Here is a 248,995-nt window from a genome sequence, read left to right on the forward strand (position 1 = left end):
TCAAATATGATATCATTTCTTGAAGGGAGAATATTAAAGGTTGGGTTTTATATGAAAATATATATACACATATACATTCACACAGAGGCATGTATATAAAAGCCCGAGAGATTTTGTTTCATGGAGAATGGTAGAAGGACTTTTACAATGGGCGCAGTGGGTGTTCTGAGTGTTGCTTCCTTAGTTTTAAACATGAACTCTAAGATTGACCATACGAAACACAGAGCAGTCTGTCTGAGGTCTTGTCTATGTTGTATCTTGTATCTAGGTTCTGTTTTATGGTTCCCTTATTGCCTCCAGAATCATTACACTGGAGAACATGCTGTTAACCCAGCAAATGTCAGAACGCTGCCCTCAAGAGCTCAGGGAAAATCTATTACAAAAGCCAAAGTGTAAGGTGTGATGTTACTGGAATGTTCCTGAATGAGGAACTTAAAGCAATTAGTTTGCTCTACTTTCGTTTTGGAAAGAGAGTAATGAAACACTACTCTTAGGATCCGAAATGAACAAGAGTTCCGTTCCCTCCCTTTATTGTAATATACCCACATCATGCAAAATCTGTTTTGGTGGCCTATTTCTGGTCCAGAGATTTCAAAATGTATATGGCTGTTCTCCAAACCTTCCTTGAAAGACTGTATTGTTTTAACTTAGAAAAAACATTCCCATTGTATGCAAATTCCTTCCCTGGCCTACATCATAGTGACCATGAGTTGTGAAACCTTCATTGTACGAACCATGATGTGTGGTTTGAAAAACACCTTATTTCACCTTTCTACTTGACCAGTTGAACTAGCATTGAAGGGCAGAGGTACAAGAAGCCAAACAGTGTTTGGTTCAGGAGGGAGTTACATGCGTTAGCTCAGGCTTGGTTCAGCAGAGCAGTAGCACCCTTGTTTAACCTTGAGCATCTCTGTATTCTTTGCTGAATTTGCAACAATAGCAGAAAATCATCCCAAAGTGCAGTCCTCACAGTGACTTTCATCTTAACAAATGTATTCAATGGCTTCCAAATAAAATACATCGACCAGGGAATAAGGGGATTTGACATTGAGTGTAATTGCTATTCTTTGGATGCCTTCAAATAACACTAGTCTTTGGACAGGCTGCTTTCTCAGCTCATTGTGATCCTACCAAGAACCTCTGGCATCTGAACAAACAAAATGAGTGTTGAAGAGTGAGCTGGCTTTGTGATACAGCAATTTAAAGAATAATGGACTTCTAGTGACAAAGTCTCCACGTTGTGCTATTATGTTAGCAATTATGGCAGAGGAAGTTTGTTTAGGATTTAGGCCCAGTGTTCCTTAAGCAAGGCTTGTAAACAGTGTGGAAGTTGACTTTCCTGTTGGTGATAGAGAGATTGACAGCTAACAGCAGCCTTTTGTGTAGCAATGACAACTGAGATTATTTTGCAGTTTCACTGCAATGTGATTAGATTGTAATTGCACTGTGGCTCTGCTGGGGTTTTGGGTTGCTTAACTGATGGCCCCAAACCAAATAACTTTCACTATGAAAAAAACCCCTGAAATTGAATTTCCTGATGTTGGTTTAACACATTCTAGTGCAGTTTCATGCTTGTAGAAAATGAACCTTCTTTCATTATCCATTTTGGATAAAACCCACGGAAAGAGTGGAAAGATCCACTGAGAGATTCTGTGGTCCAGGTATCTGACAGAGGCATCTACACTAAAAAGTTCCTTGAATTTGGTTGAGAGAAATTGTTTTCTATTTTGCTTTAAAGAATGGTATAAATTTATTTCCTCAGTGCCATAAAACTGTCATAAAGATAAAACTCCTTTTATAATGAAAAAATAATTGTCAACAGAGAGACACCTGTGGGTACGTCCTTGGTTTTACGGAGACCTGAAAGTTGTGTTATTATCACCAGTGAGACAAAGATATCATCTGGTGGATTCAGAATAAAGGAAGTGCTGGAGTTTCTTTATATTGTATATTTTTATAGGTGTGTTGCTCAGGGCACATTTCTAAACTTCAGAATTGATGTTTTCAGATCATCTACTTTAGTGAAGAGAATAAGGCGTAACAGGATGGTTGCTTATATGAATAATATGATAATAGATAATATGCTGTTTAATTGAACAGATGTTGAAACCAACCAAACCACAAACCAAATAATGTCTGAAAAAATAACTTTGAGAAATCAAATCAGAATTAATTTCATTTATTAGGAACAAGCGTCTAATGGGAACTGTAACTAATGAGCCCATCTTGAAAATGTTTAAATGTACCCAGAAACTTGAGCCACAAGCTTATATTTGGCAAACACTATCAAAATGTTCCAACATCATATGATAAAGCTGAGTTATATAAACACAGCTCATGCATGAGAAAGTCCCCTATTTAGGCTTCATATATCAAATAAGATGAGGGGAAACCTGCCAGTATTTTAAAAGATCCTATTAAAAAGTGAAGACTTTTCTTTCTTTTCTCTGCAAGAAAGAGTAAGTTTAGAGAAGATGGAGACAGGAGCTGAGTTCTCTTCTTGGACCTGCTAGCAAGGTCTCCACTCAAAAAACAACACAGCTTTTTATTTTCTCCCTTTCTAGTGCCTAGGTATGCTCATCGACCTCACAGAAGGAGGCCACTTTGTGGATGTACCTGTTAATTTACAGACAGACTTAAAAATCCTCTAAAATGAGCTAATGTTGTAGGGTCCATTCTTCCTCCATTAGGAGCCTGCAGCGTTTCTCTGCAGTTCAAGGCCATTCATTAGCAGCTGCCAGCCATGCTACAAGCCCCTCTCTAATCAGTCATTCCATCATCACTTTATGACACTTGAAATGCTTGACAGGACTTTAATATAAAACTTCCCAAGGCAGTTGTCAGATGGCCATGAGTTCTGACCATGATATAATTCACATGTTCAGGAATGTAATTTCATGCTATGTGTGTTGCTGAACTGCGAGTTTTTAGTTCTGACTTCACGGTACTTAATCTCTTCCATGCCAAAAATTGCTTCAATAGCATCTTTTATGTTCAGCTGAACTGCTGCACTAGCCCAAGGGAAAACTTTGTTTCAAGGTGGATTTAAATTTTGCTGGAAAAAAAATATCTAATCAGACCATTTAATACAATTTACACTGTTGCTCCTTCTGCCTGTGATGTGCAGGGGACGCAGAACAGCTCTGCCTGCCTCAAGCTATCAATGGCTGGCACACAGCATCTCTCTCTGCTGGAAATGTGGATTTCTTCTCCTCTCCTGCCCATAACACCTTTTCTTCAAGGGCTTTTGAGTGTCTGGCTTCCTGAACACCTTACTGATCTACTGGAGCTGCTGGACCACTGGAGATGGCTGCTCACTGCTGTACCACACCCTACACATGGGCACTGTCATACCCACAGAATGACCCTCCTAGTACCAGTTTGAAGCTGGAAAGAAGATGAAGAGTGACTTTGCAGGTTATCCTTCACATGGCTCCTTCTCAGACTTGTCTGTGATTAAATGATCCCTCTGCACAGCTAGCCTGTCCCAAAGGAGCTAAAATGAGCGGCTGAATGAGATGGAAATAGAAGTCATCCCCTGCAGATGATATGCCAACATCAGGAGCTAACAGTGCCCAAGCCAGAACAGCCCTCCAACTCCCAGTAAAAACTGGTGACTACTGCTTCTCTCCCAGACATTTCTCTGTCTCCTTTGCTCCAAACCATTTTTCAGTACAACTTGATGTCTGCTGTCTGGTGTTCAGACTACAGCTTTCTGGAGCAGGAGCTGCCTTTCCAAATACCCGATGTTCAGGGTGTGATGCTAGGGAGACCTGAGGTTTTCCTTCTTTCAAATGACAGATCTGTGCAGATGAGAACTCTCTCAAAGCACTCTGCAGAGCGATGCCAGTCACATTTGCAGAGTTCCAGCGTTTAACAAAGACTTCACTCTGGGGACAAGAGCATTGTCCAGCAAAGGAGGTGACAGACACGTCAAATCTATATGCCAGATGTCGGTGTCGTAACTTGTACCGAGGCTCCTTTCTCTTTGTACACTTGGCCTCACTGCCTGCAATGTGCATTTCCCTGCTGGAAAGACCTCGCACACTTCTAACACTGGGAAAACGAAAATTGCCCAAAGGGAAAAAGTACAAAAGGTTTGCCTGTGCTACAGGAAGCTGGAACTGCCAACAGTCTGCTTTGCTGGACTGAGGACGTCGGCAGAACTAGAGTTTAGCAAGGTATCAGCAGTGTGTGCACGGAGAGAAACAGAGAGAAAGAACTGCCCAAGTCAGGCTCTTTCTTTCAAAACAACATGGAATAGAGAAATAAAAATTTAGGGGTGTGAGCTCTGTACAGTCTGGAAATTCAATCCATGAGAAATTCCAGGATTGTTCTCATTTTATTACCTTCCCAAGTCAGGATGCAAATCTCAGTCTCCGGATTTTATCTATGCATGGATTAAGGTATAGAGCTTTCACATATGTGTATAATATTTCATTCCAGCAAGATGAAGATGTTTCGTGTCATCTCTCTCTTTTTGATGTATTTAAAACAATGCAGTTGAAAATGAAACATGTTTAACGATTACAATTTCCTGGAAAAATGAATAAGCAACAAAATTCTTACATTTTTGTGAAAAGTTTGGAGTTAATCAGATCATCATTTTCCAGTGGAAGACTATTCCCTTGGGAGTTTCAGACCAGCTGTAACTCCAGCATTTGGAAATCTTTTACACTAGGAAATCATGGAATATCAGAACCATGAAAACATGGGAGCTTGCTGTGACACTGTAGGGATGCTCATTAGTAGTGGGACCACCATGGTGCTGAAGCCGTCCTTTCTCAATTCTCCTCCTGTTTGAAATCCTTCATAGCTCTTAACTGCCTGTATTTTACATCAATACATAAGCAGTTCACTTCGCGTGCAAACAGTGAGAAAACAGATAAAACTCCAGTAGATGGCGCTCAAAAATATCCAAAATTGGTGTCCCTGCGGGAGGCCAACGGTACCTTGGTGCTGTGCAAAGCGTGTCGTGCGGGGTGCTGGGGATTCGGAACAAGGTGCTGGGCTGGCACTGCCATGCTCCAGCTGCTGTGATAGAGGTACTGAAATATTTTGCCAAGGGAAGAAAAGCTCCTTTTAATGGTTGTTGGGTTGTGGGTTTTTTTATTTTAAAGGGCAAATGAAGGTGGTGTTCCTATTACACGTAATCACTCATCTTGCAAGAGCTGAAACATTAGCAATAACTTGACCATCTTCAAACCTGGTTTGCTTCAAGCCTGGATTTCGTTAAACCTAAGCTGTACCACTTTGTTCCAGATCAGGCAACAATTGATCCAGTCATTGGACTTTCTTATGAAAAATACTTATAGGAAAATGCCAAAGAGATCAGAAAGTTTCTTTACAAATTTGTAAAGAGCCAGAGCGATGACTGAAAAGTCGTTTGCTTGGGTGATAGCAGAGGTCATTCTTTCAAGCACCATCAGCTGGTAAGCAAAGAATGACATTTTCTTTGTCTCTGTCTAGCTAAAACCAAAACAGAAGTGGCAACTCAGATGGTCATGCATGACATACCCCATTGATGCCAGGAGACTAAGCCAATTCTCATGAACGGTGTATCTGACTACAGCACTCTTAACAGAGGAGCTCTTGAGTTACATGATGTGAAGCACAGTGGGATTTCAGCTCTTCCATTACGTAGAAGATGAGGAAAAATGATCATGGTTTGATTCAGAAGCACAGACATCTCACCACAAGAAGCCAGAGCTAGCTTGTGGGATCAGACTTAAGCGCCAGACTGCAAAGGGAGTAGGGAGGTGGTGAGCACTGGCTTACAAACACACTTTAATTTTAGCTCTAGCCCCAACATGCCTGGCCCTTCCAGCAATTATTCTGGCTCTCAGCCATCAGCCCTGGGAAGAAGCTTCCTTTGGGGGAGTGCATTTTTACAGTGCAAGCATTAGAAGTGTAGTTATCTCAGACTATTTGTCCCTACATGTAGCCAAATAAGCATGTGTGTGTGTATGATCTTTACTCTTTTTTTATTTTACCATTACAGAACAGCTCAAGATATTAATAAAAAATGGACTAGATACCCTTCAGGGGAGGACAGCCATCTCTACAGCTTTGAGATGAGGAGCAAGAGGACTAATGTTCCAGATTCTCAGAGAAGAATCGCCACATGAGAACCAAAGCGGATTTTACCACATGTGGTCTGGCAGAGAGGTGAGTGGAAATAAGAATTCTTTCTATCCTCCTCTCTGCACTCTGCCCAATGTCTATGCAGGATTTTGGGACACCCAGAACAACAAGGGGCTGCTGTGGTAATCTTGGAGAACACACACTTCAGTTCACACCATGTCATAAACTGAACCCAAGTCTCAATTTAGGGATGATTTGGGCTCCCCTAACTCACCATTTAATCTCCCAAGAGTTTATCCTGATAAATACTGAAGAGAACTGCCTTTCCCAGGGACAACAGTGCAGTACCAGGAGAAAGCTAGCTGCCAACCATTCAAGCTCATGTTCCCACCCAGTGCATTTCCCTCCTGAAGTGGTGAAAGTTGTTCAATGAAGCTTTTGTGTTCTTTTGGGGAATCTCAGCTAATTCACACGCAGGCCTATTTTGTACTTTTGTTTCTTTGTTAAGCAGCCATTGTACCATCCACAGCACTGAGAGAGTGCAGGGGAGAGAACAAAGAGCAAGGCAGCAAGAATGTGACACCATCTCTTCCCATGCAGCTCTGTCGCTGCAGCTCGGGGCGGCTGGATGTTATTTTAGTGGCTCTGCATCCCACCCATGAGTTTCTGTGGGCCCTGTGGCTGTGACGCCTTATGAGCGCGAAGCTTATTCATGTTCAGGAATGGGAGGGTCAGGGCCATCGACACACACCAGCATCCTGCTGCCTATTATTTCCTGCCAGTGCTGGCGTCGCACCAAGCCCTAACATGACAGGTGGATGGAGTTCACAAGGAAATAATGTCATGGGCCAGTTTTCCAGGAAAGCTGTTAACTCTATTCACAAACTCGGGCCTTCAGATTGAAAGGGAATGTGGCTGAAACGAGGTGGTGAAGGGCTGCTCTGGTGTTATTGACTTTTTTTCATAGATGATTTACTGACATCTCTTGCTGCAGCACAGAAATCTTTACCTCTATATAGTGCCTACCTCTTCTAGAGTAGACTGTGGCTGAATGCCTTATAACTTCCAAAACCATGGGGGCACTGCCTCTGCAAATCCCAAATGGCCACTTGATTTCAGTCAGATTGCAAAGGACGGCAAGAAATTAAACTGCCTTTTGCTGGGCTAACTGGTTCCTGGGAAACAGAAAAGGAGAAGAAATATGAGGTGAGATCTAAGACTGATCTTAACCTGGGGACTTCAGGCATTTTATAGGAATGAAACTGAGGATACAGCCAAGGATGTATCAGAAACAAGACTTACATATTTATAAAAATCTCTGTCTTTCAACAAGGTACGTGTGTAAAGCTCTGCTATCCCTCCGTGACTTTATGCAGTGTCCAACATTTGCTGTTCTGGGTTCTCTTTCCTCTTTTTCTCTATTTTTAAAGTTTAATACATTTTTCTCTTAATCTAGAAAGCACAGAAGAGTGAAGCAATCAACACACGCAAAAAAGTGTTTTGCAAAAATACCATGTTTGCCACAAATGCAAATTTCTGGATGCAGGAGTTAGGACAATAGGACTCCAACTGCCTGCTCACAAGAGGAAGGATTAGCTCCTCTGTTATGTTAATAGTGACATCAACAACCTGAATAAAAGCCAAAAATTCAAGTTGATTCTGCATTTTAAAAAAGACCATTGTTCTCCCATACATTTTAGTCTGTAAGATTTAGTCTACACATAGAACTTTTCCAGGATTTATATAATGTTTCACATCATACAGTGCAATTCTTGGTATGTTAATGTACTTTTACATATCAAAGCCCTTTGTAATTGACAAAGATTTATACTGATATAGCTAAAACATCCTATAGTTTAAAGGCATCCGAGGTATTGGAAATACATATGCAAAATGATGGCTGCCAATATTGTTCTGTTCTTATTATTTCAGAGCCCATTGTAAAAACAGATCAGGTGAAACCTGCTAATAGTATGCAACAAGCTCCACATCAGATATTAAAGGAGCATTAGCCCTGGACTTTGGCTCCGGATAAGCAAAGCTGAGGCAAGAATACGGGATATTCCAGAGGGCTTGTTCCTGGCCTGACCCTTCCGGATCCTGATGAGACTCTCAAGCCTTTCTTCATTCCGTACTCTGAGCGCGGTTCCTGTTCTGTCGAGCTGCAGTAGTGTTGTACATTCGCTGTTTGGTAACAGGAGCTCTCCCGAGTGTCCAAGGCAGAGAAACATAATTCTTGACACAAGTCTATGAATCTACCCTTTCCTTCTCTCTCTTTTTATTTTTTTGGCAAATTCTGGTATTAGAGCCACTGTCACGTACAAACCACGACACGTTAGTGACTGGGGAATCGTAAATTGGGCGTTTTGACTTGAACAAATACTGAGCATTGTCATCCTAAACTGATTATTATTTTAAATACTGTCCCGGGCTATAACTGGCTTTGTGTACAATAGCAATACAGGGTGTAGTTACAGACACAATTTCCTGTGCTTAGGGTTTGAAATTATTATTTAAGATCACCATAACGTTTGCCCGGTGCACCAGCACAATTCCCCTATTAGATAATTTTCTATCCTTGTGAGGGCAATTTTGCTTGTGCAATGCTGCCAGAGCTTTCAGGAAGGGAGAGACAAGCAATTGCGACAATAAAATTTGCATCAGCTCCCACCCAACCTCTCCCAGAACTGAAATACCATTTGTCGCATTCAAAGCGTTTTCACATCAGAAGGGAAGGTGTTTCTGAGCTGGAAAGTCATTGTGATCTCCACAGGGTTGCATCCTCCACGCTGACTTCTGCCTCTCAGGTTCCCATGAGAAACACCAAACAGTGGTTGTGGAGTTCCAAATGGCTTTGTAGCAAAGACTTGGTGGGTTGCCTGGCCCAGCATCCAGGCATGAAACCCCAAATCTATCCAGATTAGGTCACGGGGTTCAGAAGCTGAAGCAGAAATTTTGCTGTTTGTAGCTGACCAGTTTGAGGGGGTTGACCCTTGTAAAAAGCATTGCAGATGTGCCCTTGTAAAAAACATTTCAGATCTAACAATATCACCAGTTTCTGGAAAAATGAAGGTGCCAAGCCTGCCACACTGCACTCATGTAACACCTCCCTCAGAATGACTGGGGGTTTAAGGGCTAAAAAGAAGGTATTGCTCCTATATTGGAATCAGCACCAGGGGTGCAGGGAGAGAGATAGTAATGAAAAAGTCTGTAATATGTAGATTTGCAGGAAGAAAAAACATAGACTGTAAGACTTGTGTTGGATGTTGTCATTGGTCATTCAGAAAAGATGCTACTGCTACTTCAGATTGTCCCAAAATCAATGCACACAAATCAGAGTGGTGAAGTCTGTGCCAGTTTCTAAGGCCTTGTGGCAATTCAGTGATGAAACATGTAAAAACATCTTCAACAGCATAAAGGTCTCTGACTAAACTGTTCACAGCCTCTGCCTTGCTCCTGCAGGACACCAAGACCAGGTGCTGGGATTTTTCTCCATAAAGTTACTGGTTTTCTTCTCTGAATAAAGGACAAACAAGACTGAATTCCTGTGCAGACTTTCACTCATTGATTGATACGGAGATGCTTGTGCATGTACATTGTCCCACTGGGATAGAGCTGATGATGCTGAGCTCAGCAGTGTGTGCTATGGCAGCCCTGTATTAGCTAGAGGCCTCTCAACCTGTCTGCTAGCTGGTATCCTGGGACAACATGCAGTAGCTGAAGCTTTGCTTGCTAGGGCATCACGGCTAGGGTCAGCACAATGCTGGCTGTCACTGCTTACATGCTGCTTAATGCCGAGATGCCCACACATGGCAAGGCAGAGGGTGGTGCAGGCACTCTGTCGTGTCCTTGTATATGCAAGGTAAATATAAAAGAGAGTAGAGATGAGGGAAAGGAAACCTCCTCTAGTAGTAGCTGAGCAACTCTGGCTCTTACGTACTTTTCTTGGGAAAAAGAAAATGCTCCAGAAAACCCACTGCCTCTGTTCCACTGAGTTTGGCCTTTTCTTTTGACGTGGAGCAGAGCCTCACCTTGCACCTCTGCTTCCCTTCCTCACGCCGCACGCAAGCTCGCCTCTATCACAGCAGTGGCGAAGGGACGACCCGCGTATGGCAAAGACTTCTGCAGAGGACAACAGACTGGGAATGATGGGGCTGAGCTGCTCCACGTGTGTAGTGGAAATCACTGCATCCCCCCTGCAATTCTCTCCTCAGCAGCCTGCAAAATTCCACTGAGAAAAAAAAAGAAATGGGGAGGGGAAAGAAAGAGTCAGAAAAACTATTGTGTTCCTAGGGGGGAAAGAAATAAACAGCCCTATTTAGCTTATCCAGCTTTGCTGATGTCAATCACTTTTCTCATTTTAAACAGGAAAGACACCACTTTAGTTCCACCTGTTCCATTATTTATCATGCTATGCATTTCCCATGAATTGTCACTCATGCAAAACCTGTACATCGTAAGGGGACACCCTAATATATTTAATGACCTTAAGCAAAGTGATTGACATTAGACACCGGTGTCAGATGTTCTGGTGACGCAACATGCTCTCCTAGCAGCAGGAAAGCTTCCTGCCGTGATTAAGTTAGGGCCGTGGAAGTGCTAAAATGTGTTGTCAGCTTTCCTCTGATGCAAGTGATTTTATTATAGCGTCTGGTAACCACGGAGTGTGGCAACGCAAATACTGGCTCCAAACATCCCCTCCCGTACATATAGCTTGCTCTATTTAAAACATGAAGTGCACTTCACAAATCCAGGGATAGGTTATGGATGTAACAAGCTTAAACCATGGATGGCAGATGAAAAAGTGGCACCCAAGCCAGGGTGTGGGATGATTTCAGCAGTGAAGCATATGGCTCCGGGATGACCTGCAGAAGGCAACCCCCTGATTGGCAGGAATGCTCTGCAGTGGCATCATCACCGCTGTTGTAGATGCCAGGGTCTCCAGAGGGCAAAGAGGAGGCATGTTAGTACCAGCCTCACCCACTGCAACAGTGTAAATAAATAACACAGCCCTTCTGAGACTGGAGAAATTAAGGGCAAAAATCCCCCCCAAAAAAACAAAGAGGGAAAGAAGGCTCCATGCAGCCCCTCTGCCTTCTGACACCCTCACATGTGCTGGGGTGGAAATCTGTGACTTGGCTTTGCACCACTTGTCCTTCAAGCTACAGATGAAGAAATAACATTCTGGTTTGCTTCAATTTGGGACCAGCACCTCAATTATTCATTGTCTGAAAAAAAAGCTGGGGGACCTCTGGAACACAAGAGTTACAGAATCAAACATCTCAGACACACACAGGGGATGCCTGGCACCTGCTTTTCTAAAGATCCACAATCCCAAAGCTCATTCAGCAAACACCTATTACACAGATGACTTTGCTGCCACAAGTAATTATTAATAGTTGTGTCTAAAACTGACCATGCCAGTATGTGTCTGCAGAACTGACCATTATGGTTTTCCAGTAACAGAGTTGTTAATCAACCTGCAAGAGGAATGGGCCATCAAACCACAATCCATACTCTACAGAGATTTTGGGAAGAGATCAGCAGTACATATGTTCACAGTTACTGTTCTACAAAAATAGAATCATAAAGCAGTCAAAGTTGAAGATACAAGATATCTTGATAGCAAGAAAAGATTTTCTAAAGGTCTAGCAGCACTGAATATTATTTTAATGAAATTTACTTTTTACTTTTATAGCAAAATAATCCAAAGTGCTAAACCTGACCATTTTAATTTACAAAACCAAAAAAGTCTCATGTTTTAAGCTATAACCATACCCCGTTATTTAGGTTAGACAATATCATTACATATTTCTACCTATTTCTATTCAATAGTAAAACAAAATTAATATTAGTTGGTTTAAAAAAGGGGGTAAGTACCACAGATATTGGGAGGGAAAAGTTATATAAAATATAAGAATCAGCTTATTGAGCAATCTGCAGTGTTTGGTTGTTATTGCTTTTTCTTTTTTGAGCTACAATTTAAGTCACAATCTGGCCATAAGCTTGTAGTCACCTCAAATGCTACGACTTCTCCCTTGGTCCAATGTCACAGTGTGTATTTTAAGGAGATCTCTGGCATTTCAAGTCAGTTCAAATTATTCTCTTAGTTCTCACAAGTCCCTTTCCAACACGATCAGCATGTTGGAGAATGCAGTTGTGATGATGGCAGTCAGGATGACACCGCTTTCTGTACAGGAAAAGTGGGTTTTCCTCCGTCTTGGAAAGAATTGCTACCAAGTCTGCAGTAAGAAAAATATTAAGAGCACTTGCAGAGTTTCAAAGAGTATTTCTTAAACCGTTCCATTTCCACTTCAGTTCATTTCCAAAGTTAAATTAAAACCTGCAATCTCTCCTATTGATAAATAGTCAAGTTGACTTACAAAGGTTCCGCCTACTGTCCAGCCTTCCCCTGGTTGTCTTTAACCAAACAAGGTTCTCTGATTTGCCACAAGCGCTGTCTGGCTCTCCCGCCTCTTTGCTTTCTTGTTTTGCTGCCTGATTTTCCAGCACACTGCACTAGAAGCCAGCAAAAGGAGTCCTGATGACAAAAGGACTAATCCAAACACTGAGATGATCGATCCATGGGAATTGAAGCTGTATGCCACAGCAGTAACCACGATGCCAGCTATGAGGATAACCACCCCGAAGGGAATGGTACAGCGGTAACAGGAGAGTTCTGCTCCCCCTGTCGCTGCGGTCAGCTGGCACTCACTGACAAGAGGGATGGTGGTTATCACACAGTCATTGTTATTACACTTCTCCATGGTTACAGTACCAGGATGCTTTGGAGCACCCAGAATCTCTTTAATAGGTTCGTTTGTCATCTTGATTGTGTTGTCTCTGTCAGTTCTTCGGCTAGAGCAGGCACTGCTGACCACACATTGCACTGTGGAGAGAAGAGCACGAGTTCAACCAAGTGTTACTGTTGCATGACAAATGGGTGACAAGGGGTTATGGACAAGCTTCCTTTTAACACTACTGCTTGTGGAGGATCTGAATAAATTCTTATGGCAGTCATGAGCATGTGCTAGAAAGACCAGAATCACAGACCAAGACAGACACCGACCTCAAAGTGCCATGGGCCAAATCTTACGTTAAGTCACATCCTAAAGTCGGTATTTCTGGATGGAATTTAGATTTCAATGACATTACATCTTCTGATGAGGAGGTAAAGCTCATGGACTGTTTTGGTTAAAAATCATACTCTCGCTCACACACTTTTTCACAGTGATTCTTTAGAGATACACCTCTACACACACACTATGCAGATTTGCTCCAATGCATGTCACAATTACATGGGTAAGAACTGGCCCAGCAAAAATCAGGACTGAACAGTGAACCCCTTCCCAATACAAGTACTACTCAGTGAAGAATTCGAATGGTCGCAACTAGATATGGATGTGGGGGAAATGGAGATGAAGACAGTTCCCTGCACTCAGCAAATGCCAGCAGAAAGCAAAAGTAATGGGTCCCTTTTAAGTCATATAATCACAGAATACAAGGTCGGAAGGGACCTCAAGGATCATCTGGTCCAGCTTTTCTTGGCAAAGCATGACCTAGAATAGATGCCCCAGCACCCTGCCCAGCCGAATTTTAAGTGTCCAACATTGGAGAATCCACGCCTTCCATGGGGAAATCATTCAAGTCCACGAAACCACATCCATGTTACTGTGTGGGAAGGAGATTTACAGTCACACTCACTCATCTTAGTAACAGTAGGTTGCTTTCTTCCTATCTCCACATTGTACACACACTCTCAGTCCTACAGACGACATGCACAGATACATGATTGCATCTGCATTACGAGGCAAAACAGCTCTTGTCTCCCGGTGCCCAGTGCCCAACTGGAGTCCACCTGATCAGGGAAAGATAAGCCCATGACTCTCCACAACACAGGCAGCCATGAACAGACCTCAGAATTCCTGCTGGGAATGTGGTGGTATGGGGGCCAGTGAGCCTCTGACAATGCCAAGGCTACCACGGCTGTGTGCTCAGTGCACCCCAACAGATACAGCAGAGACTGGGACACCAGGGAAGCACTAGGTTTTCCTTCTGTGTGTCGCTCACAGGACTCCACCACCACTCTCTGGTACAGGCTGTGTAGCTTTGGCTCTTATGAGCAGCATGATATGCAGCTCAGAGAAGAAGGAAGAGCGTTGGCAATGCAGTAATGCTTTTATCACTTTTATCACCTTCACATCTGTGACTAGGAAGTTAATTGCCAGATACTTGTATTCTCCTTTTCCTTTCCCACCACTCCACCCTTGTTGCTAAGATATATTCATCCATTGTGGAGAGCCCTTGGTTTTATATCTCAGTACCTCCTGTAACTGTGTGTTTAGCAAGAAAGAGGATTTCACTATTTTTAAACACACACACAAACAGGCTACACTCTGTATCTAGTCAGAGAGTTTGCATCAGAGTTCCCTTGAACCCTACTGACAGAAGGAAAGTTCAGATCTGGCTTGACAAAGCTTTTGTTCTGCTGCTCTAAAGAAGAGTGCTCAGCTCAGTAGAGTTTCTCACTGTACACAGCTATCCTCAGGGCTCAATCCCACAATGGGCTCAGCAGCTACAAGACAGAGTAGCCTCCCTAATGACAACGCTGAGCACAGCACAACTGAGCACACACTGAGCACACACACTGACAACACAAGAGGCAATGGGCACAAACTGAAACACAAGGAGGTTCTGTCTGAACATCAGGAAACACTTTACTGTGAGTGTGACTGAGCACTGGAACAGGTTGCCCTGGGGAGGTTTTGGGGTCTCCATCCTCGGAGATACTCAGAAGCCATCTGGACAGATTTCTCCAGGTGACCCTCCTTGAGAGGGATGCTGATGGACCAGATGACCTCCAGAGGACCCTTCCAACCACAACCATTCCATGATTCTGTGTATTTCTGTGAAGGTACTTGGTATCTCCAAGGGCAGGAACAGGATCTGATCAGTGCTTATTGGACAAAGCAAACAGATTTGTTCTCAGAGGTTTTGCTGCTTTGTCCTTCAAATTACAATGCCTGGTCGAATGCCTTTTAGATAAGAGAGAAAGAGCCTGGGAAAGCCATGGGGTTGCTCTAGAGCACTATGGATCTGTCCCCACATGGATTTGAGCCCAAGTTCTGTGTTCTCAATAATGTCTTCCATGGCAGTCAGACTCACTGGTGCCACTATGTTGCTGCATGACTTACCCATTAAATGTCACAGAAGTTCGGCACAATGGGAGAACGTGCTCCCTAAATGTCACCTTATTTTGATCTCACTAATTGAATATGGCTAATCTTTGATATTTGATAGCCATATTCAATTAGCTCAACATTTTAGTATTACATTTGAGGCAGGAAAAAAATTAACCATTTTCCATATAAAAGGTATTACACTTCCAAATACATTTTAATGACTGTGCAAAAGTCCAAACACGCTCTCTAACAGTCACAGAAATAGGGAAAGTTCCCAAGAACTTGAAAAGGTTTCGAACTGGTGTCATAGTGAACATGATTATCCTGAAAAACTTTAACATTCAGTCAAAGTATATTTACTTCTGTCTCTAGAGTCCTTCTCCCTCTGTGTTAGACACATCCCCAATGAGCATTAAATCTCCTAGATGTCTTGTACAGAGGTCTTTGAAGAAAGGAGACACATTTATACAGCCAAAACTAGCATGTATTTAAAAAAAAATCTCCTGAACTACCAAAATTAAGTCAATGGCAAAATACCTGTCGGCTTCCGAGAAGCACAGTTCTTGCCTGTAATAGGATGTAAGCAGACAGGCGCTCATATAAAACAAATAAACAAGCCTCTATTGAAATACTCTAAGTTAAACAAACAACAGAACCTATCTAAAGTGGGAGTAAAGGTATTCAGCCCTAGAAAACAGGGTACTAGATCCTCATTGCCAGCAAAGTCACTTCTGACTTACGCCAACAGGTGACTTGGTTCAAGTTTCAGGGTAAGAAATTTAGGCAAAGATACCCAGCAGCACCAGCATCCTCTCACTAATCACACCACGAGTACTGCCTCACGGAGCTACGGAGACTTGGAGGAAGAATGTGTTTCTCTGGCAATCTGTGGCTAACGCCAGATAAAGGAGAGAGGAATGTCTTACCCACTAATAAATGTGAGTTGAAAAGCCATGAAATCCAGCAGCACACACACCTACCAGGTCCAGGAGAAATCCATCGGAACAAATCCCTTGACTCAGTAAGCAGAGGAAGACGGCTTGAGATGTCTCGTATGTCAATTCAAGGGAGAGTCACGCAGCAGTAAGCACTGCTCCAGGCTTTGAAGTGTCAGATGCTGCCGAATGATGAATTGGAGGTTACAATATTCTAGCATGGAAGTTTCCTACAAGAAAAGTTGTTGGATATTTGTCAGCTTTTTAAGAACAAAGCTCCTGCTGTATGCAGACTCCTGCTGCTAACCGAATAGAAGGAGGAGATGTTCTCCCTCTGGCTCTCCCAGGGGTTTCTGCCTCTCTTCTTGGTAGCAGTCACACATTTATGGCCCTATGTAATTTTTCATTGATGATGTGACATCTCAATGATGAGCATCACAACCCAGGCAAGACCCCAGAAAGAGCCAGGCAGGACAAAGTAATGCATGGGAATTTCTGTAGTCATAAATCTCATTTAACTTCATTTCTATTGCTCACTTCTGTGAATCACAACTTGGAGTACTTGGGGGTTTGCCTATTCTGTCTCCAGTTTCTTTGAGCGAATCACTTCATCTCCCTGTGCTTTGGTTTTCCCAGCTGTAAACTGGCAACAACAACATGCTTCCCACTAAAACCCCTACTGTAACAAAACCTAAGTAATATAAACCCAAAAACTCCTCTCAGAAAAACAAACAGGCAAACTAATTGAGTCCAAGAACTCGCTGTAATAAACATAAGTCCATTATATTTGCTATTGTTATTTTCTGTTATTTGGATTTTTAAGAACAAGGTTTATTACTCCAATAGGGACAAGGGATACTCTGCAGCAGAACAGCGATGGAAATTGTTATCAAGTGCAGAAACAGCTGTGAAGTCAACGAGCAGCTGGGTAAAACTCACGAAGCAGCAGAGATTTATGTTGCTAATCTTACTCAACATTCCCTTTCTATATGGGCATGATTATGGAAGCCCATTTCCGCACTGAATCAAGAGTCCTCAGTGGGGATGGGAATATACTCATGAAGATAAGTTTGTATAATGATAAACTTTAAGGGCTTTTTCTCTTTTTAAGTTGCTTAGACCATGCTAACAGCTCTCAAATGTTTACAGGCACAAACTGCTGCTGCTCTCCTCTAGCTGATCCTTGGGGAAAGCCTGTGACACAGCTAAAGTATAATTAGCTGGTTAATGAAGCTAGCTAATAATAAAGGTCTCCTTGCTTATCTCCTTGAGTACATTCTTGTCACTCTATTAGATTCATTATTAGATTCACTTTTTGCAAAGTTTGGAGGGAAACGCAGGAAAACTGCCACTTTGGATAAATAATCCAGGTTACATTAGACCAACAGCAGACCTCTGGAATGATCTTGCAACTTGCTCACCTATGATAAGAACGGTTACGTTTGTTTGAAAAGCTCTTCCCAGCACAGTCGTGCCTCTCAGCCAGCATCATTCTCTGCAAAGATTAATCTCTATGTCAGTCATTTCTCTGGATTTGATTTGACCACAAATACTTCAGGTCAGTTTTTAATTGAATGTCTTTATCAAGCCCCTGACTGACAGAGCAGCTCTTTACAGACCAGATTTCTTCTCTCTTCCTTTCCTCCCTCACCACAAAGCCAAGAAGCAGAAATACAAGGAATCTCTACATTCAGCTTCCAAGATTTTAACCGGGAATCATTTCAATGTGGTGCTCTCTCAAGAGGCTTCCCACATGCTGACGCTCTCTGTGCAAGTGCAACGAGCTGGTATTTCTCACCCACCACAATTCCTTCCCCGTTCTTGCATTTACTCAGAACCAGTGTGACACATTCAGTTTTCTCCTTTCTCACAGACCTGAGGCTCTATGTCTTGCATAATATTTCAGACACCCCTTTTTTGCTTATATACATTCTAATAAATCATAATGCTCGTGCTTCATACTTGGGTTTGTTAAAGTGACTACGGAAACCAGTATAAGAAGTCAGTCCTCCTGTATTGAGTGGAGAGCCAGAGTTCATTTGGAATCCAGCAGCCTGTGGTAACCCCGAACATAATCCCGCAGCTCTTCCCATGTGAATGCTCCTGGAAACACAGAACTAGGATTTGTACTTACCAGGCTCCAGGATCAGGCCCTGAACTACAGGCGGGAGAACACGTTACACCCGTGCCAACTCTCTGAGCCTTGGGATGCCCTAAGTACCCACCACCAAGTTTTTCGGTAAAATAATTACCAGGTCTGAGCTCTCACACCTTTTTCTGTTTCCAGACATAGATGCGAGCCAGCCAGACCCCTCCACAAACAAACTATGTTATCTGCAAATTGCAAACCTTTCAAACGCGTCTGGAACACGCCACAAACAGGGAGGTAAAGCACCGCATGTCGCTCCTGTCCCCGCACACCTATGCAAGCGAGAGGAGCGGTGAACAGGCAAGGAAAGCCCAAAGCACGGCTCCGGCTGCCAACACCGCGGGGCTTTTCATTGTAACACCAGCCCCTGGGGCAAACCCTGCGCGGCGCAGGACGGAGCGGTGCGGGAACCGCCTCAGGACCAGGGCCCGAGCAACCCCAGCACGCCCCGCCGGCGCCGGGAACCGGGAGCTGCCGGGCAGCAGCGGCTCTGGATCCCAGCGGGCACTCAGCGTGTGCGGGTCCTGCGCCTGCGAGCTGAGCCCAGCCGAGCCGTGCTATGCTGTGCCGAGCCGAGCTAAGCCAAGCCGTGCTAGACCATGCTACGGTATAGCATGCCGAGCAGAGCCGTGCTGAGCTGAGCTGAGGTAAACTGAGCTGTGCTGAGCTAAACTAAGCTGAGCTGAGCCGTGCCAGACCATGCTAGTATACTATAGTATAGTATGCTGAGCCTAGCCGTGCCGAGCTAAACTGAGCTGAGGTAGACCATGCTATAGTTTAGTGAGCCGAGCCGTGCCTTACCTCCCGAGTGCCGGGCGGGACTGCGGCGAACACCAGCCCGGAGCAAGCACAAGAGGGGGATGCCGCCCGCTGCACCAGGGACTGTAAACAAAGTTCTTGTGAGAGCGAAACAATTGAGGGACCGGAGCAAACTCAGCGGCGGGAGCTGCGGCGGGCGGGGCTGCGCTCACCGGGGAAGGTCCCGCTCCGGCCCTGAGGAAGGCTGGGCCGGGGCGGGCAGGCGCGGCTGGGCAGTCCCCCGCCTCGCCCTGCCCTCCGCGGCTCGGCGCCGCGCCGTTCCCATGCCCGGTTCGGATGCGCTCGGTGTCTGCTGCTTCACCCCGTTAGGCACCGTGCGGGGCTCCTCTGCACCGCGCCAGGTGAAACACGGGGCCGGGGGGTATTGTCCAGCCCTCTCTGCCCCCCTGCACAGCACCATGGGGGGATGAGGTCCCCCAAGTATCAAGATACCCTGGTCCCAGCAGACGAGGGCTCGCTCCGGGTGCTGGGTGGCACCGCGGAGCACAGCCAGTCCCCTCTGGAATCCGGATGAACTCCCAGCTGGTGCTTCAGGGCTCAGGCATTAAATGAGCGGGAGCATAGTTCTGGATTACGTCCTTAGAGGATAAAGCTTTATGTATCATCTAGAAATATTTTAACTGGCTTTTCTATGCTTTAATCACTCATTTCAGCGGAACATCAAACTCTTCAAGGGGCTGGAGTGGAAGGGAATGGGTGTTATTTTTTACCATGGTTCCTCTTCTTTTCCAACAGATTTTGCTTTTGAGGCTTGTAAAAGGACATGTTTGAATTGTGTGGTTAAGCTTACCCAAAGTTTATATTCAAAAGGCACTATTTTATCAATGATTGATAAAAGAGCAGTGCTCCAGATGTATTTAATCAGCCACTCTGTCTCTGAAAGCATGCGTGTACTTTTGACTCCCTTTCCAGGGTGAAATCCTGGCCTCAAAGAAATGAATAGCAAAACTTCCATCAACTTCACAGGAGCCAGGATCTCACCCTGTGTATCATTAAGAACTCCCCAGTGATGCAGATCCTGCCAAGGGTTCATCTCCTCCAGCTGAATCTGCCAGGAGGTTCTGGAAGAGCTCCACAGCTTTATACAAGAAACTGGCACTTTCTTCCCCATTTGCAAGTGTTTCCTCCAAGCACATGGGCCGTTCAGCAGCAATGACAAGCAGCTGCATCTGAGGGCAACTGTCACTAGCAAGGAGCTCCTGGGCTGTTAAGTTCAGGCCTTTCCCATACAGGCAGCAGTGCCAAGTTCCACCTCAAACCAACTGATTTTGTGCTCCTGCTGGAAAGCTGTGAGCCTTATTCTGTTGATATCTAGGAACCTGAATCTTGTTTCTAGCTGCATGCATTCATAGACAATGATACATTCAGCCTTGGGCTGAAATAGATGATCTTTCTTTTGGCAATTAACCCTCTAATGTCCTAAGAGGTAGAAATCAGACTCTCTCAGTCTTACTTTCGATCAACATATTTTCAGATGGGGCTTTGCCAGTATCCTGCATGGATGTAATATATTTTCCTGTCCTACCAGAAATACTAACCCTTCATAATTATCCTCTGATTGTTCAACATATCTGGATTTTTCTCCAGTATCAGTTCCATTTATCACTTTATATTAGAAATTCTTGCTGTTAGCACATATGTTCATGACCTGAATTTCACCCCATTTCTATTACATCAATTCCTCTCTAGTCTTTCCAATGTAGTATTTGGTCCTGTGTTGACAGAGAACCTCCCTCCCATGCTTACGCCATCAACAGTTCCCCTAGTACATTCTTACTTTTCCATGCCAACTTTATTACTGAAAGTATTATATAAAATACTGAAAGCATTACATAAAATAACTCCCAACGCTGATTTTTGAGGAAGTAATCTGAAGTACACATAAACAAGCATCAACAAATAAATGCCTCAACAATAAGCTAGAAAGTTACATTCTCTTCTAGATGCCGTACAATAGTAACTTCTTACTGTGAAGCAGAAAAGCTGTGATGAGAAGCAGTGGGAATGATGCCTCCCTTCAGTGCTGTGAGAGCAGTGGGCTCTCCCCTACTAGGGGGGGTTTGTAGCTCTGAGGCACAAAGAGGTCAAATACAACCACCCCTCTGGCCTTTTAAAATAGGGATGACTGACTACCTCTGCCTTTTAAGGGCCTGCTGTGCTCGGAGCATGACTCTCCAAGGATATGAGGAAAGAAGTACCAAACATACCCGAAGCAGCACGTTTGGCACCTGTAGAAATGCAGTGCAAACAGCTGAGGAAACTTCAGGACTGAGCAACAGCTGCAGCGAGGGGTTACAGGTTCACAGTTTTGGACTGCCATGCTTAAATGCCTCATAGTTCCCCTTTAGGACCTGCCCTAAATGACAAAATCTGCTCCCTGTGGCCTTAACACAGCTGCTCCGAGGAGGTGCAGCCCCAGAGGGGACAATGAGCAGAAGCCTGTGTCATTCTGGAACTCCTGCAGCCTATTGAGAGAGCTCAGTTTTACTCCTGAATCGAGCAATGCTGTTGCTCTGCCTACTAAGACACACTTGCAATACTTCATGGCTTCCTTTGAGTTTCTGACAGTCTCTTGGGCCTTTAGAGCACAGCAAACAGTGACTCATTAATCTGGCAAAGCACAACCTTTGTGGGATCCCTATTCAATTAGTTTTTCTTGCCTTTTCCCTAACTCTCTACTGAATTTTCCTTTATTTCATCCCTAAGCCCACACACGGACACAACATGCCCATTGATTGCATTTACTGAAACTTTCAGAAAGCACTCTTTCAGCATGTTTAATATGTTGGAAATGATCCTTACCAGGTCCTGCTGTGCAGGTGTGCATGACAGGGAATGGAGTCCTTAGCAAAGCCAATTAAACCAGAGAACATAAAATGCTGTAGCTCCCTCTCATTAAACCAGTTTCCAGCACAAGGTTGTTCAGCCCTGTTGTTGATAGTTGTGCAAACCACCCACTATGTAATCAGGCTCATTAAATGGATGTGCTTATAACGATAGTGAGAAACCTCTTTGGTGACTAGGAATATGGAAAGGAATTTTCTTTGAACTCCATTAGATCCTACCCACACTTTGGTCAACTTCAGTTATCCTGCTGTGCATTTGAACTTCATCATTGCCTTACTCAACTTTCTCTTGATCTTCCTGCAGTGCTGAAGAAGACAGGACATCTGGAGCTGAAAACAATTATTCTTATCTCCTACTGCTTTCATAATTACATGAAGTTCACATTTGAAGAGCTGCTTTCCTTATGTGGATGTGTGCTTTTCATTACCAGAGGGATGCACCACACCACCAGAAGCCAAAGACTGAAGCTAGCACAAGTCTGTTACAGAACCTCCGAATCTTTAGCCAACTGGAATCTCTGAATCTCAGCTTTCTGGCTGAGCTAGGAGGAAGCCTGGTAACAAACACAAGACAATGTAATTTCACTGTAACAGTGCTTTTCGTTAGAGGTTATTGCAGTAGAATCCAGTGGGTTCAGCTGAGATTTAAGTCAGGGTAGGAATGATCTCTTCTCATGGCTCTGCAGAGGGCTTTTCTTGGTTTTCCACCTGCACTGAGTACCCCAAAGAATTCACAGGGCACAAAGACATGGAGGGAAACGCAAAGAGCTGCAAAAGTGACTTATCCAAGCTCACGTAGTAGATGACTTCCGGATGTTTTATATCTTGCTTCCCTGCTCTGCCAGTAGATACAGCACACACTGTTCCCTCTTCTAATGCTCACTCCAATGAATATGGAGCATTTCAACCACTGTAATTGACTCCAGCAGTAGACAGAAAATGACGAGCTATCAGCTAACCTACACTGATTGAATTACTTGCTTTAAAACAAACAGTTTTCCTCCTGCAGAACAGATGATTTCTTGTGGAATTAGCAGTAGGTTACGTGTCTGATCTACAGAGGAGTTACGAAAAAGAAGAAAGCATTATTGCAGTAAGCCTAGTTCTCACTGTTCCCACAAGAGAGCTTCTCATCCATATCATCTGCGTTAGCATCACATGCTAAGGGAAATGCTTAGAAATATTTGTACATCCACATAAACAAGTTAGGAAAGGAGAGGATGTGGTAGTGACAACCATTTGCCAAATCAAGCCAAGATCTAAACAGCCTTCCTTATCTTCTGAATGACTCATTTTTTAGGCCATGCAGATGATAGTGCAACCCCTTCTTTCCTACAGGGAAGTTCTAAAGTTGCCCCTTTCTTCAAGGCCAGGTAGACAGTTTGTACATCACAATCTCCAGTTTATCTGCACTAGGAATGTGGCTAAAAGGTGTCAATCAAAAGTAAACATGGCCAAATGAAAGAGAAGGGTCCTGACACCAGGAGTCCAGCATAGTAAAGATAAAAAATACTGAGTATTAGCAGGCAGGAAAACAGCAGAACTCCAGTTATTCTCTGCATCCTCTCCTGTTTGAGTATCTGTTGAAACTAGATACTCAATACAGATAGAGTCATAGTTTATAGTTTGGAGTTAAATTCAACTCTATGAAGAAGGCCATTACAAGCCAGTGTTTAATGGCCACTTAAGACGTCTTCTGACAGCTCAAACAGCACATGTCTTGTGCTAGTTCTTTTCACTCTGGGTGCCCCTTCCTGCCTATATGCTTAGGCAGGAATAGAAAATATATAAAATATATTCTTATATAAAATATATACAATAAATAGCTCAGTGTGGCAGACAGGCTAGATTTTCTGCATGTTCTTCAAGTGTTGGAAAAACAGATTTCCCTTTGACTCACACAGCAAAGGAAGATATAGACTGCCCTGCTCAAGCATGGATATACTGGGAGATGCTACTGTTACTTTCCAGCTTTCTGGATGAAGGATTTGCTTCTTGCAAGCTGCAAAAGTCATGAAACAATCTGTAAGAAAGGCTTTTACATAATGCAATCAAGAAAACAACAGTAGCATAAGATTATAATTGGTTTGGCTGTGTATAATAGAAATATGAATGTGCATACTGCATAAATGTCAGGACTATTCAGCACTTTTGCAAAGTTTTTGGAATGCACTGGGTAAAATGGAATGACAATAGTATATAAATATCTGCACAGCAGCTGAATCCATCAAAATCCCACATCTTTAGTTCATCTTCAAGAATTTCTCAAAGTGCACCAGTGCCACACAGAGACAGACACAGGAAAACACAATATAGCTGGTAGCACTTTCACATATGGATACCCATATCCAAAACAAACACTGAAAATCATCTGAGGCCTGAAAACATCACCGTAGTATGTTGCTGGTTTCATGTCTGCCCACGTATGATTTTCTGATGGAGGAGTCGTCCAATTCACTGCTTTGATTCCACAGCATAGAATTCGGTGGATTACTTGGTGCTGATTTCAGAAAGGGTGGAATTAATACAGATTATTTCCATTCTAAAAAACAGGTGGGCAATTTAGGTGCACTAATCCCATGGACAGCTCAGATCAGCAAGTTTCCTTGAGGTATCATTTCCCACTGAAAGCAGCAGCAGATGAATAGCTAAGAAATACTAAGTATGAGGGTCAAGTCCTGGGCACTTTTGAAACTCCTCCTCATTGCCCTAGAATAGTAACCCTCTATTTTCATTCAGCTAGTATTTAGGTCCTGATCCATGTGTGGGACTGGATCGTGCTGTAGCTAGGCTGCCTTCGGTAGCTGTGCTCAAGCTCGGGTTCGTGTTCCCAGAACCAGCTGCCCTGCAGCAGTTGCTATCCCCCTGTCTGTTGGGGCAGAGCTCTAGCAAGTTAGTCTCCACCGTGTCTGAACTCCCCACAGACTACAGCCCCGCTAGCCAGTAGTGCAGATATTAAAGGGTTTGGGTTCAAAGTTTAGCTTCTGTCCCAAAGCTAAGGTCTTATGACACGCAAGTGCTAAATAATAACACTTACATAAACACACATGAAAATAGAAAATAAAGTCTCCTTTCAGAACTGTTTGTGCTTTCTTAGTAATCACCACTCCTTATTTACCAAGAAAAAAGGGCACATAGTAATATCCTTTTTGAAAGCTTTGGTCCCTAGAGCAGCCTTGGGAAATAAATCTGTTTTTCCATGAGAGTGTTAGGGGGAGAAGGGAGTGTCCAGGCAGCCGTAGCCAATGTACAACTCTGATGCCATGTGGACAACAATATCATGCCAAATGTCTACTGTAAAACAACAGGCAATGTTGAGCTATGATCACTTTAGTCCTTTTGCACAAATCAGGCTCCTTAAGAGGTCATGTAATCTCGCAGGCACACGTCCTTGCTGAATGTGAAACACCAGCTTTTGACTCACAACTCCTCTTTTTTTCATACTGGGTGAAAGTCATCTTTGTACAAACAAAAGCCACAAGCTCTTTGTGTCTCATGTGAGTCCTAGTTCAGTACATGAATGGGATTTAAAAGCGAGATAGAAATCTGATAAAATCACTGCAAAAGTAAAACTACCATTTAAAGAGATATTTTACAAGATAAACTTAATCAGTCCCACCTACGAACCGTTGCCTCATATTCCATTTTAAAGAGCAGATCCTCAGCTGAGCAAGCAGCACAGCTCCACTGAAGTCACTTTAGCTCTGCTAAGAGCTTACTTGTAAGGGTTCAGCCATACGAAATGTCATGTTTTGGAGAACCAGCTGGGCTGACGGATAGCACACCACTGTAATTCACAAAGAACACAAACAAGCCAAAATATTTTATATATATTGTATAAATATTAACAATAAAAGGTCATAATATATGTAAGCATATTACAAAAGTCAGACACAAGAACTTGAATGTTTGCCTAGCAGTTTCACTGGGAGGTGAGAGCAGAGACTTGTCACCATTAGGGACATTGTTTAGAAAGATGCTACAGGCCAAATTCTGGCATCAAATGTACACGCTGGGGGGAGGTTGTGAGATACCATCTTGCCTTCTGCCAAAACTCTCTCTCCAAAAGTTCTCTGGACTGTGCACAAATGCTCAGCCTGTGTGTCCAAACCAGAGTCAACCAGAAATGCTCAGCTCTGCTTGCAAACCAATTGTCTGGAACTAGAAAGGACAGCTGACACACGCGAACTCGTTGTCAAAGAACTCAGCCACTTGGCAGGGAGCTAGAAAAAGCTAACTTTTGCCAGCCTTGCACAGAGGTTACCACCAGTGCATTGGGCTAGTGAGGCTGCTCTTTGTCAGTCAGTAGGTTTGATGATGTCCCATAGCTCGGACCTGCTTGTGTTTTATTCTGAAGACACAGTGTTCAACAGGGAAGTCTCACAGGAATTAGAAGACAGCTGTCATGAAAACAGGCTTACAACTCCAGGGAGAAAACCTGCTTTAGCCTCTTACATTTTGATGACCTGAATGCTTTGGCTGCCTGTGCCAGCCTCACACATTAGCATATTGTTATAGTTGGTGTGATCAGCAGGAGCCTGAGTAGGATGTGAGGAGCGTTCCCATCAGTAGGCTCCTTCTGCGAAGGAGCTCAGGCCAGTGACAGTTTTGTCCCCTTCCATCCTGTCCACCCCAGTCCACTGTGGACCAGAGCTTGCTCCCACCTCTCTTTGCTGCTCACTTTGCGAGTTGGCTGGGGTGTGCCTGTGTCCAACACACCTACCAGCTGCTGCACAATGTTTGTGGGTGCTTTATACATGGAATCACAGAACGCTTTGGGTTGGAAAGGATCTTAAGATCATCTAGTTCCAGCCCCCCTGCCAGGGGCAGGGGCACCTTCCACTAGACCAGGTTGCTGCAAGCCCTGTCCAACCTGGCCTTGAATACTGCTGGGGATGGAGCATTCACAACCTCCGTGGGCAACTTGTGCCAGTGCCTCACCACCCTCACAGTAAATAATTTCTTCCTTATATCTAACATAAATCTCCCATTTAAGTTCCTCATATGAACTGCCCATAAGGAAAACTGCTTTTTAAAATGTGAAAATACATATACAAAAATACACGTGCCCATAGAGACTCTTCAGCCTTAGTCTTGGGGGACACCCAAAAGGCAAAGCCCTGAGCGACACACAGGCAGAACCTGGCCCTGTTCTGGCACCGGACAGAAGACACGGACATTTAAACGCTGCCTCTCCCAGGTGCCGCTAAACCGAGACCTTATGGTGAAACCGGAGAAGCCACGGGGCGAACGTCCACACCGGCACACCCCACGTCCTCCGCCCCCTGCACCGTCCTGGTCCCGCGGCCCCGCAGCCCTCCCCGGCAGCGCGGCGGCCCCGGGGCGCGACGGGGGCCGGTCGTGCGGCGCGGAGGGGCGGTGCCGGCCATTGGCCCCGCGCTCGCCGCCGCCGCCGCCGCGGAGAATGGAGGCGCCGGCGCTGCGGGGCTTCCCCGAGGAGCAGTTTCGGGCCGCCTGCCGGGAGCTGGACCAGCCGGCGCCGGCGGCGGGGGGGCCCTGGCAGCTCCTGGTGGAGAGCATGGGTGTGAGGATCTACCGGCTGTACGACGAGGTGGGCGGGCCGGGGGCGCTCCCCCCGCGCCGGGGGCGGCCGTGCCTGGGCCCTGGCCGGATCTGAGCCCCTCGGGAAGCGCCCGCGGTGGGGAGCGGGGCTGGGGGCGCGGAGGGCTGGGGCAGCGGAGCGGGCAGAGCCGCCGGGCCCCGCGTAGGGCCGGCTGCGGCCCGTTGCCCGTCCAGGCGCCCCCGGCCTCGGCTCGGTTTCTCCAGGCTCCCGGAAAGCAGCTTTCAGGGTAATGCTGTTAAATGCTGATGAGGAAGCGGCCGCGCTGCGGTGAACGCCGCCCCAACAGGCGGTGCGCCGCGGGAACCCGCAGCCGGTGAGGCCCTTAAAGCTGGTTAACAGCCGGTGCGTGGGGACATTCCTGCTGGAAGGTGCTCCCGGCCTTCGCTCTGCAAGTCCACTCTAGCAGTGGTAGTTTGGGAAGCTGAAGGCAGCAATTATGTTTCTTGTTGCCTTCTCTTTCCACCTTCTCTGCAGGATACACAAATAGATCTGGGCTTTCCAGCTCCGTCCTGTATTTCAACCCACTGATTGAAAACCTGAAATGTTCCGTTCCTGGTTTAGCTTTCTTATTGTAAATTGCTGGTTTTATTGAATGTCTGTTTTACCTCCTTTAAGGTATACTGTTCACTTCTCAGATCACAATCAGTTATTTCATACTGTTATCAAAATCCTACCTTCTTTAGTAGAAGACATTTAGTGATGTATGCCACGATTTGTCTAGCAGTGGAACAAATAGGTTGGGAGAGAAGAACAGCATAATTTCTTGATCTGTCTTGAGTGACAGTATGAGAACTTGAAAGCTACAGATGTAAGAATGGCTGAACGGACGTTAGGAGCCTACTTTTGAATGTAAGGTAGAGTCCCATATGTTAAGTCAGGACATTAGATAGTGCAACCCTTGCACTCTCTCTTTAGTGACTTCTGAATTATGTGATAGTAAATGACATTGCTACAGCTCTATTTTAACCTCTGATGGAGGGTTTACCTATAACAAAAGTGCTTTAAAGACCTATATTGTTTGCATATCTTTTGATAATCCTCAATGAAAAAGTATTCCAGGCACTTCCAGCTACTGTTGGGTGCAATGTGAAAGCTTTAGAAACAAGCAATACAATGTAATAGTTTGTTGTCCTAGAAGTGTGGAACTGTAGCCTGCCCTCACTATAAGGTACAAAGCAGACACTTCTGTGTCTTTGAGGCAAGCTCTTATAGCTTAAATAAGAAAATTGCTGCATGGCTTTCGTCTGTCAAACAGATTAAGAGAAAGCCAAAGGATGCGAAGGATGGGTGAGTGTCCTGATGAGCAACGAGCTTGGCATGTCCACTGCAGAATGAAAGGTTTGGGTGAGCTTGGTTTGTTGCCTCTCAAGATGCAGTCACAATCAAAATCCAGGAAAAGAATACGAACAGTAGTTTCGAAGGCCTGATGTTGTGCTTTGGCATATGCTGTTGGCTCTTGGCTCAATTTCAGGTGTGATATTTTAAACATGTTTTTTTTACCTTGTGAAAATAAACGTGGAAGCCTTTAACAAAGATGATAGGAATGCATGGGACTGCACAGGTGCTGAACAGTTCAGGTCGGAAGCTTGTGATTGATGCTTCAGTGAAACCACAGTAAGGATGAGTAGCTGAAGAATCTTGGTCCCATTATTATCTTCTGGTACATCAGTTCTTCATCTTCTGAGGTTGATTTGTGAAGGGGAGGGGAAGAAGAAGAATCAACCATTCACTGACAGAATGTTGTATAATCCTTCCCTCCCTTGAGAATGCTTGAATTTGACTCCTACGCTGTATATTCAAAATACTCTCATTGTTTTAATTTAGTCCTGAACTGGTACTAACAATAGTACAAATGTTGTTCTATAGGCACAGATGGAGTTTCCATATGTTGAGAGTAACATTAAAAGTGTTAACATAGGAGATATCCTGCCCCCAACCCCTTCAGTGCAGACAGCTTTCAGAAAGAAAATAGCTGATAAATACTGAAGGCAGCTATAATAGTGCATTGTATATAAGCATGAACATTGTAAAGCATTCTTGTATCACAGCTTGAAGGATAAGCACACCTACTTTGCTGGAAAGCTTATTCCAGATGGTGCAGTGCTTGGTAACCTCCTGGGAATGGCTGGGATTCTTAAGCATGTTATATAGGATCTGGAGGCTTTGCTTCTGGTAAGCTTTGGTGTGGGCAGGATTTATTCTACACTGACCACTGGAGATAGAAAGTGGCATGTGTGTGAAGAAACATGCTCCCTTTGGAAAGACTTATGAAGTAAAAGGGTGCTGGTGTAAGGGAAGGAACAACCATTGTGAAGGGCAGGTCAGCCTGTCTGGATTTACACTTTCATGTGTAGATCAAAAAGTCAAGAGGTTAAAGACTGAATCTCACATTGTTTTTTGAACACTTCTTTCACAGCTCTTGGGCAGATTTGTACTATGTGCCCCACCTAACTTCCTTCAGCTGTTCTCCCTGCTGCAGAGTGCTTCCCTTTCCTGTGTGACTTTTCCTCTCCCCATTCTGTTTCCACAGCAGTCAGGACTTTATGAGTATAAAATCTTCGGTGGTCTTGTTGACTGCTCCCCAAAGCTGTGTGTGGACGTCTATATGGACTTAGATTTCAGAAAGCAATGGGATCAGTATGTTAAAGGTAAGCTCCTCTAGGCCATTTAAATGCAAGCTTTATGTCCACATTGACCCTTCCTACCAAAACTTTCTTCAGAGGTATTTTAAAGTTGCTGCATCCAAAGACTTTGGGCTAGACTTAAGTATCTTAAGGTCGCACTCTGCAAATGTGCAAGTAAATGCTGACATGATACAGCTGATACCTCATCACCATACAGCCTTTTTCTGGAGTGAATTCTTTCCGTGTTGATTAAAGCATATCATTGGCATCACTTTTTATGCCGGAGCACCTTGTGGATTCTAGTTGTTGTAATTCCTAAGTTAGATTTTAGTAGATGTTCTGGGGAGCAATGGAGATGGTACCTTTTGTGCATCTTTGCATACTGCAGCGGAGCAGTGCAATCACAGAATCGTAGACCACCAGATTGGATCCAGGATCATCTGGTCCAACCTTTCTTGGCAAAAGCAGAGTCTAGACAAGATAGCCCAGCGCCCTGTCCAGCTGAATCTTAAAAGGTGTTGGGGAATCTACTACTTCCCAGGGGAATTATCTCAATGGCTGATTGTCCTCATTGGGAAAAGTTTTCCTCTGGCTGGCACCAGTTTAATGCATGATGGAGTGTCTTCTGAAAGTATTGGTTGTTCTTGGCACTTTTTACAATCAGAAATGGGTGTATTGAGAGAATAGTTGGTGACTTTGGGCTTTTACAGAGAAAGGAATAACTTAGTTGTGTTTATTTCATGTTATCTGTGAAAAAGGGAGTTCAACCTGGGTACCCATATCATGTTAAAACATCTGAAGTCAGCAGTGACAGGGCAAGGATTCAGCTGATGTAGGCATCTGGTAATCCATTTATTTTAAAGATGGGAAGCCTTTCCCTGTTAAGCCTGTGCGTAAAATCAGTTCAGGCCAGTAAAAATGAAACATGGTCAGAGTGCTTTGCTGAACAAAGAACACTGTTAAAGACCTTAAAGAACTGTTAAATGTTGTGCTTGTTAAGTCTAGGGCAGCTCTGTGGTGAATGATTGCTGGTGATGCCTTTGGCTGTATTGATACAGAACCACATGCTTGACTTGTGTCAGTACTTGGTCAAGCTTAAGAAGCTGTGTCTTCATTAGGAAGTGTTATTTGTCAAAATGGGCGATTGATTTCTTGTAGCAAAGGTCACTTTGCCATTAATGAAACAAAAACAGCCAGAGTGGATTCAACATTATCATACTGATGTAAAAATACTGTTACCTTGATTAACTTCAGTAGTCTTCAAGTGCATTTAGGAGAACTGAATCCTTCTTAAACAAACACTGGGGTTTTTTTGTAATGCCTTCTTAAAGAAAGGAAAGGAAGCAGTTGGGGGAAGCTACACCCTGAAATGAAAAACTAGATAATGTTGCAGAGCTGGCGTTTACATCCTTGCTGACCACGTATGTTCATCTGTGAATTTGTGCTTGTGCTGTCCAGTGTCCAGTGTTTCACAGAAGTTAACTCTTGGAAGGTTACAAACATAATGTTAATGCTTTCCTTTTAGCTTAACAATTGACACAAACCCACCCTTCTTCAGAACTGTACACGGGATGAAACAGTGCCAGCAAATGTTTTCAGTGTAAATTATATAAGCTTGGGTTTTCTCCTTTCACATTTAGGGAGAAAAACCAGACCACTTCAATTCAGAGCCTTCTTGCTCTTTGTTTTACTGATTGTATTCCTTGTTGCTCTTAGAGCTATGAATAATGGCAGTGTAAAGAAGAGTGCTCTGCTGAACTGCTGGCTGGCATTGAAATAAAAACGTGACCAGAGTAGAAGTAGCTGCCTTTTTAGCTGAAAAGATAACTGTTCCTGCACAAAGCATAAGAGGAACTAATCTCTGTCCTCTACTTCTGTTCAGCAAAACTCTTTCTGAAGGCCTGACTGGAGGCAGATATGGGCAGGATTCCTGCAAGTGCTTCAGAGGGTTGTTCTTTGATGTGTTCTTGCCCAGGGTTTGCCTGAGGCCTCAGAAATTTTGGTACCAGTCTGTTACTATTGTTGCATTGCTGTTAGTAGCCTGGCTATTTCCAAGTCAGGCTCTTGGATATCCCCAAGATGTGGACATTCTGAGGCCACATTCTGAGTGCTGCAGCTGCCAATCCAGCAGGGAAGCTGTGACTAAACCGTGGATTAGTGACTGAGGTACCATATGCTTCCGTGGCATGATCCAGAATGGCTGGGCCAGAGCTATATTGAAACCTGCTACTTCTGATTGCAAAGTTGAACTCATACTTCCCAACAGTTTAATGGTAATAATTGACTGCTAAAGCAGCTATACCTATTATGAATAAAAGAGAATTGTGATCTGTTGTAGTAATGCTAAGTGAAGAAAATGCACTGTATTCTGCTTTTGTCAGAAACTGTTCACTAGTATTGACAGACTAAAGTGAATACAGGTGGGACACAGCTTACCTATTGTGTTTCTAATGTGTTTGCAAATACAAAGGTAGGTGAGTTAGTGGCTAACAATTGCATTGAGGTCTTTAAAATACTGTCTTAATCCCTTGGAGGAAGGAAAGCTCTGCAGTTAGGAATGAAAGTAAAGCTAATAGACCAATGTTCCACTGACCTCTGGTGGATAGCATAATGCTGTAGCTTGTTACAGCACAGTATTGTGTATCCAGAACTGCTGCAACCTGGAGAAGAGGAAGAGGTGTTTTTGTGGGTGACAGCTGGCTTGGAGGGCACACTGACAGAAGCCTGGTTTGGAACATGTTACGCAGGGGAAGAATCTCCCATCAGTGACACTCTTCCTGCCTTAGCAATGAGAGTATCAGTCTGTTCAGCCTTATTTTCCAAAGAACCCCGCTGAAAGTGATGTGCAGGTGCATCAGCTCTGCAGGATATACAGCACCTCAGGCAGGTCTGCTCCAGAGGAAAAGACCACTCTGACTGTTCATGTGAACCACCTCTCTGGATCACACCCATGATAACGCACCCATGTAATGACCAGTCCCTAACAAACAGGAATTCACTTGGCTCAGCCCCATGGCTTGTCAGGTCCATTCCCCTGATAACGGCAGTTACTGCCTCAAGGGAAGAAGCTGTACGGTAGACAGCTTTTCCAGCTCCATTATGCAGTTTGCTTTGAACTGTTTTCTTCTCCTTTATGCCACTTGCTGTCTGGCTGAGTCACTGCCATGTTTTAGGGGTTATTCTTAGATTTTTTTCCTATTCATCTTCCTTCTGACTGTGTTTCCAGGCAGACTAAAGGTGTGATGAAGGCTCATAAACTGCTCAAGCTTCTTGTTCACTGTTGCCTGTATATTCTGCTGTGAAATTCCTAATACCTTTTCCAAACTTCATTAATCCCTCATATAAGACTTCTTACATGACAAGTGCTTGTCCTAGTTCCATGTTAACTCAGAATCATTTACAAGGATAGTGACATGCTTGTGCAAAAGCATACTGTACTGTTGGCTCAGATTTCTACAGAATATGGACAGATGAGGGAAAAGCTTTGAGAGGGAAAGGCTGTGGATGAGCTGACTGTCTGAAAGGAATTTGACTCTGCCTCCTCCCCAGAATTGTTCTGGTTTTGTGGTTTGTTTGGGTCTTTTAATCAACTAATTCAATAGCAGCAGAAAACCAGGCCACCTATTTTTGTGTATTTGGTTACACAAAACGACCCTGCTACAGAACTCTTTCTAATGCCTTCTACTGTTACAACTTTACATACGTATCAATTTTGGCATAAGGATGCCATGGAAAATGTGTTCATGTCAGAAATCTGAGCAGTTCTTGATGCCATCTATGATCCTGTTGCAGTAGAAATTAAAAATATCTAACCATCTTCCTTTTTCACTGCAGAACTGCATGAGAAAACATACGATGGTGAAAAAGTAATCTACTGGGAAGTGAAGTACCCTTTCCCTCTCTCAAACAGAGATGTATCCTTTCATGCTTTTTGTTCTCTTGCACTCTTTTGTCACTTGGGCATCCAGGGATCCCAACAGTGTAGTGATTCTACTGCTCTGCTGCTCATCATCTAAGAGCTTGCAGTCCTCATGTCACATGAATATGTACAGCATGAAGGAGAGTGGGGGTACCTCTTCCCACACACAGCTAAAGCTCACATAACTGGATTGAATCCTGTAGAAGCATAAGAAATAACTTGAAGGGGCTGGTGTTTGTAATGGAATTCACTTGTCAATTCATCATTTGTCAAACTGACACTGTTTTGACATGCCTCCTCAACTTGAACACAGTACGTCTATATCCGTGAATGCCGAGAGATGGATGTTGCTGGGCGGAAGGTCTGGGTGGTGTTAGCTCGGAGTGTGTCTGTTCCTCAGTGCCCCGAGAAGCCCGGTATTATCAGAGTTAAAAACTACAAACAAAGCCTGGCAATTGAAAGTGATGGCAAGACTGGATCTAAAGGTAAGAGGTCAGGAAGGTGTGATCACAAGTCATGTAGCTGAAGAATGTCTGTATTAACAAAATGCACAAAGAGGAAGACTGGAAATTTTAACCTAAACCCAGGTACTGTGAAAGTGGATGTACTGAGCACTGGGAGTACTTTAAAATGAATGAAGCTTTTAGAAATGTCCAGTGCAGTGTGCAGTGTTAAGAATCTTTTATTTAACGGGCTGAGTAGTTAAGAATAAACTACTGACCACTTCATTCTGGCCCCCCATTTCTCTTCCTGCCATCCGGTTCAGTTGGGTAGAGTCTGATGCTGGCTGCAGTCTTGTGAACTCAGCAATGATTTAAGTGTCAGGTTTGACAGATGTATAGATTAAAGGGTCTGCCTAGAGCTTGACTCCTGTCTGAGATCAGTCCTTTAAACACAACCTTATTTTATAAGACATGCTGCCTAAAATAGTTTGCAATAGTCTAAATTAATATTATGGCCCTGTCGAGCTTCCCAGAGGTTGCCTGGGAATAGCTGTGCTTATTTCACATTCCACTTCAGCACAAGTTGACTTTTTTGTGAAGAAATGAGAGCAGAACTGTTGTACTTGATGCCTAAGTCATGCACGCCGACAGCTGCTGTCATATGGTGTTAGAGACCCAGGCTGTGGCAGGATAACTTTCTGGTAACTTCTCTCTCCTCTCTAGTCTATATGTACTATTTTGATAATCCTGGTGGCATGATCCCGTCGTGGCTGGTGAACTGGGCTGCCAAGGTAAGTAAAGGCTGACAGCACAATTGTTTTTGGCGAATCTGTTTCAAACAGTGCATTCACTGCATCATACCTGTCTTCTGCATGTTGGGTAGAATTATATTCTTTCTGAAATGGATGTATTGACCCGTGTAGCTTTTACACAGTCCCATTTTTAGATAATCGCTACTGTCTGCTCTCATGGCAGTTGTCTTCATTTTTGGTTTTGTTTTTTAACTCCTGTCGAATTCCTTTGGTTGGTCAACCAGGCAGGTACATTTCTGCAGCAAAACCAACAAACCCATCTTCCAGAGCATATGTGGATAGCCTTAACACAAGGAAACTTCAATAATGCAGTTTGTTCATGAAGTACGAAAGGAACAGTCTGCTGCTGATCTTAGAACTGTCCTGTATTTGTTAAAGGCTTTGATTTATACAGTGGGAATTCTCATCCTGCTTGTAGTTTCTCTTGACTCCATTATGCAAGAATGACTTTTCCACTTTTCTCTTTACAGAGTGGTGTGCCTGCTTTCTTGAAGGATATGCAGAAAGCTTGCCATAATTATTCTAAGAGCACGTAGGTCAAAGTTCATCTCAATTGCTTAATTCCTAGAGCTCTGCACTTACAGGAGTGGCTATTATGTATTACACTGGATAAAATCTACCTCTAATACTGGAAAGAATTTTATTATAGTTGGTTTATGCCTTGAATTTTATTAGATCTTTGTTTCCCTCTCCAACTGAAGAGTTAGCCGCTAACAAGGTAACAGCAGCATCAGCTGCATCCTTTGGAAAGAACATAAATTGAGCCTTGTCCCTCATGCTTTGCTTCTGCTGATTGTCACGTGCCAGCCAGAGGAGTTCTGTTGTCTCAAATATTATATCCTTGGACAAGAGACAACGATCTTGCAAGGAAAAACATCTGAACTTGGACTGAAAAATCTCTGCATGTGTGGCCTGGATCTGCCTTTGTGGCCTTGCAGTGTGGCTGCCTACTGAAACTGGATAATGGAACTTGGTATTGCTTAGGAGGAAACACTTTTGCTACTCAAGTTTTTAATTCTTAAACTGTCTGTGTGCTATAAACCTATAAAATGCTGGTAAATACAGGTAAATTACTAGAAGTCTGCATCAGGAATTGGAGCTCTGCATTACGATGCTTGTTTATGGTGGCTTTAAGCCCAGAGCTAAAAGGACTTGTGCCTAAAGCCTTGCATTCACATCTCAATACCCCTGCATGCAAAGTAAAAACCATTAGCTGTGTCCAGCTAGAAAAAAGGAGGAGTTGGCTTCCATGTCTAATTTAATGGGAGCAAGTTATGTCTTCAGAGTCAGTACCTTAGCTAGAAAGCAGCTTGGGTACCAGTTTGAGACTGGAAGTAATTTTAAATTGGATGCCTGCAACTGATTGAGTGAACTTGATGTGAAATTTGGGCTAGCTTGCGTTTTGAAATGTCATGCTGCTGTGAAGAATGGAACTCTAATTTTGGATGGTGATCCACTGAAAGCACAACTGGGCAGGACATTACATTTGCAGCACCTTTGCAGGGGGCAGAGGGGTGGTGGAGTGCATAAAAGATGAGAAGGGCTCAATCTCAGGGATTTAACATGTTCTGCATTGTTACTGAATCTAATCCTGCTACTGAACATATCTCGTAATGGGGTAGCTCTGTCCTGTTAAAAAATAAATGGTTGGAGTGATTGCCTTTATACTTTGTGTACATATTCATTTCCAATAAATCATTATTCCATCCATGCAGTGTTCTTGTTCCTTCTCTCAAGTTCAAGAGTGGCCACGCTGGGCAGGTCACAAATGACAGCCTGATACCGTGGGCTGCTTTTTAAAGGCTTTTGAAAGAATAATTAAGTAGGATTCCGTGTGTTCAGAAGAGCTTGCTGCCAGCAGTTTAGGCATTTTTCAAGTGTTTTTGACTCAGAGACCATTGCAGAATTGAATATGACAGTGTTAGACAACTTTCAATCCATTTCAAATTTAGCTGTCACATTTTTTTCTCCAGCAGATAAAGAACAGTCATGGAGAGAGAATAGTTTTGAAGCATAATTCTTTTCCCATAGTTTTTGTACATGTGTGCTTACTGGAGGTGAAGCCAAATTTTTACGTATTTGTACTGAAAATGAATTATCGCCGTTATACCAAGAATATGATGGTGTTCCACCTGAGTATATCAATTCTCCAGTTATATTTTTTTGCAGTGTTTAAACAAAAAATACCTTCAGAAAGCATTTTAACAGTGTGCTGAGGCTGTAGGAATTCAAATGTCATAAGCAATCACAGGAATACCACAAGCTGCTTTTGAACAGCAAGATGCGAATACAAGTTATGTCCTGAAGCCAAGCAGCAGTGGTGGGACTGGGGCGGTTGTCCTAAAAGAAGATAGGAAAGGAAAACGAACTGGTTTAGACTTGACGTAACAGAACTTAAGAAGGGGACCAGCTGAGGATGGATCTTCCTGGAACAATGATGCAAACTAAGTCATTTCCAGTTCCTTCTGAACGAAACTGACCTCTGTGCCGCAGTACAAACCCTGTCTGTAACTGTGAACCTACCTTAAAACATAGACTTTCAAGAACTGTGTGCCTAGCGAGCTGAGTACATGCACAGAGGTGAATCATGTACAGATGAGGGGGGTGTTTTCATCCTTTTTCTCCAACCAATCCATAATTTTGTTGAATAAAGTGAAAGCAGGACAGAAAGCATTTTATATTCATAAATTCACCATCATATCTTTGTCATTCCGGCTGTTCGTCAAGACAAGCTGTACATTTTTCTCCAATGGGCTGGAGTAAGACTGAGCATTCAAGAGAGTGAATGGCTCCATTGTGAATCCTGCTGAAAACCTGATTTCCTACAGACCTCACACAGAGAATACAGAATACACAGCTCTGCTCATGTATCCTTATTAAACCATTGCACAGGCAGCTTCTTGAGCTGTACACAACTTTCCAAATTAAACCACATTTGATTAAACCGTACTTACTGAAAACAGCTCTGCCTCTATTTATAAGCAACTAACTAGTGATGCAAGATGAATGCAAGATCATATCTTCTGTAAATTTAGGTCCCCACGGGCTTTCAGAGTGACACTTCTGTTTATTTGTGTTACTACACCTATCTGGTATTACTAGGGGGAAAAAAAAGCAGTTCCAGTTTTGTGCGATGTGGCTTCTTATTGAAATGGGAGATTAAAACCAGGAAGAAAGTGTTGGTATTTTGCAGTCTTTGGGTGCTAAGACATTCATAAAGCATTTTAGAGCTTTATTTGTGACTGATTGAATATTGACCTTGTATATATTATCCATGCATCATGTGAACTGTTCTGGATAGCTTGAATGGAAATTTACCTGCTGTAATGGTTTTAAGTTGTTCTGCACTATGAGTTCTAGTGCACAGGTTACAAAAATGGACACCCCCCTTCCCATGCTGTTTGTTAATGTAGCACCTGAAGTTACCTTTCTCTTCCCATCAGCTTGCCTGAGAAGAGAGCACAAGGTTTGTTCTTTTAGAGTGATCTGTTGTAAACTTAGGGTTGTTTAGAATGGAGCGTTTCTGTTAGATGATGATTGAGCCTCTCATCTTCTATATCCCTCCCCCATTAACAGCTCGGTAGGTATCACACTACAGATTCATAGGGACTAAAGAAGTTTTCCTAGTGGCCAAATAGAACTGGAGAAATGCTGTAGCTTCTGTCAATAAACAGGTATTTGATCCAAAGTGCAATAATCAGACTTTCCATAAATCAGAATGAGCTTTGGATCTATTCTCATATAGAGTTTTTGTTTTAAAATTACCAGCTTTTAAAGAACCATATTTTTCTTGTTCTTCACATAAAGAAGTGGCTCTTCTGGGGGACGGCTGCTCACCCATGCCCTGTTTCCATAAGGAGTGATGTTATAACAAAGTGAATATAAACCAGTCTTCCACATTGTGTTCTAGTCATTCGAATCCATTCGTTCCATGTGATCGTGCTGTAAAACTATTGTATTTGAGTTGGAAGGTAAAGCAAAGGAAAGATTCTGAGTAACCCAAAGTCAACATAGTGAATGATGTCAGATATGCAATCACTGCAGTGCTGCCTCTCAGAAGATGGTGTGTAAAGGGAAACACAAGTTGTCTTTGCTCAGGAAACATCTGGTTGATACTTCATTTCTCAAGCAGGTTGTTGGCTGTTTTTATCATTTAGTGGAACAGAAATGTGGGAAGACAGGGGGATAGGCTTCTGGTATTAGTGCACACTAGTAGATAATGTATCTTTGCACCAACACTTGCTTTCCATTCTGTTCATTTTCTATGTATAAAGAACATATTCAAATGGGATCTAATGGTATTTAGATTTCACTTAGCTGAGAGTAATCTCTCCCTGAGCATGGATTTGCTTTCCCCTAAACAGGAGAATAATTCATAACCAAATTTGGTGCCTCACTGTAGTCTTCTGATCAGAGAGGACTACTAGACTTTCATACGGAGCACTTTTTGGTTTTCATTCCTCTCTTAAAGGTTAAAAGACACTGAAAACTTTCATGCAAAACCAGAAAGGAAGGCTTATGACAGGAGGTAAATTGTTGTAAGTCGAGATGGACTGTATAGAAGATAAATGCTTGTTGGGGAGCAACAACAAGAATAAATCTCTATAACGTGATGAGTTTTGCTGGAACTTTTTCATAACTCTCTGGCTTATAACTCCAGACTTGGGAGGAGTCCTGACCAGTAAGATAAAGAGAGCTGGTGTTTAAGCATCCAACTAATTCTTTTCTGCAGCTGCCAATCAACGTATGAATTAGCATTACATATGAACAAATATGCACACATGAAGAGAATGTCACCTTTCTCAGTTCAGCATTCTCTGTTCTTTGAGAACTTGACCATAAACAAGCAATTCTCATCTGGAATTTGGATTACAAAAGTGGCCTGGAGTCCTGCTTTGAGACAGGAACATTTTAAATGGGAACAACTCTACACTGGAAACCTTCGTTTCCAAAGTAAGAACAACTGCATCCTGTGAATAAGTGTTTCAGTGGAACATGCCATCGTAAGCAATTACATTGAAGGGCCTTGAATATAAATATTAATTTTAGCCTTGTGAAAAATTTCCTGCACCCCAGCTGTGTAAGCAGTTAAACTGAACGCTGTGCCTGCAGTTGAAGCACGAGTACCTGAAACATTAAGATTTGAGTTTGCCTTTGTCCTCACTGGATTTCATGCAGATCTTTAGATTTTTCTAAGGCCTATTTCATTACTGGAAGCAGAAAAGGTCCTGTTATGGGCTTTGTGACACTGGAAGTGTCAGCTTTTGCCCCAGGCTTAATTCTCTTATTATTCCTCATCTATTAAAGAAATTCCTGAGAATGAATCACTTTATTAGACTGTGTTGTTCCTGAAATGACAAGTTTCAGATTGTAGCACTTCTCCGATAATACATAAGGCCAAGGATTACGTCTGTACATACTTTCAGGAGGTGCCTGCTGTTCAGTTACAAGGATCACTGCACTTCTGCCTAAGCATATCTTGAAAGGTTTTCAGTCTTCCCCTATTTCACCTAGAGTTGTGGGGGGTTTGGCTTTTAATATTCCTAGTGCATATACATATCTTTCAAAGCATGATAGAAGTTGTAATTGGTTGTAAATGGATGTTCCATATTCAGTTGAAACTTGGAGCCACGGTTTAAGAATGGGTTTGAAACAGTTTTTATTAAGACCAAGCTGCTGCTGTGCGTTTTAGAAGTTAATGTGTTTTCTCAGCATGGAAGTCATATAATTGATTTGTATATTTGAGTTGAGAGCACGATCCCACAAGAAGCCAAAATTGCCTGGCCAACCGTTTTGTCCTGTGCAAGGCTCATATGATGCTGTTCACCTATTCAAATAAAAACAAACAGTAGGAACATTTCTTCAGCAGGAAATTACTTTGACACTAAAAGGGTCTATTGTCTGAGTGTGAGGTGGGTACGTGAAATGGTACATTGCCTTCCACTCATTTTTTGTCTTAACATGGGAATAAACTGACCCTTGATAACATTTGAGGTGTGGTTGTAGGAACCATGAAGTTGAGAACATTATCGCTGAATAATGAACTCGATTAATTCACTACCGTGACAGGCAGCATGTCAGTAGTTTAGAAAAAGGACCTTAAAATCCATTTGGAACAAGTTAGAGAGTAAGAATAAACAAGTAGTCTGAGGACCCTTTAAGGTCTTTCAGCAAAGACTGGCCTAGAAATACCTGCCAAATCACCAAATGCAATTACAGGCATCACATAATATAAATTACTCCCTTTCACAAGCATGTGTTTAACCCATCTTCTCTTTCAGACTAGTAATCCTGTATGCTGAATATCTTTGCTAGTAAGTTCATTGTGAACATATGACTTGAGTAGAGAACTAACCTTGCCCTTCATCATTTTTATGATCAGCAAATATCAGAATGTTTCATGACAGTATAAAGGAAGTGTTTTTTCACAGTGGTGCTAATCAGCAATGAAAGGAGTTGGTGTGAGAGACTTGAAATCTATGGTTTTGGAGATACTCAAAGCTCAGCTGGACAAGGCCCTGGGCAATTTATTTGACCTTGAAAGGAGAGCCAGCTTTAAATCTGGTGCTGCACTGGGCTGCAGGCTGGACCAGATGATGAGATGATCCTTTATGTCCCTTCCAAGTTGAATCATTATATGACTTTCAATAATGATAAATCCAGGCGATTACAGTGTGAATCCTTCTGAGAAGGGAGTATAATTTTCTTTCCAAATGCTGTTATTTAACAGACCAACTTGAATGAGCTAAATTCCTATGATACACACTGAGATGCACAAGTATATGAAAATCTTATAATCAAGATCTGTATTAGAAACAGGTACACTCACATTTTTGACAAGGTGCTTCTGTAGGCTTACATTATTGCTTTAGTTTAGTATTTTAACTAAAATTATTAGTAGAAATTGGTGAGAAATCTGGGAAATATAAACTAAATAAATGAGACTTTCTGAATCTTTGCTAGTGAAGCTTCAAGTAATAAATACAGTATTGAGTGCAAATACGGTAACTGCTTTTGGAAAGGGACAGGAGTAGCAGGCAAACTGAGGCTGTGCTGCACACTCAGGAAAGTCACTGAGACTCTCTTTTTGTCAGATATATACCAGTCATATTTAATTAAAATTAATATTACAGGATATTTAGTGTTAGTAAGTAGACTCTTCACCAGACCTGTTGCTCCTTACCTGCTTAATTCAATACTGAGCAGCAGAGATTAAGAAATTGTGTTGATTCTATAGTGTACTTCCCTCTAACTGGTCCAATGAGAGATATTTACTGGTGAATACAATGTTCTTTACTGTCACATGCCTTTCCCTTTCGCTTCCCCCTTCAATACTGTGTCAACATTTGGGATGAGCCCAAATCCTAATGTGTGATCTGACCTTCTGACATCTTAGCCCAGTCAGCTACCAACTTAGCCATGCTTCCTGCTCTGGAGAGTAAAGCACAAACATCACTCTCAAGGATCTTCTTCTACCCACCTATTATTTTTGTGCCTGTCAGTGCTTGTGTATTCTACTGTATTATAAAAATCTTGGATGCATTTTCATTCCCCAAATATGTATGTGGATCTATATCTGGATTTATGTGGGAATAAGAATTATGCCTTTTGGAAGTGGTAACTGTTGAACTAAGAAAAATGAAGGGGAAAATTACAAACTGGACTGAAATCAGTATTGAATATGAAATTATGTTGGTCAGCATCAAGCAGCATTCTGGAAATAGAACAGTTTTGTGTTTAAAATGACATGATAAAGTATATGCACTATATTTTATAATAAACCAGGGCATTTCTTCAGGTACATTTGTCTCATTTTTCATTAAGCGTAGACATATTTTGAAATCATGACATTCTTGGTTTGTGCCAACTAATCAAAGAACAAAATTGTTTGCTAGAGTCCCAGAAAATAGTCTTCTGGCTTTTAAAACGTATTAGTTTAGCACTGTAGCACTAATGGAAACACCAAGCTCTTAGGGCATTCTCCCCTACATAAGTTTCCTGTTTTCTCCTAGTACTTTTAAAGGTTAAAAGAAATTACCTGCATTGCTCCACCCTTGCCTTGCACAGAGGCTCCAATTCAAACACCCTTTTGTTTTGGAGTAAGAAGTTCATTGCCTAGAGTAGCAAACAAGGAGGAAAACAAGAAAGGTTCCTCTTGAACTCAAGTGGCAGTATCAGCAGTAAGCCTTCAGCAGCTTCCACAGCAGAGATCAAATGAATGAAGCACCAGTACGCTGGGATAGTGCAGGCTATTTTTGGTAGTGAAGCTCATCTGCTTCCCTGGGGATATTAGAGGAAATGCAGACAGTGTGGAAGGCTGTTCTGATGTCACATGCTTTTAGGTGGGTTAAAAGGCCAATACTGAGCGTTTCACTTTGGATTTCTCTCCGGCAGCTGCTGTTTCTCAAGCATGGTGGTGGGTTTGCCTACGTCACCTACACTGCCTCATAAACAACAATTTGTTTCAAGTACTAATGAAGTCTATAATGTGGCAAAAGTGCATAAATAAGCAGTTGAATAAGTACAGATTTTTCACTCAGCTTTAAAAGATACTGAAAATCTACTGGATTAGTTTCAAATGCAAATCGAAAATATTGAAGCTTTACCCCATCATTTTCATCCCACTTTTCAAATTTTAATTATTAAAGTAAAATGGAGCTAGAGAAAGATGCAAAAAGGGGATAGCAGCAAGGGAAATGAATCTGCAGGTTGGGAGGAAAACTGGGGCGATGCTCCAGCTGTCATGGAAAAAATAAGGAAAACAGTATTTTTCTTTTGTGAAACAAATTCAACATTTTTCAGCTACAAACAGCCTGTTCCACTGCTGCAAAGCAGCTAATACTCTGCACAAAACAGAGACAAGGTATTAAAACTGCAGAAACAAGTAACTCCCTCCCTCTCTCCCAGCTGTATGGCACAAGCAGCAGTGGAAAGTGACCCGCTGACACTGTTTAAGAATTGAAGATTGGCTTCACTCCATTGTATTACTTCCCTCCCATCAGAGCTCTGAGAAGAATCCTGCCTCTTTCCCCCACTGACTTGGGTCGATTCTGCCTGTGTTGAAGATTTGCTGTACAGGGCAGGTACAAAAATGTTTATCTCTCCAAACTGTTTATGATAGTGCCTAGTAAAGAGACTGAAGTCCCATTTTGAAGCCAGCAATCTCAAAGTAAAGGAACCCTGTCTGCCACATTACTTCAAATACTATTTTGTTTTATTTGTATGGGAAGGCCACAGTTTGGGAAACCAAAAGGCTAGAAATAAATACATTTATTATCATCCTAACTTAGGCTTCAGTCGAGCTATCTAGAGAGCTAACAGCATCTGCACAGGAAAGAAGATCTTTAGCTATTGTACTTAAGACAGCAGATACTGATTGTTTGAGGATGCTGACAAATAAACCCAGTATGTCCTGATCCAGTGGATGCTATTGCTCAACTGGCAGCCTCATTGTCTTACAGAGTGACCTTGCACATGCAGCCCGGTGAGCCAACTGGCAGAGGCTGCAAGCACAGGGTTACTGACTCTGAAATGTGGCAAAGGGGAAGGAAACCAGCAATACCTACGCACAGAAAGGCATGCCTGTGAAGTAAATGAGGGCAAAGCAGCACCTGGAAAAGGGCAGTAAATAGAGCTTCATAGTGAGGAAAGACTAGAGGAAACCGGGTACCCAAACACAGTAGAACCAGGAAGGCATATCAAAGCACTAGGAAAGGGCCACAGGTACAGCCTAACAAACAAGGGCACCACCGGGTACATGCTGCTCACTGCTCTGGGCAGGCTCCAGCACCAGGGATTTGGGACATAGAAGCAATGTGGACACACTATCAGTTCTTTTGTTTGTTTATCTGAAAAGTCACATCAGCATTTGGTTTCCTTTTTCCTGATACTTTCCTGATTTTTCCCACAGGGTTGGAAAAAGACCAGAAAAATTAAAAGAAATGGGATTTGGTTTAAAAGAACCAGAAGTATTTTGCTAATTCATGTTATTCAGAGGCTAAAGTACAGCTGGGAAGTGAAAGAAGTAGGATGTGGCCATTACTGGAAGAAAAGACTCTGCAAATTCTGAGTTGGGAGTCTTGGTTCGTGGGAAGGACCCTCACTCAGGTCTGTGTGAGCATCCACTCACACAGACAGAGGCACATTCTGGTGTGTTACACAGAAATGCCACCCTGCACCTTCACTGTCCATGAATCAGAAAGCTCAACACAGTATCTTCAAAATTGTATCAATACGCTCCTTACACAAACTCACACGCACAAAACATGGATTTCTGTCAGCTGATAGTAAGCATCTTAGAAAACACGTTCCCTAACTTCTTAACCATGAAGACTGCAAATGTGTTGAAACCCAAGTAAATACAAAGATTTGGTGACTGGAAGTTTTAAGTCTCCCCCAGATCATGATGAGCTCTCAACCTTGCTTTTAGAAATATCAGTTACAGTCTGCAACTGCCCATTGTAAACACAGGGTGAAGTCCTACATAAGACAGTGGGAGTTTTGCTTTGCCTCCCACCTACCCAGTCTCCTTTCAGTTCCTGTTCATTTCCAATGTAAGAGTTTATCTTAGAAATTTTTGCTGGTCACCATGTGAACAAGGAAGCACCTTCATGTACTACTAATAAAACGCAATGGATGAAATGCTATTTAGTGTTTCAAACTTCTAGCTGATAATATCTTTTGGATTATTAGACAAAACTGCCTAGATTAACATGAAATATTCCTTCTGCTCCTCTCCAAATTCACCAAGTGCTTTGCATTTCTTTAAGCAAATGAAAAATTTGACTGATTTCTTTATTGCAATAGCTGTTCTGTCCTTGTTAGGTCTGATTTAACACCTGGATCTTTGCAGATCCCAAGATCTGGAGCAGTACCTGCTTGCCTATGACTTCATCTGCACTCAGCCATACATTCTGATGTCTTCTCAGTACCTCACTCTTCCCTTATTCAAAAGTGACAGAGCAGTCACCTAGTAGAGTATCCCCACCAGCCTCTTTGCTATGCTTACAAGCGAGCTGTGGATTTTCTACTACACGACCTACTTTTTCTCTGCTTCAGGGTTTATGTTTACTAAATCTTTACAATGCTTTAACATTAGGCACTCTTCTAAGCCAACCTGAAACGAACAGCCCTTAGAAACTTGTCACATTTTCTAAATCACTTTCCAATATGCACAGCAGAGATTACAAAAAAAAGTGTCATTTTGCCCTCCTGAAGAGAATCACTGAGAGTGGAAGAAGGGGAAGAATCTACAGATAAACTCACCTCAGGAGATGTGTGTCTAATCAACTTGTTAGGGCTATAAATTATTCTCCAAACGTGAGCAAAGTGTATTTTTAAACATTCAGTGATTTCATCAGTTTAAACAGCGCCTGTGAGGAGTTAGCGGGTTTTTTTGGTGACACCTTGTGGTGATGATTGTATAAAACAAAGTTCATGCAAAACAAAAATCACAGCCTGTGGCATCACCGAGCTCTGAATTTAGCATTTGCTTCTTGCTTTGTGAAATTGTGGCAGTGAAACCTGTCACAAATTGTGCACAATGACACGGAACCTTCCTGAAAACTTCTGGGTGACAGATGAGCTGTTAGTTTGACTTTTCCCTGCAGTGCTGCAAAAGGCAACTTCCTAAAACACTTTGTCTCCCTGCTGAGCACTCTGGTTTGCAGTCTCATCATGTATGAGGTTGCAGCTGAACTTCAGGCAGGTTCAAAGAGGCCCATTCTAAAACAAATGAAGAAAACACACAATCCCCAACACTGTATGTGCGAGTGGCAGCTACTGCTTTCATTTACAAAGGCTAATCATAATGTACATTCACTTTGCATCTAATTCACTGTGAGCTACAAATTTTTAAAAGGTAATTATTTGTTTTAACTAATTTATTAAAATTAAGGCCCAAAGCAAATCTGTTCAGGTTGTGGACATCTAATGACAGAAATCTTTCAAAGCGTCTGGACTTTTAAAGACAAATCTGTAAGGGTCACTTAATATTTCTGTTCTTCTCTTTACACCATCTTTCACATAGGTCTAATTACTGTGCAGAAGATTTCTGGTTTCAAGGAACACTGAAATTCCCCATTGGATTACTGATGCACATCAAATCGGGATGTACAAGATATTGGAAAGAGATATTTATTCCTCTTTGAGGATGTTATTTGTAGTAATAAATCCACTTCTGCAAGATAAGAAAGATAATGGAAGAAAAAGAGGGACAAGAAGTAAATGCAGCAGTAGATTTGGGCTGCATAGCTGCTGTTTCTGTTTGAAATCAACAGCAAGAGTGAACTGGAACTGGGCTGTGCTTTTTCTCTCCATTGGCTTGTAAACACAGAATCATAGAATCACAGAATAGTTTAGGTTGGAAGGAACTTTAAAGATCACCTAGTTCCAACCCTCTGCCATGATTCATTTAACATGATTCATTTAACTCAAATTTCCACCAGCAAATGCAGCAACACTCAATCAGAAGTCAAGATACTGTCTCTCTGGCTTCACAGTATGTAAATGCATGAATAGGATCTTCATCACATCCAGGGAAGCAGATTCAAATACTGTTTCCTACCTCCTGGGAACTGACAGATAGTAATTGCAGGCAGCCATAGCTCACAGCTCTGGAGACAGGATAAACACCTTAGCAACATCACCAGATCACTCATACTGGTCAGAGCTGACAATGAACTAACCGGAGGAATAAACACCACTGTGCTATTCTGTATTCTTAGAAAAGGGGTTGATGGCTTTTGTCTTACCAGGGGGAAAGACCATTTTATGATATTCTTTGAACCTAGAAATTTCACAAAACTGAGCTTTGTCTGATCAATATTCTGTGTGAAAGGGCATGGAATATGTTTCATTACATCTATAAAAAGCAATTTGCAGATTGGAAGGAGAAATAATAAAGATTCATTCAAAATGATAGCTGTTGTAACCAAATAATACACTGACATTCAATCATTCTAATGTAATTTATTTAGCTAGCTGTTTAACAAAACCACCTAAAGCTTTAAAGCCCAATGCAAAGTTCCTCTGAGCCTTGAACTTAGACCTCAAATCCCCAAGTTCTTTTTCTAACTAAGAAATAGAGAGACATTATAAAAATCTGCAATGTAGAGCAATGTCTGCTCTAGGCAAAGACTGCTCTATTGCATATTGTCATGACTTGGCATAAAAAAATTACTTCCTCTTATTACTCTCCAAGTCTTCCAAACTCTTCTTTCAGCAAACCTGTTTTTAAACTGAGGTGTTGGCCTGAACTAACCTCTCCTTTAGTGAGATCACTCCAAAGCAACCCAAAACCTTAGTATATTGGGAAAAAACTGACTTTGCTTCATTACATAGGCTGTTTGAGCTGCACCGTTATGGTGAGGGCATTTTCAAATCATAGAGAGTAATAAATCCATTTCACAGTAAGTAATCTCAACATCACAGCATTTCTCATGGACTAAAATACCAACCAACCTGAGCAGGAAGATCAGAGTACAGATGCATCCCTTACATTTTATAAAATAAAAACATTCTATAAATAAACCCAGAACAACTTTAAGCATTGTCCAAAATATCACTCAAAGAAGTTTCTTACAGTTTGCAGTTTCTCACTGACACTTACTGAGGTTTAATATTACCAATATCTCAGACTGAAACCTTTTCTCATGCATGAATAAGTGTTGGCTCAAGAGACGGATTCTACCACTGATGTTTTAATTTGAGGAGAACAGGGTCTGGAAAGATCTAGACTATTCTCTCTCACTCTCTCAAATATATATAAAAAGAACATTCTATGTCACCACGTAGATAAGAGTAAAATTTATAACGTTTTGCCTCTAAAGAGATACACTGTAAGGACCCTGTTTGTGAAAAGTCAGAGGGAGAAAAGGAACTAGTGTATAATTAAAGCGACTTACTGGTTCTGTTCATAAAATATTGATTCTGCCTGAAGGAGCACGAAGTAGTGAAGTGCAGAGAAGGGGAAAGAATCCTCATTATGGCTGAAATGAAATGAGAGAATATGACTTAATAGTCAGTAGTAATTGCAACTAAACCCTGCTTTCATTAATTTATCTTGATGTGCTTTCATAAACAGTTAAATATCACTATTTTCATTGTAAAGACAGCACACAAGACAAAGTGATCCACTCCATTAACAGCAGAACAAGAAATGAAACCCAGGTTTCCTGGATCAGTCACTACAAACCCTGCAAGATACTTTATCATGAAATGAACAGCACATGGTCAACTCTACAACCCTCCTTTGAGTGAACCTTCACTCAAGTTTTTTCATCCAAGTTCACTCACACAAACCTTTATTAGCCAAAACTTTGCCTCAGCAAAGAAGTCTGTTTAGTTCACAATCAAGAGGTGTTTGGATTAAAGCAAGAGGCAAAAATCCATCTTCAATATTCCTTAGATAATAGCCCTGCATCTTTCAGATGAACACATCTATCATCTCAATATCAGTGCATTAATAACAGAAGCTTCTGCAGTGAACACATGCAAGTGGTTAACAGTTCACAGACTGTTTCACATCTGTTTCGGACAACAAGAACAGAGGATCTTGTACAGTTATGTCAATTTACACCTGATGAGAAAAATCTCCAGGCAAGACTAACTGAAACTGCATTTTTGTGCACTCTGCCCTTGACATTGATCACATTTATCTCATCTTCAATGCAACTGCATGACAGCAGATTTGGCTAAATATAATATGCATAAAGCTTTTTGATTTTGCTGGTGTCTGAACTGACAATTCTCTTGGCCGACACATAACAAGTTTAATTAGTTGGCCCTTGCAGGGGAGTGTGCTGTGTGCCACATGAGAAATGGCCTTTGTGGTCAGCTTAGATCAACTTCAGACTCTAGACCAAAACAAACTCAGAAAAGAAATGTGTTTCTATTTTGCACTTGGTTTACATTTCCTAATCCAGATGACTAATGACACAGGGAGCTGATGATTTCACTGGGAAGTGTAACATGTTACTGCCATCTAGTGCTATGCAGTAGCCTCAGCCTCTGGCATACAACTGGAATGTAATATTTTAATATGACACGTGCGAGCATTAGATAAAAAGATTACATTTCCTATCAGCTGACCTGGGAAGCTTAGCATACAGTTGAGTGACATGGTGACTTTTGATCTGGCCCCATGATCTGTCCTCTTATTAAGACTGTAACAATGAACAAGCTCCAAAAGCAGCCAAGAGGCAGGGCAGAAACTGCTGGAAAGGTGAAGACTGCTATCTTCAAGCCCTAGCCAGGATAGGGCTGCCTTTCCCTCTATTAAACAAAACCCCAGAACTCTCAGGTGGCCTACACATGGTTTCCCATCAAGGTTTTTCTGAGCTCATATGGTAAAAATTTGTCAACATTGGAGACTAAGGCAATTTCTTGGTCAAAATTTAGACCCTTGACTCACAATGAAAAGAATAGAATTAAAGTTCTACTGGTCTGCTTTATGAGACCAACCTCTGGATGCTGATAAGACATTTGGAGGGAAATGAAGCTGAACCACAAGAAAAGGCTGCAAAAGGAAAACCACATTTTAACTATTCTGGCTCTAAGCACTGTTAGATAGTATGTGACTAAAATAACTTCAGCTGTCAGCACTGAGTACCTCATGTTTATTGACAACTATAGTTGTTGCTGGTGCAGTAGGAGAAAAGTTGAAATGTAAAAAATCCCATTTGTGCAGAAATAGTTCAAAATATGATCCAGAACTTATCAGAGTCCGTGAGACTTGATTTGAAATTTAGGGCAGCACTTCAAAATGTGTAAAGAGAACTTCAAGTATGGCTTACAACTGACATGAACAGTGCAGAGTTAAAATACTTGTGGGAGAAGACTCATACGAAAGTCTGTTCTGCATTTCTCTCATTTAAATCTCATTATTATTTCTCCAAATAGAGATGCTGCTCAGGAACTGGAAAGGTTAGAATAATTATTCACTCAGTTTGGACAGTATTGGAAAAAGTCCTTCAGCTATATTCTTTTTTATAGCATATTCCACAGCAAGTTGATAAACCGACTGTAAGCAGTAAGTGTGAGCTTCGTTCAGTACCCACTGAAACCTTTAACAGCCTTCTATTGCTTTTAGAAGGCATCTGATTAAGCCCTAAAGGTAAAATTACAGCTTCAATTGAAATCTAAAGTTTTTAAAGGATTCAAAGGTGTTTTTTTCAAACACGGCTCAAAATAAAAATGAGGGCAATGGCATTCTCAACTCCTTCTTTTGGATCAAACCTGTAAGTTCTTATTTATACTTTCCTTTTTACTGAAGGACCTGAACAGTATCTTCATGGTTTGTGCCACTGAGATTACGTAGGTAAATAAATTCTATAACATATCAAAACGTGCTATCGTAAAATTGCTTTCTTCTGTTGACAAAGGATGAAATGTCACTGCAGCTGCTGCTAAGGGCAGCCATTCATGTTTTCAAAAGAAGTTTGTGACAGCCTCTTAGTATAATCAATTTTCCATAATTTAGGCAGCTGTCCTTATTTCTCCATTTGCTGAAAGTATAAGAAGTCATCCTTTTCCAGTTAATAGAATTACACAGCTTGCAACTAGAGCAGGAGTAATACTTCAGAGCGATTTCTAAGAGAGCACGTAGAAAGGAAGCCTATTTTGATTCCTTTGTGATAGTTCAAAGAGAATCCTTTTCTATTTCTAGCCACTTCTACCCTGCAATGTGCAAGAACCCTGCAATAACATCTAGCAAAATACACTTCTGTCCAAGTTCAATGGAATGCTAAAATGGTAAGATCCAAGTCAAATTTGTAACATTTGTTCCTTGAATTTAATAAAAATCCCAAATGGGAGTGCTGGTGAGATCTGCAACAGCCCTCTGGTGTTATAAGAAGCAGATTACAGATCAAATCTTCATTTCCTTTTGCCCTGCATTGGACTAACATTTTATAACCTTTATAAAACTTCAGAAACAGTGGAATGTTGTCATTTTGCACTGTTGAGTGTAAGAACAACCCAGAATCAATTCCAAAGTGGTATGCTTTGTAAAAATGGGAATGTGCCTACTGTTTGGGGCATCCTTTAGTCTTTTTCCTACCCAAAAGCCAAAGCTGTGGCTTTACCATTTAGCCTGCAAATCATTCTCACTGCTACAATGATTCCCAGAGATAGTCGCTTCCTCTCTGTTTTACCATCATAGGCTACAGCAGTGATGTATCTGTGAATGATCTTCCTGAGCAAAGGCCTGTGAGCTTGGCTGCTTCCTCTCTTTTCTGGTCCCTCTCCCATCTTTACATACATTTAAGTCATCATTCAGGCTCTTCTGAGACAATGCTTCCCACTTTCCAGGATCAGTATCAGTTCACATCTTCTACCATCTGCCCAAGATGGATGACCAATAACATAGGCTGGGAATGAGCTTTTTATTACTGGAATTCCTTGTGCAGTGCAAACCCACACAGTCAATAACTCAAACCAGGCATACATACAAATCTCCTGGCTCAGCAAATAATGCATCTCCCCCCAGGCTACCAAAGAGTGAAAAAAGCATCTAAAAACCTGCCCGTTAGCTACTTATTCTCTTTGCAGTGTACGTAGCCCAAAACCAATGCAAATGTAGTTATTTCCCACTGAAGAGAAACTATTTGCTTTTCCTAACTTATAATCAAACAGGCTTGATATGCATTAATAGAAGAGTATTGCTTTCAAGTCAATTTCCTTTTGTTGCAACCACAGCAATGGAGTAAAAAACCAAGTAACAGAAGTAGCAATCCCGGGAGTTCTTAATGACAGATCTGGAACTGCTTTTGTTCTGTGACCTTAATGATAGGTATGATGCAAAAAGAGAGGCTGCTGAAGCATGTAGGAAACAGCCCTCTTCCCTCTTCGCAATCAGACCTAGTTAAAATCGGCTTGCAGAAGAGACTGAGACAGACTACTTCACAAGATTAAAGGAAAGGCTATTCCATCAGGGAAGCAGAAAAACAAATCTTCAATTTCTGAATAAACAGCACTGCTATACTGATCCATGGGACCTCTTCCTGCACCCTCTTTGCAAAGACTGACATCCTTCTCCGTCGATGAGAATGATATGCTATAAACTAGGCAACACAATGACAGCTGGAAAAGTTGATCCAAAAGAAGAACTTTGGCAGAAATGGATTAATCTTGAGAAGACAACTAAGCAGGGACTTGACGACAAAAAATGAAATTGCTCATCTAAAGTACAATAAACATCCAGAAACATCATAATTGCTGGTTCCAAGTGCAGTAAGTCCTGCCAACCAACTCTGCAAATATATCCCTATCTGAGCCTGAAAAAAATGGGACACATTACAATGACAGGATGCCTTTCTTTCAGATTATATAAAAATGATAGACGGGAATGATTTGTGGCATGGGAAAGTTTGCTCTTGTCACAAGGGAAAGAGCTACTAAAAAGGCAGCCTTGGATTGTCTCAGGGGTAAAGGTTTTCCTGATCGAGATTATTTATAGAGAATTAGCTTTTATGGTGGGTGTTTTATTATTTTCTTTTTCTCTTGAAAATTCCATCCTTTCCTTGTTATTCATTTCAGATGTTCTCCATGAATGAAGCATATCAAGGTGTCCTTTATAGAAAAAATCCAGCAGCAACTCAGTAAACTCACCATCACTGTAAGTAAATTCAACAATCAGAAAATTACTAACATTTGTCAGAAATGTTCTGTCTTCTCCCTGCTAGCCAGCTGAATGCATTGGAATCAACGGCATACTTTAAAGTGAACCATCCGCACTGCAGAATGTGTATGTGTATTATCTGAGGGGTAATGAATTTCTCTCCAACCAGATCAGAAAACTTGAGAGCAGTCTGCATATTTAAAATATTTCCTGAGCTGTATCTGCCAGGATGGTGTTTTGCATGGGAAACTGACTTCGACTTAGTTTTTACTGTACTTGCAGCACTGGCTTTCTCACAGCGGCTGATTCCCATTGTTACACTTTACCAGGGTTAGTATACACACTGCCTTCTTTACTATTAGCAGTTCTATTATGTTCAGCATGATTATAATACAAATTTCCATTCTCTGGAGTTTTTTATTCTTCTAGATTTCTCATCAGTGATTTTAAGGAAAATAACACCTTCCTTGTTTGATTAAAGTATCCTACGTTTATGCTTTCATTGGTAGAAAAGGATGTTTTCAATCAACCTTTAAAACCATATTGATCTAAGAATGTCTGTATTTACGAAATCCTAAGCCACTCCAGGATGATGATTAACTGACTTAAAATGTAGATATAAAAAGATACAACCACACACCATTAGAATTTCAGCACATGTGCTTAGAGGGCTATACTGATAGATTATGTCCTTGCCCACCTTCCAACTGTTCTTCAGATCATGCTGACTCTCCTCTGGACCTGATATTCTCCTCCCCAGACAGAGTGCAGGAGGTAAACCAGTATAGCATATCCCCAACATGCTTTATATCTTCATGTTAAATTGTCACATGTCCATTTTACAAATACAGAGGCTTCTAAGAGTACTAACATATATCTAGGCTGTCAGGAGGCATAAGAGCTATGGGCACAGTGTTTTCTGTACACAGATCACATGGATGTGTCTTCTGTTACACTGGTAGTGTGGGAGTATTCATTTTCATGTTGTTTCTCAGCCAACTCTACAAAAGGAGGATGAAATGAAGACATACTCAGTGGTCACAGAAAAACTGTTCAGTTGTCTTAGAATCTGTGCTGAGTTTAAGCATAGAGCTTTGTTTGGGTTTTTTATGCCTATATTCATGTTGCTTCTACAGAAAAACCTGCACCCTTATGAGTGACGTGGTCTTTACATTATGTTATTCCTCTATGGCATACAGCACGAGATAAAAACCAACACAGAGAAAAAGTTCATTCTCCCTCTCCATCCCTTGCCATTGTAAATTATTTCTATGGACCCCTGGCCTCTGTACAATAATAGGCATAGAGAGCCGTGAAACTGTGGACTGTTCAGCAGTGAGATTCTAAAATACTATCCTTTTGAGCACTGAAGCAGCTAGAGTGGTTAAAACCCCATAGAACAAGAGAATAAAACCAAAGAAACCAAAAGAACAATGTTATAGTCTTCAAGTCCATCCTATAGCTTGTATAAATCAGCACTACCTCCTCCAGCTCCCATATAATTCTGACAATATCAGCTGCCTGAGACTGGACCTTTTCATGCAACAATGTGGGGAGTATCATGTTTTAACATAGCTCTAGAAACTGGCAATTCTCATTTTGACTGCCCTCCATTTCTAACAGGATAATGAGAAAGGAATGGGTATTCTCCTTCAATCCCCACTTCTATGGAAAAAAAAAAAAAAATAAAAAAAAATGAATTGTAAAGGTTGTAAAGGCACTCTTTATTTCCTTTTTTTTTGAATTGAAAGATCATTTTGTCTTTCAATGAAAATTGGAAAAGATAATTGAAGATGGATCTTGAGAGAGGAAGACAATATAACTAGAAAGCAGTTGCTTCAATGAAGAGTCATTCAATGAAGGACATTCATCCATTTGAAGGTATAGGATCTTCTAGTACCATTAGAATGGGCTCATTTCACAGCTGAGCACCTTGTGTCTCTGCCCTCCCACCTTTCAACATGCTCTACAAGAGGCAAAGTTTGAGGCAATCCATGTATCAGTCTTTCTCTTTTGAAGTATTTTTAGTTCCATATCATTGGAAAGAAAGGGCTTTAGATAAGCAAAACTGATTTATGAATCCAATGGACTGATTCTTGCTTATGCAATTAACATTTTTCCCACTCCACACTCCCTTCAGATTTGAATGATTGAATAGTTTCTTGCTCCACACTCTAAATACTCAAGTATATAGTTTCTTGTAGAGAAATGTTTTCATGTTTTTTTCCAGAAATAACTAGAAGTATGAGTTTGGTCTTCGTATGTTGCATGGAAAGTGTCCCTTTGATATCTTTTAGATTGCACAATCCCATACAAGTGCAAACTCTTGTATAATTGCAGTAATTGTCAGAAGCTGCAGACCCTGCAATAAACTGTTGAAGGTAGAAGAAATCTGTTCTTGCAGGGAAGAGTTATTCTGAATTTTCCCCAGAGAAAATGGAAAGATCTGCACGCTTAGCATTAAAGAAATGATTACAGTGATTATGAATTTCATAGTTATAGAACTCACAGAACTAAAGTGCCTTTAAGATGGATTTAATGTTTCACTGTGTATTTATTCCCATATTTGCCTGTTTGATTTACTGTATTTAAGACCTTTTCAAATGATTATGTGCGTGTAATGCAAGAGATGGGAAAGAATGAACTAGTACAAATCAGAACACTTCTACTATTTTAAATGGACCAAGAAACATTTATTTCAGCTGAAGTTCTGATTAATGAATTCAAACCTGTTCCAGATGTGGATATTCCATCCAATTCTTTTTAATAATTTGCCTGTCTAAAGAGCTTTTCAAAACAAAGTGATCATCAATCAAAACAACATGAGCATCAATGTCCTTATTGAAATTAGAAATAGCTTCTCTGATGCAGACTTTGGTAAGAGTCTGATGTTTCCACTTGTAAAACATACATAATAGAAGAATTATTGGTGGTATTGTCTCTATCCCAGAGAACAACAGTATTAGATTTGATTAAGGCTCAGAATGTCTTTAGTGCTGCCTAAACGAGTGAAAAATTAGCAAGTCAAATTCCAACTTTATGGAAATAGAGGAAGTAGGGGATTGTAATAAAGCAGTACTCTTAGAACAGAAACTCAGCCCCAGTGTAGGTCCCACTGATGCTGTAGAGCAGTATCCGTTCATATTCCTCTCCTTTCTTTTCTTGTCTTAGCTGCATATGAAATAGTACACATGACTTTCATGGCAGCAGTTCCATTTTATGATGTCCTTGTAAGACAAACAGGGAATTTCTTGTCACAATATTCATCAAGGACATCATTCTTGGCATTGGGGAGGGTTTACATGTAGCGTATTTTGAAAGATTTTTTTTTCCCCTTCCCTACTCACCCAGTGACTCCCCTCTGCCTGCAACAGTCGGACCCTCTTAGTTCAGTGCATCTGATTTTTCATTACATCTTTATTGTTTTCTGTCCATGGAACGGAATAGAAATGGCTGTCAGGGGATTTTAATCTGTTCTGGTGAAGATTGCACTTCTCAAATAGTATACAGCTATATAAGCAGAAGTTCAAAGAATCCACTTGTCCCGTAAGGATTGTTATGTTTTGTTTTCCATTTTAAAACCAGAACTCAAGGTTACTCAGTGTCAAGAAGTCTTCTACACTCAAAAATTAAAGCTCCAGGACTTCACCAAGGCTACAAACAGCTACTGTAGTACTAGCTGGTAAGGGATTTACCGGCTAACATAGGAGGGCACTACAACTAAGGGTATCAGAGTTTTAGTTCCTTTCTTCCAATATGACTTCGGGCAAATACTTCAAGATCTTGATTGCTCATCTATGAAACAAAAATAATCTCTTGTTCCTTTAGATGAGAGTCGCTGTAAAAGTCAGTAAGCCTATTCCCTATTTGGGCAATATGAAGCACTAAATAATTAATAGCTATGCCACAAAATGATGAGTTTGTCTGTGCCATAAGTAGCCTGGAAGCTACTCAGCTTTTCTCCAATAATAACAATAGTGGTTCACTGTTTTAGAGATTTGAAGTGTATTCAGATCTGGTCGCTGCCCCATGAAACTTGAAGGTTAGGTCTGGCACAAACAAAAGGCTGCTGATAGAATGCACTAAGAGATTGCAGGAGCCCCAGATGGTGGGCATTTATCAGAGCTCACCAGTGAAAGGCTTTTTTTGTATGCAGTACATTTGAGCAAGTAGGAAAAACTAATAGCTTTGCCTTCAGGAGGCCAGACAGTCTGTAGACAAGCACTGTGCAGATCTCCAGACCGCCCTGCGAAGGCTCCTCAGTTCTTGCCCTCAACACTCCTATTATTCCCTTGCAATTGCTGCCAGTTGGCTTGGTAACCATGGGCATATTTGAACAGCTGAATTCTTCCCTCAGTTACATTTGGCACCACTACGGACTTCAGGGGAGCTACAGGGTGTAACCGAGGGCAGAACTTGGCTCCCGGCATCCACTACAAACCAGGTCAAGGCCACCAAATGCATTTGTATCCTTAATGTTTTAATCCATACCATTAGCAAAAGGAACCTAAACCAACTGTATCACTTTGCCCGAGAAAGCCTGGCTCCTTCATTTGGGCATAAGATCCTGTTGTGCATGAAGCTTTGTCAGTGTGCCAGTGAGTGTGGAAAGAAACACGTTTCTTATACCTGAAGTGCAGACTCGGTGTCACTCAGGCTGCAGTCCACCCACCTATCACACCGAGTGAAGCTTCCGGAGCTCAGCTTGAAACAGGGCTTTGTTTTAACCACAGATTTTTATTTCATGAAACAGAGCTAAGTATCCTGAAACTAAAGGAGCATTTTTTCATGCTGCTATAATTTGTGAAATAATGAGACATTTTGGTCTGTTAACTCCTCTTAAGTGTCACCACAATGTTATGCTTTGACTTCATTTGTGGTTGCAAAATATTTACTTTTCTCTTTAGCAGATTATATGAAGCTGTGCATTTTGTCTTGGGAGATATATACATATATTTATATATATATTTAATCTTAGTAGAAGCTCTTAGTAAAGCTACCTTTGTGCTCTGATCTGGTTTTAGATCCTCTTTAAGAATATTTACCAGGATATTGTGGATTTATGTGCTGATGTTATCTTTTCTCAAAAAAAAGTTAGGACATAATAATTTCTTCACTATGCAGGTCATACACACGCAAAGAACTCTTCACTTGTATGGGGAATATATTCCCCAAACAGTTAGTAATATTTAACTTCCCTCATTAGAGATTATTAATAGAAGGTGGTATTTCTAAAACTGCCAGAGGGAGTTAGTTAGAATCTTCAGTCTTCTAAAAAGTCAGAGTGAGCTTTTACTAGTACAAGCTCCACAGTAAAGTACTGAAATCTTAGGATTTAAACAGCAAGGCACCTGGGCTTTCTTTCCTTCCTTTTCTACCAACATACACTAGGTTCAGTCACCAAAAACCCGATCATCACTTGTTTATCAACTGAGCTGCTATCCAAGCAAAATTCAGATAGGAAGATCCAATCCAAACCCGAACAGCTACAGTGTTCAGGAGACTTCTGATTCTACGTTGAGCCACCTGTAGTTACACTGCTGCTTATACAGTGTGACTGTGAAGTAATTAACAATTTAATTTAATTGTTATTATATCCTTTAAAACAAGCAAATGTGTATCTAGTCATCCTTCTCTTCCCCCCACCCCTCCAGCGAGAATTCAAATGTGACTTCCTCATTGTTCGGGAATGCCCCTCCACCAAGTTGTTTCTTGGTAATTAGAGTCCATGTCAGCTGGTACCTTTGTGTCTGCATTCCCTATCAACATAATGCTTTGGTGTCACCACTCATGTCACTATTTTGGGGACGTCTCTGTTTTCCCTACAGAGTCCCTAAATTTAGTGGCTACTGAGTCGTGAAGGGATGAGTTTGGCATCAAGTGATGAAGAAACCTGCAAAGGAATTTACTGCACACAAGGACACTAACACTGCATCATTCTCACAAGCTAAAGGGGCTTTTAGTAATCTTTTTCATCATTCCTGTGGCTCTTACTTAAGCCTGCCCAGACTCTCGGCAATTTTAAAGATGTATAGCACCTGAATCTGGCAGAGATTCCAAGACTTGTATCACCAGTGCCAAATGCAAATACAACATAATCCCTCCACTTTTATTCAGCGTCTCCTTTTCCTAAACAAAGTTTTTGCATTTGCTCTGTTGGCCAAGGCATTCTAAGGAAGAAAGTCATGTTCTGTTGAGCCTTCCACAGAATTCTCAGATCTTTTTCATGGTTAGCTTTTCCCATGTAAATGGTATTTTACTTGGTTATACTGAAACGCAGTTTAATGTTCTCACCATACTGAGTGAGTGTTGCAGACTCCTGTCAGCGATCTTAATTTTTCATGGCTTGTCAGTGTGTGTGTGATCTGCAATTCCTGTCAATTCCATTTTCTTTACATCTAACCTGAAACACTAAACTTGACAGAAGTAGATTTTCAGAAGACTTTAGGCGCCTAAAGAAAGGCACCTTGTTACATTAAAAAGGGACTTAAAGAAGTAAGGTACCTAATTCCTGTTAACTGCCAGTGGAGAAATGCTTACACTATTTAATGACTTCTCACAGTTTAATCAGCTGCTTGCACATGGTATAAAGTCCCTAAAAATACTTTTGAAGATACCAAACTTTGCTTTTCATTTGTGCATTGTTTCCTATTGTGGAAGCAGAGAAAGGACCCAGAAATGAACAGAAATTATATCCACTTTAAAGTCCCTTTGTGCTGGAAGTATAAGATAAAGGTGTAGCTTGTTGTACTTTGTGCTTGTCTTTTAAGCACACCTCCAGCTACAGACAATTCGCAACTGGGAATCTTTACATTAAATATCTATATTAAGTATAAAAGTCCTAAAAAGATATTAAAGTAACTCGAACTGGGCCAAAATTCCAATTTCTTTTTTCTTTGCAGAACTTAGAGATAACATAAATTCCTGACCTTGTTTTTTCATACAGAATTAAAGCAGCTTGGGGGAAGGGAGGGAAAGGAGGGAGGAGTGAAGGGGAATTTCTAATTTTTTTACAAGACAAATCTTGGAAAAAGATGAATTAATTTAGGAAAAAACAGATGCATATATCTTCCAAATGTCTCAGGTTTTTTGAGCTTGTGAGGGAAAATGGTGTGTTTTGTTCTTGTCTTTGATACCTAGTGCTGATCAACTACTTGCTTCTAGTGAAGTCACAGGATTTCTGAGGCATAGGTTTCAGAGGAGCCACAAAAGCTTGATTCAGTGAGATAGTCTGACACTGGCCTTGCACCTCTGCACAAGAAAATTCAGTTTTGCTGAGAAACTTTTTGCTGAAATCCTACAAAGTAATACAAATCTAGTGAAAACATGATACACACCCACAAAAATCTGGCCTAAGTGTAAACGCTAGATATTCATGCTCCCTGTCAAAGAGCTTAGCCAAGGCTTTACTTGTTTCAGTGATAGTTTTCCTGGATGCAAAGAGGAACAGCAGATGCTTCCAATTGTCACACGCATGCTTTGTCACTGAACTCCAGAGGGCGGTAGGGTAATAGCTATGAGATGTGTCCATCAAGTCATGCAAGCTACTTTTAATAGAAGAGTTTGGTTGCATAAGTAGTATCTTGAATTTCTGAAGCTCTGATTCAGCTGTTTTAAATTTTTTTGACTAGGAGTAGGAACATTATAACTATCCACCTATAGTGAACAAACTCTGGAAGTAAGAATTCTTTCCAGCTCTCTCCAAAATTAAAGCAGAAATCAATTTTGCTTAGGCACATCTCTGTCTTTCAAGGTGATGAGTACTCCTGAAAGATCAATTACAATAACCAAGAATATAGCTCATTCTTATTAACGTGAAGACAGGAGAAATGTGCATGTAATTTCCTGCCCATATTTAGTGGCTATGGGTTGCTCCAAGTCTTAGTTAGTATGGACTGTCCTAATTTGCAAGTCCTGTTTCAAAAGCCCCAATAGAGTAGTTAAAATAGTGCAATAATTCACTTATCCTCCCTTTGCACCAACCTCTTTTTTGATTTCCTATATATCTACCTTATGTTATAACTGTACCTTTACCAGTCACCGTTTTGCCCCTCTTCCTCTATCCCTACCATACACACAGAATGAGTAACAACAACTGTCTGGACAGAGAGCTTTGCTTCATTCCATCCCCACACCAGCAGCCTTATTTCACTTCCCTGAGCAATACTAGACAGGGCTTTTTGCATAGGTTTCACTATTGCTTGAAAGTGACATATATTATGGCTTAAGGCATTTCCCAAAGGTCTGAGGTCAAAGGGTTGATTACAATATTTGACTAATTACATTATTTGAGTACAATTTATCTCCTGTATCATGGTCCTTAGTATGTTAATATTGCAAGTAGCCAGGCCCCAGTTAAAAGTGTGCATATGTATACAGATGAGTATGTGTGTGCCAGAATGCTATGCAACCAAAATCAATTGCCACCGTCACAGTAACAGTAGAAAACTATTCCTCAAGAATATGATTATATAAAATTACAATAGGATCATATTCCAACTGTTTTAATGAAACGACCACAACATGAGGCTTTGCCATAAAATTTTGGCATAAAATTCCGAAATGAAGCCGAACCTGTATGTAGCAGGAGGTTTCATATAAATAATGCCAGCAAGACAAATGGGAATCCCTATATATTGCAACCATAAAATAGCTTATGGAGTGTTGCCTTGCTTATTATGGATTTTATCAGGGTTTTGTGGAGTGAAGTAGCAATTAAACTAAATATGCTGTCCTAGAAACCGTTTATGACTCTTCTGTCTATATAGAGCAGACTATACTGAAGGAGACCACGACTTGCATTTCAAAACATGCTTTAGGCTTTCTTTTCAATGGTTGTAAAGAACCTAGTATGAGTCTGATCTGATGAAGCCAAAAATCTACTTTTAGAGTTTTGGGTCCTATGGCACTGGCCTAACACAGTAGGAGCCTTTCCCAAACAATTCTTAGGTCATTTATGACTTCAGTAATCCAATATAGTGTTCTTGAAGTCAAAGGACATTTTTGCCTTTCATGAGCTGTGGAGCAAGTCTTGTAGCCCACAGGTATTTTTCATTCTGTAAGGTTTTTTTCTGGATTAGTTTAGACACAAGATACCTTCCCAAGGAACTCGGGGGAAAGTTACCTTTTCCTGTGAAAGTTTTAACATCTTCTGAAGGAAAAGTGTGCAGAGTCACTTTTATACTGAGGCCTTCCCAGTCCTGAGCAATGCCAGGGCTGTACCAACACAGGGCACCTAAAGGTGCTGCAACGCTTTTGCTCACAGTCTCCTCCAAAGAGAAGTATGTATTTAAGGAATGATCAGTAGGGAGGAATCAGTAATTATAATCTGTAAATAATTATGCTTAGAGGGAGGTTGGCTACAGACAGTATCTTGCGAGGGAAAATACATTTCTCCAGTCTGAAAAGACATGGATACTGCCACAGTATGTTTTTTGACAGTTCACTAACTTTATCTGCTAACCCTGCCCATAGATATAGGGATTTTTTGGCTGAGTTCTGCTTCACCATTTATCTGTGTCTTGCAGGCCCAGCAAAGCTACTTTTATTTCCCTTTATCCACTCACTTGTTTTGAAAATAGATTTTAATAGTGAAGCCAGGAATTTTACTATATGAAACTCAGGAACTGCATGCAGCATTTGCTGTCTGTGTTCAAATGTGCACCAACTTAGGCAGCAACAGCATAGTTTAGCCCTGTAGTAATCAAGTCTCACCCTTCTACAGACATCTACATTGATTATAGTGGAAGCGTTGACACAGACAAATGTGGACAGAGACAAATTGTGATAAAAATATATGATAAATATGTATTCAACTGACCTCTGTAGTTAAACTGCAATAAAAATATTTCCATTACACAACAAAAATAAGAATGTGGATTGTCACAAAACTGCCATGAAAGAATGTTCTTGTAGGTGTAGTGTTCCCTTCAGACTTGAGATCTGTATTCACCTCCTCTCACAAATATTTTTTTGTTTCACAGAGAAAAAAACACCTTTTCTGCCCTTTTCTCCATGTGTAACACTCACTCTCTGTCTGTTACAGTGAAACAGCAAGATGTTTGGGATAGAGGCTGTGTAATGACACTCCTTGTAGAACCTTGTAGCAGTATTGGCTGGTCTCAGCTGGGTCTGCTAAGTGCTGTATGCAAAACAAATGTTCTTGGATTTGGCTTGATTTCACTGCCAACACTTCAGGTCAGCCCCCAAGCTGTGTTAGTTTTTAATTAAAATACATCAATAATACCCTTTGAAAGCTTGTGTCTCTGTTGTTTCCAGCTACACACTGATTTTGTTGTCCTCATTTACACAACATTTAATTTTCTGGTTGTTATCTGGAGAAATTCTATAATATTTTTCAGAGCTTTTTTTCTTGCTGCTGTGGGTACACTGGCTTCTCCAAAAGACGCCTGCCCTGAAGGCAAATCAGACTCTTTGCCATCTTCTTAGTCACTCCCCTCATGATTTCCACAGGATAAGAGTGCCAGTCATTGGCCTGTAATTATCTTTAATTCACTGGTACTTTCATTGGATCAGATGCACGAGGGACTGAGTGAGAAGTCAGAATTCTTGGGGTTCAATGAGAAGACAGAAGCAGATAGCTAAAGCAGTAATCAGAAGAAGGAAGATATACACACTTACAAGTAACTGCAAGTACATCACTTAGTCATGGTACAATTATGACTCTTGCCCCAAAGAAATGATGATCGAAGGCATTGATTCTGCAAGCTTCAAGCAAGTGCCTCAGTGCTGTGCTGCCTATGATATTGCCAACTCTCTCAGTTCCTACCAAGAATTTTATAATGTATGACATCTGCCTAAAATCTCATTTCTGAAAGTCATAAGTCTGCATGAGAATCTCCAGATTAATTTGGGGAAAAAGAAGAGTTTCTGTCATGGCACAGAAAAAGACTGGAAAACATGATACAGTTTCCTTAAGGCTCAGTAAACAGAAAGCAAATTTTAAAATACCCTTTTTTAAAAAGTTCTTTGGTTTAAAGCTCACATCTTTTAAATTTAAAGGCCAGCCTGATGATGTTTTAGTACTTCAGGTTGACAGAACGATCAGTGGGACTATTCACAGAGTATAAAGATAAAAATGTGCAAAAGATCTTTGTCAGATCTGGGCCTACAGCCAGCCTCTCACTCCCCAAGAGCATGTCATATGGCACTACTTCTAAATTTGGCTCAAATTTGTTTTGGTGAGTGCAAAATTTGCCTAGATCCAAAGCTGGTTCTGTATCTACCATTTAAAACTTTTCCATCACATGTAGAAACCTCTGAATAAATAAAAAAATACAAAGAAGGTTTTATCTGGATGTAGATGTGTTTATAAGAAAGTAGGAGCAGTGAAAACAAAACAACATTGGGCAGGGAACCAGGGGCTGATACCTGAGCTATAAACTACCACTGTAGTATTAACTACCACTACAGTATTCAATAAATTCACTAAAAACCTCTTCCTCAGTTTCACTGCTTGCAGTCACATAGCTTCCTGGCTCTTCTTGTCTGGACTAGAATTTGCCCCCATAAAGCCCCAGGGAATCAAGATAAAAGCAATGGCAGAAACTGAACAGGATAATTTCCTTCCTCCCCAACATTTTCGATGTAATGTTGGCAGCCAAATCAGCAAAGTAACAGTTCAGCAAAGGAAACCTTTGACAATGACAGCATGTCTCACATTGCAGCCCCTTCCTCCTACTTTTTAGTTGTTTATGCTAAATCACATTTTATTTGCCATATGGAAAAAAACCTATGTCCGCAACAAGGATACACTGTGCATGCAGCTTCTTCCTTAACCCCTTCCAAGCTACAGAAAATACAGAAAAAATGGTAGAATTTGCTCATCTCCCAGTAAAAATAAAACAACAAAAGAATATACCTGTCAAAGCAGCAAAGGGTCCCTTCCCTTATTCTGTTAATACACACAGAATATCACAGGAATAACCCCCTTCCTCTGTCCCTTCATGATTGATTCTTCCCTCTGTGAGCATTAGCTTTGCTCTGAACAGGGGAAGGGAAAAAAAATTATAGCAAAATCAACAGTGATATGGCAGTAAAATATCACCCAGGTCCCAAAGACCTGGGACCTGTGACTAGACCAGCACTTTACCATTAAAGCCCTCTGGAATTTTCTAAGCAAGGACCACCAGATCAGTGAGGTGGGAAGCAAAATGGCGCTGCTCTTGAGCAGAAAGGTTAAAGTGGATGGTTTATAATCAAGCCTTCCAGCATGAATAGTAGGTTTTTCCTCCTAGCTTGCCCTCAGCACAACGCTGAGGTGCTGCCTACCTCTGGCATTTCCCCAAAGGAAGGCTCCTCTCCTGCTCCTGAGGGACAGGTCCTGCCACCTAAGGGAAAACTTGTCTCCTGTCACCTGAGGGAAAACTCTTGTCACATGAAGGAAAGATTCTCTCCTGTTACCTGAAGGAAAACTCCTCTCCTGTCACCAACAGAAGGCTCCTCTTCAGTCACTTGAGGGAAAGGTCCTTTCTTGTCACCTGAGGGAAGGCAACTCTCCTGTCCCCTGAGGGAAAGCTTGCCATGTGACTCCTGAGGAATGGCTTCTCTCCTCCCCAGCCCTGCCCTGGGGCTGTGTTCACTCTGAGGCAACCCACTTGGTTACCTGTGATCTGCCCTCCTCTCACCCGCCTTCCAGAAACTTCCACAGCGCAGCCCGCCCAGGTACCCTTTGGGCAGTGCTGCTCCTTCCTGGGGGGAGGAAGGAGCCTGGTCCTCACAGGCAGGACCAGGGAAACAGGCAGTCCTCATCCCAGCTTCTTCTCAGCCGTTTAACAGAGCATGTGCTGGAGCACAGGCAGAGGAAATGCGTCTGGAAGGTCCTAGGAAGTTTCTGGGAAGACAGGTACAAATGAGTGTCTGCGCTGGCCGACGGGGTAGAGCTGAGGTAAACTCGGGCCTGTTTCAGGGGCGGTTTGGTGTATCTGGTGAAAGGGACTGTAAGCTCAGAAATAAAGTGGCTTTCTGAAGGTGAAACTCCCAGAAACCAGGAATGTAAGCCCATGAAGTGTGCTCTCCTGGATATTAACGAGGCTTCAGAAGTCTCAGAGGTTTGTTTGGGACAGCAGCATGTCCTTTGGAGCATTAATGGCGGCAGAGCCAGATTTCAGACATCTCTCCTCTTCACTATATCATTATACTCTTTCCCGACAGCACCATAGTCCCTCGGGCTGGAGAGCAATAGCCTGATGCAATCCAGTGCAGAGCTGGGCTTTCAGGTTGTGGATGCTGGTGGAAAGGTTTGGCCGGAGGCTGTGCTGTGTGGGGAGGTGAGGTGAGATCACTGAGACTGCAGCGGGCAATCACGGTTTACATTTTAAGATGCAGTTTTGAACTTCAGCCACTTGATGGCCACATTTAAAAGTCTTGTTTCAGATAATGCCAGTGATGCAGTCACGGGGATAATGAGCCTAAAATGTGTGTGGTCAGAAAACCATTCAGACAGCCTCCCATGCAGCAGAATGTTTGCGCATATGTCTATTTTGATTGTGTAAATACTTATTTCAACATCTTTCTGAAACAACTGTATAATATAAGAAGAAGGAAAGGAAAAGGTTTTATACTACAAGGGGCAATTCAAATTTGACTCTCTGGTCCTGTAGCCTGGGGTGTGGTGGCTCTATGGCACCCATGGCCTTAGATTCCATAGCCTGTGCTCATGCTGTGGCTAGGATGTGACTGTTGAGAGGTTTGGAATAGACGTAGCATTGTCTTTATATACATGTACAGAGCACAATAATACAAAAATAGAAATATTATCATAATATAATAATAGAGACATTATTTCACACAGTTTTTGAAAGAACTAGCTGTGGCATGAGAGAGTGGTTAGCCAATCCATCTCCCAATTTCAATGTTGAAAGAAAACACAATAGAATATATTTTGAGTTTTGTTAAGTTTTTGATTTATGAAGAAATATGGTAATCTAATGGTAGTTCCAAACAGAAAAAGGCAAGACACTTCATGTGGAAAGTGGATGCAAAACTGGAATTCGGAATTTTTTCAGATTTAATTTCCTCCTAAGTAGAACATTAGATAAGTCGAAATGTTTTTGGCTTTTACAAATTGGTGTTTTGAGCCTTTGACTGAACCCTAAGCCGTTCTGGCTAAGATCATGGCTGAGCATTTTACCTGAGAAATGCAAGCCTTAAAATGATTCAAGAATATAATCCTAATGGATGCAATTTCCTCTTGGAATTTTGTTCTGATGTGGCCCATACAACCTGCTGTCACTGCTCGTACTAAAGTTCTTTTGCTCCTGCCATAACCTCAGGGTTACAGGGCCTCATTGGCAGGATAATCAGAGTGTTACTTCAAACAGCATTGTTCCTTCTAATTGTCTTGAGAGCACTTCTGAACATTTTATAAAAGGAAAACAAGTAAGTTTATTGTTGCCAAAAAATCTTGGGAAATACACGTAAAAGAGGCTGTGATAGTACTGAATAATAATAAAAAATTTATATGTTCCTACTGCAATTTGATAAGATCTGGACAATTAAAAAAGCATGTTTCTTTGGATTACTTTAAAAATTCTTGCTGGCATTTTTAGACATTGGAATGTTTATTTTAAACTTGATGGAAAGAAAATGAAAGAAAATAAAAAACCTGCCTAATATTTTATTTTTTCAGCATAAAGTAGTTTGTCAAAGAGTTTGGGACAGGATCTGGCTCCAAGATGTAAAATGTTCAGTTTAGACATTGTAGTAGGTGAACTTTTAAGATTGCAGTATAAATTTCTGCCCATTGAACAATGAAACTAAGTTATGTCTAATCTCTGTTTTATTAATTTGACCTAACTACATTTCATGGGGCCAAAAGACAGTATCCTGTGCTTAGGTTAATGATCTTTTTAAAAGGTGATGATAGTGAATAAGATAACAAGAGATCCAAGTTTTAATGTGATTGAAGTGATCCTAAATTTAAATCAGGGGTTTGATCTGAAGCTGGAACTTTTGGAGCAGTATTGTACTAAACAGCTTAAGCTGGGGGAAGCTCCTCGGGCAACTGCAGTCTCACAAAAATTCACTAGGATCTACAAAATGGAAGACTCAAAGGGAAACCAAGAGTTGATGTGTGCTGTTTCAGAAGCTGTTTTTTGGAAGTCTCTTTGATACAAAGCTAGTTCCTTTTCCCGACTCTTTCTGTTCAACTCCACGTGTCTATGAAGTGCTGAGCAAGAAGAGCCATTTATTGTTCTTGCCTAATTTTGAATCTGTCTGAAATTTTGTTTGATAAAATCTAAAATGACCTATCTTCATTTTGGCCACCATGAGTTTCATATGGTTCTAGTAGTTGCTCATACTTAATAATGGAGAAAAAAAAGAAGGCTGCAATTATTACAAATCTTTGCTTTCTTTCACTCCTTTTTTCCTTTTCCTCATCTTCCAGTGTGACTGTGGCATTGAATACAGCTGAGACAGAGCTGGTTCCAGCCTCTGGTACTTATTTTGGCTCATTAATCTTTGGCAAAGAAGGGACACTTAATAGGTCTGACTTTCCTGGCTAGGTGGTGATTGATCAAAAGTCAGCACAGTCAATGTTGTTATTTTTTCCAAACTCGTAGTAATGTCATTCCCCAAGAGCCCACAAAAACAAAGCAATTAGGCTGGCTAGATAGGAATGATGGTGGCTAAACCAGCATCAGAAGGGAAGATAGTGGCTTTCCATGGGATTACCTTTCCCTATTTTTTTCTGAAGTCTGCTGCAGTCTAGTTTATAAAATGACAAGGTAATGCATGTTGCATTTAAAATACATTATCTAGATTATGCCAGCTGTGCTCTTCAGGAATGCGACATTGTGAAATGAGATTTCCACACACCTACAGGAATGAGCAGACACAGTATTTATTAGCCTAGTAAAAATACAATCTTATATCAATAACACCCAGGCTCTCTCTCCGTTTCTTCCTGTTTGTGTTGTGTGTCTGTGTCAGCCTTGTTCTGAGCCAGTGTTGCCAGGTGTACTCGCCAGAGTCTACTCAATTGGAGCTGTGAATACCAGCCAAAAATAGCTAGCACTGATCAGATGCTCCAGCAGAGTTAATAATTCAGAGTCAGTAAAAGCACATGCAAGAAGGTACACACAGCTATTGGCTGCTGGAGGTTTGAACTTGCCCACTGAAGGTGAAGTTGTAACTGACATCAGGATGTGGAATACTGTTAACTGTCTGGACAGGCTGGTTAGTGAGGAGCCGGGTGGTAACGTCCAATATTTAGGTTTGAATCCTGCCTTAAGCCATTGAGCTACTCGGTAGTTTTACTTAGTCACTACTTTATGACTTGATTTCCCCACCTGTGGAGTAGAATGATGCTGGCTGTGAAATGAAAAGGTTACATATTATATTGGTGAAGCACTGGAATGGGTTGCCCAGGGAGGTTGTGGATGCTTCATCCCTGGCAGTGTTCAAGGCCAGGTTGGACAGAGCCTTGAGCCACATGGTTTAGGGCAAGGTGTCCCTGCCCATGGCAGGGGGGTTGGAACTAGATGATCTTAAGGTCCTTTCCAACCCTTACGATTCTATGATTCTATGATTCTATATTCCAAACAAAAGCCAGTATTGATGTTATTGACAGGGAAAATATACCAGTTGGATTCATTTGGGATTTCCTAATGTTGGTGAGACACTCTTGAATAAGGCGGTGCTGCAGGTGTTCCTAGGTCCCATAAACCTCCTAATTTGTGCTGCAGGAGATGGCATTCTCCTTTGCACAAATTAGGAGGTTTATGGGACCCTGTTGGAATTGGTGATATAAATGTATTCCATATACAGATGCATTTCACTAATTCCCCTTTGAATCTGCGAAAGAATCTCTGCAGGGATTGATTGTGACCAGAATATCTGAGACCTACCAAAACCCTGGCAGAAGTCTCTGTCTTCATCTGGGCATGTACAACAGCTGAGAAAACAGAGAATGTCCACTTTGCTTTTATATCATAGGTTTAGTGTCTCCCTAATCTGATAACAATTTTGCTGTTTTGAGAAAATTAGGGTTTGAATGAGCCCTGAGAAACTACACTTTCAGGATTAATGAAAACAGTAAATGGGAGTGGTTTGGGATCCAGTAAAGCAGTTCTGGATTTCTTGCTGCAGCTGGTAGGCTTCCAGGAGGGGTCTGAAAAGGGAAAACTCAACTTTGGTTAGGAATACAGTTGGATAACAAAGGCATGGGAGCCTGAAATGAAGAATCTCTGCCAGAGTCTTCCTATATAATGGTAGGCACAGCAGGAGTTTGCTTTCTTTGCATGTCAATGCCTGACTCACTCTGGTCTGAGCCTTACTCAGTAAAGCTGAATTGTTGGTGCTTCAGAAAGCCAGGGAGCTGCAAGAGGTCTGCTGAGGTTTGAGCCTGAAAGCAGTGAAAGACCCTTTGTGTGTTATTTGAACTTTAGGAAGGAATGAAAAAAATGTTATCTAACTGAAGTGCTAAGTCATCTTAGCCTGGAAAGTGTTAGGAGCTGCTTAGGTCAGCTGAAAGGTTGGGAAGGAAAATACTGACTCAAGTATTTTCTTGTGTCAGCAGAGGGTCCCTGCTGCAGTATGGAAATCTGAAGGGAGACATTATACACAGCAGCTGCTTTAAAAATAGTATCATTCCTTACTTCTGAGGATTGCCTCAAGTCAAAGGAAATCCTGCCATAACTGTCCCTTCTGATTTTTCAACAAGTAATATTCACATCACTGTTAGTTATTTTCTAGCCCAGTTCCATTACTTAGTGCTTGTTTAAGAAAAGCTTGGTTATACATCCTTTTCCTAAACTGGCTTCATCTCAGGCAAAAATTTCAGATGCATAGAAGTGATTTAGAAGCCTAAACCTGACTGAGCTTGAATCACTGCTGAAAGTTAGACTTGACATTTATGGAAGTGTTATCTGTGACCTATTGCTAAAATGAATCGTAATACAATATTTTTCAACTGCTTTGGCTGAAAGTCTCAAGAACCTTGTGAATTTAGAAATGAATAATTTCATTCAGCCTATGTGTAAAGATGACATCAGTATGATGACATCAGTATGGCCCTTGGTCATGGGAACAGTTTGGGAATTTTCTGATGTTGTTGGAAAATGCTTCAACTGAGGTGCTCAAGGCTTCATTTATTACCCGTTCTACTGTAATTCCTATGAGCTGTAATGACCAAGACCTTTACTGTGGACCTTGAGCACAATTTGGTGTGTGCCTCAAAACCTTGCTTCATTCCTCATTCTGAAAAGGTCTCCATGTAGCAATTACTTCAGTCTCCTCTTTGCATTTTGCTTTCCACCTGAAATAGAAGACATATTATGTTCCACTGCTTCTTCCAGCTATACATGCTGCATCTCTAGTATGCCAAGATCTGTTCTATTAATGGTTGTAAATAGCTCGACTGTGGGAGGGTTTTCTTTACATAAGTTGTGAAATGGTTTGTCTTCTATCAGTTCTCTTCGTGAAGTAAAAGGAACAAAGATTTACAGCAAAATAGGTTCTCTTTAGAGCACACTAGAAGATATTTCATTCAGGGAATGGGGTACAGTGAAATTTCCACCAGATTCCTTTCTCCTCCCTTTTCCTCCAGCTTACTACCTAGCCAGTGGGGTGAGAATAGCACCTCCCTGGCTAGTCTTGTCCATAGAATGTCATGCTGAAGGCTTTGTGACTGTGATTATTTTGTCTCCTTGCCGTCCAACACCGCCATGTGAATGAGGTCATGGTAATAAGTGGTTCTAGTCTGGCTCTATATTACCTTTGCTTTATGTCCTGAAGGACTTCTGGGATCTAAGAGGGACTATTAGGTAGGAATCATTTCTTAAGAATTTAATGACATTGTTGGATTTATACCCTTATGTGGTTTCTATCTTTAAGTGATTATTTAAGTGAACATAAATGCTTCAAATGTCAAGATTCTGGTAATGTGTATTCTGCAAGGAGGGTGGGGGGCAGGATTCCCAACTCATTGATTGCAATTCAAAAAGGGAATGCCCTTTCATAAAAGCTGTGTTGTCCCAAGCATTGCAATCAGATTCCAATTTGGAAAAATGAATCAAGGTACTTAAACTTTTCTTCTGCCACTGTGTTTAACATTTCTTTCTTTTTTCACTTAGTGTCAGGAAGTGGTGCTGAGTTGGCAGCAGTATATACCATCCCAGAGGAGGCTGTAAAGTAAGTGTTAAAAATGTTTACTCCTGTCTATAAAAATGACTTTTACTGAACTCTAAAAAAGTAGTAACAGAACTGCCTCTTCTAGCAGTTTTTGTGGTTATTAATAGATGTTAGTGCATTGATTATTTTCTAGTGGAGATTTAAATTCTTATTTGAAGTATCCATCCAATTCAAATATTCTCTTAAACTCAGCTGTCTGACAAAATTTCTAGGAACTCCTTTACATAGAATGCAATTCACCACTGTTTTAATTAGTAAGCTTGTGAGAATTATTATTGATTCATATGACTAAGTGTTGTAGAGACTTCTTTTTTTTGATGGAGAAGTTGCCTTGAAGATTGTTGCAATTCATCTGTTCACTTGTTTCAGCACAGAAGTTATTGTAATTAAGGTCTCTAATAAACTAGAATAAATTTAGCAAGCTGTATTAAAAAGATGGCTCCTTATCAGAATACTAACATTATTTCCTGCTATTTCTTCTAAACAGAAGATTTATTATTTAAACACTTACACTGCTTCTGATCTTCATGCAATATAATTGTCAGCATTATGGTGCTAACATCCATAACATATTTAACTTACTGAAGTGGAACATAGTATCTGTCAGGATTATTTCAGCCTTTGCTGTTCTCCTGCTAAGGAGAAATTGAGAATTTTTCCTTTTATTAAACCATAGTAGCATTTTAAAGGAACATCCACCTTTTGAATGCCATGATATTTGTGATACCAATTGTTTAAAATCCTTTTCGTATGTTGTTGTGCCCCCAGACTCTTATTAGCAGTATTTTATAGTTTTTCTGGGAGTTCAAAATGCCACCAGAGGACAGCTGACCTACTATAGTATACCATTACAGTCTAATGTGGTACTTTGTGGTCTCGGGTTGCTTTTCCTTGACTAGTTCGATACTATCAGTTGTCAGTTTCTCATCTATTGTTTCTTTTCCGCAGAAGCTCAATAAGTGGGAGATGACAGAGCGGACGCGCTGCTTATGTTAGGGGAGCAACAGAACTCCAATAGTGATATGAATTATTGGAACAGTGTTCATCTGGGGAACTGCAAACAGACAAAGCAGCTCTGAAGAAATGCATCCCTGTCAAAGACGGTTTGTTTCAGCTGTGGCTTGAATAACAGCAGAAGTAAAAATAGAGTAATCTGGTGAGGGAGAAAGCAAACTGGAGCCACTGAATGTAAGTATTTTCAAATAATTTCTTACATAGTTCACTTATCTGATGAGCAGATTAATATATGCATTTCTGGAAGCAATTTTTCATCTTTGAAGAATGAAAATTGCATTTCCTTTAATATGATGCATAAGCAGATTATTTCTTTCCTGTTCTCTAAATACGTGGAATGTTTTATATGAAGAATGGAATTTCAAATATTTGTAGGGGAGAAAACACTTGTTTTTGCCTTCCAAGTGTATGCAGATATTTATTCCAAGTATAGACTGGTACTTTGATGTGAGGTCAATACCTTCGAATGGGCAATAGTTATGAAAAAGTAATTGTCATATTTAAGACTGGGTGTTTATCATTTCTATTTATGGAACTGTTTACATTTCTGCAGTTTTCTTCAAGAGTCAGTTTATGGGATGGTGTTCATAGCAATAACTTACCTGCACTTACACATGAGCAAACCCAGTGCTAAAAACTGGCAGCCTGGAATGAGTATGCATAGAGTTTGTGACAGTCTGAGACAAACTGGGTTTTATGAAAAGTTCTTGTTCCCTTTGAGTCTCAGCAAAAAGGGGTGTGTGTGTATGTGTGTGTTTGTTTCTGATAACTAAAAAATAAGTACATTTTGGCATTACCAAAAACTTTATGGGACCAGTTTCAAATGGGAAAAATCAACTCCAGCCAATGGGAGATCAAGGAGCTCTGTGTTGTGCTACCAAACTCAGATTGCCATGACAAATGGAATAAAAAAGGATCATTTGGATTTTCTGAAACCTGGTATTAATCTGCAGTTATTTCTCAGTATGTTTTCCAAGCAATGCTCATTAGCAACGAATTCAAAGCTCACAAGCCTGCTATAGCAACAGCACTTCTCATTTTTAGAACATTTATAGGGAACTGTGGCACTGCACCAGGCTAGATTTTTTACATGTTTCATAAACTGATTATGATGCCTTTTGGAAGTGAAAAACAGTGCTATAACTTAGCATGAGTGTATCTTCACTGGAAGAATTTGATTTGACTGCATCTCGTCAGAGGTTCTAGATAAATAGTGATTAATGTGACTAAACAGCCACACGGAGACAGTTCCTCCTGATGGAAGAAACTTGGAGTGAACATGCATGTTACAGTTTAATTGACTGTCTTGGAAGTAGCATGACATTCTTGTCTGTACTCTTTCCACATACTCAATGGAGTGGTACTGGTTTCTTAAAGATAGCTTAACGCTTTTAAGCTTGAGCTCAATACATGCTATTACAGAAGGGTAGATAAATCAGTATAAATCACTGTAAATCACTAAATAATTCATACCCATTTCCTTTGTGATGTCCAATTACACTGTGTCTTTATGGAAATGTTGCTGATTGGGGTTAAAACTTTACTGCTAATCTCAACAGGCCCCTTGCACTTCTTGACTTTATTGTTCATAGAGCTTCCCTAGTGTAGAGTTAGTGGATGATGTTATTAGATGTTATAAATCTAAGATGTTACAAGTATTTTCCGCATTTTTAGAATAAATTGAGGACTCCTGACTCAGCCAAATTAATTATTTTCTCAATTTTAATATTGAAAATTATGTATAATGTATACATATAATTGATGTATACATTAAAAAGTATACATTATACTTATATATATTATAATATGTTGGCTCTTTCCAAGAAGCAGGTTTCAATCTCTCTGAAAAGATTAAAATCACATCACTTTTTGATGAAAATATCAGTCTATTTATCATATAAATTATTCAATTTCCCAAGCACTGTTTTTAAAAAGAGGATTAAGCATCAGTGAAGTAATTTCAATTCCCAGGATAATCAGATTTCTGAAGATGTTTGTGTACACTTCTGGCATAAATGACTACACTTTCACTAAACTTGGTGGAACATTCTTATGCTCCTGACTGTTTCAGCAGCCAGTGCTTGGGTGGCTCAGGGCTAACCAGCACTGTTTTGATGTCTGCCTGGCCAAGGATGAGAAGGGGAAAAAGGCAACCAGAAAATACTGATTGTAAATATATTCTTTTTGAAATAGCTAGAACTACATTTTATTCTTTTTTCTTTTTTAGGTGAATAACATTTTATCAGCTGGAAACCATTTCTGAATCAGTGCTGAACTGCTCCTTAGTTTATTCAAAAAAAAATTAAGCAGAAATCTTTGACTTCTGTTTAAAAACAATGTTTGGAGACTAAATTTTGCTCCATCTAAAAACTAATTTAAAACCAAAACCCTCTAATAAGAATATTAGATTTTACCTCTAATTCTCATTTAGATTTTGGCCATTGAATAAAATATAAATACTCACTATTAGTGCAGTTCTAACTCTAGGGAATGAATTTCGAGCTAAGGGATTGGCTTTTCAAGAAGTGTCTTCTTGACACTCTTCTTGCCTTCTTCCTCCTTAAATTGATGCATTCCCTAAGCATGTAAAGAAACTTGCTATGTGCCAAACAAGTTGCCACATATTTGGCCTAGTGTTCAGTTAGCATTTATTGGTGTAAATTACTACTTCAGAGCCCTTCTTACACTAGCAGAAAATGCACCCCTTAGAACTGACATTTCTGTGCAGAGTACTTCATAATCATGATGCATGCAGTGTTCTACTATGTTCTCCTCCTACTTACACAGAGGTTCTGCTTTTCAACCCAAATTTACTGATCAAATGGCCTAGCTGATTATATGACTTGTTACAAACCCTGTTATACCTCTTTTAAGTGGTATTAGAAAAAAAGGTTGGGAATTGTAAATACAAGCAAGCTAGCTGAGTTGATGTTTAATAAATATGAAAAAGCTTTGTATGAAAGACACAGCTTTGAATCCTTTTAATATATCTCTTACAACCAGCGTTCAGCATCTGGCTGTATTTGTGAGCCCAGTAGTATATCCTCTCTCTTGAACTTTGAAAAAAGCAGAGTGGAAACTCACCAGTAAGTCAGATGAAAACATTCTGCAGCCTACAGCCGTTTGCGTTCTACATGGCCTTTTAGTTGCCTGAAGAACAATTGCGGAGTGTGGGAATTGCTTTAGAGAACTCATAGATTGCTTGGGGATTTACTCAATAGATTCTAATTTGAATGAAATATGTGATTATGGAAGCACATAATAAGCATTCTCTCCTACACTCACAAAGAGTCTTTCAACTATTTTCAAATAGTTCTCTGTTAAGAATACTCAGATTCCATTGCATTGTATCAGCCCAGTCACATGCTTCAGTCACGTTCCATAATAGATTTGCTAATGATGAAGAATTTTTGCCACCTAAACAAATAAGCAAATAGAATTCCTACCTGTCCTACAAATAACACTGTTCTTGGGACAAATGATATAAGCCATGCTGGGTTTGTTTCAAGTATGATGCCTTCCATCCTTCCTGAGAACATGGAAAGAGAACTAAAAGCACAGTTTGTTAGAACCTGCCTATAAGCAGGTAGAACCTGTTTCTCATGTACATCCTAGTGAAGAATTAGCAGAGAGGGCCTGATATTAGCAGAAAGTGGGGACGTTTGGCCAACCTCCCACTCAAGCTTCGGTGTACTAACTGAATTAAGACCTTGTCTCTGTTGAGTCCCCAGTCTGTAAGGGACGTGGTGACAGAATCAGAAGAATCTGTATCAAAACATGGCAAAGATGAGGACATATGCTAAAAATTTCTGAGCTGTAGTAAAACCTAAGAGGGTTTTTTTCTTAGCTTAAGGAAACAGCTAAAAAGTTTATTGCCTCCAACACTTTTTTTAAGCACTTTTAAAATCAGGAGCAAAACTATGCATCAGTTGGCAGTGCTGCTTAGTGTCCTTCCTTAATGGCAAAGAGGTAAAATAAAAGCAGGGAATTAAGTGGAGAGATCCAGAGCACTGGTTCATGCCTTTTATATGTAAAAAGTGTGCTCTATAAAATTCGTATTTAAGTTTTCTGAAAGGATAAGTGGATTTTCTCCTGCTCCTATCCATATCCTTGTAGAGTATTTTTAGTGACTATAAAATAAAAAATGTGGTTATTAAATAAAGAATATATGTCTTGCTGTAGTATTCCTCTTCCATATATAGATATCAAGATAGCTACAGATTAATGACAGCCTTTTGGTCCAATGAATATGTCAGTAAAGGAAACCAAGCATTTCTCTTAATAAAATGGCTTTTCAGCATCCTTGAGGACACATGAAGTGATGTCTTTAGAAGTCACATTTCGTAAGGTAATGAGCATGATCAGAGTGTGCATTCCTTCCTCATGATCAACTTCATGGCACTGGAAGGAAAACTGTAGGTAAAAGTCTTACAGTGACACTAAATACATAGATTCTTATATTCTGTATTGGAATGCATGACACACTGGCTGCAGTTTAAATGACTGTTTAAAGTATTTTGAGAGCAGCAAGAACATAATTCAACTTAAGCCCTCACTTTTCCTCAACAGAAATACACAGGGCATTAAATAACTTGGGCAAACAGTCTGGAAAGTTACATTGCGGTTCATCTTGTTACACTTGGTGCTTTTTATGTAATGCTGATTTTTGCTCTGAGTTTTAGTCAGTGAAGCTGGGACTCCAGCTTTTTTATGAAAACAGGAATTTACAATACCTTATCTTCAGTATTGTGATAATCTATGTAGTATAACACAAAGAAAAACCATATGGAAGTGAAAAGGATCACTTTTATCACATTCTTTAAAGTTTAATATCTAAGAGATTAAGAATATTGCAATATTAATTACAGGCAAAAATGTTACTGATGGCTTTTTTAATTTTTAAAAAACTGAACTATAAGTGATGTGTCCTATTGCTGATGCACCTGCATTGAAGTTATTTCGCACAGTGATGTTTTTATGGCATCCACATGAATACTGCTCCATAGCATTGTGCTCAGGGTATGAGGTCAGTACTGTTCCCTGTAAACCAGTATTACTGTCTAGTCTCAGTTTAGTTCACTGAACTATACTTAAATTATTGAAAGTCAATAGCCTTTGCTGCTATAATTTTGGCTGAAGTAAGATGGAAAACAAAATATTATATTCCTTAGAGCTTGGGGCTGAGACAGATAAACGGCATGGTGTTACTTAACATTGCATTCAGGGTTTAGGCAATGAGTTTTTCAGCAGAATTGCACAGCTTAAATGTCCTATTTTCCTGTGTGTCTGCTGTGGTGTACTGCCTGCCTGCTCTTCTTATTTGCTTGAACAGATGTCGTATTTCAGCTATGATGAGATACATCAGTGTAGCCCTCACTAATACGCTCTGATTTCTATTTTATTGCTGGTTTATGTCAGTCTATCAACCTGTCTCCATGTTTCTCCTTGTCAGATGGCCATTGAACTACTTGAGAAACCATACCAATATACTTTAGATTAAACTCTTTACTGATTCTGAGCCACGAGGTTCATATGAAAATGAGTGGGCTTTGCTAATTGAAAAAGCTTTACATGTATAATTCCTGGGAAATAATTATTACTTTAGCCTTGAAAACAGTGACTGTTAATGAGCTTACCCTTAAACATTTGCCTAAATGTTTGTTCAGTTACGTAGGCTGAGCTCTTTAATAAAGCTAGCCTTCATGAATGTAGCTAAAAATACAGGTGGAGAGGTTTAAGGGTAGTCTTGTCCACTGAACCTGAAGAACATACATGCTGAAAAGGATGGAGCAGACACTGGTGAAAACAATTGAGAAAGAAAAATGTCAACACATAAACCAGGGATTGTTTACATGGGATTACTTGCTGGTGTTGAGACAACAGCAGAAGGGACGTGTATAGCAGGTGTTTCAGTGCATCTCAAGAGGATTGAGGCTCCAGACTTAGTCCTGACATAAAATAAAAATAACTTTAATTACATCCATTTTTTCCACCTAAAGAGCAATAATGCCATTAAAAGATATCCGTTTGTTCCTCTCTTTCCTTAAAGCCATATCAAAGCTCCCATTTTCCTTCAGTAAATGCTGCCTCCTGATTGCACAGTCCTGGTCAGGTCAGCAAAGAGTCCTTGTTTTTATCAGACAATGCTACTTTATGGTACACTGTAATTACAGATTACTGTTTGTGAAGCCTGTCCTATAGAGCAGAGAAGGGGAGAATGCAGTCATATGTTCCACTTTTACTACAGCATTTCTTGGAAGGCTCCATATGTTTACCTTTATCTGACTTCAGATTTTGTGCATTTGTGGTTGCTGGCAAGAGCAGTTGAATTCTTTCATGCCTATTGCTTTAATAACGAACGTGAAGCCACATACATAATAACAGTAGAACACAACAATATGAAGCACAAATAATCCTTGATGGGATGTATATCTTGAGTAGGGATTAGGAATGCTTTGCACCAAATTCTTTATTTGAACTGTTACACTTAAAAATTCCAAAAGGGGGCAATCTTACCCTCTGCCTGAAAGTCTATAAATATAATTCAACAGAGAAAATACAGCACATTACTTTCTAAGTTTCATCTCCCTTAGAAAACTGAGGGTTGGTGCAATGATAAAAACAACTTTTAGGGGGTGGGTTTTGGTTTTGAAAATAAAATTTTAGAAGTGTTTTTACGGGATTTTTAAACTTTATTAACTGCATTAGTTTGAATCCATGTGACCACTCTTAAATTGTGATGGTTCAAATCATCTGATACCCTTATTGTAGAGAAAAACCATGTTGTTGAGAGGAAGAACCATAAAAAAATAACAATTTATACACTTAAACTGCTCTTGGGCATAAACAAACACATTTATAATGCAGATTTAGGGAAAAACAGAATCTCACACTCATCCTATTTTTCCAGCTGATTGGCAGTGATGAATTTGAGACAAAACCTGTGTGCTCTCTTGGAGGAATGCAAGTCAGGTTTTATAATTTCTTATCTTTCTGTGGTATGGATAGGAAAAATAACCTGTAGCCTTGTGGAAAAAAACCAACAAACCCTTCAAGATATGTGCTTGCCATTCATTGTGGTAAATTTTTAATGATATATTTTATTTTCGGTAAGAATAATGCCTTTTTTTTTTTCTATATGCTTTTTAAATAATGTCTTGTGGAGCCATCTTTTGTAATTTGATGGAAATAATAATGTAACTATAAGAAAACATTTCAGGTATATGATATATATGCATCTACTAGCTGCCAAAAAATAGTGTTTCTGTAGATATTGGAAAATAAATACTAAATCAGTATCCTTTGACTGAATCAAATGAATGTTCAAAAGGAAGACTGTGAGAAAGAAGTGCTGATGAGAGCCTTCTTGCTCTTGACTGTGTATCACAGGAGGCTCAAATCACACCCTTGCAGTTTTCCCCAGGTACCAACTAAGTATACTGTCTTACTCTAAGAGTGAATGTCTGCTCCATGTTCATAATTCTGGCATCTTTCTGATAACTCCCTGCCTCGGCAATCAGGAGCTATTGTGCAGATACCCTCTACCTCAAGTGAAATAGATCCAGCATGCTGGGGGGGAAAGATTTAGCACTTCAGATGTGCTGTTTGTTACAGGGCAGATGAGAGCTGTGGGGGGTGAAGGAAATGGAGAGATACACTGGGATGTGTATTCTGATCTTGTCTTTATGTTAAATTTAGTTAGAGAACACTTCTGATGTTTTAAAGCTTTTGAGAGACTTCTGAATGCTGATATTTATAAACTGTAACATCATTGTTCATTAATTTCTTTTTTACTCGTGGTTCATCCTGTTACACTGGGGCTGCCTATCTTCTCATGATAACACCAAATCCTAGAATTAGTCAATACTCCATGGAGTCTGGTTAAAGCTGATAGATTACTTGTAGTTAAATGAGTTGCAGCTTGTGATGTTTGGAAGCTTGAGCTCCAGCCATGTAGGATGAATAAAGAGGTACAGATTGTCAACCTGTATATGCCGAAGTGGCTCTGACCCCTCATTCAGAGCCAAGCATATGGCTGGTACAGTCACAGTTCCATAAAGTGTCACGGTTAAAGATGTTTTCATTAGATGTAAATGAAACTAAAAAAAATTATGGCACCACTTTATTTTTATTGTAATAAGCAGTACACATAATAAATGAATATAATGTTTCTCTTTTTTTTTGCCTTGCTTCACATTCATATGATGTGGACTATTTTAAACCCAGCTGCATTTTTTCCCCTCTCGAGAAGATGACCATCCCAATTGCCTCACTATCTGTTTACATTCTGGAAAGAGTCATTTGGGATTTTGTCTTTCTGAAATAAACGTTTGCTTATGGATTTTTTTTTTATTGTCACATCCATGGCATTTTTAAAGTAAATAGGAGTACAAGGTTTATATTATTTTAAATGTATATTGTATTTGTCTTCCCAACACTGTGGTTTTTAGTACTGTGAATAACGTAGTATGGAGCCAGCCTATTAAACAGCCTGTTTTTGTAAGGAAACTGTTAGTCCACCTACAATATTCTATTGCTTACTGTGTTCTTCCAATATGCTTAGCATTCCACAACCTAAATGATCATTTGTTGAACAAATTCATGCTTTTATTAGTCAAAATACAGAGAAAACAGAGCCCCCCTGTTTCAAGATATTTGCTAATGCACGGTTAATTATCACATATAGCTTACTATAATTCATTTTACAGGGAGACCTCCTGCAGGTAACATACTAGCAGTTTATGAAGCAAAATAACCTCACTATAGATTAGAACTGTTTCACTACTGGTCAGACAGTTGCTGCTTCTAGGCCTTCTCACTTCACATTGCTAATTTGAACAAGGCTTTATTTTTATATTTGTCAGCAGCAAGACTGTAGCATGGTTGTTAAACCTCTCCCAGGCCTAATTAGAGTAGCAATGCAAGCATTCATAATGAATCTCGTGTCCTGGGCTGGAGGAGGTAGCCGTGGTGCTACAGTAGCTTCCTGGCAGACAGTTGCTGGCAGGTTTAAGGTAGCTTGTGGCTTGCAATATTAAGTGACTGTTGAAATTCATTGACTCCACTGCGGCTTATGTGTCTAGATGACAACAAGTTTACACGGTTCTTTTATAGTTACAGCAAATGGGTCCATTTAAATATTTATTAGGTGATTATGGTGATGTGAAATGGAAAAAAATTGCAAAGTACAGTATTGCATGTATAACTGTTTTAACTGTTTGTACAAAATAGGCCTGTGGTATCATTTGAAATTACAGCATCTTTTTTTCCTCATAAATATTTATAGTGTATCAGTAGCTAGGAATGCTAATTTATTTGCATTTTGTTTCTTATTTAATTTGACAGCCATTTGGGTAGCCATTAAAGGCACTCTGATTTGAATGAAGGATATTTCAATCAGCAGTTGAGTGGCATTTTGATTGGAGTGGGTGAAGTTCAATTTTAGGAGTTCTTTTGGCCTTTATGAGACCCAGAAAGGAGTATTACCTGTGTGTGTGTGCTTGGTGACACCCACAGCCTGCTTCTCTGAAACTGTTACTTTTGAGGAATTTGTTGTAACTGTTGGATTAAATATAGTCAAATTGTTTTATTTTGTTCTTCATCTGGCTCATCAAAGTGAAAAGAACACAAGAGCCAGGTATAAATTAACAAAGAGTTGCTGTAAAATATGAATAACCTGGATGACAGAACAAGCTATCTCAGGTGTATAGATCAAAGGATTAAACACTTACAGGAGAAAAAGAAATCCAATGCACTGACAGCTTTGTAGCTACTGTTTACTTCTTCATAGCAATAGAAGAGATGGAAGTGAGTCAATCTCACTGAAGGGCATGAGAGAACATGATAATGATATCCAAAGGTGTCACAAGAGTTATGTACATTGGAAATGCTCTCAGTAATAGCACAGAAAATAGGTACAGTGAAGAGAAATCAGGTCTAGTACAGTAAATTTAGTCTGAATATCTGTGCGTGTCTATATCTATATTTAAACTTAAACATAGTATGAGAGACTTGCTCTTTGTAATAATTAAACACACTCCAGCAGTTTTCACTAATGATGCTATCACTGAACTTTGCTGTTGTTTAGAAATTTAAATTTGCTGCAAGTGGGTGGCATAACTTTCTAAATCTGTATTTTATAAAGAACAGAAATTAACAGCAGAGAGAACAAATCCAAAGTCAGCTCTTGTCAAGGGAAGTGTAAGATGCACATCATTGTCAAGTGGAGGCAGTGAACACTTGCTGAAGTCATTTAACTGCATTTTGGGATACTGAGCAACATATATCCACAGGTCTGATTTGTGCTTTCCTAATTCTGTGCAAAGACTTTCTTTGATAGATTCCCATTACTTTCAGCAGGCATGGAATACATTCTATTTCCTTGTGGTGAGAAATTAATTGGAAATTAATTGGTCCTGCCCTCTTTGGGTGTTCCATTCCTTTGGTAGTTTGCATTCCTTTGTTCTCAGTTAGTGCTTTTCCTTCTTCAATTCTGCCAGTGTCTCTTATGGCCAACCTTGCTCTTTAAAAAACTGAAAACGATAATTCTGTTTCTTTTGCAAGGGATTGACACAAATATTGTTTAAATTTATAGTTGGAAGGAGCAGAATTAAGAACTTAGAACAGAAAATAATGAGCACAGTTGAGATTTAGAAGACTTCCATGATTAATATGAGTATACTGAGATTTCTAAAGACCAGCAGTGGAGAGGAAAGTATCTTCCTTAGTGGAGCCAATTTTGTCAATTGTACACAAGGAAAATAGCTGCACAGTCCAGAAATATGGACACCAACTTGAAATGGAGATGATAGAGAAGTTTCATACTTTTGAAAATGAGGTGAGTTACTCTTCCAAACAGGATAAAAAATTTATGAAAATTAAAATGGAGACATGAAGCTGAATTAACTCTGCCTTAGGCTTCCTTAAGACTTTCTGTAATATGTCTAGCATTGGGGATTTGTCTACAGTAAAGAGCGAAAGATTGAGTGATGTTTTGTTAGTTCACTAATACTTATTTCATTACTAGTAGCAAAAAGCAAGACAGCAATTCTATAGGGATATGTTTAATGCTGGCTTTAGTTCAAAGTTGATGCCCTTGCTCCAAGTTGAGAGTGCTAGTGACTGACAAATACTTCTACAGTACAAGTGGTAAGAATTACTCAGTTGAGAATGGGTTGCTCAGTTTCTGAGAACTTCAAAGCTTCAGTGATGACTTACTGCATGAATAAACTGTCTATATGATTATATAGATATTTAACCTCAGGTTTAAGAAATCTGTGCTTTATTTCTTCACTAGTTTTGAGTCCTATTAATGCTCAGGATGATAAGTTAAACTTGCAACTCAGACTGAATGTACATCAGCATGAAGCAGAGCTCTGGGAATGGCTGTGTCCTTGTGCACACACAGTAACCCTTGGTCTTCAGTGTTGTCGAGGTAATTTTTTTCACAAGCACTAAATTCATTTAAAAGAAGACGAAGGGGGAAACAAGAACATTCTTTAGCTTTTTGAGTCTGGAACTTCTGTCCTACTCTTTGCTCAGATTTTCCAGTGAGATCACTTCCTGAATTGGGCATAATATGAATAAGTGTTCTGAGAGGCAGGTTCAAAACCTGAGCATGCAGAAACTGTCCAGTTTTGCAGCATCCCATCAGTGACAACGCTGAATTTGGTTCAAGTTTTCGAATAAGCTCAGAAATTTCACATGCACAGCTTGAATATGATGAGCCTTTATTGTATCTTGCCTGTTTAGTTTAATTAGATGTTAAATGCTGAAACACTATTTAGGTTTTAAGAAACCTTAATGTACATAATCCACCAGTAGAACAATTTCATCTGAATAGAAGAATGACAGAATTTCATTCTAAAAGTGCCTGCCAAGTACTTACTTACAAAAACTTTAATGTTTTTTAAAACGTTACATGGTTTTACCTCCTTATGAAGTGCTATTGCAAAGACAGATTGCAAAATACCTAAAGCAGTATGGTTATAATCAGCTATTTTAATAGAAAATTTGTGTCCTAGTTATAGACCAGGATTCTGTCCAACCACAATGCGAAAGCTGTTCATTTCCACCGTAAGTATTTTGATGCAAGCCTACATGGAAAAAGAAAAATAAGACAAAATATGAATTAACAGACAACTGGTGGTCTAGCCAAGGGCTCATATAGTTGTTTCTGCTGTTAATAGTTGTTAAGAATGAACCCAGAAAGAATGGCTTTCTTACTGCCATCCATTGCTATCTGTGATTGGTTTCCCAATGCCTCTCTCACTTTTATTTCATTGGGTAACTAGAACTGTTTCTGCAGCATAATATAACTATCATAAATACAGGTGGAGCAAACGGCTATTTCCCAAGTATAATAGAAACAGAAAATTAGTTGTACAAAAGTTTATGAAGACCAATTATAAGCAGCAGAATAGAACTGCTCAAGTAAGCTGCTCTTTTCTGTGTAGGCTGTTAGCTGGACTTGAGAAATATCCAGGAACATGCCTGGAATTTTGCTAGTTACGGACATGGTTTTTTCCCTGATTATTAGGCAGTGGTAAAGCACTACACTAACCATCCTTTTCACTAGCTAAAGTGGCATCCAGGTGTCACTTTCCAGTTTCTGCAGTACCTGCACCATCCTGACTCTCAAAGCTTCTTTACTAAAGCGGGCATTGCACCTCTTGTCTGGCCCTCCCTTGTTTGAAGAACCCTGTTCAACACATGACTGGGTTTTTTTACGTGATCTAATAATTTGGTAATGATACACTACTCCTGCCTGCTGAATACAGTCTGAGTGTTCGAAGTGGGATCAGTGAAGTATTCCCACGCAAACATGAGATTGAACCGAAAAAATTCCGTATGTACCTGAGATCAGAGCTTTTCTTCTATTATTAATTCATGTACAGAAGCTTGCTCACGTTCAACTTGCTACCTTGAGGAAATGGCAAAATAAACAGATTTGCAGGAAGGCCGTGCTGGAATAATTGGTTGGTGCCCGTAACGACTCATGGATATCTGAAGCAAGGCTTGTAGAGGAGACAGTAACTTTTGTTAGTTGAATTTGTATTTCAGACAAAGGAGGAAATCTGGGGAAGAAAACCCTGCAGAAGACCATATGGAAACACCAGAGCCTTCAGCTCCTGACTTGAGGGAATAATAAAGGGGAGAGGGAATCAGCAGATTTAACTAAGCAAATACAATAATTAAAAGGAGTGTTGGAACACATGGGCTAAATTAAGCTTGCATATACATTTTTGCCTTAAAGAATCTGTGAAATCAAATATTTGAAGTGTGTGTGGGTGTGTTGTATGTGCAGTTAGTACATGGTTGACTGTTCATCCAGCGCTGTAACCTTCTCTACCTCTGCTTTCTGCCACAACTTCGTGACATCTTTGCTCAGGATGCTTTAAGAGATTTCTGCAGTTGAAGCACTTGAAGTTATTTTATACATTTTCCAGAACTGTTAAGGTCCTTTATTATAATCACTATGTATTAATTCTAATAATACTGCAAGGTGGAGATGTACTGTTTCCCCTGCTGAACTCATACAGAGATCTTGTTCCAAGATGGATATTATAATCTGTCTCTGAGTACAAACTAGCTCTCTCACCGCTGAGTCCCTCTTCCACTGACGCTCCATGTTGTGATCCGTGCAGGTGAAAGGCACTGAGGGGTGGGAGGGCTGCAACACAGCATGCAGGCCTGAGAGAACAGCCAAAATAAAGCTTCTTTTTACAGTATCAGGACAAATAAATTTAGACAATCAGTAGTGCAATAAACTATATTCTACCTCTGTGCATGACACTGGGAAATAGAAATCCATTTTTCAGTTGAACGAAAAATAGGAGGTCCAAGTGTCAAGATCTTAGCACTAGGACAAGTTGGAAACTTTCCAGTGGAACATTTTTCTCTCAGCTAATGCTGGTTCACCAAAACCTAACACGTTGCATGAAAATGTCTATTCCAATGAAATTTTTGATGGAAATGTGTTTGGTTTCCTGCCAGCTCACCCGCTTTTCCCAGCTCTCAGCTCCCCGGCATCTCACGTGGAATGGTGCCAGAAAGTCAAGTTTCTTCACGTTCTTGGCCTGTTTGGCAGACTGCCACAAAGGATGGGAGTCTGGGCTCACGAAAGTGGACAAGAAACCTTATACATGCACATACAACCATACACATACTCTCACAGGTCATTTAAATCCATGTCAGTTCATTCAAAGTAAAGGTTTTTTTACATAGAGGGTCTTTTAAATATGACCCTCCTATGGAAAATTTCTCATGTCGGAATTTTAATTCCAAGTTGCAACTGAAAAAAAAAATGGAGAATATGAAGGATTTTCCTTATGAGAAAAATACTGGTTCCTGTGCTACTGCATGTTGCACTATTGTCATTGAGGCTACCAAGAGCCCCATCTGCTTCTCGTTTTCATTCCATAACAAGATCTATACTTGTAACAGGTAAGGTGTTTACACACTTACCCTTAACAAAAGAAGATGATATTTTTAGAGTTTTGTAGATATTTGTTTTAAAAATTCCTCTTAAGCCATCTTATATAGGGCAGACAATCTTTGCTTGGTCACTAAGGTTTAGTCTGTGGACTGAGGGGATAGAGACTTTCAATGTTTTTGGCTGAATAATAAACAGAAAATAGGCACATATACTGAAATCCTGACCGAGAGGTCCCTGAAGCAGGAGCTCTGTAATGTACTTTTCCATAGCTTCACTTCATGCACTGCGAGCTGCTCAGTCGCTTATTATATGTAAGTAAATAAATAAACTTCAATCACACCGTGTTAGGTAATTTCTGACTCGGGGGATGTGTTCACATTGGAGACAAAAAGCAGTTGATTCAAGTAGCCATTAATGAATTCCCTTTCTGATTATTCTTAATACCTTGGATTAGCATAACAAAGTCAGACTCTTTAGGAGATCAGTACTTGAAGCAGTTAATTTTTCAATAGAGCTTTTGAGAAGCTGGGATTTATAGTAATAGTTAAAGTTCTTATTATTTCATCCAAGAAAGGTTCCTGACTAGAACTCCACTTCTGTGTAAATTGGTGGTGTGGTCATCAAGCCTGAGCCTCACTGGCAGCCTGTCAAAAAAAGGATGCTTTTGTAATAACAGGAAATATTAAATGCCCTGTATAAGATACTAAAATTTCTGGTTTAGAATAGAGAGAATATCTTTGCTATTCAAGATCAGGGAAAAAACATTATTCGTTCTTTTTTTGTAGGGCACAATATGTGGTAGAGCAGGAGGCTGCATTGATGCTGCCCCTGGCTCTTTCATAAAATTGTAATGTGATCTGAAATTGCTCCCAATGTCTTTTCATTCTGAAGTGATAAAATGGGAATGATAAAATGAACAGCAAAATAGTCCTGTATTAATGATAGCATTATGTACAGAAATACTTGTAGCAGGCTTACATAAGAGGCAGTTAAACTCACTAAGCATCGATATGGGGCATTGAAAGTCTTTATTATGCTGAGAGCTAACTTTGAATGTACTAAATGTACATGGGTTTGCCCTTTCATTGTGATAGTGCTGAAGAAGGCTCCATGGGTTGCAAGCAGCAGAAGAAAGTGAGTAAAGAATTTACTGGCAGAATAAATTCTGCCAATTTCAGAATTGTCCTAAAAGCTGTTGTCTCCCTCACTGTGGCTGCACAGAATGCCAAGATCCTTTGCTTACGTTTACCTTGACATCAGTCTATCCGTGAGGAGGAGGAAATGGGATGTGTGTGTATACAAACACATACACAGCAGGACTGAGCAATTCAAATCAATCCTCTGAAAGGAAATTAGTAAATAAAATCACTAACTTTTTAATTGATTTGCTATTAATTGTTCCTTGCTAAAAATGATACAACAGAAACCTGCATGTTAACAGCTGCTTTCTAATGTCCCTAAATCGAACTCCCCATTGCCCTCTCTAATCTCCTAATCTTTTTGCAAAGGAGAGCAGAAGGGCCTCTCTACAAAGCAATCTTGACTGCTTTATTTGACTCATTGGGGTGTGAGGAAAAAGGGGGGGGGTGTGCAGCACATATCATGCTGCAAACACGATTCAACATGTGCAATGAAGTGACAGCTGAATTCTTCAGGTCTTTATGTCAAAGAATCAGTGCTGGACTGTGGTGTGTAAGCAAAGACGTCTCATACTGTTATCTGCCTTGTGTTCTCTAAGAGCAACAGTCTGACCGAGGGGAAAAAATGTCACCTCAGCTCTCTGGAAAATAGAGGAACACTGGCACTGACTTTCCTCAGCAACTTCCTTGTTTGAAGTGAAGCTCTGCTCTTTACTGTAAGCCTGAACTAGGTCTGACCTCTCACCACTGTTGCAGGCACTCGCAGCTGCTCTCTGGTGGAATGAGAAAAATCTGATTTCCATACAGAAGTGCATCATCTGAGATCCTGAACTTTTGCCTATTCACCCTGACATAATGTACCATATTTTTCTGATTGTCCTCTGGATTTGTTAAGGGGCTCAGATAAGTCTATGCTTGAAAATTTGGATCTAGATCCAAGCCTTTGACCATCTCTACCCCATAATCTTAAGGTATTGGAACAGGTAATTCCATAGGAAAAAAATACACTCACTGTATTTTGGGATGGCATTTTTGGTGTCACCTGAAAGGGACAGTGGGATGTGATTGTGTTGTGCAATGCATTTTGTGCATAATGAGGCTGATGTTCTTAATGCAAACAAATGGAAAACAAAAATGCAAACAAAAAGTTTGCATTAAGAGATTAGACTCAAGGTATTTCTGTTCCCAACATACTAACCTCCATTTCTATGAGCTCTTCATGTTGTAGGACCTCAGACTTACAAGGAAATCACCCATATCCAAAATACACATCCTGGTATATTCCTTAAACCCAGAGATGGGCACAGATAAGAAGCAGGGATTCCTAACTCCATATGCTGAATTGGACTGAGACCATTGGGCCTCTATGGAATGCAGATTCTCCAATATTTGGGGGTTCAGGAACACGGCCAGTGCAGTGCTGGGCCTGGGGCACAAGAGGCAACAGGGGAGAGCAGCCACAGAGCACTGAGCTAAGGATTCAGGCTTGGATTTTTATAGGAGCCTATGGAAGTAAAGGCATTTACTTCTATGGAAGTAAAGGCATACTCTGTCATGAGTACCTATTGAAAGCTTGTATTTCTTGCTATTGTTCTCTCTCCACTTGATGTAGTAAACTGGATCTGGTTTCTTGATCTGTCTTTCTGTAATCAGCTACCTTGATCCCAAAAGCTGATTACAATAACTACATGAAACTGTGTGCAGTGGTCTATCGTCCCATCAGATGGCACAGATGAGTTCTACAGTCTCCTTGGAGTCATCCAAATCAACTGTTAATAGCTGGGTTTAATGTAAGAATTCCTAGGCAGGTCAGTATTTCTTTGGTATAAGATATTCTGGAAGGTTGGGGGTTTTTTCTTCCTGAAATTGTTGTGCTGTTTGCGGTACTTAAGAGACAGACTCCAAACGAAGCAGCCATTCCTAACCTATGCAGACAAAGGGAGTGGTTCCCTTAGCAACAGGAACCATGTGGAGGTTCTCAGAGAGCTCTCTTTTCCCCCTACTCGTGTTTTCTTTTAACTCAACATTTTGCACAGCATCTTGCATGGAGACTCCGACAGCTGGGCTGGAGGCAAACGGTTCTTCCGGCTCTGGCTAACCAGTGCTCCAAAGGCAATTGTTCTGCGCTCATCAGACAGCAAAATGATAAGCATGGGTAAGTGAACTGGCACAGGATCAGAGTTCACGCTGAGGAGGGGGAAAGTTTACTGGCTGGCAACCAGAAGTGTCCAGCACTTCCCAGTAGGCATGTATGTTTGAAACAGGGGTACTAATGTGGTGATTACCTTGGTTATTGGTAGAATTGTATGCCTGCATATAGCATTTCAGGGTTTGGAAACATTAGCACAACTGGGTTGTAGTCCTTAGTATGCTACTGACTTCCTCTATATCCCTGAACATCTCACCTCTCTGCTTTCCTTATCCACTAAATGGAGATGATATGCCATAAGGATCTTGAAAGGACTGTAAAATACTGTGGAAAAATACCATATTGCTTGTCAAAATTATATTTGCTTTTGAAGTTAATGATAAAGTGTGCAGAATCTGAGATAAAGTATTGCTCTTTTATTGAAGATTTAACTCAATTAACTTTTCTGTTGATTTAGTTGGCTTTCTTTATGGTACAGAAGAGATGTGTGCATGTAGTGTCTGTACATATATATGCATATGCATATGCATAAAAAATTGTCTATGCTGATGTATAAATAACAGAAATAGAGCAGTTTATTTCCCTCAAAATAGCTATAGTATTGGTAAAGTAGCAGCTGCGTTTCAGTGAGATCCAGCATACTACAGAATAATGAAATTTAATCTTTGTATGTATTGAAATAAACAGTTGCTCTGCTGTCCCTTAACTGTTTTGTATTACCAGAGCTCTTGCCAGTCTCAGCTGGAAAAGCCTAATGCATAAACTCCATAAGTTTGTAGTCATTTTTTCTGAAAAGAGACATGGGGATTAATCCAATTTTAAGTCAGTTATTTTGTGGGGGACTTGCATAAGGTATGAATTTGTCTCTAAGTTATTCCTAATTTAATGAACAAAGTTCCTTGGGTCACAATTTTTCATCACATTTGAATTAAAATTCAGGCACTCAAGTTCATATTCTGACAAATTGTGCTGCATACTGATCATTTGGATGCAGGCTTCCGTTCATTCCACACTTACAGACGCGTCTCATAATGTCGCAGTGAAATGTATTACCACTATGGGCAACTTAGTTGCTCTTATTTCAAATGTGATTACTGCAGGAAAAACAGTCATTGGTAACTGCATGCACAGAGCAGCTGCAGAAGTGCCATGCATGGCTGTCCTCAGTCATGTCAATAATGTAACGTCATTACTCTTCCTATTCCCTGTGCAGCGCTAACCTTCTGCATGTCACTTGCTATGTGCTTGTACAGCACCCAGTGCCACTGAGCTTTCCCTACATGATCACCTGTTCAAACAGTCAGAATACTCCCTTTTGAGTGGTAATTGACAACTTGTCTCTTGGCTCCAATTCAAATTGAGAAAAATTGCCCCGTTTGCACCTTTCTGAATAATGTTCTCTGCCTGAACAAAGATTAATGCAATACTGTAATGTAATTGAAATGAATTGTTCCCCTTGTTCTCTCTGTCATTATATTTCCCTCCTTTTATGCCCTGTTTCAAACAATACTACTGCATGAATCAGTGGTAGTAGCTAAGGTACAGGATTAAAATATTTTATATTTAGTAGGCAGTGTTTGAATTCCTAATTATAGCTCAGTATGTATAGTTTGTAATATTTGAAGAAATCCTGGTTTTTAGGGGGGGGGTCAGCAAAGATTTTAAGTAATTGCAGATTGATCTTCTTGATTAGTCCCCTGTCCCCATTTGGTGTCTAGTTCTGCAGTTTCCCTTGTTCAACACTGACCCTCTCTTTTGGGGCAGGTTTATTTTCATTCAGGTGAACAAAATCATCAGTCCTTTTGCCAGGCCTGCTGGTAGAGATTTGGCATGAATAAACTACTGAGAGCACTTTGAGTTACTTCTGATTTAATAAGTTTGTATTGTTATTAGCAGTAGATACACTGTGCCTTTCATGAAGCATTTGAAGTGTGCTGCAAAAGGAAATGAATCCTCCCCAGAAATCTGGAGACAAGGATGTAACACTGAGGGATCGCTTAATCCATAAACTGAGTAAAGAATAAGAATTCTAATCATCTACAGAAGCAATGAACAGGAAGCAAAAATCTAATGTAGAAGGAGCACATTAGACTGATACCAACACCTGTTTCAATTTCTTGATGCTTTACATATAGGACACATACAGACTAAGCTGAAACGGAAGAAAAAGTGGATGTTAGTCTTACAGGTTAAAGAAATGAATGATGATTGACTTATAGAAAGAATTATGAGAAGCTTATTTATGTGGCTGGCAGCCAAGAAGCTGGAGAAGTTTCATGCTTTTAGCAAGAAGGATAATCTCATACAGGTGAAATTTCTGGATCTTACCATTTGTATGTACTATATGATTTTTCAACACCAAGTAAAAGGCAAGGTTTATAATGGGAGTAATTCTTTTTTCAGTCTGGTTTATTCATTAAAAGATCAGCGGGTAGAACTCTTCCAAGATACCTCTGGCTAAAAAGCAAATCATATATGAGCTTATGCACAATTCATGGCTTTTTCTCTTGTAGCCCTGAAAAGAGGACTGATGTGATGATCTGGTGTGATACTGCCCCTAGCAACCTGTTAGCACTCATCTGATCCATTGCTAAAATACATTACTATTGCATGAAGGGCATCCTCTTCTTTAAAGACTTTTCAGCATCTTATGTGGGAAAAGCCAGAAAACCTGGGAACTGTGAATGGCTCTTATGCAGCTGTTTCCAATCCTGGAACTGGTCTGGCATTTTCAGAGAGCATAAAGGGTTTAAGAAGCCAGGATTAATGACCTTATACAGTCTGTAGCTATTGTTCAGCAAAGTAGATAGAGTCTTTATCCTTGTGTTATTTAAGTCCTGACTCTGGGTATGTCTACCTGGCAACCTTTGTAATGTAGCTAGAGATGCATGTAGATCAGATGACAATTAGTCCATGGAACTAATGGCCCAGCTCCTTGCTTATATAGATGGAGACCCTGAAAGTAGGCAAAGTGCCCCAAACCTTTCATTGCCCTGACATTGCACTTAGTCATGTTGTATCACTGAGCCAAATACAGTTCTTACTGTAGCACGTGTGCTCCTACTGACATACGTAACAGCAGCTGTAGAAACACTGCAGCAGTGGGTTTAGCTTGCTCCAGGTTGATGAGAAGACAAACTCTCCCAAGACCCATGAGAGTATTCTAGTTTCTAAGGTGTACTAAACCGAGTGCCTTCATGTCTTCATTGCTAGTGCTGTCCTTGCTAGCTCATTTATGACAAAATATTCTGTGATCACATTATGTTAGCTGATGTGTAGGCATACTTGATGTGATATAAACTGTACTTAATAAACAACTAGAAAGTGTTATAGCCCAAAGATTTATTTCACTGAACAAAAGTATTCCCCACATAGTAAGATGTAAAAATAACAATGTGATGTACTTAAAAACTTAATGGCAATGAGCAGTGCACGTACATCTTCTAAAGTGCAAGAGTAGGTGGGACGTTGTGAAAAAGTTCAGCAAGGAGTTCTCATAAACAAGCCTTGTTTCAAAGCTTATTTCAAATTCACAAATATCATACATATGAGAAGACGAAGATCAATGTTTCTTTTCTCTACTTGAATGTAATCAATAGTTTTAACAGGCAGCCCTATGGAGAACTGGTATTACTTCCTTCTGTCATCTTTTTTAATCACTTGCTTCTGCTAACTTTTTAGTCGTGGGATTTGTGGAGCTGTTTTCTCCTCTTCTTATGACAAGCTGATTTTACTTCTGCTTTTGTCTGTAGATGTTGCCTTTTCATACTTCGTTTCTCCTACTTTTCTACCAAATCTTTTCTTTCTTATCCCTGGTCTAGTGGAAGATGTCCCTGCCCGTGGCAGGGAGTTGGAACTGGATGAGCTTTAAGGTCCCTTCTAACTCAAACCATTCTGTGATTCTATGAATCTCTCTCTACTCTTTCAAGACCATTATGAAAAAGCACATAACTGCGTGTTTGTAGAGTCTGCTATACAGAAGCTATTCTGAATTGTAATAGATGTATTCATGGGATCATCCTTCAGACTCTAGTCTGTTACCTGGAACAGTTGTAAGAAACACTAAATGAGAGTTTCTTCAAAACAAACAATAACTGTGGTTTATCATGTCTCAACATTTCTCTCTCTCCAGAAATATTTCTCTTTGATCTAAAAAAGGTAAAACGAAGACCTGAAAAAAAGTCCTTTGCTGATCTTGTAGCCTGCCCTTGTGTCATCTTCAAGCCTGTGTAAGGATCATCTCCTATATAATTCAGATTAGGTTTTTCTGTAGAAGTAAATCTTGAGAGTTTGGAATGTATTTTGTAGGAAAGTCTGAAAGTTCAGTATGAGCTTAAAGTTGATGGCTAAACTTGCCTTCCCCAGAAACATATCAGAAATGCATATACAACAGCCTTGAGTGCAGGGTTAGTTTCCTGCCTTAAGGCAGTTGGTGAGCTGAGAAAGGTAGAAATTTGCAGAGAGATCCTAAAACACCCTTTCCAAAATCTTTTAAGGCTAATGTCTCCTTTTCCTTTTGCATCCTGACAGTGTTGAAATTAATGATCTTTGGATTTAAATTTCACATGGAATCAAGCTGAGAAGATGTACCTGAATCCAAGTTTCTTCTAAATACAAAGTTGCTGCAGCTTTTGTTCAGAGCTAATCCTTGTGTGAATCGTATGGCAACGCTCAGCATGCCTGGTCTCCTGAAGATGTTCCTTTGAGGTCAGCAATTGTCTCAAGCAAATATTTGCCACTTCATAAATCTCTGCTTGGATAGGCTGGGTTCTATAGTCTCTTTCTGGAGCAGTGCAAGATTATACAATAGCTATCATGCATCACCAGGGAAGTAACAAATCCTTTTGGAAAAGGAGAGTGACATTCAGACTGAAACACAATGTTTTTTTTGTGGCCAAACTAAGTTAAATATCGGTCAGAATGTCACTTAAAATAGATAGGAGTTTCAGGTCCAACATCTGAATGACTAAAATAATCCATTGTAGAAATTGATGTATGCAGTCAGTGCACTTCTGAAAGGGAAAAAAGGTTGAAATATTTCACTGAATGTATGATTATAGTGGTTGGAGAAGTTTCTGTAATAATATTTAAAATTATGAATGTATTTCAAAAATCATTAGAATGAAGTGTACCAAATTTGTTCAGAAGTTAATGTTGAGTTAGAATTGCCATTTAGCCATTTGTATGTCTTGAAAAGTATATATATCACTGGGCACTTTATATATGGAAAATTTGATCTATGGTCATTGCAAAAGGATATGGAAAAGAACTGGCCATTTTTAGTGGATTCTGTCTGTGTGACAATAATTTCTGGCTCGCAAGTGAAGGTAATCATTCAATTTTAATTTAATATCTAGCCAGAAAGTTATTCTTTAAAAATAATCAACATAGCGTTTTACTTTGTTTGACTTGGAATTTAAACCAGATGATAGGTTTTAGGGACTTTTGAAAACTAAATGGGCTGATACATTATAAAATACCTCACATCTAATTAGTTAATGTTGATTATTTTAGAAGTGTCTGCCATTGTATAATTCCTTCTGCATAACCTGATTGCTTTTTGCTGCAGTGCGGTGTACAAAGAGCCTCTGACATCACTGAGCAGTTGAATGTCTGTGTTGTCTGTTTAAAAAGGGTCTTCTAGTTTCTAATACAAAGTTACAAAGCTTAGACAGATGCTGTCTGAACTTGATCATTGTGGTCAGTTTGGGATTAACACCTATATGTTCACTGCTTTCCAGGATATTCTTATATAAAGGGTATTTTGTGTCTCATTATCTGCATCTATTTTGGGTATTCAGGACAGAAAATGTGCAGCCCAAATGTTCACAGGGGTAAGGATAGAGCCTCTGCTCTGACATGTTTCGGCATTACCAATTTCATTTGAACTACTACAGCTTATATTAGCTAAAGAATTATTCCCTGCAGCAGTACATTAAAAACTAACTCAATTTCATTTCAATAATAATAGGAGGCTGAGAGTTGCAACACTTGATGCCTTACGGTGCAGCGTGTATTATTATATGATGTCATGCTACAGGCATGAGGTTTTGGGCATTTTTAAAACTTCAGAAGAGAACACAAAAATGAAGTTTTGGAGAGCATACCAGATTCTGAGCAGTGTAAGAGAAAAGGAGGGTGGGAGAAAGATGGATTTGAGGGGTTGAAATTTCTTTCCTTTTGTCTCTGCTTGTCTGCAGTTTGGTGATATCCACTGCTCCAGACAGCTCCCCTCCTAACTCGTTATTGTCCCTATTGAGCAACAGTAATTCTTTGCTATTTTCTATTCAAGGGACCAAAACAGAGTGGCAAAAGCATTTCTCCAGCTGATATCTGCTGTTGTGTTCATATGGCTATTTCTTTAAACCCATGATATGCAACAGTAAAGCTGTGAAAGTGATATTATTTACACTGAGCATTGTCAGTCCTCACAGACTGATCACAGCACCAGTTAGGATTACATTTAGATTCATCATTCAAGAAACAAGGAATTAGGACTAAGAGAGAAGAGATGCTATAGGAGGATGGTAATGGGAAAAATATAAATATTTCAGCCTATTGCCTCCTAGTCTACATGGCTACTGGGTCACAGAGTATAGTGGATCTCTGCAGGTAGAAGTGGCTGAGAGATAAATGTATGTAGCTCTATGCACCTTCATATCTTGCAGCTAAACATCATTTATAGATATTAATTAGTTCTCTGCCTCTGCTATTTTGTTACTTCTGTTATTTTTGTTGATTTAAAAACTCCCCTGCAGGAGTCTGTAGAGAGAAGAAGGTGATAGTAATGTATCACTTCAGTGTGATACTGAGAAACCGTACGTGGAGAATAAATGTCGTCATTGTTGGGTGTGATTTTTTTCCTTTGAAAACTTCTGCTGAGCTTAATATTGCTATTGAAAAAGGTGATGGTTTAGAAGTCAGATTTCAGTTGTTGACATAAAGTGTATTTAGTTGTAAACCCAGCAAACTCTCTGTAAATTGTGTGTCTCAGACCTTACTCTTGCAAACACCTACTCATGGGTCTTACCTCATCAAAATCAGCTATTTATACACAGAAGTGTGCCGATTGGGCTTTCTTGCTTTAAATCAATGAGTTGGGAAAGACTACTGCTTTCAGGACACTGATTGATTTATGCATGTTAGCCATAAAATACGTAATGCACCATAGTTCTTTCAAAGTGCACAGCCAACTTTATTGGGACTTTTATCCTGCTCACAAAGTTTGCCTCACAGGACTAGGTTTCAGCAGTGAGAGACTTCCCAACAAGTGGCTAGATTGTTTATTCCATGTTCATTAGGCCACTACATTTCTTAAATAGGGGTTTTACGTTTATCTAGGGATTTCAAATTAATATTATAAAGGGGTTTTGTTGGGACAGAAAGGGAACATAAACCAAATGCCTCTGAACTTAATGGAAGTCTTTAGCTGATTTCAATAAGCTTTGAGTTTAACTTCCAAAGGATGTTTGGAGAATTAATCAGCTCATTTAAATAGATACCGTATTTATGAATGTGATAAGATCTTTTTCTGTCTTGCTAAAAACCACAAGGTCTTTAAGATCAGAATCCTGAAATTTCCAGTACCCAGCACTGTAACTGAAGTAATAGCTCATACTTCATTTTACCACTCTTTATTTTTTATCTTAAAGAACAGACTGAAATTGTATGTAAAACCCAAGACATCCAACTGGTCAGACGCTGGAATGGGACTAACCTTGGCCAGCTGCTAATCATATCTCCACTACTATGTAACTAAACCCACATGTAACTATCATCTTCTCACCTTGCTGTTCTCTCTGTGTCTTATTTATTTATACTGAAAGCTTGAAAGGGGAAGTATTCTCTCTTGCTAAGTGTTTGTAGAGGATATAACCCCTGTTTCAGCAGGGGCCTCTGGATACTGTAGTAATAAAAATAAACAAAGCCAAGAATAATTGCTTTAATTAGATGGTTTAGAGCTGACCAACTGCAGATTATGGCAGAAATGTGTCATGCTGGCTGTTGTACTGGGTACACAATAACTGGTTGGAGTCCTTAGGCTTCCCAACAATATTCTTTTCAATGGGAGTTATTAACCTGTATTCCTTCCCAGAACTGAAATGTAATACCAGCATGTAACAACCATAACAAAAATGCATGCAATGTTTCATGTAGTACTGAACTGTTTCAGTAATAATTAATTATTCTCTAATTCCCAATCCAAAATCTGTTACACGAGGGATTTCTACAGGTCTTTGCTCTCAACACATTCTCTCTTATTTCCTTGACGATCTTAAAGGTCTTTCCCAACCTAATTGATTCTATGATTCTATGATTCTATGATTCATATTTCCATATTGCAAGGGTAAGAGTAATTTTCCTAAGATCCAGAATTTTTCTCCTTGCTGGAAGTTCTAGTTTCTGTTCATAGTCCTCAGTTCTGTAGAGTTGAAAAAAAAATTTAACAGTTGCTCCTGTGTAAAGTTACAGTTTGCAGCAGGATAAAGTTTTTAGTGTTACTAAACTAAATTTGTGTTGTCACTTGTTAATAGTTGAGTCTACAACAGAAAATGTGCACCATGGTTGGTAAGTATGGGAGGCTGGAGAGAGAGGCACCTTGGCTTTGTGCAAAAATCTGCTGCTGCACTTCTCTGTCTGGTGTGACTAGAGAAATTCTTGCAGACAATAAGAAAAATAGACTCAGGGTTAGAAGTGTAGAGTAAATCAGATAAATTATTTCCTTTCCATAATGAAACATGGATAGTTTATACATGATCCTACAGGTGAAATCCATCATTAATGGTTTCCTGTTCTTTGGTTAAATCTGAAACAGGAATGGATAGCTTTTGAAAGTTCTTTCTTACAGTGTCTTACTGTAGCCACTAATAATTCCTTCCACTGCGTGTGTGACAATGTTCTCTATGTGTGAGAGAACACTGAGTGTTGAGAGTCTAGCAGGCATTTAATAAAATAAGAGTTTGTTCTTCTGAACAAAGAGTATTTTAAAACAGTGGCCTTTAGAGTCTGTCCTTATCGGGAGCCACTTCATTGTTTGATTTAAAGGTTGGACTCTGAGATTTGTACAGGAAGAACTGGATTATTAACATGCAAAACCAGGCACCACAGACACATAATATACCTGTCTCAATATACTTCTGAAATGTCACCTAGAATAGGTAATAACTAATAGAAAAATCACTGCAAAGGAAGCTAAGGTGTCAGATTATGTATATTAGCATATGCAGCAACTCTGTGTGGCCAGTTCGACCACTCAGTAAGTACAAGACAGTTTATTCCACTTTGTAAGGATTTGGGGTATGGTGAGTGGATTAACACAGGAATTACTTCAAAGTAATTGGTATGCTGTAAATTTATGTCCCAGTGTAATTTGCAGTAATTTCCTGGGTAGACAAATGCAAAGGAAAATGAAAAGGAAATAACCGAAGAGACAGAAGCAGAGCAAACCGCAGCTTGCAATCTGGGCTGCAGGGCTAGAAAAAACCCCCAGATTTCCATCTGGCTGAATATAAAGGAAACACAATCCATAAAAGGGGATCCTGAGATCTCCTACAAGTTCAAATGAGGACGGCTATGCATCCTTGGAGAAGCCATGACCAAACTTGTATGGATAGAAATATAAAAATAGACTGTCAGCAACTTTGTGGGTTTGTTTTCATGTTCTATGAGATGATCACTGGTGGCAGAGAGACCACCCCAGTTTGCATCTGACTGATCTGGACAGGAGGTTTAAAAATGAGGTATGATTTTTGCCTAGTTTCTGCTAGTCTGCTTGATAGAGCTTTTATGTGGCATATTGGGTCAGACCTGATAGGAAGAAGTGGTAAAAACAATTTGCGGAGCACTATGAAAATGAAATGCATGTTCCCCTGTGTATGGGAAACATGGAGATTTTTTCATGTAATTGTTAGTGCACTGAAGCATTTGTCCCCCAGCAAAGTGTTGATATAGGAGTGGGACCTAAAGGTCCAACAGATACCTTTCCTGCCTGGTAAAATGCATTCATTGTAACTAGAAATACAAAGATAAAAAATGGCTCAGATAAGCCAGGCACCTGAGCACGTCCGCATTTTAACTGTTACAATCTGATACTTTCATAAACAGTGTTACGTTTCTCTTTGAAATTTTATTTTGCTTTTGCTTTTGAAATGCAGTGGTCAAGCAATCTTTAATGGGAACCTCAACACCTAAATCTCACAGGATCCTTTGCAAAATCTTGACCTTCAAACACAGAGAAATACATGGGTCATTTCCAATCTGACTTTTGGCAATGGATTAGTAGTGTATTTTTGCCAAGTGAGATGCTTCTCCCCAGCATTGAGTACCCAGTAACATCAGTCTTCAGGGATCCTTGCAGGCTGTCAGGAAACACCTTGTCTCACAAATGTGTCTTTGTCACAATCCTAACAGGGTTTGCCTATGCATACTGCACAGGTTTATCTGGATTCATCACCTCCAGCGAACAGGAGCAAAAGAGGTTTTATTTGCCCGTGCCTGCTCCTGCACCAGGCAAGGTTAATACTGCAAGAATAAAGTTGTTCCAGCAAAAGAAAAAGGAATTCTTTTCATTGAAAATTGGAAACATCAAAACAGAAGGAAAAAAAGGGAAATAACAAAATAGATGAGACTTGTTACCAGTCCTTTGAGCGAAGGAAAGACAAAGGAATCTTTCTACCCCTCTTCCTCAGTTAGGCAAGACAGATTAACCAAAATTTGTTGCTTATCTTGTTATCTAAATAAGTTCTATAGGGACATGTGTTTAACTGGAGCAGGGGAAGAGGCAGTTCATAGGTTGGTTCAGTAACATCAGGCAACACTAACCCATAACTCATAAATGCTACCACTCTTACTACAATTAACAGCTTCTACATAGTGTCAACCTGAGCCTTCCTGTATACATCCCAGCTCCATCACCTGGAAATCTCTTTGCAGCTCTTCTTGTTGAGAAGAGGAAGCTAACCTGGAGTTAACTCTGCTCAGAAATGGGGTAGTGCCCCTTCATTAGGTCATGCAACAGACTCATAAAGAATTAAAAATAAATCTGATTTTCATTTCTAGTTTGTTCCAGCCAAGTTCTTTTGTATAAATGAATGTTGTGGTTCTTTTTCCAAGAATGATGTGGCTTGATGGGATAGGGAATGGTATCTTTTTAGTTTACATGGAAATTACCAAGAAGAATATGAAACAAATAATGTATTTTCTTAATTTAGAAGCCACTCCAGGAGGCTGATTTCTCAAGAGCATAAACTTCTCCCACATGATTTTATTCTGTGCTTTTCACAACTGATTAGAGAAGGTAATGCCAGAGAACATCAAAGAAAAAAGTTGAGAAAAACACTAAATCATGAACTGGAATAAGAACAAAAGCTTGATGGTCATTTGTAAATAAGCTGTCTTGATTGGGGAGTGCTCCTACCGACCTTTTCTCTTTCAGGGCAAAAACTAATTCAATGTAATTGTTTTCCCAGTTCTCTCCCTTGAAAAGTTGAGCTGTGAATCTGGCTATTAACACAAAAACTTTTGAAAATCACATCCCTGATGCTGTATTTAAAGCTCTTCCCCTTTCAGCTGTCCGCTGACCAAGATATTTCAGCCTATGCGTACAAATAATCAGATTAATTAATCGTGCTGAAGTGGCTGCGTGAATTTCCACACATCAAGAAGGACTCAGGCTTCCGAGTATCTTTTGAACTGCATCTGAAATCTGCATTTCATAAAATGTATTTAAGAGTGAAAAGAGTGTTCCAGCTATACGTGGTTCAGTCCTTTGGACAGTAATGGACTTTCACTGCAGAAGGTATTCACAGCGCTTAGCTTAGGCAGCAGAATGGGGGGCCCAGACTCACCTCATGGGAGGTAGGTGGCATCCAGATTTAACCACTCTCAGCTACTCTGAGTTGCTTTCCTCCCTGCTTTGACAGCGAAGGAAGCATTTGCTACTGATCCATATACCTAAAATGAAGGTGTGACAGTCTCTTCCTCCCTAAGCCTTCCAACAGAACTAGCAGTGTGGCATTTTGATTGCAGGAGTTTCTGCCTCTCAGGTAAGTATTTGTTGCACTTGAAACTCTTATGTCATTGAAAGAAAGACTGCATCTGTTTAATCTGAAGTGCATAGTTAAATATTTTAGTGCATAGGAGGGAAACAGATTTTATAAAAGACACTAATGTAACAGGAAATTCTATGGTGTGTGATGCTCACCTACTTGATCTATGAAATCAGGATCTGGACCAAATTTTGTTGAAGTTTTATAGCCTAGATTTTCACAGTTTGCAAATGGCAGAAAGCTGTTGCTCTGAAACTTCTAGCTTGTTTTTCAGGCTGTCAAAGCTCACAAGTTCAGACAGACATTTGGCTAAGAACCCAAAACCTGGTATTTTCACCAAACTGGAAAATTAGTTGAATTTTACTTGTCACTGTGTATAATACCAATATTGACGTTTACAGCAGCAAATATCCCTTTCCTAGCTAGAATTGTAAAGCTTTTAAAATGAAGTTCTTCAGCTTAAATACAGTGACATCTATGAACTTCTGCCAACTTTTAACAGCAAGATCATTGATTCTCTGGAAATAAATACTACAAGCCTCTCGATAAACCACTTTAGACTGCAGAAATTTCCAACTTCCCAATTGTGATCAATAAAGGATTCTTCGACTGGCAGAATAACTTCTCTTTATATATATGCTTTCTTTACACACTGGTTTTGTTGACATCAGTAAATGTTGTGTGTGAAACTGCACGAGTGTACAGTGGAGTAATGTCCTCAACAGCAAGAATGATTTTTCAGTAATTGAGCTTCCATGTAGAGTAGTGAAGGATTTGCATGGTTACAGATGTTGTAGAAGATTAAATATAAAGGCACTGTTACCTGCAGGAATGAAATCCATCTTGTCAGCTAGTTGGAAGACTCATGAGAAGGAATTTCCTGTTGTGGCCAATTCCATCTCTCCTTCCTCCGCCCCCATTACGTCTTTGCTGTGCCTCCTTCTTCAGCTCTATCCGAATATATTTTCACTACGGCACATTTAGTTATCAATCAACGGGAATCTCAGCTGCTGTTGTGCTTGGTGGACAAACTGTTCTTTCTTTACGCTAACAAGGAATGCCTGAAATAGCCAGACACACAGCACTGATTGATGCAGCTACAGTTTATACACCTAGATTCAGACAGTCTGAAACTGCCAGAATTAATGGCTTATTATTAGAAAAATACTTCAGCTAGACTTATAATTTAAAACCATTTAAATGTCTCGGGCATAATCACTGAAGGTAAAGTTTTAGCTCGTTGCTCGATGGTTTGAATTAGACGCGTCTGCCTGTCTCAGGTGCATTTTCGCATGATGGTTTTGCTGGTTTCAGGTTTTGCTGTATTTCTAGGATGTGATAGCTGAGATGATCAAGATTACATCACTGAGGAAAAGAGAAAACTGTCCTTCCTCCACTGATTCAAGCCTAGTCCAAACAGGGTCTGGAGCTCCCGCTTCTCAGTTCTTGTAGAACTGTTCTGGTGTCACCTTCAGGGAGGGAGGAATAATTACAAGGCAAAATGCAAACGTCCCCACTCCATAAGCTACAAAGAAAGGGAAGAGAAAGACATAGCAAACAGCATCAGAGATGGGAGCTGTTTCTTGCTTATCATGCTAGTGAAGAGCATGTTTGGAGGCTCTCACAATAAGCACAGTTCTAAAGGGCTGAGAGTATAAACCAACTAAACTTCAAATCAACTGGAATTCTTAGAGCATATTAACACTCTGAATTGGGGGAAATGACAAGAAAGATTATGGGACCCCCAAAGTTTAGGCTATGTGATGTTGTTGCACAAACAGAAAATGGTGACAAAAGCAACAACTGTTTCTCCTTCTGCAATTATCGTGTGACATGTAACATAATTAAGGGCTTCAATGAGAACATGTTGGAAATGAAGGGAAGGTACGGAGTGAGAGGTGGGAGGAGTTAGATACCACACTAACAGGGGCTATAGGACAAATACCTCAATTTTGCTGCACACACTCTTACTGCCTTTGCCTGTGACTCTTAACCTGGTTGTTAGCCTTTCTGGTTTATACATAAGACTTTAAGTTTGTGACTGGCTTTCATCACGAAAATGAACCATGATTTAAATGCTCCGACAGCTCAAAATGCAGAATACTGTGCTATGGGAAACCTGTCCAAAGGCTGTATTAGTACTGACTGCTCCGAAACAGTGCATGGGCTGCCCAGTTAGGTGAAATGAGAAAACACAAGGAACTAAAAGAGGACTGTGGCTCCAACTGAGATTCAAAACATAAGGCCATGTGTTGTCTAAGCAACAGTCTGCGCTCAGAAAAAGCTGTTAAACAGACCTGGATATTCTCATCACTGAGTGTGCTCTGTAATGTGTAGCACATAGCACCACTACTCCGGAGCAAGGACAGTCTCTTCTGTTCTGCTAAATTGTAAGTGGCTAGAGCTTTGCCACTGTGTTAATACAATACTCTTAGTTTGTATTACTGTGTAAAATTGTAAGAGCAAAGCTATCAATGCACTTAAGGAAGCTCTTAACTGATGGAGTTCTTCTGTTAACTAAAATAACTTCCTGGGGAATGCTCAGCATTTCAAAATATTTATGAAGGCTGATGCAAATATTTATTTATATATCATCTGCTAGATATCTTTTTATCTCTATTCTGTTGTAGCCTAGTCAATCAGAACATCTAGTGCTTGAATCAGGGCAAGCTTTTTGTGAACTGATCAACTAAAGAACATGGTGTATGCTGAAAGCAAATTTTTTTCATGGCAAGTTTATGCTTCAACAACCATCAGTGCTGTTATTTTAGCAGTCCTCTTTTGAAAGAGAATCCTTTTTCATGGTCCACTATGCCATTCTCTAAGATATTTTCCCTTTTGAACTAGATGTGTGCTGTTTCGAAGTGAGATGAAGGACTTGGAGGCTACCTAGGAGGCTTCTATGTAACCTTGAGAACACATGGGGCTGCATCCAGGGCTGCCTGTGTGCTGAGGACACACAATGTAAGTCTGCCAGCTCGGTTGGAAAACCAGATTTTTTCCCTGCTCTTGCAAAGGGCATCTGTTTTCCCCCAGGCCAGCCTCCTGGTAGCCGAGCCCAGTGGGTTAGTCTGTGGAGCACAACAACAGCCTGAACACCGGTGGTTCTGCCAGACCATTGTTCCTTGGTTTGTCGGAGCACTAAGTCACTCTGTACATATACATGGGGTGTTAAGTAAATCTATGTTCTCTTTCTGTAAGAGCTGCTGCTGAAAAGGTTTTATTAACTTGAGCAGTGGCAGGAAAAACACAGTTAGTATTGATTTTGCAGGTTATATGAGGCAAAGTCTTGTTTTGCTTTCTCTGGATAATTTGAGGCATCCTTTATGACCATGACTTTGAGACCTCCCTCAGAAATGAAAAAATTTTAGAGCCTTTGTTCCTTTCTCTTTTTTTAAAGTGAATTCAAATGTAAGTCCTTTATTCACCCATCTTGGTGCATCTCAATACACATGCTTTATCTAAACAAAATGTGGTTTTCTTTTCTATTTATTTACATTTCATTTGTTTCAGGAATAACTTCCTAATACAGTCAGTGACAATACACAAGTGCTTATTTTTTATCTGCCTCTGAGTAGTTAACATACCTTCATACAAATTCAGGCTAAATTAATGATATGTTTGCACTAGGAACACTAGGACTCTTTGCACTCCCGTTGCACATAAGAAGTTCATGCAAGGACATATTTCTTATTTTTATTTAACATCCCGAATTTTATTGACTCAGAGTCTTAAGGTTAATAGGCATATTTATAAATATACCCACATCAATCTATATTGTGGCTCTCAGTAAGTGCTAGAGAGGAGTTGTTTGCACAGGAAGTTAAGACAAATTAACTAAAGATATGATTTTAAAGCATATTAGTTAAAGTGCATTAAAGCTTGGTGTGAATGTTCTCATTCAGAAGTAAAGTGACTGTAGTTCACTTTACCTTAATGCACTTTAAATTCACACCTTTCAGCTAATTTAGCCCAACTTCCTGTGTGGACAAGCCTAAAGATTGTTCCCATTAAATGGCTGTGCTGAGCTTTATTTTCTACTTCTTAAATGCAAACATGTAAAATAGTCTTATATTCTAAAGAGACTGTTTTAAAAAGAGATTTTGTTGTGAGTTTTCCAATCATGACATTTGCTTGAACGGAGTGTTAAGTGGAAAATTTTAGGATAAATTACAATTTCTACATTTTATTTATTTTAGGTATGAGATTGGTGAGAGATAGAATGTATTTATCAAACAAAACCCACAAGACACTACAGGCAGCACATGGAACTATGCAGCTCTTATGCAATGAGTCTGGATTAAACAAGATTAAGCTAACTAATCCTAACTGAATTCAAACCCTTGTTATGTGAGTTTATCCAGTCTACTTGTAGCAACATTATTTACCCATCACAGAACTAGTGCTTCGGCAGTTACCTGCACGTTGCTGCATCAAGCACCGTACAGAGCTGGGTGATCTAAATGCATTCAGCTGAACACAAGGATGTGAATTGCTGGTTGGATCTGCAAAGTGTGTTGGTCCCAATCCAGCAGCCCACCTGAGTTTCCACTTCATGTTTAAGTACTTAAGTGGTCTCAGTGTTTTCAGTGGAACTACCTAATGTTCCGAGGGGTTAAAGAAAATCATGTGCTTAATGCTTTCCAGGGTTAAGAGCAGAATGCTAAACACACTTTAGGGTTTAGCACTATGCATTTTACTCTGCTGATGACATGAACTTTAACCAGGGAGTGTGTGTTACATTTGCCAGCTGTTACCCATGGTGTTCTACAGTTTGATCAGAGCTGGCACGTAGCTCAAAAAAGACTGTGGCAGCTGACAGTTAAGTACGTGTGTAATAAAAATTGTAATTTTGCTCTTCAGATAATGGTGAAAAAGCTCCAATTCTCTTTCATACTCTTTTCCCCATTTGTCTTCTTGTTCACATTTTTAGGAAGCCATAATACAATTTTTAGATCCATCTTTATTCACTGTATTCACTTTATTCACTTGGAACATAACTTCTGTTCCTTTTTGCATTGTTGATAATAGTTACAAATTAAGAAAATTAAACTCTCAAGTAGCAGTAATTCCTGATGGCCTTTTCCATAATAATCTAAACCTATGTGAGATAAAAGAATAATGTATGAAATTGTGGGTTTAAAAAATAGGTAAATAATAATAGACAGATATAGTACTGGGATACATTGCCAGAGACCAACTTTTCCACACACTTTAATAAGTAAAATAAAAGATACTAATTGGTGCTTGAATATATATTTGTATCTAATATGTACTAGAAGATTTGCAGAGTACGAAGGAAACAAAAAAGCCTTTGGCATCATTCATGGTTCACATATTTGGAAGACAGTTTTGCCACTGGGAATTGTGATAATGTCGTCTGTGAGTTTGACAGTTCTATGTTGCCATCTCTTGAATCATAAACATAGGGGGAGTGTCTTAATAAACATAGGCAAGAAGCATTTTACAGATACTATTTGCGTTACAGGATCTCCTACAGGCCCTATTTTATTAGGTATTGCATGTAAGAAAGCAAGCTCGCTGTGCAGACAGGTGATGGATGAGGGTGGAAGGGGTCAGAGAAACAGGAAGCGACTTGGTCACAGTCATAGAACAAGAATAGAAACGAAGTCTCCTCACTCCCGAGCCCAGTGTGCTATCAGGTATGCCACAGTGCTGCTCCATCTGTATGCCCAGGTCCTTCTTGAGCTCAACCACTGCTTGCAATCTGAGCCCACCTCCCCTGGATGTGACAATAAGCACCACCAAAGGTTCAAGTGGGTAACTTGAATGTGCAGGTATAGCACATTACATAGCAAGTGTAGTATCAGGTTTCTAATTTTATCTGCAGGGACCATCATTCCAGTTGTGTTTTAACACCAAAATAGCACATTAGGCAAAACGAATTTGGCACAAATAGTGAGTTTTTCATCTGTTTCTTTTGCGTATATGATACATTCAAAGTTGCTTTTCTAGTTGCTTCACAGACAAAAGTGTAGTGTGTGGGACAGACTGCAAACTAGTGGTCTCTGCAGCCAAGTTTTTAGATTTAGGGGTGATTGTCAAAGGAAATCTCGAGCTGTTTTAGTGTCAAGAATAATTAACTTGTACCAGCTTTTAAGTTTAAGTCATAACCTCTGTGGACTCTTGCCTGGTAAGACATATTCGTTTAACAAGAAGCTGCCTTTTTTTGTTAAAAAGAGAAAATCAATCATATTTCAAACATGCAATTTTAGGGCAAGCTGAATCCCCTCTGTAGTGAGGAGTGAGATTGGTTCCTTCATGGTGCAGCGCTACTGTAGCAAAGAAGTATCCCACAGCTGCAAGAAATGTCCCTGTTGCAGACAGGTACCTTATCCCACAGTCTAGCATGGGAGTGTTTAGTTTGTGGTACTTGGGTCATGTGTCAGACTGGATGCAATTGACATGTTTGAACATTATAATCATTACAGTGATTCGAGAATTTCAGTTAGGAAACAATTCTTCAGAGGGAGCTTATCGAAGAAGAAATATGGGCTATCACACCTCCAGGTTTTTCTCTTTCTGGATAAAAACTTTAGCTTCAAAGATTTTGCCTTATTCAAACATTTATCCAGGATTTCTGGTAACACAGCAGACCAACCAGAGCATCAGCGGCTGCTTTCCATGTGGCACTGTAGTAGAAATGCTTGAGTGCATGCACTACACAGTTGCTGTCTGCCTGCAATAGATCTGACACTTGCTGGAAGTTTTGGGCAGACCTGCCCTACCACACATGTGCTTTCAATTCAGGCTGCACTCACTCAGTAAGTCAAGTCTTTCAGGAAGCATCTAACCTGCTCCACAAGCTCTGTATATTCTTTCCCTGCACGCACAGATTCACTCTGTTCCTCATGTGTGCGACAGCTATACCCCATACAGTAGGTCTGACATGATGCTTTCAAGGTGAGGAGCTGGCTCCAAAGGTGTTGCACAGCATGTGTGTAAGCATTTCAAGCTGGACTTAGCATAGGCACCCCAGAAGGTTGTCCCTTATGTTTAGCTGAAGCAGTTGCATCACAAACAGTTACTAATGCAGAACATGGGCACAGGATTGTTTCTGTATGGATGGAACTAGAGATGATGGGGGGGGGGAAGAAACACCTCAAGTCAATTCTGCTGTCAGGGAAAGTGATTCTGGTACTCCAGCCTTTACGTGCATGTGCTGTGGAGTAACTTCAAGCACGTGTATTAATCCAACATACCTCATCAGGCTGGATGAGCTGATGACAAACAGATAGTCTATGCAGCGCCTGCACACTAGGTCTGAGGACTTGCAGAAGTGTTAGACTCAACATATATGTGATACACGGATCACATTTGCATAGGGCAGCCCTGAGTATAGACTCATTACAGGCTGCAGGAATACAAAACATAACCATGCTCTGCAGCCATAGTGACTTAGGAGAGAGTTGCAACTCGTGCTTCAGTTGCAATATTATTTAGGAATTACTTTTCTTCTGAAATGGGGAAGAAAATTTGTTCTTTAATTTCCATAGCAGGAGAAAAATGACATTTAGAAGATTATTTTAATCACTGATGGAAATAAATTGCATTGAGTAGTCACTCCTATGCACAGTTTATTTATACCACGTGTCCTATCAACATACCAAGTCATTAAATTTTCTGTTTACAAAAAGAGTGAGTCCAGTGTGTTCAGATGTGGCTGGTTTTTACCCATTTAAAACTTCATTGTCTGCTCTTCCAATAATTCATTTGCATTAGAAATTACACTTTTGTGCAAACTGTTGGCAGATAATAATTACAACTTAAACTGTCAGCCAACATACACCAAAGCAATGGTTCTCGTGTTTGCATTCCATATTCCTTCACTGTCCACTGAAGCAAATTAATTACACTGTGTTTCTTTTGCAAGTCAGCAGGAGGTAAATTGGTTTGGTAGAAATGAAAGGGAAGAGTCAAAAAGAAAATTGTCAACCAATTTGTTAAGTTTTCCTTTCTCTTTGCTGCATTGTTTTGCAATATCAAAGCCAGAAAATGAAATGCCTGTCATTGTTCTAGGCATTGTCCTAGTGCTGCTGGCACAGGAACTGATAGTGGTAAGTGAAAATGTCAGATGGCTTTTTGAATGGCAGCTAAAGGGCATCATGAGGACTTAAAAAATCTGTTTCCTTTCATTTCTAATGGGCTACATCATTCATTATATTTAAGAGATATTGAATAAGATGTCCTTAATTTCCTTTTTTAGGCTTCTGGTATCTTGGCCTTTGCAGGTGGGGGGAATCCATCTTAATCTTTTCTTGATAATAAAATACTCTCTTTTGCTAAAGTCTGTGTTCCATAGAAATAAGCTGGAATATCTTCCATTATATTCAATGGACTTTAGGATTGGGTATATATATATATACACATATATATAAATCGGCAGGATATTGTAACTGCATGTATTGCTCCTACTCTTTACACCTCTGTTTAGATTAAAGAAGCTGAAGAATCTCATTACTGAAGGGTGAGGCAGAAGCACAGTATTTATGTACTGAGTGTGATCCCACACTCTCCCTTCCATGCCTTATTTATTACCCAACTCTTGGCTCACTCAGTTATGATGCACCAGAGTCACAGATCTGTGAGAATATTGGTTACCAATAGTGCTCAACCTGAAATGGAGTGCTGTGCACCACTGACCAGTCTGACTGGGAGCCTTTGTGGATCAGATTCAGTTTCTCTATTTTGAATCCAGTGGTCTCTAGTCCTAGTGAGAAAATTAGAATAGTGACATCTATTATTGCATTTGCTTCAAAATTCCTGGAATAACACAAGCAAAACATCGTTGTGAATGGTATAAGAATTTTTAGAGGTGGATAACTGATTTTGAATTGAACTTTGCTGTCTAATGTAGAAAAAGCCCCATACCCAAACTAGAAGGCCTCAGAGCATTTAAAAAAACATTTTGGTCCAATATTTCTAAGTTTTAAAGTAGAGGGAAAAATCTCTCCGTCCCACCCAACCCATTGTGTAATAGGTAAAAAAGTAAATATGAACCTTTCATAAGAACATTCATTGAAACTTGAGATTTCAAATTAAAAGAAAATTAAAATCATCAGTACAACTAAACATTTTTTATGCTTCTGAGCAGCTTCAAACAATGACACTAAAACCCAATCTTAATCTCTATAGCGTTCATTTTCAATTCTGCGATTTCAGTTTGCTGAGCAGATGGTGCGCAGTAATAAAGGGCAGTGACATGGGTTGAAAGGAGCTGCAAATATTAGAAAAGCCTTTTATTTTGTTTTGTTTTGTTTAGTTTATTTATATTGAAGGGCAAGTCTGGGGAGTTCACAGAAGTCAAGTGTGTTGGTTCCTTTGTATGCAGTAATTCTGGCTCCTTCACTGAAAGGGTTAAAGATCTGACTCTGGCCTGAACCTCCAATACAAGTGCAAATTGAAAGATGTAAATCTGATCTCACAAGTCTAGACATGACCGTCAGCTGCTTTTAGCCATTGTTTTGTATTGATTTTTATGTTCATAGTTTTATTTAATGAATAGGTTATTTTTCCTCTGTAATTCTGACCTTATTCCGTAGAACCTCAATCTGCAGCTCCTCTTAACTCACAAAACAATCTCTCCCATAACAGGTTCAGAAAGAAGTTTCCTCTGAATTTTTATGGGGATGTTATGAAAATTAGGGTTGCATTTTTGACCCCATTTGATCAAGCATCTGGCTTGCACTGCTCTGTTTGGTGATGTTTCTTTCCCCCAATCTGACTTTGATAAATACTTTTGGTAGGCTGCTTACCCTTTGCAATTCAAAGCATTAGAGTTATTTACTACACTCCTGCAAACTTTCCTATTGTTTCCACTGTCCTTTGTATCAAATAAGTTGAAGACCAGCACCAGCTTTGCTGCAGATTGATTATGTGGCTGTTGATGGCTGCTTCTTTTGGTAGTTTTGAATTTCACTTCAGAGTAAGAAGAACTGTGCAAGTACTATAAAATTATATCTTTCTTGCTTTTATTTTCCCTTTGCACATGATGCTTTTATTAAGATGATATACTATTTTTATTTGCCATGAAATCTTAGTTCTACAAAACTAATTTAGTTCAGATGGCAATAGTTGACATATGAATTTTTAAGAACTTTGATGTCCTACAGGACAAAATTCTTTTCATGCACCTTTAGTCGATGAGCTGGATTTTTACTGTCAGTAACATTTACTATTTTTTTTTTGCAGCATAGTAGTACCCCACTGTGAGCAGATACCCGTTGTAGTAGACACTAAACCAACATTTATTAACAGAATTCTTGCCCTGAAGAATTTACAGTCTGAACATGAACATGTAGAGAAGAGGAAAGGAAGGACTGTTTATTCTTCTTTTACAGAGGAAAAACCTGACTGCAGGAACATGAAGGCTCAAATCCACAACGGCATTTAACTGCTGTTGAAACTGCTTCAAGGTCCATGATCATTCTCTGTATAAGTATGAAGAGGGAGGGCACCAAAGTTAGATGTACACTTCCGAATAAAAATAATGGCGAAAGTAAAAATAGTATAACTAGCCACAAATACACATTTACATATAGTAAATTGGGATGCTTTCATCTACTGGTGGGAAACACTCTTCCAGTATGGGTATTGGCAGCAAGAAACCCAACTGTATTCATGGAAATTCATAGCTCAGTGATCTGATGGTCGGGGAAAATTAAGAGGCATTTCAGGAATCTAATCAGAGAAATCTTGGATAATTGTCTTTGTCCCTGAAAGCTGATATTAGAGGCTGCAAAATTCACTGACCCGGACTCATGGTTGTGTGGAGGTTTTGTTTGCTCTAAACAGAGTTATAAATACATAGTTTATAATGGTTTTGTTTAACAAGGGAAATACCTGTTAGAAACACAGAAGCTGCATGACATGTACAGTGTTGTGCTTCCAGCAAAACCTCTCATTGATCTCCTAGAGATCTTGGGGTTTGATCTCTGCCCAGTGGATGCCTCCAGACCAGAAGATAACCCATAGGACTATCAAAATAAAACACTGGTTTACCTAGGGACTGCTATAAAAAGCCCTTTTGACTGATTAATCTCCAAAGAAGGCATAGAGAAGACTAATTAAACTATACACTCTAGGTGGGGGGAATGCTTGGGGACCTGGTAATCTGTCTGGTTATGTGAGCTAAAAACACCCAGGGCAAATACAGTGCTTGAAAACTAATATATAAGCTTTGCTGTTTACTTATTAGCAGCCAAAGTGACATAAGCCAGTTCATTCTGTGTGAAACAACACTAAAATTGAAATGGCATCATTTCTTGGAGCTATCCAAGCAAGTTCTGTGTTCTTAAGAAAATTAAATGTTTCATCATTTGTGAGAAGCTTCAATTTTATTATCGTCTTGACACAGATTATGGCATAAAAATAATTAGATAATTTGAAGATTGATATAAAATCTTGAAAGTTAATGTTTTCCTAATAGCAGCTCACTCTAAGACGTATCTCTATAGTTACCTTACAGATAGTTCTGTTTCAAAGCTCGGAGAGGAACTGCTTTTACATTATCTCACTGGGTAACAGAAAATCCCCAATAATTAATGCCAGACTCTCAGCTCTGATAGTTTCATTGAAACCATTAGGCCGATGCCAGTTTACATCATTTGAAGATCTGACCCAGCAGGTATAAAAATGAATATGGCAAGGCAAAAAAATATGAGCAATTTGATATCAATAAAGATGTGCCTGAGGTCAGCGGGGACAAAGGCTTTTCAAGTTTCCTTTGACTTTTTTATCCTGAGGAAGAGCTTTGTTTCTCAGTCACTGAGCAGGTAACGTACAGCAAATGATAAATTACAAAAGAAAATAATCTCTTGCAATAAAATCTGGGCAGAGGCCCAAGTATTTGTTCCTAAAATATTTATTTTTCTGCAGCTGTATTTGTCTGTGAATACACTGATGTTTCTGCAGCAACTACTACAAAATGTAACATCCTTGGAGTAAGAAACTGCTTTTAGTTACGCACATTTTAAGAAAGAATTTTTCCTTTTTCAAAACTTGAACTTTGACCTTTTTGAAATCTCACTGTCACAAATGACAAATCCCAACTGTTTCTATCTGACATTTGCAGGAACAGAAATTTCAATTCAGAAGTCTGAATCAAAGTTTTGACAAAGAAAGTTACTCAGTTGCCCAGAAAAGAAACTGTAATAGATCAGAGGGCACATTAGTCTCTCACTTTAAATAGCAAATATATTCAATAGCTTGTATTAAAATTATTGTCACTGTAACTTACGTCTGGAAAAGATCTATGAATAATTACTTACCAAAGGAAAGTTAAATCAAAGACAAATACAGAATTTGCTGTTAACTCAAAGAGGGGATGTTTTCTTTCTATTTCACTGTAGAAAACCTCAGTTCAAAATTTTTGTAAGGAAAATTACAGTTTAAATAATGACCTGGGAGCGGGGGGAAGCTCAGACCTGAGACCTGAATGTAGAAAATGAAAAGTTTGAATTTTACTGAGTCACAGGGCACAAATATTGCATTAAGGGGTAAAGGTGTAGCCCCACATGTGATTAATTAGCTGCACCCAGGTGGGGAGATAAAAGAACAACAAGCAGCTTAGCTGAGAAGGAAAGAGCTGCAGGGAATAGGGGTTGTTGTGGAAGTGCTGGGTCAGGGGAAGGGGCTTGCTCTACCAGCTAGATGAAAGGCCTCGTGGGGTACACCTGCTGTGTAGACAGCAGCAGAAGCCCTTGGAAACAGAGCTCTTAAAGAAGGCTGGACAGCAGGGTTTGGTTTTTCTGTTTTCTTTATTGATGGCCCATGTTTGAACAGTAAATTTGTTCCTTAGAGGAGGACATGATGATGGTGAAGATGTTTTGTTAAGAAGTGTGACTGGCTTATATTAGAGCAGGGAAACTGAGGCAGCAATGTTAGAAGGTGGAGTTGTTGCTTGTGTTACAGTGAAGTACTGTTTGCTTCTGCTAAGCCTGTCTCTGACTGCTCCCTCCAGCTTTGCTTTGCCTTCAGAGTGTCATGAGCAGTGGAGCAACTTGGAATGTTCTTCAGATCTCTTGCTGAAGGTGAATAGCGATGATAATACTGGTTGCTAGAGCACTGCACAGAGGAGCTGGGAACAGAGACTGAAAGAAGTGAAGCCTATGGAGGTGAAGTTCCTTGTCTAGAATGGTTTGGGTGTATGTTGGGGCCTGGCCTCATTGTAAGGAATGGAATATATGGAATCAAAGTGAAATTCTATATGGGACAAGAAATGGGGTGGTCTTTATAGCAGGGTGGTCTTAAACTGAGGTTTAATGTATGTACAATATACAAACATTTTTGACAGACCATTAACACCTATAATCTTGTAAATATTTGCAATTTTCTAGATCATAAATATAGCTGCATAAGCAGTTCTTTCAGGACATCATTTATACTCCATTAAAGGTTAATTTACAAGTTAGTACCTTATAGAAAGAAGATATGTGTACTTTTATGTTAACTTTCTGTAAAGGGAGACTGGTGTCTCCAGCAGCAATTTGTAATTCTCCTGTGACGCTCCCAGTGGCACTATTCAAAGCGCTATTTGAATTCTTTTCATCAGCTCGTGTTCACAGCAAACTTAATCTTCTGTTTTGAAGACGGAGGGAGAAAGAAAGAGGGGAAAAAAAGAGCAAGATCTTAGGTCTTCTGTCTGCGTTCCCAAGCATCCAACTGTTTGTTTAAACAGTCTCCCCTGACACACATTCTCATTTGTCACAGTGCTGATGATACCTGCTGCTGTATCTTAGCCCAGCTTCACTGGCTTGGCTGTGCCAGAGTCTTGGTTGTTAGGGGGGGCAGGGAGGGAAGAGGTAAATAGTAGGGGATTGACTCTGTGGGCTATGACTTTATTCACTGTAATGGCATTTGTGCTTTCTAAAGATCAAAGGCCAGAAAAAGGGTGGGGGCAGGGGGAGAGAAAGAAAATTGTTCACTGTAGACCTAGTCAGGAGCTTTCAGAAGTGCCTGTGAGAAATTAGGTGCCTCTCCACACATTTGATCATCTAACTTTGAAATCCTGATGAGAGAGCTTAGAGAAGGATCTGAAGAGAAGGGAGAATAGCAACTCATAAGTTGGGTCTATTGGGGAAGAATGAACAAGGAAGGTGCCAAATTTAACTGATTTTTATATTTATTTTTTTTTCTAAATGACAACTTTCCTTGTTGAACCCAGTAGGTAAACAGAATGCCTTTAAAAATTGCAGTTAGCTGCAGATATACAGAGGGGGAAAGAAACCTGTTGTAAATGCATCTACTTTATTGTCAGTTACTGGGATTAGAAAAAAGCTTTCTCAAATGGTATGGCATGCGTTCCTACAATGGTTTCTATGGGTTTATTCACCTTCCATAGGATTTCCTACAAAGAGGAAAGCTTTACGCTTGTTGCTCACTATATAGTATATATTTATCTTTGTTATTCATATCTTAATAATGAAAAGATTTCAGCAGCATTTTTTTCCTGTTTCAAACAACTTTGCATGTTGCAGAATGTTCCAAGTTACTATTCTTCATATATTGAGACTTTTTCACCTGGTTTCATACACAAAACAGAGGGTGGGCATTATACTTGTTTTAAATGATTGCTTGTTGCCTCGGAGAAGGACTTTCTGAGGTACCACTTGTAACCTCAAACTAGTTTTTCTCCATAGTTTTAAAAGCACATCCTTATTAATCCAGTTGTACCTCTGGTGTTGAATGAAGTAACCACCTTCTTGAGGCTGGAAGGAATTGGCATGTATCTTAGTATTAAATTCAGTGGAAAGACTTCCTTCATAAATGTAGCTGAAGTTGTACCTGGCTCTAGGAGGTATCTGCTATGCCAGTGACTGTGCTAAGTCCTGGTGTCACATGCACGGTTGGAAATCACTGCATTTTGCATGAACAAGGAGATATTTTAACAGGATCATTGATCTTGATACCAAAGAGCAGCTGTGTGGCACAGGAATCCAAAGAAGAGGTTGGAGAGGGCATCTTAAAATGGCAGAGCGACATACGCTGGTCACAAACCTAGTCAGTGCCCTTGTGAGGAGCAAAGATGTTGCTCTATTAAGTGGAGTGCTGGGTTTGCATATACATATCAAAAATGTGACTTTAATTTATCTTGTAGTAGTTACTATAAACAGCCTTGTTATAGTTGAGGTTGTAAGTGGGTGGGCAAAACAAGAGTAATCATAAAGAAATGTCCCGTTCACTAGGGAGCTCATCAAAGAACAGTTTCTTCCTACAATCACTAGTAAAGCAGCTGTGGTGAAGGAACATGAGGTTTAATGGCTGTGTAAAGGCTTTAATACAATTTTGCCTTAGAAATTGGTTGGCTTCAGTGCGTGCAAATCCCTTCACTATTTTTTTTTTTTTTTTTTTTTTGTACTGGGCCTGATTGCAGGTCTATGGCTTGGAATTGAGAAAGAAATACTTATCTACACTAAGAAGTACAAGTATTTCATAAGGGTATTTGTCACTCATTTGCAGTCTGTGAAAGAACTGCCTTTTTCATCTGTCTGGTCATTCCTCAAACCTCTTGAGGTAAATCTCTTCATATCCTTCAGAAATAAGAAAATCTGAAGAAATCTTTTCTAGTACCCTTTTTCCATCCCTGCCTCATAGCTCTAGAAATGAGCATTCTCCGTTGTTCTAGTTAAGGGCAGGGTCACACCTCAGGAGGGTCTTATTTCACCTTACTCTGGCTGGTGCACAGCTGAGGGATGGCTCTGACTGTAAGACTTTGCTCCTGCAGAAGCTCGAGGCATGGGTATATAGTGAAGTGCTCATGAGTTTGCAGGGTCAAGCCCAACACATTTGCTCTTGGCCTTCCTCTCTCACATTTCATATATAAATTTCGACAGTGGAAGCCAAATTTTACAAAAATATTCATGAACAAGTAAATATGATCATCTCAGTTTGTGAAATCTTCCTGAATTCTTTGGGTTGAGTCCAGAGTTATACAAGTGCAGAGCTCAGAGAGTGCAGGCATCGTTTGCCTCTGAATTTTACAATAATTTGTGTAGCCTTTAGGCTCCTCTATAGAAATCTTAATTTAAACAAAACTTTAAGGTCATAAAAGCCTGAAGATGTAGATTAAAGTAGGATCCATTCTATTAACTTTGTTTCCTAGAGTGGAAGCAATTTCAGCTATGTTAGAAACTTAAAGGAGTGTTTGTTAATTATTAAACTTGCAGTTTAAAAATCTACTAGACTTGCTTGGAATTGCATGACAACCTATTTTGTGCAATTTTTGTAAATTGGTGCAAAAGTATGTTCAGTTGCCCAGTCTTTGAAGTAGTGACATGTCACATATAGTCAGGAAGCTTTCCAGAAGGTTACTTGAGGACACCACTGATATATAACATCTTTCAGCTGATAATTGTGTATATTTTATGATGAATGTAGCTCTTGCATCTATCAGACAAGTATCTTTTCCCTTTTCATTTGAAGTATGATGAATGGACATAAGAGAGCAATTTTTCTTTACTGTTGTGAGGGAAGGGAAATGTGCCAACACTTATGAAATGACCGTGTTCTGGTTTATTCATGACACAATTGAGACATTGATCAGAAAGGGTTTATTCCTGCAGTAGCAAAGTTAATGAGAGATTAACCAGCGCTTTGCAGTTTGGGCTGTCATTCCACAGTACTATTTTGCCAATCCTCCAAATTGCTACTTTTATAGTAGAGTATTAGAGTGAAAGAAGACATTTGAATGTTTTCCTGTCATCTCTAAAAATACTTTGTTATAATTCCAAATACAAACAAGCAATTTCATCATTGCAGTAAAATTCCGGGTATAATAGGTGGTCATTAAATTGTTTTGCTTTAACTAGCTTGTAATTTGTCAGTACAATTTTGCTGGGTAACAGTCAGCTTTCTTTTCTGAGTAATAGTTTGTGAGTTGAAGATACTGACAACTCATGTGGAATGCATCACACCCCTGATCTTTCAATATACAGCAGAACTAGAAGGAAGAGCTATCAGAGCAGTTTATTCCAAATCCCATTCTGAAATGATGTATTTTGCAAGACTCTTGTCATGAAAGTGAATATCAAAGCAGTGAGAAGACCTAGATCCTGATTTTCTAAGAGAGAAGCAATCTGTTATCTAAATATTTCTTTTAGGAAGTCTGAAGCAGCTTTAAAAAAGTCTTCTATTACATTATAACCAGGCAGCACAGAGGTAATAACTGGAGCATCTTTAGACTGTAATAAACAGTTGCTAAATTGCCACAGAAAACTGCAAGTTGAACAGTTGCACAGATTTCTTAGTTCGTAGTATCTTTTTATTACTTGGAAGCTACTGGAAAGCTCTTTATCCATCTCTTCAAGAAACTGGTATTATTTATATTCCCATGTATAATACTTCAGCCAAAGCGCTGTGATTTTGGAGGCTTTCCAGAAAGACAAAATGCTTGAGATATATAGATACTCTAGCAGAGATCCCATGTTGTTTGTTTATACTTTTAAGATCCAATAAATTAGAGTGTTTCTTTCATTGTTACATAAAATCTCTGTAATTGTGCTTCATTTAGCTTCAGAAAAAGCAAATTTCTATTTCCCCTGTCACAGAATATCCCTATGGGGTGGGTGTCCTATTTTTTCAGCTGTTTACAAACTGCTGTTGTAATTGAAGAACTATGATCAGAAGTTGCTCTTAGAAGTCCTGTGTATGTTTTCCTTTCCCAGACCCTGTCACAAATCCATTCTATAAAGATAAATGTTAATTCATCCTGGACCATTTCTTCTCAGATACACATCTATTGGGGCTTTCGAAGTCATTTATCAAAGTAGTGACTCACTTTCTTCTACTGCCTGAAATTTTATCAGTTTAAACTGCAGAGTACAGCTACTTGTAAGAAGGGGTAATTCCAACACTGAAATTACATTTTCATCTATCTTAGTTTCACTGTAATTTGTCCTTTGTCCATCTTTTGGTACTGAATTAAATTTCAGCATCTCCTTTTGCCTTGGTCTTTATCTTGATAGAATGCTGTAGATGTCATAATAATTTCTATATTACTTCTAAGCATCTGCAGTTTTTAAACAAGATGTGTTTCAGGATTTAAAAAGATCTTTCTCCAAAGCAGTAATAGGTGGATATTGCACATTTTGACTCTCTGACAGCTGCTTATTGTTTCTGTGGTGAGATCAGTGGAAGTTAAAGAAGCTTTTGGCTTTGCTGTTCAGATTTCATAAAAGATGCCAGTAAAAGAACGTAGACAGGTGAGTTGTGGGTAATAGGAGCAAGCTGCAGAATGTGCAACCTGTAGTTACAGCACTCCACATCATTTGTGCTGTCCAGGAAGAGAATTAAAGCAATCAACACGCACTCTTGAAGAAACTGATTGGCTCAAATTCTGTTGCAGTTAATAGTGGTCAGTAGCTTTAGACAGTAATTTCTGATCCATGAGTGTCCATCTTCATTTGCTCAGGTTTTTTGAAGATACTTTTTGCATCGTTCACTCTTAATATAGTATTAGTTTTAGAACAGCATGGATAATTCAAATGCCGGTTTTTTTGGACCTGTTTTAATCATGACCTATCCATTGCAAAAGAAGGTGATTTTAATGTTTTCTCCTTTTCCATTTGTTCCTGGATTAGTTACAGTGTAAAATCCCATGTTATTCAAAATATGTGAAATTGTATATCAGTGCACTGCCTTATCATCTTAGCCACAGAGGTGAAAATGAGTTTCTATAGCACTAGTATAAAGTTCTCTTTATATAGAACGAATGGAATAAAATTCCATTGTAATTACTTTCAGACTTCACTGACTTTTATATTTCACTCATAATTTTCTCACCCATCTGTGTATGCTCTTCAGTTGTATTTATTGTTCCATATTGAAAGACACTACTTGATAATTAGTTGGATGTATAATTTGAAGCAAATGCTGTAGTGAGTTTTGCCTTTCTTTCAACTCGGAAATCATCTGCAAGCAGTTTTCTCTAAAGTACTATTTACAGAGAATTATTTACCTGGTAGTTATACTGGAGGAAACACAATTGCTCTCTAACCATGTCTAAAAGGCTCATTGTGTGTATCTAACATTTTCTTTTTAATATATTCTAATTCTCTAGGTTGTTTTTTATTAGATGGACGCATGTTGATATAGTAATTTTCAGTACAGCTATTCCTTCACTTTCTGCACTGCTTTTCAAGGAAAGGAAAAGTTCCTGAGTTATCTCAGAGATAAGTCATTTACTTTTATATAATTGTTTGCTTGGAAATACAGTTCAGATGCTGCTTTGGATAGACAGATTGATGAAAGAGATTAAAAGGAATTGACTCTGTTTCGGCGCATTCTCAAACCCACACCTTGTAGGCAGACAACTTTTACTGCAAATTCAAACGTTACCACTGCAATCCTGTTTTATTTTCTTGTATACTTGTGATCACTCATTCCACTTCACATTTCGAATGTATTTCTGGTATGCAAGTAGCATCTAATTCTTGCACTGTCATCTACTGTAAGCACCATGTGCACGATTGGAAATGTTGCCTGAACTTAGAAACAGCTTTCTTCTACATTTTGACGACTGATTGACAACACAAACCAGCAGTAGCTCAGTTCTGCCAAGATTTATTAGGATTGGTGTTTCTTGTGTTTTTATCAGCTGAATCTGAGGTTAAAGAAAGATATTTCTCATATGCAGTGAGGTTTCATATTGGTAACCTCTGGATTCTTCCCATCCAAACCTAAAATCAAAGAGCTAAGGAAGCTTACAAGCTATCAGATCTTTAGGAGATACCTGAAAGGCAGTAACTGAGAGGGGTGGTTATCATTTGCTAACAAAGTAGGAGCCTCCATTATGGAATTAATATCATATTGCATCAAGCTGCGGAACTTCACTTAAAATTAGAGAAGATTCATTTCACTCTAAAGCCTGAACTCCTTATTTTTCATTTATAAATGATTCTGGTTTGAAGTAACCAGCTGTATTATTCTCCTCACTACTCTCAACAGCCTGCTGGACAAGATGCTGCGTACTGAAAGCACATTTGGTTGTTCATAGAAACATGGAGAAACCCTGACCAAAATTGGTATTTTTTTTTCATGGTGTGAAATTCTGACTGAATTATTTCTTTAAACTCATATTAGAACTACTTGAAGTTTTATGAAGCATGTGTTTTCTATTACTTATTAAAATGTTGAATCCTGATATAAATGGAGGAGAATCTAGGCAATCTTTGTGGTGGGCTGGTGCTATTGAGCTTGTATCTGTGTTTCTTCCACTATTAGAAAACATAGCTGCTTCACTTGTCTTTTTCTGTATTCTCACAGCACAGTTTGTATCTGATATTTCAGAGCATTTAATTTTTAGAATGCCTATCAGTTTGTGTTTTCAGGAGGCTGGTAGTTACTGTCTTGGGTTTCTCACCCTTCTAAAGAATCATTCTTCAAGGACTGCACTTGTTTGAACATGCTTTTCTAAGTGTCTGGATGTTTGTCAGAAACTAGAAAGTTGTATTTAAACTGTGAGATTGTGCTACAATAGTGGGCTCAGTAATCAAACTTTTCTATACTACTGAAATGCTGATACTTCAGCTTGTTGCTGAAGCACAGGTTCACTTCTTAGATAGAAATAGGCACAGGAACAATATCAATGCTCAATTCTAGTTCTGCCACAGGTACATTGCGTAACCATTGGACAAATCACGCTCCCAACTTTTCTGTCCTATCAATTTGCAATCCACTGAACTTTCAAGCTTTGGTACTTACACAGTGATTCCTGTACAAAACATTTCTCTGGACTGAAGTCAATGTGAAAATGTATGTGAGTTTTCTGATAGAATATTGTGAAAGGGATTACTCTGTTATCAAATGCTCATTTTTTAAATTTCAAATGGAATTTTTATTGTGTTTTCATGGTTGCTCTTTATCTGTGATTCGAGGTTGAAGTCATTCTCTCCGGCTTGACTTTTTTTTCCCCCCTCTGTAGCTCAATATTTCTGCCAAGAAAATTCACCTTATTTATATTGAACAGTAGGCAACAGCCATCTGCACCAGCAATTCCAAGACTCTTATGATTCATGTTTAACATTGTTTCTTATGAAGTGCAGCTGGAATAGTCAATTTGACCTTCTGTTTTTCAGCAAATTCATCTGAAAGATGAAGCAAGACAGAAAATTCATTCTGAATACAGACAGTGGGTAATTCTCAAGTTCTTTCTAATTGGGGCCCCTAATTAAAACCAAAATACATAGTTGTATTATAAAGTACAGGCAATAGAAAAGATCAGGTGCTTACAAAGTATTAGAGCACAGGATTTTCTATTAGATGATTGTATATAATAAACTATCATCCATCTGAGAATCTCTTGATACTTGACAAATATTGGTGATTTAAGCTTCACAATTATCTATCAGCTGTATATTTAAGAGAACAGAAGCTGAGGCAAGGAAATTGTGACACAGCTAGCACACAGTGAGTTATTCATATTAAAACTGGGCTTATTGAATGTTTAACTTGTTCACAAATCTTCAGGACTTCCTTTCTTCTTAAAGAAACAGGTTATTCTACCTAAAAAGCTGTTGCTATCAACTTTTAAATTAATATACTATCATCTTAGTAGAAGCTTAACAGCATCATAATGTAATTGTGTTCATGTTTTGGAAGGAGATTGACAACAAATCACCGAAAGATGAGAAAAAATAAGTGTTTAGTTTCTGAGCAGGGTATGTATAATTACCAGTACTGCTCAAATGAGTTTGGGTTGGTTGTTTTGGGGTATTTTTAATGTTACAGTCAAGAAGAGCACCTGAATTAAAACCTGTGGGCATTTTTTCCTGTACCAGGGCTCAGGTGTCATTGATCAGTGATACCTGAAGGGTAGTTCTCTTGCCACCACTTAGGATCTATAAGATTTCAGTTGGATTCAGTGTTGCCTATAAGCGATTGACTGCATTATGATATAAGATACTTCTGTGCAGGTTTGTAGGTTACTTGTATACAAGTTATCTATGAAATACATGCATACAGATCATGCCTCTTTTTAAGTTGCAGAAGAAAGGTGCTCAGTGAGAGGTTTCACATTGTGTGAATTTAGGTAATTTTTCCTTATAGCACCTCATAATTTTTCTGAACAGAGATCATTAATCATTGCAAAGTGTGTAGAAGTTTGTGTGATAGCTGTAAGACCACCAAACTCTGACCCTGGAGGAAATGAATTCCTAAAGGTGAAAACCAAGTGTTTTCTTAATTAAGCCACCTAAGCTGCCTGGTTTTGCAAATATTTATTAACTCCATTAAGATGAAGTCAGATTAGCACTTCTAGCTACAGAGAATGTTGTTCCATTGGACCATGAGTCCTTGTTTTCAAATCAATATTGGATCTTTTAGCACAACAGCAAATTATTCTCCCCATCCGTCTCCTGGAACAACTCTAATGAATGTAATATCTGGATGGTGATGTGCAAACACTTTCTAAGTACTCCATTTATAAAAATATAGGTAGTAGTAATTTATAATAGGCTGTTGGGGTGTTGGGGTTTTACACTTTCTGAACTTAATTTTTAATATTCTTCTCAATTTGCTGCATTTAACTGAAACTACAAGTGAACATGTAGAAAACAAAATATTCTGGATTCAGTATGGGTAGGGTATGTGAGCTTGGTATCGCAAAGGATTCCCCAGCCAATGTCTTTGTACTCTAGGACTAACAAGTGGTTTAATATGAGTTCAAGAACAAAAGGTACTTAGAAACTTGGCCCAGCTGGAGGCTGCACCAGCTCAGAGTGTGACTTAGAGCAGGCTGTGCTGGTTGTACTACCTAGCGTAGGCCTGGGTACTTGCAAGAGTGCTGTTGGTATTGTAAGCACCTTCTGCCCAAGATTAAAGATCAGTGAGAATGAGTAAAGCCTGTCCCACATGGCCTGGGACAAGGTGGAAGTTCAGAGACTTTTGCTAACGTACCAAGATTTGGTCTATACCACAATCCCTCATGAAAAGGGATTGGGGTTTTTTTCAGTCCTGAAAGGAATAAGTGACTTGAAGGCCACATCCCAAGTGCTTTGCTAAATCAGAATCTGAATTTCTGGAAATAAGCCCAAGAATCTTATGGCCTGGATCAGATTCTCTTTGACCTGTTGGAAAACAGAGCAATGCTTGCTGCATTTATTTCAGCTTCATTTCTCACCTTTGGTGTTGATCGATGTGGTGGTTAGGGCATGAGGAAGATGGAGGAATGGAAAGAAAAAGTGTGAACTAAATCCATCCAAAAATATGTGCTCATTAGAGAGCAACAATCACTTTATATTCTGTCCTCATATGTGCTGGAGGGGGAGATGGGATTTGTGGCAACAAAGCAAGGACCAGTAATAATGTTTATTGCTTAGCGAGAGGCTGACATAACGAATTGAAAGGAAACAGACTCATCACCTTTAAGGCTTAAGGAAAGTGATGAGAGGATGTTTTCAGGAACTCTTTTTTTAACTGCTACGTACTGTAAAAGCCTCCACTGCGATAAAAACGTGATCAGTTTTGGCAAATTATGTTACAGATCTCCCCTGTTCCACACAGGAAAGGTTTAGTTGCATTTCCTGCATTTGAATTTTAATTGTACTGAAATGTTGGACTTCAGGAAAGAACAATCATGTATTTTGAGTTTTGCCAGTGATCTTGCTGTGCCTTGTACCCCTTGTAAAGAATTCATAGTCAGATGTCCTTGCCCCTGTGCATTATAAAAGGCTTTAAAAAAAACTCTTGAATATCTGTGTATATTGCCTCTGTAGGAAACCTTGAATCTGCATGATTTGAAAGCTATCATAAATGCTCAGCAAAAATGAATGTTTAAATGAGCTTTTTAACTCAATGTGAAATAGAATTGCACTGGAAAGCCTGGAGTTACTTCATGGCAATCACTTCTGTTCTGTTTAGGTTTTTGTATTGCTCCTGTGAGACACTGGTTTGGAACTCCTCAGAGTTATTTTCATTTTAACTAAAATGTAAATGAACAGTCACATCAGACCAAATGATTGCAGTATGAATTCCAGCCTGTGTAAAACTGTCATAGCTGGGAAGTGTGATGTTTCCCTATTACAGAGATGACCCATGGGGGCTATTCACAAAAGCTGGTCTAATGAGACAGATCTTGTGGTTCTTTCTCTGATGATGCAGACCAACAGGCTGTTGTTATGAATTGTTATCTAGAATAGTCTGTCTCTATCAGGATCTGGAAAATTATTCTCCCCAGGTTTTGTTAGCCTTGAAAATAGCCCCCCTCAGTACCAAAGTTTTTCTGAAATGGTAGTTCTTGAAATGCATTATTTTAATCACTGTAAAATATTTCTTTAAAGGAAATCATTGCCCTTGAATTTCTGCTTTTATGAGGGCAAACAAGCTGCTCTTTAAGGAATATGTGTTTAGTGAAATAAACAGTTTGGGGCTCAGAGAATAGGAGGAAGTTGTTCTTCTGTTACCAAAGTTGTTTCTTTACTCGGTATGAAAAATAATGACTCTTGTTTAGTGCTTTGCAATGATGCTCTCACACATCAAGTTTTGAAGAAAAAGGAGAGTCACCATCAGAAATAGGCCTTATGTTAGTAAGTGCCTTGCTAATCACTGTAATCATACAAAAGCTGCAATGACACCTTTCTATATATGAGTTCCTTTTGGTCTTTCTAATGGCCATGTCACAACCCTAAAAGTTGTTCTGATCTTTTAAAACAGCATCAATTTATAGCTATAGCTTAAAAAATAAAGAAAGGAGTCGTGTGTATCTGCCTCCATTCAGCTTTATTCCATGCTCAATTTTGGTAAATCCTGTTTTTTCCTTATTCTCTCCTAATCTAGAAATTGCCAGCTATGAAAAACTGTCAATTTCTGTTTGTAAAATGCTGTGCTGCAGCTTGGATTAACTGCAGTCCAGCTGGGAGTAGTCATGGCCAAACAATATGTGGCATAAATTAGCTGTGTATAAAGTGTCTGACTAGATATCATAATCAACACAAGACTGACAAAACAACATGTTGAGCTGCTCTTACCGACAACTTCATTATTTCTATGATGTTCAGCTGGGTAATTTGTTTCTGAGGAACAGTAATATCTTCAGATGTGTCTGATGGTCTGTATTTACTTTTATACCCTTTCTGAAGATGGATCTGTTTGCACAGGTTTAGGTTTTTTCATAATATGGAGAACAATGGCAGGAACCATGAGCAAAGAGCATCCTGCCCTACTTTGGTTTTGCAATAGGGCAGCATTTCCATCAAGCCGTGTCAGTGAGCACCTCTTGGTATGCATGTGGATCACTTGGGATCCACATGCTGCTCTTTGATTCCTTGTCTCAAACAGTAATGGCTTTAAGGAACTGACAAACTTCTTATACCAAGGGATTTCTGTTGAACTTAAACTCCAAGTGATCTCAAATAACTACATACTCTTTTGTGCCTCAAATGTTCCAGGCCTGATTCTATTCCACTGCAACCAGGGATTGTTATTCTCAGGAATCTTCCAATTAAAAAGACTAGGGAAAAAGAAAATGTCACTTTGTCAAAAACAAACTGTACAAAAACCATGTCATCTTTAAAGAATTCCAACCAAACAGTTACACTTTACTGCTAGGCTAGTCCACCTAAACCCATACTGTGAAATACAAGCAACCAAGGCCTGCAGCTCCAAGGCACTGCTGCCATCCAAGCTGCCACAAAGCTGGAGGATTCCTGGCCTCCATGTCCTTTCCTGTGGAAGTGGGAGTCTGCAGGGCCCAGGCACTGACATATCTGCCAGCTTCAGCCCTGCAGCACAGTGTGTTGAAATCCAGGTTGTGCTGAGATTAGGAACCACGGCAAAGGCAGGAAGCCTGGAGGAGCTGGGGCTGCCAAGCTTGGTTTCTTTTAGCCACTTACATCACGGGTGTCTCAAATATTTCAAAACACTTGGTAAAATTATTTCATTGGGAAATTTTCTAAACTTAGTCCAAAGACAATTATTTTTTCTTCACTCACAATTTCAGAATTTCTTGAGTTTGATCACGTCTGTGACTGATGAACTGGGAAATATTTGTCTTTTTTTATGAACATACTGAGTACTTCTGTGTCTCTGTGGATAATAGGTTATTTGCTATGGATCTGGATCAAGAACACTGGCTAAAGGAGCTAGTGAAACAGTAAGACTCAGATCAATGTCCTTGAGGAAACACAAGAGACCAGGGAATAGGACAGGGAATTAACAAATTGGCAAAAGGGTACGTGTGAAAGATGATAGGTAAACAGGGAGCCAGAGAGGCAGAAATTGCCAAAACCAGAGTTGGAATTTACTACAGTAGCTTATATGTATAAAAGTCTGCAAGAAAGAATAAGTGTGGAGACAAGGAAGATACACTTCTATAGGCTTGTTTGGGATTGAGGGGTTGGATTTTTTTTAACCTTTCCCACTGTATATTTTTGGCTGCATGAGAAAAACACCCCAGTATCTGATCAGAGTCACTTTAACAACCTTTCTAGTCATGGATTCCCAAAAAGAGAGAGCACACAGATGTCAGAGTTGGCCTGACCATGCTACGTTGGGACAGAGGCTGGAGATCCCATTCCCAGGTATCTGATCTGCCTGGCTCCATTGCCTGACCCCAGCTGTGACTGTACAGGACGTCACATCTGACGTTTGAGCAGTGTTTGTTCTTTTAGGGGGATCATGAACAGTCTAAGATACAGCTTTGTCTCTAATGATGATGACAGCTTTGCCATTGACTGATTAGGAGGTAAAGTCAGGCTCCACATGAAGTATTCAAGTTCCACATGTCAGAGTTTCTTTGCTCCAAACTTCCCACCCAGCTTCCAGAATATTGGTCTACCAAGTGTTTTTCACAAGCTGAGTGTGTGCATAGTGCCTAAACAGAAGGTGATATAAACCAGAGAAGCATTGGTTTCTGTACGTGGAGGACGTGCTTTGCTGAATTACCATCTGCAATTACCCACTGGACACTGTGTGCTTGGGACAACGTGATACCTGTGCGTGGCTGCTGCTCCATGGACCACATCAGGGGTTTGAAGACCTGGGTGGATACTGCCACCTATTGATTGCCGAAATGAAAACGAATGTCTCCGGCTACCCTGAGACTTCACACAGAACAGCTGTGAGCTTCTCATCCTCCGTGTGAGAGCAGCCTCCCTCATCCCACAACTGTTACCAGTGTCCAGAAGAACCAAACAGGACTTGCTTCATGGAATTAATGGCCAATGCAACGTGCTGCTGGGCTGCTAAAAATATCTGTGGTGTATAAAGCTGAGAACAATACAGGGAAAATGTTTTGATCAGTGTCTCAATTAATCAGCCAACTTGGGTGGCCTCTTTAAACAAAGTGTACTGCTAAGTGTACATCTTCAGGATATCTTCACCTTAGCGACAGTAATAATAATGATAGCGGCTTGTGGAACCAGCTGATGATGTGTACTGCAGGTAGGTAAACTTTAGAGTGATGAAACATGGAATGAAGGTCTGTCTCAACAGGTTAAGTAGTATAAGTACAGCAAACAAAATATTCTGTTCAGTTTGTAAGTATGAAATATAGGCAAGGGAAATAATAAATGGCTGAGATCTTTGAGCCATCTGATGGAATCATCAAAAGCTAAGAACAGTCAGGTTTCTGTACAAGACCAGGCTAACAGATCTCTCTACATGTGTTTCATCATAATCTCAGGGGTTTGTTTTCTGTAGGTCTTTTAGTCTACTTTCACCTCTAGGTGTAGGTGCCTCTCACACTTATTTACACACTTTCATTCCTCATTTTTAGTAATTAATTTCATGTTTTTATCATTCAGTAAATTTATGATTACTTCTCTTACTCTTGCTGAGTGTTGTTTTGCCTTCTGGCTTTTGAACAGCTTAATAATGAACTTAAATTCATATGACAAAAAGGTTAGAAATATGTTTACTTGATACAAAAAACTAATTGTCTTTCATAGCTTGAGCAAGAAAACGCCTTGTCTTTTACTGTTCATCCTAAATAATGTGTGAGTGGCTGTAGAGAAGTACTAAGCATTAGAAAAATTGAAATGGCAATGGCAAAAGTTCTACTTTCCACCAAGCTGAAGGGAGAAAGTAAAAGAGAGAGGGGGGACTATTGACCCACAATGAGCAATTGCTAGAAAATGTTTAAGAATAGACTAGTTCCAGTAAACTCGCTTCAGGTTTTTGCCCTGAAAACAGCTGGAAGTTGAGAAATCCCTCACAAGTGAGTTCCATAGATGGACTCTATAGAGACCAAAAAAAAACTTAATCAGGGATTTTGACTCAGAAGAACCATCCCTATTCAGTACTGCACTGAAAATGGAATTTTTCTGCTTACATTTAATTTTAACTAATTTAGACATCTCAGATTTGCTGCATGTTGCTTTCCCAGATAGTATCCCAGTGTTAGAGAGGTATTCAGTGGTTTTCGAAAGATTTCCTTGGCAGGGAGCAGTGACCTCAGTCAGCTGTCCTGCAGCCTTCCCACTACTGATCCTCAGAGCAGCAGAACAAAAGAGGGAATCCTGTACGTAACTAGCCTGTGATTTTCATGGTGTAGGAGAAGGAATGTCGTGCATAGCTCATTGTCATTGCACTTTGTAATTCTCGGCTGCAGCAAAATATGCAGGGAGTTATGTTTGGAAGAGACTTTTTAGCAGGGCCTGTTGTGACAGGACAAGGGGTGATGGTTTTAAACTAAAAGAGGGAAGATCCAGGCTGGGTGTGAGGAAATGCAAATGTGCATACAGAAAAATCATTTTTTGGTTAGGTTCACATCCGGGTTAATTTAAAAAGTATATAGTAAGTCCTATGAGATACAAATGTGAGTCCCAGGACTAGATTTTAGCTTCTTTGGCAACAGGATGCTGTTTGGTATGAGGTACAGTACCCCTAACTCAGTTTTGAGGGGTAGGAAAATCGGACTGATCACCAGCTTTTTCGGAGGTTTCCAAGTCCAAGCATCATGTCTGAATAAAGCAAGTGAAATTTTCCCAGCAGATTGCCACGGTAGCTCCGTTACCCCTTTAAAAACAATAAAACCCACCTTTTCTGTAGCTATTCATGATCATTGGCTAAGACAGACTCAGGAATCAGTGTGTTTTGATTTTTATTGATTGCCAGTTGTTCCTCAGGAATGTTCTGGTTACAGGAATTTAACCTACTGGACTCTCCAGAAAGGATAGCTATTTCCTAGGTTGATGTTTGTCTTTGCTTATCATCTACACTAGTTTTAGAGTTCTAAGGCTGGATGGGTTATTCCATATTCTGACTTTGGAACATCTTTGTGGGGTTCTGTGTGATCCAGCATTTGCATTTTTTTGCCCTATAGTAAAAAAAAAAAAAAAAAGTATTTTGAAATATCCCCATTGTACTATTTTGGAAGCTCTTAATGCAGCCATTACAGGATCTGGTTTAGCTGAAACAGAGGCATCAATAAAATATGTTTTTCTTATTCATTTAATAATCTGAATTTAAGCATAACCTCTTCAGGCTGGGAGCTTCCAAATGATCTCACAGATGTCCCATAGCTATGGATGTGGTTGCTGCTTTTGTTGCTATGATTGCAGACAGCTGTAGTGATAGCTTGCCTGAAGAAAGAACAATACATCGCATGCAACATGCATTACTGGACTGAGTGTAGGACTGTGATTCTTCCCTCTCTCTCCCCCCCCCCCCCCCCCTTTTTTTTAGTTTAACATAAAACTAACTGCTTTAAGATGGCTGCGTTAGTTCTTTTTGCTCTTACTTCATGGCAAATTAATTACAATCACAGTTCTGTTTACTCTGGCAGTAATTATTTTTCCTACTCGTACTCTGTGCTGCTGATCAATTTTAAGGGATGCACCAAGCTGAAAGCACACAGAACTTGAGGCATCTTTGGAGGCGAGAGCTTTATGTATCAGTCATTCCTATAGCTGCACAGGTAGCTAGGACAGAGTTAAAGCACCAAATATTTTATTTGTGATACAGCACTATTTGCTTTTTAATACTGGTTTGCTCTGAGATCTAATCAATGAGCTTGGACTTCAGTAATTGCTGGTAATAAGGTTTTTCATATCTGATCATTCATGCAGTGTAAGGAAAAGGTTTCCTCGTTCTGCCCAGAGGCTGAAGCAGCAGAGACAGCAAAGCCAATGTGATTCATCAACGGTGACAGTGGACAATTACCAGCAACTTATTCACGTTTTGCCTGGGATAGCCTAAGCTGGTAAGTCACATTTAACTCTTTCATGCATTGATTTCTAATTATTAGTTTCAAGTGTAAATTTGTTTAATAAATTCATGTTTCATAATATATTTAAGAACACATATAGTGTTCAATGGTTTCTTGGCTGTTGTATTTTCCTAAAGTTAATGCTTTTCCAGCTATGCTGTGTCCTGGTAGTGCACCTGTCTATACAGTGCAGCACATATGTGCCACATACCACAGACAGTGATCTAGAATTTAGATTTCTCATTTTTCTTTTTCTCTCTGCAATATGCTTTTAAAAGCACATTAATATAGGGTCAGTATTTGCCAATCAAAAAAGTAAAGCTTTTATAATGGTAACTAACTTATATTCATTTGTGTTTGAATTTGGCTTTTAAAGCACCCTGTTGCTGGGGAATAAACCAGTTTGTGTGCTGAGTTACCTCTGAATTAAGTATTGCACAGCTCTGTTCTTCATTTTTGTCCTTGTCTTGATGATGTTTAGGTTCGTGTGGTAAATGCAAATTGTTGTCTCTGTCATGAGTTTATTACTAACTGCGTGGTAGTTGGTGTTCAACGACTGTACTCTTGGAATCAAATGATCTTAGGAAATTGAAACTTCCTTTAAAAGCATTCCTATGACATTTATTGGCATATTTTAATCTGTAATTTGAGACTGATTCTTGACCCATACTTTATTGATGAAAGGAAGAAATTCTTGCAAGCAGAGGTAAGAGGAGAAATTTATGTGGGATGATCTGTAGCTCCATATACTAACAAAAACTATGGAAGTGTTAGTCTGAGAATGAAATTATTATTATTATCATTAGGTAAATTGCCGAGTTTCTTTAAAATCCTAATAAGACGGACCAGCAGAAGATGGTATTCAGCTTTGGGAATAATTGGCTATTTCTTAAGCTTATTTTTAATAAATATCTGAAAATAAACTGAAGTGTTGAAGGTCTGCTAAACAGAGACAGATGTGAATGAAATCTTTTGACCATCCTAAAAAGAATTTTATTTCATATTTATACTCCCAAACAGCTCCACAGATGCATCTGTAAAACAAAAGGCTGTCTTCTAAGTTTACCCAATATTAAAACTCAACACTTACCAGCAACTTCCATACGGTTCTAACTGTTCTAACTTCCTAACCCACAATGATTCCAGCACATGGCTCCAAAACACTCTGGCATGTCTGGAACATTTGTGAGCTGGCATTGGTGATCATAATTTCAGTGTTATGCTCTAGTCTGACATTAACAAGCAGCTTCTCATGACAGACACTTTGATTTGCTCTGTTCCTTGGTTTCTACTCAGCCTTTCTATCTAGTCTGTGCAAGCTTGTTTTTCAGGGCAGAGAATAAAATGCTTCATTTGAAGAGGCAGTTATTTCACTTAGTCCTTGTAGGCACTGCTGAAATGCATGTAATAATTAAAAGGCAGAAATAATTGCTTTTGTGAGCCTCACATTACCTTTATTCCATAAGCTCAGAGAGCAGCAGTCCAAAAACATTGCAGTATTGTCCATCCCTGAGTCCCAGAAAGCTCATTTCTTATGATATCCCCTCTTGCACGTTAGTTTCAAGGATGCAGTTCGCATAATTCCCTTCTGGTTGCACACACTGTTGTTCTAATTCATCAAAGTCTTCTCATCACATGTGTCAATTATGTTGACTCCATCTCTCTTCATTCAGAGATTTGGTCTCTCTTCAACGCCCCATGAGCTTGGAGAATATGTGAGACTACTTGTAATCAGATACTTCTGTGCTCAGGGTGTCTGCTTCACCACAACTTTCAAATGAGAAGAGAAGGTGTACGAAGCTTGTGAGACCTGGGTGGTGCCTTTAATCTTAGGGATCAATTCATGTCACCAAGCAGCCTCTACAGCAGCGAAAGTGTTTCGTAAAGAAAGTTTTTATGATTATAGTTATTAGAGTCTGGTCCTGCAGTCTGATTTACTTAGGCACCGGCTGAGACCATAAGAACAGAAAGTTACAGGATTTGTTGCATAGTACATAGTACAAAGAATCTAAAGATTATTTCCAGGAAAAGATAGTCTGAAAGGGTAGCAGGTCTACTGTTACAGCTGTGAGGTCTTCTAGACAGACATTTTGTCTTATAAATGTGTACACACTCTTATCAGGCAAAAGGAAAAGTGAGGAAATTCATCACCTTTTCACAGAGATCCCTGGGGATATTTTCCTGTGCTTGTAGTTGGGTCAAATCTGATTCTTGGTTTTCCTTCAGAAAGGCAAAACTGTTCCCAGAGAGTTAAATACTAATTCAGTTTTTCCTAATATGGAAAAATTACTGTAATCATAGAACATAGAAAGTGTTGTTTAATTATGGATAATATGGAAATCCTATTAGGCTAGGCAGTCTTGGAGAGAGGAGGCAGTCCCTCTTGGAAGAGTTTGTAGTCTAAATGGACAGGGCAAACACAGAGCAGGATAAAGTTACACAATACACAGACTAAGCCAGTGCCTGTTCATGAACTGAGGGAAGAAACTACTCAGTATGAGACTGTAAACAGCATCTATTAGAATCACAGATTATATTACCTGTAAAATATAGTGTAAAGTTTTTGTTTGCAATAACCTGGACACTACTTGGCCGTAGGTAGTTTAAACTAAGAATGCACCTATGCCTCATTATGCCTATAACAGAGCCTAAGTAGGTTTTCTGTGTTTCAGCTGTTATTTGCTTAAACATAATACCTTAGGAGTCTCAGTCACAGAGCAGGTTCCCTCCCTGCCAAATGCTTCTCAAAATTCTAACAAAAACATTCTCTGTAGCAATGGACTTTCAGAGGGATGATAACACGTCAGCATTTAATGCAGATTAAATTGGCATTATTTCTGTAGTAGCTTGTGATGGGTTCAGAGATGAACAAGCCATACCTTCTGGGTGAGAAATACTGCTTGAGTGTCTGGAGAAGGAGAATCCACCCACCCAACTGAAAACACCACATGCTTTTGGAGCACAGTTTGCTAGCAGGTAGTAATGTGGGAAATAAAGCACACGTCTTGACGCAGTTGTCTGTGTCAAACTTAAGTCACTTGATCAGTTAAAAAATTCAGTCCTGCATTGTGTTCCTGCATATTTTCCCTCTCAATTGATTCAGTTTTGTTTTAAGAAGCCATCGTACTGACAAAATGCAGATTAGGTACGTGTTATCCAAATTGTATTCTAACATTTACATTTGGGTGTAATTTTCTTCTGACACCTGCATTACCAGAACTCATTCTGTCAAAAGGCCACTTCCCCAACTAAACGAAACCCTTTCTCCTTATACAAATCAGCAAAGAGTTCTGAAGTGGTCTGTTTTATTTTTCCATCCTTAATTCTCCCTCCCAATAGATATCCAAGACACTAATTCCATAAAGAGCAATTTGCCATTGAAAAAGCCCCAAAACATGCTCCTGAGTGTTCAAGCACTGAGTGTGTGAAAGTGATTTTTGCCACAGAAGTCTTGCAGTGTGCGTTTCAATGATACAGCTCTGATCAATGATGTTAGTGCAGCAAATCCTTGCTAAACAGCTGTTGTTTTTCCTTCTAGAAACCACTAGCTGAAAATGACACAGCAAATGCATAACTTAAGTCTCCTCCAGACTAAAAAGAACAGCATGCCCTCCTCTCCAAATGCTGCCAAGCGGCTGTATCGGAACCTGTCAGAGAAGCTCAAGGGGAGTCACACATCCTTTGACGAAGCGTATTTCAGAGCTCGATCTGACCGGCTCAGCCTCCGTAAGACCTCAATGGTAATTACTTGATATTTATCAAATTGGCAATTTACTGTCCTATTCATCTCCTTATTCGGTTTGCTTTTAATCTGTACAATTTTCATCACCTCACTTTGTTCCCTAACCAGAGCTGTATGTTCTTCACAGAATGACCATTTACGATCCTGTGTTAAAGTCTGACCTTCTTGAAGGCTAAAGACAAGCTACTTTACTCAAGTGATGATGCGTTATTTTAGGACTAAGGTCTTGGCATTAATTTGACAAAATATGGATTAAATATATATACACAAGCATTCCTTTTACAAGAAAGGAAGAAAAAGTACTTTGTAAAAACTTAAGATGTCTTGGGTACCTCCAGGTATTACCAGTGTGGGGGCTGAGATGGTGTCCACAAGCCAGTGAATAGTCTCCAACTGAACTTAAAAGGCTTTGGATCCCATTCTATCCATTTTGCCTGTTGTTTTCACAGTTTTCCCTAGAAATAAATAGCAAGGAATCCATCAGCGAAGGGGTGGAAACATTCCAGGTCAAGTTGCTAGCTGATGTATTTTCTAATTATTGGGTTTCTGTGCTACAGAGCAGAGCCAATGACTAAAATCATGTTTCCAGACAAGTGAACAACAGTTGTTAGGATTTGTTTTCTTTCAGCTTTGGCCAGTGAAGAGTTTTCTTTCCATTCTCTCTTGCTGTGCAACACTTTCCATTCAGTAAATTGTTGTCTTGCTGCAGACATAGCAATGTCCCAAAATAGCTTTATTCTTGAACTCATGTTTATCAAAACAAGGCTTTGCAGAAACTACTTTAATGTTTTTTCCAACTCCAGTAGCACATAGTGGACTTTTTCAGTCAAACCTAGAGCAAATATCTTGAAAGGGGCACTTCATTTTAATTAAGCTACATAAGATCACATTTCTAAACACTCCAGCACTGAATCACTTACTGGAACATGGTTATTACTTACTGCAAAGCAATACTGTAGTCCTTTTCAGTATATACATTTGTGCATCAGAGTAACACCTAAATAAATTAATCACATAGCACAGCTGTCTAGCTAATGATTAGAGGCTGTAGGACTGAGTCAAGGGAAAAGCAATGTAAAAACTGCCCCTAAGCTTTACCCGATCACTTGTAAATGGAATTCAGTTTGTTTGAATTAAATGGTTTTGTCCTTTCAAAGTGGAAGAAAGTTATCTAGTAAATGTAAATGAAGACTAAAATCAGAAAACTCTTGTTAGCATTTGTGACAATACCAGTGGGACTAAAATTGAGCACATGGGTCTAAAGGTACTATCTTAACCCTGTTTGAATTTCTTATCCTTTGGCTGCAATTCTAGAGAGTGTTTTACTCTGAATATGATCAGCTTTTGGCAGAAAACTATATAATCTTCAACTATATTTCTGTTTTCTGTGTGAAAGCAAATAGTTGGGGAAAAGTTGGTCAGGTGTGTAGAGTGGTTTTCTGGAGTTGGAGAGCTGGGCTCGATGCAGGCATCCAAACAGGGCAGTCTACCGGCATGGCTGAAAATGTGGTAGATATTTTGCTGTCTGACAAGGATGTTTTTTGACTGAAATAACAATAGCATGGTTAGATGCACACTGCCGTGTGGATGAGGGGGATGCATACATGGCCAGTTAGAAAGGCCATATCACAGCTCCCATGTTTTTACACTCTTTGAAGTGACAAGACGTGCCAACATATTTCAGCCTATTGCTTGTGTCTGAATTGTTCATTTGGAAAACCTGATATTTGCAATTCGGTCTCATAACTGTTTGGATTGGATGAAGTAGCTTATAAAATTCATGCTCTGTTTCTTGTTTAAATCCGTGCAGCTTTTTCAATCAGTTTTCTAATGAAATGAAGAAATAGAAATTTGCTTTTATTTTTTCCCTTTTGGTGAAACACCCTCACCAACAGATTAGCTGGCAAGAGCATTTATGGGGATTTAACTTAAGCATGTGCTTAGATTCTGTTCAGCAACTTACTTAAGGCTAACATTTCACATATAGTTCAGGCATTTCATTTGGCAAGCAAAAAAAATCCAAAGATGCATTTTCAAAGGCATCAGGGCAGGTCTGAATTTTGACAACTGAATCCAAATCAAACTTTTAAAAGTAACTCTACACTAATCATTCAGGTAGGTAACATCTGTTGCTAAAGTGTACATATATATATGTGAAAACGGCCTGGTGATTTTGTGAGCTGTATCATTAGGTTAATTTCAGCTGTTATACTGAACTTGGCCATCATTGGTTTTATTATGTAACAGAGATTTTTTGTTCTCATATAGCACAAGAAACTCCTGAGATGTAGTACAGGATTTATTGAGTTTCACCCAAAATGGGAATTAAAGCCAAGTAATGGTATTGAGTACTTAGGGTAGCACGCTACAAATACCAGTCTATTTAACTTTTATGCTCAAATATCAAGTAAATTAAAAGAGAACGACCATTCTCATTTCAGAAAACCCTGTATGTACCCAGTGCCACAGCAGTGGAAATGTGAACCAAGGAGTACCTGGTTTCCTGCCCTAAGTGAGCACCAGAAGCCTGTTATTGAGCAATATCATCAGCAGGACCTTTTTGTTCTGCTCTCAGACTGTTAGACCATGTTTCCTGAGATAAACTTCACTAAAAGAAATGAAAACTAATGTAGTCATTCACTTCAACCAATTCCCTTTGTAGTAAGCTCTTTCTGGATGTACTGTTAAATAAGTAGATTTTCCTAGCTGTGTTCAGTTACAAGAGTAATACAATTTTGCTTGTTTCCTGATTGCATCAAAATGCAGATGCTTCTGAAGCTTAACTACCCTTTATTTCCATAAACAACAATATAGAGGAAGCTCCAAAATCAGTAGAAAAAGAATTTCAAATGGGAGTAAACTGTGAGGAAAGTAATGATTTTTAGAATGTTGACATATATTTTTGGAGAATTGGTGAATATATTTTGCATTTATAATAATTTAGATGAAAACCCAGTCTATGAGTTCAGTTCTGCATTCATAATAATGAAGTTTCAAAGAGCAAAGGAGCACAGCTGCTATTCTTTTCCAGCTCTTTAGGTGGAACATCAGTGATCTCCATGTTAATTTTGAGTACAGCTGTTCAATGCATTGCATTAATTTGAGTGGCAGTTGATTATATTAATTAAAATATTTTGACCTTAGAATTAAAATTAATTAAAATTATTTCATTTCTAGCCAGAGCACTTCAGAGTAGGGGCAAAACACCAGAATAAGAGTAAGATCTCTGATCTCAGGATGATAAGGTGCTGTATAAACAAGGCAGCAGATGTGTGGAGCTACTGGAATGAAAAGAACTATGCTGCATTGCAGTAAAAATTTCTGTCTTCAAGTTTTACCTTACAATAAGAGAAATATGTGCTGGCCTCTTTGCTAAGATTTTCTGGAGCTGTGCCCTCTCTAATGACAGTACATGTCCTTAAAGACATTATTTTGCTTTGACAGGGGGGTGGATAAAGAATGATAAATCTGGCTGCTTACCATTTAACTGTTCCTTTTTCTGAGTCTTTTCTCTTACATCTAATACTGCAGTATGATCTAAGTATTTGGTAATGAAATTAACTCTGAATCTTACAATCTAGAGAAGAAATTGAAAACAGGAATTTGACAGAGACCCGTTTTGATGAAGCGCTTGTTTAAGCAGGGTCTTTTATTCTCTATGGAAAACTACAGAATAAATACTTCTCCAGCATGAGCTATCTTTTGTACTTCAGTGCCTAAAAGGTACATTCTCAAGTCAGCACTACTCTCCTAGACTTGCTTTATTGCTGCATGATTCATCTCATCCTTACATAGGCATCTAACATATGTGTTTCTTAGCGTGGTACCAATACTTCACATGCAAAACAATAGAGCAGAAGAATTCTGTCAGGCCCAAGAACTTCTGAAGACACTTTTAACTTCAAGCACAACTGAAACAAATCCTGTAGAACTGATCAAATTCCAAGGCGTAGCTGTGGGCTCTGGTTTTCAGAACTGCTGGCAAACTATTAGTCTATGCTTTTTAAGAGGAGCCAAAAGATCTTCCAGCAGATCAGTACTCTCTCAGAAAGTGCTGTTGCACTGAGAGCAGAACTTGGGCAGTGATATGCCAAATAAAACTACGTCACTTTAAAAAAGAAAATGAAGTTTTGATGTGGATGAAATCGTTATTTCTAATCACAGTAGAAGACTTTCAGTATTTATTTCAGATCATGAAGAATACATTATTTTATAAGAATTTTCTCTCTTTCCTCCATCTGGGTTTGAGGACACAGAAATCCAGCTTACATCATGTATCTGGATTGCTTCCTCTCATGTATGCATTTCTCCAGTATGCCCATTGGCACAATATATCTACACAGATCTCTGTTTCTGTATGTGACCACACGCTGAACACTCTTTGCTTAGCTGGGCCTCTTGCTTCTACTAATTCATTCTTAAGTGTCAAAAAACCTAGTGGGTAATTGTGGCAATGGGACACTGGGAGAGAATGTAAAGAATCTTGGCAGATAGCATGTCATTACTGTAGGCTCCAGAAGGATGTTCTCAGAACAGAAACCTGCAGGGTAGGCTGCTCTCCTGCACCTGCTTCTCCCCAGCTCAGTTAAGAAGTGAGAGGTTTCTTTGTGTTTTACCATTGTTTTACCTCCTTGACATCGGTAAGAAAAGGTTCAGTGGTTCTCCCTGTTTCAGAGTCAATGTCATGTATGTTCATGGGTTTGGCTGCTGTGTTCTCTGCTGTTCAAATACATCACTTTCTGGGCATGCACACTGGACAGCCAATTTTTTCAGTCTCATTTCTACTTCTTCATTTAAGGGCTATGCATTTCAAATGCTTCTACTTCCAACTAAGTGCAAAACTATGAGCACCTAGAAATGACTGAAGCGTTTGAATGAAGAGTACCTGTTACTGCTCACACTGGAGCTGTGAAGGTTTTTCTCCAGAATATATTGCTCATATAGTTTGATTATAGGACGGATGTCTAAGTAAGTATGGGTTTGAATCTCACTTGAATCTTCCCAAGGACAAGCAAGTTCAAGCACACAAGTCCAGAGGCAGGCAAAGCTCAGTTTTGCTGCAAACCATTTTCATGTTTCCAGCTGAAGCTATCTGTGGCTGAAGGTTCAATATTGTATGGAAGTCTCACAAAACACAAATTTTCTCATTTTATTTTTAAAACACTGGCATTTGAAAAGTTTTACTGAATTTTTTTTTATTTATACACAGAATTTCCAGTGCAATGAAGCTATGTTTGAGGCCATAGAACAGCAAGATCTGGATGCTGTTCAGATTCTTCTTTATCAATACACACTGGAGGAACTGGACCTGAATACACCAAACAGTGAGGGACTAACTCCTTTGGACATCGCCATTTTGACAAACAACGTCCCTATTGCTAGGACCCTTCTGCATGTTGGGGCAAAGGAAAGCCCACACTGTAAGTAAAGAACACAAATATAATTGATTTATATAATTGCCTGTAGATAAGATTTGCTGCTCTTTTTGCAAATTATTTACTTTACACACAAAAATTGACTGCTTTTATCACAAGGATGATTTTACCAGCAATAGTGCCACAGTGCTGGGGGAACATTTGCAGCAGTATCTGCTTGTTGAATGCGTGCTCAGTAGATCATATTTGTTCTCTACATCAAATACACTAACTGATGAATCAGTCTGAGCTTCTGATGTGATTAACACTGGGACAGCAGAGTCAATATCGATGCTGAGGAAAAAATCTTAAAAAATATGAAAACAGGAACTGAGTGATTCAAATGTCATGATCTGAAATATGGAGTTTGTCATCAAAAATGACAGGACGATGGGTTGTCTAGACTTCAGTTTATTTTGATTATCCTTTTGATTTTAGCTATGCTGCCTTCAGGCGACAGGTTGTGTTGAAATCCATCATTTCCATTACCCGCAGTCTCCTCAATCCTACTCTTCAAATGGCCTAAAATCTCACATAAATGAGAATTTCAAAGTTCTACAGAACCAGCGAAAATCCAAACACAAAACAGACCTTCTCACTTTCCTGGAATACCAATATTGCTTATAACTACATATTGTAGTTCTAAAACTCCTTTGTATTCCTTCATGGGCATTTTAATGCCCAATTTGTGGACTGGAGGGTGACTTACCAACCCAATTAATCAACCCTATACCATGACACAAACTCTGACGCCTTACTTGTGTCTAAAAATACACCAATGTATGCGAATTTGTTTTAAACTGTCAATGCCTATATTTAGGACATTCCCAGCAAGGCTATAATGAGACTGTGTTTGAGGGGTTCGGCCACTGCAGACTCTGCCATTAATTTGAAGTTAGTTAAATTAACAACATTTAGTGCTGGCATGTCAATCTCAGTGCTCCAGGAAATTGCACCTTGAGGCTACTAACATTGCCAGTTTTTTCACTGGAGAGTGTGTGTGCATGTGCGTGTTGAGCTTTTTTGCCAGACCCTCAGTGTTGGTACACCTTTATTGCTTTTCTATGTCCACAGCACTTATATTATCATTTATTCTGGCCTCCTTTAACCTTCCCTGGAGATTTTTGCATAGTGTAGCTGCTCAGTGAAAAGAGTTTTTTAGTTTTATATTTATTTGTTTATTTTTCTGTCATGGTTCATGACTGAGGCTTTAAAAAAAAGTGTGACAGCATTTAGAGTACATGATTGACTGCTGAAGCAACATTCATTAACCATGACAAATCTAGAGGAAAACACAGTCTTGAGTGTTCTAAACAGCAGTAAAAAAGACTAAACTAATTTTTCATTGACCTCATCTGTAAATAAATGCAGTCTGATGGCGAGCAGGGGCAATCATAAATTAGTATTCATTTCCTGCAATTAATGCAAACATGCCTATGAACACAGAGAATATGAATATATAACCACCTCATTTCCATTTCAAAATACACCCACCAAATTTCCACTTCACTTATCTTGATTTTTAGTTTTTCTGATTGAAATAATGGATGAAGCATTCTCACTAAACAGCAAATGATTGTTTGCTTTCTTGGTTTCTTTTTACCTTAAGGGTTTGGAGTTGCTACTTGAGAGCAAAATGCAAAAAGATATTTTCAGCACTCACAAAGTTCACAGCATTTTTGTATGTGGCTTCATTCTCATGGAACTGGTAGCACTCGCTCACTATTTGTCTTTCTGCTTTGTTTTCTGTACTTAAGCAACCCTGTTAGAATGAAATCCATTCGGTTTGTATGATGTCAAGGCAGCACCCGGTAGGAGCGTTTTCGTTTCTCTGTGGTGGGCAGTGGAGCCAGGCTTCCCCAGGCTGAGTGGAATTTCAAAGTAAAATTCTGACTCAGGCCAATTTTGGGACAGGACACAAGCATCACTTAACCTGATTGGAAGTGTACAGGACAGATGCACAGATCTGGGAGGCTGCAGGGTAGGAGAATTCTCCATTCCAAGTGCACACAGAAAGCCTCCTATAGAGAAAACTCTTGCTCTTCCACTGTATTAGCTGTAGTGATCCAGCAGAAATCTCATTATAGCTCTTAATCTAATGTGGTAGAAAAGAGGATCTGGAGGACAGATAACTTCCATCTGCACCACCTGGACTTCTGCCTGGAATAGGAACAACAGCAGAGAAGGCAATAGAAAGTAAAACCATGGTCTTCATTTCCACATAGAGCTCAGACTGTATAAATCTTAACAGGAACCCAACATCTCTTAAACACAAACAAAGATCAGACAGTGCAGCATTTAAAATATTAATTTATTTTGGGAGGAGGCAGAGTCCACTGTGTTACTTTTTCAGTTACTCTTATTCATCATACTCATGGTTTGGCTTGGTTTGTTCATGTGAACCCAAATAAAAATAAGACTAAAATTCCCAGTGTCCAATTGAACACATTTCCAACACCTGACAACTGTGGATCAGAATCTTGATTAAACAGATAGAGCCAGATCCTTAGTGAGAACTTGAATTGATGCCAATTCTCAATTACCTGAGGTTCTGGCACATAAAATCTCCTTCCTCAGTCCTGTTGTGCTATCAGATGTGTTGCATGCTTATTGTAGGCATGGATCCAAGAAACTGTATCACCTTTGGCCTCCCAGTAAACAGGCAGTTGTGAGGATACCAGCAGATTCCAGTAAGCCTAGCCATATGTCTCTAATGTCCATATGAATAATGATCAAACCTCAAGGGTGGCTTCAAGCCAGCTTCTGAAAGCAAAGTCTTGGAGACAAACATTCTTCAAAAACAACCTTTTGGATGTCAGAGGTGTTGAGTAATTTGCTCTCCTCCTATGGTTTTAAAGATCCTGTGGCACTTTTCATATCAGTATGTGGGGTTATTCTTGGACTCTGCTAAACTTCAATTGTGATATTGTTATGAGAGACAGAGGGCAAAAGTTAAAACGAGAGGTTCAGAGTGGATAAAAGAAGCACCTTTTCACCATAAGGCCAGTAAAGAAGTGGAGCAGGTTGCCTAGAGTCACTGTAAAGCTTCAATACTAGGAAGTTTTCAAGACCAGGCTGGGTAATGCCCTCAGTAACTTGGTCTGACCCCACACCTGACCCTGTTTGGAACATGAAGGTTGGACCAGAGAAGGTCCTTTCCAATCTGATAATCCATAATCCTTATAATTCTGGTTTAGGAAAAACACATTCATATGCGCAGACATCTTTGCTTCTGTGGTGTTTTGATGTCAAAAATCTGTCAGTCTTGGTCCTGTTTATGGTACGGTTTTCAGAAATGGCTACTGCTCATGCAAGTGAGTGATGAGCGCATCCTTTGCAAGACTCATGCTGTCCTCTAAAATCCTTAGGGAAAAATAGAGCCTGGCTGTCCCCACAAAGCAACTTCCCATCATTGCTAAGAGCAGCTGCTTGTGCTAGGACAGTGCTTTCAGTAAATAGGGGCCTTTTAAATTAAGACTCTCTCAGAGCTCTTCTGCAAAAATACCAGACACCAGAGAAAAGTCATTTTCTGTGATTTCAGAATTACGTCTCTCGTACACTATTTCCTTCTTACTGCACATCAGATCACTGGTTGCATTTCTTTTCAGATAAATACCCTTAGGAGCCTTATTTTCTAAACTGAAAATAGTTTGAACAATTTCAGGCTAAGAACATTGCTGAAAATAGGGCTTGATTCACCACATTTCATGAATAACAAGGAGCTGGTTTAGGGTAGTCTCGTGGACTTGGGCTAAAAGCAAACTCATTTTAGTTTGTAACCTATGTGGACTTCCTTTTCACCTTTATGTAGCACACAGTAGTTCATATAGACAATCTGAACTGCTAAATGTTGAATTAAAATTATTCTGAGCACTGGAGAAAAACAAAACCTCTGTGTCAAGCTGCTCACTGTCTGTCCAGCCTGTCAGAGGACTCATTAGATATTACACTGGCAAAACTGTGGCACAAAGAAAATCTGGGAAAAGATCCATTCTATACCAGCCGCAGCTCTTAGGCACAGAACTCTCATTCTTAAGTTTGCCAGTGAGATCTCTCTTTGCTTTATTGTATGTGTTTGTAACCAATAAAACCTTTTTTTTTTCTTTGAAACCTTATGATATTATGGCAAAATAGGAGTTGGATAGAAACCAAATGCTTTATTATTTTAGCTTGATTTTTAATATTCCACCAGTTTAAACCATATATATCCATTGGATGACAAGATAACTACTAGAAGGCAGAGTCTTCAAATATTTGACTTGTGTTATAACCAGAATGCATAAGGCCAGAATCTTGTCACAGAAGTCCACCAAGCAGTTACTTACTTTCCTCTTCTCTTGGTAGTTGTTAACATGGAAAGTAGGTCGGTGCATCTGAGTACATTGGTCCAGGAAGCACAGCAGCGAGTTACTGAATTGTCTGCACAAGTGGTGAATGAAGACCTTGGTACAGACAACACAGAGAGAGAGAAGCAACTAAAAGCATGGGAATGGAGATACAGGCTGTACAAGCGCATGAAGGCAGGCTACGAGCATGCTAGTAAGTAGAAGAAAGTAGTTGCAAAACCTGAAATGAACTCTACAACTGGGAACACTCTGCCTTTGTTGAGCAAACATGCTCTCATCAAGTGACCCTCACAGCACTGATGTGAAGCAGGCTAATGTTAGGTTGAGAGAACTGAGGCATATGGCTAAATGGCCTTCCCGCAAATGAGGAAGAAATGGATGTGAGAACAATAGAGGGCCACATATCTGAGAGCAACAAGCTCCTAGCTCCTTTAGGAGTGGGCTGCATAAAACTGGTAAGATGAGATCAGGATCTAACGATTTGGTCTTGCTTATTTTTCTTCACATTTACTCCTCGATCTCATTTAATGTGCTCAAAGTTTAAAATAGGATTATTAGAAAAAGATATGTGAATAGGGAGGAAGAGGGAGGGGGATAGTAGCCTTTCTTCTGTTGGGATTTTTTTTCTTAATTTATTCTGATTCAGAATGATCAAAGAATGGAATTTCATTTTCCTTATGAAAATTGTGAAAACTTAATTTTAATTTTGGCCTCCACTTCTAACATTTTATCAGCATAGTCACAGATCGGGCCGCTTTAAGTCACACAAGTGACACTGTACCCAAGGTAAATGTGAATTTGGGGCCATAGGAAGGAGTAAACAGGGCTGACTTGTTTCACGTGTAGATCTTTTAGCTGTATCCTATTTGATGAAATACAATCATTGCCATTAACATTTTTACAGCCAACTTATAGATAAACTTACAAATAATTTTCTCTAATTCATTGAATTTTAAGATTACTTCAAGACAGATGTAGTGATACACTACTATTAGATATGCTACTGCTGTTTTTCCTGTATTTAGTAACTTAACATCATGATTTTTTTAAAGCAATCGCAGTAGTTACTCCTGACATTGTGTTTGATTTCTGAATTGAGTCTGATTGATATTCTGTGAATTGAGCCTTTAAAAAATAAAAATTAGGCCTCAATTGACAACTGTATTTTGAAACTTTGACACTGACACATTTGTGGAATTTGCAATTTCTGCATCACTATAATGTAAAAATGTTTTCTGTGATTTGATAATTTGAGTTTGTGAGTGAAACCATAAAGGTTTAATTAGCTCTTTGTGGTTTTGTCCTTTCTCTCTCCTCCTACCCACCCCAAGAGATTTATAGGGGCTTTTCATTGACATAATTAGCATGAATCTGTTTTATTGGGTTACATATATGCAGGAAGATATTTTTAACTGAAAGGAGCCAAAAACCATGATAGAAACAAATGGTGTCTGCAGGATATTGTTAACAGGGGCACTAATTAAAATGCTCAAAAGGCAGAGAACACAAACACCTACAACCCAAAGCTCACAATTGCAGGGTGATTTTCAGTGGGTTCTTTGAAGACTCAGAAACATTGTTTGAATAGGATTTGTTGTGCTGAAGAGCTGATGTTTTCTCTTCTCTCCCAGGAGCCCCTGAGGCGCCAACCAATGTCTGTCTCATGGTAACAAGCAGTACATCACTCACTGTCACCTTCCAAGAACCTCTGAGTGTCAACTCAGCTGTGGTGACCAAGTATAAAGGTACTGATTTAGACATCTTTCATTTATGTTATCAATGTACAAAAATTTGAAGGCTAAATGCAAAGGTCTTTATCTACAAGAGATTATATTACAATGCTAATAACGTTTGAATTATTTTCCCAGTTAATAGCCATAGAAGTGGAATTTTCTTAAAAGATTCCCCAAAGACAAAATCTTTATTAAAAAAAGAAAAATAAATTAACCAAAAGATTTCTCCATGAGTGCTTTGAAGAAGTTTGCTTGACTCACTGTGGTTAGGACATAGGCTCAATGACTGGGTTGAGATGAGCAGTTATAAAACACAAACTAACTTTTGGTGCCTGTGGGCTCCTAAAACCATGTGTATCCTTGTAAATGCCAAACCCACACCACCATTCCTTAAAGGAATGCCTCTGGAAGCTGAAACTTTTGGCAGAGGCATCATACAGCCCAACTAATTAGCTATTCCAGGGCTGCCACATCATTCTTGGAAGAGCAATACATTCAGGGTGGCACCAGTTAGTTGCGAAGTGGAATGAATAGGAAAATGCTTCCATCTGAATAGCACTGTTGAATAGAAATGGTTTTAGAAGAGAATTTCTGTTCCACAGGAAATTCCAACATTCAAATAACAAAAAAAGTTGTATTGAAGATTAGAACAAAAATGAGAAATTTTAAAATTTCCTGTTTAAAGGAACTTCCAGGTTTTCTAAAATGTTTGGAACAATAAGTTCTTCAGTGTTAAGTGCAGCAATGTGCTGTGGCCTCCCTGTTCCAGTGGGAGCCTGAGTCCTCCCACAGGTCAAGGGACTGAAAGCTCTGTTCTGAAGTTCTGAGGCCTTCTTTGCCTAGCCCAGAGGGGTCAAGGAGTGAGGAGTCTGGAAGTCCTCTTAGTTATTTCCCACTGTGTGTCTCACTGTTTCCTGTTGTGTGTGTTTCTTTGTATTAATAATTAAAAACTTCTATGAGAGATACCTGAACCTTGGATTTCCACACACAGAGCAAGAACCGTAATGGCTGTGTTGTGGGGCAGTCTATTTCATGTTTCCATGTGTGGGTGTCACAGGGATTGCTTCATCAGGAGGGATTCAGAAAGCCCCAGTCCATCGAGGGTCCACTAGCTCATAGAGCTCTTCTGACGGTGGGACGTGCCAGTGCATAGGCTCCCCGGCATCAAGCATAAGCAGCCAAAGGACTGCATGAGTTTATTTTGGAAAAGGCAAATTCTCTCTTTCTTTCCTCCTCCTGTGTTTGATGAGAGATTCCTGTCATTACTGGCTATGGCCAGTAAATAATTTTTTTACTGTGTAAGGAAAAAAACCCAACAACCTCCCAAATATCACTGATAGCCTCAGTAGAAGGGCAAATTGCTGTGTTACACCTAGTCAGCTGTGCAGTGCTGCAGGAAGTGTGATTTTCAAAAACATCAAAGCCCTTTAGAAGCCTAAATCTAATTTTCAGCAATGGGTTGGGTTGCCAGGAAACTAAATTTCATTTAAGGGCTTCCTACTGCCTCATTTACTTGTGAAAATGATACTTGGGCTCCTCAAACATTGAAGTTCTCTTCAAAATATCAGCCTGCTCTTTGTGACACGTGTATTTTAAACAACCTTCAAATATTGCCCACACTCTAATTATAATGGCTGTTGATATTTTCACAGCAAAGCAAATTCTCTAATAGAAATGATTTTTTGAAATCGTTTTCTAAAGGTTGTAGTATATTTCTTTTATGTATTCACTTGGCTTGAATCTGTTTTGCGCCGTGTCAGTTCTGTCTTCTTTCGGTAAGCACAACATGCAGAGAAATTTAATCCGACCCAACGTTCTAATCAGACTAGGTAGCATTGCTGCTGTAGTTCGAGTTACCCTCACTGGTGATCATTTTATGCTTTATCAAGTTGACAGTTAGTTTTGCCAGAATGTTCTTTTTAAATCCTTTATCCCAGGAGACTTGCATATTTATGGTTAGATAAAAAGAAAGATCATTAATAGCTCCTTTTGGTGACTTTCGGGAATTAATTAAGCACTGCTTGTAGAATTGTTTATTACATTATGGAGTGAGATTCTTTGTGCTACTTTGAGGGGTCATAAAATGAACCTTTCAAATGATCACTTGCAAGAATGATTAGAACCAGCTAGCAATTACTAGCCCTGAAAGGAGAACTTGATAACATTACGTGAGGATCTTTCTAGTCAGATATATATAAACCTCATTCAGAAAACTATCTAAGCACTTTGCTAATTCAGGGAAGCAAATAAGCTGTTAGGGTTTTTTTCCCCTCAATACTTTGCCATTTCTTTTTCTAAGCAAATTAAAATTCAGGAGCATTTGCAGCAGTGTTTAGGGAATACCTGCTCATTAACAGAAGCTAATAATGTTCTTTTCTCCGGCCCTGAAATATAGGGGATAAAAACTGACATCACTTCAGTTTAGTTTAGTTCCCTAAAAGCAGTGTGAAACTGCCAATTCCTTTTTTCTATGTCATCTTTTCTTTTTTTTCTTTAACATATTTTTTCCAAAGTTTTATGTGCCCAAATGTCGTTTAGAAACTGGGCTTGGAACATTATCTAACAGTCTGCTGTTTTCCTGTGTGTGATCTTTTCCCTTGTTAGCTGTATAACTTACAAATAATAATACAGGAGAATAATACTTTGCACTCACTCTCTAACCACTAAAACCATCTCACTTCATTAGGAGATTTAATTTTAACCACACACGGTGAATGGGTATTGACTTTGGTGTCCCAGCTGGATGGCAGTTCAGTGACTGCATTCTGTTGAGCCATTGCTTTAAGGAGCCAGAGTATTCTTTACTTCCTCTCCTGGATTGTTGTTTAATGTTGCAGGCACCATCCTAATGGCTCCCTTCAGTTTCCCTCCAGAGAAGGCTACAGCGTGGTGGTGGCTGACATGAAATGATTCCTATGTATATTGTAACTTAGTAAAGTGTTTTGAGGCTGGAAGCAGACAGGCATGACATAAATCAATACTAATAGTAATAATCTGCTCCATGCTAGGGAAGGATTCCAAGCCAGAGACACCTCACCCCAGCCAGTTTTAGGAAGGATGTGAAGCATCACTGTAATGTTGAAAAGAAAAACCCCTGCCCTTGGCTAATCATGCCCTAAAGTCAAACTTCACATCCCACCAAGGAAGTACGTAAGACCTACTTTAGTTTTGCATCTTTGAAAACACAATCAAAACGTTCCACACTAATACACAACATAACTTTCCACAGTTTGAAGGTAGGATGAATGTTCTGCTTACTGTCTTATTGTTACTGCATGATGTATTTTTATCCTACAGCTACACTATTGTAACTACCTTGATGCCAAAAAATCCCAGTAGCAACATAATCCAGATAGACACCACTAGACCCCTAGGAACAGTCCCAATAGAGACAGTGGTAAGAGCTTGTAGGGCTTTTAAGAACTATTCTCTCACTAATTAGCCTTTCTAGAGTTCACATGTCCCACACAACACCTACACATAAAGAAAGCAGAACAAAATTATTAATAATTATAAGTAATTTTGTTGCATTTATTTTCTATGCATTTTAAATCTGACTATTACTTTGCTATTATGGAGAATAAGTTTGGGGAAACCTCCCCTTACTGCCCGATGTTTTTCATCTATTTCCCATCAGAAGTAGTGATGATAACGCTGTGATCCCCAAGTACAGGATGAGAAATTAAAATGGACATAACACTGATCCTTACCTACTGGAAAGGATCACTATGCAATGGAAAATCTCTGTTTATATTTTATTTACATTTTTAAAACAAACGTCTATATTCCCCTTTGGAGGAAAAACGAAACAGCTTGTGTAACCAAAGTTGAGCTAATTTGCTTAAGAGCCTGGAACTATTTATGTTTGAAGAGAGAAAAAGAAGTCTGAGCCATGTTTGATGTAGCAAACAGAGCTGATCTTCTCTCTGTTTGGATGTAGCTGTGGACTGGGATGCCAAGTTATTTTCCAGATACTAATGCTAAGCTGTTTAGGCCACTTTAGCCCTTGTTACCTTTCTGCTTAGCTTCTTATTTTAGCAGAGTATTTCATGTTTGCCAGCACTGCCCAGCTGCCTTCTAGGATTTCTGTTGGATGGGGAGAAGAATTTTTCATTTTCTGTGTCAGTGTAGTTCCTTAAAAAACCCAACACGTCAGCTTAGATCAGGACAGCAAGAGTTATGTCTTGCTTAAATTTTTGACATAAAAATTGTTCCCTGCCTCCCTTCTTCCAAGGCAATTTGTGGTTCATTTCAGAATTTTTTGCATCAGAATAATCTAAATTGTCTTTAAATCACTGGTTCAGTCCTAGCCAGATATGCAGTAGCCACAGTATGTTGCTATTACGTAGCTGCATTTCATGGGTTGGTTATAGGGAAGTACCTTTGCCCAGTAGAGGACACTTTGGTGTTATCACTGGAAGTCTCAACTAACGGATGAATGGAGCTGCCTTTTCATGAAGTTCTCAGCAGCTGAGATCATGGGCTGAGGAAGCCTGCCAGGCTGGGCCTGTATGATGGATATTCTGTACCTCAGAACTATCTGGGTATGAGGTTCTCAGCTGACATCTCACTGTATCAATGAAAACTTTTCATTGAAAATTTCAGTGTGAAAAACCTCAAAGATTTTACAAAACCCGCCTACCAATTTGGTGTGATTCTGTGTGGTTTACTCTCTGGGATAATCCTTTCACAACCAAATAATCTTACCATTTTGCGTGGGCTTCTGCTTGTCCCTGTGAGCACCACAAACAGCATATACCATATGTTTTGTAACTCTGATTTATCTGTCAATAATTGACTTGTCATGTTTGATCAAGTTTGGATTTGTTCCATAGCAAGCTTCCTGCAGTGATCTTTCTAGTGCCATACAGTGAGTTTGACTCCAGACAGATTTGGCTAGTCTAGTTAGGTAGAGCTTACGCAAAGACCTAAATACATACATATGATATCTCCAGGTTTCTTTCTCACTTTGGTGGCAACTAGCTGCTCGCATAGCAGAGTCAGACTAGAAAATAGAAACTCCGTGATTTCTTTGATTTCTAGAAGAACCCTGGTTATGGAAATGAATGCTTGTAGAAATGAAAACGTGGTGCTTTAATACTGATACCTATGAATCTTTCTAAAGTAGACGGTATGTCACCGCTGGATCCTGTTTCAGTCTATTGTGGCATTAAGCAGCATTCTGCATTCGACTTGACCTTGAAATCCTTTTCACTTATTATTTAAAGTTTCACTGTATATTTTGAAACTCATTCTTTCTTTCCCCAAAACAGTTCTTACTCCATAAAAAGAAAAGAGAATACATTTCTTTGTAAGACATTTGAATTTATCCTGCTGAATAGGTGTGGTCTGATATTTTTTACAGTAGTTCATTTATGGCATTTTATTAGGTCTCCCGGGCACTTTATTTGCACATTACATTTTGGTAGCTACCAGAACTGTGCAATTTGACTTCTATTTTTATGCCTAGCAAGTACAGAAATGTATAAATGTTAAAGCAAACCTTTCTATTTCTAGCTCCTTTCAATGTCTGTAGTATGTGTTGGACAACAAAAAACTTAAGAACTTCTATTTTTTAAGTTTGCTATGTATTTAAAACCACCTTTGAACATGAATCACATATTAAGTGATGGTGTAATTCACTCATGTAGTCGATCCGACACCAGCTACTCAATTCAGTCATTCTTTCCTCCCGCTTTGTGTTTTATAAGATTTCAAACAGCAGCTCGAGATGAATAGCTACAAGAAAACCCAGACATAGAGGCTCTGGTTTAGTCTGCCTTTGGTTTCTTAGAAAAAAGGCTTGTATCATGATGTTGCTGCATTCTAGACATCGCTTTACCTCTTATATTTGCTTTGACTGACCAAAAATAAGGATTTAAAAAAATTATTTGCATGTGGCTAAGCATTACAGCTTCCAGTTCATAGGCATTCCATAGAAGAGGTGAATTTCTTGTAGTCAGTGGCAGGACTGGAACTCAGGACCTTCAGCTTCTGTCTTGAAGAAGGTTCCTGATTGAGTGGATCTTCTGATTCCTGGGTTTGGGAATGCTCCCTCACCGGAGACTTAAGCAAAACCAGAATGTCTGCAAACGGATTGTGGCAAAGTTCCCCTGCACATTGCTTTATCACACAGAGCTAATAAATGAATGTAAATTTGGAATTAGGCCTTTAGGTATGTATTGAGCTTAAATTGCAAGGTTTTCTGTGCTCATGCATGAGTGCCCAATTAGTTCATGCATGAACAACTAATCAATTTATGCATGAGCACCTAATGAGTTCATGCATGAGCACCCATTTAATTTACTAATGAACACCCAGCAGTTCACACAGCCTATTAACTCATGTCTGAGCACCCAGTGAGTTAACACATGAGCACTCACTTATCTGGCGCCTGAGTTGTGTTGGGCATACACAGCAGGTTTGAGTAGCCAGGGGCAACCAGTGTGGGAGGAGGTCAGGAGATGCTGGGTGCTGGTCACAACCAGCCTGGCTATGTCTAAATGCAGTGGAGAACCCCATCGCTGAGTGCAACCCCATGGTGGAGACCAGGGAAGCTCACAGTAGGAAAGGACAGGTGAGCCTGGGAAAGATGATGGAAAGGTGTTCACTTAAATGTTTGTTTGGTTATGTTTTCTTTCACTCTGAATAAGTGATTAGTGGTTTGTGTTAATTGGCAATAAATTAAATGAATAAATGAAGTAAATTAAATTAAATAAATGAAGTAAAAATTCCCCAAATCAAGACTATTCTGCCTCAAGCACATGGGTGCAGTGCTAGGGAAAGGTGAAAGCTCTTTAAGTTACTGTAGGGATTAGTTCATAAAGAAATAAAAGCCTTAAATATGATTAATTGGCATCTATGCAGCTAAGCCCCTCTTTAAATGTATATTAGAGGAGGACCAGAGAAAAAGGAGTGGAATCCCATTAAACAGATTACTTGAATTAGCATTTAGATATTTACTTTGTTCATTAGGTGCTGTGCAGTGTTCTGGTTTGTCTTGTACATTGTGATAGGTGACTTTCCTGTTTGCATTTTCCCAACTGCTCTTTATTAATTAGATATTAATGTATTCTGGTTTGGGAAGAAGCTGAGCCTAACCCATGCTTCACACAGATGAGTAGTCCTTACATTCATAAGCTTCCCACCAGCTTTGGTTACACAGATTACATGAGTAAAATGTACTCACTGGGAGGGGAAATATGCGGAATCAGAGCCAAGCCTGTTACACCCTTCTATCATATGCAGCCTTTGCATAAGAATCCCATTTATTCTCCAATCCCTTTTCACAATTCTAACATGTATTTCCTCCCACTATTCTCTCCACAGCCAGAGTAGGATATGTTTGTCATTGCAGGGCTGAGACACACATCTTGGCTGTTTTTATAATCCATTGTAGCTTTTTAACCATGCCCTCACACTGAAGGCAATATGCACCCACATGGAACATTTTCTTACCTGTTATAAAACGTTAGCAAGAAGTGTCATTTTCACTAACAGAAAGGAAAAAATTTCCTTCTTGTACTGGACTAGCTTGACCTTATTACATGCAGATAAAGAATTGTTAGTACTTTGAAAACACTGATTAAAGACTTGAGGAAAAAAGAGTCTTTTTTATTTTCTCTTGGTGAGAATTTTATTACAATGCAATAAAAATGGTATCTTATAAATCATTTATATAATGTAGTTTTGCTAGAAGATGAACTAGTGAAACCATGATCAAGCAAAGATGTGTCTTTGGCACCCAGCCTGCTGTCATAAGGCTTCCCATAAACATCAAGATATAAAATAGAGTATTCTAGGTCAAAGGAATGTCCAAAACCAGGGCCGCAAGAAAGGTTATTTAACATCATCGGTGATTATTAGCAGGCACAAAAGGTAAAGGAGCCCACAGCTGTTTGGGAAGAAGCTTTACCTCAAATAAAGTATTTGATTATTAAAACAATTCTCTGAAATGAGTATCGTGAAGATTTATACCCAGAGAAGTTTCAGATGAAGATGTGCTCTCTAGGAATAGCCTAGGAATGCTGCTCTTGGTACTCTTCTTGGTGCTGTTCTGATGAGTGGACCTTAAACCCACATGTAGCTCTCACACTAAAACACAGCAGTGCTTTATCTGCTTCAGGTGGACACAGTGCTGGTTGTTTCACTCTTCTGCACTCTTCTTTCACTCTTCTTCAGCCTTATTGATGTTTCTGCCACCCCAATACAAAAAGCTTTAAATATGTTTACAGAAATAACTGAAATAATAGATAAGATCCAAAATAATGAAGGTTAGTATTTAGAGCACGTAGGAGCTCAGGTTTTAATGTAAGTAGTACCTAGAAATCCTAGTCCCAGACCACGACTACACTGTTTTAACTTCAGTGTTTGCACAGCAATATGACCAAGTCCCTTAGGCATTGCAGTAAATCCCAGTTAGAGTCCTTAAACAAACAAACAACTGCAAAGTTCACCTGTTCCTTTTGTAAATGCTGTGGCTCATATCATATTATCCCTGTCTACACTCCTTGAGCAGAATACAACCAATTCCAGATGTTCTGTTAGTGTGCATTTATGGATGGATTATACCCTTCATGCAAAAAACCAAATCCATGGGAAAAAATAAAAACTCCTCAGTGCCAAACATTTGGTTTTTCCTAATGGAAGTGCTATGCTGGGATCTCTGTCAGTACTCCCTACAGCTGGTACGACTTGAGAATTTCCAAACATGAGGGAGACATGAACAGAGCCTGAACCCAAATCTGCAAAAATTGGGTTCCTTACTTAATTCAGGCTGGAGAGAGCAGTTCAAGGCAGCTGTTTGCAGTATGTGGTCAATGTTCTCCATCTGAGCTGGTGATGCTGTCTACACCAAGAAACTGATTCCTGCTTTTCACTAGTGTTCAATTCTCTTCACTTGTGCTATACTTCTACATATTTATTTAGGTGCTTTCACCCTGATTTTTTTTTCACATGAATGGCAGTGTTCAATATCCTTAAATCAAGCTGCTAAGACATTATGAACATAAATCATTATTTCCTAAAATCAGCAGGCAGAAAAAGATGGTGTGAAGTGGTTTCTGGTATGTCAGTGTTCTCTTTCAGTTTTGCATTTTAAAGGAAGTTATTGAAGAATGCAATTATTTGTTTGGAGGCCCCTGGAAATGCAAGCAGAGATCACAGTGTCCTTCAGCCTAGCCCTGGGCATAGGGAGGAAGGGAAGGAAATAGCATCTTTGTGCTTAAGTCTGGGTTAAGCACCATAGTGGCATAATACTTTGCTCAATGTCACACAGCAGGTCAGCAGCAAACACAAGAATAAAGCTCAGAGCCCCAGCTCAGTAAACTATTCTGTAGACCCCATCAACTTAGCAACAGAACTCGTGTCCTTCAGTCTAATTAAACTCAGCAACTCAGTGAGTAATTTAAGTGCAAGCAAAAGTAAATGCCAAGAGAAGTGACAAATTCTACTGTTGCTCAAGCTATTAACTTGACTCAGGAGAAGGTGCCTTCCTGAATGAATCTACAATAGGGTCAGGAGGAGTTTTATGCCTTTGCTTTGTCTGTCAGTCTCAGATAAGTTGTTTAAGGTGTGCTTGGTATAACAGAGAGATAGCGCGTGGAAAAGAAACAGGTGAAAATAAACTTCTCCTTTTATTTCAAAGTGCATGAATTGAGTATTAAAAAACCCCAAAAACTTGGCCACAAGTAAGTTACATAACTTAAGCCAGTCTACAATTATGTGCCAGCAATTTACATGAGTTTTATGTAACTGTTTATACTGCTGTTTATTTAAAAATTACTACTTATCTTGGCGACCGCAGCAACACATCGTGCATTTGCTCGCTCTGGAATACAGGGCACCTTCATTAAAACACATAGTCACCAATATATTAAACACACAAAAAAACCCTGCTCTGACATAACGTGAAGTGTCAGATGGAAAGCCGCAACAGCAAAGACATTCAGCGTTCACAACAAAGCAGCCCTTTGGGGTGTTCAGAACAGGACTGGAACATGCTCCATTCCTTAATTCACCCAACAGCTTTCAGGTTCTTTACAGCACAGTTGGTACAATCTACAAGACCAGCGCTTGTTCCTGGGCTCTTATAAAGGGCCCTCTTCATCTTTCTATGCTTGGGTATTTTTATATTCAACTTTTCCAGTGCTGAGGTTACCTCACCTTTTGTTCCTTCTTAAAGTCCCAAGTACTTCAGTTTCCCAAATGGCTGGTATTTTTTGTTTACTCCCAGAGCAGTCTCTCCCAGTACTCACAGAAATTAGGCAAAGGTTCAGCAAAATCCTCATGATGGGCTGCTCATGAACAGAGTTACATAGCTTTTAGATCCAGGTTAATCACAAGAGCAAGACCACGGATGTGTAGCTTTGTATTGGTACCAGGAAGAGCTACGTATATCCCACATAGCCAGAAAGTGTGAGGAACACTGCCCTAATGTAAATATAGTCATAAGACCTTGTCCCTTGTTGTTTTGGGACCTGCTAATTGAACAAGATACGTCTCCTTGCCTTCATTTTCCCATTTATAAAACAGGAACACTGGTATTCACATCTTTCTAAAAGTTTTTAAAAGCCAATCAATGAGTATAGTACAATCTTATGTACTATTTTTAGACAACCGTTACAGCAGAAAGCTGAAATCTGGCTATGTATTACAGGAGATATGAACTTAAGTTTAAAATTCCTTCAGTTGATTTGCATTTCTTTAAAACTATACCATGTAATTGTCTTCTCACTTGTATCAGTAAAATCATGGCGGAAAAAAAATTATTAAAATCAAAAGCAAGCAAAAAATTCCAAAATTTGTTAGGAGTTTTATGACAGATCTCATGAGTCAGAGATTGACATTCTGTCAAAAAATAGCAATGCTTCAGTGTATCCTGTTAATATGTTTTCAGTAGTACATTGAAATAAGAGGAAAAAGAAGGCACTATTCCAAGCCAGCTGTTTGAAAAATATTTATTTTTCAGTTATGGAGATTTTTATTGAAGCCGGGGGGCAAGGGTTTTCCAAATGTGAGGGGTTTAAATATACCTGTTTGAAAACTGAACTTTGAGTAACTTGGTAGACACCATCTTGTTTGGTAAACATCCTTTAAAAGGGGGATTCTCAATTTTAGTGATAACCATAACCTGATCCACAAGCTAATACCTTATTCCTGTTTCCAATTCGATGGGTCTCAGCCACCACAGAGTAAGGCATCACTTGGCTGTGCAAGGACCCTCAGCCTGGCAGCCAGCAAGGACTCACTGGTGAAGGGGCTCAGAGGGGTACACAGCCCTTGCTGTACCTCCTGAAAGGACTAGGTCGCTCGCCCTAGTGAGTGGTTGTCCTTCAAGGGACTGGGAGATCACTGTGTCACCCCACACGTGGATGAGGGTGTTTGCCCTGCACATGAGGCTTCACTGATATGACCCAGGGCAACAGTTTACCCTAGAACATAAGGGTAAAACTTCGATTTATTATTGTAAAACCCACTTCCTCAGCTGTTTCTGAGACAGCTTTAAAGGCAATGTCAGCCTTTTCTCCCCTTGGTAACTCAACTTCTTTCTCTGAACTCAGTGGTCCTTGGTTATTTCTGAGAACAAACTACCATGCTGTTACTAGTCTTTGTACTAGTACCATGATGTTCCTGCTGTACACATGCTGGCAAACATGTAAGATTGCAATCCTGTTTAGATTAAGGTAGTGAATTCCTCTCCAGGCAGTGTGTTAAGAACTCTAAATATTACGGGCACTTTTCCAAATGCCGGAATACAAGCGGATGGGTTGAGAAGGAGACCCACATCAAGAATAGGTCTGCAACGTTTATTTGTGTAAACTACCCAAATTTAAATACACCTTCTGAACTTCCAGTTTATGTTTGGGCAGCCTCCAGTCCATAGAACAGCAAAAAATTTGGGAAACTCAAAAGCAGCTTAAAGCTGCTTATTTCACCCTTGGCTTTTGTTTTGTGCTGCCTAAAGTGCAACCTTAGCACTGACCCTCATGCTGAGCAGCACACTCAGTCATGCCGAGGGCTTTAGGGAAGACAGGATTTGCTGCCAAAGTCTGTCCTGAGCAACATGATTTTGCTTTACATGAACCTTTGAGAAGAAGAACAGTACCTGAAGTGACTGCAAGCCTGTTGATAACGTGTTCAGCAGTTCTAATTGGGTTTCTCCAATTCATCCTTCTGGAAAACTGACAACATGTCTAAGTTTGCAGCATGTATACAATGTCCTCGATGATTTAACAGTGGAGTTATAAACCCTGGAAATCATGGTTTACAATGGAAAATTTGACAGGCCATCAAGTTCAAAGGTACTTATAAGTATTCCTATAATTAAGTTGTCAACAAAAACCTACCATACAGTACCATAACATTCTCTACATATTCATACTAACGTACAGAAATAGCTTCCACTAAAGGTGGCAGTAATTAGGTATTTAAAACCCCTGGAAAACTAGAAAACTACGCACTGCAAAAGTTCAAAGACAATAGACAAAACCAATATCCTTTTCAGTGCAGCAAACAGAAAAATGTTGCAGAACATGCTGTGCATTCACAAACTGCAATCACAGAAAAGGAGCAATTAGGAGAGAAAGGAAAAATGAGTTGTGCTATTGATACTTGGCTGGTTTAGAAAAATGTGTTGGCAGTTAAATGTATATACTGAGCAAAAAATTCTGTGAAGCCTTTTTCTTTTAACATGAAAATACCGGTGTGACGCAGCCAGAAGATGAAAATTCCACATGCTGAAATTAAAATACCTTTATCCTCTGATCCAGTCTAAATTATTGGCTTCAATACTAACAAATATGCAAAAAAAAAAAAGTATCTATAAACTATTTTGTGAATCTTTAAGGGAAAGCTTTGGGTTGAATTCTCTTCCTTGGTGTAAATCCAGAAAATAGATGGAATTTTCCCATGTCTACATTAGAATAAGAGATTATTTTCACCGTGGTTTTGAGAGGTTTTCCTGACTTTGAGTGTGAAGGTACAAGTTACTAAATCCCTGAGGTATGTCTCCAGGATTAATTCTAACTCTAATCATGGTACCTGTCATTAATAAAGCATAATTGAAGAAAAAGAGGCCGTTTCCGTACCTGCAGCCATCAGTTCCCCACTTGTACAGATTCCTCTTTTAAAATCACCTAGTAGGTTTTTGTGGTCTATTTGATACTATTTTATGTCCACATTCATTTTTGCAAGCACTGGGAAGAGTACTGACAGCAGGACTACTCATTTCATAACCACTTAAGCAGGAATATGAGTTGCCTGTAAAAGTTGATGGGAGCACTCTGGTGAAGGTACCCGTTGTAATTTAGGCTGCAGGATGGTTTAGGAGGGATGTGTCAGCCCAATGCCACTTAATTCCCTTTAAAAGTGGATACAACTTACTAGATCTTTGTGGAGCTCTGTAATTTCAGTGACCGCAGCAGCATCAGGCTTGGACAAGAGAGCCAGAACCCACTGAAACCAATGAAGAGACTCCAGTGAGTGTCGGATCCAGCCCAAGGAGAATATTTCTATACAAATTAGCCGGGGTTAGGTGATGAAAGCTTTGTGGACCTGTGGAGCCAAAAGGACTCTCTTCCCATTCCTACCTAGGCAGATCCAATTGCAAAACAGCCCTTTTTGTTGGTTTGGATGTATAAATTGCCAAATGGCATTAGCAGGTCCAAATCCTCTACCTACTCTTTTCCGCTACTTCTCTTTCTTTAAAAGGAAATTGTTTAAATGAGAGCAACTGTTGACTGAATGTAATTTGTATTGCAGTGTATGGGGTTGGAGTAGATGATCTCCAGAGGTCCCTTAACAACTCTAACAATTCTGTGATTCTGTGCATTTTTAAGCATTCTTACCTGAAAAGCTTTTGAGCAATATTTTGCTTTTCTCTCTCATACACAGAGATATAACTTAATTATTGTGTGAAGTTTTGCTAAACATTATTGTGAAACATGACTTTTAGTATCCACATGGAATGAGAAACTGCTTGGAGAAAAGTTGACCTGTGAGTGATTTGAGTACTTTGATTTCTTTGCTTGGACTGGTACCTGATTTTACTTTCTTCTGCTATTTGTTCCCTAGTGGAATGGAGCTCTTCAGAAGACTTTTCTCCTTTGGCTGGTGAAATAATCATGGATAATCTTCAGTCTTTGAGGTGCACCATCACGGGTCTCAGAACGGTACGTGCCAAAGGACTTATTCAGGTCTCGATGTCCCCTGCTGCCCCAGTGATACAAAGGCACTGATTATTTGCTTCCATGCCTGTTGGCAATAACTGTAGAGTGCCTTTTAGCAACAAGTTCCAGTCATTAAACATCATATGTCTGGTATCCATAATCTGAAAGTCACAAAGGAATAGACAGACAGCATGAACTGGTTTATGTCATCTTTGGGGAGATCAGAAAAGGCTGTAGTGAAAGATGCTGTTTTCTAGATCACAGGATAATCTTAGTGCAGATCAAAGGCTCATGAAAGATCTAGACCTGACTCTGATGACCAAAAGCTAAATAACAGCTTTTTCTCGTCTACTTTTTCCATGAACACATATGTTGATGGCAATCATTTTCATTTTTGTTATTTATTTTTGTATGGTTATTTTTTGCAGGGCCAGAGGTATTATGTCCATGTTTCAGCATACAACATGAGAGGATGGGGACCTCCACGCAAATCTACTCCTGAATATGCTTCTCCTTCAAGTAGGTTGAGTTTGTCTATGCTCCTAGTTTGATTAGTGATGTTGCTTTGCAAAAATCTCTCTTCAAATAACAGAAAAAGACAAATATTCTGGAGTGGATGATTTAAATGCCATCTAGGAGTGAAATAAATAAATAAATAAATAAATGAAGTAAACTCAACTCCTTCCACTCCCAAGAAATAACCACAATAATCATCTCTGTATATTTACATGTCTTATCTGCTGTTCTTCTCCAGTCCATTGACAGAACACTGCCATCTAGTCACTAATACTTAAGAAAAATGACAAATATTTTAACCTTCATTCCTCTTAATAAAGTTCTGTTATATGGAACCTCATTTCTCAGTACATGAATGGATCAAAAGCTGAATCTGAACCAGACCACAAGTATCATATATAATTCTGTATTCTGCCTTGTAGCATTATAGATCCCATTCACTGGACCATTCTTATATCATCCTGTGCATAAAACACACTAGCGTGGACACGCATGTTGATAGAATCTAGCCTGTAAACACCAAAATGGTCCAGACACGTCCAAAAGCCTTTCTCCCTTTTCAAACCTGTGACAGGTTTTCTCAGACTCCATTAGGACGATGATTTTTCATTTGTAATTTTTAATCTATTATAATCACATTGTATTGTTAGTTGCTTTTCCAGACTTCTGTTCACCGCCAAACTGGCTCAGCATATGACAGCTTCCCTTGTATTGATAATGCAGTAAAGTGGGACTTTTCATTTTCTTGCATTAGCACTTGTTTTTGTTAGCCTAACATAACAATTTAATAACCTTGCATGCTAATGTGAGAAAATAAAGCAAGCTGTACCTATTCATAATGGAGAAGGTTGGATAAATGAGGCTCCTGCAGTACCATTAGCCCATCTTGCTTCAATTTTGCTTTTGTTTACCTCAGAATCAAACCAGAACTAGACTAAAGAAATATTTTGTTTGGGAACAAAAATGCGCTACAATCTTGGGACAAAATTCTACTCTTGGCTACATGGATAACTCACTACTTCAGAGCTCTTTTGAATAACTTAGTGACATGCAATTACCCTGACTATGGTCAGGTATAACTATACAGGATTGGGCCCCACAACCCAAACTTTTACAGCAGCTGAGAAGCAGACTCTTCTGCAGTAGCTGGTCGTTATTCAGCTAAATATCCCCAAAGCACTGGGCACTCCTGGCAAGGCAGGTGGCATTTAAGGCTGTAGCTTTGTATGATACGCTCTTTTGCTTGAGCATATTGCATTGTCTTCCCTCTCTATTTCTTGTCCACCTGAAATCTGACCATACATGCCAGTTCCACAGCCTTGGGATGTAAGGGAAGTTCTCCTGCAGATTTCAGTGGATCAACACAAAAACTATACAGAGAATTAAGCTCATTTCCCATGTTTAGTGTCTCAGGGACTCTGAAGTACCTGGGACAATCACTGTGGGGGTGTTTCTCTGAAAGGTAGCCAAGGTAACAAGTCTTTTGGATTTCACGGTAGGAAAGCAGGAGCATCATTTGATATATATGGGATTTTTTGTGAGTTTATGGAAAAAGAGAAATGTTTATTCATGGCTATATAGGTATGTTTTCTTTATTGATGAACACAGAAGCATTAGGCAGACTCAGCTCACTGCATATAGATAAGTGGCAGGAAAATGATATTTTCATTAAGTATCCTTACTAGCTTTAGCTTCACAGCAAGTGAGACCTTCAGGCCCTAAATGTAAATTCTTTCATTAAGTAATAATAACACCAGAATTTTAGCTTGAAAGACAAGATGCTGTTTACCACTGTAGCTACTGGGGGCAGAACTGCTTTACCCACATGACTGCCTTCACCACTGGTTTTGAAAACTAGCAGACTTGTGCTTGGCAAGCAGGCAGCAACTTGAAATTACACCAGTGTTGCATAACAAAACACGGCCTTAAGCTAAAAATTAAATATGAATACATTAATACTCTACAAAGCTGTCTGTAACGGCAGCCAGAAGAATATGCAAGGGAAATTAAAGCCTCAGGGCTTAATCCTGATCCATTCCAATCCCAGAGCATCCTTGTAGATGCATCTGTGTAGCATGACAGTCAATGCTTGCCACTGTCCTTCCATTTCTCCCACATACACAGTAGCCTGGAAAGTGGTGGCCAGTGTTGTGTAGCTGGTCTGTGAAATCACAGCAGGTAGTAACATTTCTAGGCTTATTCACTAGCACATGAGTGATGGACAATGAGGGTTGTTGGTCTGATTTCCATGCCATGTTTAAGGGTGTCAGCAATCTGGGGTATCAGAAAGTTTGGAAACCACTGGAATAGAGAAATCATGAGGTTGTTCAACTCTCTACCAGTCTGATGACACCACAGCGCTTTGAGGTTGGCTGCTCACAGGGGATCTAAGAACTGGTGTCCCCACACGGAGCTATAAATGCAGCCAGCCCTTGGCCTCTGCAATAGCATACAACATGCAGGAGAGCCTCTCTGCAGCTGTTACAACTGCCCACAGGCTATCGGGGTAGCAAATGTCTTCTCTTTCCACCCTTTCATGGGGCTTACTCTAGCTGCTCTACTAAATGGCAGCAAATACATATTTATATCCCTGGCATAGTGAGCCCATTGGAAGGAATGTTTGACTCCAAACTTGCACTAGAAACTAGATCTGTATATTTATTGAGTGAGCAAACTGTTGGTGGCTGTGAATACATACACAGCCTCTCCGCCAGCAAGATGGAAACATGTCTCCCTTGCAGACAGATCTCTTAATACCTTCATCCACCATTACTTTGAGTCAGGAAACCAGTGCAATACTTTTTTCTTATAAGGAAAGCATGAAAATAGGCAAGTCTGGAATTACCAAGCTCCTCTCTGATACACACAGCTTATCCTCCTACTTGTGATAAGATTGTCTGCTTTTTAAAATGAAGATTGAGATTTGTAGCAAGCAGGAAATGACTGAAAACAAAGTCTTTTGTAGGTTGAAGGTATGTGGGACAGAAACCGCAGCTTCTTGCCTCACGAGTGCAGTGCTGAGCAGAGCGTGGGCTCCGGGACAGGAATCGCCAGCGTTTGTTCAGGTCTCTGTTGGGAGCAGGTTTCCAGAAGTGATTTCACTCAGAGCATGTTTCTCTGGCTGCAGAGCTAGCTCTGGATGTAGGAAGATGCTCTTTCTCTGCTTTGCAATCAGTTTCCTATATAACTGTAGGAGAGTCATTTAGCCTCCTGGGGTGTCAAGCGGAAGAGCAGCAGCGTGATCTTACTGAGGTACCGAGAGTGTCAGTGCAGTACAGGCTGAGAGCAGCTCTGACCCTGCAGCAGCAGAGGCCATTTATGTACTGAAGAGAAATAGCCATTGTCTAGTCAGTCACTAGAGGAGCTTCTAGGAGCTGATTGTGGGGTCTTTGTAAATAATCATTATGATTAATTACCCAACTGGCACAAGGCAAAGGAAACTTATTGTACAAGTAACAACAGCACACTTAAAAACAACTGCCATTTTTTCCTTCATGCCCAGATGTAAAAATCCTCTAAAGCCAAGAAGTATCAGAGGCAAGAAAATGTTTTAAAACCTTCTCCTTCACCTTTGTGTTTCACTTCTGTTTATTTCCTTTGTTCAACAGACTGGAAAGACTGCAGTGGAAGAGAACCTCGGCACAGGGGACACACTGAGGCCCTGGAACGCCTCCTTCAGCAGGTTCGAGCAGCTCATCAGCATTATAATTGCAGAGGTAAGGATGAATATCTATGTGGTAGGGCACCAGCTGAAGCCTCTGCGGCGCCTGTAATTTTAGCAGTTTTCTAACTAGGTCATACCTTCTCATTCATCAGGAAAAGAAAGATATTAATATTGGCCCATCTGGAATCACTTTAGTGCACTATCTTGCTCTTAACCCTTGAAATTAGTTGGATGAAAACATCCAAAAGCTACAATGCACACAAGCACAGACACAGCCTTTCTCCCTCTGTACCCTACACACCTATTGGTTTGGGGTTTTTCCTACAAACTAGTTTCACACAGGATTCCACTACAATGTTTCAAGGATCTCCCTCATTTTTTCATATAAAGAAATACTTTAGAGACTTAACAACTGTTTTGGATCAAAAGAGGGAACTTGGCTGCCTCCAAATGGAAGACACTAAATACTCCAGTGGATGTGATGCCAAGGAAAAATACTTGCACAATGCAGTGGGAAGATAAGATTGCTACATTTTCAAATAGAATGGATCAAAACTAGGAGAGAGTTCAAATCTCAGCCAGCTCTTTTCTCTTCATTCATGAGAAACAGACTGTGCCTTTAACAGCCCAAGAGCCAAGGCAACAGCTTGGCATTCTTTTTTAAGCATATATAAAAACTCCTGTTCTATATGGGTTGTTGAAAAGTACTATTTATTTTCTTAAAATAAACTTCTAACTGGAATAATGCTTCATTGCAAAGGAACTTATTTCAAACTGAAAAGTTGAACTACCATGAAGTTTTCATTTTTCTTCCCCTAGTATGACTGTTATGTCAAGCTGCACCAAGTGATTTAAAATCATAGAAATACTTAGGGCTAAAATCATCTGGCTGAAACGGGAAGATGCAGCCTTTGTTCTTTACGTGCAAATATGTCACTATCACGATGATCCACAGTCTGCAACAACCCACTGTAACCATAGCAACTTAAACTATTCAGCTGCATTGCTTGGAAAAGGAAAGGAGATATTGCAAAAAATGTTGTTTCTCTAATTAAAATTCATACAAGCATTATCACTTGCAGGTGGCCTTGCTACCGAAAATACAGATGATGTATTCTATCTCTTACATAGTTCTCCACGCTATTAAAGGAGTCTTTTTTCCATGGTCCAGTTTTCCCTTTCTGAAGTTAGTGCACATGTCAAGTCTTTCAGGCCACCTTCCTAGTAAATAGGGAAAAAGTGACGGAACATCAGAAAATATTCTTAGTATAAATTGTTTTATTGATGTAGCAGAACAGAAGCAGTTACAAACAACATGCAGAAAAGCCTTTCCTTTGAGAATCTGACACCAGTGCCTGGTTCTTATAAAATTCCACTGCTCCAGAAATCAACCCCAGTCCAAAGCAAAGCACAGACAATTCTGTTGTTGATTTTCCTAACTCCCTTTCCCTAATAATAAACAACAACAATACAGAAATCTGTTTATCTTCAGAACGTTTTCTTGCATGTCTGAAGGAGAATGTGGGAGCTTACATGTGGCAAAGCTTACACCGTGGAGTCAGCCTGAGCAACACCCTTGCCTCCAACCAAATAAAATCTCATAATTGCTTGTAATGCTAGCATTACACAGTCAGCATATTTTGGATAATCAGGATTGTAATATAATATAGAAGGGCCTTGGAACTTGCCTTAAAATATGTGACTGATGTCAATCCCCTGTATTCAGTAATTTGGTTAAAGAATCAAGACCAAAGAGGTGTGGTAGAAAAACTAAGAATATGACACCAACTTTGGCTCTGAAATTTGATTCTGGTACCTCAGTGAAATCTGAGGAGTTTAATCAAGGATTCAGATAAGCTACTGTATATGACTGAAAAACCCAAATAATGGCTTTCACCCCATATAATAGAGAGGCCTGAGATACATTCTTCATTAATGTGAATTAGCATGACCCGACTGACAGGGATAGAAGTCAGCACAGATATGCTGTGATACACAAGCTGAGGACCTGCCCAACGATTTATCCATTCCTTACTATGCTTCTTTTTACCACACTCTTCTTTTGATGAGAAATTAATATTCTAAACCTCTGTTTTCCTCATTTGTTTTAGAGATGTAAATAGCTGGACATTGTTTATAGAGTATCCCTAAATCTGCTTACAACCACTGATTTGCTGTGGTTTATAAAGAAGAGGCAGAAGCCTGTTCTGCATGAATTAAAGCTAGGTGAAGACAGAGACAGGACTCAAACCTGGTGTCTTGGCACCCTTGGCTTTTCACTAAGTGATTCCTCTGCAAGATAGCATGCTCGTGCTGCTCAGGCTGCTTGAATGAGAGCAGAGATGAATGCAAGGGACATAGGAAAAAATGAGGGTAAAAGATCTGACATTACTTGAATAACACAGGCAAAAGCCTCAGAGGACAGAGGAGCTGGAAGAGCCAGGCTGTGTGCTAGTGCTCCAGCGTCATCTGGGAGGGGTGAATTGCCCAGATTCCAGGCAGATCCCTTGCCCAAGTCTGCTCATTCAGGCTCACACTGCAGCCTGCCTTCTGCCCTCTGCTTTGCATTGCAGGGGCTGGAGAAACAAGCTTACAAAATGCCAGGAAGAATACATTGGAATGTACAGTGAGTTTAAGAGCTTTTGGAATTAGATCAGCTGTTGCTTTTGAACCCTGCTCTGTGATATGATGAAATCTCCTAGGGAATTACTTAGGAAAGCTTTTGCTTTCATATGTTTAATCTTCTGGAAAACGCTGATGATTACAACACCCCAGTCATCCTTGTCCTTCATAATACATGCTACAGACTATCATAACTGAGTTACTACAATTGTATGTCCTGGCAACACTTCAAATGTATTTTTTTAAGTATTATTTTCTTGTAGATCATTCTTTCTAAACAGTTCTGAGTGGATTAAGTAATTGTGTGATGCTTCATTAAGAAAGGAACCCAAGTCTTCAGTAAAATGCTTACCAGATACTTTCCTTCTGAAATTTGGTTGAAATGTATTTTACTAGACAAGTCAGAGGTGAAATAAAAATGTTCTAATCTTACTTTGATTCACAAGCAGAGCACATTGTTTTTATTGCATTTAACAAAGAGAAGCATTTCTGATTCCACAAGGCATTTAAAGTGTTTAGATTATAATTATCTGTGAGAAAAGCAAAATCAGGCTGAGGAACCAAGCCATAAACTGGAAAGTTCAAGGTAGGGAATTAAAAAAGATACCATTTCAGCCATTGTGCCTGACTTTGTAATCCAAAATTATACCTCCCAGTATATATGTCATGCCCAGAAGCTTCTTCTCATGACATACAGAATTGTCTTTTGGAAAGACATCTCACCTTGAGGTGGCGGTAAAACAGAATCTATCATGGTCTCCAAGCTATTTAGGTGTCTGGCACATACTTACGCCTTTACTTCTGTGTGGAATATAATGTCTCCATTGCTTATTCATCCAGTGTCAGTTGTCTGCACTGCTAAAAATGTGCAGCATTAAATTGAGTTTGAATTCATCTGGAAGTTTCCAGCTATTGGATGTATTTTCAGAAGGTTACACAATTAGTGAAAACGCTAAACCCCATTTTATGCCCTCCACTAGGATTTCAGTGGGATCTAGCTCATCTTGTGCTAGTTTACTTCCTTATTCAGGGTCAACCTAAATGATATTTAGCTGTTCCACATGCCATCTGATTTGTGGGGCTGAGATCTCAGATGATTTTGCACTGAGGTAATTCCATTTCCATATACTTCACATCTGCCCCACTTGAAGAGAGGCACCCGCTTGTCTAGTGATAGGACAAAGAATTCCAGATGATCTTCCTCCTCAGAGAAATGGCACGGCATAACAGACATTCCTCTAGAGCAGAGATCCCAGATGCATGCTGGCAGCCTGAGTATGCAACGTCGTTCTTATTCTTCCACAGCCAACTTATGTTAAGTATCTCCTGTATTTAAGTGAACTGCAAAGAAGCATTTCTATATCCTACCTGAGAAGAGAAAAACTGCTAATGTTGTAGTTAATGTAGTTAATTGCCTATTTCACTCCAGGTTTGAATGCTTCTGATCTAAATCTAATCACTGGAAATTCTCCAATCTCAACCACTATCTGTTCACTCCTGAGATTCTATTAAAAGAGCTCACAGCTCTATCACTGTATCATTTATTAATGTTGTTACTGGTGCTTTTCTAAAGGTTACTCTATGTTATTTATTAGTTAATTAAATAACAGACAAAGTTCTATTTCCTGTAGATCCAAATTATCTTCTAATCTCAGCTCCACAGTTTTTGGCTTCTAGACACGCTATACTGTAAAACAAAGGCAAATAGCAATGTAGGAGAGTTTACAGTCTCCATCTAGTTTTACACTATTTCTTTTGCTGTTGGCTTCTGCAAAGCTGTGGACTGAACCCAAACCACTGAATAGCCCAATAACATGTATTTCACTTGTAATGCGCCTTGTTATTTTAATGCTGCAGTCTCTGGGTGTTTTATACAGAATTATGTTGCTTTGCCTTCAGCAATTTTCTCCTCCATTCCCTCCATAGAGATGGAGGCAATAGAGAAGAAAATAAAAAATGCATAATGAGAATGAAATTTATATTCCTAAATTGGTCTTAACCTTGGAAGAAGGAAGCAGTAAGACAGGAGGTTTCATGTACCATTTGGTTTCCATTACTGTGATATACTGAAAAAAGTTCACAGCAAAACAGAAATTATCTGAGGAGATATGGATAGAAAAACAAATGATTTTTTGAAAAGGAAAAGAAAGCAAAGATCAGTTGCATCAAAGGAGCAGTCATGGCTTTGGATGAGTCTGTTAAACCTGAACTGAACAGCGCAGTGGAGAATATGCCACGGAGAACAAGTTTGCACTGGAAAGACAATGGATTTGATGATCTAATAAGTCTCATACATCGTGTATGATTTCACCCCCAATAGAACCTTGTTCTCTTTGTACTTACTGTTCAGCGAAGTGGTAATTATTGCTAACAATGTGTCTTCTTTCTGTGGTTTTCAATGTGCAAATTACAGTGCAAATTTATTCATCATTTAAAATATGTTGAGCACTTCTACAGATGGGGTTTTGACAATAGCACATTTAGATGTTCTTTAAATGTTCAAACTTAGAACTCACTCGGGAGACACAGACAGACACCTCCTATTCTGCACTGAAGATAAGTGGGAAATATGTTACTCTGAAAACACCTAAGCAGACTGATGAGCAGCTTTCAGCAAATGGTTCTTCGTGAGACATGTTTTTTCCCCACTGGAAAAGGGTGTCCCTCGGAACATTTCACACTTCAGGCTGGATGGAGATCCGCGCTTTATCCAAATCAAGTCAGATCCTGGAAAACGGTTACATTTTTCTTTTTGTCTTTCTTTTCAGATCACAGTAAATATCTGAAGAATTAATTCCTTTTTAAAATCAAATATTTCTGCTGTTTCTCTTACAACAGCATTAGACAAGGAGGGACATTGCAAAAGACAGTGCAAGAGAATCCCAAACAGCTTAAGCGCCCATTCCTTTCAAATGCCATAAGTGGACAACAACTAACAATACATTTTACATTACACAATCCTGCATGTTCCTGACTGCCATCTATTGGCATACCCTCTAAAATCTGTGCACAGGTACACAGGTGGACACAGCTGTTCCACAGAGCTTGGGAGTTCCAGTTCCCACTGGAAGATTTTTCTTTGGCTTACAAGGAAACTCAGGCCATGCGTGAGAGAAGGAAAGGCATTAAGTCAAATTCATCAAAGTGAAAAATAATACAATGTATAAAAATTTAACCACATTTTTTACAATATTAGGCAAAAGATTTGACTTTATAAAATTCTTCTATTGGGAGAGCTGGTCCAGAGATCCTTGCAGGCACGCAGCAGGTCTCAGCTTTACAAGAAGTGAACAAATGAGTTAAACACCTCTTCCCTGGATTCCAGATGATTAGGGAGCAAATGTAACTGTGAAAGCTCTGAAACAATACAGGTGAGTGGAAACTGTTGTGATGGGTGGGGAAAAAAATCCAAACAAAAGCACGCGGATTTAATGTGATACAGAGAAAGATGAGGGTCAATCTAGTTGTTTCCTTAAAGCTCTCGCTCAGGTCAGACTGTGATGCTGTGGTGTTAGTGACTGCCAGTTATTCAGTTCTTAGAAGCTTAAGTTATATATGGGTAGAGACTGAGGAATTACAACACCCTAAAAGGTTGACTGATGGTTCAAATCTCTTCCTGGGTTTTTGAGACCACTTGCAATATTCATATTCATTCTGAACATTAAGAGTATGCAGTACTGGTTCAAGCTATGTTTTTACCAAGTCTGAGTTTGCTGCAAATAAGAAACTTACTTCTTGTCACATATCGCTGAGATATTGAAAATACAAGCAAAAGGTTGTATTTGAGCATGTTTCTAAATGTTGTCTTTTCAAAGGTATACAGTGGGCCCTGACTGAAATTTCGTGTTGTGGTTCAAGAGACAAAGGCTCTTTATGAGATGCTAACTGGAACTTAAGTGCTGGGTTTGTTTTGCTTTTTATTTTCCATTTTAGAAAGCTCTAAACTACAGAATGCTGGTCGCAAGCAATCAGTCTCCAGAAGCCTGAAGCACCTTTTCCATTCATCAAACAAGTTTGTGAAGACTCTGAAACGGTTTGTCATTTGATTTATCTCCCAAACGTTCCAAGTTTTAGCTAGCAGTTGTTGCTCTTACACTGAAAAGCACCTTAGAAATATCTGTGAATATTCCACTGCCAATGAAACAGCAATTGATCAGAATGAACCTTATAAGAACATGTAAGACTGGTGCAGCTCATAGGAAAATAATGCTCCGGTTCCTACTGAAACAAATAGAATCTTTTCATTGTTACTGTTGGAAATGGATTTGAATTGTAACAGAGTGAAATATTCTGCTCAAACACAAAGCGCAGTTCCTGAGGTATTTTGGAAGTACTGCCTCTGCTGCTGCTGCTCAGTAATGAACTGTGGTGTTTATTTCATTCATAATATAAAATGCAGAGCTCAGATAACATGTTCTAATAGTCCACTGGCAACAAGCAACACATCTAGAATCCTCCAACATCTTTAGCTAGACTTGCAACCCAGTGTGACCCAAACAACCCTCAGCCGTGATGATTTGTTTTACCACATGGAAGTTGCTTATGCTGGATTATTTCTTTTTTCATTGCCAGGAGTGTTCAGTTGCTTTTTCTTCTTTGTATTTTGATAAGAGTTTGATTATTTCAGAAGAGCTCTCAGAGCCTTTAAATTCCCTAAGGCAGCTACTTAACGTATGTAACTAATTGCAAGGGTAAATATTGAAAGGAATGATCTCTATAAAGAGTTTTGAGATACGCTGGCCAAATTACACTCAATTACACTAATGTAAATCCATAATAACCCACCTGATTTCAATTGAGTTACTTTAGATTTACTCTAAAGTAAAAGAGGGCAGAACTAAGCCCATTAATGATAAAAAGTTTTAGCAAAATTTCTGATTTCTAAAGGGCATAAAGCCTCCGTTGTGTACTGTTTACTCTGGCAAAATCCTTACTAAAACTGATGCCAGTGGCTTGCACAGATTCATAATTTCTTAGATTCCTGTAGTCTCACATCATCTAATGTGATAAGCTTCCCAAATGGTTTTCAGAACTCACTGGCTGAAGTTGCATGATCTACATAGCACAGAAGTTAAGACCAGATGATTCGACTTGTCTCCTCAGAACTTAACATCTATGATTCTTTGAGTAAAATTTGGCATGGATATAAATAGACATCAAAGGTGTTTGATAATAATGTTTTCTTCTTTCTTCAGGGGACTCTACTTATCTGTTATATTTTTTTACAAAGACAATTTATTAGTAACCAATGAAGATCAAATCCCAATTGTGGAAATCGATGACTCCCACAGTAGCTCAGTTATGCAGGATTTCCTGTGGTTCACAAAGGTAACGGGAGCCTAATTTCATATATTGCTTCTACAAATCTGTTGCTAATAATGCATAGGCCTTAGCTCATCATTCTGACTATACAAAATGTTATTAAATGTTGTTATATATGAATGATGTTATTAAAAAGCTAACAAACCATTTATATAGGTTAAATTCTGACTGGTTCACTGGCAGTAGTACAACTAACCCTTAAATATATGAGCCTACGTAAGTGATGGCTATTTAGGTACATAAATGTTTTAAAAACATTTAGAGGAAAAGTCTAAAGAAATAACTTAGAAAATTAAAGTTGGTATTATGGTTATGCCATCATTCAAAATATCTTCACACTATTTTTTATAGCCCAAAGAACAGTAAATCAGTTTTACACGATAGTCCAAAAAGCAACTGAAATAGGTGCATGATGGTTACAGAACAACTTCTGTGTCTGATTCAGTCTGTTTCATGTTTATCTAGGCAAGTCATTGCCACCCGCAGACACTCAAAATGAGCAATAGCTACTGGTTTTTCCAAGTCCAAAATGCTTTTAGTTTCATTTCTGCTTTTCTAAAATGCTGAGAACAAAACCTGATTGAACTGGATATATTTTTGCAGTTGTCTTGCATGTGGGATGATATCAGATGGCTAAGGCAGAATATGTCTATATCCGTGTCCTCATCAACAGCACTTCAAGCCAGGCAAAAGATGCTTTCAGCGGCAGCACAGCTACAGGTTGGTTGCTTTGCATATTTCTTGATTCACCCATGGCTTACAAACTGCTCAAGTACAGGTTCTGGGGCAGAACTACACTGTTAGACTAATGGGATGGCTATGCTGTTGTGGACTGTCAGCAGGGAAATAAAATTGAATCTTTCATTAAGTTCTTAATTGAGCTGCCAGAATTTTTAAGGTGAAATGTACCTTTGTGCAGACAACCAGCACAGACCTGTTTAACCCTTAAAAACAGAGAGTAGAGAGATTCAGTGGTGCACAGGTCTTGTGCTGACCCCTCAGCACAGTGGTAAGGACAGGAGCACTGTGTGCACTCTTCATATCATGTCGTTAAGGCACAGCACTGACCTTCAGGATGGTTCTGTTCCAACCTGTGCTACAGATACAAACTGAGTGGTACTAAACAGGTCACTTAATCCTTCTGTGTCTCGGTCCACTATTTGATATGCAAATAATAATGACACTTTCTCCATCAGAACATTTCAACATGTATTATAAAGCTTTTGAAGAATGGGTTTCATGATAAGATGAAATCTTATGAGATTTTTACTTTTGTGGGAAGATTCATCTTCAAAAAGATGTGTGCATGAATCTTATAGGAAAAATATATCCAGGCCCCACTTTCTCTTACCTTTTGTTTGAATGAAGTCACCAAAGCTTCCCAGAAAAATCTATGGTACAGCCATGGAACTAATGAAGACCTTCATATTGCTTGGCTCATGTATTAGCCACACAACCATCCCTCTTGTTATTGCCAGCCAATGCAATAAGCTTGTTTTACAGCACTATGAAACCCAGATACGTTGTGGCCATTATTAAGAATATCCATGTGGGGGTTGTTTTACATCTTTTGGCAAAGTCTGCTGTACAGGAGAGTAGCCTTAGTGGGCAACCACCTGTCTGGACTGATTTCCCCGAAGTATCCCGAAATATCTGGAATGCCAGTCTGCTGTACCTTTATTGGAGGACCACCTGTGTTAAGCAGCAGCTGCTTGTCAGTCCTTTGAGCTGTCACTAGAGAAAGTTTTAACTATATCTGCTGAATGTTCCCTCTGGTGTGGTTAGCTCAGCTTAGGTAGCACAAACTCCTTTGGTTAGCTCAGTTTCATTCCCCCTGTGCTGATTGCCTTTAACTGAGCATTGCTAGTATGCACAGACTGCACTTGGAGATAACCAAGGTTCCTAGTACATTGTGTTATTATTTGCTACCAAAGATGTTAAGAGCAGAACTCAAAGCACAGAGATACAGCAAATGTGTCCATGTGGTATACTGCTCTGTTGAATCTCTGGCAAATTTATCGTCCTTAACGTTTGTTCTGCTAGCTTTGTCCCCTGGTGAGCACAGGGATTGTCACCGGCCTGCCAACCTCTATCGGTGTGTGGCCTAATGGGATCCACCAATGGATAGATCTCAATAAGGTTTATATGGTTGAATACATTTTATTGAGGGAGTTAATAGACTGGCTCTGCAGGAATTCAGGACAGAATGGAAAAGATCAGTGACAACACAGCTGCTAAGGGACTAGATCAGCAGATTCAGAGACAACAGGGACAGTAATTTTGCCTGTTGTTACTACTAGACAACTAAAGCAAACAAAACACAAGTGGTGGGGTGCCAAGCTGAGCAGCATATATGAATTTTCGGTATATGAATTAGTCACATATTCTTACTAGTAAGTACTCCCATTCTCTATGCTGCAATGCCATTCAGAATATACAGTCTGTGACAGTAAAGAACTGTTTGTTTTATCTAGGCACATTCATATGTTGCAGTGATTCATATGACAACTAGATGGCTAACATCTACCTGCAGTGATCTGTCCCACCTGTGGGCACATGGATTAATACAAAATATATATTCAAGACACCCATTGGTAATCAGTTACGGGGGCTAACCTCAAAAGGCAGAACAGTTAAAAAGAAGAGGGGAGGTGCTGTGTAGACATCAACAGTATGCCCTGGAGAGGGATGCATAAAGCTAAAATAGCTAAGTTATGTATGCCACATAAAGGGCAGTCACTGTGCTGACTATCTAGAGTTTATAAACAATTTAATAATACAGTTTATAAGTAAATATTGCCTGCTAAGTACAGATAAATAATTTTAGGATAATCTATCCATTTACAATGTCATTAAGTTAATGTGCAGCACTTCCCTAAACATACAATGTGCTACATTGTGAATTCAAGTTCTCATTTTAAACTACCCCCATACCTATCCAGCTTACTGTAGATCTCTTGAAAAGTCACAAAGTAACGAGCATATTTTAAATGTCAGGCATTTTTCTTTAAGACATCTGGGAATCTCTTCAGTGGCTGGTCACTGGACTGAGTGTGTTTGCACCTATAAGCAGATGCCTTACTGTGTGAGGAAAGGGATTTTGACCAAAATATGTATTTTATGTGGAGCCTTTTAAAATTACTTTTCTTTAATCCTCACATATTTTCCTGGAGAGCTTTGCCCTGGTAGTTTGTTAGTTTCTGCTGGTTTTGTCTAGCACATTCTTCGTATCTGAAGTAAAAAGAAAAGGGTCCACGTCTCTTCAAATTCTTCTATGGTCCTTCAGAAACACACTCCACAGTTTAGCTCCAAATTATTTACATTCAACACAGATATGAGGGCCTCTTGCTTTTGTTGCTGAAAATAATCTGAATGATTTTAAAACAGAGAACAGAAAATGGAGATTATAGTTAGAAAATATTTGAAGTGTCTATTATGAATGATTTGGGGATAGATGAAGAATTTTGTATCATCGCTGACATTTGGTTATGGGGAGGTTAAGATAAGCACCTAGCTCTTCAGTAAGTTCAAATGAGAAGAGCCTCATTGATACCAAAGGAGTCTCCACTAGACCAGCACTGAGTGCTTTTGAAATTTGCATCCTTGATCTTTAGAAGACTGGGCAAAAATAGGAAGTTCTGTCTAAATAAGTGAATTACTTTGCAATGTTTCCTTTTACAAAGGCATTGGGTCATGATGGTCTTTCTGCTGTTCTCCATTAAATGTTGGACTAAACACTGCTGGACCAACCACATCGGAGGATCCACATTCAATCCACAAACACAACTTAGGGAAAAACTGTTCCTTTTGCCACTAAGTGATACAATATAGGGCAAGTGTTTGAGAAAGATGTGTGTCTAGTTGTTATTGAAGTCAACAGGACTAAAGTCAGTGAGCACAAAGTTAAGTTTAAAAATACACCACTCTCCTGATATGTGACAAATAACTTTCATTTTATAATGTGCTTGTTTTCTAGAATTTGCTGGGAACTCACAACTTAGGCAGAGTTTTTTATGAGCCAATCAAGGATCGACATGGCAATATGCTGATAGTGACTATAAGAGAAGTGGAGAGTCTTTATTCATTTTTCAATGGCAAATGGATGCAGGTATCCAAACTACAAAGCCAGAGGAAATCCCTTTCAACTCCAGAGGAGCCAACAGCGTTAGACATCTTGCTTATAACAATCCAGGTAGTGCTTTGCTTCTCTTACTGTGTGTTATTTGCTTTTGTAAAGCCTGTGCCAGAGCCCTGATTTTTGGAAGAGTCTGGTAGAATTTTAGGCCTTAATCCAGTGCCCAATAAAATTAATGGCAAGGTTCCCACTGAAAGCAAAGACTTATATTACTTCCAGTGGGTCTGGGATCAGATCCTTAATATGTAAAATATCCATGAGATTCTAAAGAAATTACTTCAAAGTCCTAGCAGAGAATAGTAGTTTCTATCAGTTTCGGGAAACCACACTATAGAATTCATAGCAAGGGATATAAAAACCTTTAAAATTCTCTGGGATGGTTTTAAGCACCTATACAGACACTTACAATTTCTACACTCCATAACATTTTTCCATCCAACCTTGAACACTAAATCTGGGCTTAAAACCTTACTGTTCTACTTAATAAACTTGTTCTGTGGGGTTCAGAGTTCCTTGGAGCCTGGTATAGTTGCTAAAGAATTCTTTACCGACCATAACCCTCCTTTAATTTCTGTGTAACATGCCCCTACACTTCACAATTACAAAAATAAAAGGTAAGGATTGACATTAGAAGTCGCTTTGCATAGTCAGTTCAGTCAACATCACTGAGAGCCATGAGCTTTCAGCCCTTCAAGAATCAGGGTTATCTGCAAAGCCATGTTAAAAGTAGAGAGTTCACTTAAAGATCGATACATGTTTTCTGTGGGTAACAGCAACCTATTTCTCCCAAAGTGTCAGTAGCCAACCTCTAAAACTCAGTTGCATGGTTACCCAAAATACTACAAGACAAATCATTGCTTTAGTCCCTTCTTTAGCACCCTTGACTAGACGACGACTGCTGTGGTTATGTTTGAATTAGAGGCACCTTCTTGGGCAGAGACTGTGCTTTTTGCACCGGAAGCTGAGAGGCAATCAAAATACACATTACCAGCTTTTAGGAACGTTAAAACATTTCCAAAAGACAATAAAACTTACCTGATCTATGTTAGATTTAATGTATTAAAATGTGTTAAAGGTGTAGAAAAATGTCAATCTGGGCAGAAGTTTTATATTAGGAAACCCAAAATACAGGCCTGATCAGATTTCCACAGAGATCCTAGTGGAAAAAATGTTCCCCTGGTGGTTTACGCATTCCTATCTAATGCCCACCCTTTCTTCTATTACTTGTTTAATCATCGAATGGGTATTTTGTTCATGAAGTGCTTGTGAAAATGAGGGTCTAATTGCATTGGTCAGAGCCAAGTATAGCACTGGCAGATAATTTGATGGTTCCAAGAGTAAAGGCGTAAGGCCAGGTGTCAATCCTCACCCACTGCAGAAGCACACATTTCTCAGGACGGCAGCAGACATCAGTTTTAGGGTAGTTCTGGGAGACTGCAATACCTAGCTTTAAAGACATCTCCTGGCTTCAGCAAATCCTCCATCATTAATTCTTTCTAAGTTCTATTTTTTGGTAAAGATATTTGTGCAGAAAGCACAGCCATCAATTAAAATTAGCAAACCACCAATGCCCATGCTCAGTGAGACCTCCCTGTTGACAGCAGGTGACACAGAACAGATAGGCTGGGACTCTGCAGGGACTTCTTTGGTGCCAGTACTGGCTTATGCAGCCCCTCTCTCCCACCTTTCCCAGTGTTCTAATGCTGCTCTATTCCATCTGTGCAGCTACACATCAAATGTGAACCAGGGAACTGCTCTGGCTGAAAAATGACTGCTCCTTTTCTAAGCTGTTTTTCAGCTGAATCAATTCCCTGACCCAGCTACTGCTGAAATGACCAGGCAGGAGTGCAGAGGTGGGTCTTATTTAAGCTAGTTTAAATACTACAGTTGTAGAAGATTGAAACCTCAGGTTTTTAGAACCAATTCTCACATGACATGGAGAGCTTAGAGAACCTGTGTATGACTTTTAAGTTGTCCAAGCGCATCCAAACTACCAGAGATTATTTATATGCTTAAGCACATGCTTAAATGCTTTGTGAATTGGGAACACTTGAAACAAAAAGATGGCTGTAAAAACATTTGTTGCTTTTTTATCCCAAAGTCTTCCACTTACATGAAAAAAAAAAAAAGAGATTTTTATGTAGGACTGTTTCTCTTCAAACAGGACATACTCACCTACCACAAACGAAGTCAGCAGCGCCTCCCTCCCGGCTTGTATCTGGGTTACCTTAAGCTCTGCAGTTCTGTGGATCAAATCAAAGTGCTCGTGTTGCAGAAGTTGCCTAATGTCCTGTGTCATGTTAAAATCCGAGACAACAGCAATGTCTCCAGGTAAGTGAATATATACCTTATACGTCATATTTACACAGATCTGTGTAGCGACAGAACATTTGTTTTAAGTTTAAAACAAATGATCAAATTTGAACACTAAGGCAATTTTACCACTGAAAAATTGTAGGTGCCAGCAAAGTCTGGCTCAGGTGTGTACCAGCACAGGAGTCAGCACTGAACTAAGGTGGACAGATGAGCCCATTGGTTTCTAAGAATAGTATTACGTTGGTCGCTCAAATTCTGCACAGTGGTACTGATCTTTCATATATCTGCTAGGAAGATCATAGCCTGCAGCCTGGAATCAGCCTTCAGTGAATACATGTCACCCTTTTTCCTGATTTCTCCTGACCATGGGCTGATGGTGGTGGTGATTTTTGTGTGTATTTCCTTGTGTAATATCTGGATTCTCTAATCCAGAGCAAACACACATCAATTCAAAACACATATTCAGACAAACGCTATCAGCCACTGAACTGCTGTGCTCTGAGAAAGCCATTTTCCCCTTTGTCCATTGCTTCCCTTATCTATTGGGCAAGTGCACTTATTTGTCCTGCCTGGTCCTTGCCTAGTGGGCAACATATTTTATTGGCTTTCTTCTAAAACTTTTTAATCCCTTATCATTTCAGCAACCAGCTGATAATTTTGCATGAGGAAAAAGGAACTGGCTATCTGCATGGACAACAAGGATACCCAGAATGTAGTAGTTAATATTAACAAACATTTTGGCAGGAATATAAAGCCTAGTGCTTCAGAGTTTATACCAGTCTTGAAGTTTAAGATCAGATCTTTATTTAGGCGCAAACTGTACCACATCTATTACTCATCTAGTAGTGGATTTTCCTGTACTTTTTTTTCTGGAATGTTTGGTGCTGGCTGCTTTTCAAGACTGAATACTGGGCAGGGTACATTAAGGATTTGATCCAGAAAGATGATTCTCATGTTTATCAGGTCTAAAATGGATATATGTCAGGCAAACCAGGAAGTTCTTTGGCTCCAGTGAGTAGAAGAGAGTCTTGTCACAGAAATGAAACTTCCTGCTAATTGTCACTGTTGTCATTTCCAGTGCATACTTTTGAAAATGTTGTGGTAGATATGGAATGAAGTATGTGAAAAAGAAAATCTGGAGTGAGGAGCCTTAGTGAAATCTTTTAAAGGCACTTGGATTTTCAGAGGGTTGCAAGGAATGTTCAGCCTGATGTACATGTGCTAGAAAAATTACACTTTTCAGAGTTAGACTGTTAACTACAAACAACCAAGGCTGCACAAGTTTAGAATGTTTTGCTATATGAGGATTAAACTATCAACAGATCCCAAATGCACATACACTGAATTCCTGCTTGTGCACTGAACTTTTGTTGTATTTCTAATTTTAACTTGACTCAACATACAGAGATGAGTGGGAATGGATCCAAACACTTTCTGGCTCAGAATCTGTGGAAAGTATGGATCATACTTCAGACTGCCCTACTCAATTGTTCTTGTATGAGCTCCAGATGGCAGTGAAAGCTCTCCTTAAACAGATCAATCTACCTCTGCATCAGGTATTTTCCTCTGCGGTATTTATCACCTTCTTAAAAACTGATTCTTAAGAACACAACTAAAAGCTACAAACTGTGTAACTTGCAAGCAGGGATTAAATGATACTGTTGCAAAAAAAAAGAAAAGCAGAGAAGTTTTGTATTCCATTATTCTAAGGGGTGGGGGGAACATCTTCAATAAACCAGTTATTTCCCTGGATATCTGAACATACAAGGATTAAGAGACAATTTTCAATTAGCTCCTATTTTTTTGCATCTGTTAGCATATTTGTGCAACTTCAGGCAGGTGCAAATAGGTACTTTTGCATGAAAATAGTAGTTGCGAGCACCTTTACCCAGCTGGCAAAGAAGAACAGGTATTTTTCCAGGCAATCAGGGCAATAGACTGTTCTTCTGGAGGCAGTAGTGAGGGTGTATGAAAGGCCTGCTGAAGACACAGCATTTTGCTATTCTTTTACACACAGATAAACATAGCACTTCTAAACCACATAGCTCTAGACCTCCAGATTGCTGTGGGTGAGGAGAGGTATCTGGCTTCTGGCTTTACATTTATGTACAAGAAATGCATATGTGAATAAATAAAGTCAGGGGGGATAATCTATGATGTGAAAGATCCATGAAAAAATAAGCTAAGGAGTTTGTTTCTTGTTTACATGAATTCCATTTTATTTTGGTCTACATGGGTAAGGAGGGCTTAAAGAAGAAGTAAATCATCTTTATATTCGCTTCAAGGTCTGTTTGTGCAGCTAGAAAGATGTGGCCTTAAAATAAATTAATCTGCTTCTACATTTCTTGATTTTGAAAGGTTTAGGCTTTGCTTTTAAAAAGGAATCCATCAGTCCTGCACCTTCTAGCCTGGGAAGAGCCAAGTAAGACTCAAGTATAATCCAAAATTAAGACAGATGGTGTGCTGCCTTGTGGTCAGTCACTCTAATTCAATAGGGCTCTGTACAGGTCTCTATGCTAGTGTATTTTCTTGGGGGTTATAGCTTTTGTGTATCTTTTTTTTTTTTGACCTAGGAATGTGCAATATATTCCTCAGGCTGCAGCTCAGCCCAGCATTTAAGCTCATCTATTGTGCATGAGAGAGAGACGTAAACATGACCTTGCAGTTAAACACAGTTGTAAATGTTCCGATGGCTCAGGACCAAACTCCTGTGTTAATTAATTCCATTTTTAATTTAACAGATTTATTTATGTATTTTTATTACTTCTGTGGCAAACAGAATGATGGGCAGCGATGCTGGTGCATGCCCAGGGTAACATGCAGTGCTGCACACAGCAGCTCTACAGCAGCCTCCAGCCAACTCCTGTGTGTGCCATTTTCTCTTGCTGCAGCACTTGTTAAACCTTTCCAGTGCTGTGTTGAGGGAGAGCTGCATATTTCTCTTAACCAACCCTAAATTGAATCTTAAAGGTTTTTAATTGAATCCATTTTCATGTTTTCACATAATTATGCAATCATAATCTTGAAAAGCACATGGCATGTGATCATTTTCTGCCTAATAAGAAACATAAATGTTGTTTTCAGGGGGGTTGTGCCTGTGTGTGTTGTTTTAATGTGGAACATTGCAGCTTTAAATCTTTATTTTATGTAGTGACATGAACCCACATTTAGGGCCCTCCCCCCCCCCAAATATTTTTTATAAAAATTCCGAGCTTGATGTTGTGCAAATTTTCTTTAATGTTTTATATCATTTGGGGTGTTGTTTATATAAGTGCCATGTTGTAATTCTCTCCTATTTCTTCCCCCGCGCGTGTCCCTCTACAGGCTAAGCACTTCCGTCTGTATACACAGGAGGTGTTGGAACTGGGTCACAATGTCTCCTTTCTTCTCCTGCTCCCCGCCTCAGACGACGTCTGCACTGCCCCAGGACAGAATAATCCTTACACCCCACACTCAGGATTTCTTAACCTCCCTCTTCAGATGTTTGAACTCGGTATAGTAGCTTGCTTCACCTCGAAATATTAACCCAGTCTCCTTATAATAAAATCACAAAGTTGTATCTGTTTTCCCCCTTGTCCCAGTGGAGAGTCAATAAATCACATGATGGCTTTGGCAACAACACTACCTATAACTGTGTACAAGTTATAGAGGGAGCAGAGCGGTTAAAGCATATACTGTAGCAATCGTTATTGAAATGTAAAGCATAGAGCAAAGCCCACAGTTATCCACTATGTGTCTAGAAGCTTATTTGGAAGATGATGTGCTCTAAAAAAACAGAACCAACAAAATTACACACAACACAGCAAAGCTGGAGTGTGAAAGGAGATGCAAATAAGAATCCTTCTAAATTGTCACCAGAATCACTAGTTCTGGAGAGGAGAATTTTTGCAGTTTCTGATTGCAGATAGTCTGACTATCTGCAAGGTCTGAGTCCCTCACAGCTTTGCGAAAGGTGAGTGGAGTTTCCCAAGTGAGGATCATCATTTTTTCTTCTGATTCCTGGAAAAATGCAGGAGACAGTCACATTGCAGTTGTGGAAAATGCCAAAGCAATGGGCTTGAATCTGTTTCTCTAGGGAGCACATCCTGTGCTGCAGCAGATTCAGCCCTCTTGTTCCACAGCATTGCTGGCTGGGTAAAAGTTCCCCAAAACAGAATTTCCCAGCTGTCTCACAGAAGGCATAAGATGCTTTTGCTTCAAGGTCCTCTATTTCTCATTTCTTTGTGTTTGGTCCACAGAGAAAAGAAAGGTTCCACATAAAAGCAGCTCATAAAGACTTAATAGTTCTTCTTAGAAAGAATATTGTAAGTATGGGGACTGCTGAGCCTTACACATTAGTCTCTTCTGTTTCCTTCTGGCCTGTAAAACTGGATATCTTTCTTCCCTCTGCCTTGGAGAAGAGAAGAAAGATACAAGCCAAAACTGAAGGAGTCAATACATACAGAGCCACTACGGAGTAGGTCTCTAGTGGCAACTGTGTCCTCATTGATAACTCTCTCAGGTGCTTATGTGACACCATTACCATTCTATCTCCTGTATGTCATTGCTAAGTGCAGTTAGAACCACTAATGTAGGAGAACAATGATTAGATGTTAATGGCGGATCTTACCAACACTATATTTCTGGAGTCACAATTGATCCGTGACCTACCATCATCCAGCAACACAAATACACAGACAGGAACACACAACTGTGTTCATCCCACATCAGCCAGAGCACACAAAGTGGTGCCTGTGACAACTCCGGGGTTTTATGCTGGCTGTGGGAGCACAGATGACAGCTAGCTGAGCTGCCATGTAATTACGAGTGGTACAGACAGGCAATACATGAGCTGGTGTAGTTTGCCCAGGAAAAGTTACCCCTTCAAAAGAAAACTAATGTGATTGAACTAGAAGAGTTAGTTCAGTGCTTTGGGTCATATGTCCATGGCTGTAGTGCCTTAAAGCCAGACTTATCTTCCTGGCACACAACCCTGAAGCTTACTATTAGACTGTGTGTATTGAGCATATCATTTGTTCCTATGAGAGGTGACTGCTGCACTCACTGTGCAAATTAATGCATGAAGCATACTCATTTCTGGTGAAATTAATCTCTGTGCTAGAGGCTTTGCAGACGATTTAACCCTCATTATGTGGTATGCAGGGCGGGGACAGGAGTCATTCTCATTTCTGGGACATAGTTTGCATCAGGCTGAGAAAGCTATAGACACTGAATGGGGTGATGTGGTGCAGATAAACATGCAACAGAGCAATCTCTCAAAAGGCACTCTGGGTGCAGACCTCTCTTTTTAGCAGTTCATGGTGGAGAAAACAGTATGGAAAGTGAATTTTATATTTGAGTATTTTTTTATCAGTAAGCAATCATCTGGCCAAAGGCAGATGACATTTCTGTATGACATTATATATGTATCCCTGATGTTCTATAAAGTGACTGTGATTCACATCTCAAATATTAGAAGCTTCCATTCCCCATTAGCTGGTGGCTACCAGCTATATAATTGCATAACCACAAAAGACTATGTTGAAGCAACATTTGTTAAAGTAACATTAAAGGGTCTGACTTAAAACCACAAAGGCTAGAAACTTCAGCACTGAAGCTGAAACCGCGGCTGTAATTCACTCAAGAGTCCACCACATATGGCATATATACTGAAAGACCACACACTATTCAGACTAGATCCCTGCAATATCTCGGCATCTTTGAGAAACCAGAAGGTAGAATTCTTTCTTTCACTCTTTTTGGGGGGATTTCTATGTTCAGATTAGGCCTTTACTGTTATGCTAATGATGAGTCTATGATCAGATTTCTTAGTTTGAAAAAGTCTTCTCAATTATTCTTACCATGTTGTTTGCATGGAACAAGTAGACATGTGATGCTGTTTTGATTTCTTTGTTGATATTTATGATAAAACAATATATGAAATTTACATTTAAAATATCCTGAAAAATACCCTGCCCCAATCCAGAGAAGTAGCAGTAGTAACCAGCGGGCAGTCTGCTATAACAAGGTCATGCTGTTGTGCTTGCATTTATTGAAACACCACTGAATGGAGAGGTATTTCTGAAAACTTGATCTCCCTCAGCACATTTCAGCGTGTCTGTGCAGAGGTTCACAGAGATAACTGCTAAGTTTTGCCTGTGCAATTGCAGCTTCTGTAATAATGTAACTTTAAGAGGCCAGGAAAACTAACATATGTGAAGCTCCATGGCACTGGGGCTGTTGTGTCTCTGTTACCTAATTACCTCTTTTAGAGGTAGCTGTGATAGCTGTTATACTCCTAAGCCGAATTACACACAGCAAGAGGTCACATCTGAACCTTCTGTGTTACCCTTCTGCATGAGTGTTCAGGGCATGATGAGTGCTAACACCTAACAGAGTTTTGTTTCACCCAAACTGATATCACTGAAATGCTTTTACTGCTGAGTCATTTACATTTCAGTTACTGATTTAAGCCAGCCTAACCCAAGAGAAAGTTATCACCCTTTGAAATGATACTTCCCTTCTGAAACACTCAATTAAAAAAAAATAAAAGATGAGTTCCATTTTCCAGTCATGTCACTGCTTTCTTGATAAAAGAAATGATGAGCTATAAAAGCCTCAGAAACAGCCTTTCTGATTAAAGCTATCAAGGGTAAGATAGCCTCTGGAGTTGCATACTAAGGACCTGATTATCCCTTCACTTAGATATAAATTAGAAATGACTCTTTTGAAATCAGGGAAGTTACAGAGTAAATCCAGTGTAAATGAGAGGAGAATTAGAGCCTGTATTATTTATTTCTAGCTTAAAGTAACCCATCCAGAGTTAGTAATTATATCTAATAAAATTTGTGTTCTGAAAGCTAAGGATTTCATATTTCATAACCAAAATAAAACAATGTTTCCTTTGCACTTGGTCTTTTCACAGTTCATTTTTGCTGTTACAAGGAAAAATTTATAAGCCTGTATTGCCGCCTTTCTGCTGTCATAGAGCTGGACTCTCTGAAAACCCAGCAATCCCTAAGGGAAGCAATTTCAGACAGTGAAGTCGCTGCAGCCAAACAAAGACACCAGCAAGTTATAGACTACATACAGGTAATAGTCTGTTTCTGCCTATTCCAAGGAGATTTTAAGGTGGCTTTCTTAAAAATTGCATAGGGCTGTAACTTGAAATCTAAATGGAGAATTATTCACAGACATCATAAAAAGAGCAGTTGTATCAAAAGTGCAATTCTGGTTTTATGAAATTCAAACCCAGAACATGATTTCCTTAGTTGTTGCTTTTATAGAAGGATTTTTATGGGTAAAATCAAATGACAGTTATACTAGACTGTTATAAAGAAACGTGTCAGTCTGCTTGTAAAACTCACTCCCATCTAATGTGAGGTAAGCTAGTACCAGGCTTGGGCATTCATTTGTGTAATGGTTTTTCTCTGTCTTTGTGAACTGAGGACATTTTTTACTATGATAAGTTGCCAATTAAAAAAATCTAAATGAAAATTCAGACTAGTTTGCTGAGCCAATCTTCATCAACAATATCACAGTGAAGAAAGCAGCTCTGCACTGAAGATAGCAAGCTAGCTCCAAAGCATCTGCAAGTCTGTCCAGCACCATGCAGTGATACAGCTTCAGTTCCCCAGTGCAGAAGGATCACAAATGTTACCATATGTTATCATACTGTCTAATTTGCTTATTCTCTGTATCTCACACTGATTTCCAGTACTATTCGCAGATCAGAGCTTTACCAATTCAAGTCAGGGATCTTCCAACTACACTCCATTGTGCTCCATAGCAAGGCCTGTCCTTTTGCAAACTGTTTTGGCAATTGGTTATTTAGAGCTAATACTCCTTTGCAGAGCGCATCTATGGACATGGTTGATCTGTCTTTCTACAACTGAGGTGCAGATAAATTAACAGCTCTGCATTCTTCACATTCAAGCAACCTTCTGTTGGAGTAGGGGCCAAGGCAACCATTTATCCCATTGATAATATGTTTTTGTCCATAATTATGAACAAGATGATAATATTTCTGTTCTTCTCTGCTCTGAATTCAGATCCCCTTTGCCTTGTCCACTTCGGAGCTTTTGGCAACATGCAGGAGGGCAGAGAGGAATGTTCCATTGTATTTTCACTGCTCAAACATCTCCTTCCTTCTCATCTTCCCACCCTCACACTCAGAAAATCTAGCTTTTTCCCAGTGTGCAGGAGATTTTGGCACATTTTTCTCCTTCACATCAGAAATAAGTATATATATGTTAATATGCATGTACTTTATAGACAGGTCTGTGTTCCTCTTCTCCAAAGTGTTTGAGTCACATATATACACTGGGAAAATACGGGAGAACATTTTAAACTTCAGTGTTTTGTGCTGAATTATTGTGACAGTGTATTAGCCTTGTCAGGTTTCCTCTCAAATGAAAACCAGCTGTATTCCACCTATTGGCAAAAATATCTCAGCCCACCACATACCGCAATCTTCAGTGGTGACCACAAAACCGCAAGAGCATTTGTGTGATCCTAGATCTAAGACAGTGTTGAAGTCACTACACAAACCAAACATTGTAAAGAGCAAGGGAGTCTATATAAATGCAGTTCTGAAAAGGAGTCAGAGGGCAACTGAAAAGTAAAGATTAAAATAAAATAAAAGAGCAGATAAGGTACTTGGAGACTTTACCAGAGTGTTACACAGCAAGAAATCTGCAGACACTGAAACTAGAACTGAAGTTAAGCTGTGAGTTATACAGTGTAATGCTTCAGACGTTCCTGAATTGTAAAAGAACCACAGTTCATTAAAATGACTGGTCCATTATCCCAGGAGACACTGCAGAATGGCATCAAGGAGAAAAACAACAGGATTTGCATTTTATTAAACTGCATGCACTGTGATTTCTGTTTGGGTTTGAGGGAGGATCACAGACAGAGAATACAAAATCTCCAAAATCAAATAGGTGAGACGTTTTCTAACTGGCATTCTCTTCATGGAGCAACACTGAAGTCTTGAAATGATGTAGGATTATGAATTAATCTCTGAGCCATTTGCTATTCTTATCAGTGTATATTCTTAGCTCAAATTAACTCAGTGGCGAGGCTTGCACTGACATCATTGGAGTCGGGATTTCACCTTTACATAAAAATGGCCATACTAGGTCAAGACAAAGATCCATCTCTCCGGTTATCCTGTCTCCAACACAGCTCATCAAGAACTACCCTAGCAAAACTGGCATCTACAGTATCCTTTGGCAATAAATTTCACACTTTGAATGTGCATTTTGTGAAGAAGTATCTCTAGCTAAGAGTATGTGCTGGAGACCTCATCTTAGAATATATAAGTCTGCAGTCTCCTCTTCTCTGGTGCCTTTGTTACTTCTCTATTTGATAATACCCACTGCACAAAGTACCACTCACTTTTGCCTATCCATTTACTGACCCAGGGCTCTCATTCTGCATTCCTGCAGAATGTATTTGTATAACTGCAGAGCAGTTTCCCTTAAGCACTGCAATATTAATATGAAGGCTCGTTTCTTTAAATGCAGAATCTTCTGTAGGAAGAGAAGTACGAGGGAAGTTCTAGAAAGGGTACTGCAGCAGAAGGATAATATACTCACAGCTACTGTCATTTGCTGGTTGCAGCAACATCTGCTCCGTCATCAAACATGTTGAATTGCTTGAAGATGTTAAAAGTGTTCCATTATCAAAAGACTCTCAAGACCCACATTAAACAGCATCCTTCCTCTCTGCATAGATACGTAAAGCTATATCCTGCTATTGATTTAGGCACTTGTCTCTTATTGCCATCAACAGGCATGTGTTAGAAATGTCTTACTGTAGATTGATACTATTAAAATATATGAAGACCAAGATTATGATAAGGGAGAAACCTGCAGTTTAGCTTATAGCTGTGCTTACACCCTCCATGTATTTATATTCTTCTTCTGTTAAAAACCAGGTTTCATCAGAGCACTCTGCTTTGGAGCATAATCCAGGGTTTGCAAGGATGCTCAAGAAGTCTTGCTTTCATTTCAGTATGGAATGAAAACAACTTTCAACTATGCTACAAAATTCATCACATTTTTTACTCCATCAAAAGACCATTTTCATTTTCTCTGCATGTCAGAGTTTAGGCCTGAATTCACCCCCCGCAACTACATGTTCTTAACTGTGGTATCTCATTTGAGAATCAGACTCTGCAGTGGTGGAGGTGAATAAGTGCTGAACCAAAGGCAGTTCAGACCATTTACATCTGAAGTGTCCTGTCAGGGGATCCTGCTTCTCTCTATTGGCAGCAACTACACACTCACTTGGGCACTTGTACAAAGTACACACTTAGGTAGAATCAATACACAGACTAACTGTGCTTTCTCACCATTTCTTTTCTCTATAGCAAATCGATGAGATCTGGAGGGATATGAGATGGATCACAGAAGCACTGCAGTACGCAAGATACAAGCAGCCAGCAGCTGGCCTACCCATAAGGAAGTTTGTGGATCTTTCAGAAGAACACTCTCAAAAGAAAATCAGTTCATCCTCTTCACATCTAGATTGTCTTCCTTCACCTCCCCCTTCACCTGAGGCTAGAATCCAGAGAAAAAAAGCTGTGAGTGGTAAGAGAACTCTTCTTTGTTCATCAAGCAAAATCCTTGAACTCACTTTAACTTGTAACAGTTCTTGTATGTCCTTTTATAAAAGGAGTAATTTTTTCCCATAGCTGCCACGGTATTTTAACAATCATTTTACCAATCATTTGCCACTTGATATCCTGAGATCCCTCTACAATCTTTAGAATCAGTTTTTGTTTTAAACTACTCAGAATAATTGCTTAACATCAGCCAACTCTATCAACTCACTGTTCCACATTATTAAATGAACAGGCTGGAAGGGACAAGTGCTGTCACTGACTTTGCTTTGTTTTGATAGAGCAAATTTTAGTGCCAATAGTCCAGTTTAAAAGTCATTTTCACGTACCTCAGTGTTGTCAGTGTTTTAGGCAAGCATTTTAAAACACAGAATAAGTACCCACCTCACTGACTTACTGCTTCTCTGAACAGCTGGAAAACTAAACTGGTGAAAGAAATGGATGACAGCAAATAAAGATGAAGCAAATAAAACAGTAACACATAATTTGCTAACAGAATAAGGACTTTGGAGAAAAATGTAATCCATCACTCTGCTGAGCTGTCTTTAAGCAATAACTAAATGAAAGTAGAAACAAAAGCAAGAGATTCTGCATTAAACAACTGCTGTGACCATTTTGGTAATAATAATTTTTGGTTTTTTCAAATTGGAAGTTTTATACAGTAAAGGAAAATGACTAAACCTACTCTGATTAGATTAGGTTCAAAGAAAAGATACCCAAAGCTTATGGTGCTTTGATTCGCTCCATTACACCGGCGTGTTCTTTCTCAGCATCACTCCCTAAGCTAATTTTCTCCCTGTATTACAGACCATGAATGTAGAATAATCCTTAGCTCTGGCACCATGTTAACTAGAGCATTATCTTGTCCTGCATGGGCTTGATTCATTATTGCTGGGCTATATGGCGATTTACACTAGGTCAAAGTGAATAGTCAGCACTGTATAAAACCTACATTTTTTTCCTTGGATCTAATATAAACTCTGCAGGGCAGTGAAGCATCAATCCACACCATCACATATGCCACTATTTATTATGTTATTGATCCTTCTGCAGCCAAAAGACAGCAGTGATTTCAGTGCCAGTGTGAGTTTTGGTCAACAAATTCACATCTGAATTTGTGTTTTGGGTTTGAACAAATATAATGCACCTGATGGACAAAAGGGTCGGTTTTGTTCATCGGCCTCCATGTCTTGCCTCAAGCCTCTTCGGCACACATACAGTTGCACCTACTCACAGTTACAGAGGTATAAACATGGAGTAACTCAACTGACACCTTTAATAAAAACAGAACCTGGATTAGAGTTTTTCTTTCTCCCAAATCTCCGTCTGTATGAAATCTGGTGGCAAGAAGATAAAAGAAAAGAGATCCTTTCAGAACGTAGTCCCAACTCACAAAAAACACACATACATTTTTAGATGTAGGTCTGACTCTAAATTAAGAAAAAACCCCATAAATGACAGTTAAGCCAGCTCTCTCCTGTGCTTGTCTTCTTAATCAGTTCTCTTTGCAGATTCCCAGCCCTGCTCAGATGAAGAAGGCTGCTCTGAAGTATTCCTTCCAACTGACAGTGACTATGACTCCAGTGATGCACTAAGCCCCAGAGAATTAGACCTGATTTACTCCTCCTCACAGGACATATCCCAGCAGGCTGGCAGTGGCCTGGGTGGCAGTGCACCTGATGTTCTCCAAATCCACGACGTGAAGCCTTGCCTAACACTGAAAGAAGGCCCAACAGAGTGTAGTGCCTTTGATACTAATGCTGAATGTTGCACAGAGGATATGAGCAATCTAACAATGTCAGGGCTTACATTGAAAAGCATAGACAAATCCTCTAGCTCCAAGCAGGCATTGAGCTTTTTAGGGAGAAAAAAGCTAGGGAAACATCAACATTACAACTACTTCGGCCGGCACCATCGGTGGCTGCGTGTGCACAGCGAGACACAGTCTGGCTCTCTGTCTGAAGGGGTGTATACTCAGCATCTCATGAGATCTTCAGATTTGTCTCAAGAGCCTATCTCCAGTGAGCAGTTAAAGATTTCCATTGATGGATCTCGGAACACTTTCTTGCCTCATGCATCCAGCCTTCCAGAAGATGGGAAAGGCAAGTATGAGGAATCGAGGCAAACTGTCCATCAGATACATGTGGAGCCTTATAAAACATTTCTGGATGAAGAGAGCAAGTCCTGGGCAATGAGCACACAGTCTGTAGAACACGGGGATGTGCACAATGCTATGCAACAGAAAATGGGTCCAAATGACCAGTCGGGTTCTGCTGTCTCAGAAGTCTTCAGCAGCACCCTTTAACCCCAGACTTCCGCAATGCTTCCCACTGCTCCACAATGAGACAGCGAACATCATGCATACAGGACCATACTTTCAAAACCACTTGGAAAACTCCAGCTCCTGAAATGGCAACTCATGGCACTCAAAAGAATCCTAATCTTTTGACTTCATCACCAGGTTTCTGGTCTTACAGAGGTATCATCTGTCATGATGTAAGCTTTATTATTGGCATCTGCACTTTTGCAGGTAGAGTTGTTACAGTCACCACAAAACAGAACAATCTGTGGCTGCAAATCTAGTAATCAGGGTTTGCAGTTCTCTCGGTTTCCATGTCTCTCTGAGCATGCAAAATTTTGAGCATGAGTGATTCTGCCTGCAAGTTAGCAGAAACTGTAACATCTTTGGTGTCCTCATGTTAGGACTGTGTCCTAAACTTGTACTAACCTGTTCTCCACCGTTTCCTGTAAGTTTTTCTACTTCTTGAGTGGGTTTAGGCTGCATATAACTAAAGTGCTAACTGGTCTAGGAACACATTTAACCCAGAGTTTCACTTACAGAGAAATGAGAAGTCTTTCGGTATCTATCTAGAAAATGCAGTCAACACCACCTCTGAATGCTGTCAGAGCCTGACATAATTATCACAAGGGGTTTTTTCAGGGGCTTAGATTTCAAATTATATATTATAAAAGCTTAGCAGGTGAACCTTTGGGGTCAAGAACAGGCAGAATGAGGCCAAGTTCTGAAGAAATAACATGCAGGGTCTAAGTGAGACTGAAGCTTGGCCTTTTCTTCTGCCCAGCACACCAGAGCTCATTTCTGCATGTTGACAGCACTCTCATACACCCATTAGAAAGAAATGCTCCTACTGTTGTTCCTGAATATTCCCTGTAAACTTCAGGGGTATTTGATCACCATGTCTGAAATTGGGATAATTGTAATGATTAGGGAAATCTGGGATACAGTTTGAATCCATTATTTGGGCCACCAGTATCGTATCATAAGGAGAGTGGGAGGTGGTGTTTTAGCATGCTGTGTTTGTCTAAAGGCAGATCACACTGAGTCATGATGTTGTCCTTTGCAACCAGAATCAGACTTATAGTACTACAGGAGATGATCTCAAAAATTAAATCTATATTAATGAGAACCATAACATTTGAGTCACTAAGAAATGAACTAATGTGGAGAGAAACCCCAGCTGTTGCACAAGCTTTAATTTTTCTTAAACAGTTCTTGAAGTTTAATTTTATAGGCCACATTCCTGCTGGTTAAATTCCCTCACTCCATGTTTGCGCAGCCTTCTACCTTTCAATTTTTCAGCCTCCAGGTGGATACATTCTAAGGCCTCCAATAAAGAGATTTGAGTTAAATAGTTGAGTTTACAAGTCCTTGAGGTAAAGGTAAGGATTTGGGTCCATGATCTGTGGTCCTTATTAAAATAGCACTTCCATAACCCCAGTGCTATTAAAATCCCTGTGAACTCAATCCATAAATTCAAAAATAAATGTTATTCACTATTTCATGCTTGGTCAGTATGTGGAAGCCAAGAAGAGTCTTTGCACTGATACAAGGGCAAAAACTTTCTATAAGGGATTTACATTCGTAACCTCTCTTTTTGGGAGAGGGAAGTTAATTTTTCACCAAAACTATTCATTCATTCCCTGATCCGAAGCTCAGTGAGGATGGAAAGACTTCCATTCACTTCCACAGGGTTTGAATGAGACCCATATTGAAAATTCCTGTGGGTGAGAAGATGCGGGGGGGAGCAGAAGTGTCAGTGCCAATTTGCAGCTAGAAGGACATACATTGTATGTTGTATGCCACATGGAGCTGCAGGGGGAAAACCTGACTCACACGCCATAGAACCAAACAGCGATGTTTTACTGTCACTGAAGGCAGTAACAGCTTGTTACATTAGATTATGTTCATTAGCAGAAGGCTTTTCACCAAGGAGAGCCAGACAGTGTAATGCTCATATTCAGAAGTCAAAATAATTTAGATTGTTTTCTAGTATACAGCACCTAGCCCAGGCTCCCCTAATCTGTTTAGCCTCTAAGCAAAACTGCCATAAAACTGTCTATTAAAGAATAAAAATAAGAATATGCTGAGGCCATATGTTTTTGCAGGAAGTGATGAGATAAAACAAGATGTTCCTAAATGAAACCACCTTGCTTTGCTTTGGCTCTTCATGAACATGAAGGCAAGAAGTAGCAAAATCTACAGCAGAACAGGTACACACTGGTGGTTAGGTAAGGATGTAAAAATCTCTGTTACCTACTCCTGCTGCTGGACTTTCCCAGCAGTAGTCATGTATCTAATAATGAGCTGGATTATTTACTGCTAGAAAGGGCTTGACTTCATCATAATCTGCTGAGCTACGATGGAATTTGACTCTGGGAATGCAAATGCCAGCCACAGTGTACCCCATCTTGATTTTAACCTTGTTACATGGAAGTAGTGTTTACATGATGGCCAATGGGGCATGCTTCCTTGAGCCTATTACCTCTAGATTGAGATTCTTCCACACTTCTTTAATAGTCAAAGTAGTAATTGATAGTTCTGACTTTAAATACTTCTGATTATAAAGCACTGAATTGTCTCTCGTTAGAAATATGTGCTCTTTGTTCAAAATTATTATCCTTATCTATTCAGTGGGTGACTGAGCAGAGCAACTCCTTAAAAGAATAGTAACGAGCACCCAGAGATAAATAAATAGTAGAAAGTGGTGCCTTTCAAGTACTGTCATAATACTAATCATAATGCTTCTGCAGTTCTCTTAGGAACATCACTCATACATTTCAGAAGCAACCATAGCAATTCAGAAGAATCCTACATGTATCCCCTCTCCATAAAGGCACGAGTGATTTCTAAGCAGATCTTAAAGGCTCACAGTCAGGAATCAAATTAAAATTAGGAACTCAGACCTTTGCTTTTAATTACTGGGGATCCTCTCCAGGTTGGGCTCGAGTGCCCCTCCAAGGATTCCTGCACAGAAATGGGGAATGCTGTGGCTCAGAGCTCACAGCACACTAGAATTTCATTAGCCAGCAGACAGCTCATTCAAATGAGGCTGTACCCGCTGAAGCTCTGCTCTAAAATGGGTACTAAGGCTTTGTAAATTACTGGACATCTCTCTCTTAACTCCTGTCTCTTGCCACAGAACCTTTGTCCTGCATTTTCCAGGGAGTGTATTTTCACCTGGGCTGAACCCAGACACTCCTGTCTCTAGGCATGACTTGGGAATGGCTAGGAAAGAATATAGTGCTTTAATATTATGACTCCACAGGAAAAAAAGAATGTGGATCATATCTCCCTGTTTAGTGGACTAAAACTTTACTGTTTCTGCTGGTAGGAAGCAAGATAGAGGTAAACTGCAAGGTTTACACTCAGAATTCCTTGCATCCGCAAGAAGGCAGTCTGCCCATGGACAGTTCGCTACAAGAGAGGTGTGCCTCGAGCACTGATTTCCCAGGCTTGCATTTCTTCTTCCTTTGCCTTTAGATATTAATTGACAATTGGATTTTCTATACAGTGAGAGCACACACAGGGAAACCTATAAATTAATATTTTTAAATATAGATATTAAAGGGGGAGGGGGAAGATGGAATATTTTATCCTGCACATTTATGTTTCGAGTGTTTTGGAAAGAGATGGTGCATCTTTAAATTCTCTATGGTATAAAGAAATGCATTAAGTTGCTGGTCAACTCTTTTAAGGTGTTTAAATGCATGGCTCATGACTGTTATGTAAAACTTCAATACAGCCTTACAAACAACAAGGGTATAGTGTATTTGAAAATATGGTACACAGCTTGGAAACTTACTCTGAATTTCTCTGAGGTGTTGAACTTTGCCATCAGCAAAAAGCATTTTTAGTAAAGAGGCCTTGAATTTTCAGACAACGGAGATTTCATCAGGTTGGGTCTGATTTTTCCACTACAGAAAAACATTAAGTAGCTGGAATACTTTATTTGTAAGTATAATCTATCTTTTGATTCCATGAAGTAGAATTCATAAGGCTAAATCATGCCCAGAAGTGAGAAGCAGAGCTGTTGGAACAGTATATTCTTTGCAAAACCCAAGAGCAACGTTCCCCAAGGCGGGCTGTGCATTATCCTCTGCCAGCTTTGGCCTCTTTTGTGCTAAGTGAGCATCTGCAAAGTCATGAGAAGTCAGTTCACTGATTTGACTGGAGCAGGCCCAATGTACTGCTGAAAGCTGTGCAGATCCCACCAGCTCAGAGGGCATCTCTCAGTACTGGTGTTCCTGAGCACTTACCCAGCTTGCTGTCTCTCATACTGAGCTTTGGGGGTGAAATTAGAGCCAGGCTAGAATCTGTACTCATACCACAGCACCTTGGGCAAGATTTAGCCTTTAAACCACTCACGCTATAATAGAGTAATGTGTAACTAAGCTTGTCTGTCACTAGGCTACAGTCACTAGGCTCGTCTTTTGCTTGTCAAATAATAAGAATAGACTTTTTATGTTTATTTTCATTTTCTTCCTTGGAAAAGCTATGTGAAATCAATCTAACATTAGAGAAAGTGGTTGGTGTAGCACTAATCTACCTTATTACTGTGAATTGTAGTAATTTATTAAGCAGATTTTAAACGAGTTTTTGTGGTTTACTTTATATAAAGGTCAGTTTGGGCCCAATCGTGCTGTCCTTGGACCTCACTCCAGGTTCTTTTGCACCAGTGTAAATTAAGAGTAGTTCCACTGAAGGCAAGTCAGGTATTGCCTTGTACAGGCCAGCATACCTCCACTGGCTTACAAGGCTGGCTCGGCATCAGCTGCGGATCTGGATCAGTGGAGTCATCACGAACACAACACATTGATGCTGGTGTAAAAAATGGTATGTGTAAGGAAGGCAAAAGGGGATTTATCTCATGGAATATCCCCCTGGAGGTCACAGGGACCATTGTCAGAGCGGGCTCATAGAGCGAGCCCACCACGCTGCTGTGTTACCAGTTGTACTGGGGGGTAATCCCTACTGCATGATCTATTGCTACATTTGATAATAGGGACCAAATTTCTCTCCCATATTATGCAAATGAATCCCTTACTGAATGCAATGGGAGTTCCAGTTATTTTCCTGATAAAAATGAGAACTGTTGAGGGTTATTGGGGACTTGGGGGAGGGGAAGAGGGGTTGTTTGGCTTTTTCCCCTCAGAGAAAAAGTAATTTAAGTGAAATGTGCAAGGCAGTGTTTAATTGCTTCCTGCCTTGTTTGTACATAGCAATTTGGCTGTTTATTGGTTGTCTTTGTTCAGATTTTTATTGTAACTTGTTGCTATATATGCAACCAAGCGTATGTTAAAGTTTAAACTTTGGTACATAATAATGCACAATTTTATGTGCTTTAAAACTTTGTAAATATATAGATGAACAATGTATGCTGTGCTAACTGTGATCTTGGGACTTGACACAACAATATTTTCATGCATATGTACCTGCAAATGGTTTGAAAATAGCAAAATATATATTGAGGATGGCCACGAGCCAAGAGTAAATGAGTGCCGCATGACTCATGCTTCTTTAATAATTCCTGAAAGAGGCATGTATAGTACATAAAATAGACAATAAAAATAATTTTCGAGACTACAAATATTTTTTATAACTTCAGATATTAAATACTATTTTAGAAAAAAGATTGGTTGGTAAAAGAAATCAGGTTTATTCAAGTGAATCATTGTCATAAAAATGTTCTTAACATAGATTTTTTTGTTTGATCTAATATCATAGAAACCCAGCTCTTTTAAGATTTAGATCACTTGAAGTGCTCTTGTGTTCTTACCACTCTTGTGATCTTCTAAAATAATGTACTTCAAGTCTTCTCCCTCCCTAACAAAAAAATGCTAGTGTATACATTCAGACTCCTAAATACCATGTGCACTTGTGTATTTGACCATCATCAAGTACCCACGTATATGAGCTTCACAGTCCAAGGAAATCTGAATGTAGCTTGTGTTTTTCCCTGAATTCTTTTATTTTTATTAGAAAATGACTTTTTCTAAGGCCAAGCTTGCAAATATGGTCACCAAATTTTCATTTTGGGCTACACATTCAGAAACCTAAACAGCGCAGGCATGGCTTCCAGAGCTTGTGGGTAAAAATAACCTCCCATCAAAGTCAACAGGAATTGAAATTCAATTTGTATAAATGTAATTGCCTCAATACAGCAGTAACATCTGGGTAGTCGGATTTGAAGTGGCATCTTTCTAATCTGTGTGTTACAACTGCAGACAGTGCTGGCAGACAAGCATCAAAGCAGTGAACAGCATAAAGACCTCGCAGGCTGGCAGCCTGAGCTCCTCTCCGAGCCCAGGGCTGTCCTACGCGCTCGGCAGCTTTCGGCTGGGTATTCACATTGACACCCAGACAGAATCCACTGCACGCTTCTGGTGTGAATCCGGGCTTTCAAGCCACGTTGTAAACACACTGTACAGGTGTATAATCTGCTTGTAGCCGAGAAACACCCCAGATATTGTCTACTGAGGGGAATTACCTTATAACAGCGAAACACCCTTCCGTTGCGACTCTTCCATTTTTCACATATTCTTATTCACAGAAAAGCATGTCAACATTTCCAATGTAGGATAAAACTGGGTTACTGTATGTAAACAAGATAAATAAGAACAACTCCATTTTGAATGCTTAAGTGGAAGGATTTGGGTCATTTTTTTACCTTGTTTCCAAGATGGACAGGTTACTCAATGTATTTTAACCACCATACTGTGGGAGCCTCTCAGCATCTCATGTACTATTCTTCCTTTTGTACAGATACTGCTGTAATTGGAATAAGTGACATGCCCAAGGTCACACAGAGAGCTTGTGACAGAGCAGGGACACAATTTTCTGGCTTAGCATCCTTACAACATCATCAGTCAATCATTCATAGCTTGTGCACAAGTAGATGTGGTAATGTAAATGTTGACAAATGTCTGTATTCCAGCCAGGACATGCCAACTCATTGCAAGCTTCAGGATAACAGCATCTTAGTGGAGTGTCTGTGGGTATTTTCACACATGGAAAATATTGTAACCAAAACGCAGCCAAAGTGGAGTTCAGCAGCAGAGCAAAATACTTCTTAAATTGTAAGATAAAATATGACTGTCAGTCACTTCTGCTTCCTTCGTTTTTAATTACAAAACATTAAAATTGTTACCACATTTACAAAGTTAGTAAAAGAAAAAACCAAACGCAAGTAATTAGTCATGTACAGTAACCTAAGGAATTAACTAGAAAAAACACTGCAAGACAAAGAAGGATTTTTGTGTGCATGTACTTAAATTACTTAGGGGCATTTCTGCATGTACCACAGGTTTTTTAGAGCCTGGTTGTTCCTATGTTTTGCTTGCCCCGAGCTGAGATTTCTTCTTTATATGAGAAGATAAATAGGTGAGCAGTGCAATTCTTCCAGACTTTTCTAACACGTTTGCAATGGTTCCTTGAAGGACAGTGCTGGTTTATAATTGCCTCCGTGTTCTGTGCTGAAATGCTTTTAAACCAACTAGAAAGAAGTTAACCAACTCTTATCGGCATGTTTTTGACTCGTTCTTCTGACAGCAAAAGATATCATTCCGCTTTTCCATTCAGATGTATTAACTTATATGAACTGTCATCTCTCTGAGCAAACTATTAACTTATTTTTTAATTCTGCCTTTAAATAAAAGCTTTGGATTTGATTTGGGGTGTTTGGTTGTTTTGCAAACACACAAAAAAATCTTTATTAATAATCTTTGCCGTTCTCTTCCCCAGACTGCTGTTTTCAAACTCTATTTTCAAACAAATGTATGTTCATTTAGAAGAGTTAGTAAAATGTTTCTATTTTCTTACCAGTTTTTAATTAATAGTCATTAACTACTCCTAATTAATCAGTAGGATTTCTGCTCTTTACCTGTGTGAATAACAGATCTAATTATTCTGATTGTCCAATTCATCTTTATTACGGAAAACATGCCGGAAAAAATTTCAGGTAGAATCCTCTGCTCTGCTGCTCACATACACACTCAGTTACACAGAAAAAATGGTAAACTGGGCAGCAATTTTGGAACTTTATAAACTAATATTGAAGTCAGTTTAAAGACAAATCTGCTTTTTATACCAGTAAATACAAATGCTTTGGTTGGTATATATCAGAATAAAATCCCTGCATTTGGTGAGATGGGCAATTTTTTTACTTAATCAATGTGGTATTTTCAAAATAAATTATTTTAAAATTTCCACCAATTGGCTTTTTCAGAGGAAAAAAAAGGCAATGCCAAAATGTTTTGTTTGTAATCACTTTCTGAAAATCCTGAAGCAAAACATTTCAAGTGTGGATGCCTTCATTAAGTGGTGATACATAAACCTGCAATAGTGGACTAGGTTGAAACACCTTTCTGTAAGCAATGCCGCCGCTGTTGGTTTTAGTGGTACTTGGGAGTGCTCCTCACTTCTGAAAATCAGGCGTTTTGTTTAAGTGCTTAACATTAGTCACACATGTATGAGAATGTGGTTCCGGTTCCCCTCAGCTAAGATCATTTCTGGACCACAGAAGAATCTGCTACCTGCACACCTTCGCCTTTTCCCATATTGCTTTTTAAATGTTTGAGAAAGGAAAATGTCGCACTTTTTTTTTGCTTATCTTTTCCTGAAATTGTAACAGAAAGGAGCTAAATCAGAAGTTGGGCTTGAATAGTCTAACACCCAAATCTCATGGCTATACGTGCTTTGAACCTAGCCCCAGCAGAACAAGTCTTTTTTCAAGCATTCTTCTGGGGCACACTTGCTCCTTCCCCCTTCTGTGCCTTGTGGTCTCATTCTGATCCCCTGCTCTCTCATGGCTCCATCCTGATCCCTCTCTTCCTCGAGTCTGAGTCACAGGAGCAATAACCCAGCCTGCTTCGACCTACTCAGTGCCTCAGCTGTTAGGGTAAAGCCCACGCTCCCGAGGGACTCACGTTTGAGTACAACCCCAGGATTGTCAGGGCTCTGGCTGGCAGTGCTGCCGAGGGGACAGTCTAAGGCTCTATTTTAATCTTCTGGAGTCCAGCCAAACACTGGAACGGAGCTGCCAGCACGAGGGGGGCCCTCCTGCTCACTGCGCCTGACCTCCCATCAGGAGAGGTGCTGGTGTGTTCCTTCTCAAACTACTAGGGCTCTTTCATTGCGCCTGACCTCCCATCACGAGTGCTACCAGGGATCCAGCTTCGACTACTGGGGGCTTAACCCTGGCACAGGTCCAGCACACAAGCTACACGCTGCCTGTCTCCAGATGTAAGATGCACCAAATGCCCATTCACACACCACGGGCTCAGCTGGAGGGGGCTGTTTCAGGTACTCTGTACAAGCAGCCATGCAGCACTGCCGACCCCTCGCCCCGTCTTACAGGGGTGGATGTACCTCTGCAAGGATTTCAGTCGATCCTTATCTTTTTATTTGGGAAGATGCATGTAAGCAGCATTTCACATGTGTTTGCAGCCCTAGCCTGGATCCGTATTCCTGCAGCTGACCCTGCAGCTTGACTGCAGATGCTCACTCCTGTTTTGAGCGGTATCAGCTCCACAGTCTGTCCCCATGGACAGGAATTCGGTGAGACCTGGCTGTGCCATGGGCCTCGGGGAGGAAGTCTCTGAACAACTGTGATACACAGAGTATGTGCTACCCCTTCCCAGATACCCTGAGATGGGAATGTTACAAAAGACCATTACAGAGGATCATAGTTCAGCTAAATCATGCTGTGTTTTGCTGCTCAGCTTTGCGGATCTCCCCTTCAGCAGTCAGCAAACCCAGCAGTGCTCTTCTCCTCCCTGTACCCTCCATGTGCTCAGAGCACCACGATGTCAGCCAAAGCCCATCCTATGCATCAAGAGCTCCTCCCTGATGCCAAGAAGCTCCAAGCTGGGATCTTCTTTGCTAGCAACCTCCTGTCCCATCTTTTTAACATTTGCTGAGTATCATAATAACTACATCACCCTCCAGGCCAATCTAACACCCTTCCAATGCTACCGAGTATCTTCCACTGAAACAGAAACACATTTTTACCAGCCCAACTCAGTATGTCACTATTCACTCCACCAGGTTGCTAGTAAATACACCCCTCGGGTCAGCCCTGCACAGTTAGCAGGTTCACACCTCAGCACCCAAAGCTCTGGTGCTGCTGCGGTGCCAGAGCATGTGGCCGTGAGACACAGCTCCGGGCTGTGGCAGGTCAGCCAGGACTCGCAGTACCAGCCATAGGGTAACGCTGCCCCCAGCCTCTGTTGCCCCAGGTCCCGCCGCTGCCCGCGCTGCTGCTCGCACACGGCCGGACCCGACCCCTCACCACACGCCCGCCCAAAATGGCGTCCCAGGGGAGCGGCGCGGCGCCCTCTCCTGGGCAGGCTGAGGGAATGGCGGCCCCGCTGCCCGAGGTGCGGTGCCCCCATGTGCTCCGCGGACTTCGCGGGAGGTGGGAATTACCCAAAGAGCCTCGCACAGGTGGGATGAATAAAGCTGTCCGGTGTTTACTACAGCCTTACCCGCTGCAGACATGGCGCCCGCACTGCTAAAGCTCAGCCTGTGTGGATCGCCTCCTCAACGCCAACCATTGATGGCTGCAGACGCTACCTCTCAGGTAAGTACCTCGGGTACTTATCGTTTTCGGGACTCTGAGGTAACCCCCTGAGGGCGATGGGGGTTGTGACACGAATGGGGTGGGTCGAGTGTGCCTTGGGCTCACCAGCACACTCACGGCTGGTTTGACTTGCCCAAGCTGCAACCTGCAGCCACCACCACCACCAGCCTTAAACCCCCTCTGCAGGGGTCTGCATCCTGCCTTGGGAAAGCTCCAAGGGTTTTCAACTCAAAGGGATTGAATAGCGCTGCTCTAAGTCACTGGGAAACACCTGAGGTGCAAAAACATTCAGGAATGGCTCCATGCGGATGAGGTGTTTCAGCAGCCAAGGGTGGCTTGTGTGTCATCCGCACGGATGAGCCTCTGGAAGATGGTTTGCACATGCATTCTTGGCAAAGTTAAACTCATAAAGATCGCTCTGTTTGAGTGATTGCATCACCACAGGTTTCTAAGTGACTCCAAACTCAAGATGCATATTTTAAATCTCCCCTGCTGTTGCTGATAATTTGTTCCATATTTACCATATTACTTAGTACTTGCAAATGCGGGGTTTTTTTAGAACATAAATGTTAATTAAATTAGATAGCCATAGCCACAGCAGGCCAAACTCATCTCTGACCTTTAATGCCATTGCAATCCATGGGTTTAATGTTTAGGGCTGTTGACTTTCTCCTTACATTAAGCCATTGCGCTTGAAAAGAAACGGAGCTTTTACTTCTGTGTAAGCTCACTAGGTAACTATTTCTGTGTTGAGCTTCGTGCTGGCATTGAGTCCTAAAGGTTTTCAAAGGATGAAGCTACTGAAACTGTATTGCTTGTTAAAATAGTGATGAAGTATGCGATAAATATATACAATTCTGGATTTATTCAAAGACAGTTCTTATATCTGCATCTGTCAAGGTAGGATGTGGGTAAGAATGTAGGTAAAATAAAAGGCTTAATGCAGCAGGCTTTCAAAAGCACGTTTTCTCAGCTGGAGTTTTTATGGTAATAATTTTCCTTAAAGTAAATCAGCAACATCCCATAATATCAGAAAAAAGGGGCAACTCGGAAGAAAAAGATCTCATGCACTGGTCTCCCACATTCTGCAGAGGTTGCATCCCGTGTCCAGTATAGCATTTTTAAAATCCATTGAAGAAAATTATACTTACCATTTAGGAATAGAATATCCTTTACACACTTGATGATAGCTTTCATTTGGAGCAAGTATGATGTAAATGAGATCTGTGCTGTTGGGCCCACTAATGTGCAAGCTGATGAGAGGTCCATTGTTTCTGTGACAGACAGTTTTACTCTTTCACTTTCAACATGTTCTATGTTATTTATGAAATTGGTTCAGAGAAAATCAGCTCAACCAAGGCTGAGAAAAAAATAATTAGTTTTGGCAATTAATTTTAAAAACAAACTGCAGATTCATTTCAGCATCCACTGAAGCCATGAAAGCTGGAGAGAATGGAGCTGTACTGAGCATTAGCTATCTGATTACGCTCCAAGTGTTTTCAGCTTTTTGTTAAAAATCTTATTTGAAGAGACAAACGAATGTCTTTCACTGGTATTGTTCTTGCTAAATGTCTCCTCTATTTGTTGTTTAACCAATTATTTTAACTTTAATTCTTTGCCAAATGATCAGATTTACCACATACAGGTCCATATTAATGTGTATTAATACAAGTAGTAAAGTATTTCATCCTGTTCTGGAAGTCAGTCTTCAGAATGGTTCAGAAGGATCAGCAGAATGATTCAGGGATTGGAAAACATACCTTAGAGCAAGATACCTCGGCAACTCTTTCTAGTTCATTTAGCCAAGAGGTGACTAAGAGCTGTTAGCACGTGTGCAGTGTGTATGTTCATGGGGAGGATGCTTCTGATTGTAAAGGTGTCCTAACATTGAAAAGAAACTGCGTTGTGAGACTCGGTGTCTGGGTACTGGAGCAGTTTAGAGTAGAAATAGGGAATACAATTAACTTTTAGAGAAACTTACTGAAGATTGACTTGCCCTTTGCACTGGACTGCCTCTCTGAATTCACATTTCTTACTGGAAGTGGGGGGCGAGGCAGGGAAAGGAATTATTTGCTTCCCAATACCTTTTGTTAAGTGAGGAAAAGCAAAAATGTGACTTATGATGAACTCTAAAACATATGCCATAAGATACATGCACCACAGCATGTATTCCCGTGAAAAAAATTAGGAGGAGCTATGTTCTCAAAGTATTTGTATTTGGTCCTATGCATGTGTTATTCATTGTGCACACATACTTACTGTGAAAGTTGAAGGAAATAAGTGAGTATGAAGTCATTAAAAGAAAAATCAATTCAGGTGGTCACACTTCAGCCCAGTCTGTGTGCCCAAGTCTGTTTGGTTTCGGGTGGTTTGTTGTTGTTTAAGGCTATGTGCAAAGTTATAAGAAAAACTGAAGAATGGATTGAACTTTGCCTCTGGAAAATGTCTTGTACTGGGGCATTCTTTATATTTAAAAAAATCTGTTGAATACTTCTTTGTGGTGGATGATACAAGATAGCAATTCCCCTCTTTAATATGAAATATGTGGAAAAAGAACCAGTTGTCCTCATTCCCTTCTAACTTCACCATGTACATTGGGTGTACGTATTTTCAGCATAATGTAGCTAGCCTTGTTGGTGTTACAGTTACTGTCTCCCATGCTTTAATCATACAGGAATTATTCTGGTCTACATTGTTATGTAGTCTAAACAGCCTGCATGTTAGCAGCCACTGAAATGAAGCATAGTTTTAGACTCCACATGATGCTTAGCAGTTTATTATTAGCTCCATATTTCGTGCACTTTCATAGCGCATAGTCACTGCCCTTTTGTAATAAAAAAACAACAGCTGTGGAAAAAACGGTGCAGTTGGGCTGTACCTATTCCTTTATGGCCTTTCTGTCCCTGTCCTAATCCGCTGAGCCCTGCTGGAGAACACAGAGAGCAGTAGTGCAGTAATACCTCTGTGCTGCTTAACCAGTTGGGGGGCGAGGAGGTAGTCTGATCGATCGGGTTGTTGTCAGTCAGCCGTGAGTGTTGGACAGACAGTGATCTTGCTGTTCATGCAGTGCCCGCCTGGGGTGAGAGCATCTCTTGGTGCTGACTTTGCCCCAGTCTATGGCCAGAGAACTTGTTGTTCCACTAAGACCTCTAGAAAGGACTTAGAAAAATATTGGCAGTGTGAGTGATCTTGATTTAAATCTTCCAGCCTGAACAAATACACAGCTCTGGCTCTACCCTGTACCCTCTAGGCTGGCAAGAAGGTACCAGTTGAAGGTGCAGATTAGTGGAATTGATGATTGTTTTGGTGTCAATTGATGGGAGGCAGGCAAAAATGTAGGAGCACCGAGGCTACAGAATAAATAAGTTGGGATTTTGTGCAGCCAGTTTTACTGGAAGTGAAGTTGAGACAGAACTTCACTTTCTGAAATAAATGAAAAATACTGGAAGTGCAACAGCCCCCATAAGTGTTGGTTCTGGGAGATGAACACACGTAAGACCTGCCTTTTGGGATGCAGTTTGGCAGGAGTGAAAGTTGGCAGAGCTAAGATGACAGAGAGAGCTTTAAAATCCCGTCCTTGCCCTTCCAGTTCTCTGGGTAATACATTCCCCTGGGCTGGGTGACTGTACACAGCAACACACCTTTAAGTACTTCCGCTGGTTTTGAGTGTTGGCTCATGCTCTTCTTTAGTTGCCTGTAGTCAGATTTATAACTTATCTGCTGAGGCTTATTTTGCTTATGTGATTTCTTGAATCATGCTTAAACTTAGAAGATATCTTTGTGTCTTTAAATACATTCTGCTACGATCCATTGCTCTTACTATGGGCTTGTGGGTTTCACAGAAATTCATAGAAGCCTTTGACTAGCAGATCTGCTCTAGAGGTCTGCTCGTTATAAAGACCACTGCCTGCTTGCTAACCGCCTCCTATTCGTCAAGGTGCCTCTTCTCCCCCATTTCAAGTTCAACAACTGGACTTTGTTGGCAATGGTAAACAGTTAAGTAGCTCAATGTCTATTCAACGAGTGGCCTGCCAAGTTACCAATGCAAGCATACTTTTGTAGAGAAATATGCAGCTCAACTTGTGGTGGCCATTGAGAAGCTGAGCTGCAAAAACATCAACACCACAAGGACACAATATTTTTCTCCTGATTACAACACGCTCATTTATTTTGGAATTCTTATGCCAGCTGAGGACTACAGGGCAGTGACAGTAGAAAAGTTGTCCAGATGCCAAGGAAAAGAGAGAACTGTATATGTACTCCTGTCCTGAAATGGTGGAGGGCAGGGAGAAAGGCTGGGTAATGACTCGAAAGAATACATTTCCGTAAACCTTTCAAGGGAGTCTGCAGATCGCTCCCACAACAAATACCTGCAATACTTTGAAAAGATGTCTAAAATCCAGCTGATTGCTGAATTCCCAGGTCTGTTTGTTCACTTTGCACAGGTCTGCAGAGTCAGAACAACTTTTCTTTTAAAATTGACATAAATTATTACCTTTCAAATTAGCTGGGAAAGCCATCACATAATGAGGTACTTGTGGTGGGAGCAATCCCTATGGTATGTATTCCTAGGGCTTGGGAGAGAGCGGGATCTAACATCTGACTGGGTTGGCCAGGCAGCAGTACAAAGAACAAACAAATAACTGTAATAGAGACTTTGTTTTGGTTTATGTGGAAAACTTAAATCACTGTGTCTTTCTATAGTGTATGTAGACAGGTTTTTTTACCTCTTAATATGTGATCATTTTTCTATGTGGAGGCAACCTCTCTAGCACCCAGCATTTATTCACTTTTAGATTCACTAGCAGTTCATAGCCCTGACTTTGTGAAAACAACCTCATGTTACCTCATGGTTTTAACTTCTGCTATAAGCTTCCGTGGGAGCAGGAATGCCTTTTTCGTATGCATTTGTATGATACCAAACATGGTACGATACCAAGCTGTTAGGTATTATGATATTATAAATAATCAATCTTTGAAAGGGTTTATTATTTTATCTCCCTGGTATCATCATGGGTGTGATGTCATTTTATGGCTGGAGAACCAAGACATAGGTGCTCTACAGTCAAAATTACCAAGTATCCCCTAATTGCGGATGTGCTTATTCCAGCCACCTAAGAGCTGATATTCTGTATCAGGACTTTGTGTTCAAAGCCCAGTTCCAGTTGTCTTGAATTGCAGCTGTTGTGAACGCATGCCCTGCTATGAATGGAGTCCCAACTGAGGCTGCATAGCTTAGGCATTGTCCAAAATGAGACCTATACATTAAGTGGCCACCTGTGAAAAGCTTTCAGTTGCTTATGTGCTTCTGCATTGGGATTCTTTGGCAGAACTCGGGGAGAGAATTCATTTTTCTGTGATGATGCTCAGTTCCTGCAAGTGTTGCCTTTATCTTCTTGTAATCTTCTGCTTTATTTGTTACTTAGCGTCTAATGACTGTAACAAATCAAAGAGTCCTATTTCTGCAACATGTCCTTTCATTGCCTGCCCACTGTGAGGTGCACAATCAGTGAGCTCCAAAGATGAAAGTCCACACACTGACTACAGAAAGAAGTACACAGGGAGCAAATGGCATTTGCTCAAGTAGTTGAAAGCTGTAGTATGAAGTGTGAGAACTTTTCAGGGCTATTTCTCAGACTCTGATGGCGCATGATAGAACATAGTTCATTATCAAAAATGTGCTTCCTCCACACGAAGGTCCTTCAGCTTCATTCCTTTATATATCCCACTTTTGACTGAAGCTGATTGAAGCTCTCCTATCCCCAGGACTGATATGTGACTATTCAGATAAAATAGTGAGAAGCCCTAAAAAAAGTAACAATCAGGTTAAATTTTGAAGGCTATTTCTAAACTAAATTTTGTCCATGTGGTATTTCCTTGGTGCAAGGATTACTTTGAGAAGTTGTGCAGAGAGCAACCAGTACTTCACACACTGCACAACTGCTCCCTGTAGCTACAGTTCTTATTCTGTCATGTTCCTTGTTGATAAAGCCACTGTGGAGTTCTGCCATTGCCTTTCATGCAGCTGTGATTTGGATCTCCCTTTCTAATTGATGATTAACTTCCACTGTAATGAAATCAGATGATGCTGTGAAATCCATGAGGCCCTGTGGCCTATCCCTGCCAATATGATACTCCTAGAAAACATAGGAACAGGTCCTAGGCAGGGAAAGCCTGCCTTCTTCTCAGTTTTGCTGTTTTGTGACCTTGGGCAAGCCAGTTCAGTACTTGGTGGACTTTTGTCTTCTTATATCTGTGTAATCTATTGAGATGATCCAGAATTCAGACCCTGAATTGCTATTCAGCACATGCACAATGCCTACTGCAAAGGGACCCCGATTACCCTGCACTAACATTCACCAATAGATTTAGCTAAAACACAAAGTGAATGACTGACAGAAGCTGAACTCAACAGAATAATCACTGAGCAAGTGCTGAGTGCACACAGCATAGTGCACAAAACATGTACCAGTTTGTATGAAATCTGCTTGATTGTCTTCCCAATGTCTCTGCTAAATCTTCTTACAACACCCCAGCTGTCCTTGTATACTAGTGTATACGTGTTCTTGATGTTCTGAAAGTGGCCTTTTGACAAGGAGCCATTATTTTCCTATGTTCTTAGTCCATGATATGATAGTCTTATCTCCTTGTACAAAATATCTTCTTTGCCCAGTGAATGATGTAGTTTGAGCCTATCAAACCAAAGTCAAGTTTCGTCATAAGCAGTGTCACATGTGGCACAGCAGGGTTTTAAAAACTCTACCTGGGATTTCAGAGCCATGCATTCAGTTTCCAGCTCTGTCATAGATTCATGCTACCATCTCTGCTGAGGTGGTGACTGCCTGCACCTGATCAGGAATGAGCCACGCAGCCCAGCTGAGAACAGTCAGCCTCGCTTGGCCCTTGAGTGAGACAGTGGGATGGGGTCCTCTAGCTAATGTACCCTGGTGGTCCTTCCCAGCTGTTCTGTGGCACAGCTCAGCATCTGGCTCTTTCCCTGCACACACTGCAGTTTTGCCACTGGTTTGAATAAGCATTCATGCTTGGGTCCAGTTCCTACTGATGTGATAAACATGACCTATGCCAGGACAGGATCCTGGCATAGACCTATCACAGACAGTGATTCAGTGACAGGAATCTGGAAGGAAGCTGTTCTCCAGGGGTTTTGTTCCTCTTGGAGATTGGCATTTGTTGGCACTCAGTGGCAGCATCCCTTCTTGGGATACCTGTGTGTGTGCGAGCACACACACTCGCATCTACTGCCCTTGGGTATGCTTTTTCAGCAGCTAAACAAACAGGGATCTAAGGGAATCAAGAGGCTGGATTGCTCTTTGTTGCTGTTTTTTGGAAGACTGTTGCCCATTAAAATCCATGTGAGCTTTTTCTGTCACTGGCCAGGCTTCTTGAATGAAGTCCTTTCCAATGTCAGGATCCCAGCTGCAGGATCAGGCTCTTACCTAGAAAATCTGTGCATTAAGTGCCTTGTATCTTATCTATATAGCTGTTGAACTAATCACTAAACACTCTACTAGTTACATTTATCCTCCCAAGCTGAGGGATCACGCACCACTGGCATTGAAAAGGCTGAATGATTTGCCCCGGTTCATGCTTTTGAATAAAATTGACAGCTATGAGATGGAAATGTTCAGCTCTTTTTTTTAATTTGCTGCAGGAAAGATTTATCAGGCAGAGGTGAAGTCTTTGACCCAGTTTTGTCCTGCTGGGGTCTCTCTGAACGCCTTTACAGGCTGCAGAGGGAAAGGAGTCGTCCCAAGCACTGATATTTTCAGGTATCTCTTACTCTCTCACTTACAGCCGTGATACCTCAGCAAGCCAGTGGGGTTTTAGGATACCTCACCGGCTCTGCATTGCAGCCTGGGCAGAGCTTTTGCAGGGGTAGTGAGAGGCTGCTGCAGAACAGGACTCAGGGCAATACTCCCACCCAGCCGGGAGCAGGGCACCTCGAGGTGCCACATCCCCTCGCCCACAGGATGCTGCTGCCAGCGCTAGAGCCTGTACCAGCTCCAGGGGCAGCGCCGGGGCTCGCTCGCTGGCCGGGGGGCTGGCGGGGCCGCGTTCGGGCCGGCCGAGGGCTGTGCTCCACGCGGGGTGCCGGCGGGCCGCGGGCCTGGGGGCAGGGCGGCTGTCTATTTTTAGTGAGGGTTTTATAGAGTGGATCCCTGCGGTCTGGCTCCACACTGAAATATTGTCCTAGTCTCAATGACATAAACACAGGGCCAGCCTGTGATCCTGGCGCCAGCTTCAGCTTAGGGAATGTGAATGAAAGTACCAGTGGGGTCCAGGCAAGAAGGAAAAGAAAAAAAATCCCGACTGTAATTACAAATAAATCCCAAACCCTTTCGCTCTCATGGCTCACTTAGTACAGCAAATAGCCTCTGATTCTCTACAAATAAGTCCCAGCTTAGTTACTGACAGATCTACCAAGAGGCAGTTAATGGAATAATGACTAAGGGAAGCTTAGGGTAATTTACAAACAGTTCCCAGTGTTGGAGGGCCATTCCCCCACCTCGCCCCCCGCCCTGCTCCCTTCAGGTCCTGCAGCAGTCAGCCACTGGGCAAGACCTAAGCCTGGGCACAAGGGCCCTCTTAGCATGGAGGGAGAAGGCTGCTTGTTTGTTTATTTACTGTTTAAGAGATCTAACACAGAATGATGACAGACGAACTCCAATATCTGGAGCTGAATTGTCCCCCTACAGAGAGTGATTTAGGTTAGGGTCTGCAGAGCAAGGTTATTCCTACCCGCTTTTTCAATGAGAAAAGTGGGGAGATCTTAAGTGAAAGTGGCATAAAAAGCCATCTCTGCCATGAGACACTTTAAATGCAGCAGTGTTCCTTTTGCTTCTTTTTCTATTACAAAGAAAAATGTCTCCTCTTTGAATCCCTAGTCCAAGTCTGTTTCAATACCTGAGTTGAAGTGCTCAGTTTACTTACAGCAGTTAACCCTCGTGTTCACAGTAGGGGGAACTCTCGTGGAACTTCCACAGTGATCAGGGCAATGCTCTTTTTTTGTTTGATTTTGATCTTTTTGTAAAGAAAACCAGAAGTGTTCCAAAGAGACATTATCCTATCAAGAATGGGAATAATGGAAAGGCTGTTCCTAAATGGGAACAATTGCACATGCATGCATCCACACACACGTATATATAGAGAGTTAAAATATATGCCATTATGTCTGGCATCTTACTGAACTGCTGAGGTGAGGACACATACTTTAGAAGGGGATGTGGCTCCAGAAGGCAAGCTAAACAGCACGGATATTCTGTTGAAGTGTCATTATTTGAATCCTGCTTGAAAGAAAATGATCCTAAGACCAAGGTGTATGTGGGACTGTCAAGCTGATTGTTAGTCCTGAGATGGGTTGTTTCTTCTTACTGTGCCACCTTAGACTTTCCAAGTATCTGCATTAAAAGGAGGGTACTAGTCACTTGTTAATATTTTTTAATGAAAACAAAATAATTAAGAAGTCCTTACTCAGGCTTATTGAAGGAAGTTGGCTACACATAAGCAATGCTTTGCTGTGAGCAAAGTAGTAACCTGGGACCACTTCTTTCTTCGTGGTGATGTTTGCTGTGGGGCTGCTTGTCATATTGCTACTATACCCTATTGTACCCTGTGTCAATGCTCTTATAGGGACGATGGTGGTGTGGGATGCTGCTCTATACCCAAGAGTGGCTCTAAAAGCTTTTAACTCTATCCTGTAATTGATGTGTTGTGTAAACTGCAAGAAAAGAAGGATATTTAAAAAGAAAAGGGGGGGGGGGGGGGAGAGAACAACATATTTAATGAGGGTGAGTAAACACACCCAAGATGTAACTGTAGATATAAGAAAAATAAAAGCAGCTGGGGGGCTTCTGAGACATTGTTTGTCTTGAAAGTGATGAGAAGAGGCACCATCAAAAGACTTGTTTTACTACAGTCATGCTTCATTATGGGGATGGAGAGTGTGGGGAAGGGGAGGGGTGGGGGTTTCCTACGTGACCAGGTTGCCAGAAGAGAGAACCTAACTCGTTTGCATGGGCTAATTAATCCCTGAACCCAGTCAAAGCCTGAGTCAGAGAGAGAGAGCAAATGTCAGATCTGTGTCTGGGAAGCATAGATTCATTATTTTACCCGCCTGGGTCCCTCTGCCTTCACAGGCAAAGACTTGAAACTCCCAAGCCAAAGAAACACATCCCAGAGATTCATACTGAACATGAGCAGGTTTGGAATCAGTCTCCTTTGTGTCTGTTTCTGTATCTGAATTAATCCCATACCCCCATGTGTGTGTCTGTCTCATCATTTGTTAGAGAAAGGGGAAATCATTCCATTTGCCACTAAAGGTACAAGTTTCTTTGAAAAGTATCCTATTGAACATGCAGCTTTTCACAGCCACCCCAGTCACTGTGAGTTTGTATTTTGTGACTTTCTGTAGTGGCTGCAAGGATAATGCCATGCACACAACTCTGGCTGATTATTGTGATCTACTTCTTTTTGAAGATACAGGATTCCCTAAAGGGCTAAAGCAAAAGAAGCACAAAAGAAGTGATAAATACAGAATGCTGGGGAAAGAGACACTGTTTCATCTTTCTCTACTTATTAAAACACCTTCATCCTTGCAGATTTTCTAGCCAGAGCAAATATTAAGGATGTCTAATAAAGCAGCGGTTCTGAATTTGTGGGACCTTCCTCTGCTGCATTTACTCTTGAGGCAAAACTATAATCAGGAGTTGTTTTATATATTGAGCTAAATTCTGCTCTTTTATTACCCTGTGGCCAAATTAGTTCTTGCTAGCACAAAGTGCAGCCAGTCTAGATTTAGTCCAGGGTTTCTGAGTTAGATATGTTTGTGATCCTGCTCTCTTGGGCTCTCTGATCAGGATTAAACTCTGCCTTTGCGATTTTGTGCTCCCACAAAACCCATGAGTCTCTCAGAACATTTTGCCCCAACATCTCAGGCAACGTTTACTGAGTGCAGGGGACCTGGGGGCTCAGGACTTAGTTGATAGAAGTACTTTTGAAATAAGTTTAATTTTCCTTCATTCATAACCAACAAGCTAAATATGATGTAATCGGATTTATTTTTTCCTCTTCACCCCCACTGGAGCCAGGAAAATGAAGTAGTTGGGAGAAAAGGGGTTGTCATTTTCAGTCAAGCAGCCATTCATCACGGAGCATTAGACAATTAGCAATAAAACATTTGAAGGGCTCCATTGGTGCTAAAAGGGCGAGGGGGTCTTTTTAAATATCAGAGGTGGGAAATGTTATGTATCAGGGTTATTCAGTAGCTGGCATCAATGAATCACTCACATGCACACAGGGCTTGATTGGGGGGGTTGCTGTGTTTTTCACTTCATTGAATCTCTGTCACTCAGTTGTCTTTAGTGTTTTATACAAAGGGAATAATAAAAACTTGGTTTATCTCAATAGATGTTTATCTTAATAAGCAAGCTGGCAAAAAAAAAAGAAAGATAAATGCATTCCTACTTGTCATGTGTGTATATATGTAATATATGCTGCTACAGGGAGTTTGTTTGGATAAACAACATTGCCTGTGTGGAAATTCAGATCCCCGTCAGGAGCCATTGCTTGTAAATATAAGTGTCATTTTTTAACATAAAAAATGCCTTGGTTTCTGTTTCATCTTTGCCAATTCTCCCACTGGCCTCTCTCTTCATAATGAATTGGTCTGCAAACTGTGAGACGCTCAAGCAGCTCTGGTCTCTTCTCTTGACTGCTGAGATGTTAGTATTTGGCATGAAAAGGAGGATAGTGAGGTGGGGAAGAGGAGGGGGAGGATTGAGAAGAACTTTGGGTTTCCTCCGTTGCAAACCTTTTGCGTGAATAAATAAATAAATAAATAGAACTAATTCCTCCAAGTGGGGCTGCAGCCAAGAAAACTCTGTTCCGAGAGATTCAGATTTACGGCAGAAGATACTGCTGAGAGAAAAAGCAAGAAACAGAGACAGTGGAGTTCCACCTCCCGTGATATATAGAGCCAAGGGGAGGTATAAATACCCGTCACTTCCCGGACAAACACCCAGGATCCTGTCTCTGGCTGGCTTGCAGCAAGGCGCCCTCATAAAAGCTAAGATAAACAGTTTATCAGCAGATGAATGCACAAGCTCTGTTCTAAAGACAAAAGTCTATACCTTAAGAAAAATGCAGGAGCAAGAGGAGAGTGTGCTGGGAATCAAGGAGGCACAGTATTTTAGGAGCAGGAATGACATGAAATGAGAAAAATAGAGCAATTCTTTAAGGACCTTGCAAGATTTTATTCTCTTCTTTTAAAGCCTTCTCTTTTTTTCTTTAGGCAATGGACATATCTCTCCATATAGCCAATCTTAAAGACTAATAACTGGTTTTATTTGGGGGGGTCTCCTTTTAGTTTTGCTTTTTTTTCATTGCTTTAATGCATCAGTCATTTTAGGATTTACTCCACTATAAAACATTCATCCCAGAGCTTAGTTTCAAAATATATTATTTATACATCATTTATCATTGCAGATACAGGTTCTTGGCCAAATGTATCCTTCCCCGTCTCCATTCTGTTGGGATTTCAAGGTAGAACTTTGCTCTCTCAAGCAAATGTTTACCTTCCAAAGTATGTGATTCAGAACTGTTCTCTTTCAGAGCAGCTCATCACCTGCTGCTATTGTGTGGTCCATTAACACAATCCTTATTCTGTGACCCTTTCTGAGGATCAGGAAAGAGACAGGGAAATGGATGGAGGTACCTTGAGAGGCAGCACCACATTTCAAAGGTCCAGCAAGATCTCCCTGAATCTTTCCAGACTAATGAATACAGCTGGAAAGCAGTAGAACAGTGATTATCTACCTGTGGTGCATGGGAGAGGTCATACATGACTTTTGACAGCCAATAATGTAGATTGGGTGGATGGTCACATGGCATATATGAATTGTGTAAAATATCTGAAAGTGTGCATTTCCTTTAGAATTTCTTCAGGAATTCACAGTTTAGGAAACTAACCTGTAAGGAGTTCCTTACAGAATGTGTAGGGGAGTGACCAAAGAAGAGAGAGCTGGTCTAGAAGCTCACTAGGACCTAAGACTAGAATTTAAGTGATTTAATTCAGTAGTCAGCTCTATCAGTCACAGGTTTCCTCTATAATTTTAGTAACCCCCTGGCTATCCCTCTGCATTGACACAGCTTTACTGGTAGCATCTCCTCAAACCCTCCAAGCTCTCTGTGAAAGAGGCAGGGATTAGCATTCCTGCTCTACAAATTAGGAAAGCACAAAGTGATGAAACTTACTGCCCAAAGCCACATGAGAAATTTGCATGAGAGCTGGGCAGAGGGCTCTTCTGGTTGTGTTGTCAGGTGTCCTTTCTTTACTGAATAATCACTGTTTCATGCCAATAGATGTTTAAAATAAGAAGTGAAAGGCAATAACATAGTGATTTAAATGATCTTTAAGTGCAAGGGAAACAAGAATAGTTGTAAGGAAGCCCCCACTCCTGGGAAGGGCACAGCTTTTTCCAAGCACACTTGGCATAGTTCTTCCTTATTCCAGTTTTGTAGTAGTTTATTCCTTTCTGTGAGATTCCCTCTGTGTTTTAGAGTGGTGTGTGCATTGAGCCTGAGACTGTTGCTCATAGACCAGACCGATTCGACACCATGGGCTGAATGCAGTGGGATGTCCCTGAGCACTGGGTTGGGTGAAGTAGGTCAGGCCATTTCTGTTAGTAGATTTAATGGGAAACAAATCTATTCTGAATTCTTCCTGTGCATCCTTGCTGTTGTGGGCTGAAATCAGATCCTTACAGAATGTGTTTTCAGAGTCAGCAGCAGAGCAGTGCAGGCTGCATACCTCTTCTCTCCTCATCAGAGATGTGACCCTGCAGAAGTGGCGTCTTACTTTTGCCCACATTGGCTTCCTCTGTGCCTTGAAGGTTATATTTGCTTTGTCTGCTGAAAAAAACACATTTTTACTACTGACAGCACTCCAGAACCAGTAAAGCTGAGGCGAAGGCAGTTGTATTCTCCTCTGCTTTATGCACCGTTGCCAGTAGAGTGACCAGCTAGGGCCTCTGGGAGCTGCTGGCCTCTCTCCCTGTCCCAGGAAAGGCTGGCATCATGCAGAGTGCCTGATCAGGCCCTTTACCTCCAGGTTTCATTTACTGCTGTTTTCAGCAAACCCCAAAATAAACCAATTTCTTTTCCCTCTGATCCAGAGGCTTCTGGCAGAGCTGTTACTGGCAGCTCTTCCGCAGTCCTGCTATCAGCCATTCCACTGAGAAATTCTTGGGCCACAAGTGACTTCTGTCACTTCTGCATCCCTCGAGCTTTCATGACCTTGCCAGGAGCCTGGTGCAGCCCCAGCAGACACCTGCACTTGAGGAATTATGGAGCTCCAGCCTGCTCTGCTGTGAACAACCCTCCTTGTACCTTAAAGAGGCAGTCCCTTTGAGCCAGCCTGTCCCAGAAACATTTCCTCCTGCAGGTAACTTAGTTTGGGAGAGAAAGGTCTTCAAGTGCTTGCTTAGGATCACAGTTTTGAATGTAGGATCTGGCATGAAATAGCCAGGACATAGGCCTTACAGGCTTTATTTTTAGACTTAGAGACTGATAGTTAAAGAATTGTTCTGAAATACCAGTTGAGTAAAATTGAGTTTATTATAAAAGAAGAAATACAAGACACTAGGTGTAACTTCTGAGTTTTTGCTTTCTGTTGGAAACGTGATTATTTTAACCTATACTGTTATTTGTGTGTTTGTGTTTAAACAAGGTGGTTTAAAAGTGAATTCAAAAATACTGGCAGTGAGCTACAGGTGACTTACTGGCTGGAGGTAGGAGTGAGGAAAGACAGGCACCCAAAAATACCATTAACACCTTGCTGGGATCAGTCAGCCATCCCCACAACAGCTCCCTCCTGAAAGCAGTCATCAGTGCTTCCCAGAACCAGGGGACCAGTCGATGAGGTCAAGTGTGGGCTGATGCTCCCATGTGTCAAGAAACATTTTGTCCTGAAAGGTGGGCAATAATAGGGAATGTGTGTGGAAGGGGGGAGAGTAAAGCCTCCCCAGCTCAGCTCAGCAATAGAGGAGCAGCTTCCACAGGTTAAATCCCAGGAAGAAGAGTGGAACCACAGCAAGAACGGGTCAAGATGTGGGTGAAAACCTGAGCCAGAAGCGGGCTGTGTCTGAGCTCGCCCACTGGCTCTGCGCAGACCTCAGCACCTCTGTGTCCTGCCCGGCTTTAGCTCAGCACCAAAGTCATACCCACTTTAAGTCCTGAATTCCACAGAATGCCTGTCGTCTGCTTCTACTCCTTGACCTTTGGGGAGTTGTATTTGAAAGACAAGGGTGTGGCTTCTCACTTATTTCTAGGGACAACGTGTATGCCAGGGTTCAGCAGTGAAAATCTGTCAGGTTCTAGATGAAGGCAGAGAACTGAACTTCCAGGTGAAAAACATCCAATACAACCCCAGCAGATCCTTAACTGACATGGCAGCAGCATCACTGAGGCTCCTTTTACAGATGAGCTAGGGTCAGTTTTTCCTCTTTTTCATGTCGTTTATTTCAGTTCTGTAGTATTTGTAGAAATGCCCTACATGCTCAGGATTAAAGCAAAGTGAGAGTTGGGTTAAATATAACTTAGAGTGAAAATAGTTGAGAAAATATTGTTAATTTTTAGGAAAAGAAGTACGCTCAACCTGGGTAATAAGATCTCTGGATTATTTTCATAATGAACCTAACTTTGAAGGTTAACATTTAAACAAGTGTATAAATAATTCAGGTGGAACGGCTGAGCTTCGGTCCCATTAAACTTTGGCTCCTAAGTGCCTAAATAGCCTGCAGGAATGGGATTCGAGCACTTCAGGAAATCTTACTGGAACCATCATGGCCTGTTCACCCCCCTTGCAGCGCGGTGCCCTGCGAGTGCTCTTGGCGAGGCGGCGGTTCTGCGATGGAAGTAGCGTTTAGTATCAATTTTTTACGTTGTTTTATGTCTCCGCCGCTGAGGTGGATTTCCCGTCCTGTCTGTACGGGCTGGGGCATGGCTGGAAATGGTGTTGCTGATGATGGAGAGCTCTTGGAGAACTCCCTAGAAAAATGCCGAGGAAGCGCTCGGGGGCCGGAGCGGAGCGACCCGCAGCGGGATCTCGGGAATCCCGAGCTCCGTGCAGAGGGTCTCGCTCGGCGACAGCCCCTGGGGTCCGAGCACCGGCCGCAGGGCCCGCTCCTCCCACCGGGGATGCTCCGCAGGGGGTTCCACGCTCGTTTCGGCGGGCGCGGGACGCTTATTCCGGGGGCTTCTCCGGCCGCAAAGGCGGCGGCAGAGGCGCCGGCTGCCCGCCGCTCCTCGCCTGCCGGTGCCCGCCGCCCGCCAGCGGCGCCGCCAGCAGAGGGCTCGCTCCGCCCGGGAAGGCGGCCGGCGGCGGCCGCGCGGCGCCGGGGCCGCGGGCGGGCGCGGGCGGAGGAGGTGTCTGCGGCGGCCCCGCGGGCGGGCGGCCAGCCGGGCGGGCAGCGCGCCGCGGGACCCATGTGCGGGGCCGGGCAAGCGGCCCCCGGCGGCCGGGGTAGCGCCGGCCGCGGCAGGGGAGCCGGCGTGGAAGCCTGCGCTCCTGCGCGGGGGGAGGCCGCGCTCTGCCGCCGCGCGGGTTGCGCCCATGGGGTGACCGGCGCGGCGGGGCGCGGCGGCGAGGCCGAGTGAGGAGCCGGCGGTGGAGGCGCGTTCCGGCGGGGCGGGCGGAGCGGGCCGGCGCGGTGCCTGCCCCGGAGAGAGCAGCATCTCCCGGGGCGCGGCGGGCTCGCGTGAGCGCCGGCGTGCGGGAGGCGGGGGGAGGCAGCGGCGGCTGCCGGCTCAGCCTGCCCCTGCGGAGGGTGTGGGCTGGGTGGGCAGGGGGAGCCGCGCCGTCCGGGACTGTTGTGGGAGTGGGGGTTGCGTTGTGTGTGTGGGTTTTTTTTGAGGGGGGTGGGGTGGGTTAGAAGAGAGTCTGTGGTTTCCATGGAGATGAAGCTGAAAGTGCAGGAAATTTAAAGGCTTTGGGTCCTTGCAAAGCAGACAAACTGGTGCCAACGTGCGTGGCTGCTGTTGCTGCTGAGGAGGCTGCTTCGCGAACGGCGGAGAGGAGCGGGGAGGAAGAATCGGCAGCAACTTCTCCCATACGCACGGGCAGACAACGAGAAGCAGCAGCAGCAAAGCAGAATTTGCAACAAAAAGAGGCATCTCCCTTTCCCGGGGAGGGTGAAAAGAAGCGGCAGCAGCAGCAGAATTTTGGAGCGGCTCCACCAGGAGAAATTTTATCGAGAAGCCTACAAGAGAGAGTGTTTGCAGGGGGCTTGTTCTCCGGGCTTGTGAGGGGGCTGCCTTTGCTGGTGGTGCGGGCAGCGGAGGGGATCCCCCGTAAAGACAAGCTATTTTGGATATCCCCGTACAAGTTTTCTGATGTATTTGCTTGCACCTTCTTCCCCTGCTGTTTGGTGAACCCAGCCCCCCTCTCCCCCCCCCACCGGTCTCCCAAGGATGGATCATTCCCAGTGCCTTGTGACTATATACGCCGTGGTGGTTCTGCTGGGTCTCCGGCTGGAGCAGGGCGCCTGCCAGCACTATCTGCACATCCGACCGGCTCCTAGCGACAACTTGCCCTTGGTGGATCTAATCGAGCACCCGGACCCTATCTTTGACCCCAAGGAGAAGGATCTTAACGAGACCTTGCTAAGGAACCTCATGGGCGGACACTTCGACCCTAACTTTATGGCTGTTTCCTTGCCCGAGGACCGGCTCGGAGTGGACGATCTAGCTGAGCTGGACTTGCTGCTCAGGCAGAGACCCTCGGGAGCGATGCCCAGCGAAATCAAAGGGCTGGAGTTTTACGACGGGCTGCAGCCGGGCAAGAAGCACAGGCTGAGCAAGAAGCTCCGCAGGAAGCTGCAGATGTGGCTCTGGTCCCAGACCTTCTGCCCGGTCCTATACACGTGGAACGATCTCGGCAGCCGCTTTTGGCCCCGGTACGTCAAAGTGGGCAGCTGCTACAGTAAACGGTCTTGTTCAGTCCCAGAAGGCATGGTCTGCAAACCTGCCAAGTCCGTGCATCTGACGATCCTGAGGTGGCGGTGCCAGCGCCGGGGCGGGCAGCGGTGCACATGGATCCCGATCCAGTATCCCATCATCGCGGAGTGCAAGTGCTCCTGCTAGGGCTGCGCTGCCCCTCCGCCCCGCGCCGCGCCGCGGGGACCTGGGCTCACACAGACAGGAGGGACATTTGCTTTCTGGTTAACGTTGTAATGCACTGTAACGTGTAGGAGAATGTATATTGTGTGTATATATGGCACCGGTTTAATATACTATTAAAAGGTCAGTATTATACGTGAAATAATCAGCGTCTACTGTATTTTTAAGACTATTACCCTGATCGTTGCTAATGTATCTTTTTTTTTTGGTATTTATATTCCGGAGAGAAGTTGCTTCGCTTTGGCGAAGGAGGATTTTTGTTGGGGTTTTTTTGATTTTTTTTTTTTTTTTTTTTTTTTAATAAAAGGATTAAAAAATACAAACCAAACTTTTTGATAAGAAAACGTCTTAAAGCTATTTTCCATTATTCGGAAAGCGTGTGTTTGAGGGGTTTTTTTTCCTTTTTTTCCTTATGGACTTTAGATTTAAAATAAAAAATAAGCGCCTAGAGCACAATGTTATTGTAAATAGAGAGAACAGTTTGAATGACTTAATCCTATGTAAATGAAGAGTATCTGCTATTTATTCTTTATATCCTTGTAGTACAAGCGCAGTGCAGAATTAAAGTCAACCACTAAAACACGAGCCGTTTGCATTCTGTTTGCTTTCTGCTCTGCCCACCCTCGGGGGGGTGTCTCCGCTCTGCTCCGCGCTCAGCGGGACGTTCCGCGCCGGCGGGGGGGGTGGGAACCTGCTCGCGGACCGGGGTTGCCGCCGCGGCGGTACTGGGGGGGGGGGGGTCCCGCCGGCTCCGCGCTGCGCCGCCCCCCGCGGAGCCGCTCACCGCAGCGCGCAGGCGGGGCGGCCCGGCGGCAGCTGGCTTGGGGGTTTCTTTTTTAACCGCTTGACATTTCATTTACAAGGGGACACGTGTCTTTCACACCTACCATTGTGGTGGGACACTGCTGAAACTTGACCCTTGGGCTCTGGGGGCTTTCAGCGCAGACACGTTATTAGCCCGATCTTATGACAGCCTCGCACCCCTCCCCGCCCGGCCGCCGTCGCCCCTCGCAGCCCGGTTAACTCTTGGGTTCCCGCCAGTCCCGGCTGATCTCTGCGCTGACGGGCTGCCCGGGGACCGGCCCCCTCCGCCTCCCGACGCCGGGGAGCACCGGGCTGCCCCGGGGCCGCCGGGATGCTGCGGTGGGAACGGCTCCGGCCCGCGGGCGCGTAACTATCCCGCGGCGCTGCCGAACCCGTCGCAATTAAGCAAGTGTTTGAGTTTTCCATGCTGGAGCCCCGGCGGTCGGTATCTCATAGATACCAACTGCAAAAACAAACTCTCCACGTGCGCTCGGAAGGCTCCCTGGCAGTGCAGGAACCCTGTTCCCTATTTGTCTTGGAATCAAAAAACTTTCTATTTTGTTTCCCCCAAAGTCTGAGGGAATCTGTGCCATTATCTTCAAGCCGTGGGTCTGCCAGTGCCACAACCCAGCCCTGCTTTCTCTAGCGTTTAGCTCGCCTATCTCCGAATGCATATTCATTCCTTCTCTCGCTCTTTCGGTGCGTTTTACCACCCGTCTCTTTGCTTCTAATTTCAATAGTTTGGGAAGGAGGGAAAAAAAAAAATCAGATCTTGGGACATTTAGGGTATTCATTAACCTAGTGAAGAGGAACAGAGGCATTATTACTCACATAGAAGGCACCCTGCCCCCATGTCTATCTAAGGGTTCATTGTAAAAGGATTAAAAGTTAAAGACCTTCATCTTATGATTCTTTCATTTAATCTTCATGGCGCCTGAAAGACATGCTGGATGGATGATCACATTTAAAATATTCCTAATGTCGGCTACCTTAGGACTCCAGGCAGGGCAAACAAACGTAATTTATTTCTAGAAGAAAGGGTATATTGAGATGTTTAGGTTTATGAACCACCATTACCATGTATATTTGTTAGGTTCTGACAAATACCCAAATAACATTAAAATCAGCCATTCATCACATATGAATTTATGCAAAACCTTGTGTGCCTGGGGCCAATATTTTTTTAGACAGAGTTTCACTTGCAAAAAAAAAAAAAAAAAAAGAAAAAGTTTATTTAAAAAAAAAAGAAAAAGCCCAAAGCAAGAGTTTTTCATGAGTGGTAAACACGAGAATTATGTGAACAGAAACTATTTCATGCTGGGATGGCAGCCAGGGACTCGGGAATGTCAACAAAAGTTCTGCGAAGGTTGAAAATGTCACTGGATTACAATACCAGGTCCTTTGCCCCATTAGCAAACTTTACTGAAGTGATATTGGCACTGCTGAGCGAGGGGACTCACCCCCGGATTTATCTGCCTGTGATCCCAGCCATGGGGCAAACAGAGGCTTCAGCTGGGAACCACCACGTGCTGTTTGCTTAAAGAGCCTCAATTTTTCTGTGTGCAGAGATGTGTGTGGATTTGTGAGTGTTACGGGAGTGTGAAAGAAGAGTCTTGTTAATGTAGTCTAAATATCTATCACTGTATCTGTCTTTAATCCAACAGTCATTGTGATCAGTAGGACATATGTTCTTACAGCCTTTCTCAACTAAGAACACCCCATTACTAATAAATATACAAGAATATTTGGGGTTAAAAAAAATCAGGTTTCCCCATGCACAAGGCCTGTGACTTTATTTTATTTTTAACTAACTAACTAGATTTTGTCAGCTGGTAGAGCAAAAATAAACTCGTAGTTTGCACTGTTGTTTCTGGTCAGGTTCACTTTCTGGTCCTCCTGCCCCAGTGTTGAAATGTTTGGCTTGTAGTGGAAGTGTTTCAAGCCAAACAAATAAAATATCTTTCTGATGAATGTTTCTATGCAAATCTTTTTAATATTAGATTGTGTAATATGTTTTTAAAGCAAAATTGAGTTATGGCTCTTTTAAATTGAAATCAATTCATAACACAGCCAATTTTTGTTTGCTCATCTTTGTAGTGGCATCATAAGACCTCGCAGAGACCACTGTGGGGAAGAAATAAGAAGGGAAAGGTTGAAAGTTTGCTTCTAGCTACGCTTCGGTTTCTTCTTTTGCAATTTTAGTGTCTTAAAGTGTAATATTGGAAATTGAGATGAATTTCTGTCTCCGCCACAGACTGTGTAGCATCAGTTGAGTCATTTAATCAATGTGCTGCGGTTCCTTGTGAGGAGTCCAGGACTTCATCTTCTTTGTCAGTGCAGTGAGTCTTTATCCATGAGAATTTGTTCTTTCACATCATGTGCTTATGCAGAATCTAGTAAAGTTAAGGCCTGGTGTTCAAGGGAGGTGGCTTGATGGGGTTGGATTTAGCATCCAAGACATTGATTTTGCCAATGCAGAACAGTCTCTTATGTAGCACTTTCAGATCCTCCATATTTCTGTTTATCAGGAAGAGCGTGTGACTTTTAATGAGTGATGATGGAGGCGAATTTGCAAGTGCTGGGAGTAACACACTTGAAAAAAGGATTAAAAATGTGAGCTGAAGTTGTTCAAACGTTGTAATAAGTTCAAGCAAAATTAGTGCTGGTAGGGTGAAGAAAAAGACCCAGCTAGGAGAAGTTATGCATCAAACCATCAAAGTGGTGTGTCCTCACTCATGTACTCAACTGAAAAAAATCCATTTGATTCATTTTAGCGTTTTCAAAACACCACCACAAAGATAAATGCTTGAGATTGCATGAGTGTGTGATGGAGTCATCACAAAAATAACCACAGCTAGACATTCCCCCAGTAGTGTGTGTAGAAATACTGGATAAGTTTTTCCTCTTCCATAGTTTTAATAGAGAAATAATCTTAATTTAGTAACATCAACAGCTGCTAAAAAAAATCTTAGCAAGTTCACCTTACTTGGGTTGTGTTATATAAATGTAATCTGCACCATGCTCCCTGGATCTTGGACCCATTAAAAAGAAGATATTCCGGCTCGGAGATTTGCCAGGAATCTTCATTGACAGTTGAAATAAATATAATGACGTCATCATATAATATAACATCATAGCTTTCAAGGTAAGCCAAACCAAAGGTATGTTGGCAGGGGAATGCTGCCACCTGGTAGATTCATGCTAGGAATAGATACAATACTCTCATCCAACGGGGAGGAGAATAGCCACACTCTTCCTGGAGTGCCCACAAGGATCCTGCAGTCTTTCTGTGCATGCAGGTCCTCTGGGAGCCTTACTACACGCGAGAGCTGCAGAACCCGTGTCAATGCTCTCTTTTAAGAGAGCAGCTACAGCAAATTTGAAGAGACCCTTTCATTCCCTCTTCCTTGCTCCCAGACCAAGCGAGAAGCTCCAATGGTTAAAAGGAAGGGAATGAATACATTCACTTGAAACAACTGTTGGAATGGTTCAGAAGGGAACAGAAATATTCAGCAATCAACATTAAAGACTCTAAATCCTTAGAGGTGTTATTGCAGGATCAGCAGCTTACAGCCCTCTTTGGTGAAGGCTGGGTACCAATGTATTACTGTTAAGCCTCCTGCAGCTAGTTCTCTGTGGGGAAAAGCAGCTGCTCTGTGATGTGCTTTCTGAAGAGTCTGAGAGAAAAGATACTGGAAGAGAAATCTGCACTGGGGTAACGTCACAGTGAGTCACTTTTCAGTGAGCTGAACTGGAGTACAGGAGCTGCAGAGATGGCGCAGTCCAGCCTCTAACTCTTCAGGTGGATAGTTTAGATGGAAACCAGCTGAGAATGGATGCTGGGTCTCACTGGTGGTGTGTTCTGCCTTCTCCAGGGTATACTTGTGCTGCCATTAGGCATGGTTCTGAGCCAGCGGCGCAGGAGCTACCACCAAGCTAAAGGCAGCAGTACTGACTGAGGCACGCAGATCTTAGCACTGACTAGGCTGGAGCCTGCTCTTCACCTAAGACACACATTCCCCAGGGCTCAGGTCTCTCCCTTAGAGAATCCAAGAGTAGTAGCTGCATCAGATAATCATAACAGAGTTTGAAAATAGGTTTCACACTCCCTCCTTGGGTTTTTTTTCCCCCTCGTGAGAGGGGGAGTGGCAAGACTCCCATCACAAAGAACGTTACTCAGAACCAGAACAGATCTTAAGGCACAACACTAAAAACCTGTATGCAATGGAGAAGGACTGGGTGGCTCGGGGGATTGGTAATGGTATAAAGAGCTTTTCACCGCTAGGCTTCTGGCTTCAATCCAGAGGTAGTAACTGAAAGCCACAGTCATCTGATGCCTGCATAGTGGGCTGTGTAGAATGAGTTGTTGGTCTCTGCATAGATCCTACCAAGCAAGATCCAGATCACAAAGCCACCACCAGAACTGACATGCTCGCAAGGAATCTCAATCCAAAGAGCAAAATGAGTCAGGGATGAGAATGTTTGATCTGTGTTTGTGATTTAGTAGCAAGAAGAGTATATTATTGTTGGGGTTTTTCTGTTTGGTTTGTGGAAGAGGGATTAATACAGGAGAATATAACCAGTATAGTCCCTTGTATAGATACAACACTAATAGTATTTTCCTTCTGGCATAGTAATATCTTTATATTTGACCTACACCTGGCAACTTATTACCTGGCTTGGATGCAAAACTGTGGTCCAGAGGAAGATGCAGCAGATGCAAGGGCCGTACTCGGCTGTGTTAAACAGGAGTCCTGCTGCACGGTGTGGTGTGCATTACCTGATAGTAAGTGCATCTTATGCCTACCAGTACAAACACATCCTGCTCACCGGGTGGCTCTGCTTTAGTTAATACAGCACAACTTCCCAGGGCTCAGGTTAGAGGTTACCCTTTCATAGGACCCCCAATCATGCAGCTCTGAACAAAGGATGGGACAGGCTGGGATTCAGGATACGCTTTGCCAGGCTGCTGTGTTGTACCTGTGCCATAAAAAAATCCAGCACCTTTTCTCAGCAATAAATAACCTGATTTTAACTTCAAGCATTAGGAAAAAGAAGTATATAAACCCAGTGCATATTTATGTAAGGGCCAGTGTAAACATCACTCCTCTGTTTCAGAATGAACCTTCTGGTATTCCAGGCACTTCATAATATTGTCTGTGAGTGAAAAATGGACAGAAAATAATTTTCCTTCACTCCCTCTCCTAGTTTCTTTGGATATTTAGAGATCTGCATATCTAGTCAGGGTTTTTTTGCCCTTTGCATGGATTTGTTCCTCCAAGAGCTCTTTTTCTTTCATACAGCAACACAATACTGGAGAATATTGCATAAATATTACTTTAAACATGAATAAATTATAGAGAGATTTTATAGGCCAGTGAGTCAAGCTGAAATGCTATCTTTTAAAATCAAGTGGACTTCCAAGTTCATCATGTCCTTTTGGAAGAAGTGGATACAAATTTGGGTTTGTAGGTGATACTTGTACAGTAAATGAGGTCATTGACTTGAACCTTGGAGGTCATGTAAATGGGCCTCACTGTCTTAGTTACAGCCAAGCCTTAAATTCAGTCTCAGTGCTACATTAGAAATCTTTCTCATGGCCTTAGAAACACTTGGGTCTCTCTCCTCTGTCTGGTTGTATCTGCTCATAGGCTATTGGCTTCAGAAGGGTCTGAAGAGTCCTTTTTCACCCAGTAGTTGGCTGGATTCAGATCTTATGTTGTTGTGGTGGGTTCACCCTGGCTTGACACTCGGTGCCCACCAAAGCTGCTCTATCACCCCTCTCTTCAGTTGGGTAAGGAAGAGGAAATATAAGGAAAGGCTCATGGTTCGAGATAAGGACAGAGAGAGATCACTCACCAGTTACTGGCTCAGGCAAAACAGACTTGACTTAAATTAGTCTGGCATTGGCTCCATCGCACATAGGGGAAGCTTCTAGCAGCTTCTCACAGAAGCCACCCCTGTAGCCCCGCTGCTACCAAAGCCTTGCCACACAAACCCAACACAGTTGTGTATATACACAGTGGAGTATTCTAGTTAACTGGCAAGTCTAATAAAGTTCACTAAGAACTACATGAAGAAGGCATTAAGGCTGGACCACCAGGTCAGGGATAGTTATGCTATACTTAAGCTGTCTTCAAAAGTGCAGAGCATTCTGGTCTGAGCCAACAAAATCTTAAGCACATACTCAATGTAGGTTCCATGAGCACCTCCACAGAAGGACGACTCACCCAATTGAAGTAAAACCTGCACATAGGTTCTCCCTTGGATCAGGGAAATGCCCAGCACCCTGTATGCAAGTCCTGAGGGAACCCAGAGCAGCCTGGGTGTTCAGGGGAGGGCTGTTTTACCTAACCAGGAACAGCTGAGTGTTGTGGTTTGTATAAACTGTTTGCCATGTATGTGTGGCATGTGGCAGTAAATGAAACACTTACTTTAAAACTTATTGAAGTTCCTTCAGCAAAAAAATTAATGTGAGGTTGGCTTTTATGCGTCGTTTCAAATGAAGCAGAGATTTATACACCTTATTATCCTAATTTTTTTCCAGACACTGCCCTGAATATCTCTCATATCTTATGGGAAATTAAATATCAGCGTTTCTAAAGAGATCATTTTTAATTTCCCATCTATGGTATGAACAAAAAAAATGAGTAAGTGTAATGAAGTGGCATGTAGTCAAATGCTCAGACTGTAATCATCCACAAACCATTTAAAGCAATCTGAATGAAACTTTTCAGACAGCCATACCACGTTCCTCGTACTCCTGAGCTTCTCAGAGATGCCAACAGACTTGAAGGCTAACATTTGCAGGCCTGGGTGCCTAACATTAGGCATCTTGTTCAACAAGCAGATGCCGATGGGGGAAAAACCCCTATGGTTTGAGTTTTGGATGCAGAAATGTGCATCTCTCAGCAGGAGACAGTGACACACCATGCAATGAAACAGCAGATGTAGCCTTACTGCTCAAGTGTCTATCTGATCTGTGAGTTTTATAAATGGTTAGAGTAAGATAGATTCTTTTTTTCCCCAAAAGAGCTAATAGACACACACTAAAAAAAAAGCAGGATTTAGGTCCATAACTCTCCTAGGAGCTGCAGAAAATCCCATTTCCAATCTGCTCACTCTGATGTAATGAGAAAAAGAAGAATTTCTCACAGACAAGAAAAATCCTAAAGCAAAAGAATTAGATTCTAAGGTGTATCTTCCTCTGAGATGGATTTGGGAGGATGGGAGGATGGGAGGTTGGGAAAAGGGAAGATGAAGGAGGTAGGGCTAATGCAGTGTTACCCTCTCTTCACTTTTTTCCTTCCTCCTCCCACCAGCATGGTTGATGCTGCCACACGCTGAAGCAGCAGTTGAGTCCCCTCCCTCCTTCATTTCAGCTCTCCATCGGCTGCTGCAGATGTAGTGGATACATGTATTAACTTCCGTACAGTTATTCTATGGCAATTGAAGATCTTAATCTCTTATAAAATAAGCCAAGTCTTTTCAGAAGTCTCTTTTTCTATTTCTTCTTGCCTAAAATCCTTCTGCCTTTGGCAGAACAGTAATGAGCTGTCACTGAAGTTTCTCTTTGCCTGTTATTGTATTTTCCCTGAAAGTGGTCTTAATATTGTGATTAGAATAGTTTTTGATCAAACAGTAGATGTTTTGTGAAATTGCATGTTTTCTTTTGCAAGTTTAGCTTTGTGGAATTTCTTTGGCTTTCTATAAAATCAAAGCAAAACGTGGGCTTTTTTATCATCCCTTTTTTCTCCTGTGAAATAAATGGATTCTAAAGCTATACTACCCACTCTTGAGGAGCTCATGAGGAACTTCCAGTAAAGCCTTTGCAGTTTTGCTAGAGTTCAGATGAAAGTCTGCAATTCAAAGGACTCCTTTGGTCACTCCATAGTGTAAAGCAGTACTGTTGAGGGGCAAAGGATAAACATCATTTCACTGTTAGGTAGAATATCTGGTATAATACTGCCTGTCAGTATCTTGCAGGATCTTTAGTCTCTGTGCAGAGACTGCTACCACTTGACCTGAAGAAAGCTGTCAGCAGTAGGAGGCTTCTGTTCTCTGTGCAGACTTACCTTCAGAAAAGAATATATGTATTTTACAAGTTCTAGATGCCTTCAAACGTTCAAGTTTGGGACAGCTACTACTGCAACCTCTAGTGACCTGCTGTGCTGCTCATTGGAAACAATCACTTGAACACTGAGGGGAAATTGCAATATTTATAATACATTAAGCCATGGAACATGTGAAACCTGGTTTCCTGTGGATTTATGTCTTGCAAGTGAATTGCTGGAGCTCATTTGCCAAATGTTTCTGGAGCCAAACCTGGACAGCACTAACCTGACCCTCCCATTTCTGGGGAGCGTTGTCTTGTGTGCTCTGGTGACATCAGCTTTGAACAGGCTGAGGCATGACCTGAACCCTGCTCTGCCCATCTATCCCATTGTGCGAGGACTTGTGTTGGATCCTTGATTTTTAATAGCAGCTGAGTTTATCCTTCAGCTTACCTTAGTAGTGGGAGCTACTTGGTCTCACTTCCCAACACAGCTTTTGGGTTCTGTTATTGTCAGGAATTTAACATTCGTAACTGAGTGAGCATATAGAGACATCCACAGCACAGTGCAATGAGCCTTATGTCCTTTGAAAGTCCATGAGTAGCTCTACTGCAAGTATTAAACAGCCCTATTGCAAATCATCCCCTAATCTTCTGCCGCAGATGCTCTTGAGCATCATTTCTGCAGTGGCACTTGCAGTATGTGAGTCAAGTATGTTATTTAGTTCAAAGGATTTTTCTGCCTTCCAGCCTCACTGAGAAATTGTATGGTTTATTCTGTAACCCTTGTCCCTCTTCTTAGTGTTTTGGATTCATTTCATTGCACTGCAAATGAAACCAGATTGAAGGTCCCTTTGAGAAAATGTCCCTGTTTCTGTATTTCTGCTGTAAATTGCTCAGAATGGTTCAGGTTCTGTTAAAACAGTAACTGCTCCTGGCCCTGCTTGTGCAAATTGTCTTCCTGAGGTCAATAGATTTTCAGCTGAGAAAAGTATTTCGGCAGCGTTTCTGGGGCAAATATGGTGACTCAGTGGCAGGGTAACATTTTACAGATTCCCATCAGCTGAAAAATGTGGCCAGTGGCCAGCTCTGAAACATTAAACAATTTCTTTTAAATAAAATACTTTGTTGTGACATTTCACAGTATCAGCTATTGATTTTTTAATTTAAAATGATTTTTTTTTTCAGTTTAAAAGTCCTCATTCAATTCTGTCACAAAAATCCATGCCCGTTTAACCTATGTAAGCCAAAATCCCATCCCAATCAAAATGAAACTCTCGAAGATTGAACAGCGCAGTTTGTGTGATTCTGAGCCAGTATTTCTTACTTTTCAACTCACCAAAAATGTTGTAAATGTATTATTTTTGGTGAACTGCAAGCATGTATTTAAATTATTCACCAGAGCTGTGAGGAATGGAAAACTTACATTGTCTCACAGCTCAAATGAGATGCCAGATCCACCGCTGCAGTAAATCAGCACAGCTCTGCTGCTGTCGGGTGATCTATTCAGTTCTGTGCAAGCAAGGAATCCAGCTCCATTCAAGTGTTTGCTTCAGTGGGACTGTGTAGATGGATTCTTCAGGTGGATGTGGCTCGTAGCTGAGATCCTGGAGAGGAAACACTCGTAAGACAAAAGTATTATCTGACTTATCTGTGGCATTAACATGTGATGCGTGTGTTTTCAGTATTAGTATAAATCCTGTGTGCATGGCCATGTATTACATGAATTTACTGCTATATTCCTTCACTAGGAATATTAAAAGTTGCATGACTTCCAACTCTTTCTATGTGCTGTTGATTAGCATTCCACCAGGATCACTAACCTATTAGAGTGTCTGTCACTATTGGTGGAAAAGAGTCTTTTATTTCCTTCTCAAATGATTTTGCTTTTCTTCAATGGTGTCCATAGCAACACATACTGGTAGTGATGAGTCCCTGATTCTGTTGCAGGCTTTCCACAGCAGTGTCTTGCCAGTAACAACAGTTGACCCGACATTGTAAGGCTGCTCAGAGGCACGTAGCCACGCTGGGTCTCCTGATGAATGGGAGGTATCTTTCCTTACGTGGCAGGTCAGTTCTGGTAAATGCCATGGCTGATTCCTAATCAGCCTAGCATCTGACATTATTCCGAACAGTTATCTAACTTCAGAAGGACTGTTGGCTGAAACTCCTGTTCTGAATGGCTGTGTGCATACATGTATTCCTGAGAATGTGTGTGACCATTTCTCTGAGTGTGAGTTTGCCGCTCTAAGCTGCAAGTTAGCTCTAATAGCAAACTGTCTGTGGAAGGGATTGTCCAGAATGTAGCCAGGGAACAAGGAAAGCCAGTTGTCCCTTAGTCTTCTCAGTCTTCTCTCCTTGTTTTTAACCTTTTTGTTGAGGTAAAAGACGTTTCAAGGAGATGAGTAATCTGCAATACGGACTATCTGTGCTGCAGACTAAATTAGAACCAACAATCTAACATCAAACTCAAATAAGAATGACTTCATTACCTAGACCGAAGCTGGCAAGGAAGACAAAACACTCTGCTGTGTCGTCTCCTGTGCCTGCGTGTCTCCTATACTCAGAACTAACAGGAACAAGTCTTCGACTTAGTAAGAGTTGGCTTTATATCATAATGTGCATAGAGCAGAGACCAGATGCAGTGACCATTCTTCATGTAAGGAATTCCTGCTCACGTATGTGATCAATGGGATGATTTCCTTAGGTAAAGATTCTCCACATGCGTAAAAGGGGAGAAGACCTGGGCAAAATTCTGCAGTTTTTCTTTCTCTGACTCATACTTGTCTCTGGATTTGCTTTGTGTGTGTATTGGCACTGTGGTTGCCTCCAAGCCCCAAGTACGTATCTGCAGTTCTTTATGTTGTATTTTGAATGCCAAATAGACATCCTGAGTTTCTCATGCGCCCATTGAAGAACCTGCATTTTGGAAGCAAGAAGTTTTGACCAAATGCCTGTTGCATTATAAATGAAAATGATTCATGCTGACTGCAGTACCTTGCCACCTTCATTTGTGCCATGTCTGGGTTTCAGTATCATTTCTTCCAGCTTCACTCCTGTGTCTTGGTGTAAGGGTCCCATCTTAGCTGGGGCCAAAGCACAATGAATGTAATGTTACCAGATGGACATGCCTGCAGTCAATAGACCTGCTTAAGTGTGAGTGTTGAGAGCAGAACTCACAGGTGGGAATGGCCAAATGTCTGTCTGTTCTGTGGTTAGGGGGACATACCATTGCTAATTCTGCTGTGGACTGACTTAACTGAAAAAATAAATTCTTCCTTCACCACATAAGGAGAGGTTTTGGCCTGTTGGAATTGCCTGGGTGGTGCAAAGGAAGGTGGGGTGTAGAGAGACATTCTAATTAAGTCTCTATCCCCTTTTGTTCATATCTTTTTAGGAAAGCCCCCATGGAATAGACCAAAATAAGCTCCTACCCCTAGCTGAATAGGTTGTCAGGGTGCAGAACTATATTCTGCAGACTTATGCATGTGTAAGGGGTGTGTAACATTTTTGTCTGAATGGAGCCCTATGTTCTCATAATTTATAGTAAGTAATCTTATTTGCAAAGCATGCCCTTACAGTTTTAAAAAACAAGTTAATTGACTTGCATAAAAATCAAACATGTCAAAGTTTTCCATCTCCACACAAACAGCACATTGAGCAGCACATGGCTACAATAGCCATGATGCAGTCTGGGCTACCTATTGAGATATTTCATAAACCAAAATGGAATCTTAAAAACTTTGTCAGTTTTGCATTCCTCTGCGTTGCTGAATTTAGGAGTCCATTACTCGGCTAATTATACAATGTTGTATTTTTTTCCTTGTGTAAATAAACAAACTTGTGTCTGAATTTTGGCACGGGGCACTAGAAGCCAATTAGAAGGTGTTCCCAATGTATTACAGTATTACAAACAAGATGCCTTTTCTTAGAAAGGCGAACACACCATGTTTCTTTTAATGAGTGTGAAAATATACCAGTTGCTTAATCACTAGCAACTTATAGTTATAAGCATAAGTGAGTCCTTTCTCAGGAATGAAAAACATAGCTTAGTTTCTTTACTAACAGCTGACATTTTAATTTAAAGCTCCAGTTTTTGTCTAGAAGGGCTAAAACATCTGAATTATTTGAGAGAGAAATAAGGGGCGGGGGGGGGTATGAGAGAGCAGGCAGGGGTTTCTTATCTGAGTAGACTTCAGCTCCCACCCATTCGAGAGGTGAGGGTGGCATGTCCCCCTCAGTTTGTGTCTGCAGTGCCATCTAAGGTACCCTGTCATTTCCAGTGTGGTTCATTCGCTCAGTCCTGCTGCACTTTAGCATGAAACCGGATCCAAAACTAAAGCTCCGTTAAGCCACGGATGTAGAGTTACTTAAGGGTAGATTATGCTTTCTGTGTGTTTTAGGGATGGCTTGGAGCACAGTGGCATCCCTGGAAGCGCAAGCCCCAGGAAGCATGGTGACTCCGCTGTCACTTCTTCCCATCATCCTCCTCTGGGTGAAAAACAGGGATGGAGCTTGGACTGACTTTGAAAGGGTAAAGCTTCCTCCTATGCAGTTCAACAAATCACAGTAAGAAGGCTTGTTGTGAAGCAATACAAATATTAAGCTGGATAAGAGGCTGGATAGAACAAATAGCTCCTTACAGAGATCCTTTATCCTTGTTTTTCTTGACATGTTTGTCTAGAAACATAAAGATCACTTGATTTATGACTTGTTCAGCAAGCTCCAAATCAGATGGCATTGCATTCAGAGCAGTGAATCTGTCAGCCTGGTATTACTGCACTGCAGCCAGTGGAGTGGTGCAAATTCCACCCGACGACACATCCCCAGCTGCTAGTCACTGGTATTATGGCCCGAGTATGTTGGTTGTCAGCAGATAGAAGTGTGGAAGAATCTGTCCCATCATGATTTTTAATCCTTCTCATAAAAATAAAATAAGCCTTGGGAAAGCTTTCCAATGTTATTTAAAAATAGAAGAATGAGTGTTAGTGGTTTTATATGGATTACATAAATTACTAGTTTATTAGAAAAAGGGATAATTTTAAAAAGAGAGAATTTCCCTCGAAGGGAACGTTTAAGTTCTTTGGGTTACTTTATGGATATTTTATTTTACATTTTAAAAGAATTAAATCTTTTAGAGCAGAAATTTTTGGGTTTTGTCAAATAATGCTTTTCCTGCTTCAGAGCTGCACAGCCCCTGGTGAGACTCCACAGAGGCTACTCAGCACTAAGGCATGTGCTCAGTAAGTTATTGTGCGAAGCTTTGGTCATAGTCTGTGCATGTACTCTTAATTCAAGCAAAGGTAATGGTGACTAACTGGAAAACTGAACACAGGAGATTCAATCCAAAGCCAGCTATACTGCCCAGCTGTACTTATGTCAGGTATACAAGTTAGATGCCTGAGTTGGTTTAGCATTCCTAGTTCCAGTGGAATGTTTGGAGAGGCAGAGTACAGTTAACAGCTTATTTACCACCTAACTTATTTGCTCTAAATCATGGTCAGAGTTTTCACTCAGACTTTACAATAGCATAGCAAAAGCAGTTCAGGAACCCATGAAAGTTAAATGAGTGCCAACTGCCCTCTAAACACACAGCCTAACCCTTCTGAGGTGCCACCAATCCTGCCTGGAGCAGGCTCTCTGCCTGGACGTGTGTGCATCACAACTAGATGATCTTAAGGTCCTTTCCAACCCTAACTGTTCTATCCCTTTGGAGACAAGGTGGTAAGGAGAAGAGGAAGCCATGGCTGGTGAACCCCTTGTGTCCAGGCAGCTTAGTGCAGATGCAGATCAAAAGCAATTCCAGCTCCCTGCTTAGGACGAGGAGGGGATTTGGACGGGGCTGTGGCTAGTGCTGAGTCTACATGACTGCCTCCCAGAGCCAGTCCTAGAGTGGAGCTGCTGGGACACAGCCACTCGCTTCCTTCCTTCCCACCACTCACAATTTTGATGAAAAAGAGGAAGAAAACATAGAAAACTGCCCCTTTTGCTGTGATTTTTAATGCATAATTGGTCTTGTCAAAAAACTTGTCCTTTTTTTCTCTTAGTACTGCATCTGAAAATGTTCAGGTTCAGATTCTGAAGAAGTTGTGAGGCTCTGATTGGGTAACAAACTTTCTGTTAAAACCAGGGGAAAAAAAAATCAGGTTTGCTTGTAAAAATTCTTTGGTTTTCAGTACCCAAAAGCAGAGAGGAAGAACTTTGTTCAAAACTAAAACATTTCAGCTTTCTGTCACTGAAAACCAAAAAGTTGTCATTGAATTTTTTGTGGTGAAAGTAATAGTTTCTAATCTAGTCCTGAGATTTTCCAGGACATTTAGGGAATGACAGGCTGTGCTCTGGATGGGGACACAGGAGGCCAGAGCTCAGTTCTCAGCTTTGTCAGAGTCTTTTGACAAGCAATAATCTAATTGGGTATGTCTACATGCCCTGATAGAGGTGGCCCAGGGCTCTGCTGGAGTCAGTTCTGTCTGGTTTGGTACAAAATAAAAGCCAGTTAATGAAGTGGTGGCTTAAAGCCACTTCAGGCAAGCTCAACCCGTCATTGCTGTCCCCTGCTCAGAGAAACCCTGCTGCCTGCTCGTGTTCAGCTCAGCAGGGTGTTTCTCCTTTCATCACTCCTTCCCTTTCCCCTTCCCATTCACACCTCAAAGCTCATCCAGTTCCAACTCCCTGCCACGGGCAGGGACACCTTCCACTAGAGCAGGTTGCTCCAAGCCCCTGTGTCCAACCTGGCCTTGAACACTGCCAGGGATGGGGCAGCCACAGCTTCTCTGGGCACCCTGTGCCAGCGCCTCAGCACCCTCACAGGGAAGAGCTTCTGCCTAAGATCTAATCTCAATCTCCCCTCTTTCAGTTTAAAACCATTCCCCCTTGTCCTATCACTACATACACTTGTAAAAAGGGCATGTATATGCTATATATGCTGCCTTGGCAAGTTAGGTCCCTTTTGTAGCTGCAGAGACATGACTGTTAAATTTTCCCTGTTACTACTGCTAAGGAAAGAATATACATATGTCTAAATACTCCCTTTTGTTCAGCTTTTTATAAGCATTTTGCTTCACTGGGAAAGATCCTCAAGTGTTGTAAATTTGGCAGGCGTCCACCAAAGTGAGAGCAGCTCTACCAACCTACACCAAGTGAGGAGCTTGCCCCCTAAGTATGCTTGCAAAAAGAGAGTAAGCTGGGTGTAGGAATCCTTTTGTTAATACAATTAGCATATTTTGTGTTTACAGCATTTTGAAAAGTTCTGTTAAAAATAAATTCCTGAAGTCCTGGATAAATAAATAGTTGTACAGAAGAGTCCTCTGTAGCCACGAAGTTGCCAAAAATTATCAGTAATCCTCAGTCAGATGGAATGTACAGTTGGCAAGGGGATGGCAGGAAAATGTCCTCACCAGTTCTGCCTCGTATTCCCATACAATGAGAGATGCCAAGTTTTTCCATTAGTGTCTGTGATGCAGTTGAAGATGGGAGTGTTTGTCATTAAGGAGACCTTGTTTTAGTTAAATAACCAGTGAAGGGCTCAGTTCAGTTGCATATTTTTCCATCACTAGACGTCAGTTTCACACGAGCTGCTTTATTTTCTTAATGAAATCTGACCCTCATTTCTTCTCCCTGTGCATTTAACTCAATTTAGGTCAAAACAGAGAATATGCAAATGAATAACCACAAGTCCAGCCCACTAGTGATGTGGTTTTCAAGTCCTGAATAAAAATAAGAATTATTTACAGACTAGTCTGGGGCAATATACGCCTTGAAAACTGACATCCCGGATCCTGGCAGCTGACGTAGGGATTTATTTAGGCTTTCACACTGGTAGGATTTATAAATTGGGGGGGGTTGGGGTTTTTTCGGAAAGTGACTGGTGATTTTAAAGGCTTTTATTCTGAGTGATGAAATTCAGACAAATGAAACTGCCACATGCTCCCTGCTGTCTGAAACGCTGCTTTATTTCAGCCTTATGCAGTAAAGCTTCAAGCTCTTGAGGAACCCCCAATCACTTGTCAATTCTGTGTATCTTGGCCCCTGGGCGCACTGCATGTAAGTGGATAATGGATCAAGAGCTGTTTTTATTTAAAACTGTGGAATTCCCACTTGGTTCAATGGGAATTACACCTGTTCAACCGAGGGCAAACTTTGGGCCAGGAACTGAAATCTAAAGATACCACTGCATCAGAGCACAGGCACACCATGCAACCACAGCCGTGCCACACAGCTTTGTCTCAGAAGTATTGCACCTACACCAGGCACACCCCGAAAATGAAATAACAAAATAGTAAGAAAACAGGAATCTGCTCAATCTGAGGTTCTCCAGTCTGTTTGACTGGATCCAGCTCTAATAAATACCCCTACTAAATGTTCCACCATTAGTTTTATGTGATTGCTTTGTTCTACGCCAGCAGAAAAGTTAGAACCACTTTGCTGCTTAGAAAAAACATCTGCTGAAAAGTTTAGTAGCTTAATTGCAAACTTTAAGTGTGTAGAAATGTTTAATAGTCCGAAGAGTAGAGCTGTAGTTACAGCCTGAGTGACTGTGCCTGCTTAACACTTGCATCTTTTCAACTAGCCCTGAAGGTAGACGTCTGAGAAGAGAAAAATTAAGAGAGACTGAAAAGATTTGCCATCATTGCCATGATTAAGCTCCATTCATACTCAATTTTTCAGTGTTTTCCTGACCACCAAAACATAAAGGCAAAGTCTGAACTATTTAAGGAGTAATGCAGCTCCACTTTCAATTAATGTCTACATTATAGCAGCTACTTACTGTGACTGTCAAAAGTTAGTTTTACCCCAGAGAGAAGGCACAAAGAAAACAATGGAGGGTCTTCTGTGTGAAACCCTGAAATCAGACACTGCCAGCCACGCAGTGGTGCAGATGTAATACAATCTCACCTTTTCATGTTCAGACTAAAGCGTTTTCATTGAACATTAGACGTAACGGAACAGCTTTAAACCAGCCACAGAGAAGTGACCTGGCATGTTTGGGCTATAATAAGCATTGATTCCATGCCTATAAATTTTATAGTTGAATCAATTATACTCATTCTTTATAGGATTAAAGAAAACGTTCCACTTGGAATGGAATCTTTTTTTTATTCTCATGACAGAGAAGATTTGAAGGGGAAAAAAAGACAAATGAGTGAGAAATGCAAAAATTATTAAGCAAATTCCTAGAATATTTTCTCTTAGAATAAAAGCTGTTGAGGTAGAATATCTCAGCCTGTGAAGATCCACAAACACTGAGAATATTTCTTATTTCCCATGAAGTGAGAAAAGGACCAGATGTGGGCTTTCACTTCCCACAGCAGTTAGGAGATGACACTCAGGTCTCACTGCAGACTGTGCCATCAGACTCAGCGCTGAACGGGAAGGTGCACGTTACTCTGTCCAAACCTGGGATCTGGGGAAAGCTCAGTTGAATTTCCATCTCTGCCACAAGCTTCTTCAGGCAACTCATCTTTCCTATGACTGCATGAAATGTTCAGGCCTGGTTCTGAGGTTTTATAGGATGCCCAGTCAAATGGGGCTCTCGGTCTTTGGTAGGGCTGCTTGGACACAAATCCTGGTTATCTCTAACTGATACAATGGTGGTGTCTATGGAATGCATTGCTCTCAATGCGCTTTGTCTGTTGAGTGATAGAGTTGCAAAATCAAGTAAGTGGGAATGATACAGCTCCAAAAATCTTTGGTTTTGTGGTTTCTGTATTTGGCCACTGAAGCTGTGAGGGGGGTTTTGAAGTACTTTCCAAATTGCTTATCGTGCTGCCATTCCAAAGCAGATATATTTCTAGATGTTTGGGGAGAATTTGCTGAGATATCAAAGGCTGTTGTTAGTCAGAGTTCATCTGTCACAAAGCAAGGAACAGAAGCCAGAATAGAAGCTCTTCCCATTGAGCCACATCTCTTCCTGGTGTGAAAACATCCACTTCAGTACGCTGAAGTGAGATGGTGAAGGAGCTTGTGACAGATATCAACAACACAAACCAGAACTCTTCACAGTCTCCAAAACCCAGACGAACTTGTGTACTACAGTAGTCTTTATTTACAAGTGCTCTGAGTAAGGTGCCAGTCCACAAGTGCTAAAGATTACATCATGCGTAAGGATTGAAATCATACCCTTGGTTTATTCAAAAGCAACCGGGACACAATTTATATCCTGAAGTTTGAGGCATATGTTACAATACTTGTTCCTGTGTATCCACACAAAATTTTGCTTCAAGTCAGTAAAATCTGATGTGTGACCTAAACAAAACCAGCACAGTGAGCAATAAATTTTCAGCCACAGGCAGTAAAATACTGCTATGGGTGCACACCTCTGAAAGCTCTACTGAGAGCTTAGAAACCCTTGGCTCTTGCCTGCAGGATACAGTGTGGTGTGCTAACAAATATTTTCAGGGTGAAAATAGCCTTGGGCAGCAAGCAATTGCTCTGTCACTAGGCTGTGGAGCTCCCGTACCAGCATGGAGGTGGGAACCATCCTGGTTCCTCCTGCCCTTACCACGAGCCAGGGCAGTGCACGCCCATGGCTGCACAAGCATTGTGGCACCTGCACAGTCCCTTTTGTCAGTCCCTGTACTGACCTGGACCAGTTCAGAGGACAGCAAAACATCCTTGCCCAGACCAGCTTGCTCCACCCTGTGAGGGAGCCTCTAGATCAGTGAAAGATCATCCAAAGAGAGAGAAAAGGAGCTGTTGGCTGCTCCTTTGCAGTTCCTGAAGGCCAAGGCCTGGGGCAAATATAATCATTTAGAGTGAGGTAGTTGATCAAAGTGGACTAATTTATGATGCTTGATTTTATAGTTCTACATCAATTGTGCCTTTCTCTCCCCCATTACTCTAAGTACCTGACAAAACAGTGCCCAAGCAAATTTCCCTTGCATGAAGGGGGCATGAGCAGCATCTTTTGAAGGATATACCAGAAGTTTTACACCAGAAACAGTAATGGATATCCAGCTGAAGAGAACACATATACATGTATCAAAATCCCATTTAGTCAGTGCAATTTTGTAAATGCATAACCTTTAAGACCTGTTGATGCAGGAAGCATGTATTTAAAGATGCCCTTCAAAGAGTTCCTGAAGTCAGGCTGGGAACTGAGGCCAGGTAGTGCTGACCAGGTGAAGATGGATTCTCTTTGTAAGGAGTTTTATTTCACCCACAAATAGCAAGCCCTGGTTTGCTATCATGAGCAGCCTAATGCAGTGAGTGATAATGAAACATTTCCCTGACTGGTTTGTTGGGGTTTCTTTTATTTTTAGAACAGTAGCATTTATATAACAGTCTTGGTAGAGATTTAGGGTACAAAAAACCCCCAACCAAGGCTACCTCATGTGTTGTGTTTATAAAAAGCCACTTTAATACGCTGCTGTATAAAGTATGTATAAAAAGCAAAATCCATTACAACCAAGGGGATTTTCAATGGATTATTAGCCTGGTAAGAGGGTTAACAAGGAAGTTTGGTGCTTTTTTTCCCCTTCTTTTTTTTTTTCCTTAAATCAAGGCACAACTTTGTATAAGCACTTAATGTGCAAGTTCAGTGCCACAGATTAAATTGTGCCGGCAAGAGTACTGCAGGGGTTTTGTAAAGACATATATTCAGTTCATTGATACATATAAATAAGATTATACCCTTTGCCCTGTACTTGCATTAGCCAAGACAAGTATTAGACATCATAATACAGAATGGTTATTCAGAGTTCACTAATTATGGCTTCGTATCTTTAAATGAGATTATAATATGGCCAGCTCTGGATCCTGGTACAGCCTGACTGAGTTATGCTGTGACACTTGGAGGCAGCAGAAAAACAGCCTGCAAAAAAAGTTCTCATACCTCCATATCAGGTTGGTAAGAGAGTGTGTGCAGGGCAGGGGAGAGAATGGATCTTAACTCCTGGTTCCACACTTGCTCCAGAGCTGGGATTCCTGGTGCTGTCAGCTGGCACTGCAGGTGCTGAAGGTAAATAATAACAGATTACATTGGACCCGGGAGTGAGGAACTGAGGGTGGCTGCCTCCCAAACGCTCCCACGGTGCTCCAGTAATAGTGGAGTCTGTCCCTGCTGGAATGCTTTCAAGGACTATCCCAAAGATTTCCGATTCAAGTGAAGATGTGGCCATGCAGCTGTTATATTGGCTCTGGCCTTCAGTAGACCTTTCCCAGTTGTGTGCTGGCCAGGATGGCCTTCAGATGTTTGGGCAGACAAAGCTCTGTGAAAAAGAATGCAGGCTGGGCGAAGTTTTATGTTGTATAAGACTTTCATGGGGATGATATCCACATCCCATCCATTTTCCTTAGGAGCCTGTCAAGTCTCTCCTGCTCTTCCCCTCTTCCACCCTTCACAGATTTGAACACAGTCACATCTCTGGCTTGCTGCATGGCAAAGGGAGCAAGGTGTTGCAGTGGAGGTGGAGGAACGAGTTCTCCTTCCATTCACGAGTACTGAGCTACAGCCTAACATGTTTACCATCATGTGTAAATCACAAATAACATCATAGAACTCAGTGTAACTGCAGTAAGATGTGGAAGAAGAGAATCAGGCTCTCTGATTGTCTTCTGCTGCAAACTGCTCTGTGGTGTTGGTCTGAGCTGTTGCTACTAACCCTGCTTCCCCCAGAGCTGGCTGCATGTCAGTGATGAATGAAGCCACCCTGTGTCCAACATGTCTGTTTTGTTTTAATTCTGCAGAGCTCTTTGGAATCTTCTAGGATGAAAGGCACTGTATAAGTGTGAGATTGTTGTTTTTATTTGGATTTGGAAATAGCCTTTCTGAAAATAGTAACTAGTAGATTAAATGCCAGACCAGGATGAGGCAATACCGCTTTGTACACAGAGAGGATTATTAGAAATATTTCTGTAGAATGATACCCAGAATGTGCATTACCCAACTTGCCAGGTTACTTATGAAACAGGAAAAGTTACAGGAGCACTTATGTAACATTGTTTTTCCAGAAAAAATCAGTGGTGATTTTTCTCAGCAGTTCCATCTGCTAAATGGGCTCACATCTTGCAAAACCCCCTCACTGCCTTTCCTCCCAGAACTTGGTCTAAGTGGACACATACAAAAGCATGTCCATGCGTAACAAAGAGCAATCTCATATGTTTTAAGTAGGCCATCGAATACAAGAACAAGCTTGGACTATTTGATGGGTGAGAAAGGTCAGTTTGTTTTTAACTTCTCTGCATATAAATCATCTATGAAGAAGTTTATTTTGCAAAAGTCTTGAGCAGTACAAACAAACAATACAAAGTTCAGTGACTGGGGGGGGAATGGGGACAACTTGGCCAAAAAGATCTCTTGCCATGTGTGGCTTCATCCTTGTTTCACCAGTGCTGTGTTGCTCTGCCTTAGCAGCAGGCCCACATGAACCCCTTCTGGCACAGCAGTGATGTGAGGGGGTTCAGTGTCAATGCAGAGTGACTCCTGCAGTGTTCACCTCTCCTGGATACAGCAGTATTTATGCATTAGCAACTGCTCCCTCTGCTTTCGGAAAGACTGGCTGGAATGCTTAATATTTGGGGCTGAATCCTTCTCGAAATGTAATTATTATTTAACACCAAAGGAAAACGGCTTAGTCAACTCAGAGTATTCGCTTCTAGGCAAATATATGGGAGGTCTCTAATGATACAAAGTTATGTTGTGCCTAGTATTTAGTCTGCCTAATAGCATGTTCAGTTTTGGGTACTGAGCTGACAGAGATCTCTTTCAGAGGGTGTATAATTTAGCCCTTCAAAACAATGCTGCTTGATGCTTATTTTTTATAGTATGTTAAAACTTACTACAGAACAACAACAACAAAGAAACCCTCCTCCTTGGCTCCCCAGTAAAGCTCCGAGTGGGTGTTTATGTCACTCCCTTAATGGGCATTTGTATTTTATGCCTTATTTTAAAAATGCATTTACAGATTTCTTTCTAATTAAATTTTATGGCTGAATTTACTGCTCATGAAAGCGAGTGATTAATAATAGTGGCTCGAGTCAGATGTAGCGGGGTAGGCGTTATGCAAGCTTCCCTGCGTGGCTCTGCCAGGCCATCTCAGTCTTGCCCTGTTTTACCCTGGAGAGCAGGCTGGCCAGTCCTGTGATAGCCATGGCACATGCTGTGGCCTTTTCATCACATGCCACCACGCAAGTACCAAGGAAGAATGTTCCTCTGGAGTGCCAGTGGCTGTGATTGCTGCTGCTGACATACATGGTGCTCTACTGGCACTAGCAGCAGCAGGAGAACCTGGCTGGGAGCTTTGCGCTTGGCTCCCAAGAACACAAATTGTACCTAACCTTCCTGTCACTTGGAGAGGGTCTGAAACTCCAGCACCTGAATAGCTTCAAGGATGTACATAATCCCATTGCCTTAAGAAAAGAGTCATCTTCTTGAAGTGCTGAAGTCATTTGTTGCCTATGAAAGTCAAAACCCAGCAGAAGCAGTAAGATGGGAGGTAAGCACCCCAAAGACTTGAAATCAAGTCATTAGAAACTAGAAATCAGTATATCACTAATCTCTTGATATCAAAGCATACCTTAGAAATGCAAATAATAAATAAGATCCCCTTGTTAGTCTTTACCTGCTATTCCATGAGAATCCCCTATGTTTTGTATGTTCAGAGCAACTCATGGCAAAAACTAGGCCATTTATAGCAATGTGACCTGAAGTAATTCTTATTTCCAAAAGCTTGTAATGCCCAGTGTACTTCCCAGTGACTCCTTCCCAGTCCTGAAATGCACGTCCACTTTCATGGCTGTGGTACAGTTCTGAGTGGGTGCTGTGGCATCCTCAGAAATCTTGCTGATACCAAACCCCTGACGTTATAGCAGCTCTGAAAAGTGCAGATCTGAGCTTTACTCAGTATGATTTTGAAACCATAATCTTGAGTATGACTTGTTCTTTGACATTTCCTGTCTCACAGAAATCCCCATCCCTTTTATCCATCTGGAAAGGAATCTCGTCTTCGCGATGACTGTCACAATAGATCATTTCTAGAAAGCGGAATTCCCTGTGACAGCTGTTCCAGTCTTTCTCTTCCTATTTTTAGACAGTGGACACGTCCCTCAGCTATTGTAATCTCAAGTAGCACTATCAGTTAAACTTAAATTTTCAGTAGCCAGAGTTTAGCCCCAACCCTTTAAACATTTCTGTCAAATCCATTTTTAACTGCGTCAGTCTTTAGCAGGTTGCATTTATATGCCTGTTACAGGCCCTCTCTTCAGCACATACTTTCTATTAGTGGTGCCAGCCCTCTTAATACTCAGTGTTTATACATAAGGGCTTGGCTTTGGGATTTGCATGAAGACATTAGGATAGTCATTTTCAAGTTTTGTATTTAAATATATATCTCTACTGTGGTTATGAAGTTTGGACACGGTTCTTAGGACAAGAAGGCAAACAGAGGTCAGTAAATATTTACAAACCATTGTCAGAGTTTGGGTTTTTTTCTAAGAAGACATTATAATTCTGTCTGCTACATCACTTCTTCAAACACTTTGTAATGCTGTAATAGATATAAATTACCATCAGGAGGCAAAAAGGGCTCTGGACAGAATGAAATGATGCTACAGTTATATGAAGAGAAATTAACTGCACTATATAAATAATGCCTGTGCTGCTTGACCAGCATTAGCCAAGCCTCCCACAACTCATCTGATAATGTTATTTGTTGTTTTATTTTTCCTCCCAGAGAGAGTTCTGGTAGTCCAGAAAAGTCTAATGAAAAGTCTAATGGAAAGACTAATGGGAGTCAATGGAGATTTAAAGTAATGCTGTTAATACTGTGGGGTTAGAGCAAGGACAGTTGCTGAGACAGTTTTAGAAAGCAGCAGTTGATCCAACAGCATTGGTATAATTGATAGGTGTCCCCTGGGCACCAGAAGCAACGCTGGTACAGCAGTAGGGTGCACATGGACTAGGCTTCTGCTGGGTGATATGTATGGGAGTCTGTAATGGGATTTGAAGTATGGACTACACCTACACTCTTAAAACTGACTTGAAGCCCTGAATAGAGACTCTTGTAGCACAGGACTGCACCTAGACAAGCGGCACACGCAGGAGTGTACCTACTGCATTATTTTCAGCACAGATTTTAGGCCACTTCTTAGGGAAGTGGCTATTTACGTGTGGAAAATGCAGCAGTGTCTTCCTAACCACAAACAGGCTTTCCAGTGATGTTAGGCAAAGTAGGCATCTACAGTAAATAGCAATGTGGCTACTGTAAGTGCATATTTTTTAAATATATGCATATATATATGTGTGTGTGTATATACATATATGCACCCACATTTTCTTTCCCCTTTAAAAAACTTAAAGCCTTAAAATGCCAGGTTACCAGACAGGATCTTTATTTCTAAGGCTATATATAAATGAG

General features: G+C 40.5%; 4 protein-coding genes across 9 annotated transcripts; 3 read left to right on the forward strand and 1 right to left on the reverse strand.

Annotated features, from left to right (window-relative positions):
- Nucleotides 1–7,580: 7,580 nt before the first annotated feature.
- On the reverse strand, nucleotides 7,581–19,319 carry TMEM100 (transmembrane protein 100). 2 transcript variants are annotated; one of them, XR_003994339.1, is made up of 4 exons: nucleotides 19,152–19,319; nucleotides 16,247–16,431; nucleotides 12,101–12,973; nucleotides 7,581–10,315 (listed from the first exon to the last, which is right to left on the reverse strand). XR_003994339.1 is itself a non-coding variant. In XM_030506180.1 (3 exons), the coding sequence occupies exon 3, from the start codon at nucleotides 12,909–12,911 to the stop codon at nucleotides 12,507–12,509; it is 405 nt and encodes a 134-aa protein (XP_030362040.1). In that variant the 5' UTR covers nucleotides 12,912–12,973; nucleotides 16,243–16,431; nucleotides 19,152–19,319; the 3' UTR covers nucleotides 11,349–12,506. The 2 variants fall into 2 exon arrangements, 1 of the variants encoding a protein (XP_030362040.1); XM_030506180.1 differs by lacking the exon at nucleotides 7,581–10,315 and having other exon boundaries at nucleotides 11,349–12,973; nucleotides 16,243–16,431.
- A 7,829-nt stretch (nucleotides 19,320–27,148) lies between these two features.
- PCTP (phosphatidylcholine transfer protein) lies at nucleotides 27,149–37,107 on the forward strand. 4 transcript variants are annotated; one of them, XM_030506519.1, is made up of 6 exons: nucleotides 27,149–27,215; nucleotides 30,130–30,247; nucleotides 34,058–34,137; nucleotides 34,456–34,627; nucleotides 35,309–35,376; nucleotides 35,868–37,107. In XM_030506519.1, the coding sequence occupies exons 2-6, from the start codon at nucleotides 30,205–30,207 to the stop codon at nucleotides 35,931–35,933; spliced, it is 429 nt and encodes a 142-aa protein (XP_030362379.1). In that variant the 5' UTR covers nucleotides 27,149–27,215; nucleotides 30,130–30,204; the 3' UTR covers nucleotides 35,934–37,107. The 4 variants fall into 4 exon arrangements, with proteins under 4 accessions (XP_030362379.1, XP_030362376.1, XP_030362377.1 ...); XM_030506516.1 differs by lacking the exon at nucleotides 27,149–27,215 and adding an exon at nucleotides 27,410–27,587; XM_030506517.1 differs by lacking the exon at nucleotides 27,149–27,215 and adding an exon at nucleotides 27,413–27,587 and having other exon boundaries at nucleotides 30,133–30,247.
- A 54,684-nt stretch (nucleotides 37,108–91,791) lies between these two features.
- On the forward strand, nucleotides 91,792–202,658 carry ANKFN1 (ankyrin repeat and fibronectin type III domain containing 1). Of its 2 annotated transcripts, none has more exons than XM_030506532.1 (19): nucleotides 91,792–91,916; nucleotides 133,981–134,114; nucleotides 137,659–137,860; nucleotides 143,072–143,282; nucleotides 147,621–147,815; nucleotides 149,254–149,367; nucleotides 163,429–163,526; nucleotides 163,952–164,042; nucleotides 167,648–167,755; nucleotides 174,259–174,358; nucleotides 175,521–175,653; nucleotides 176,251–176,367; nucleotides 179,624–179,839; nucleotides 181,947–182,113; nucleotides 183,504–183,654; nucleotides 185,423–185,591; nucleotides 189,003–189,169; nucleotides 192,456–192,675; nucleotides 194,219–202,658. In XM_030506532.1, the coding sequence occupies exons 3-19, from the start codon at nucleotides 137,675–137,677 to the stop codon at nucleotides 195,010–195,012; spliced, it is 3,237 nt and encodes a 1,078-aa protein (XP_030362392.1). In that variant the 5' UTR covers nucleotides 91,792–91,916; nucleotides 133,981–134,114; nucleotides 137,659–137,674; the 3' UTR covers nucleotides 195,013–202,658. The 2 variants fall into 2 exon arrangements, with proteins under 2 accessions (XP_030362392.1, XP_030362393.1); XM_030506533.1 differs by lacking the exon at nucleotides 91,792–91,916 and adding an exon at nucleotides 96,576–96,617.
- Nucleotides 202,659–222,543: 19,885 nt separating this feature from the next.
- On the forward strand, nucleotides 222,544–224,368 carry NOG (noggin). The gene has a single exon (XM_030506165.1). The coding sequence runs from the start codon at nucleotides 223,076–223,078 to the stop codon at nucleotides 223,745–223,747; it is 672 nt and encodes a 223-aa protein (XP_030362025.1). The 5' UTR covers nucleotides 222,544–223,075; the 3' UTR covers nucleotides 223,748–224,368.
- The last annotated feature ends 24,627 nt before the right edge of the window (nucleotides 224,369–248,995 follow it).

The sequence above is a fragment of the Strigops habroptila genome, chromosome 14, assembly GCF_004027225.2.
Source record: "Strigops habroptila isolate Jane chromosome 14, bStrHab1.2.pri, whole genome shotgun sequence".
NCBI lineage: Eukaryota > Metazoa > Chordata > Aves > Psittaciformes > Psittacidae > Strigops > Strigops habroptila.

Bases quoted from the DNA above. Each gene is read 5' to 3' on its own strand.
- TMEM100 (XM_030506180.1), bottom strand. From the start codon at position 12,911: ATGACAAACGAACCTATTAAAGAGATTCTGGGTGCTCCAAAGCATCCT.
- PCTP (XM_030506516.1), top strand. From the start codon at position 27,441: ATGGAGGCGCCGGCGCTGCGGGGCTTCCCCGAGGAGCAGTTTCGGGCC. The intron at 27,588-30,129 runs GTGGGCGGGCCG...CTGTTTCCACAG, and splicing joins TCTACCGGCTGTACGACGAG to CAGTCAGGACTTTATGAGTA. The intron at 34,628-35,308 runs GTAAGAGGTCAG...TCTCCTCTCTAG, and splicing joins TGGCAAGACTGGATCTAAAG to TCTATATGTACTATTTTGAT.
- ANKFN1 (XM_030506532.1), top strand. From the start codon at position 137,675: ATGACACAGCAAATGCATAACTTAAGTCTCCTCCAGACTAAAAAGAAC. The intron at 175,654-176,250 runs GTAACGGGAGCC...ATATTTTTGCAG, and splicing joins ATTTCCTGTGGTTCACAAAG to TTGTCTTGCATGTGGGATGA. The intron at 179,840-181,946 runs GTAGTGCTTTGC...CTCTTCAAACAG, and splicing joins TCTTGCTTATAACAATCCAG to GACATACTCACCTACCACAA.
- NOG (XM_030506165.1), top strand. From the start codon at position 223,076: ATGGATCATTCCCAGTGCCTTGTGACTATATACGCCGTGGTGGTTCTG.